Consider the following 288,358-nt stretch of genomic DNA (forward strand, 5'->3'; position numbering starts at 1 on the left):
TATATATTGCATATGAAGAATTAAAATATCTGGTAGAAATTATAAAATTCCAAATTATGGATTTGGGGGATTGTTTTAATTTTTTTCCGAAATCTAAGACATAAACAAAAGTTATTTCAAGTTATCATTGAATTTTATTTAAATTGCCAACTAAGGGGTGCCTGGGTGACTTAGTGAGTTAAAGCCTCTGCCTTCAGCTCAGGTTATGATCTCAGGGTCCTGGGATCAAGCCCCGCATCGGGCTCTCTGTTCAGTGAGGAGCCTGCTTCCTCCTCTGTCTCTCAAATAAATAAATAAATAAAATATTTTTAAAAATAAATAAGTAAATATATAAATAAACAAATTACCAACTAAGAAAAATGTATTTCAGAACATAAAAATATAAAACGGAAGTAGTGACACAATATTATAAAGTATAATAACTCGATTTTTTCATCATTAATTTTTAATCATTAATAACCATTAATTACACAAATTCCTTAAATTTAAAAACAAAATACAGAAATCCATAAAGTAGTTACAATATGATACAATACATACAATATACAACTTGTTTACATTATATAATACAGGCTACTTTGATTTTTATGATGTTGTATGTCAATAATATACAGTATTATTATGTATTAAAGTACATGTATCACAGATTGAAAGCATGAACTTTTTGATTGCTTTCCACTAGTTTTACATTAGTTTGGCAAATTGGGAAATGGAAAATTCCATAAATAGTCTAAAACAGTTTTGAGGAGAATGAAGAAAAATTTTCTAGAAAGCAATTCACTAAAAATCAGAGTCATCCTTCAAAAAAAATATCTAATAATGGAAAATTATATCCATTTGTGTGAAGGCATTTGGTGAAAGTTTTTTTTTAATTATATCTACATTCTTTTTCTTTTGAACTAAAGAAATAGAACATGTGATAGCTGGATAAAAATTAATAATGGATAAAAATATATTAATAAAAATTCCACTTTAGTTCTGATTATAGGAGTAAGCCAAATTTAGGAATGTGTTTTGAGACAAACAAGTCAAAGCTTTCCTTCTTATCTAGGTTCCTGACCTCTTATTAGAGGGGTCTGAGGATGGGTGTTCCCATTTTATTCTTTCTTCCATAGTTTTTTTTAACTTTGCTTCTAAAAATAGAGGACAAATCTTACCTATTTTGGCTATTACAGTGAAGGAGACCAAGTGCCTCCTTGTAACTTCTGAAAAGGATACGTTATTGAAGGGAAAAACCTGTAACAACTGTATACTTAAGACAAAATCATTCTCTCAGCTTGGCACTCCAGATACTGAACAGATACTTAAGAACATGTTTCACTGTTCCAACTCCCACACAAATACATGATTTCCTAATTTTTTATGTAAATAATAGTTACCAGTTCTGTAGAAGCCATCTTTATGGTAATTAATATTTGCACTAAAGCTTTCTTTCTTACCTCTTTTCTCTTTTGAGATGGCTAGTTTGAAAAATGATCTAAAAAATGTGTGTGTGTGTGTGTGTGTGTGTACTCTTTGCCAAAATCAAATAAGATTAAGATTCTGTATTTTTGAGGACATGAACAAATCTACTTTAATAATAAAAACTTAGACTGTAAACTTCAGCCTATTAATATTTTAGCATATTAATATACTAAAATTATCTCCAATATGTATGTTTCTTGTATATAAGCAACTATATCACATAAATACTTCTATTTCTATTTATGTCTTAGTCATTACATTTCTCTTTTTTTTTCAGATAATGTTTAAAGGATTCTGCATCAATATTTGGTGTTGGACAAATTCAAAATCTCTTCGACTTTTGATCTCCTGCTCCGTCGCCTTCCAGCTTTAACTTATTTGTGACCCCTTCAAACATTTTACATGGTTTGCAATGGTTACATGAACTTGTGGGGAGTGATATTTGCACCATCTCATACTTTATTCACTATGGCACTTTAGGAAAAGAAATTGGAATAAACTTCCAAAGCAGTATTTTAAAAAATGAATCTTATTGTGAAGCTTCGGAGAAGTTTTCGAACATTGATTGTTCTTTTAGCTACCTTTTGCTTGGTGAGCATTGTCATTTCTGCCTATTTCCTCTACTCTGGCTATAAACAGGAAATGACACTTATTGAAACCACTGCAGAAGCAGAATGTGCTGACATCAAAAGTCTACCATATCGTTCACTGGAGATAAAAACAATTAAACCTATTGATACATCCAAAACTGATCCTACCGTCCTCCTATTTGTGGAGAGCCAATACTCTCAACTTGGTCAAGATATCATAGCTATCTTGGAATCTAGCCGATTTCAGTACCAAATGGTCATTGCCCCTGGCAAGGGGGATATACCTCCTCTTACAGATAATGGCAAAGGGAAATATATTTTAGTTATTTATGAAAATATTCTGAAGTATGTCAGCATGGATTCATGGAATCGAGAGCTTTTAGAAAAATACTGTGTGGAATACAGTGTTAGTATAATCGGTTTTCATAAAGCCAATGAGAACAGCTTACCAAGAACACAATTAAAAGGCTTTCCATTAAACCTTTTCAATAATCTAGCTCTAAAGGACTGTTTTGTCAACACTCAGTCTCCTTTGCTGCATATTACCAAAGCCCCCAAGGTTGAGAAAGGCCCTCTTCCTGGGGAAGACTGGACTATTTTCCAATATAATCATTCAACCTACCAGCCTGTGCTTTTAACTGAATTACAGACAGAAAAATCCCTTTCATCCTCATCCAGCAAACCACTCTACGCGACGGTGATCCAGGATCTGGGACTTCATGATGGAATTCAGCGAGTTCTTTTTGGCAACAACTTAAACTTTTGGCTACATAAGCTCATCTTCATAGATGCCATTTCCTTCTTGTCAGGGAAGAGGCTGACACTGTCCTTGGACAGATATATTCTGGTGGACATTGATGATATCTTTGTTGGGAAAGAGGGAACAAGGATGAATGTCAAAGATGTAAAGGTAAGAACATTTATAAATAACACTGTAATTTTTATTTCACTAACTGTGGTATTAATAAAATATAATTTTGAATATTTTAGATTCCTAATTACATAAAATTTTCAGATGTGGTATGTTTGAAATTAATTAGGCATTAAAAAAATTTTGAACTAAGCCTTGACTACTCCTCACACACATACCCAGATGCTTCAGAGGGGATAGAACTAAAATATCCCAAAGAACATTTGAACTTAATCTCCTTGTCTCTTCTTAGAGACACCTCAGGTGGAACCCTGAGAACTGTCTCCCTTATTTTAGCACATGTTGCAGTTTGTAGCAGTAAGACTGATGTAATCACAAAACTTGATCTCTCCACTGATCCCCTGGCTCTACTTTGGTTTGACAATGATGGTTGAAATACAAGGTGAAGAAGTAACCCAGGATCTTTTGTAACTTCCAATAAGCATAGTGTTTGTTTATATGAAATGTTTGTAGATTCATAAATATAGATATGAGCAAAAATACAGTTTGTAGGGAAAGTATATTGGATTTGAACTCAGAAGTCTTCCATTATTATCTCTTTTATTAACTTATCATATTATTTGGGGTAACACAACAGTGTTAGTACTTCCAGTTATGATCAAATTGACTATATAACAAATTTACCTTGCAATTGCTATTAGATAGAGAAAAAAGCCACTTGGTTAGGTAGGTAATTCTGAGAAAAATTCCTTCTTTTTCCTCTTGATTCAATATTCTCATTTGTGTCTGCCTTGTCCTATATATAACTAAATTCATTATTGGACAAATAAGTTTAGCAAACATAGGAATAATAGCACACAACTTAAAATTATGAGAGAAATAAAGATTATTAAGATCATGGCATGTTTTTTTTTGAACTCCTGCCTTTTTAATCCCTCAAAGAAGAAACCTCAGTAACTTCAAAATGATAGCATTTTTCTCCATCCTAAGACCTCTGACCACGAAAGTAAAATATGATTAAGACCAGCGATATAAGATCACTTTTTGAAAACCTTCAAAGTACATGTGAACCAGTGAACTTCACTTTTAATGAGCCACTGAATGAAACATCACTTGACTGGTACCCAAATATTTTATTTTGGACATTATTGTAAAGGAATTAAGTGATGCCTCTTGAGTTCTCTCTAGATCCGTTTTTTTTTTCTTATTTTGTATTTGCTATTCCTTTAATTAGTATAAATACTAGTTTTATTTTTATTTCAAAATCATAAACTTAAGAAGAGGTTATATACTTCAAAATTTCTCTGAGTGATTCCTACACTGAAATCCTAAAAGGAAAGTGTTTCCTAATTTCAGTTTAACAAAACATGAATTGAAAAGGTTTTTATAACTCTAACAAATTTTTTATTTCAAATTCAGCTCTTTCACTTATTCTCAATAAAAACAAATAGCTATTCATCATTATACAATATTCACTGATGCATTATACAATATTCACTGATGACTTCTTAAGTGACATAATCCCCAATAAAGTAATAAAATACCGAAATTTAACAAAAGCTGGAACAATGAAACAGGCAGAGAAAGGATCAGGAATGTTGTATGTGTATATGGGTATATATGTAGTTTGTATATGTATGTGCACATGCATCTTAATTATATACTGTACACACACACACGCACACACACACACACACTCATGCACTGTCACTTTGAAAAAAATACTTCTTCCTGCCCCTTTTGTTATCCCTTTTGTTGCTGATTCTTCCTCAGAACTGTTTGTCCAAGAGTATCAGAAACTTTATTGGAAGTGAGGGCTATTATCCTCTTGGTTATTTAAAGGTCAAGAGGAAATAGTTTTCCAAGTATAAAAATTCTAGTCCCAGCCCTTGGCATTTGATTTTTATTTTGACCTTATTTTTAGATTAATATGATACTGTGGAAAAAGAAAAAAAATATATTTGTAGAGAAATTCTCAATACTCCCCTGTTCTTCACCCTCATTTTCCTTTTCTGGTATTGTAACATTTAATCATGTACTGGTAAAAATGAGGAGAGACCCATCTTCCTTCAAACTCTCACTGAATTTACTAAAATAAGGGTATTGCATGGTAACTAAAATTTCTTTCTGTAATACTGAAATAGAAAGTAAAGGTATTCCATTCCTCAACAGAACACATATGGGAAAGCATATGGTTCATGGTTGAAAATTCTTGGTTATTTACATGATCGGACTCTTCCTGGGCCACTCCCACAATTAAACCTGGAGCACATAGCTGGGAGCATTTAACAACAAATTTAAACAGTTTTGCCTACAAAACCACTTCACTTTGTTGATAAAAAATATATTAGCATATTTTAGCTTGAACGTATTTTCCCATTTTGAGATAGAGATTCTGGATCATACTGCTAAAGAATTAACACTTTTAAGATTTAATATTTGATACAGTGGAAAGAACACGAGTTTTCGGTTTTGTTTTGTTTTTTAAAGATTTCATTATTTATTTATTTCAGAGAGAGAGAGAGAGAGAGAGCATAAGCAGGGGTAGGGACAGAAGGAGAAGCAGGCTTCTTGCAGGGAACCTGATGCAGGACTCATGACCCCAGCCAAAGGCAGAAGCTTAATGACTGAGCCACCCAGGCTCCCAGGGTTTTTTGCTTTTTGTTTTTAATTGAACTTGAAAACCCATATTCTCTTCACTTCATGGTTCTACCTGACCTGAGCTACCATGTATCTAGCTTCTTTCAGAAACCTGCATACTTTATCTGAGTTTATCATGCCTTCCTCTAACCAAAGTCATTGAGATAGAAATCAGTATGTTCATTTCCAAGGCAAACAAAATTAAGATCAGATATTTGCAGTAACTATCATTTAATTGTTGCCAAAATTTTATCATATATATAAAAACTCAAGATATAAGAGAAAAATTATTTATGTATATGATCTTCTAAAAACTAATTATATTTCAAATGATTATAAAATATAGCTATCAATATAGTCAGAGAATATGGTCATGTTTTGACTTGGTAATATTTCTGTGTGGTCTTAGAGGCAATCACAAAATATTGTACATCTAAACTTCTATTAACAGGATGACTTCAGGCTTTTTAGGGTAATGTCTTGTATACTTGAACTTATTCTTTACTAGTTTTGAAGACAACTCTCATTTTCTTAATGGCCTTAATTATATGTTTGTAATGTTCATTCCCAGTGTCATAACAGTTGAGTAATGATGCATTTTTAGGGAAAGCAAAAATAATAAAAGGCTAAACTATTTATTAAAATTTTAATTCTAAAAAACTTCTTGCAGCCCACTAATTTGATTTCTATGGAAAATACTTTACTCTTGGTTGGAACATTTGGTACAGTCATAGATGTTTGGTAAAATTAATATGATTTTTTATCATAGTTTCCTAAGATAAAATAAATGTTCTTTCCCAATAAGGGCTTTGAAAACATGAACATGGTGAATGTAAGCTTCTACATGCACAAGGAAATCAGATTTATTATTGATGCTCTCAATAATTTTAATGCTTTAATCAATTCTTTGACCTGCTGTTACTTTGTCTGTTGGCAACAAAACATCATTATTGGGATTTTTGTGTGTCTTTACATTTCGTAAAGAAATACATTTATTTATTTATTAACCATCTACTGTATGTAAGACTATTGGACCTTTTCTGCCTAATAAATCTAAACTTCTTATTTTAAGGTTCCATATGGTCCAGTTCAATTTATCTTCTTCATATTTATTCTTAATATTTCTCAATACATGCTGCTTGTATTAGGCTAGCTCCCTGTCTCTTCCTCAGCCAGAGCTTGCACATGTCTACCTTGATCTCTTTTCTCAGTTTTTGTGCCTTGACTAAAATATGTTCTCTGAATCTACCTTTATTTCAAAAGATATCTTAAGTCCTACTTCTTATGAGAAGGTGATACATGTCCTAATGACCCCAGTAGATGGGGATTTCTCTTTAAGTTGACTCCCTGAATAAATTGTGAGCATTAACTCTTACTTAGCATCCTCATGTACATGAACCAACTCCAAAATTAGACAATGAGACAGTTTTTCTCACACATGTACATATGAGAAAGAACATAACAAGGAAACTTAGACATGTTAAATTTTATTTTTTCAGTGTTCCAAGATTCATTGTTTATGTACCACACCCAGTGCTCCATGCAATATGTGCCCTCCTTAATACCCACCACCAGGCCCTCCCAACCCCCCCACCCTCCCCTCCAAAAAATAATTTAAGGGTAGTTTTGAGGTTTATCTCAAAACAAGTGACATATATTTTAAGTAGGGGGCAGAACTAGGAAAAAAAAAAAAAACCTATGTTATAAATCTGAAATCCAAAAGAAGAAGAAGAAGAAAAAGAAGAAAGAAAAGAAGAAGGAAGAGGAGGAGGGGGAGGGGAAGGAGAAGGAGGAGGAGAAGAAGGAGGGGAGCAAACTAATTGGTTTCTTTTTTTTTTCTTTTTCTTTTTTCCCTCTACATGGTGTTTTTGATGGATCTGTACCCTAGATTAGTGTTAAGGCTTGATCCAGATAAAATGATTTAGGAATATCTTAACCTGGATATTTCCATGCATTTATTTGACTACATATTTCCTGAGTTGAAAATCATATGCCCAGAGATTTAAAGTGTAAAAGATATTGTGCAAATTGAATGACCAAAACGTGAAAGATGGGAAGTTAGTAGATATAAAGGCATTTGTAGGAATTATCACATTTAACAAAGATCAGATTGCTATGAATAGGAAAGAAGAAATCTATCATAGAAGAAAATTTTAAAATCTTGATTAACCATTTCAATAAGGGTTGGAAGAGAAAAAGAAAAAATGTTATGATTTCTAAAGTCATAATCTAAGAAAACAGGAGCTTTCTGGTGCTATGAATATTGATATAGAAGATGAGAGGCTACACTGGTAAATGAAAAGATTAGTTTTCTAACATTTTATAATTAGAACTGAAACAGGTTGTTATATCTGACAAATTAATAGGGAAACTTTTTTTTTAGAATCCTTGATATCCTAGACTGAAAGGATCACTATCAAAAATGGAGCTGAAAAGTTAAAATTATATGTGATAAATGGAATCCATATTTGACACTTATCAACCAGCGTAGATTTAGCAATGCAGAATAGTCCAGGCAATAGGAGTTGGATGGATGGCCTAGTCAATCAAGCAAGAAGCATCTGAAAGTTTTTGGCAGTTTCTAAGTAAGTGAGCAAGACATGCAATCAGTAACAGTAGCATAACAACCAAAAAGTGGCCCAGAAAGATGGGATTAGATTTTATCAAAGATATTACACAACAGACTGAAGGTACCCAGTTCTGGGATTAGTCTGTAGGCAAAGAATGTCTTCCACCTGAGAAAAATGGCATAGAAGGCAGTGCCTTAATCATAGAAGAAGGGTAGCATGTGACAACATTTGACAACATGGAGTTCAGCATTGGACACATGACAGGGAACTTGGAAGGCAAGAGCTCAGGCATAACAATAATTCTGTACAGAAGAAAGGAGCCATCAGCAAGACTTGCTGAAATTGCAGTCCTGACACTGACCTAGAATGCCTTAATCCTCAGGACTCTAAGAAAAGGACTGCATTTAGTACCTCATGGACTCCTCAGATGCCCCGGTACAAGAATTAGGTATACGATTTGAGGGTGCTTGGTTGGTTCAAAACATAAGCAGACAAAAGTGAATAGTGATCTCAGAAAAACTCAAACAAAACTTGAATTTTATTTCCAGGCTTGGAAGAGGACAGCCACCATATAGATGTATTTAATAAAAAATTTTCTTCTTTTATTTATAAGCTCAATGTTAATGTCTCAGATTTTCTTCTGAATTTTTTTCATGTGGTACTTCGACTTTGACTTTGACTTTGTCAATGGAAGAAAAAACTCTCTCTTCCAAAAAAAGATTTATTTACGGAAGTAAATATTGTCTGTACTTAAAAAGTTGCCAAAGTGATATAAAAGTACACTTTTAAAAGACAAGAATGGAAAAACAAGAGAAGACATATATTAGTAATATCCCTTCCAAATTGGGCATTTAACTAAAAAGATTTACATTTTGTTTATTAACTTCATATAACTTAATCCAGTTATATCTTTATACAGGTGAGAAATAATGATTTCATCTATGGGCTCTGAATGTCATTTTTTATTATAAAATTTACACAAACATAAAATATTCAGTTCTTGATTTCATTAGTATAGAACAGGACATGTTCTACATTACAAGGTAGAATGTAAAATATACCATGACAGAATGTGAACAATGGGAACAAAGAAGAGGAATTCTTCTAGTAATTAGGGAAATTTCATGGAGGAGGTAGCATTTGAGTCCTCAGTCATGGTATGACATAACACTAGCAAATCTAGAGGGGGGTGGTATATTCATGGTCAATGGATCAACCCAAGCTAAGATTTGGCTAAAAATACCAGATTTGGGGGAATGGTAAGTTAACTGCATTGACTGCATGAATAAGTAAGGAAGTAAAGTAAGTGTTATTAAATGCTGAAGATACTGGTTGTGTCCATAATATAGAGCTTTCTTGCAGAAGGATACTATTTGAGTCACTGAAAATTTTAAACCAGAAAGTAAAATGATCAGAACTGGGATTGAAGAAAAATATATTGTTTGAATCAGGGACATGTTGTGTTTTTTTTTTGTTTTTTTTTGTTTTGTTTTGTTTTGTTTTTTTTGTGGAGACCTCTCAAAGAACCTATTACAATAATATAGAAATAATAATTCTTACATATTTTTAAAAATGATTTATTTAGCATAGTCATATACACTAAGCATTGTGCTAATCATTAACAGGAATATCATTAAATACTCACAACAACACTAAGAGGAAATATTTTGTACATTTATGGAATGAATAAATTGAGGCTTGGCAATATTAAGATACTCATCTAGCTAATAAGTGGCAGAGCAAACAAACCCAGACTGTCACTAATGTCTATGCTTTCTTTTAGAAAACGATGGTGTGGATTTGGGTCTGAGTCTCAGTGCCAGCAGTAACCAGTTAACTTTGGACATATTTCTTAACCTCTCCAATTCTCAGGTTATAGATCTGTAACACTGGTGTAAAAAGACCCACCTCTTAGCATTATAGTGAGGTTTTAATGAAATAAGACACAGTAAGTTGCTAGGACAGAGCCTGAATTCTAAGATTTACTCAATTTAGCTTGGTGGCAGTTAGGATGGAAAGGGGAGATTAGGAGAGCCCATGCAGAAGTAGAATTGACATGACTTAGGCACATACAGAAAGGAGGAACAGAGAAACAGGTGGAGATGAGATAGCATCATGATTTTTCCTGGATGTGTGCTTTAACATATGCAGAATCTGGCAGAAGAAAAGGTGTTGGGAAATTAGGCGTTTTGTTTAAGGTCTAATGATTTAATGTATAGGGATATTCAGATGTAGGCATTTAAAAAAGCAAGTCTGAATTTTTGGACACTGTCAGAGGTGGAAATATCATCAAGCTTAATCTTAGTGATGATCGCTAAAGGGAAATCAAGGAAGGAAAACAGGTTGACTCCATCTTTTGGATATCCTGTAATAAACCCAAGATTATGACAAGTTACTTTCATACAGAGGAAAACTTTTTCATGTACTAAGATAGTAGCCATCCAACAGCCTCTTCATTAATTATATGGAAGAAAGCCTGAAACCTCAATAAATGCTTGTTGTCCAAAGGAATAAAATTAAAGGAATGTCTAACTGTAAACAGCATGGTGTTCATGCAACAGAGTAAGCACAATCATTTATCTGGAATTTGGCAATTTGAATTCTTTCTCCTTCTTATTTATGACCTCTTGATTAACAAGAATTGCAATATGAACCCCTTCTAACTTGACTGTGAGGTGTACCAAATGACTTTATCATAAATATCCTTGAAATGTGGAGTGATGTATAGGGGTTAAGTATAAAGGGAACAAGAAAGCTAGAGCCTCATTTTTAGTTATTGTGTCCAGAAATTTTATATATATATATATATATACACACACACACACATATACACACACACACATACATATATATTTAAAGATTTTATTTATTTATTTGAGAAAGAGAGAGAGAGCATGAGAGGGTAGAAGGTCAGAGGGAGAAACAGACTCCCCATGGAGCTGGGAGCCCAATGTGCGTCTCGATTGCGGGACTCCAAGATCATGACCTGAGCCAAAGGCAATCGCTTAACCAACTGAGCCACCCAGGTGCCCCAGAAATTACATTTTTAATGAAAGATTTTTATTTAGGTTTCATGTGATTATTTTCATATGATTATCTTGATGACAGTGTTCATTCTGAACATATCTGCATTTTTTGAGGGAGCAAGGGTTTTAAAGGCATACTTTCATTTAAACCTGTTTTCTAGGTATCAATTAATTATTATTTTTTTTAAATTATATTTTAAAATAAGACCTCTTACTGAGGATTTTCTGCACAGAACAAAAGCTTTTCGCATACAAATTCAATTTTAATTTAAGATTGGACATTCCCTGAATTCGTTTGCACTCAAAACAGGTTAAATAGTAATGGATCTAACACGAACATGAGTGCTCACTTTGGTCAGTTTACAATATAAGATAATTACTGAGTAGAGAACAATCTCTTGATACACCAGGGGAAGAACACAATTAAAGTCTATGAGCTCCATTTTGCTACTTGAGATGTAGCAATTGTCTCTATAGGAAAGAGAAAATGTTAGAAAATATTTTGGTAAAAACAAGCAGGCTAGCCAAGTCTCAGCAAGGTAGAAAAACAACCCTGATTCGAGTTCTTAAACCTCATTGTTAATGCCTAAAAGCCCTGGGGATATTTATGCGGATATTTTCTGATTAGTTTTGTATATTTTGTCATTCTCTGTGATGATATAAATAGTGATTAATGCTCAGATTATAATGAACCTCTTTTGCTAAGGCCACCATGTTTTTGTTATGATAATCATGAAAAGATACCACAAAATGGTTTTATTTCTAAAGAATAACTAAAGAGAAAAACAAAACAACACAAAAACTTACTCATTTTATACTGACTATAGAAATACACATTCTGAAACAAATTATCATGTAATAACGCATCTTGATTATATAATCCTGAGGCAGCTAGAATATTATTATTATTATTACTACTACTACTACTACTATTAAGATAACAGATTAAACTATTAAAGTAGTTATAAACATTGAATTTTCTTTTCATTCAACTCATAATTTTTCATGTCTACTTTGAGCTGCACTCTCTAGCTCTTTGCTGGGGTTGAAAATTTCCACCTGCTACTTTCTTTTTTCAAATAAATCAAATATTCCTCTGATGTGTTCCTTTATTATTATACTTTTGAAACATTTCATGCATTTTAAAGAGTATATATGATGAATATTATTTAAAGCATGATAAGAAGAAAAATGGCTTTGTCCATACCACTTAGCTTAGGGTATAGAATATTACCACCACCTTCCCTGTCACATACCACTTTTTCTGCTGGAAAGGTAGTGTCCTGAATTTTGAGAGATACCATACATTGTGAATGTTACCATACATACCATACAAATTTTCTGTAATTTTCCCCTTTTATTCCTTAGATTCTTCTACACTGATGATTATAATTCTAGTTCATGATACTTAATTTCTGTGTAGTATTTATTTTTTCCAATGTTGGTTTTGTAAGACTTTTAAATTTTTGGCTATTTGGTGGATATATAATTGTATATGAGTTGTTATTTGCATTTCTTGATTACTTATGAGGTTGAATAGCTTTTTTGTACTTAATGGCCATTTTTTTTCAAATTTTCATATTTTTAATTGTAAAACATCTGATTTCATTTCTAACTACCTCAGTGTTGATTGCCTAAGAAAAGGATTTTCTCCTTCAATAAACACAATAGTATCATACTTGAGAAAGTTTAAATGTACAATATTTTGTTATACACTATATTAAAAATTTATCCAAGTGGCCAAAAAATTACTTTATATCTTATTTTAGTTTTTCAGGATCAAATCAAGATTTGTAATGTAATAATGCTTATCAACATAATCTGTTTATTTTAATCTGAAACAGTTCTCTCACAATGTTTGCTTTCATCACATTGACTTTTTTTGTTATGACTTTATTTTTTTGAGCAGTTTTAGGTTTATAGCAAGATTGAGAGGAAGGTCCAGAGGTTTCCCGTATATTCTTTGCCCCCTCACATACATAGCCTCCACCATTATCAACATCCCTCACCAAAGTGATACATTTTGCAATTGATGAACCTACACTGACACATAATCATTCAAAATCCATAGTTTACACTAAGTTTCACTCTTGGTGTTGTATAGTCTATTAGATTGGACAATTGTGTAATGATAAGGATTCATCATTAATGGTATCAAACAGAACATTTTCACTGCCTGAAAAAATCTTCTGTGCTCTACCTATTCATCTCTCCTCTCCTACTTTTTCATATATTTTGCAAAACCTGTGTGTTGTTTTCTCATTTTAACTTTGAATCATTTGTTTTTATATTGATTTTTAGTTCTTTATATAGTCTGGATTCATCCTTTGTTGATGATATGTTTCCAAATATCTTCTCCTGCATTACTACATGTCTTTTCACTTCTTTAAAGGTCATTTCACTGATGAAAAATACTTAATTTTTATTGTAGTAAAATATATCTGTGTTTTAAATACATTATGGGCATTTTTTGGTATGTATGTTTTGTCATCTCTATCTCAAGAAGTTTGTGAAATACTGACCTTATCTGTTATTTAAATGTTCTCTAAAATAATCTGAACCTAAAAATTTCACTTCGGGATATTTTAAAATTATTAACTCTTTTAAAATTACTATTATATATTTTTTTCTTTTTAAACTATCTTTACGAGTTACTTTATAATTTATATTTTCAAGAAATTTTTCCATTGTATTACCTCAATATGTCTAGTTTAAATTTGTTCACAATAAAAATTTGTTATACTTTTAATCTCTCTAGCAGGTGGTTATATCACAGTTTCATTTCTAATGTCCATTTTTTCCTCTTCTATTTTCTTGATTGATCCATTTTAGCTTAATTTTATTTTCTCTTTTTTTAGTACTCTTCATTGTTCCTTTTTATTTCCCTTTCAGTGTTTGATTTTATCCTTGTACATTCTTCCCTTGTGGAATTTTTGTTTTATTCTCTGGTTCTTTTTCTGTCTTCTTAAAATATATAACTAACTCATTAAGTGTTACCCTTCTTCTCTCATCTAATATAGTTTTCAGGGTCATATACTTTAAGATTATAATTTAAATAACTGTGTGTGCTTTTTAAAAGTGGTATAGTTATCATTCAGTTATGAGTTTTGTATAGTTTTTATCACATTTCTTTTTTTGACCTTTGAATCAATCAGGAGTGTGTTTTCAAATTTTCCCAATATATAAAGCGTTTTAAGTATCCTTTTGAAACTGATTTCTAATTCAGTATGATCTTTATAGTGAGTGTTTGCTAATTTATTTGGAGTTGTATTATGGGGGAGTTCAATGTTCCATTTTCTTTTGGTTCCTCCTACATGTGTGCTTGAAAAGCGTGTTTCTTCTCCAGGTTCAGAGATCTAGTTCTCATCCTTGCATAAGATTGTTAATTGTGTTGCTCAAATCCTATGTATCCTTTCTAAATTTTTGTCTGCTGATCTGTGTATATTTTATCTGTTTGATCTGTGAGAGGTATGTCTATATCTACATTGACTATTGTAGAAACAGTATTACTGCTAATGCTTTCAGTTTGTGATTTATATATTATACAGCTCTGCTTTTTTGACTTCTTAGACATTTACTATTATATCTTTCTGATGAATTAAAACCTTTATCATTATCATTATGAAGTGACTTCTATCATATCTGCAATATTTTTTAACTAAGATTTTTGTTGTTGTTGTTGTTGTTTAATATTATTATAGTTCACTTTGGCAGTTTTGCTCACTAAACCATTATGCATGTTTTTACTCCCAACCTTTCTATGTTATGGACTTAGTTGTGTCTCTGTAACAAAATATAATTTCATATTGCTGATTTTTAAATATAATCTGAAATCTTTTTTAAACTAGTGAATCTGATCTAATCTCCAGAAAATAATAGAGATGTAATATTCAAACAATAATAACTCTGACTTTTTCAAAATCAATGAATGACAACAATTTTCCAATACAGAAAGCTTCCTCACAAAAAAGTTGCAGAATAAACCAAAAATAACTCCCTACCTAGGTATATTATAATGACACAAAATAATACAAGATGAATTACTCTTCCTGGAAAGAAAAAAAAAAAAAGGTTAGACTGGCTGGTGACTTTTGAAAAGCAGCAATGGAAGCCAGATTTAAAATTTTCTTTTTTAGGGATGATAGCATTCTTTCTGCAAAACAGAGAAACAGAGAGTTGGTTTTTGGTTTTTTGGGTGTTTTTGGCATAGCAACTGAATAATGGGAAGATGCTTCATTCCAATCTTAAAATTCTGCTTCAGACAAATCTGATCTAAATACAAGTTGCTTGTTTTCTGGACATGAACATGTTTCACTGAAGGAAACTTGATTTAGGTGGGAATAAAACTATTCTTTTTGTTGGCAAAAGTAATACTTAAAACATTAATTTGAGATAAGGATTAAATCCTGACTCTATTGGTCTTTAACTATAATTATGGGCAAGTTATTTAACCTTATATGCCACACTTTTTCTTCATTTGTAGAGTGAGATCTATAGCACATATTCAACAAGTGTCTGTGAATATTAAATAATTTAACTGAAGGATACTAAGGTACTAAGGATAGTACCTGACATTTTGTAAAAATCGGCTAATTTTCTTTTCTTTGTCCCCATTTTATTTTATTTCTTTTCAGTGTTCCAAAAGTCATTGTTTATGCACCACACCCAGTGCTCTATGCAATACGTGCCCTCCATAACACCCACCAGTAGGCTCACCCAACCCTGACTCCCCTCTCCTCCAAAACCCTGTTTGTTTCTCAGAGTCCACAGTCTCTCATGGTTCATCTCCCCCTCCTATTTCCCCCAACTCACCTCTCCTCTCCTTTACCCAATGTCCTCTGTGTTGTTCCTTATGCTCCACAAGTAAGTGAAACTATATGATACTTGACTCTCTCTGACTGACTTATTTCACTCAGCATAATCTTTTCCAGTCCTATCCATGTTGATATAAAAGTTGGGTATTCATCCTTTCTGATGGAGGTATAATACTCCATTGTATATATAGATCATATCTCCTTTACCCATTCATCAGTTGAAGGGCATCTTGGTTCTTTCCACAGTTTGGCAACTGTGGCCATTGCTGCTATGAACATTAGGCTACAGATGGCCCTTCTTCTCACTACATCTGGATCTTTGGGGTAAATACCCAGTAGTGCAAATGTAGGGTCATAGGGTAGTTCTGTTTTTAATTTCTTAAGGAATCTCCACACTGTTTTCCAAAGTGGCTGTACCAATTTGTATTCCCACCAACAGTGTAAGAGGGTTTCCCTTTCTCCACATCCTCTCCAACACATGTTGTTTACTGTCTTGTTAATTTTGGCCATTCTAAGTTGTGTAAGGTGGTATCTCAATGTGGTTTTTATTTGACTCTCCCTGATGGCTAACAACGATGAACATTTTTTCATGTGTCTGTTAGCCATTTGTATGTCTTCTTTGGAGAAAAGGTCTGTTCATGTCTTCTGCTCATTTTTTTTTTCTATCTTTTTTTTAAAGATTTTTTATTTATTTATTTGACAGGCAGAGATCACAAGTAGGCAGAGAGGCAGGCGGAGGGGGGGAGCAGGCTCCCTGCTGAGCAGAGAGCCTGATGTGGGGCTCAATCCCAAAACCCTGTGATCATGACCTGAGCCGAAGGCAGAGGATTTACCCCACTGAGTCACCCAGGTGCCCCTCTTCTGCCCATTTTTTGACATGATAATCTGTTTTATGTGTGTTGAGTTTGAGGAGTTCTTTATAGATCTTGGATATCAGCCCTTTGTCTGTAATGTCATTTTCGAATATCTTCTCCCATTCCGTGGGTTACCTCTTTGTTTGTTGTCTAGCTAATTTTCTTGGTAATGGAGTTTGAGAAAATGATTCCTGTGACTTTTTCAATAATTTGAATACTATATTTTACTCATTCTGCGACTCACATTTAGTTTCATATTTTATCATCTCAGACATTATGATATGTCTTTTAATTCATAGCCTCTTATATTTTATGCAGTATAGTAATGTAAACTATTTTTGTTTACCTTCTTTTTTAAAAAAAATTATCATTGAAACATAGTTAACATACAATGTCATTTAGTTTCAGGTATACAACATACTGATTTGACAATTCTGTATGATTCAGTGCTCACCATGATAAGCCACCATCTGCCACCAAACAACATCATTAAAATATTATTGATTAAATTCCATATGCTATACTTTTCATCTCCATTACTCATTAATTTGTAATGAAGTTTGTACCTCTTAATCCCCTTCCCCTAGTTTTTCTCCCTCCACCTTACTCCCCTCTGGCAACCACAAGTTCATTCTCTGTATTTAAGAATCTGTTTGCTCATTTGTTCATTTTTTTTAGATTCCACATATAAGCGAATTATTTTTTATTTGTTTTTGACTGATTCCACTTAGCAGAGCACCCTCTAAGTCTATCCATGTCACAAATTGCAAGATCTCATTTTTTATGGTTGAGCAATATTCCACTGTGCGTGTGTGCGAGATATATATATATATATATATATATACTTCTTTATTATCCATCCATCTATGGATGGATACTTGGGTTGCTTCCATGTCTTGGCAATTGTAAATGATGCTGCAATAAACACAGTGGTGGCATATATCTTTTCTAACTTAAACTAATTTTGTTTAAACTGAGATCATAGGTTTTTTTTTATTTACCCACTTAATTACTTAAAGTAAATCCATATAATGAAATCTGCAAGTTGTCATTATTAGGTGTGTCACCTACTTGAACTGAAAAATAAATCTACAAAAAATTTTTGCTCTTCAGAAAGATAATATATGAAACAAGTACTTCTTCTAGTTGCTTATAATAAAGTTGTGGGAAGTATATTTCTGTTATATTATAACTTTTATGATGCATTCAATGTGATTGCAAATGCATATAATGAATGACAAATATATCAAGTCATAGCACTTTTAAATGAAAGTAGCATGGTACTTTTAAATGAATAAAAGGTGCTCTACTCATTTAAATGTTAGAACACAAAATTGAAAGTAGTTTCTGAAGTCTGTATTGCATAGTTAAAATTTGCAGTCATTTATTTAACATTAGCTAATGTCAAGGCATTGATGGTATTTTAAAAATTTTAACCACTTTATTGTAAAAAGTTGTACATATTTAATGTATACAACTTGGGGAGTTTGAAGTTAAGTACACCTCTATAAAACAGTCACCCCAAAAGAGGACATAAACTTATTCCTATCTACCTTCTAAACTTTCTCCCCACTTCCATTATGATTGGCATTAGTGTTAAATCTTAGTCTTGGTGTTACGGTTGTAAGAATACTTAACATAAAATTTATCCTCTTAGCAAATTTTAAATATACAATACAATATTATAATGTATAAGTATTATGCTGAACCATTGATCTGCAGATCTTATTTATCTTGTATAACTGAAATTTTGTATCCTCTGGTCAATACCATCTCATTTCTCCCTCCCCCCTCCCTTGGAAACCACCATTCTACTCTCAGCTTCTATGAGTTTGATTACTTTAGCTTCCACATTAAGAGCAATCATACAGTATTTGTGTTTCTGGGTCTGGCTTTATTTTAGCATAATTTCCTCTAGGTCCTTTCATGTTGCTGCAAAAGTCAGAATTTCTCTTTTTTTTTAAGGCTGAATAATATTCCATTGGATGCATTACCACATTTTTCTTCATGCATTCATCTGTTGATGGGTATTTAGATTGTTCTCATATCCTGGCTATTGTAAATAATGCTGCGGTTAAGTGTGAGAGTGCAGGTATCTCTTCAAAATCCTGATTTCAGTTCCTTTGGATAAATACCCAGAAGTAGGATTGCTGGATCATATCATAGTTCTGTTTTTAATATTTTTAGGAACCTCCATACTGTTTTCCATAATGGCTATAATTTAAATACTTTTAAACCCTTTGTTAAGCTTATAATATATACTGAGCATTAAATATTATAATAATTATAAAGCAATTTTAATCTAAGACAATGAAACAAATAGAATTTATAGAACATATGTGCAAAAATATTTCATTTACATAAAAATAAATGTTTCAGAGCTATAAAGCCAAACTTTCTTAGAATTTCTAAAAATATATATTTGAAAAGGCCAGCATAATTTGTCAACCATCCTTTCTTTTGATTTGAAAATTGAATGGATTACATTGAAATATAATACAAGTGTTTTTTTATTTGCTTGAAAATAACTCATAAATAATATTTGGTAGAAGATATGTGATATCCAAATGCTTTATGAAATTCACACCACATATCTGCTGCATCAATTTTCTTTTTAAGATGCAGTTAACCTAAAAGAAGGTTGCAGTGAACAAAGCACCAAATAAAAATCAGTTAAAAGTAAACAGGGGTTCCTGTGTGGCTCAGTCAAGTTAAGCATTGGACTGTCATGATCTCGAATCATGGGATGAGCCCCACATCTGGCTCACGCTCTGCAGGGAGTCGGCTTGAAGAATCTCTCCCTCTGCTAGACCCCTTCATGCACACACGTGCTTGTTCTCTCTAGAACAAATAAATAAACAAATCTTTAAAACAAAAAGGAAACAACACTTTGCTTTCTTAAGAATGTCTGTATAAGTGAAACTTACATTTGGCAAATATTGTCTTCTATCCTTGAATAATCTAACCTTTCTTTTTTTAAAATATATTTAATTATCCATCACTATATAATGCTAGTGTGCAATGTTTAATTATTCTTCAATTTATTTCACAAAGGGAGCTGAACTCAATAAATAAATGGTTTTCTAAAGTCATTTTTATTTTAAGTTATCATTTTCTATTCAATGTAATATTTCAGAATAGCCACTATACACAATAAACACTTCATATATAAGATGAAATATGTAAAAGTTACATAAGCTTTTTTACACTATTATTTTCCCAACATTGGCTTCATTTTACATATAAAGTATTCATAACTTGTAGACTATTTCACATATTTTTAATAATAGGGCAATAATCCAAAATCTTATTTCAGTTTCCTCAGAAATTGTTTTTAAATACTAACTTAAGGGATGAAATTTGCTTACTTTATTCATGTATTATAGTTTCTATAATTTGCTTAATTATTTTTAAAACTTCTCACTTTTAAAAATGCTGTATTAGACCTATAAAGAAAGAAAAATAACATTTTGGGTATGTGGAAAATATTGATGTAAAATATTGCTGTTAGAGAAAAAACATGTATCATTCTTTATTATATACATTTCCAAATACATACTATCCCCCAAATAATATTTAATACATACCTAAGAGGGACCCTCACAATTTACTCCCTGTTACTCCTTATATTCAAGACAAATTTTAAACTATATGATTTGTTTCAAATATTAAACTCCTTCCCTATTTGAATATTTTTAAATGAAATTTTAATTTCTAAATGCGTAACTATTTTAAGTTTAAATTTTATTTTTAAATTTCTCAGAATGACATTAGCAATTCATTTGATTGCAACTAAAGCTTTTAGGCTACTTAAGGAAGACGACCTTGACCTCTCAAAATAAAAATTATTTTTTGTATTTTCATAGTGGAAAAAATGTAGTAGTAATTTACAGTAAATATAGCAAATTGCTCTTTCAAAAAGTTTTTCCAAATTGAGATGTAAGAATGTCACTGATGAGAATTGTTCATCCTAAGGCTCATAAAACCTATTGGATTTTTTTCCCAAATGGCACAAATAAGAACCTAGTAAGCTTTGCAGAATTAAGTAGGAAGGCATTGACTGGCAATCATGTATCATTACTCTGGAGTATAAGTAAATTCCACTTGAATGATTTATGTACCAGATAGCCATTTGTTACCATATTTTAATTGTCTACATAAGATATAAACAATATAGAATTTTTTATATGGGAATTATGTGGCGGTAGAAGGGGAAATATTTGAGGAAACACCAGAGACAACACTTGAAATGACAGGATTTTAGAGATGTATAGAGTTAGAGGGAATAATCCTCAAAGTAAGCCATTCCAAGTAATTCCTATAGCACAGCTTTAGGGAGAGCTAACCTAAAAGATTTGGTGAGTTCCAGGAAACTATTATAAAAGTTTTAGGATTTCTTGTGGCTTCTTGTGTGTCTTTGTAGAATTTGTTTTCCTTGATGACTACTACTTAAAAAACTTGGAAAATTGGGATGCCTGTGTAGCTCGGTTTGTTAAATGTCTGCCTTCTGCTCAGGTAACAATCCTAGGGTCCTGGGATGGAGTTCCCAGTTCTTATAAATAAAGATATATATTGATTCTATATTGTTATATACAATATATATTATATATTTGGTGTATATATATTTTAAAAATACTATAGAATCAATATATATATTTATATATAATCATTATGATGATTGGTTGATTGGTTTGCCTGTTTTATCTTGGTTGTTGAGAGATGAAGTTACTATACTTTGGACAATTACTCTTCATCACACTAGGAGTAGTTTTAATAATTTGCTGTTCAGTGCTATGTGCTATTAAGAAAAAAAGTTCTTTGTTTGTGGCCTCTCAGTCTAATTTTGAGTTGTGTGTGTTTGTGCATGTGTGTGTGTGTGTGTGTGTGTGTTTGCAACTTAAGAGCACTTTCTATACTGTCAGCTACTAGTCTGTTTGATTCTCTGGATCCATTTTTAAAAATAAAAAAGCACAATTAATTTTTGCGATCTGCTAAGCTTACATGATTTACTTAAGCCTTACTTTCTACTCTACTAAAAAAAAAAAAAAAGGTTTGGAGTTTCTGTGGAGTACAATTTCACTTGTAACATTGCTATTGAAAAAAGGGCATTGAAAGAGATCTTGAATTAAAACAGTTTCTGAAAATGCTACACTCAAACATTGTTGCATGCACCTCAAAACAGGAGAAACCAGTTCAAAGCTTTGTGTTCTGCTATAGAAAAGCACATCTTAACTGCAGGGTCTTAAAATGTTAAAACAAAAACAAAAAGGAAAAGAAAAAGAAAAAATAAAGGAGAGAGAAAACTTCAACTATGTTTTAAAATCTCAGAGCAAAATAATAAAATTTCACAGTAAACAAAAAGATTGTTTTTTATGTTGGAAAATAGACATAGATCAAATATCTTACTAGGATATCTAGCTCATCCAAACTTAAAAAGCAGTCATACAATAATTACCTTGAAAACTCCTGTTGCAATAAACCCATCATTTAAAAAATGTCAAAGATATGGCATTTCCATTTGCAATGGTATTATTGAAGTTGTTTTGCTATTCAAAGGAAAGTAAAGAATAAGCACTTAGGAAAATAATATACTTTAATATCATTAACATTATTCAAGCAGTTTTTAAAAAGTACTATTAGTAACAATAATGGTTCTGATGGATGGATAGCTGTATAAAGATAAAATTATTTCCTATGCTTAGTAAGGAGAACAGAAAAAATCCTGTGTGTCTGTGTATATGTATACATATATATATGTATACATACACACATGGCATATACATATATAAGTTAACAGGCAAGTGCATATGTGTGTATTTGCACATACATTTATATACGTATACATATATATGCATATATGTATATATGTGTATTTACACAAATATGTAAATATACAATATGCATTTGCCTACTAACTTTATTATTTACTAAAATTCTACACTTTTTTATGGGCTTTGCAACAGTGATATAATCATATCATTGGCATCTTTCTAAAAGACATCAAGCAGTAGATAAATATGAATCACATATCTGAACACTGTCCATTCTGATATGTGTGTGCCCTGTAAGTATGTGTGCATGTGTGTATGTATATGGGCAGCTGTGTAGAAAATTTCTAGCCACAGATAAAAGAACTATATCTGTGTATCCAAGTCATTCATTCAAGTATTATGGTTGAATTGATATGCTTATTAAGTTAACTAAAACAAAAACCTTGGAAAACCAAATTGAAATATTTAAATAGTTAATACTAAATGTAAACTGTATACCTTTAAGCAACTGTTTTTGGAAACAAAATAATTGGATTTTCAATTTTTTTGTAATTTTTGCCAGATGTTTCATAACTTTAACATAGTTTTAGTGTATTTACCAGAGTTAGTTAATTTAACTGAGAGAGAAATGAAATAAGGATGTCATAGCAATGAGTGAAATGAAATATTAAAATGAAAAATTTTAACTACAAAGCAATAGGTAAAAATGTAACCCCACTAAAAAAATGATCTTTCTTTAAACTATTACTCCATGCAAAGCATTATTCTTAGTGTTCCACAGGCTTTTAAGTCAAATCTTCAAAGCAGTCTAATTCATGGGGGCTTCTAGTACTCCATTTTATAGAAGAAGCAACAGAAATGCACAGTGGTTAGATAACTTGTCCAAGGTTGTATTATCAGAAGATAGCAAAATTGTTCTTTGAATTCTGGAAGTCTGGTGTTAGAGTCTTAACAGTAACAACACTGCAATACCTCTCAATATTGACTTTTGATCTTGAGGTTTTCCACTAATCATTATATTTGTAGATTTTTTTTATCTAAATGTTTTTATTTGAACATATTTTTTGTAATTTGACTGTCCTCATTGGAAGATGTGACTAGCAAATGGAAATTTAAGATAGGAATCAATTCATAATTTGTTCTGTTGCCAAATTTATCTAATACATTTTTTTAATATTATATAGTGAAGCTTAAGTTAAAAATTACGTATTATTTGGCTATTAAATTTATCCATGATAAACATTAGACTTGATAAACCATACAAATGCATGTATTGTATATGCATATGTGTTTGTATATCTAATAACATTCATAAAAATAATTTTTCAAAGGTCTGAATATTTGTCTTTGATAATCATTTAAAAATTATTAATCAGTAAGTCATACTTCTTTATGCTTACTTTAAAATTTTATCTAATTCAAGTAAATATAAAAATACAGAGTTTATATGCTAATGTTCAGTTATAAATGTTAATAATAATACAGAAACACTTCAAATTTATCTGATATCTGTCAATTACTGGTGGTCATAGAGTGCAACAATATATAAGAGATGTTTCTCTATATAGAACTAGATTAGCCATGGTTGAGCGTCAAAGGAATTGGATTTTTGTCAATAAAATGTATTAATGAAATTCCTAGCAATCAAAGTACAATTTTACATGATTAGGGCTAGTATGTAGTATGAATAGTTGGAAATTTTGAATAAGATCTTTAGTCAGCTATTGTATGCAAACAATGTACTGTTGTATGCAAATAATTTCATTGTGTTATAAAAATATGACAAAAGCACTTTACAAATAAATGATTATTGTAGCTACTAGAATGCTGAATAGAAAATTAATTGTGATAAAAATAACAAGATAAGGGGCGCCTGGGTGGCTCAGTGGGTTAAAGCCTCTGACTTCGGCTCAGGTCATGATTCCAGGGTCCTGGGATCGAGCCCCGCGTCAGGCTCTCTGCTCAGCAGGGAGTCTGCTTCCCTTCCTCTCTCTCTGCCTGCTTCTCTGTCTACTTGTGATCTCTGTCTGTCAAATAAATAAATAAAATCTTAAAAAAAAATAATAAGATAAAATTTTGTGGAGAAGGTGGAGTTTTAATCAGGGCTTCAATATTTAAGGGAATGCCACCAGAGAACACTCCAGGCAAAAGAATCCCTCAGCAAAATTCTGAGATGGGAAGCTGCAATATTTATCGGGTGTAGCTTGTTCTTATATTTGTGTATAAAATCTGAAAGGGAGACTAAAATTCTATTTTTGTAATATTTAAATATCAAATGTAGAATTTCAAAGAACATATAAAGGAGTTTAGGCTTTATTCTGCAATAAATGAAGAATCATTGGATGTTTGGGTATTTTGTTTTGTTTTAAGCAGGAAATTGGCCAATGTTCTGTCTTTGAAAAACAGCAGAGCAGGATGTACAGAAGGAGTTGAGGCAGGAGACAAGCCCTTAGAGACATGGCTCAGGGAATTGTGGCAATAAATCAAGAGACTTTAATAAGACCTGAATTAGCCCTCTGTCAGTGGGACTAGACAGGACAGGATGGATATAGAAGACACCTGACAAATAAAAATTCACCACTTAAGAAGAAGGATAAAAAAGAAGAAGAAAGGATAACGGTGGTGAGCATCTCAAAGGAAAAGAAGAAAAGAAACATTTTCAAATTATTCTAAAGATTGAGCTAGGGTCATTTTAAATACTGGTGATGCCATTAAGAGAGAGAAAAAAAAATGTATTTTGAGGTCATGGTTGGGAGTAGTAAGTGAGATAAAGAACTACAAAATAGTGAATATTTTACTGTTTAAAGAATGACAATGTTGAAAATAAACAATGTTGAAAAAAACTTAGGTGAATTTCATGAAGCTGAATATTGATCTGGTTATTCAAGAAAGGTTAAAGGAGAGAGATGAGAAAGGACTCCCCATGGAAACTGCAAAAGGGAAGGAGGGTAACGATGAATGATTTTGAAGTACTTGTGGGGAAGCATTAAAAGTCACAAATGAAATTAGCCAACGCTAGCAGTGTCTTTATATTTCGTTTTGCTCTTACAGACAGATCTGCAGAGGGGAGTGGTGTAGGTTTGCCAGGAGAGACTTTCAAGGAAAGTTGTAGTATGCTGCAGCAGAAATTATATCCTACATGAAATTATATCCTAAAGTGGACTGTATCAGGGAAGCAGGAGAGCATGGAATGCTCCTTCACTTAAGTGGTGGATCTTACATCAGAGTGGCCGCGATAAGTACTGGAAGGAAGACATAAACCTGAGATATTTGATGAGCATATCTCTGAACTCTGTGAATTGCATGTATGAAACAAAGAGTGGGGAATCATAAGTATAACTTCAAGTTTACATTATGAAACTAGAAAGTGAGGCGAAGGGCAATTCATTGACACAAAAAGAGCTGTTAAAGAAGAATCCAATCTGAGATTTAATTTTAAGCAAGTAGACTTTGTGCAATACAAAGCATTCCAAAGAAAACATTTGTCTAATTTTAGAAACACATATTCATAAATTAACAAAAGAGGAAAAATAAATGAGAAAGTTTAGAAAAGGATCTGGCGATGTTCTTCCTATTATTTATTAACAATCTAAAAAATTATACTTCAAATATATATTTTGAATGTATACATTGTGATAGGTAATTTACATTCCCTCTAATCTCAAAAATTTTAAAGTGGTTATATAATTATACTTATGTTAAAAAATAAGAAAAATGAGATGCTATAAATATTAAATGATTTATTTAAAGCTGTACAACCAGAGGGTGACACAGAAACAGAACTGAGCATTCTATCTCTACATCTGGATTGTTCCCTTGCATATTGCCACATTCTCTTGATTCTTCTCCCAAAATACCACATAGAGCACTTATTTTAAACAGATTTTGATGGAGGTTTGTAGATTCAAAGGAGACTATATTATAATAGTACATAAAAATAAAAGCAAGTAAAACCCAATACTGTATATCGAACTTTACAAAATCCTTTACCCACCTCAATAACTGAAATTAATTTCTGGCTGACATTTTTCTGCAAGTCCCTCATGGATTACTTCTTCCTCCACTCACCTGCTCCTTTCCCTCTTCACCTCCCTTCTCAGTTCCCTTTGCCTTCTCACCCCTGTCCACCTTCTCCATCCTTTTCTCCTCTCCCTCTGCTTCTTTCTCCTGCTTAAGGTTCACCCGAGACTGCCAATTGAGGTAATCTGTTGTAAAGAACAATTTTAGCAACTCTTTGTTTGGCTATTTCCTCTTTCCTTCCCATCTACTCCCATTTGCAGGCAGAGGTTGCTGCACAAGTGTACCTCCATTACTCAAGAGAAAAAAGATCTCTCTTTTTTATAAGCAGAAGAAGCATCAGCCTCTGGGATTATGTACTTCTGATTTACCTACATATTTGTCACCTTGGGATAAATTACTACAATGTAATATACTAATACTCTTCCTATTTGACAATACATTAATACAAAATATCAATTCTTACATTGGCAAAGTCCTCATTTAGCAATACGTATTCATAAACACTGAATATATTGATGCCCTTCCTGTTAGGCAATACATCATCTGCTATAAAGCAGTCTGTCTAGCTGATCTCTTTGACTGCATTTTTCTCAAGCTTAGATGACCAACACACCATCACAGGCTATGATACATTGTTCACTAAACCATTGACATAACGGTATAATTTGGCCAGATCATTAGTAATAATAGCAGCTCCAAGAATGACAACCTACCATATTTGAATTTAGGTGTTATGTCTAAAGTGAATACTTGCTGTGGTCATACTTGTGATATATTTTGCTTTCAAGTTCTTTTTAAATAAACTCCTTTATAAATGTGTGTGTGTATGTGTGTGTGTGTGGAGTGGAAGTGGAGAGAAAAAAGAAATATAAATAGTAAACCAGGAGTATTAAGTTAAAACCATTGAAAGCATTTGTAACTACACATATACTAATATGAAAATTTAAAACAAATCTATTTTTATTTATATTAAAATCCTTAAGGAAATAAGTGCTGCCTAAAATATGTAATCTATGAGGACTACCAATTCCACTTAAATTGAAATTTTAATTCCTAAAGGTAATTTTACCATATATGTGTGTGCATGCATAAATGAGACACACAAAAAAGAAAGCATAAAAATACAAAAAAGATCATCCAAAATGATGTTGCTTTTTCTTTCAAATTTGTTGCTATTTATTGTTATCATTAGAATTTACTGCAGCATAGTTTTCAAAATTGAAATATCTGACCATAGGCATCCAGAGACATGAAGGATTTCTTTCTTCCTATAATTTAAATTTCTTAAGGGAAGCCCAATTAGTTTTTAGAAACAAAGAAATAATATTAATATTGAAATCCATGGCCCTGGAAGTCTATAAACTATGCTTAAATCATAGTATGAATATTTATTCACTGAGCATGACCAGAAATACAGTGAAGAGCTTGGTTTTATGGTGATACAACAATTTCTAATAAAAGTTGTATGGCACATTGTGAAAGTGGCATTCTATCATAAACTGGGTAGAGGGAATCTGATTCTAAGTTTATTTCCTATGGCCAATGAAATGGCCTTTCAGAATGCTTTATGAAACTACAAATCATTTGAGCTGCTCCCTGGCTGAGAAACTTAAATTAAATTGGAAAGAACCTCCAAGACAAATCAAGAGTCTTTTGAAACTGAGTTAACTCTATCAACATATCCATCACTCTTACGTGATTACAACTAATTTAGAGGCCTACAGGGGTTGCTTCACTCTTTTTAAAAAGTATAAGTTAATATCATAATTTTAATGTAATTTACTATTCATTACATTTTTAATCATATCCTTATCAGTGTTTTTAAAATTCAAATGTTTTCTGAGTCTCTTTTAAAGAAAAACAATTATGAATCACAATGATAATTTAAATCATTTTATATTGTAACAAAACCTGTTAATATAAAGCCATATGTAAACTTATAGTTTGCATTCAGTTATCTCACCCTGTGAAAGCTATGATTTAAATTTAAACAAAGTTACCCAATGGTTAGTACCAAAATAAACATTAATTTAAAGTAATAGATGACTCTGTTGCTTAAATTAAATGTTACCCATAATGTGAATGATGTGAATGGTGTGAATATTGTACTATCCACTGTACAAGATACATTTGAGTTCAGCTTCCTCACACTTTCTCTTAGCATCCATGACTCTCTCATTTGTACATCCTGTTGGCCTTTACTTGGTGTCATCCCACCACTTATTAATTATCCCTATGTTCATTCTCATTAATTACAGAATCAAATAAATATTACTTTGTATAGATTACATTAAATAGAGAACAAAATTAGGCATTAATATCACCTGTACTAGGCTATAAGATAGAAGTATAAACAAAACCACAAAATCTGTTTGGATTTAAGACCTGATATGAATGACAACTTGAATTCAGGTTAAGCTTCATTTTTATCTTGTTTTACTTCCAAATTAAAAAAAAACAAACAAACAGTGGAGGATTTATACTAATCAATGACATAACATAGGTGTAGAGATACAGCTTCCTATTTATTCATGGGTATGTACAGGTGTTTTCAATGGGCAATGTAATGGTAATGGAATAAAGAAAATTCCAAGTCAAACGTGATTTGAGTTTTTGGATTTTGTGAATTTTATAAAGCAATCAACCAATGGGTAGGAACTATATCAAGAATCAAGAACCTAAGATTTCCAGATAATAGTAACATATGAAGAAATTCTTGATTTGTAATTGTTCAGGTCTATACCATAAGCCTCACTGCAGTCTAGCCATTGATGACCTTTGATATTTCTCTAGATCAGCAGTCTACAAAGTAAGTCGCATGCACCCCATTGGAATGTCAAGACAAAACATCAGGTTTCAAATCCTTAGGTTTTTATCTTTTCTTTCTAATAATTATATTTTGTAGCATATATGTTTAAGTCTATATAAAATCAAAAAGGTTGGTGATCATATTTCCATTTGATCTGGAATATACATGATACTTTCTAAGGACAGTCATTAAAAAATACAAAATTTTATATTATATGAGAGTAACAGAGAACATATATGATCACTGCTATAAATCCAAGGACTCCAGTTTGAAAAATACTGCCCTAGATAAATCCACCAAATCACACACACACAAAAAATTCAATTCAACTACATTCTATCTGATATTCCTTTTTTATTTAGTACAAATCATATGTTAAGGGTGTGACTTCAATGATTTCTTGCCTCACCGTAGATACTAAGAGGTTCTGTTTGTCTAGTTCTATGATTCTTATATTGAGAGTGAACCTGCCATGTCTTATCTTTTCATACCATTTCATAACATTTTAAATAGATCATGCTTTCAATATTGTAAATATTCATTTATTATTAAGTGTTATAAAATTTTTAAACAATATTTTTTGTTATTTTTTTCTTTCTAAGAAACTCATGTTACTTATTAGCATTTAAAGAAATTCGGTGGGGGGCCGCCTGGGTGGCTCAGTGGGTTAAGCCTCTGCCTTCAGCTCAGGTCATGATCTCAGGGTCCTGGGTTCAAGACCCACATAAGGCTCTCTGCTCAGTGGGGAGCCTACTTCTCCCTCTCTCTCTGCCTGCCTCTCTGCCTAATTGTGATCTCTGTCTGTCAAATAAATAAATAAAATCTTTAAAAAAAAAAAAGAAGAAAAGAAATTCAGGGACATATGGGAGGGTCAGTGGGTTAAGCCTCTGCCTTCAGCTTAGGTCACGATGTCAGGGTCCTGGGATTTGAGCCCCACATCAGGTTCTCTGCTCAGCAGGGAGCCTGCTTCTCCCTTTCTGCCTGCCTCTCTGCCTACTTGTGATCTCTCTCTCTGTCAAATAAATAAACAAAATCTTTTTAAAAAATAAAGAAATTCAATGGGTAACATATACAGAGATTCAGTAGATTAAAGATTCTTTACTAAGAACCAATATGATTAAGATCCATTGTTTCTATGCCTGAGATAATGAAACAATGAAACTTTAGATATTAAATAGATATCCCCTCAGTGTAAGAAGGGGGCAATATCACTGTCAAAACTGAGTAGTTATGGGAGGCTAAAAAAAACCAGTATGGTGTTAATTAAGGAAATCAGAAGTTCAGACACAACTTTGGGGGGACCACATTATTTCGATTCATATTTCCTCACTCTCTTCATCAGACTACCTTCCCCCACAGTGTAAGTACATGCTAGGACAGTAGCTATTATAACAATAGTTTTGATAAATAGTACACAAGATTTTTGCATTTCCAGGAAAATTTGTATATTCTTGAGCACCATTTTGTTTGTGATCAGCTATCCAAGCATATAGTAAAGTAGTCTGGGAGTGCAGAGGATAGAATTTAATAGTCGATGAAAACTGCCCAGAGAAGAGCATGGAAGAGAAAAGGAGACAGAATTAGGTCTCAGACAATAATGAAATGTAGAGTACTGAGACAATTATCTGATCATTTTTTCATCTTGAGATATAATTGACATATAATACTATATGTTTAATGTGTATAGCATGTTGAGTCAATACATTTATATGTTGAAAAACAATTACACGACTTTCATCATTTTTTTAAAAATAATTTGTTTATCAGAGCACATGGGTAGCTCAGTTGGTTAAGTGTCTGCCTTTGGATCAGGTCATGATCTCAGGGTCATGAGATTGAGCCCCAGTGGGGGGGCGGTCTCTGCTCAGCAGGGAATCTGCTTCTTCTCCTTCTGCCCTTGCCCCAACACATGCTCTGTCTCTCAGTAAATAAATAAAATCTTTAAAAAATCTTATCTATTAATTTACTTGAGAGAGAGAGAGTGCAGGGGGAGGAGCAGAGGGAGTGCGACAAGCAGACTCTATCCTGAGTGCAGAACCTGACATGGACTTGATCCCACAACCCCAAGATCATGACCTGAGCTGAGATCAAGAGTCCAATGCTCAACAAATTAAGCTACCCAGGCACCCCAACTCTCAGCATTTTTAAAGGATAAGTCCATTCTATTTCAGTACATCGAGTATATTGTGTTTTCCTCAAATTCCACTACTAATTCTTTACTAGTAGTTAGCATGTTCTTCAATGGTTATTATCCAAATTTCTTTGTAAATCAGGCAACAAAATTTTGTTTAAATGCCTATTTCAGCTACATATTCTCTCATGGCCACTGACCCTGAGAGAAATGTGTTTCTCATTCAGTTTTACCTTGACTCAGTAAATTAATCTTCCATAATGTATGTTGGAGCCTCCATTTATTGGTGGTTCAGGATATGCTATGCTGGCCACCATGGTTTTTCACTGAGCTCTAGTATGGAAAAAATGACCTTATTTCTTTATATACACTTGTATATTGCTTAAGTAATACATGGACATTTTGACATAAAATATTTTTGGTTTTCCTTCTAAATTAGTTTACAGCTACATCTCATATCAGCATTTATTTTGTAGCTTTTCCTCACAGAAATCACAATAAAGTTTTCAAAGTCTTTATCATTCTTTCTTAAATACCTTTCTCTAGGCAGGTATTTAATACTCATGCTAATTGAGTTAGAATGAAATTGCTAATGCTGTACAATGTTTATAGTATAAACATATACATAAATGTTTATAGTATAAACATTCAAATATGAATATTTGAATGAATAGGTGAATGAAAATTTATATGTATGTGTCTTCTGAAGAGAGTTGGGTAAAAATTTTATAGGGGGTAAAATGATGTTAAAATCCGATAACCTGGGACGCCTGAATGGCTCAGTTGGTTAGGTATTGGACTTGATTTCGGCTGAGGTAATGATCTCAGGGTCCTGGAATTGAGTACCCTTCAGGCTCCACACTCAGTGTCGAGTCTGCTAGAGATTCTCATTCTCCCTCTGCCCCTCCCCCACCCACTTTCTCTCTAACTCTCTCTCTCTCCAAAATAAATTAATTTTTTAAATAAATGAATAAATAAATTTGTACCTATTGACAATTCTGGCTTGTGGAACAACCACAGACAACCACTGATTTTAAAAGAAAGCCTAGAATTTTAGTATATGTGCTGCCAAAGTGAACACTTAAAAAAAAGCCTAGGGATGGAAAAGTGTTTAGGCTTAGATTCGTGTAAAATTTCAAGCCAATCCTTCAATGTTTGGGAAGCTAGAGGCCAGTTTCCACATATATTTTACAGAAATATATGCTTTATATGAACTTAGGTAAACAGTATGTAGAGGCTCTAAAGTTTGAACTACTGTTGGGAACACCTTTAAAACTAAATAATCATAAAGCAAGTAAGTATTTAATAAAACTAGAAAATACAAATAACCTACTCTTGTCACAAACAAAGTAAATAAAGGAAGCCAGTGAATACCTCCTGGCTCAGTAAAATCTTATAACGTAAGAAAGAATTTTACCTATAAAAATTGATTGAAATTACAAAAGCATATTCTTATTTAAGTAAGTTTAGAGGTACTTAGAGCAATTTTACTGCAATAGTTACAATCTAAATAAATATATCATTCCAAGAAACCATTTTCCACTGTTTAATTAGAGGATTTGTTTCTGGAACTGAATATTTTGCATTACAAACCTATTATTTTTTTGTTCAAAGGAGATATTATATTATTGATGCATGTACGCCCTACTTATTTCTACAGTTGTAAGTATTTAATGTACTGTAGCATCTCACATCTCACAGTTTAGAATTGTGGCTAGTCACAGTTCTTTTGGGAGAGAACATGCAAACACAGACTATGAATCCTTTATGATTCTCACAAACTGTGCATTCTCCTCCCAGTAGTACCTGCTAAGATTCATGGATACAATAACCAAGCATGATTAAGATATTACAAGCTATCATTCTACCCAATTTATTATTGAAAATGAAAGCAAAGTTTCCCATAAAATGATATCATTATTTCTATGAAAACTAGAAGTATGTTTCTAAAGCATGGCCATGACCATAACTATAAGTATCTTAATATCTCTGGGCAGCCTCTGAATTATTTCATTCCATTAAAAAACAACTGAATAAGTGGTGTGTGTGTGTGTGTGTGTTGCTTCACTTTCAAAGCAACATATGCCAAGTAAGCCAGAATAATTTATGATAGATTAAGTAGACTCTTACTGTTTATATACTTCTGGAAGGTCACTTTGTAATATTTGCAATTGATGCTTTCAGAGACGTTTCAATGGTGGTACAGTATTTTTACAATTTTAAGGATTGTGATTGCCCAGGACAATGACATAGAACAGACCCAAAATATTATCATGAGGGTCTTTCCTGTTAATGGATGATATAATACGAAAGCAAGATATTGAAAATAAGTCACTCCCATAATGGACAAGAGGTTCTATGATGAGGTATAAAACCTCCAAGTCTACAATCTGATTATTTTGTATTGATGTAACAAAAATAGCATCAAGCATATATTTTACATAACCTCAGTTTTAAACTTCCTTTTTCATTCCCTCACCTTATATTTTTCTCTATTACCTCAACTCCAAAAATTGTTTATCTCATCCTTATCACTCACATGTTCTCATTTCCCAACTAATTCACTACAGTTTTTTGTTTTTGGTTTTGGTTTAAGTAGGCTCCATGCCCAATGTGGGACTTGAACTCATAAGCCTGAGATCAAGAGTCATACGCTCTACCAGCTGAGCCAGCCAGGTACCCCTAATTCACTAGAGTTTTAATCCCTTGTATACACTTTCAATTTCTGCCCATATCTCACAGGCCACACTCCAGCCTTGTTTTATATCTAACTGTCCAGTTACTCTACCTATGACTCCAGCTGCAAAAATTCATTGGAGAAAAACACAATTACAAAAAATTTTAATCTATAACTTCTCAAGAAGGTGCTTAGTACTACCTGGTCATCTATATCTAGAGCAAAGGTCTACCAAATGGCTGACCTATGTGTAACATGCAAAGATATTCCTAGCAGTAGTGGTTTACAATAGTCAGTGACAACATTCTCTAGAGAAGGTGGGAGGTCCTGACATCTTACTGGTCTCCTTTTCTACTACCCTTTGTATATTTAACTTTTACTCAACTTCCAAAGGAAAGTCACCATTTTTAACCAATGTCAATTTTTAACACAGTGCGTTCCTGAAAGGTTATCATCTCTAACTTGCAAAACAAATAAGTTTCAAAATATTGGTATTGATAGAGTACACTATTCTAAAGATGAGGCAACAAATCTTGTTTCGAGTCAAGTGGTTCCAACTACTGTCTTCAATAAAAAATAATTCAACATCCTCAATCATGGTGATGGGAGGCTGGGAGACACAGAGTAACCGCAGAGAAGCCCCTCTTTAATATTCAAAAACCCTATTTTCGTCTATTTTCCTCCTACATCTCTGATTCCACTCAATTTACCACACAAAAAATACTATCCTAATGTAATGTAGGCATGGAAATCTCTCACATAATTCTAGAAAAATGTATTGAAATCTATATTGTGTTCTATTTTCTTTTTCTATAAAACTCTATGTCTTAAAAAATGCATCTGGATTGAATTGGCATTATCATTAGTATGATTTCGATCAAAATGCAATGATCTTTGAAAAGGAATTAATAAGCATAAAATATATTATTTGAAATTATCTCTTTAGGAGTTGAAAAAAGAATTTTTTCAATAAGTTTATGTTTCCATGGATGATTTTGTCTTATTTTAGAAAGAGACCAGTTCAACACCAGTTATCTTCCTATTCTTTTTGTTTTTATAAAAGTAAATGTTAAAAGCCTTGTTTATATAACACAAACTGGGAGTAGAAGTTGTCTTTTAGCAATGATTCAATTCTTTCAACTTCTTCCAAAGTAGATGCATGTGAAGGCATGCTTATGCCCCACTCCTGACACACACATACATACACACACAAAACCCACATAGCTATCTCTTATTTTAAAAAGGGTTATTTTTAAAGATCTATCAATAAAAAGTTAGCCAGGTTAGATGCTTTTTAAATTATTTTCAGGTAAGAAATGATAAAGTTCCTGCTGCTTAACTGGATGAATATTCACCCAGTCATTAGAGATGGTCCCTTAATAAGTTTCTGGAAAGAACTCAAAAATACTTTTCCACATTTATCCAATAAATTCTTTGCATATTAATTCACATAATAGCATTTTGTCTAATTTCAGATACTCAAAGAGGGTTGGGAAAAATCAAAATATTATTAATTTTATTACAACTTTAACATTGTATTATTTTTCATAAGACACTTTATTGGAAATTAGAGAGAAAGCAAAAGATGATAGTTAATAAGAACATAAAAATGTAGATACATAGATATATAGCCATCATAACTATGGAGCTGTGGATTTGGCTCAATTAATTTCAACATATCTGACGTTAAACCCCCAAAAAATCAAGTGTGGTCTTTACTATCAAGGCTACTGGCCAAATTAGACTTATTTGCTCTCAGAAAAAGCCTATCCCCATTAAATTTTAAAAATACATTTAATAATAATATCTAAACTACTCTGAAATAAATTATGAATGCTTCTTATCAAATAGGTTATAAACAAAGCAATGAAAATTAAAATCAAACAGAACTTCTGTTTGATTTTAATTATTCCTTCTTAAAATGTTGTAAGACAATCATAAATATATGTGCTATTTTAATTTCTTATGTTTATAATAATGCTAATAATGTATAATTAGAATATTATTTATGGAGCAAAGCAAAGAAAGCCATGGATTTTTTTGGCAAATGTGTGGCTAAAAGCCATGGATTTTTTTTTTTTTTTTGGCAAATTTGTGGCTATTTATCTGGTATTTATCTTTGGAGAATAATTAAGAACAGTGATGTAAAAACTCAAAAATAGTGCTATTAATTTCTATAGGTTGTGTAAAAATAAATATATAAACTGTTAAAATATAATGAGTCTGACACCTAGCATATTTTATTTTAGTGGTTTTTTAAAATAGTAAATATTTTATAAAATGAAAATAACTGACTAATTGGATGAGTTTGTGATATATCTCATAAGATGGTTTTTAATTCTCTTACTACTATATCTGGAAACAAAATCTTACAAATTTTTTCTCAGTGGTTTTTATCTATTTTATTTTGTAAAATTTAAAAATCTTGAAAATATTCCAATTACATTTAAAAGAATGAACACCATTAAGTACTTAAGCTGTTAGAATGTGCTTTTTACTCCAGCTAAAGGTACATACTTGGGATGAATTTTGAGACTATGTGAGATGTATTTATTCAAAAATATGAAAAGAAAGTACTTTTTAGGAGTTAGTATTTCATGCCAGTTTTCTCTTTGATTTGCTCTCAGTGGAACTTCTCTTAAGTGCAATGAATATTTGACAACAATTCAGAAATGCAAGATACATTAATCAACAGCTGTCATTACTCCAGTCACCCCATTTCATATTTCTTTTTTCTTAAAGATTAATTTATTTATTTGAGAGACAGAGAGAGAGTGTGTGAGTGAGCATGCAGGAAGGGAAAGGGAGAGGGAGAGAAGCAGACTCCACTAAGCAAGGAGCCCAACATGGGACTTGATCTCACCACCCTAAGGTGATGACCTCAGCCAAAATCAAGAGTTGGTCCCTTAACTGTCTGAGCCACCCAGGTGCCCCTCAGATATATGAATAAAGAACTAAGGGCTAAAATGCAAGCTTAACAGATTACTCTTACTACCAAATGTATCTCTATATCTAATCTGATACATACATACATACCAAACAGGAAAATATAAGGAACCAATGTGTTTATGGTAAATCATTAATAGTTAAAGGAGGCTATCATGAAATCAACATTATGAATTACCCCTTCTCCATCTCCACATATAGCCAAGAGATTTTTTACCTTGGGAAAATGTACCACAGTAGGACACAATTGAGGTAAGTGGTATGGTTTCCTTTACAAGTTGCAGATGGACTACTATGAATGCAGGAAAATACTAAACAGATTTATAGGAAAAAGAACGTACAGAAGATGAAGATCTGGACAGTGATTTCCTTTAAGTTATCTTAGTTTGGGCTCTTTTTTTTTTTTTTTTTTTAACTTACCACCATCTTTTTTTCAAAAATTTTTGGGAAATTTTATTTTTATTTATTTGTTCACATATAGTATAATATTGGTGTTAAGAGTAGAATTTAGTGATTCATCACATACATATAACACCCAATGCTCAACACAACAAGTGTTGTCCTTAATACACATCAACCATTTAGCACATCCCCAGCCAACCTTCCCTCCATCAACCTTTGGTTGGTTCTCTGTAGTTAAGCATCTCAAGGTTTGCCTCCCTCTTTTTTTTTTTTTCTCTTCCCCATATTCATCTGTTTTGTTTCTTAAAATCCACATACAAGTGAAATCATATGGTGTTTGTCTTTCTCTGACTGACTCATTTGGCTTAGCATAATGCACTCTAACTCCATTCCTGTCATTACAAATTGCAATATTTCATTCTTTTTGATGGTTGAGTAATATTCATATATATATCCCAATATATATTCCAATATGTATTCATATATATATATATATATATATATATATACACCATGTCTTCTTTATCCATTCATCTGTCAATATCTGGGCTCTTTCCATAGTTTGGCTATTGTGGACGTTGCTGCTGTAAACATCAGTGTACATGTATCCCTTTGAATCAGTATTTTTGTATCTTTTTGATAAATACCTAGTAGCTCAATTGCTGGGTTGCAGGGTAGTTCTATTTTTAAGGTTTTGAGGAACCTCATACTGTTTTGAAGAGTGGCTACACCAGCTTGCATTCCCACCAAGAGTGCATGAGGGCACCCCTTTCTCCATTTCCTCATCAACACCTGTTGTTTCCTGTGTTAATTTTAGTCATTCTTATAGGTGTGAAGCAGTTTCTCATCATAGTTTTGATGTGTATTTCCCTGATGATGAGTGATATTGAACATCTTTTCATGTGTCTGTTGGCCATTTGGATGTCTTCTTTGGAAAAATGTCTCCTCATGTCCTCTGCCCATTTCTTAACTGGAGTATTTGTTTCTTGGGGTGTTGAGTTTGATAAGTTCTTTATAGATTTTGGATACTAACCATTTATCTTATATGTCATTTGCAAATATCTTCTCCCATTCCATAGACTACCTTTTAGTTTTGTTGTTTCCTTCACTGTGCAGAAACTTTTTATCTTGATGAAGTCCCAATAGTTCATTTTTTTCTTTTGTTTCCCTTACTTCTGGGGATGTGTCTAGCAAAAAAGTTACTGCAGTTGACTTCAGAGAGGTTGCTGCCTGTATTCTCCTCTAGGATTTTGATTGATTCCTGTCTCACATTTGGGTATTTCATTCATTTTGAATTTGTTTTTGTGTATGATGTAAGAAAGTGGTCCAGGGGTGCCTGGGTGGCTCAGTCAAGTGTCTGCCTTTGGCTTGGGTAATGATCTCAGGGTCCTGGGATTGAGCCCTGCATCAGGCTCTCCCCTCCATGGGGAGCCTGATACTCACTCTCCCTCTGTGCTCTTTCTCTCTCTCAAAGGAATAGAATCTTTAAGAAAAAATAAAGAAAAGAAAGTGGTCCAGTCTCATTCTTCTGCATGTTGCTCTCCAGTTTTCCCAACACCATTTTTTGAAAATACTTTTTTCCATTGGATATTCTTCACTGCCTTGTCAACAATTAGTTGACCATATAGGTGTGGGTGGGCTCTCTAGAAGCAGAATCTGAGCAGGGAATTCTTGTTTAAGAGATTTATTGAGAAAATGCTTAGAACAGGGCAGTAGGGAGGCAGGATGGGGCAGGGCCAGGTGGGGAAGAAAGAGATCTCAGCTAGAAACTAGTTTCAGTATTTCTCCATGGGGGATCTCTGGCATAAGCTGTTTCAGAGTCATTTGTCTGGGATGGGAGTGGGGCCTGGGGCTAGTTCTGCATAACTGTCTGGCATTAAGGTTCCTGTGTTGCCTAGGATATAAGTGATTCTTATAGAAGGGAACAGCTATGGGCCATTAGCAGAAAGTACTTCAGCAGTTGGGAGATGGATATACATTTTGGTAAAGGTAATTTGGGCAAGGTACCAGGAGATCTACTTCAACTATCCATAACCCCCAATCCTTTGCCATTTCAAGAATTAGTAGCCTTATATGTAATTGATTGCTCATGGACTTTGCAACAACAATTCCTCCTCCTTTCTCTCACATCAATTTTTCCTTCTACTAAATAAGACTCAATACACTCCTCTCTCTTGCTATTGTATCTCAACCTTAATCCAAGCAAAATAAAACACAAAAGTACTGTAAACAGGGAAGGCAAATCCATGTTAGGAGCAGATGTCACTTCTGCAAAGATACTCACTGCCTGCTCCAGAAGAAAGCAGTCTCAAGTTATGGTAGGAGATCAAATGTTCAATGTCAGTCTCTATGGCTGAGAGATCAGGAATTCAGCAATAGCAAGACCTAGAACACCCTTGTGAGAGAAGGTCCCTATTGAATAACTTCCACAGCTAAAAGCATGTCCATTCCTTTCATTGATTATCCCTATGGAGATTACTACAGTTCTCAGTTGAATTCCCGTAAGAGATCTATATTCACTTATATCAATCTCCTAGGGAACACTACCAACAAAAGATAATTTTTAATTTAATTTCCCAATGAGGTTTTTTGCTTATTTTTTGTTTGTTTTGCACATGATTTTGGACTTCAAACATATTTAAGAGTTGGTTTATAGCTCTAAATTCTTCCAGAACCTAGGCAAATTTTCCCTACTACCTAGGCAAATTTCCTTGTTCCCCTTATGGATGTAGGTTTATTTTCCCCTTACCCTTAGGCTTTGCATGTAAAAACAAAGGGTCTTATATATATGTGTTTTTCTTATTAGACCTCATTAGAATTTTTTATGTGTAGAATTGTTAAGTTGTAGAGAATGCACACATTCATTTTTATGATTAGTGCCAAATTGTTTTATAAATGATTCTACCAATTTGCATTCCCACTAGGAGAGTATAAAAGTTCCCATTTCTTTACACTCTTGCCAACATTTTATATTTCCAGACCTTAATTCTTCTTCATCCAGTGAGTGTGAAATAACATCCATTGTAATATAATTTGAATTTTCATGATTACTAATGAGCTTGAGAATCTTTTCATATGTTTATTGGCCAGTTTTGTGAAATTTGCCTGGTTATTTTGTTTTGTTTTGCTTGCTTATTTTATCTGTTTTTCTTTACACATTCATACATAATTATATTGTATTATTCCTCTAATAACTCTAGTATCTGGTATTCTTGGTAGTCTAAATCTGCTCCCCACCCTTCCTTCCTTCCTGACTTTTACTCATGGGGGCATGTTTCTTTACGTGTTTGGAACATTTGATTTTGAGTTTAACCTGTGAAAATGTGTAGGGACTACACTTAAGGATCCTTCTCACCAGAGTGAATTTGAATTATTTTCTACTACTGAATTAGTAGTTACAATTGATGTAGACTATTTTAACTCTTAACAAGGCCCTTGATTTAATTGGAGAATCTCTACTTTACCTTCCCATCTTGCCATGGTTCCAAGACTTAGCTTGTTTCCCTATAAAACACCCTTTACCATATATACCCTCCCCTACTCACTTGCTTCTTCCTCATTGCTCCCTACTCATGTTTCAGTTTACAGTTGTGTGTGTGTATGTGTTTATTACTCATGAATCTTTAAACTTTCCTCTCTTAATTTTAGTGAGCACATGAATATAAAACACATATGCCATTGTAATTTATTCCAACTACAGTTATAATTTTATAATTTTATGTTTATAACTTTATTGGAAAATATCTAAGTCCACCATACTATTAGAAGTATCAGCCCAATTTCTGTATTATTTGATTCTGAAATAAATGTTCCAACTCCAATTCTGCTCATTCTTTAAATCAGTTTCTGCCAATCTATGGGGTATAAAAATGATTTAGAAGGTTGTTTAGAAGCAAGATGCATCAAATATAAAAATCTAATTATAATTAAAATTATATAAAATTAATGAGTCAAATAAAAATGCATTTATTTGTATGTAGTCATGGCAAAAATTTTGAAAGTCACCTCTCTAACCTACTTCCAAAAGCCATTCCTGTATATCTTTTTTGATCTCTCAAGCTGTAATTTCTTCCCATTCTGAAGTACCAATGCCTTTTGATTATATTATTCATATAACAGTCTACGAAGTCAACTTTCTAATATCTCTTATTTATTTTATTTATTCAATATTGACTCCATTAATAACATGTATAAGTATTCTTGGTACCATTCAAATCACAAGTTGCAAATTTAATATTATTTACCATTTTATAGATGAGGAAACTGATGTGCAAAGAGACATTTGGTAGTTTTTCCATGGCCTCACAGTTATTTGTTTTTTGAGCCAGGGTTCTATTCCATGTCTCTCATTTCTGAAAACCTATATTCTTTATCACGCTGCCTTTATGTAGCTTCAAAAGGTAGTTTCTGACTTCATATTTCTGCAAAAGTTAATATACTTGTGCTCAAGTATATTAACTATATTCATGAATGTATCTTATATAAAGATAAGTAATGAACAATTTCTGATAAGCTAGATATGTGTGTAATAGTTTATTTCCTCCATTCAATAAAATATGTGGAAATGAAGTACATGATAGTGATAACTTTGAATCGCTTTTGTTTTTAAAATGTACATCATTCTCAAACCTTGGATACTTTAACATTCTTATAATACTTCTGCCAATTATTAGACACATTCAAGTGTATTAGTAGAAGACCATGACTGAGAACAAATACTTTAAAATACATATTTGTTGGAATTTTACTTTGTGTTTTTAGTCATAATTTTGTTTGTATGTTGTTTTGATTTTTAAAAATAATTTTTAAAATTGATAGGATATTTCTGGTTTCTTTGTGTTCAAAGACACAAGGAGTAGGGACTGCTTCTTATATGTAAGCAACATCTGTAGTGGTTAAACAAGTAAATCTGTATTTCCCAAACTTTGTACCTTGGCACCCTGGAGCATGCGATAAACTCCCAAGATCTTTTAAATATTTGAGAGAAACACAGGGACATTTGTCAGGCAAAACTTATAATACTATTATTAAGTTTAGGAAACTAAATGCATGATAATAGGACTCTAAGATCTATTTCTTTTAGTCTAGAAACACCATGAAGTAAATTACTGGGACACTAAAATGTGAATGGAAAAAACATCTAAGAACCTCTGGCACAGAATCTGAGCCCAAACTCTTGAGTTTAAATCATATCTACCAGTTGTAAAGATGCCTAGCATATAGTAACTACTATAAACTGTTAAATAAATTTAGTAAGTAAATAATCATATCTCTAATACCCCCTTAGAAGTTGGCATATAATGGACACTCAATAAATATTTGATGACAATGAATGCATTACTGAGTAACTAAGCCCTCTCACAAGAAGCCATTACTTCATAAGGAAAAAAAATTACCACTTGTTTTTTATTTCTCAAGTTACACTCACAAATATTTGATGGATAGAGCCTTTACTGAGTCTGTGTTGAAAAAATTCAAACCTATAGGCAGGGACTCAGACTATCTCACCAGTACATAATGTGATGTGTCAGGAAAAAATAAATGGAAAACACCAAATTCTGGTTATAATGATCAGTAACATTCTTGAAATGAAAAGGAGATAGATATCAAAGCTCAGTGATTAAATTAACTTCAAAACAAGACATTTAATCTTTTTCTTTACATTCATATTTCAGGGATACACTTTCATTCAGAGGTAATCCTTCTCAGAGAGTGTCATTAGGTAGGCTGTCAGCACATGGCTAACCAGAAATCAACTTGAATTGATGTGCATCATAGCCTTATTTAATATTGAGGATTTTTTAAACCTGTTTGAATTTTCTTTCAATTAACTGGAAAAATTCTCTTGGAAAGCTGAGGCACTTGATAAATATTCACATGTTTTAATAGAGTTATATTTAATAAATAATAATAAAGAGATCTAAGAAAAAACAATCATTTGTTAAATAATTTGTCCAATCCTATGTACTTTTTATAAATTGAGAGTTGGATCTAGAGACAAGATGAGACCCAGATTCAATATTTAAGTAAGACTTCTTCAAAAAGTAGGTTGTTTTCTTTTATCAGAAGCCAGACAATGTCTGGTTGTCTATGTAGTTTTAGCAGCCGTTCATGATCAATGCCTCACTCCATTAATTCATTAGGTGTTATAAAATGGTGATGTTGTAATTCCTTATTTATTCATTAGTTGGAGTAGTAGAGACAAGAAGAGGTAAACATCTCTACTATTTGGTTGCTACTGGTAGAGTTCATAAAGGAAGGGAGAAATAGATTTTTTTTTTTTTTTACCTACTTGTTTTCAAAAGAGAGTGTTGATTAATTAGTCTTCAACTATGGACAGTTATTTGCTTTTTGTTTTCCGTATCCTTATGAATGAATGAATTTAAATATATACATATGTGTATATATATATATGTGTGTATATATAAGTTCACTTAAATAAATACATGTACCTGCTCTGAGAACATTCATTGTTTTAATATGAAATGCATTATCTAAATGTCATATTTTCAATTCAGATTAAACCACAGGTTTTATTTCTGTTTCACATGTGTATCTCCTTTCTCCAATGCTGAGAGGTATTCAATGACACTAAGAGTAACTGAAGAACACAAATGATTTATTTGCCTTATCTCACAATATGCCTTATCTCTCAACATTATTAGAATAATAACACCAATGTAATTATTAATAACAAATTCTTTTGTAGTTCTTCTTATTCTTGAGGTTTATCCCAGTAGAAATTTATAGAACAATTACTTTGATTAAGAGGCCCATTGGCTAGTACCCCACTGTGTGGTTATTTATACCTTTAACTAAATACATATGTACCTTCATTTCTTTAATTTTATTTTTACTATTTATAGATGGCTTTTTGAAAATGAATGTTTGAAATTCATGTAAAATTGTTAGATGCTTCCAAAGAAAACTTCACTAAACAAGGTATACTTAAAGAAGTCTGACTTTTATCTCTATCCTATCTTCTATCAAGCCCATGTAGGTTACCTTTCAAAAGCTAATTTTGATTTACCATTCTATTTTTTTAATGTAAGTAGATACATATATATTACATATATACCCTCTTTTCTAAGATAAAAGCCATTATACACTGTGCACTTTGCTGTACCTTGATTTGGGTTTTTAACCAAAAAAACCTAGAAATCAATCCATAATAGTGCAAAGAGATACAGCATACTGTTGGATTTAGCTTTGTTAGGCAATGTGAACACATTTTCTTCTAATAAATGAGTTAAAGCATTTCTATTTATTGATACAATCAGTATGGATAGCTTTCTATTATATCATGTACATATGTTCTATTATATCATGTACATATGTGTGCCTACACACACACACATACACACACACACACGTTTTATATCAATTCATGTGCCCTATTTTCATTTCGTCCTCAATTTGGATTCTACCACAAACAGGTTTTTTTTTTCCCTCAGTATAGAATTTGTTCACACTGGAATCTTCTGTAGGTGAGTTCTGAGTTTCATATGCCTAGATTCTCTAGCTACTCTAAACTTTACAGTGCTTTCCTTTGACCTCTATGAAAAGGATGCATAAAAACCTTTCCAGCTCAACAACTACTCTACAATCAGCACACAGTACTTTCTTGAGGGCACTGTCAGTGATGTCAGGGTCCTTTTCTCGGGTGTTTCACAGATCCGATTACTTTCCTTTGTTTTCTCTTCTATAGTTGGGAAATTACATGGATCTTGTACCTCTAGGTAGTTTGACCCTACTCATATATCTTTGTGGATTTCATTGGCATATGTGTTCACATACTTTTGTTTCAGATATACTCCATAATTTTTAGTTTCTCTATACTTTCATGTTTATGGGAAATTCAGAGAGATAAGCTACCATATCCCCAGAATATTGCTTATAATTTAATATTAAAGGGGAAAAAAGTCACATATTAAAAAGTTGGTTAAACAGGTTCTCTTTGAAAATAAATTATCATAAAGCTTTTTTTAATTAATTTTTTTAACTAGTGTATAGTTGACACACAGTGTTACATAGTGATTCACCATCCCTATATGTTATGTTAGTCTTACCACAAATGTACCTAACATCTCTTGTCATACAACACTATTACATTATCATTGACTGTAAAAAACAACAACATCATTTCCTATATTCCCTCTGCTCTGCTTTTTATTCTTGTGACTGATTAATTCCATACCTGGAAGCCTGTACCTCCCATTCTCCTTCACCTATTTTGCCCATGCCTCTACCCTTCCCTCTGGCAACTATGAGTTTGTTCTCTGTATTTACAGGTGTGATTCGACCTTTTGTTTGTGTGTTTTTTAATTTGTTTGTTTTCTAGATTCCATATATGAGTGAAATCATATGGTATTTGTCTTTCCTTGTCTTATTTCACTTATTTCACTAACCTCTAGGTCCATCCATGTCATCTCATCCGTGAGCTATTTTAAACCGTAATAATATATTTAATTTTCTATATGAATATAGAATATCTATATGAAGATACTAATTAGATATTGGGTGATTATTTTTTAAAGATTTTATATATCATTATTTTTTTGAGAGAGATCATGAATGGGATGACAAATAGAGGGAGAGGGAGAGAGAAGCAGACTCCATGCGGAGCACAGAGCTTGATGCAGGGCTCAAGCTCATGACCACAAGATCATGACCTAAGCCAAAACCAAGAGTCAGATGCTTAATGGACTGAGACACCAAAACACTCTGCTAATTTTTTTTTTTCGTAGAATGTTAAATTTAATGAATGAATGTTAAGCCATTGCATCCTTTGTCAAACCTAATTTGGCTTCTCTAGCTGTCTTCTGTTGCATAAAAGTCAAAGAAATTTAGGCTTCTTTGATGGTTTTTATCATCCTTTCTTTTGCCTAGGGTACCCATTTCTGTTGTCATCATTTTCCTCAGATTTCCTGTTCCCATTGCCTCTGAAGTTTACAAAAAAATCTAATTGTAATGATTTTTCTAGCCAATAATTACATTAAAAAGTCTGAAGACAACAAAGGAAACAAACATGGGAAAATTACAAAGGACTTTCTAAAATTTATTGCAGTAGTCCTTGTTTATAGTTTCTTACTTTCAAAAAATGGTGAAGAAAACGTCACTTGGGTCCATTTACTCACTAAACAAATACTTAATTGAACAGACATAATGTGTAAGACAATGGTGTTTGATTCTAATCCACAAAATATACAGTCTATTCTAGATAGATGAGGTTTTGACTTCTGATTTTTTCCCTGACTTTCTGATTTTTCCTTCAGATGCAGTCAAAACATGTATTTATCATAGAAGTCACCTATAAACTTACCTCAGATTTCCATCTCTGTTGACCTATTTATTTCACTAGGTCATTCTCCATCCTCTAGCTACTCTCTTCAGATATTTTCTCATAAATTTATTTCTTCTAATTTGAATTTAAGGTATGGAAGCTAGCATAATATTGATGGCTTATGCTGTTCAATACCTGCATCAGTAATAGCAACTCAGAACTAACAGTTACTGGATTTAACTAGGATTCTAACTTTGGCCTTCAGCATTACTTATTCAAAACAATTTCTTATTCATTAATTATAAAAATATTTGTTGAACACAATGTTCCAGATACTAAATTTATGCCCTGAAGAAATATTTAAATAAATAGTCCCTCATCATAAAAAACATTCTAGAGATAAAGACATATCTATCATACACATATATACCTACATATATACACATATACATATACATAACAATATAATAAGAACAACCAAAAAATGTTCTTGATAGGAATTTTCAGGATCTGTAGATAGATAGTTCAAAAGACAAAGTTATATATGTCTCATTTTGTTATGGATTTATAGACTCAACTTTTGATCCACAAATTAGCAATCATGTGTCCAACTCAAAATTCAAGAGATACCCATAATCTCCTTCTCTTTCCTTGGTGGCATATTTTGTTCATTTGCCTTGACTTCTCTGGCTTTGGCTCTACTTCCTTGAGTCACTAGTCTCTAGCAATGTTCACTGTACTACCGAATACTGTCCTTTTTCCATCTTCTTTTCTTTCTGAAAGAATCATTAATGGCCACAATTCTTACAAAGGAGAAACAGCTTTCAGATCACCGCCTTATTGATCTTAACTAAATCATGGGATTGCTCTTTTCATGAAAGCACTTGTAGTATACACATCCTTTCACTGTCCCCTCCTTTCCCTCCATCTTTCTCTCTCCTAAAATACAACATAATTTATCAAGTGAAATAGTATGTAAAAAGTTATTTCCTGCCTTATGTATTTTAAAGGTTTTAGTCTTATATTTTAAATAACTTCTGCTTCCTATTTCACTTCTTCTGTTGCTGATAAAAATATTAGCTTGAAAAAAACAAATATGAAAGATATTATATAATTGTGTTCCCTATTTGATAACAACATGATGTTTGAGAGTTTTGTTACTATTCAATAATGGTTTTGTTTTAATATTTTCATAGTTAAGAACATCCTTAGACATCACACTTAGGAAGTTGATTAGTCATGTATCATTAAAACATATCTTTATGTCAATGCTTTATATTTAGAAAAGATACAAAAACATGGACCAAAGTCCTAGGAAGAATTTTGTTCTTGAATTTTATTATATAATCACAATTTTACTAATTTTATTGATAATTTTATTAATCTATTATTTCAGATTCTACATACATAAAAAGAGAATACATAAAGATTTTTATTTTCATCCATCCACTGAAATGACTGGATGAAATAATTTATTCTAGATAACTTTATAAATTATATATATTTACTATTATGAGTTTTCCTTGTTAGAAAATTTAAACTGATTATGATATATACATACACACACATAATTAGTATATTTAAAATTGTAGATATGTATTGTTTAGATTAAATCTATGTTTTTAAAAAATCATTTACAGCTATAAACTATTGCAACCAGAGCTGTTTATATTAAAATAATAAGGAAATATACAGAAAAATTATAGTTTCCTTTGAACTTGCATTCAAATATCTGATAAAGGAGTGCCTGGGTGGCTCAGATGATTAAGCATGTGCCTTTGGTTCAGGTCATGATCTCAGGGTTCTGGGATAGAGCCCTGCCTTGGGCTCCCTGCTCAGTGGGGAGTCTGCTTCTCCCTCTCCCTCTACTTCTCCCCCAACCTCAGCTTGTGCTTTCCCTCTCTCTCTCTCTCTCAAGTGAATAAATAAAATCTTGAAAAAAAAAAACCTAGTAAAGAAAAATCTCTATTTAAAAAAAGTTATATTAGTAGATAACTTAGAAAAAAATTTCTAACCTTATGAAAATATCATTCTCCTTTGAGAAGTAAGATTTTTGAAATAAAAAGCACACTTAGCATTTACTTTTTTGTTAATTCTGTGTTCCCCCATTACTTGTTAAAACTGGTATGTCTTAATCCAAGAAAGCAGTTTAATCAGTTTTTGAATCTTGGTTTCCAAAGACGACTATAAAAGCTAGAATCTCAATTATTTTGGCCTGCATTCAGTGGCGTAAGATAAATCCAGGTTATGCTCCCATTATCTTTCTGTATCCTTACTGGTAATGACATTCTCCATTGTAAGCAGAATTTTATAGTTGACTTTCATAGAACGAATTAGATTTTTTTGCTACATCTTTGGTATGCAGCTGACAAGGAGCCACTGAGCAGGGAGACAGGGGAGTCACCCATATGTGACTGATATATTCATTGTGTGGAAACATTCACAATGCATTTACCTGTAGGTGGGATGTTCTTATTCCTTAACTAGTAGTTCAAATAGGTACACATACTCTAATGTTTGAGACAGTACAGAAAAGAGAAAACATTAACTTCTGTTAAGTCTGTTAAATTTTCTCTTTTTATATGGATTGAGTGAAGACTGATACAGTTTTTACCCTGAAACTTCTCAAATGAACCCGGTGATAGAAAATAACTTTTTAATATAATGTTATGTAATTAGTCTATCAAATAAAGTATTCTAATAAACATTTATGAACAGAGAATTTTCCTATATGAAAAATTAATAATGATGCCATTGAAAAACAATAAATTTAAAACAAAATAAGAAAACTATAAATGCAGTCAGGACTACTGCTGACTAAGTTTCTTTTTCAGATTGTTCCATGACTACCATTTTAATTATTTAATTAGAGAATTCAAAATCTTACTAAAGACTAAGAGGCAGATTCCATATATTAGCATTGGAAGAACTTTGTGATCCTCCAGAAGAAGAACAGGCTTACACATGATTCGACTCTATATAGTCACTGAATAGTTCCTAAATCTACTTGAAAATTTCCAGAGATAAGCAGACATCACTTTATAATAGATGGGACTCCCTCCTGCATTTGTATCACTAAATCTATCACCAGTGATCTTGAATCTGCTTCTGGAGTTAGAGAAATAAGTCTCCGTCATTAGATACCCTTAAGTACAATAAACATTAAGCCTTTTTCAGGATAACAAGAGTGACAAGATGTTCTACACGGCTTTTCTTGTTTTTGTTTTGTTGTTGTTGTTGTTTGTTTAGTTTTGTTTTGTTTTTGAGGTCCATGGATATTAAGTGCCAACACATTCTAAAGAGATGTATTGGATGATGGGTGGACTTTTTGCCCCTTTCTTATATCTCAGTTATAAAAAAGAAGAGGAAAATCAAAGGACGCCATTCAGAGTGATAATTTATTTATAGAGATGCATACTCAGAATCTTTTCTTCACCCTCTTCTGTTTGGAGAGAAAAAAGTTGATTTCTACTCCTCAACCTGCATGCCTAATCTTTATGAGGGTGTTCAGAGAGCCCCAGAATTATTACAGAACCTGAATGGTGGGTAGGGAAAGAGTTCTTTAAAGAAAGAGCTTCAATAGAGCCTACCAGAAATCAGAGGAGAGAAAACTGTTGCTTTACTCTTACTTGGAATAATGCCAAGGAATCAGATAGTCCAGGAATGCCTGTCAGAGCAGAGTGAAGAGAGAGTGGAATTCTTACCTCTTTCAGATGGTCTCTCCACACAGAATTATTTTTCTCTCAGTTCTGGCAACCTGTCACATCTCATTATCCATAGGTTTGGAAGTGATAATGGGACCCTGCTTTTAGGGCCTAGCCTATTGTATTAGCTTTTTTGATCTTTCTTTCTTTCTTTCTTCCTTCTTTCCTCCCTTCCTTCCTTCCTTCCTTCCTTCCTTCTTTCCTTCCTTCCTTCCTTCCTTCCTTCCTTCCTTCCTTCCTTCCTTCCTTTATTTCTTTCTTTTAGAGAGGAGGTGAACAGGGGGAAAGGGAAAGAGAGAATCTTAAATGGGCTCCACTCCCAGTGTAGAGCCTAATGCAGGGTTTCACCTCACAATCCTAAGACCATGACCTGAGCCAAAATCAAGAGTCAGGCACTTAATGAACTGATCCACCCAGGCACCCCTACTCCCCATTATTTTTATAAATCACCCCTTCATAAAATGCTCCTCTAATTATCTTAATTTTATGGATCCTTTCTGCAGGGATCTTAAAGTAATACATTCTATGTTCAGTTCTACCCAATGTCATCTGGCTTCTACAACATCTGTGTGGTAAAATTGTTCTTCTTAAGTGTTCTAAGTACCACATAATTTCTATTCCCAGTTAGTCTTTTTCAATTCTTATTTTGTTGACATCATCATTTCATACAGTGATAATCTCCTGATATGCTGTTTTCATAAATTCAGGCATACAATAGTTTCCTTGTTTTCCTTTAGCTTCCTATCTCTTCTTCTCTGACTCTTATTTTTTTTTTTTGTCTCTAATATCTCCTCTTAGAGTATTGTTATTCCCAGTGGTTCCAGTTCAGCCCATTATTATTTGTATTCTGTACCTTCAGATTTATGGGGTTGATCAACAGAGTTTCAGCAATCACATATAGACTGATATATTCCAAATATTTATTTGTATCCCATCTCTTCCCCAAGATTCAGATTTTAATACTAAGCCACTTTTTAAGCATCACCCCTGGCAGGCCTTGTCCAAAGTGTACCCATCACTTTTGGAAGGGTTTTTACTCTGCATTTTTAAAATTATTATTCTTTAATAGCAAGTTCATCCAACCAGACACTCATGCTAAGAATCCCAAGAGTCGTATCTAATCCTCCGTAACCTCTAACATCTAATTAAGACTTATTACTGATTATATCCCCTAAATATCTCTTGGAATTTATGCCCTCCTATCTGTCTCTACTATAAGTGCTTTTATATGAATCAGTAAGATAATAATTTCTTCCACTCAGGGTTATTGTGAGAAGGCAGTGAGTTGATACATGTGAAGTTTTTATAATAGTGCCTGACAAAAAGTTAAATGCAAAAAAATGGTGCTTTAAGATGATGTTAAAATTTAAGTTTCCAGCAAGCAACCAAGGTACAATAGATATTGAATTATAAAATCAGATCAGGATAAAGATTTACAAAGGAAATAGTCAAAACCATATCCATGATATTTGAAACTTCACTCTTACCATGAGACTATAAAAAAGATCAGGAGTAATTTGAAAAAAATTTTCAAAAAGATCTTATGAAACCCTTCCTTCTTCCCAAGAGAAGATAGAATGTAGGTTACTCTCTTTTTCATCTCAAACACATAGAAATTGCACTTTAGGGAGCAACTCAGAGAGTCTGATATGTTTTACCTATAGTTTTGTGACATACTGTTCTCACCAATAAATCTAGAAATCACTATATGAGGTGACAGACTAGTTTGGAGGAGAAGTTAGGTGAGAGCAGGGTTTCATTTCCCATTTCAGTTGCAAAGGATGCATCTGTGTTTCAGAGGGAGCAAATATAAATCCAAGGACAGAAAAAAAGGAGTAGGTTTTTAAGTCCTGTCCAAGAGGAACTTCTGGGAATATATGTATGGAGCTGTCCACCTGTTAAACTCAATGGCAAGGAGTGGTGAACAGGGAAGTAAAATACCTTACCTAGCATGCAGAAATACAGCCCGAGAATATCATGGCATTCACAACATTGGAAACATTCAAAGAACTTGTGAAAACACCCCAATAAAGAAGGGGTCAGCCAGATTACCCCTTTTCCCTATCATCCTTCCTTTGAATCTGAAAGGGAGTTAAACAGCAACAAAACTTTGAGGAAGTGTGGGGCTTATTGGAGAAAGGAAAAGCTGAGCATACCTCCTTTTCAACACAAGATGTAGACTAAGGTAGGGAAAGAAGAGAAAAGTTTTACTTTAAAAGATTGACTTGTGGGGCACCTGGTTAGCTCAGTCAGTTGAATTCCAACCCTTGACTCACTTTCCACTGGGGTCCTGATCTCAGGTTGTGAAGTCAGTCCCCCTGTCAGCCCTGCATGAGACTGGGGGTTCAGTGGCACACCTGCATCTCTCTCTTCCTCGCCTTCTCCTTCTGCCCCTCCCTGTGTGCACTCTCTCTCTAAAATAAATAAATCTTTAAAGAAAAGACTGACTTGTGATTAATGCAATTAATACTTCCATCTGAGTACTTTTAATTACCAAGTGAATGAATCTGTGAAAAACTAGGACTGCATACCGTCTGGGATTGAGCCGAAAAGTCAGAAGACTGCTCAAGTTTTCTCACAGTACAAGAAACACTACACCTATTGTATTTGTTTTAAAAGGACAGTGGATGGGGCGCCTGGGTGGCTCAGTGGGTTAAGCCTCTGCCTTCGGCTCAGGTCATGATCCCTGAGTCCTGGGATCGAGCCCCGCATCGGGCTCTCTCCTCAGCGGGAAGCCTGCTTCCCACCCCCTCTCTCTCGCTTCCCACACCCCCTCTCTCTCGCTTCCCACCCCCTCTCTCTCGCTGCCTGCCTCTCTGCCTCTCTGCCTCTCTGCCTACTCGTGATCTCTGTCTGTCAAATTAATAAATAAAAAAATCTTTAAAAAAATATAAAAGAATAAAAGGATAATGGAACACAAAATAAAGTCAGGTTTTGGTTATGTAGTAAACGGAGTACTCCAACCATTAAGGTACATTAGCCCCTATTATTATTTCTATTATTATTATTATTAATGATGATGATGGTGGTGGTTACTTAAGGTTCCTATCCTCTCTTTTGTAAAACTGTAACACCCTCTTAACTTTTTACTGATTCTACTTTGATTCATTTTCCACAAAAGTACTAGAAGAATCCATTTAAAACACATCAATTAAGTCTGTATGGTCCTACATAAAACCCTTCAGTGACTCCTTTTCCTATAAACTGTGCCAAGGAGTACACATCACAAGGTTGTGTCTGCTCATCTCTCTTGTGGTACAGAAGATATCTGAGATAAAAATCTGAATTAAGGCAACAAACAACCAAAACATGGTGAGTGAGGAATGGCAAGTTTCTCATATCTGACTTTAATTTGGCTAGCCTAGAGAAGCAGGACAGTAAACCAAAGAGATGGTGAGGCTCCATATCATGGCTTCTTTCTTTAAACTGGAATTTATGCGAAAAACAAGTTGTGTGAGAGTGTGTGTGTGTGTGTGTGTGTGTAATATAGTCTTTCCTTCAAGAAATGAGACTGAGAACATGTGTACCTGAGTGTGGTTGTAGGCTTATGAGTGTGTATATTTGTGTGAGTTTTTATGTTGGGGGGGATGTTTGGGAAACCTGTAGAAACTAGAGCTCAGATACATCTTACTGAAAAGTTAACCTCCACCTTATTCTCTAGTATAGACAGCAACAATCATGATTTCTTCTTATAATCTCTCTTTGAAAGCTCTATTCTGACCCAAACCAATGTGTTTTAATAAAAATCAGCTTCAATAAATCAATGATACACTATTTGTTACACTATAGAAAATTAAGTTCAGTTTTATACACATGCAATCAAATAAAAAATTAGCTACCAGAAAAAGCTGAAAGATAAATAAGGTTTTATTATTCTAGAATTAGAGCTAAGAATGTTAGAAGGTAAAGCAGTCTATATTATATTTAATAATATTAATGGAAAATCATATATAGTAATTGTTAAGACTACAAAAATCACTTCAATGACAATGTCAGTATTGCCTTAGTGACAATTTCATAGAAAGGAATAAGCCTGATAGATATTATTTAAGAAAATGGTTTAGTGTATAAGAAATCTTTGTAGAATTTATACAATTTTCATCAATAAAGTCATATTATGTAAGTACAAATGTTGAATAAACATGTTTTTAGAAATATATCCAGGACTAGTAAGCTTGAAAGTAAATAAACCTTAATTTAACCACCACTTTAAATTGTGTCCCTGTATACTAAATTCTAGTTCATCTATGGTTATAAATCAACACCACAGGATATGTGAACTCTAAAAATGTAATGTATATTATTCATATGATAGCAGGCCAATGTTATTTTTACAGAATAATTCTCCTTTGATCATTACCGTTATATAGAACTAATAACAAAGATGGCAACTTACTGAGCTAAAATTCTTTCTGAAAACTGTCAGAAACTTTCAATAATATTCTCCAATTTTAAGTTTGTATTTGAGTTTACATTTTGTTTCTTCATGTTTATGAGATAAATGTTGTCAGTGAATAACCTATCTTTGCCTCATCAAAGTCATTCATTCTCCAGATAAGAATACTGAGCTAGGGGGCACCAGGGTGGCTCAGTCGGTAAATCATCTGCCTTTGTTCAGGTCACAATCCCAGGGTCCTGGGAATGGAGTCCCTCATCGGGCTCCCTGCTCAGTGGGGTGCCTCCTATTCCTTTCCCTCCCTGCTCCTGCTCCCTCTAACTATCTCTCTCCAACAAAATAAGTAAAATATTAAAAGAAAAAAAAGAGTACTGAGCTAACAAATAGGAACAGATTATCCAATCAGATTGACACGAATTCAATCTTTTACTCCGTATCACACTTTACTAAACAATTTTAAGGATATAGGCAATCAAGAAGCTTATATGAAATAGAGTATGTTCTAGGCTATCAAGGCTGTACTTCAAGTTCCTCTTCCAATGTTGGACTTGCCTCTCTTGTCCATAAGGTGGGGTCCTTAAAGGGCATTTTTGGAGTATATAACATAGTGGGGAAAACTTAAATTATGAAACTTGCCCATTTCATAACCTTAGGGTTTCATAACTTGTGTGGCATTCCCTTGGAGAACGAAAGATGCTGAGTTCTGTTAGTAAAGATAATTTTCAGCCAGGGCATCATTCTCAGAGCATTTCAGAAGCCAGCTCTCTTCCTTCTAGCTATCTAATCAGTCTATTTACCCAAAGATTCAGATGACAAGATTAGACTGGCTTCCCTGCTTCTTTTCTTTTTTTTCTGGGGATATCCTCAATAAAGGGAGAAAATACATCATAAGTCAGCTGTTCTAAATCCTCTTTTTCCAGGTAATATATTTTATAAAACTCTTCATATAAAAGTATAATTCTTGTTTAAAGGGATTTATATTTTAGAGGATATTTTGAAAAGTGTTTTACTTAGTGATATATTTTGTTTTGAAGGAAAATTTAAGACCACTGGACAAGGTTAGTAATTTACCCACAATTATACATTTGGCATAAAATGTCTGAAAACATGCTTTTTTTTTTAATATTCTATATATTTATTTGACAGAGAGAGAGAGATCACAAATAGGCAAAGAGGCAGACAGAGAGTGAGTGAGAAGCAGGCTCCATGCTGAGCAGAGAGCCTGATGCAGGGCTTGATCCCAGGACGCTGAGATCATGATCTGAGCTGAAGGCAGAGGCTTAACCCACAGAGCCACTCTGGTGCCCCAGAAAACATTCTTTTAAGCACAGCTAAATGAAAACTAAGTATTACATAGGTGATGGTTCTTCCCTTAGCCCAAGTCATTTGACAACCATGCTGTTGATAAAGAAGGATCCAAGAGAAATGGTAAGCAAGAACAAAAATTGGGCTGGTTACATGAATATTGAGACCAAAAAGAAAAAAGAAAAAAAAATGGGGGGGTAGCTTTGAAGAGAGAGCTACACAGAAAGAATAGATTCTCTCAAAAATAATTATCACCTTAACAAAAGTAGCAGTTGTTCTATCACAGAGAAATTTTTATAGGAATTGACACAACTTTCTGAAATAAAATAAGAATTTTAGAAGATCCAAGTTTTCATATTCTCATATTTTTTTTTATTTTCTATTGTATTGATTGATGGATTTTTACTAGGCATGGGCAATAAATCTAATAGCAATTTTATAAGCACTTTATTAGCTCCATAATTTATTTTTAAAATATTCTGAATTTTTCATTCTTTTTTTTTAAAGATTTTATTTATTTATTTGACAGAGATCACAATTAGGCAGAGAGGCAGACAGAGAGAGAGAGAAAGGGAAGCAGGCTCCCTGCTGAGCAGAGAGCCCGACGTGGGGCTTGATCCCAGAACCCTGGGATCATGACCTGAGCCGAAGGCAGAGGCTTTAACCCACTGAGCCATCCAGGGGCCCCCTGAATTTTTCATTCTTAAAAAAATTAACACACATCTGCCACATATACCACTTAATTTTAGTTATATATGCAAAACTCTGCTTAGGGTACTAATTGATAATGGAAGATTTATAATCCATTTTAAAATAACTAACAAATCACTCATTTAAATAGAATAATTATAGAAACACACTCTAATAATTTTGATGCATTTCCTAATTTTTACTCATTTGTGAAAAAAGAGTTTAAAGTCAAAATAATGCTGCTGAGAGTGCCCACAAAGAAAAACCTATCAATTTAAAAGTATATAGTTAAAAACTCTTAAGTATATCAACTCCCATATTGTTTATGTACAAAAATAATTTCATAAAACAAAATCTAAATTAACATATTTCCATACTGACGATTTTAACTGTCTTCTACAAAGAAATCTGTCTGCTACACATCATACTAGTTAATGTGGCAACATTTCTGCTGTACATATGCAAATATTTCAAGTTGAGCCAGACACGCAGAAATCAGTACATCAGGAGTGGGTTTGGTAATTGCTCTCAACTATCATTTTTTCTAAAGATGTATTTATTTATTTTAGAGTGAGAGAGAGTGCATGTGTGCAAGTGCTTTCACACTCAAGGGAGGGGTGGGGCAGGGGACAGAGAGAGAAGGAGAGAATCTCAAGCAGACTCCTGGCTGAGTTCAGAGGCTGACTAGACTAGACTAGACTATTGACTAGAGTTCAATCTCAAGACCCTGAGATCATGACTGAGTTGAAATCAAGAGTCCCACACTTAACAACTGAGCTATCAAGGCAGCCCCATGACTATCATTTTTTTTTAATTTTTGAAAGTAAATTATTAGCTTAATTTCATTTATAATTACTAATAAAAATATTTGGATACAGATATGTTTAGTGACCTATACGTTTCAACAGCATTTTAACTAAAAAACAAAATGAAACAAAACAAAACAAAAAAAAGTCTAGATCTTGAGAAAAATGTGTATTGTGGTTCAAACCATGACCATACCCTATTACTGACCCATAATGTCATACCTTTATTAATATAGTAGATATGTATTAAATTTTTCTTTTCTGATTTTTTTTTTGTGGAAAAAGACCTCTAATTGTTATAACCAAACAACTATGTCCTACTCTACACTCCCTTCTGTGCCCCCTAAATTAGGAATGGGCTATTAAGTTGGGCACAAGAAGCCTTTGCTTTGCTTATGGGTGATATCTAATTCAAAGAATTTGAGAAGCACTGCTCTAGTTTTAAAAATGATTGCCTTATTATTCCTTAGTATCAAGACATGCCATTGTAAAGACATGTATTTAAAATTATCTCATTTTTACACTGAATTAACCCCTTGTCATCTGAATGTTTACTTGCTTCCTTTAGAAAATAAAATGGCTTTCTTTCAAGGAAGTGAATTAGGTAGCAAAGGAAAATCAAACCCACACATGATGTTGCCCAGACTAACCTGCTTGGTGTTTAAGTATCCACCACCTAAATGCAGGAAAATGATGCTGAGAATTTAAGTGTTTAGGGAAAGAAGGAATGGCTAAAGAAGGAGGGTTCTGAAGAAAAGAGTATTCTACATAGAAATGTTTCATAAAGAAAGAATATTATATGGCTCTTTATCTTGGTGATGTGTTTGGTGGGTAAAACAAAGAAAAATAAATGTGTTGAATAAAAATGGTTATGAAGTATAATTGAATTCTATAGAACTTGAAAGTGTCACAAAAAAAGAAAATAGTAATCCATCCTTGCTTTTTCTGTAATAGTATGCTGAAGTTTTAAAAAGCCAATTTTGTTTATTAAATAGTATGTTCTCCCTTAATAATAATTAGCAATATTTGGCAGCTTTTATGTGTTTGTTATATTTGAGTGACTAATTATAATTAAAACAAATTTATAATTAAAAATAAAGTAACTGACTGAACAATTAAATTTACTTTTACAACAAATAAATCCCTAGGTTCTGTTAAAGAAAAACTATTTTCTAATTTTAAAATTTCTGGTTTTTTAAATTGTTCTGAAGTCTGATGCTGAAAGTTAACAATATTGTATATTTGCAAGTTGCTAAGAAAGTAGATCTTAAAAGTTACCACAAGTGGGACACCTGGGTGGCTTGATTGGTTAAACATTTGCCTTCAGCTTAGATCATGATCCCAGTGTCCTGGGATTAGTCCCATATCAGGCTCCCTGTTCAGTGAGGAGCCTGCTTCTCTCTCTCCCTCATCCTGCTCTTTCCTCTGCTTATGCATGCTCATTCTCTCTCTCTCTCTCTCTCTCTCTCTGTCTAATAAATAAAACAGTTTGAAATAATTTTAATTATGTTATGTTAGTCACCATACAGTACATCATTAGTTTTTGATGTGGTGTTCCATGATTCATTGTTTACGTATAACACCCAGTGTTCCATGCAGTAAGTACCCTCCTTAATACCATCACTGGGCTCACCCATTCCCCACTCCCCTCCCCTCTAAAACCCTCAGTTTGATTCCAGGATTCGATAGTAACTCATGGTTTGTCTCCCCCTCTGATTTCCCCCACTTCATTTTTCCCTTCCTTGTCCTAATGTCCTCCATGCTATTCCTTATGTTCCACAAATAAGTGAAACTATATGGTAATTGTCTTTCTGTTTGGTTTATTTCACTTAGTATAATCTCCTCCAGTTCCATTGAAAAGGCAAGAAACAACTAATGTTGGAGAGGTTGTGGAGCAAGGCAAACCCTCTTACACTGTTGGTGGGAATGCAAGTTGGTAAAGCCACTTTGGAAAACAGTGTGGAGGTTCCTCAAGAAGTTAAAAATAGTTAACTTCCCTATGACCTTGCAATTACACTACTAAGTATTTACCCCAAAGATACAGATGTAGTGAAAAGAAGGGTCATATGCACCTCAATGATCATAGCAGCAATGTCCACAATAGCCAAAGTGTAGAAGGAACCGAGATGCCCTTCAACAGATGAATGGATAAAGAAGATGTGGTCCATACATACAATGGAATATTACTCAGCCATCAGAAAGGATGAATACCCAATATTTGCATCAACATAAATCAAATCTTTAAAAAAAAGTTATCACAAGAGAAAAGTTATCACAAGAAAAAATGTGTAATTGCATGAGCTGATGTATGTTAAGTAAACTTAATATGGTAATCATTTCACAGTAAAAACATATATCAAATCATTATATAAAACTGACATAGTTATATGTCAATTATGTTATTCACGGTTCTCCAGAGAAACAGAGTCAATAAGATAGATAGATATAGATTGATAAATCCATACATATAGATATTATAAGAACAAAATAAATAAGTATGAAACTTGGGGATTCTTCTATATTGAGAGAATATATATATATATATGTGTATATATATATATATATATATATATATATATACACACACATATATATATATAGAGAGAGAGAATAAAGAATTGGCTCACATGATTTTAGAGGCTGTGAAGTCCCATTATCTGGATACCTAGGAGGGCTGATGGTGTAAGTCCCATTCTGAAAGCTGGCAGACTCAAGACCCAGAAAGTGTTGATTTTTCATTTTGAGTTCTGTAGGCAGGAAAAAACTGATGTTCCAACTCAAATAGTCAGGTGGGAGGAGTTCCCTCTTACTTTTTTTCTATTCAGTTCTTCAATTGACTGGATGAGGCCCACTCATATTGGGGAAAACAGTCTACTAAGACTCTCAATTCAAATATTAATCTCACCCAGAAACAACCTCACAGACACACCAGAATAATGTCTGAACAAATGTGTGGGTACCCATGATCCAATCAACTTGACAAACAATAGTAACAAAATGAATTTCAGTAAATTGAACTACTCATTCAATAAATATTTGAGGCCCCACACTAAGTATGATGGCAGATACAAATATTATGGGCTAGGCTTAAATCTAACCAGAAACATAATACATCAATAATATATTCATGGAAAATGTTATCAAGAGGTATAAATACTGTGCCAAGGCAGACCATTTTTAAACACAGTCCACATGACAATGCCATTACTTCAAGCTTGTAGATTAGGGAGGTAGGAGTGGCATCACTTCGACTCACAGGAGAAGACAGTAGTGCTCTAGGTCTTGAATTATAGATTCAACTTGAATATGTGAATATGAAACATAAACAGAATGTCATTCTTCAGGAAGATGTGACATATATTATGTCCATAGGAAAATTTCCTCATTTGAATTTATTTAATATAACTTGGACTTGAGTTGCATAAAGAAAAACCCTAAATGGTAGATCATGAAAATAATGTATAAGACAACTATTAGAGGATTGTGTATGCCAGATAATAACATTTGAGTAACTTTTGATAGATAATATGTAGCCATTGAATATTTTGGGGTGGGTTAATATTGACAATGAGCTGGTATTGGGTTGATAAGACTCCTAAGTAGTTAGAGGCAATGAAAATATAAAGAAATGAATGGTGAATAAATCTCTTGAAAACATAGTAAGTAGATATTGGGAGAGTGGAGCATGACTTTGAGGTTTTTAGACTGAGTAGAGCATTAGAAATGATTGTAGCATTAGAAGAAAAGGGAAAACAGGAAGGATTGCTGATTTTGAAATGGAGATGCATTAAAATTTAGATATATTAAACCTGAGGTGAAGAAAGTCATTTGACTTGAGAGGTTCATTAGGCAACTGACAACTGGACTGCGACTCAGGAAAGAGTTCCAGGTTAAATGTGTATTTAATAGACAAACAATGTGGTGGTAGTTAAAATACATTTTTTTAAGTGAGTGAATTTTATAGGAGTTATAGAAATGAGTATGGAGCTTGGGAATTCTACATTAAAAAATAAGGAGAGCCCTTGCAATAGAAAAAAATAACAAGTAATACCATGCAAAAATGAAGAGAAAATTGTTAAAATATGACCAAAGAAAATGAAAAATGTGAAAAAGAAATATTCCACAACTAGATTTTATTAATAGCAATGGTGTTGAATTTCTGATAGTGCTAATTCTAGCTAAATATTGGAGGGAAAGCAGTAAAGATAGCCTATTTTTAAAAAATTGACAGTTAAAGGACAGAATAATACTCCGAGAATGCAGCAAAGTTCTGTTGTCGGTTTTTTTAGGAGAAAAAATTATTTGTATTCTTTATACATTTAAGTATAGTTTTTAAAAATACAAACCCCCCACGCAATTTAGAGGTAGGAAATTCAGTTACTTGAGAGAGATACAATAATTCATGAAGTGCTTGATAACTTAGCAAAACTAATAGAGTCAGCAAAATATGGTATTAAAATATATTTGGATCAAACTTTATTTTAAGAATCATAGGGCAAGCTCATGTAATATAAATGTTTCTTTTACTTAATTTGGGTGAAAAAAATGCAGTAAGAAAAGAGAGCAAATGAGGTCACTTAAACTCTGGTTTGGGGGTGATAGTTGTATTTTGTAGCCATCAAGTAATAGCGCCTTTGATTTAGAGTGACATTGAGCCATAACATCAGGTTGTGAAAATTTAAGACACTGGTTCAATTTCCCATCAGATGGCCCAGCCATTTATAAGTGAAAGCTCCCATATATCAGTGATAAATGTAAAAACAAAAAGTTTTGGTGGCCATAAAAAATGGTCTCAGGAATACTGGGCTTTGATAGCCATAATATCTAGTTTGATAAGCATAATATCTAGATTGTAAACTGATAAATTGTCATTTGTCTTATGATGTCATTGATGGCTGAAATCAACTGTTGCTTATTAGTTTGTATTTAATGTTTTATTTTGTTTTCTGAAATAATGGATTAGCTCTAAGATTCTAGTACTCATTCTAGGTGGTCATTAAATTCCCTTTCACTTTATCCACTTCATTCTCGTCCCTCCCCCATACACAAGGACTTTTTCTCTCTTTTTCATTTTGTTATGTATGTATCCTATTGTAAATTATTGTATGAATTATTACAATTCTTCTACTAAAATTAACAAATGATGTGTGTTTATTATAAACAGGAGAAATTAGCAGCGGTCTATATATCTGCAACACTATTCGTGTAGAACCATATAACTATCATAAGCTAAATAATGTTATTTCTTATTACTGTTCTTAGGGGTTGGTTCCATGTGAAATAAAGTTCTTTTGCCTTAGGAAGATATATTGGGATATAAGATAAAATAAGTTGTTTTAGTATTTTTAATAGACACTATATTATTTATGATTCTGAGATGAGTGGAACTTGAAAAAATAGGGTTTTTATTGTTTATTATTAACTAGAATTTCTATTTCTCTAACACACAAAATTCTTCACTTACAAAAGATGGTGTCTAAGTTGACAGCAGTAGTCCTTACAAGAAATGTCAGTTTATAAAACTATCAATCATTTTAGAAAAGCAAGTATACATGGGGATTGCAGCATGAAAAAAAAAAAAATGATGCCTTAATGTTTTTCTGAAACTGTTGTAAAAGTAGGAGGTTTGATGGTACATGAAGTATAAGGAAAGGTTAAGAAATAGACTTGAATGGAGTATCTGAAGAGGTAAGTGATAAGAATTTTTCAGACTGTAGAAATATAGATAAGTACCAGAATGGCATGACAGCTGTGAAGTGAGGTTAAGGTAATCGTTTAGGGTGCCAGTAGACATGTAATATAGGGATGAATAGAAACTATTCAATAGACAAGGAAGACATAGAATGGGCTAAGATAAACACATTATATCTGACTACTAAACTTCTAAAGACAAACCAAATGAAAATAGTATGGATGCATCTATCATTTTCCCTTTTTTTTTTTTTTTTCATTTTTCAGTGGCAGTTGCCCAGTATTGTGGTGATTGTGGAAAAGGAAAAGCTATGCAATCAGACTGCATTAAAATTAAGTTATGTTCAATGTGAAAAAAGAACCCTGCAACATAGGCTTCATTGATTATCATTTTTTGAAACATTCAGTTCTGAATTTGTGATAAATTTCAACTTTATATTTAATCAAATGGTTGCAGAATAGTTGCAAATTTTCCTAAGCAAGGACTCATATCTCGTTTGTAAGCAAAGCATCTAATAGCTTCACTTTAAGAAAAAGTTTAGAAGAAATTTGGATTGTGTTTGAAAGAATGAAGAGGTTAAAAAAATACTACCAACATTACACAAAATTTTAAAAACCTGAGGGGAGATAAATTTCCAATTTGTTTTATGAATAATGCAAAAACTTGATGAGCACTTGACAAGGACATGACCAAAAAAAAGCAGAATATCAGACTATATCTTGCATGAACATAGGTGCAATTCTTCTTAGCTAACTATTAGCAAATTGAGGTTAGTCGTATAAAAATGACAAGAAAACATGATCAAATGATATTTATTCCAAGCTTGCAATGTTTATTTTATAAAAGAAAGTCAATGTAATTCACCACATAGAGAGAATTAAAGAAAAAAAAAAATCATAGGATTATCTCAACAGATGCAGAAGTAGCTGATGAAACTCAACAATGATTCATGATTTAAGGAAAAAAACCCTCAGCATTCTAGAAATAAAAGAAAATTTCATTAATCTGGTAAAAAGCACTTACAAAATACCTGTAGTTACCATCATATCTAATGTAAAACTTTAAACCCTTTTCTCTTGTGACCAGGAAAAGAGTAATGATGTTTGCTTTGCTTTTATTCAACATTTACTGGATGTCTTAACCATGGAAATAAGACAACAAAAGAGAAATTAAAGTCATAAAGTTCAGAAGGGAAGAGAAGTGTATTGATTTGTAGAAAACATGACTATGTTACCTAGAAAACTTATTGGGGGGGATACACAATTTAGTGAATTAAGCAAAGTCAAAGGATACAAGGTCACAGGATACATTGCAGTATACCAAAATTAATTGCATTTCTATATACTAGCAACAGAAAATTATAAAATTAAATTTAAAAGGATACCAGTTATAATATCAAAAAATAAAATACATGGACTTTTTATGCAGAAAACCATAAAGCATTGCTTATAAAAATAAAAGACCTAAAAAAAACCTAGGGTTAAATGATGTTTTTGGAGTGAAATATACAATTGTTATGATATCTACTCTTACAATTTTATGTAATATAATCATAGTTAAAACTAACCCAAATTTTCATCTTCAGGAGAATTATGGTATATCCATTCATTGGAATATTAGTAAATAACAAAGGTAATGAACTACATGCTTCCGTTGATATAAAATCCTGGAACAGATAAAACTAAAATTATTAGTAACAAAAGATTGGTGGTTACTTGGAGCAAGGTAGGAGGTTGATGCATGAGGGAAGAAAGTAGGAAGATAAAAATGAGTTCCCTTGTGGAGAAAGGGGAACCCTCCTACACTGTTGGTGGGAATGCAAGCTGGTGCAACCACTCTGGAAAACAGCATGGAGGTTCCTCAAAATGTTGAAAATAGAACTACCCTATGACCCAGCAATTGCACTACTGAGTATTTACCCTAAAGATACAAACGTAATGATCCGAAGGGGCACGTGCACCCAAATGTTTATAGCAGCAATGTCTACAATAGCCAAACTATGGAAAGAACCTAGATGTCCATCAACAGATGAATGGATAAAGAAGATGTGGTATACATACACAATGGAATATTATGCAGCCATCAAAAGAAACGAAATCTTGCCATTTGCGACAACATGGATGGAACTAGAGAGTATCATGCTTAGCGAAATAAGTCAGTCAGAGAAAGACAACTATCATATGATCTCCCTGATATGAGCAAGTGGAGATGCAACATGGGGGGTTAAGGGGGTAGGAGAAAAATAAATGAAACAAGATGGGATTGGGAGGGAGAGAAATCATAAGTGACTCGTAATCTCACAAAACAAACTGAGAGTTGCTGGGGGGAGGGGGTTTGGGAGAGGCGGGGGGGGTTATGGACATTGGGTGGGTATATGCTAAGGTGAGTGCTGTGAAGTGTGTAAACCTGGTGATTCACACACCTCTACCCCTGGGGATAAAAATATATTATATGTTTATAAAAATAATAATAATAATAATAATAAAATGAGTTCCTTAAACAGTAGCCATTGAACAGTACACTTAAAATCGTTGCCTCTCATTGTGAGTTATACCTCAGTGAAGTTGACCTTTAAAGGGCAAATACTGCTATAGGGTGACAGAAATAAGAAAGATCCTTCTGAAAAGGTGGGAATTGACTGAAAAGGGGCACAAGGGAACTCACTGGGGTGAAATAAAAGTTTTTTATACTATTTCAGATTGGTGTTTACACAGGTGTCTTCAATTGACAAAATGCATCAGTCTGAGTACTTAATATCCATTCATCTCATTTCATTTAAATTATTTCTCAATAGAAACCTGATCTGAACAGAACAATTTCAGGAGATCTCTTATTTTTATTTTTATTCTGTTTTTTTTCTTTATTATTATTATTAACTCTCAGAGCCAGAACTGAAGATCATGACATGAAAAGTTTTCTAGGCCATCAATATATATATCTTAAAGTGTATTGAATTTTAAATACATACTGTAACTCTTTAAATTCTAATTCTCTCCTATCTCTTCATCAGTAAATCATGTACTTCTTTTATTTTTATATAGTATATAAATTTAAAAAGTTATTTTCCCTTTATATGTGTCCATTTCTCAACAGTTGTTTTTTTTAAAGATTTATTTATTTATTTGAGAGAGAGAGCACAAAAAGGGGAATCTCAAGCAGACTTCCCGCTGAGTGTGGAGCTGACCTGGGGCTGTCTCATGAGCATGAGATCATGACCTGAGCTGAAGTCAAGAGTCGGACACTTAACTGACTGAGCCATCCAGGCACACCTCTCAACAGTTTCTTAATATGTATATATTGCTTGTTGAAATTTGTAAGAATTAGGAAGCTGGGTCTTCATATCTTACATTCACATTAAAAGTGGAAAAAAATCCCTTATACCATCAATCAGCTTATTTATTAAATTAAAAAATAATCAAATAATATTACTTTATATAAAAAATATAATAGAACAGTGTGGCATAAAATAATAAGTTGTCATCTTGTAAGGTGGTAGGAAGCAGACAGGAGAAGGATACAATAGGATTACCTCTTGAAGAGTTAATATTAGTCTGATCTCCACACAAATGTTTTAATAAATGAGTTTGAAGATGACAGTCCAGCTGCATGTCTCTCCCTAATTCAGTTCTCTCTCTTGCTTAATTATGTTTTTGTGAAATAATTCTCAAAATTTTAAAGAGAGCATAGCATATTAACAACACTGTCACATATATCAATGACTCATTTGTCCAGAATAGATAGTTTAGGAGCAAGTGAGTGGTTAATTCCCTGAGTTTTATGAGGAGTTTTTCCCCTAGGAATCCTTACCACAAGGTTACTCAAGTAAATTATTTAGTAAAGCACTGAAAGATCAAGGAAATTGCTGTGACCTCATCTCAAAACATTTGAAGTTCTAAAGTTTATGAGAGGGCTAATAGGCAAATTACATCAGCCTCAAAAAATACAGTATACCAGCTGACGTTTATATGTGCGAGTTCCAGTGTATGTAATTGCTTGAGTCAAGAGTAAATGCAATCTGCTGTGTTAACTATATGCATATGATATTTTTGTTGGTCCAATATTATAAAGTAAGCTGTCAGTAAACCCTATAAAGCTGTGCCCTGTGTCTTCCAATCATATAATGTGACTGTCATTTACTATTGCCAAATAAATATAGAAGGTTAATTAAGCAGAGGCAAATGCAACAACTTCTAGTCAAGATTACCACCTAAAATTTCAGTTGAAATCAGAAGAATTCTTGAGTAAATTATGAATGTAGGTAAAAGGAAAATTTTCTAAAATAAATTTATGAGGGTTCCTGGATGGCTCAGTTGGTTAAGTGTCTGCTTTTGGCTCAGGTCATGATCCAGGAACCTGGGATTGAGCCCCACATGGGGCTCAGTGGGGAGCCTGCCTAGTGGGGAGCCTGCTTCTCCTCTTTCCTCCCCTTGCTCATGTTCTCTCTCTCTCTCTCTCTCAAATAAATAAAATCTTTTAAAAAAGAAATAAAATATTAAATTTATGGACCTAAACCTAGATAGTCAATGAATTTACTCACTGAAGAACCACAAAATCATCTTGTCAACACAGGCTATGAATATATGTCATTGGTAACCCTATGGAAATAAAGGAAAGATGAATGGTATATTTATGATATCATAGTTTTTATTATGCCCTTTTGAAATAAGTTATATTTGAGGTGTGTATGATGAAAATTATAATAAAAAATGCCAGAAGAGACAAAATTTTGATTCCCCCCAATTTATCTCATATCTCTGAATATCTCATATTCAGAGATATGAGAACCTCTGATAGATCCAGAAAGATCTATCAGAGGTTCTCATATCTCTGAAGTTAATTTTGAGATCAATTCAGGAATTCTCTTTCTTGGTCAGTAAACTAAGAAATGCTGCTAAGCTCTAGGTCATTCCCTAGGTTTCTAATTAGGTTGAAAAGAAAATAAGCAAATTTAATAACCATCCTGTGATGGGTTTAGAAGTTAATTTTATTTTAGTATCCTCTGAACCCCTTGATTCACAAGGCTAACCCAAGCACAGAGCCAACTTTTATTCAGGCTTAACTCCTAATAGGAGTAATACAAAACAGAGGCCAGATAAGGGCCAGGCAAGATGGTCTTTGCCACAATCACATTTATCTCTAGAGAAATAAGAGGAAATGCTTGGATATACTGGATGCATCCTGGACAGTTTTCCTGTTGTCCTCATTATCTGAGGAAATGTCAGTCAGTGAGGTTTTCTGCTTTGTTTTGTTTTGTTTTTACATGGTAAATTATTACCTGCCGTTTTATATACCATCTCTCCCTACCTTCTCTGGTACCCTGCTCTATCAATCCTTCCATCTATTTCTTATATCATCATTCCCTGTTTCTTTTTCTTTTTTTTTTTTTAAAGAAATCTTTTTTTAAAAAGATTTTATTTATTTATTTGAGAGGGAGGCAGAGAGAGAGCACGAGTGGTGTAAGGGCAAAGGGAGAAGCAGACACCCTGCTAAGCAGGTAGCCCAATGTGGGACTCGATCCCAGGACTCTGGAGTCAGGACCCAAGCAGAAGGCAGACATTTAACCAACTGAGCCACCTGGCACTCCTATCATTCCCTTTTTATGCTGGACTTTTCAATTCACCTTACTTTCCTCTTAAGCAAACAAGCAAACAAACAAAAACCAAAATCATTGTTTAAATCCACTTACATCTCTAGTTCCTGATTCATCAATTTTCATCTTTTCACTGCCACACTTCACAAAATTGCTGTCTTCCTTTGCTTCCCACTTAACTCTTTAATGCCATATAGTCTGTATCTATGTCCCTGTAATTCCACTGAAATTGTTCTTTTTATTCCCCAGGCATATCTACTGTAAAAGTAAAAGCACATGTTTCTATCACCATTTCACAAAAACAATGCGGCTAAATATTTGGAATGTGGAGCCAGACAGCCTATATACATTTGCTAGTTCTGTAACCCTGATCAAGTTTACTTAAACTTGCTGTGTCTCAATGACCATATAAATAAAATGGGAAGAAAATAGAACTTTCCAAAGTGTGATTAATTTTAATTGAAAATTAAATTATTTAGTCTGCTTAAGGTGATATCAAGTGTCCAGCTCAACAAATTTAAATATTAGTATTTCTATTTTCTGAGATGTAAAATTGGAGATTATAATAGTTCGTTTCATACAAAATGCCTATGGGGCTAAATACCTTAATCAGGATAAAGGGCATTAGTAAATATTCCGTAAAACCTAAGTATTTTAAGACTCTCAAAATTGTAAGACTTGATCACTCCCCCTCCATCATCATTATCTCTCTCTTTCTCTCTCTCTCTCTTTTTTTTTCTCATCATTATCTCTTATTTTTTGTTGTTGTTGTTGTTGTTGTTTTTGTTTTGTTTTGTTTTGTTTTGTTTTTCTGGCTGTTTCTTATTGGTCTCCTTTGCTGCATCTTTTCTTCCATTCATCCCAAAAATGTAAATTTTCCCAGGCTGCTCTATTTGGAATTTTGCCTTACTAATTCCATATATTCTGCCTGTAAACCTTATACAAATGTATGGTTTTAACTTCACCAGACAAGTGACAACTTCAGACTTTCTGCTTATATAATTCTTATATATACCATTTTGGGGTATCTCAACTTGAATGTCCCTCAAGCACTTCAAATTCATTATGTCTCAAAATACTACCGTCATCTTTTTCCACAAACTTCTTCCACTGGATATGACGGTCATTCCTACTCCTTCACATGTTCAAAATTTAGGAGTTAAATTTGCAATCCCTTATGACTCCCCCTCAACCATCTATTTAATCTCTATCTACTACCTGTAAATATTATACTAACTTGATGACTTTCCTGTTTATTTCTTCTTTCCCAGTTGAGGCTTTCTGTAGATTATAGCAATAGGCTTCTAACTGTCTATGAATAGACTGGCTTAGCTTCAGTCTATCTGCAATGTTATCTCAATATTCATTATTCCCCTGATTGAGAACTTCAATAGCACTCCCTGGCTTTTAGAATAAACTACAAATCCTTTGGTTTATAACATAAAACATCATCATTTCCTAATTAACTATTCCTTAGTCATATAAAATTTATTGTGGTTTCTTGAATATATTTTTGTGTCCTCTCTCTTCATGCCTTCCATATTCTTGTCCTCCTCTCCTTTCCAGATTTCCCCATCCTCTCATCTAGTTAACTTGTACTCAATCTTCAGATCTCACTAATTTCTTGGTCATCTTCTTCAGGAAGATCTCAGTCTCTTACAGAAGCCCCGTTCACAGTTAAGATTACTGTGAATATAGCAAATCCTGTACTGTACTTGAAATACCAATACTCGTCTTTTCCCCTGGACTATGAACTTAATAGGGACAAGGACTTATATCCTACTATTCCTCCTCTTTTTCCCTCCACCCCAGTTATCCTGGCCTCCTACCTGGTTCCTAACCACCTTTGACATTTTGTTGTACATTTGACATTGTGACATTTGACATTTGACATAGTGACATTTGAGCACTACTTGTTCCTTCTACCAAATATACCCATGGGTCACTACCTTACCTCTTTCAGAGATTTGCCCAAATCTCATTGCCTTAGTGACAACTTCCATGACCACACAATTTAAAGTGAAAACCTCTCCCAGAAGGCCCAAACACCTTACCTTATTAACGTCTATGATGTGATATAATTTATTAATTCAGTTTATAGACCATCTTCTCCCTCATAATGTAATCATGAAAGAAGGTCATTTGTTTGTATTGTTTTCTATTACATCCTTAGTACCTGGAACAAAGTACACAGTCAACACAAATGATAAATAGAGGCCGTAATAAATGAATAAAACTTCCTTTTAGAGTATATAGCATCAAACACATGATAGGTATTCAATGACTGTTCATAGAGTTAATGATAAATTAAAAACTTTAAGCTATTTGATTTTAATAATTAAATATAAGCAACTAAAAAACAACGTTCTTAAAGATTCCCCCTTTATGGTGAGATTGAAAAATAGTAAACCTTGTAAATTCAGCTATATTCTAGTTTGATGACCTAAAAATTAAATTGATTGCAGCTTAATTTTCATATGAAAGAAGTGAAACTACTTCCCACTTTTTTTCCTATCACCAATTTAGAGAGAATCCTCTGAAACTTTTGCCCAATTATCCCTGAAAAAGACAAAATATTAAGTACTGAGGGAAAACCATACAGGTCATGTATAACTCACCAAACTAATACATCTGTTATAGTAGAATAACTTTCCATTATATGTTCAAATAGTACTGTAATTTAGGGTTGACCGAGAAGGGGTGGTTAGTGTGACAAGCAGCAAGATGAAGATACATTTATACCAATTCTGTGCTCGAGGCCAGCTCTACCTGTAAAGTGGCAAATAGATATGCGTTTTGTCTGCCACCGCCCGGAAAGCCTATTGCATTCATCGCACATACTGCACTCACAGCTTAGGGGTTGGGGAATTAAGTATTAACAAGTGCCAACTGCAGAAGCAGTCTGCAAAATTTCTTTACTTTGCAAAGGGGTGAAAACTGAATTGTACTGTTTGGAAGACTATACCTTTTCTAGATCTCCACTGAAAATTCTTATATGCCTACTGTTTTATAACTAGTAATTTTGAAACCAAAATATGTATTAATATTGATCATGATCTAAAAAAACCTCTTTGTTTTGTTTGTTTTAGTGGGCTATGGCATTGTATTAGTATAAATCATTGATTTTATCAAGTGTTTATTTTTTAAATTTTGTTATTTTTTAAAGTGTTTATATTTTTAAGTTATTATTTTATTTTAGCTCCTTAATTAAAATAAATAAATCTTTGGAGATTAAATCCATAGAGATAGGCAAAGGGCAGAACATATATTTATTTTCTAGAAGTAAAGGTAGCCACATATCAATAAGTAAGGACAGAGTAGACCCTTGCTATTGGGATACATCAACCCATATCTTCTCCCCACCCAGCCACTTACTTACTGATCACGTGAAGAGGCAAAATCCATTCAAATATTTTGTGCCTCATTGTCTTTATTTATAAATGATTATAAAATAATTAACACTTATTAAATCTTAGTGCCAATTTTATAACACTTCCTTTATATCATCACGTTGGAGCCTCACAGCTTCAAGGTAGAAGTTATCCATTTATTCTTTAATAGAAGTGGAGTCAGACTATGTGAACATTGCATAACATGCCCCGGCTGTCAAAGCTCCTGAGTGATGGAGCAGGGTTCAAACCTCATGCTGCTCATGCTCTTTCCAATTTGTAATGCTGCCTTCAGGCATGATGAAAACACCTGCCCTGGAAAGTACGTACAATGGATATGAAAACAAGTTCATTTTACGAAGTAAATTGAAAAATGTAAATTGTTACTGTTAAAACTGGAAATCATTTTAATAATTACTTATTAAGCAATTATTTATTAAGCAACTGCTAAGTTGAAGGATGCCTTGAAAATATGCTACTTGTTTCAACCCTGAAGGAATTTGTAATTTACTATACACACGAAATTAATACATCAAGAAAAAAAAATCTATGAAAGCACTTATAAATATGTAACTAAATTCTAAATATAGGGCTTCTATAAAAGTTACCTGATATACACAATTATTGTTCTTTGGCAATTAAACAGGATCAAACTCTGGTTACCCATTTCTTTTTTTTAAGATTTATTTCTTTATGGCGGGGTAAGGGCAGAGGGAGAGAATCTTCAAGCAGACTTCCCGCTCAGCCAAGAGCCCGGAGGGACATGGGGCTCAATCCCACAATCCCTGAAATCATGACCTGAGCCCATACTGAGAGTCAGGCATTCAACCAGCTGGGCCACCCAGGTTCCCCAAGACTCTGGTTATCTTAAGCCAAATTGGTTCTTTGGAAGATATTTGATAGTTCACATATTTGTGTTGAAAAGCTGGAAAGGAAAAAAAAAAAAAAACAGATTTCAAAACAGGGAGCTAGACACCTCTGATAGTCTAGACCATGCTCTCTACAGCATCATATTGATGCATCAGTCTGCTTTAACTATTCTGTCTTTGGGTTGCTCCACTGAATAGTCATTCCTGGAAGGGAGTGTCTGGTTGAGTGCATGTCCATCCCTTGGATAAGGCAGGGCCAGCATTAAGAGTCCCAGTAAGACCTCATGAAATGGAGGAAAATTAAGGTGCTGTTACCTGTACAAGGAAAGTGAATGATTGGCAGGGAAAATTAAAATGAACACTCTAAGGAGAAAAATCAAAGATTTTTTTTGATTTTATAGATTATAGGTGGAAGACTATAATGAAGGCTTCAGGAAAGATGTTGATTTTGAAAGACAGGATTTAAATACTTGGGTGCAGAAAATTCTTACAGAAGGAAAGGAATTTTGCATAAAACTGGCAACATACCAAGACTATAGACAATGAAGACAAAGCTCTAGGTTTCTACCTTGGGGCGTTTAGGGTTTCTTTTGTTTCACTTTGCTTTATTTTTAAAAGGATTGTCAAGTCAATCTACTTTGAAGTATGTTTCAGCAAAGTCATCCCTACTTACATGGAAAGGAGTTTAAACCATCTTAAAGTCTTTTGTATCATGAGCTGATTAATGGAGATACTTGATTTCTTAGCAAACTTCTAAGAAGCAAATATTCTCAAGAGGTTATATAAAGAGAAATGAAAGATTAAATCTCTGGGAAATCAGGTAAAATGTTAAAGTGGAGATACTTGATTTTCCCACACTGTAATTTATGTCAATTAACTTTACTTTCATTTTATCATCCTTTTGACTTTGCATAATAGTCAAATCAATTCCCATTTAATGTCAGACGATCTAACTGCTGTATTATTTTAAAAATGAATTTGATTAATAAAATACAGTTTTTAAGCAACTGCAGAATTTAACATATTAGAACATATTCTCTTACACTCTATGTTGTTGCTTCACAACATAGAATAACAGGGATGCCTGACTGTTGATTTAAAAAATCAGAAGTATATGCTTAATTACTGATTTTGAATATATTCTAGAGAGTGATGTTGCCATTTAAACTAAGACTGGTGAACTGGGGACTGATAAGTTTAGGTCTTTTCATTGATCATCTCCACCAAGGACCTTCAAAACAATATATACTTCCTAATAGCACTTACTATAGTGATTCTTCCTCTACTGAAGGCCATATTTCAAAATAGTCTTCCTAGAAAATCTCTGTGAATGCCCATTGTCTAAAAAATAACTTCCAACTTCTTAATTAGAAATTAAAAGAAAGAACTCTCAGACTATTTTACTATTTTGTGAACATGCTATGCCTTTGATAACTGTCTTTTGTATGCATTTATGATGCTTCAAATCTCCATTTTGCAAAAAAATCAGGTATCCAGTTAAGTCTCTTTAAATGAAGGCACATCCATTTAACAATTATAATATGTTTTTAAATTTATCATGATAATATTAATGACTTATTTTTATTGAGAACTTTCTGTATACCAGAAAATAATTCTAAGCACCTTTTCTGTGTAGCATCTCAATTATTCCTCATAAGAAACGATTCAATAGATGCAAATATTAGTCCCATTTACAGAAGATAGATAGAATTAAGAGGTGAGTGAAAATCCAAATAGTCACGTGGCTAGTACTTAGCAAACCAAGATTTGAATCCAGAGATCCTGCCAGGGTTCTGACACAAGATCACCTATGATTAAATCCAAGCTTTGCTGTGTACCAGCTGTTTTACTCTGAGCAATATACTTAACCTCTGTAAGTTACCTGTCTGTGGACAGTTAACTCAGTTTCTTCATCTATAAAATGAAGTAATATTGACATAGTAATAGTAAACTGAATGAGTTAATATGTATATAGTCCATAAAATAGTGCTTAATAATTGCTCAATAAAGGTTAACTTTTTATTACCTATTAATTTCTATGGAAGTAAAACCTATATGTATACACAAAAATGAGCTGGTGATAAAACATCTTGAAAAAAGCATATAAATCAAAGATATTGATAATCCACCCATTCATTTGCATACGTGCATTGAGTACATAGTACAAACCAAGAACTGTGCTAGGCATTGGTGATATAGCAGTAAAAAAATATATACATTGACTCTGCTTCCATGAAGCTTATCCTTTCGATCTTTGTGATTATAATAGGAGATAAGCAAGATACATTCTCAGCTTGATCCAGTATTAACCCATCATGGAAGGAATAGCAAATCATGCCTTGTTATGAGGCATGGTGGTCGAGGTGATTCATCTAAGAAAGGAAAGAAAAATTTAAATCCAAGGCCTAAAAGGGATCTATCTTTGCCAGCCAGAATCCCTCAGCCTAAGGGGAAAGTATATGGCATGAGGCAGTTTCCTAGGCAAATAGAGGAAAGACAACAAAATACTCTGTTGATGAAGTCTGGGGGTAAGTTTAAAAAAAAAAAAAAAATGCTCTGATTGCAAAACTATAGTCAGACCACAAATTTCCTCTATCAGCAATGTCACTTTGATGATATATCCGAGAGCAATGAGGCTTAAAAGCCTGAATTCTAGCACTTATGTTATGAGACTGCTTTTAATTCTTGCCCAGAACCTGCTTTCTTTTAGAAACAATGTTTCCCTAAGGCCTTCATCAAGGCAGGGTGAGGTGTGTGCTCCTCCAGAGTATCTGCTATCTAGGGAATGGTTAATGGAGTTGCACAACAGGAGCCATGACCTCCAGGTCTCTGCACTTTGGGGAATCCATTTTCAACTTAGATTCTAAGCTGGAAGTGATTCTTTCCATTAAAACAGTTTTTAAAAAGCCTTTCTCATAACCACAGCATGCAAGAAAAAGCTGGTCTCTCGAAGAGGCTGTAGACACAGGATGTTCGCTTTAGAAATAGAGGAAGTTTCAGTGTGAAGTAGCCATTCTTGCATTTAGCAAAGCAAACACTAAGTTTTGTGGAAAGGTGGAAGAATTTTGAGACTAGAGAACATGATAGGAAAGCAGGCGAGGGATAAATGCTGCGGGTGGAAATGATTAATCCCCAGGTCCTCTAAGTACAGAAATCCAGTCCAAAGCAGAACGATTCCATTAGCCACACTACTTAAGTTATCATCAGCGGAGGAAAACCAGAAAGGACTATCATAACATATTGTAGATGCCTACGTATCATAGACCACATATAATTTCCAATATAGAGTGCCATTTCCAACAAATCCTTTAATCCTCTTCAAAAGATGTAAGTTTAAAACCCCAAGAACCAGGGAGATATTACTCCTCTATTAAAATCAGAACTTTGATGGTTGGAGTGGGTGAAAAAGAACATCACTTACATAATTCTTTCGTAATGCGTCATATTTCTCTCCAGGAATATTAAGAAAGCTAATGGAGTATTTGAATCAATTAATTCAATGCAATACCTGCTGGGTCTGGACTATGGATAAAGTACTGTGTTTGTTTATATAAGAAATATGAAGGTAAATAAGATTCATTTTCTTCTCCCTGAGTCCTTGCTATCATGCAGGGAGTTAGGAACAGACCCACAAAAACTATCATATGAGATTAAATTCATAGAAACAACTTTCCTCAGATGTAATGTGATGTTTATACATTCAGGCTCCTTGTACATGGAAGTAGACATTATTTTCTACCTTACTAAAAAAATGAGACACCGAACAATCTGAACAGTAATACGTTTCATACTTTTAAGAGCTGATTTTATGAATTTTTTATAATATTATCATCTATTTGACAGATATGTTTTTCCTTTAGGAACTTGGAGAGTGCATCTCCATTTTTGTTTCTCATTTTCTCTCCTTCATCTATATTGATGATGAAATAAGCTAGATAGGAAAAGGAAAAAAAATAGTGTGGAAAAAGAAATTATCTCCTAATGGGGAATCGGGAAAAGCATCATGGAGGGTTTGCATTTACAATCTGGAGGAAGAAAAGTTTTTGTAATAGAGCTATGGTGGAAGTGAAAAGTACCTCACATAAACAAAAGCTCAGAAACTGGAAAGTGAAGCATATTTGCTACCAACAAGTCATACCATCAGCCTGGATAATAAGGGGAAAGTGAAGAAATGAAAAAGGTATACAGAACTGCCCCTTGGGTCCCTATATTTAACCAAGTAAAGCATGGCCCAATCAGGTAAACACTTTGTGGATACCTGAAGCGTCTGTTCGGCAGAACACATTGCAGCATCATTGATTTTTAGGAACGCGCTGAAGTAAAAACAAGTAGTTATTTCTTTTAAATGTGACTTTTCTTTTTTTTTCTTTCCCATTTTGTCCTGTGAGGCTACCTATGAACACATGAAAGGAATTCTCCAGGGCCATTTTCTAATTTAAACCAAATGAAGAGATTCACATTGGCAAGTAATTTGAGTTCTCAGTTTAACTAGTGGAGGGATGCACACTGAATAAAAATTGGATTTTTAATATTGGCCTTGTTTGCATAACCTAGGGAGTTTGTCCTAATAAAACGAGGGATGTTTATTCAATTCTGGGCTGATCACCTTTCTGACAGGTACCAGGTGACTGGGTTGGGGTAGACAGGCAGACTTGCTACAGAAAACAAGTACCTCCAGAACACTGAGACAGGACTTTGGAAAGAGAGATGACAGATAAAGTTTCAGTCCTCAGAATGTTTCTTATTGTTACTATTAGGTAAATATGTTCTTATCATAAAAATGTGTTCTCTGACACGACACTTTGGAATTAAACGTGAACAATAGTAGTATAGCATAGTAGAAAAATGAGGAATCTAAAACCTGAATCCCAACCTTCACATAAAATGAAATTCCTATGGGAATTTAAGCAATCTTATGATTATTCTTGTTTTCTACTCTTTCATACATAAAAAATTATAAGCATAAGGCATATTTTTATGATTTATCTAATGTATATCTCATTAATTTTTCCAGGTAAGTTTTCTATTCCTATCTTAAGGGTAGGAAAAACAAAGTTCAGAAAACTCATTCTGTCAATAAACAACCCAAGTTTCTACTTTAAATCTTTACTTCATTATCATTGTAATGCATCAAGAAACCAGAAGTTTTTTGCACAGTGACAAAAGAGATTATAAAATATTGTTATCATAGAAAAATTTAAAAAGATATTTGTAAAAATCAAACACAATATAGGAAAGAAATAAAAACAAAAGCATTCCAATTAAAATGAATAGGAAGACAAGTTTGGAGAATTCAAATAAAATTCACACAGAAATGTTAGGATCACTTAACATTTAGTCTCTGATCATATTTGGTGGCCTAGAAGAAATACACTGGAAAAAGCAAAATGACTGTACTCATGTGTCAAATGTAGATGCTTATTCAAATTAACATTGTATTTCAATGTCAGAATTTCAGCCTTACCTAAAAGAGATGTCAAAATACTTTCACCTTTAATTACTGCTGAGTTAAAATAGCAGAGGTATCAGTTTAGTGGAAACGAATCAGTATAGATCATGGTGAATCCAGTCTCAATTTAAATTAAAATATATATCAACATATCTTTGTAAATGTTTTATGTACCGATTCTATGTTCACAGTTCCTTTAACAGTAATGAGACAGCTTTGACTTCATCTGATTATATTGTTAGACAATTCATAACTATGTAACTTCCTGGCCAGTTTAGAAGAAATTAGAAAAAATTAGAAACAATAACTTAAATGCTTCTTTGAGATTCTAAAAGCAGAACTGTGTAAATTAGAACAGTCAGTTCAGCACACATTTTAGTCTCTAAATTTATACTTCTGGTACCACTTCAATGATCTGTAATAGTTACAAATCAGACAGACTTTCAGAGACTTCTCAAAGTGACCTATTCCAAGAAAAGCAGATAATTTATTCAGAGATTTTTCTGCTGCTGCTCAAGAAATCCATGGAGATTTTTATAGTTTTCTCCATTTAGCTTGGCATTTTCTGGTTAGTTAGTCATGAATACCTGGTTAGTTCCACCTTACTGATTAATTAATGGGAAAAATGAAAGCCATTAACTTTTTCTTTTTTTTTAACTCTAGGGTTTTTTTTACAAGATCAAAGTGTTCTTCAAGTTGCAATTTTATTGTTGCATCATCTGATTATCTAACCCAACAGGCTCAAATATCCAGCCATATAAAATGGCTCAGTAACTAAGGGAAACATAGTATATATTTGAACATGAGTCCCTATTCCTCTCAGTCAACTGTAGGTAATCGCAGCTGCACTGGAAATGTCTTCACCCTGGGGCTATGAAATTTGAACACCTAGCTCCCTGTAATTGATTTCCATCAGTTCCAAACACCACCATCATTCATTCTGTGTATATTTATTGAGGACTCTATGTTCCAGGTGCTGTTTTAGCTTCATGGAATACATTAAAGTACAAAGCAAGAAAGATTCTCTATCCTCATTTGAGCGTGTGTGGGGGCAGGAGGGGGGAAGACAGTTAACAATATAAAATGAATAAATAAATTATATGTTATTTTGAAAGTGTTAAATCATAGGGAAAATAAAGAAAATGTAGAGCAAGTTAGGGGATATTGAGTGAAAGTTGGAGAGGCTGCATTATTAGTGTGGTGGGGGTTGGCTTTTGGTGTAGGAGAGATTTGATGGATGTCCTGAAGTAAGTGCCTGAACTATCAGTATTGCTTCAACAAACCAAGGACCCTGTTTTTTCATGAGAAAAACAAGAAAATCATTGCTAGCCAAGTACAAGCTATTCAAAATAAATAATTACATGAAATGAGGCAACATAATTCTCATTACATTTGAAATGCAAATTATATTGAATCCTTTAAACAAGAGTTTCTTTCCAAGAAAAAGAGATTGGGCCACATTTGCTTTGTTTTTAAATAATAACTTCATCAGATTATTTTTAGTCTATTCTATTTATTAAATACTACTAATATTTTCTAGCACATGATAAAAATTAATGTTCTAGAAGAGAAGGAGTCTGCTAATATATCATAAGAGGAACTGACACGGGGCCCCCGCACCTTCAAAGATATCATATTAAAGACTGACAAAAAGCAAGGAGGTTTGAGGTAAAGCCAAATAACTCAAGTATATATGTGCATTTGCTTTGTGGAGCTAATGTAATAATACATTCTGTAACCTGAACCTGATTCTTTGTTGCCATATAACAACAGCAACAATAGTTTATAGTTACTGAAGACTTATTACATGCCACACATTTTTCACATTCCAGAGCCTTATATCTTACTTTAATTATTCCTCCCAACAGGTCTACAAAGTATTTCACATCCCCATTTTACAGATGAGGGAGTTAAGAAACAGAAGGCAAGAGGCTCAGTGGTAGTGTTCAGTTTTGAACCCATGCATATTGACTTCAGACCCTGAGCTCTTAACTATAATGTGACATTGGCTCCTGCAGGAAGTTTTAACAAGCACTATTCCAACATGAATAAAATACAAAGCAATGCATTTAGATGGGGGTGGGGGGGAGTATTAGGAAGTTGATTAATATTCATCTAAAAGTAAGGAAGATATTGCCCTAAGATTATTATTTGGTAGAGATGAATCCCCATGCTCCACTAGGCTGAATCTCAGACAGCCTCTTCTCTCAGACCATATGCACAGTGTCCTTGGGGAGAAATGGGCGTGTCACGATGAACAGGCTGACAGTAGCGTCTTGCAGTTTTCTTCAGTTCCATTCTCTTGCTACATATTGGAGTTTATGAAACACCATAAAGGCATTTACAGATTTTTGCTCTGTTTTTACTAAATTAACCTTCACAGATAAAATTAATATTTGAAAACTCTTCCTATGAAGAGGCTGACTATGAAAAACAATACTGATAACTCAAACAGAAATGAGCAAGAGGAAATAAAATGGGCACAGGAACATTTCTCCCACTTCCTTAGTGCATGCATTGTCAGTCAAGTCACACTACCGATTTCAAAAAATGATGTCTAATCTGACCTAGTCAGTCACATTCCTTTAGGTCAAGACATTGTAATTTTCCGTTAGCACCAACAAAGGGCTATGCTTTTAATAAGTGGAATAAAATATTTAAAATAGTGTTTATTTCATTTGCTTGTTTCTGTTTTGCATATTTTACAAACCATATACATTATTACAGGGATGCAAGTATATAATTTATAAAACTAAATATTCATGTATTAAGAATTCATTCTCAAAATATTTGCTGGTAGTTGTAAGGACACAGATCTAGATCATCAAAACAATTACCATTACAAATGGAAATGGATTTTTATTTTAAAAGTAACACCAATTTACTTCTGCAATTAACATACAAATTAATAGGAATTAATGTAACTTTGAAATAATGTCCCTAAATGTCTAAATGAATCTCACTGGTTTAAGCTCAGTTATAACTGATTTTTTTTTCTGTTCTTTTATAAAAGGATATATTTGAAACATATGTGTGCATTTATGCAAGAATATATTTAATTCATTTTCAGGTGATTTTAATTCAATTAAAATATGTAATATTGATTCTTCATTGATGCACCTTCTACACTAGTACTTTCCTTTAACTTCATTATTCTTTCTGTCAATGGGTTCTGGTTATTCTCAGACGCTTAGGCTTAAAGCTTTCTCTATTTCCTCTCTATTTCTTGACATATAAGTGAATTGACAAATCCTACATTTTCTTTTTCTATGAGGTGCTCCGATTTGTCTCTTCCTTTCTATTCATTGCTACCACCATCTAAGCAATTAGAGTCTAAGTAGATATTATTTTAATAACTTCTTTTGTGCTGGTTTCCCCTGTGTCATGCCCAAACCCTCCATAACAGCCATGATTGATCTTTCCACAATGCCAGATTATTCTAAACATTAAAGATTTTTTATTTTTGTTTTTTAATTTAAATTTTATTTTTCTTAAAAAAATCATTATGAGGTAAATCCTTCTGCATGACTCATAGAACTCTCTGCCCCACCTGTTTTTTAGCACCCTTTGGTCCACTCATTCTGTCTGTTGACCGGTAAAAGACAATGATGCCAAGCTCCTTTTAAACTTTTATTGCACTTTGCTGATAAAATACTCAGGACACTTTTTCTGCATATTATTATAAATACTCAGATAAATGTTTACCTTCATATTGATTACCCTCGAGGATAGAGACTATATTTTACACATTCTTTAAAAATCTCTAGCAACTTCTAGCATATTTGCCTGCTCATAAGTACTCAAAATTAATTTTTGATGAGTAAAAGTACTCTAAAATAAAACAAAAAATATTTTCCTGGTTTTTTAGAATTGCCTTTAACATGTTTCAGTCCCTTCAAGGTCCTAATATTCTCTACTTGTGATCGATCACTGTATTTGAGAAAATGTCAGCTAATAGAAAGTTACTATATATGTAGAAGCCACTTAGACACATCCCCAAAGAGGTTGAAGAAATCTGACAGTATGCCATGCTATGGGAAAATGTGAAAATGAAGTATATTTTTACAGCCAGATTGTAGAATGTTATTTAGCATAACCTGATTTTCTCCAAAACCAGAAAAGAGAAGAGAAATAAAATTTCTTAAAAAAATTATAGTAAATAGTTCATCTTTGCATATTTTCTCTCTCATTTCCCAGAGTTGTTTTTTTTTCTTTTTTTAACGCTAAGTCAAATAATTACACTTTCTTCAAAATCTGTTTAATCGTTTACTTACTGAAATGTTCCCTGATCAACATTACCTTTCCACTGTTTTCCTTAATTTGGATTCATTAAGCATTTGCAGCAACTGGCTCCTCCTATACCGTTCTACACTGCCTTTTATACAGTTTTATTGTGTTTGTTCAAAAGAAAATTACTTATTTTAGATGTGGGAACAATTAATTTATTTATTTTGATTCCTGCTAAGATTATGGAGTGGTTTCAAATATATACTAAGTACTCTACCAATACAACTTTTATGGACTGGGAATAAGAATATGATTTTTAACAGGTAGAACACTATATCAAAAAAGTCAGCACATTCTTTCTGAGATTGTACCAAGGTATTTTAACAGATTAGCACAGATTACTGGACCAAATAGCAGGGTCAAATATGGCTTTCAAAAATGGGATAGATGTAGGATCATATTTTAAACAATTTATTTAAGATTTGCCAGTAGACAGTGTCCATAGAAGAGAACATAAGGAATATAGTTGACCACTTATGAAACGTGAATAAAAACAGAATTACTAATCTTTAAATCCTGAGTTGAGGTGGTATAAACAAAATTAGGGGATCAATGTCTTTAAGGGGTTCACATTAAGGACAAGTTTTTTGGTTTGTTTGTTTTGTTTTGTTTTAGATGGAGGAAAGAAAGAGGGAGGGGGGAAGCAGGGACAGAGGGAGAGGGGAGAGAGAGAGATAAAATCTTAAGCAAACTTCAGTCCCAGTGTGGAGCCCAACAGGGGCTCGATCTCATAACCCTGAGATCATGACCTGAGCCAAAATCAAGAGTCAGAAGCTTAACTGACTGAGCCACCCAGGAGCCCCCAGATGCAACTTTAAATAGTTACAGAACTACTTAGCAGAAGAGTTTATGCATGCACAGCCTTCAAGATTAATACAAACATATACAGACAGTTGCCTTCATCACTTGGTTTTGAAAACAGAAACACAAATATAGTTTTTTTTTTAATTATCTTAAATTTCTCAGTCAAAAAGATGTGAAGAACACATTTTTTTTTTCAACAAAAACAGTATAAAAAGCAGCAGAATGTGTGTCCTTTGGAAGGTATCATACCAAGTTGGAATTAATTCTGAGAGAGCTACTTTCTCTGCCTTATTCCTCCGTTTACTCGCGACCACATCTAAAACGAGTCTCATTTAGAACAGAAACAATAATGTTAAGGTTAGAAGGCAAAGAAACACCCAAATAAGTTTGTTACTTATTTTATTCCTATCAGATAATTAAAAACTCATGAAGAAATACTTCATGTTACTAATTCATGTTATTGTCAAAGTAAATGAGCCCTAAACTTTTTAAATTGGGTCCAGTTTAGTAGTACACACCTATGTTCCTAATTCAAACACTTCTAGAATCCTAGCATACAAATAAGAGTAATGAGCAAAAGGGTTACAAAAAATAACGCAGCTAAAATTACCAAAAAAAGTGGATACTTGTGCAGTGTGAGTCTCTTTTCTCTATTTTATTTCTAATAAATTTGATTTCTATAAATTTCTACTTGAAATTCCAAGCACTCACTATCTATATAGCATTGGTTATTTAAATACTACTTAAATAATACTAAATATTATTTAATATTATTTCATTTATGTGAGTTTTAACTCCTTCCTTGGAACATTAAATTCTGGAACTGAAGTGGGTATTTTCTTTAACTATACATAGCTCAGCTAAAGTAGTCCCAGTTCAGCTATCAGTCAGTAGACGCTGCCACCCATACTACAATAGCTGAAGAATTCCTGTAGAAACTATGAGAAACAACAGATTTGAAATCATAAAATTTAGATTTTAGAGCCTGATCAAGCTACACAACTTTCTTTTCCACTTTATTTCTCTGTGAAATAAAGATAAAAGCACCTAGAATTATTTTGAAGCTTAAGTGAAATACTATATGACAGCCTTTTGAAAACTATGAAATGCTCAAAAGACATTATTCATGGCACAGTAGGATAATCTGTTCTCAAAAATATTTTGAAACAAGTTTCATTTTTTTATTTTCTTCTTTTTCAAATCTTGATTTTCCTCTCTGTGCATTGGGCAAAAGCCAAAGCGAAGAAATTGTCAAAGAGAAATTTTTATAACCAATTTTACTCTCTCTGTTAGCTGGATATTTTTGGTTTGAGGTTAATCTATACTAATATTTATAGGATAACTCCCAAGTATACAATTGACTATCTTTGATTTTATTTAAGCACATTTAGTAAAAACATAAAATAGTGTTTAGAGAAATTATAAAGATTTATTTTTTTAAAAAATACAGTATTTTAAGCTCCTTAAAGAAATGTTTCATATATTCTCTCCTTCCCACCTCATTTTACTCTTGTCCATATTGCAGTGCTATGTACATAAAAGATGCTCCGTAAAAAACTGATCTGACTTTTTGTATTGAATTCATTTACCAAATAAATTTTACTCCAAGCATGAGTCATGAAAGAAAAATTTAGTAAGTATTATTTAATTAAAATTTAAACATTTGCTCTACGCTAAGCACTGTTAAGAAAATGAAGAAACAAGCCTGACTGAGAGAAAATATTTATAAAACACATATCTGATAAAGGACTTGCATCCAAATACACAAAAAATGTTTAAAACTCAGTAATAAGAAAACAGGCAATCCAATTATAAAGTGGGCAAAAGATTGGAACAGATAACTCACCAAAGAAGATAAACAGATGGAAATAGCAAATCAAAAGATGCTCAACATCATATGTCATTAGAGAATTGCAAATTTAAACAATGAGATACTCCTACAGATCTATTAGAATGCCCAAAGCCAAAACAATAACAACACCAAATGCTGGGGACTATGTGGAAAAACAGGAATTCAAATTCATTTCTGATGGGAATGCAAACCAGTACAGTCACTCTGGGAGCCTGTTTAGTGGCTCTTTATGGAAGTAAACATACTTGTACCATAACATTCAGGAATTGTACTTTTTGATATCTACTCTAATGAGTCAAAAACATATCTACATAAAAACCTGAGCATGAAATTTATAGCAGCTTTATTCATAATTGTCAAAACTTGGAAGTAACCAAGATGCTTTTTAATAAGTCAATGAATAAACCATTGTATATCCAGATGATAGAATATATTAAACAACACAAATTCAACTGAATAAATTTAAAGATCAAATTTGCTTTATTCAACAATTTATGAATTGGGCACCATCCCATCTAGCAACAGAAAGAGCTCCATTAAGCGGTAAAAAAAAAAAAAAAAAAAAGCAAAGGTTTTAAGGGTGGAAAGGGGGTAGTAAAAGGCAATTATGAGCAAAGGATGCAAAGTTTTAGGCAAAGTGACCCTCCTATGGGAAACAAAAGGGGGTCTATCAAGAGGATTACCTCAGGAGTAACATGAAATGTTACCTCAGGTAATTCCAGGTTGGCTGGTTAAAAGTTACTTTCCTGGGAGACATTCAAGCTGCAGTTAGGTTAGGTATTAAGTCTTGGTTTGCTGACATGATGTATAGCACAAGTGACTCCATTTGGGGCCTGCTGTCTCCTTTTAATAAATAGTACTCGGCATCAAAAACAAATGAGCTATCAAGTCACACACACACACACACACACACACACACACACACATTCACAAAACCCATAGAGGATTTTTAAGGGAGAGAAGCCAATGCAAAGAGCTACGTACTGTGTAAGTCCAACTAAATAACATCCTAAAAGAACAAAACTATAGCAACAGTAAAAAGATTAGTGGTTGCCAGAAGGAGGGGGAAAGAATGAATAAGTGGAGTGTATGGAATTTTTAGGGCAGTGAAACTATTCTACATGAAATCTTAATGGCGGTCATATGGCATTCTATTTTTCTCAAAACCCATAGACTTTACCGCCGAAGGAGCAAACACCACTATCAACAATGGACTTCAGTTAATAATAATGTGTCAGTATTTATTCATCAGTTGTAACAAATGGGGGATCTGTGGATATGGAGAAGAGGGGTTATATGTTAACTCTGTGCTTCCTAATTTTTCCTGTAAACCTGAAGCTGTTCTGAAAAAAAGAGTATGGATTTCAAACCAAGAGGAGCCTAAGGATATAGCCAGTTAGATGTAATGTGGTTTCTTGATGAGATCCAGAATGAAAAAAGAAAATTAGTGGAAAACTGAGAAAAATGTGAATATAGTATGGACTTTAGTTAATGACAGTGTATCAGTACTGGTTCATTATTTGTGACAAATGTACCACAGTAACATAAGATACTATGGTACTCGTATGTGGAAACTCTGCACTATCTGCAAATTTTCTGTAAATCTAAAATTACTCTAAATGAGAAAATGTTACTGAAATATTTATCATATGCTCTACACTAGGAACAATGCTAGAAATATAAAAAGGTACAGAGATTTTACAGATAAAGCTATTGAAGGTATATGTTTAAATGCCAGTATAGGGCTACCTTGTGGCTCAGCTGGTTAGGCGTCTGACTTCAGCACAGGTGGTGACCTCAGGGTCCTGAATCCAACCCTGCGTCATCATTGTCGTTGTCGGACTCTTCTCCACTGCCTTTCCCTCTGCTCGTGTTCTCTCTGTCTCTCTCAAAAAAATAAATAAAATCTTAAGAGTAAATAAATATTAATAAGTTATTAAACATTTAAACTTTAAGGAGCAATATACAAGACTAAATGATTCATGTGTGGAATGTCTATGTCATCAGAGCAAAATGAAAATATTTTGGATTTTAACATAACCACACTATTTGTTAAATACAAATGTTCCATTTAATTGTTATGTTCAAATGTCTTGGTTCCATTTATATTAAAATTTACGTTAAGTAGCAAGTTGTTCATAGTATCTGCTGTGACAGAACTATATATCATTCAGGTTCACCTTTTTCCTGTGGTTAGAGATACGCGTTGCCTGCAGATGCAAGTAACAGCTGACATCCCCAGGAATTTCACTTTAGCACCAACTTCCCTCTGAATATACATATTCTTTTTACCTCACATTAGGTCAACGTATTCCCTAAAATATTGAGTTGCCTTTGCTTCACTTTCTGTGATAAAATAGTTGAGATTAGTTTTTCTTGGCTCAATTAATATGGCATGTGTTCTCTGGACTCTGTAACTCATTGGTCATGCGAAAGACGACTCTTGCTCCTGCAGCCGTATTGATCCACGGGGCCCTTTTGGTTAGGAGTAAAGCCTCTTTAATTACTTTGGCTGACTTTCATTTTTTACAAAGTCTTAGGCACATTAGCTATCATGCTGTAGTGTTCTCATTTGTCTTAAATTTAGATGCGCCTTGGTCTCCTGAGATTGATTGACTGTCTATATTCTTGGGAAACCACCGCCTACCCCAGCCTACACTAGCTCTGTTTAACTTAGAAATCTGAAAGAGCTATCTCTCATCTTATCCCAGGGCTTGATAACCTCTTCCTTTTCCTTCACCAGAGGTGTTTTGACCTTTAATTAAAAGGAAAATTTGTTGTCTTCCTTTCAGAAGACAGCAAATAATGAACTCATTAAAATGAGGTTAGTGTTCAGGCCTTAGAGCAATAAGAGTTGAAGTCTCATTAGCAGCTAACAATGCAGAACACAGCACATAAATAAACCTAATATGGCACAGCCAAATGCCTCCGTGCATTAAATTTGAGCAGAATCAAATGTTTACCGTCAATGATGTCTAGGGCATGAAGTTTTAATGCACTTAATAAAGGAAAGCAAATTGCTTCCTATTAGCCATGAAATGTTACCACAGAAAAGGCCCCCAAAAATGTTTTATGTAAATGTGGGATATGTTAGTAATTAACAAAGAAATGTAGAAAAATATCTGCCTTGCTTAACAGATGCAGCAATTAGGAAGAATAAAGATGACAAAATCTCTAAAGGTAATTCTAGAGATTAATGTAAAATAATGCAGAATGTGAGAGTAAGATATTTTTAAGAGACTTTATCTCATATGTGACCCAAGGTGAGAGATATTTGCAATGTCAAACCAGACTCAGTTAATAAAATGAAACTTTCCTGTAGTTGATTAAATATCTTCTGGGAAGGAGATTCCTTAAGAACATATTTTAAAGAGCTACTATATTTCATTTACAGAAGCAGGAAGACTTTGTTTCAACAAATTCTAATGTTTTGTAAGTTATTTATAATGCTAAATGATCCATAGTTAGTGAAATAATAATTAGGAGTTTTATTTCAACATTCAGTGAATGGGCTAAAAGCATAAATTCTTTATAACATCTAATATCTGTACCACAATGTTTACATAAAAAGATTGGTAACGATATGCTCTTTATTCCCTATGTTTCATATTCCTTCAGTAGGGTTAGATAGTTGTTTCTCTGTTACATTTCCTTTGCATTTAACATGGATATAATAGAGTTCTTAAATTAAGAGTTGTTAGAGCATGGGGTGCCTGGGTGGCTCAGTCGTTAAGCATCTGCTTTCGGCTCAGGTCATGATCCCAGGGTCCTGGGATCAAGCCCTGCATTGGGCTCCCTGCTCAGCAGGAAGCCTGCTTCTCCCTCTCCCATTCCCCCTGCTTGGGTTCCCTCTCTTGTTGTGTCTCTCCCTGTCAAATAAATAAACATGCATCTCCCTGTGTCAAATGAATAAATAAAATCTTTTTTAAAATTTTAAAAAAATAAAAATTGTTAGAGCAGTATTTTTACCCAATAATTTGTTCCATAATTTTTTTCCCCTCTAAAGTATTTGAAAAAACTTACTGTCATTCCACACTCCTTGAGCTCTCATGAAAACCCAGCAAGAAGAAATATTGTTTGGGACAAATTTAGTGGGTCAGGGACACCTACGTTATATAGGTGAAGGCTACTTACTCTGAGAGTTGGGTGATACTGGGTAAATGATACTCTGGGAATTTTGAGGAGATACTTAACTTTTGGAGAATAACTGCTAATTTTCAATGTTCATCTAATAGCCCAAATCTGAACAAATCCACGAGTCATTAAACTCCACATCCAATTCTTTCACAACTTGCATTCAATTCATCATTTGATAGAGTCCCAGAACCTTTATCTTCAAACTACCATCCAAACCTGACCATTTTCCTCCTATTTTGCCATCCACTCCAAGATACTCCTTTCTCAATGAGGGTAGTTTTCTCTCTCTTCTAAATGCTTCCTTTCCTCTTCCATCTTTGTCTTCCCTTTACTTAGCCAACTCTTCATGCATTGGCCAAAGATTCAAAGTATGATGAGCACTATATCTCTGCTTAAAACTCTCCAGTGGCTTGCCAGTACGCTCTTCTTATTGTACCATTATGTTATTTGTTTATTGTATTTGTTTTACCCACGAGAAGATATACTCCTAGAGAAAGTATTTTAGTTTGCTCAAAGCTAAGCTGATTCTTTAATACATAGAATAGCTGGAATATATTGGCTACTCAAATATTTTTTGAATGAGTGAATAAAGTAACATATTTCATTTATTTAAGAATCTTAAAATTACAGCAAAATCATTAAAATACACGAAATGTGTGTAAGGGCAGGCACAGAACTCTAAAGGATAAAATTTACATAGAAAATATTTTGAATATTGCTTTCTTTCATTGGGAAATGACAGCTGTGCTGGAAAATGTTACCATTAATACATTTTTGTTTTGTTGCTCTCCTTCATGAGTATCTCACTAGTTTCCCTCATCTACAAGAAAGAAGAGTTGGTAGACTATCAGATGATGTCAAACCTGTTTTGTTTTGAATGTGAATTATAATTAGGCTTTAAATAGAATTGAGCTTGAGGAGGTGACAACTAAATCTCACAAGAGCTTTTTTTTATTTTTGAAAGCCTTAAGTCTTTGTCAGAGGGATAGATTTGTTAGAAAATGATTTGCCTACTAAGTACAGGAAAAGCCCACCTTAAAATATTACCTATACCATAAGCTGTAATATATTTTGGTAATGACTTCTATAACCAAATCAAGGTTCTGTATAGATAATGACATAAGTCTTCATATTTACAATAAAATCTAAAAATTGATGTATCTCTACATTCTTAGCTGTGTAATGAGAAGATTCTATTGCACCAGAGCTTAAAAAACAAATAAGCTTTGATGCTTCAAATATATACACATTGACTCATGATTTGATATTTAGACTTTGGAAATGATTTTTATGAGACACATTTAAAGATATATGTATCTGAATGTGTGTTTGCAAAATGTTCAAATATGTATCATATGAAAACTTTTCAAATATTTATAAAGTTGATCATGAAATTATTAAAAAAAGGCAGATTTGTTGAGATATAGTAAGATAGCATGAAAATTAAACACAGAAATATTTTCACATGCAGGCTACAAATATGTATACATAACATATTTATATAATTTAATTTATATAAATATATTTATTAATATATATAATTTTAAAATGTGCACAATATATTAGCAGAGCCTAGGGCCTAGGAGACTACTTGGGAGGTAGAAGTGGCTCAGTAAATGCTTGCTGGAGTTTAGTTCCTTTTGGTGACAAAGTTTTTGATGTTTACTTACAGTGAATTTGGTAACTACAAGTAGTTGTGTTTATTTGTTTTCTCATTTTACCTGTTAAATAAACTCATATTTGTTAACACTGACTTTATTCTGTTACAATGTTTAAATGAAAAACAAGCAGTCATTATATTTTTAATTCTATCATCAATAATACATTTTTTTTCCAAGTCATCAAGGGGGTGTTCTTGATTTTTTAATGTAACACTCCTATCCTTTTATCCAAATATGTCAATATTCTTATACAAAGATACTTTTAAAGTCTAAGCACTTAAGTTACTATGCACCATGTTAATAGAGTAAACCTTGATAATAATGATTTTGCTATTAACAGGTATAGCCTGTTTGTTCATCTATTAACCCCAAAATCTGTTTAAAAACACATATCCTTTTTATTCAGATAGAAGACTGATATATTCATTGTGGGACACAAAGCATATATTTATCAGCATGCTACATATCCTAACATGCATAACATGCATAACGTGTTATGCAATGTATCAGTACCCAACAAAGTCAAGGACTTAAATTTGTTCAAATCAATTGTAGCATATCAGTTGAATCATTACTGCACACAACTATTTTCACCATTATCAACCTTTCTTATTTACTATTGCTTGCTCTGCCCTGATGGTAACTATAGTTTCAAAGAATTCAATCTATGAATATAACAAAGTTTTCATTCTTTTAAATTATTAACAGAGAGACAGTAAAGTTATTTTACAGTAAAGTTAAAATGTATGGTTTATAATTTCAAGCCTGGTCTAAATGAAATTAAAAATTTGGCCACTGAAAGGTCATAGAGACTTTAACCTCATATCCACTTATTTTTAGGGTAAAGAGAAATTATGACTGAAACCACATAGAAGAAGGGAAGAAGTATAGCTCTCTTAAGAAAAAGTAGATAAAAATTTACACATACCCTCAGGTACTCTCAGTAATGTATCCCTTGTTCTTGTGAGACAGGAATGATGGAAATTGACATTTTCTTTTAATATTGAATGAAGGGGCGGTGGACATAAAATTTGAAATTAAAGTCCTGAATACCTACCATCTACAGAATTCCCTTCTATGGTTTCGGGACATTTTTAGGAGAATTATTATAGGACCAACATGGCTGCCAAAGCTATGCCAAGAATCTCTGAAGTCTGTCTTCAAGACTAAAAATCTGACACAGAGTTCAGATGTTTCCAAGGTGCACTGACAACAGAACGGGGAGTTGTATAAAACTGGAAATAAAAGCTTTTTTTTTTTTTTTTTAAGATTTTATTTATTTGACACAGAGAGAGAGATTACAAGTAGGCAGAGAGGCAGGCAGAAAGAGAGGCAGAAGCAGGCTCCCTGCCCAGCAGAGAGCCCGACGCGGGGCTCGATCCCAGCACCCCGAGATCATGACCTGAGCCGAAGGCAGAGGATTAACCCACTGAGCCACCCAGGCACCCCTAAAACTGGAAATAGGAAGTATACTTTTTTGCACTCAAGAAACATTGTGGAATTGTTACAACACAATATTTAATCAAATAGTTATATAATAAAGCTTCTAAGTGAGTATCTCAGCAATGAAGAGATTCCTAACTAGTATGTGAACAGGAAGTATTTCTAGAGATGAAATTAGAAAAGTCAATTACAATATCACCCAACAATCATCGAGTACCTGTGTTGCATGAGTATTGCTGTAAGCCCACCCTGGACTCATACTGAGTGAAAAGAGAGGGTAAGGAATGAGAAATGAAGACTATAGCCATGAGCAAAGGCAGAAGCAGGAGTCCTAAAAAACAATGTCAATATTTGAACTTGATAAAGGAGATAGCTTCTTTATGAAGGAGGCCTTCATTTCTTTAAGACTTAAAAATGAGAATTGAGAGATTTTTTCAATCTCTTAAGTAAAAAGTATTTTTGTTAACGAAGCAACTTGAGAGTTGTCTTTAATAATTTCTCAATAAGAATAAGATGCTCCAAGAAGTAACATCATATTTATCAAAAGTGTAATTGTTATTTCTAAATTTTTTCCACAATTTTGTAATATTAAAAAACTGATCTGAAGTTCTTTAGGGATATCCTGTAGAAATGGAAAATACTTCTTTCTTAAAGGAAAATACTTCTTTCTTTAGATCACTTAGAAAAAACTAAGTCATTGCATGTTTAAATGCACACAGAGGGGTGCCTGGGTGGCTCAGTGGGTTAAAGCCTCTGCCTTTGGCTCGGGTCATGATCCCAGGGTCCTGGGATCCAGACCCGCATCAGGCTCTCTGCTAAACAGAGAGCCTGCTTCCTCCTCTCTCTCTGCTTGCCTCTCTGCCTACTTGTGATCTCTGCCTGTCAAATAAATAAATAAAATCTTAAAAAAATAAAAAATAAATAAATAAAAATGCACACAGAGAATCACATTTTATATAAAATCACAACTATTCTATCCTGCAACTTGCATTGGATACCAAGCAGGAAACCATACCATGAATCCAAGAAATACTTCTACTTCCAAGGGATTAGCCATCCACTTAATATTTTTCCCTAAAACAGTATGTATCAGATTTGGGCAAATGGAAATGTGTGCTGCTCGCTAATAGTTCAGAGAAAAAGCTAAGCTAAAGTAAATCATATACAAATTTTTTCCTGCTAAAGAGCTCAGTACGTTAGTGTGAATTAAGAACCTCCCAAGAGGGGTATAATATAGTGCTACCCAAACATTTTGAACATGGAATGATTTTTCATAGAATTGTTAAATTTCACAGACCTAGTGAACCATGGATCATGGTTTGGAAAATACTCCTCTGAAATCGGGAACCCTGTTTCCCTGGTTATCCCCTCATATGGTCAAATAATCCATGCCCAAGCTCCCACACTCCAGAGACCCCAAGGCAACTCTGAAGAGGGTGATTCTATCTGTGTTCTAGAACCACCACAGCAGTACACTGCACTTCCATCAAGCTGGCTCCCCAGCATAGGAGTCAGGATCCTGCAGAGTGACTCAGGTTACATTTTAAAGTTCCAACCTAACACACAGAGAATCCAAACCAATTCAGTGCAGACCTTAAGTGAAAATCCCTGGAAATATGTTTAATCATCAACTACTTTCTGCCCACACTCACCCAATGAAGGTTTGACTTTGTTATTTTGCTTGTGTTGTACGTACATGTGTATGTTTCTCCAAGCTATCTCATTCCTGATTATTCCTGAAGCCATCTCTTAGTCATTGAGTTTACAATGACCAGTTTCATTCCACATCCCCAAAGAAATCCTAATATAAGATCGTTCTACCTCAATTATTACTCTACCATCTACTTAAATACTTTAGCTTAGGGAAAACAGTCATAAAAGCATAAGAGGCTTTAAAGAAAACCATGAATAAACCATGATCTCTGAAGTTAAATTTTTATCTTTTTATAATTCAAAAAATTTGTAGGCCATCATAGAGACTTGGACCAAAGCCTACAGGAAGAGTAAATTAAATAATATAATTAAAGACCAAGCTTGGAGAAAAAAACTTTTAAAGGAGAATGCCAGTGGTTCAAATAATAAATGATAAATTTATCACTTCGGTATAATTTATACATAATGTGGGGTGCCTAGGTGGCTCAGGTGGCTAAGCCCTGGTCATGATCCCAGGTCCTGAGGTAGAGCCCTGCATTGGGCTCCCTGTTCTGGGAGAGTATGCTTCTCCTTCTGCCCTCCCCCTCCTCCCGACTCATGCTCTCTCTCTCTCTCTCTCCCTATCTCTCTCAAATAAATAAATAAATAACATCTTTTTTAAAAATTTACATATAAATGTATAAAACTATTTGTACAAATGTATAAATTATCTGAAGGGCCTTATAGTTCATATTTGATTCAAACATTTTTAATTCAAAATTCCAGTGAATTAGGTAGAACATGGAAATCATCAAGGCAGAACAGAAACCACTCATTGTTTGAGATGATCTACATGGGCTGAAAATGAGAGTACAGTTGAAGAGAATTTGGGACTTATAAGAACTGGGCAGTATTTTACCTTGTTTAAGGAAATTTTCTGATCCCAGGGAGAATGCCAGACTGCTAACCAGAAAGCAGAAGTCGAAGTTCATCTCATATACGTTCAGAATGAACTGAAGTAAGAATGCTTTAGAATTCCGTGAACACGAAGCTGCCCAGGAAACTTTGAAGTAACAAACTTGAGGACATGAGAAAAATCCATTCACACCCAGGAAGGAATCAAAGTCACATGGACTGTTTTGCTGATGCAATAAAATAAAATTTACAACACTGTAAATGCATTTCAAATTTAATGATTTATATAACCTTGATTGTGTTCTTTGATAATCAAGCAGAAAATGAAAACTCTTCACATACGTGACACGAGTTAATATTATTTTACAAGGTCAAAACAACTTTCAAATTCTCTCTTCTCTTTGCCAGTATTTTAATTAGCATCAATGTTTAAGCTTCCAGCATGCAAAAATTACTCCTTATGCTGTGAGACTATTCCCGTTACCAATACATACATTCCTTACGCAGTTAGTTCCTAAAGCTTGCCCTCCAATTATGGATAACAAAGGTTTAAAAGCAATGATGCTCTAGAACTTTAAGCTCCGTCTTTCCTGTTAGGAGTGTTCTAGAAGTTTCAACACAGCCAGCCTGTTGTGAGAATGTTTAGTTGTAGCAGTGCCAGTATTGATTTTTCCCTCAAAACCTTTCCCAACTCTCCCCCCATCTCACTGAATGTCAGAAATCTGAAGCATTAATGAAATTACACTCCACTTCACTTCCCACATCAGTCCATCAACAATTACACTCCCATCCGTCCATCCTTCCTTCCTTCCTTCCTTCCTTCCTTCCTTCCTTCCTTCCATTCCCAGTACTTCCAGTAGAAGCCATGCCTTTATTTTGTGCTTATTGGAACTACTGCAAAAGCCTCCTCAATGACTTTCCGGGTTTTGCTCTAGTTTTCCTGCAATACCTTCTCAGCAAGTAGCCAAAGGAATCAATTTAGAATGTAAAAATCCTGTCTTATGTGAGATGAAGTAGAGTGTGGTGTGTTAATATACCAGGGTTTTTCCTGACGCTGGGCCTTGTTCTTACTACCCTGTTTGCCCTGAGCACACTCCTCCAGAGCCGAGTTGGGCATGACTGGCCTCGTATTTTTCATGGCTCAACTAAATTGCCACTTTTTCAGAAAGGCTGTATAGAGCACGGTGCCCATCCTGTTGAAATGTAGGGACTCTGTGTTAGTTTTAATAATAGCATATACTATAACACTATTTCTGCACCACTAATTACAATTTGCAATTAAATAATTATGGTTGATTTTCCATGTGTATCATCTGTGCACCTAAACAGAACCTAAGTTCCACAAGAACAAATTTATTGGTTTTGTTTGTCAGAATTTTCCAACTTCAACTCCATAAATTTATGTAGCTTATTTAGTTTCTCTGTGCCTTATAGTCCTCATTTGTAAAGCAGGGTTGATTAGGGGATCACAGGGAGATTTAAAGAGATAATTCAAACTGAGTGTTTTTCAGAGTACCTAACACACAATAAAGGCTCGATTATTATTAGCATTCTTTCCTGTGTTCTAAGTACCTAGAAGAGTGCCTGAAACATAGCAGGTGTTCAGTTAATATTGTTTCAATGGATGGATGAATTAATGATGGCACAAGGAGGAAGAGAGCCCGGAGGGTAAATCTCAGATCCCTGGTTTCCTGGAGACTTAGGTGAGATTGGGAGTTGGGAGTGCAACACTTAAGTGATGGGTGGAAAGATGAGAGGGCAATTGCTCTAAAATGCAGTGGTGTTTTTCTACTCAGCAAGTTGTTCTTCAAATTGAGTATGATTTCAGCAGAAGGATCCGCAAAACTTTCTCCCCACAAAAGGCCCCCAGATTTCTTCAGTATTATTATTACACACATTCATTCATTCTTCCTTAGTTAACTCATTCATTCCACAATCATAGACAAACTTCAATGTAAAACACTGTGGAAGACTTTGTGTATTTGTGTGAAAATTTTTTTTCAATGTGTAAATTATATCAGTTTCCACTTTGAGCGGCAGTAAGACTTTATTTTTACAAAGAGAGGGAGACGGAAGCCTGGGTGTCTCAGTTGGTTAAGTGTCTACCTTTAGGTAGACCTTTAGATCAGGTCATGATCCCAGGGTCCTGGGTTCGAGTCCCATACTCAGCTCCCTTCTCAGCAGGGAGCCTGTTTCTCCCTCTGCCTGCAGCTCCCCCTGCTTGTGTGTGCTCTCTCTCTCTCTCTAACAAATAAATAAATAAAATCCTTAGAAAAAAGAGAGCAAATGAGTGTGGATTGCTTCTAAGGGGAAGGAGATGAACAAGAAGGGAGGCAGAGACTACCAAAAGCAAACTTCAAAAGCTTCATACTTTCACCCTCGATCAGCCCTATCCATCTTCATTTGTACATCGATAAATAGTGTGTCCAAAAGTTCATGGAATCCTGAGTCATTTCATCATGGGTGGCTACACAAACTTACTATAGTGGGACCTGAAGCTATTAAGGTTGCACCAAGTGTTAACGCAAACATACTCAATTTTGGCCTCTCCTTGTGTTATCTAGGTAGGCCATTTAAACTTTCCATGAAGCAATTTTATCCACTTGGACAATAAATATAAAGATAATCTCTCTGGTTCCTTCCTCAAGATTAAATAAGATACTGTTTTTATGAGTTACTGTATATAATTTTAAAAAACTGTACAAAACAGTTAAAAGAACAAAAACTGGGGTGCCTGGGTGGCTCAGTGGGTTGAGTCTCTGCCTTCAGCTCAGGTCATGATCTTGGGGTCCTGGAATCGAGCCCCACATTGGGCTCCCTGCTCAGTGAGGGGCCTGCTTCCCCCTTTCTCTCTGACTGCCTCTCTACCTACTTGCGATCTCTGTCTGTCAAACAAATAAAATAAAATCTTAAAAAAAAAAGAACAAAAACTATCACACTTATGTATTTGATTTGAAATTTTGAAAGTATAAGGCTATATCAATATATGTAGATGGTCATGCCTTACAAATTATGTATATTTAGGGAAAGAGTTAGCCTTATATTAAACTACCTAAATATGAGAGTGGATTAAGACTTACACAACATACTTTGAAATTAGTCTAAATAATGCACTAACTTAATATTTCCATAATATTTCCTTGATGGTTTTAATCTTTAATTTGAAGCTATAAGAATAATTCAGCAGCACATATACTAAAATTAGTTTCCTAGGTTCCATTTTTTTTATAATCTAATTCAGAATTCCCAGAGCATGGGTCTGGAAAAAGTTATCTTATAAACATTCCGGCAATTCATTTCTTATGGGTAACTTGGAAACAATTGCTTTTGACCATTTTTAGAACCGACTCAGGTCTATGATAAAATACACAAGCCTGGACCCTATCATGTAACACTAAATCAGTAACTCTTCAAGTGGGTCCCCAGAATCCACAATATTAGCAGTCTCTTTTAAAAAAATTTATGAAAAATAAAGCTTGAGAACTATTTCTTTAACATTTTGCAATAGGGTAAGTTGGACTTGCTTTATTAAATACTAAGGAACTCATTATGAGAACATTAAATGAATGTAAGCAATATTTATTAAAAGAATGAATTATTGATTTTTCTTGTTATATATATTTATTCTCTTTAATATCTAATCAGGTAACTTAGTAAGTTCTTCCTAAATAATGCAAGGGAAAACTTCAAAGCTGTTTATATTTTTTCTGATGTGAACTATTAAAGAAATAACTGAGGCTAATTGTCCAAACATTAAATATATTTCATTTTACATTTATGTTCAAAAGTTAGTCAAACTTCCTCACAAAATAGTCAGATAAAAAAAGCACATCTATAGCTACATGCTATTTCCTAAGTTTGACAATTTTATTTTTATCTCTGAGACATATTACTTTTACTTTATAAACAAGTTTTTCTAAAGTAACTTTTTCATTATATTTCATTTATTCATAATTTTGTATTTGTATATTTTCTTGTCTAACATTTCTTCTGAAATTTTTCCTGTATTTCTATTCTTTATTTTTTTCTACATTTCTTTTTTTAATTTTGGTGGTTTAACACTTTTTTCTTTTACCTTTATTTCTGATTTTTATTTTTAAAATTAGACCTCTTTTGTTACTCATTATTATTTGTGCCTTTCTTCTTTTATCATTGAAAGAACATGGAAATTTTTTTTCCCTGAATTTTGGAAATCAAAGAACATTTTTTATACTGAAGTAGACAGGATTGGAGGCTGTTAGGATTTGCTTTTTTAATCCATTTATTTTGTTTTGGTTTTACTTATAGCAATTGTCATTTTTACTCCCACATTAATCAAGATTACATGTTGGGAGAATATGACTAGAGAACTCTATTTTTTTCAACAATGGAAGAGTCTGTCAAATTCTTCATAGAGTTAATTAGCACCGGTGGAAAAATATTCATCTGTCCTCACTTTTTGTGAGCTTGTCTTGCCAGGCAATCTATAATATAAGATTATAAAATATCCATTATATAAATGTGTTGGTGAAATGTAGCATCCTATTCATAGTGTTCTGATATCATTTAATGATATGGTCCATGAACCATGTTTATTATTTTACCATCAGTAATATATTACTGTATTACTAATATAAATAAATGAAATTAACTCTATTGAATGCCTTTCACATATAGAAAAAATATATCTGGCAATATAGAATATATAAAAATAAGTAGGGTTTGATTGACCTGGAGGCACTTATAAACTAGGGGAGCAGCTGGAGACTATCTAGGCAAAGGGAACAGAGAAAGGAAAGGTGTGGAAAAGTGTAGGCATTGGGGATAGACCAGAGGACTATGTGATTTGGGGGAAATAGCAACGTTTGTAGTTTAATCAGAAATGAGGAGGCACCAAGAATACCTAGTTGGTGGGGCACCTGGGTGGCTCAGTGGGTTAAGCCTCTGACTACGGCTCGGGTCATGATCCCCAGGTCCTGGGATCCGGCCCCACATTGGGCTCTTTGCTCAGCAGGAAGCCTGCTTCCCTTCCCCTCTCTCTGCCTACTTGTGATCTCTCTCTGTCAAATAAATAAATAAAAATCTTTAAAAAAAAAAAAAACTACCTAGTTGGTTGGGAGAGAATGACCTATTGAGTGCTCATTAACAGCATTTATTGAGTTCCTACTGTGTGCCAGGCACTTAGCTATGCACTTTGTATGCCTTATGCAATGTAATCCTCACAATAATAGTGTGAAACAGATGTTAAGTATTATCCCATTTACAGATAAAGGAAAGGATTAGAGAAGTGAAATGACCGACAAGGCTGTCATTAATTGAAAGGCCTCTCTGACCCCAAGGGTTAAGTGCATTTATTGCCTTCGGGGTGTTAGCATGATTGCAGAATGTAAGGCAGAGCAGAGGAAGGTAAAACTTAAAGGTGGGAACAGGTTAGCAGACCACAGTGTTTTAAAAGCCCAAGAAAAAGACAATGAGAGAGTTCTAAAGTGGTGGCAAGTTGATTGAGGGGAAAAACGGATTGTTTGATGTTTGATTGTCCCTAAGAAAACATCAAAAGTGTGAGCCCACACCCTCAGTATAAATTAAAATCCTTTACTGTGTCTCTCATAGCATGCCCTAGATTTCTTTTGAAGAACTTACCATGAGTTGTAATTACACATTTGTTTGACTGTCTATTTAATAATCTCTCTCCCTTTCTACCCATTGAGGTCCTAGGTTAAAGGGACTATGCTTGTTACACCCAGCACTCTCTGCAACTACAATACATATTTAGGAAATTCAAGAATGGATAGCGGAGATATAAATGCAGAACAATGACTTCAAGAACTCAGAGCTAGAGAGCTGGAGGGGGGTTGGAGTGATAAGGAACACAGCGGAAGGGAGAAATGTTTTTAATGAACTCTTTCAAGATACGGAGTCCCAGGGATTGTGCATTAAATAAAATGAGAAACCCGGCGGTGGGGGGGAGGGAACTAAGATAAAAGGATGTGTGATATTTTCTATTTAAAACTGTATTCCACCAGAGTTACCAATATGCCCAGCTAGTCCAATAGACTTTATTTTTAACTCCAACCTCTTTTTAACATTTAGTTTGTTCTTTTTGAGAACTTTAAAAATATAATTTATACAACTGAGTTAAACCAATCGATCTATTTTTTCCCTTTTTCTATTTAATTCATAATATTTAAATAATATTGGCCAAGATTACACTGAAATAACTAAATGTAACCTTGGATATCCACTGATTATATAGTTACCAACCTCCTAGTTATTCTCTTTTCTTTTATTTAATTAAACTAATTTGCAGGAGTTCTCTTAATTCTGGGGTAGTAAATAGTTTCACAAATTTTTAAAGCAAATGCATAACCACTGTGACTAATATTCAAAAAATTGTCTTAATTTCTGACTCTTTATTCACCTTAACATATGGTTAGCAATAAGCAAAAATAGTTTGAAATGAGTTTCTCATTTTCATCAGAACAAAGTAAGTCCCCTTTACACATCTATTTAAAAATGGGAAAAGCCTTCTGAGTCAATAAGTAAACCAAAAAGCCAAGGATCTGAGAGTACTGAATTATGCTACATAAGAATAATTGCAGTTTAAGGATTGGCAGAAAATTTACTGGACTAAGTCTGATTCAAAGATTACTATCTTCGGGTTCTTATCCTGTTGACAAATAAGAAATTAATGTAAAATTATTTAAAAAAATTCCAAATACAGAAAATAGGGACATTTTGCCACAGTTGGAAATTTTTTTCTTTATGGAATTGTTTATCTATTTCCTATCTGTGCTTGACTTGTTCATGTCTCAACATTTGCAATCAACACCCTTTAAACTATACATTTCTCTTTAGTTTGTGTAGTAAAAACCCAAGCCTTAAATTCAATGATTATGCCTTTAAAAATGATAGGGGAGATAGCACAGTTAAATAAATACTAAATTGCAACTCAAACAAATGTTACCTTCCTATTCCTTACCAACAAATGCAAGACTTGCTACATCCAACAACTCTGAAAAATTTCCCCTGAGGAAAAAAAGTGTAATAATCTGAAATCAAGAAATGTCTCACATGGAAATGAAAAATGATTTCAGTGCTATGTGGTTAGAGAATTGCCTTTCAGCAACTTACAATGTGCTTTGGACTTAACTGCTTCGTAATTTGGTGAACTTCAATAAAAATAACAATAGTGATTATAATACCCAAAATATGAATAGCAAATAACAGTACCCATCAAAAACCCAAAAAGCAAGAAAGCCCATATTATTTTGTTTCACTCATGCATACACATTTGAAAAAGAGGCATCCCAAAGCTTCATATTTATTTTTCTAAAATCATGTTAATTTCTTATTTATTTCAGGCATTACTAGAGACTCAAAATTTACTGCGCACTCAGGTTGCAAATTTTACCTTCAACCTTGGATTTTCAGGGAAGTTTTACCACACAGGTAAGAAGGAGCTTTGTGTTCTCAGGCAGCTACATATAAATAGGAGAGGGGATTTTAAATGTTTCATAAGTAGGAGAAATAGAATATCCAGACTGATGATGGGGAAAACTTGGGTGCATTATATGAGTAGCCAAATCCAAAATCAATGAGCTTGTTTACTTTGGCAAATACCGTTAGAATCAAGGGCAAAAGAGGAAAAGAATTGACTTTTTCAACTCAGTAAAAGAAACCATGATCATCGTTCTGTGACTATGCCTCTTGTCTCTCAGCATAGTCCAAGCAGAAAGCATAGTGATCGTGAGGATGATGATGATGATAATGATGATGATGATGATGATGATGGCAATGACACTCCAATAATAATAATAGAGGGCAGTGTTTTTAAAACGTCAGATAATCAAAGTGACTGCCATTTTGGTACACATTATTTTCCTTTGGAAAACATCTGATGATCAGAGAGCAATTTTATAGCCATAAAGAAAATTAATAATAGAGGGTCATCTTGCTTAATTACCCTTGCAGGATTTTTCCCTAAAAGTATTAGAACAATTTGGTCCAACATGCATTAAAACAATCGTAATAAGGTTTATATTTCTTTCCATCTCTACCCAGCCACAGTTGCATTTCTTTTTTTTTTTCTTTTCTTTTCAGTGTTCCAGAATTCATTGTTTATGCACCACACCCAGTGCTCCATACAATACTTGCCCTCCATAGTACCCACCACTAGGCTCACCCAACCTCCCGCCCCGCTCCCCTCCAAAACCCTCAGTTTGTTTCTCAGAGTTCACAGTCTCTCATGGTTCATCTCCCCACAGTTGCATTTCTGTTCAGTATGAGCTTCTCAACAAATTCTTAAAATTTGATTGACGTTCATGCACTACTCTTTATTCTTATATTTCTCACCTCTTTACCCATCTTCACCTCCAGAATATGACTTTTATATTCTGAGTAACAACATTCTAATGTCTGGCACCCATATGGAGAAAACTATGTGCATAGAAGTGACTATCTTATAATAATGACAAAAATAACACAAAATGGTGTGTTAAAGCCCTATTAGGGCAATACTTACTATCTGCTCCTATTTCTGCAGCTTGTGGTATAAGCCAAATACTTTATGACTTTGCACTGTTGTTACTTCATACTATCTTAGTGAAAACATTCCCTGGTATTCTCTGTGCATGCATGCATGTTATTGACATTTAAAATATCCCATGCAAAGGTAGTCTTTAATTATCATAAATGCAGCTCATTTACCCAAAGAAGTTTTTAATGTTTAACCAAGGAGACTCAGCATGTTTTATTAGAATATTGAAGCAGTGATGTCTTATTGGCTTTTCTTTAATGCCTTTTCCCTCCTGCTTTGAAACATGTAAATCTGTTTAAAGTAATAGAAGGAAAATTAGTATTTAGACCATTTGATAAATCAAATGATTGCATATTTTAAAAGGACATTTTGCACAAAGAGATTTGGGTCATCGTATCTGCACAGCAAAGTAATTCCAGCTTACAATTTTGAAAATAGACATGGTTTTGTAAATCTTCTTCAAAAGCCCCCTCAAGAAATGAATTCAGGCCTAAGAAGCCCTGACTCTGAAGTTATAAAGCAGAGAACTCTAAAAGCTATATCTACTCATGCAGAGGAAAAATTATGGGATTATTTGGAGTTCACACACAAACAATACTATTTGGTCTTAAATAGCTATATAGTGCAAGTAAAGCCATTCTTTTGTTTGAAATATATCTGGATAACTGCCTCAGCTCTTTTATTTGCTTTTCATATTCAGAACTATTAAAGCTGCCAGACATTCACAGAGTTAATGTTGATAGCAGGTTATAATACTTCTCATTTCTTCTTTATGATCCTGAACATGTATACAGGACAAATCCAGTAGGAAATGAACAACACACTAGTTAATATCACAGGGATGGCTGTTGGAGGAAGATACAAAAAAATTCATTTTAATTATATCTTTTAAGAAGACCTTATTGACTCTTTCGACTCTTTATGTCGGTACGAGCCTAAAAAAATAACAAAAGAAAAACTCTATTCTGTTATGCTTTGTTGATAGTACACTTTAGAGATCAAGCAATATATATAAATTTGTAAATGCCAGAAGTTTACTTTCTTTCACATAAGGATGACACTTTCACTGACTTGCTACTTTATGTGTAGAATCCTTGAAAGGCATCCAAACTGTAGTTCAAAGGTGTAATCATATTGTAATGAGTACAATACAGTACAGTACTAATTTACTCAGAGATACCAAGGTTTCTTCAAGAGTGGAATTAACATTGGTGATGCCCACTACAGGGAGGGCATACCTCTATCTTATCTTGTCACATTCTTATATGCAGGCTTAAGTATATGGAGCAAATCAGGGAAGTGCTCTCCTTATACTTTCACTCCGCTGTGATGTGTAACTATTAGAAGACGGCCTTGTCACAGTGACTGTCTCAGCTCTCTCCTAGGATGTTCTGATTTCCCAATGCATGAGGTTGCTGATTGATGAGCCTCATTGTTTTGAAGACATTTAATCACATATGCCCAGTGTAATAATGATAGAGTCTTCATTTCTTAGACTGCTCCACTCGTATTTCCCATTATTCTTTCCTGTTCAGTTTCTCTGGCCTTCACATGCTAAAAACAATCTCACCCAAAAGGACATATCCCTAAGCTTTCCCTAGTAGTCAGCCCCTCACAGGTGACAAACTGAGAGGGAAGACACACTGTTGATTAAAAGGAAAAAATAAAAATGTGGAGTTTGAAATAAAATGTTTTGGTATGAAAATATGTAAAGTTTGATTGGAATTGCACAATGAAAACTCAGAGAATGAATACATTTCAGCATGAAGATGTCTTCTGCTACAAGTATTATTTTTGTGGGACATAATTTCTAGTAACAATCATTGCCACTCTTTGTAATTAATAATAAATCAAATATGACTCAATCAATTACTTCATGGATATTTGCAAATTGTATTAATAATGTTTTTTATGACAGTTCATTTAACAAAAATATATGCCCTTTATATAAAACTGTAAACTTTCAAACATGAAATTTTTAAAAAAAGGTATTATATTCATTCACCTCTCTTTGATTTTTGTTTTCAATTTTCTGTATAAATTACTAGTTCAGAGTAGGTATTAGAAACAGACTGCTTTGCTCAAATCCAGACTGACATTTACTAGGCTTGTGAACATAAACAGGTTACTTAAACTTTCTGTGCCTCAGTTTCTGCATCTCTAGATGGAAATCATATCTCCCTCATCTAGAATAACGGATAGCATGTTCTAAGTGCTATGTGTTTATTATTACTATTTAAAAAAGTACTTTTGTATAAGATCAAATTTTATGAAAAAAGTAAACCGAATAATGCACATCACTCTAATTTATAATTTTGAAATTATAGGTTACATCCATACACGTGTTTATATTTTTATTTATTTGCCTTTAAAGAGTTTAAAGAGTGTTTGCAATGCAGTGTGGGGAACACAATCAACTGAAATAACACTGCTCTTACATACAGAAGTAACATTCTTACAAACACCTATTATGTATGTGCTCTATAAGTTATTCAGTGAAACATATGTCTAACAAACATAGGTATACAATGAAAAGATAAACCCCACTTATTTATCGATACAAGTAACATTCTTAGAAATATATTTGCCATGTGTCTTCTTGAAGGTTTTACATGCATTGCAATGTACCAAACACATTTTCTCAATAAAATGTTTAATTGAGATGTCATTGACATATGTATGATATTAGTTTCAGGTGTACAACATAGTGATTTGAAAACCATATTCAGGGGCACCTGGGTGGCTCAGTTGGTTAAGTGTCCCTCTTTTGATTTCCACTCAGGTTATGATCTCAGAGTTGTGGGATCGAACCTTGTGTTAGGCTCCATATTCAGCATGGAGTCTACTTGTCCCTCTCCCTCTGCTCCTGTCCCCTGCTTGTGCTCACTCTCTTTCAAGTAAATAAAATCTTTTAAAAAATCAGAAAAAAAGAGTCATATGCATTACAATATGCTCACCATGATAAATGTAGTTTCCATCTGTCTCCAAAGATATTACAATGTTATTAACTATATTCCTTATGCCATACTTTTCATCCCAGTGATTTATTTATTTTATAACTGGGAGATTATACCTCTAATCCCCTTCACCCTGTTTCACCCATATCCCACTCCCCTCCCCTTTTGCAATCACTAGTTTATCCTCTCTGTATGTGAGTTTGTTTCTCCTTTGCGTTATTATTGTTGATATTGTTGTTTGTTTTGTTTTTTTAGATTTCACATATAAGTGAAATCATAGGATATTTTTCTTTCTCTGACTTATTTCATTTGACATGATACCTATCTATATTGTCCCCAAAGGTAAGATTTGATTCTTTTTTATACCTGAGTAATATTCCATTGTGTATATATACCAAATCTTCTTTATCCACTCATCTATGGATGGATACTTGGGTTGCTTCCTTATCTTGGTTCTTGCAAATAAGGCTGCAGTAAACATAGGAGTTCGTGTATCTTTTCCCGATTAGTGGTTTTTTTGTTTGTTTGTTTTCCCCCTTAGGTAAATGCCCAGAAGTGGAATTATTGGATTGGATGGTAGTTCTATTTCTAGTATTTTGAGGAACCTTCAAACTGTGTTCTCTAGTGGCTGCACCAGTTTACATTCCTGCCAAAAGTGCACAAACGTTCTCTTTGCTCTACATCCTCACTAACACTTCCTATTTTTTTTTTTTATATTTTTGATACTGGCCATTCTGACTAGTGTTAGGTGATATGTCATTGTGGTTTTGATTTGCATTTTTTTCCTGATGATTAGTGATGTGAGTATCTTCTCACATGTCTTTCAGCCACCTATGTGTCTTCTTTGCAAAAATGTCTATTCAGTACCTCTGGCCCATTTTAATTGGATTATTTGTGGATTTTTTTGCAGGGGGGTGTTGAGTTATGTGAATTCTTTATCAGATGTATCATTTGCGAATAATCTTCTCCCATTCAGTAGGTTGCCTTTTGTTTTGTTTTTGGTTTCTTTGTGCAAAAACTTTTTAGTGTGATGTAGTCCCAATAATTTATTTTTGCTTTTGTTTTTCTTGACTGGGGAAACATATCCAGAAAATTATTGTTGAAGTTGATGTCAAAGAGATTACTGCTTATGTTTTCCTTTAGGAGTTTTAGGAGTTTTATCGTTTCAGGTCTTCTATTTAGATCTTTAATCCTTTTTGAGTATTTTTGTGTATAGTGTCCAGTTTCATTCTTCTGCATATAGCTGTCCAATTTTTCCAACACCATTTATTGAAGAGAATATTTCCTCCCCCAGCATAATCTTCCTTCCTTTGACATAGACTAATTGACTGCATAAGTGTGGGTTTCTGTCTGGGCTCTCTATTCTGTTCTATTGATCTATGTGGCTATTTTTGTGCTAGTTCTAACTATTTTGATTACTATAGCTTTGTAGTATAGTTTGAAATCTGGGATTGTGGCACTCCAAATTTAATTCTTCTTCTTCAAGATGGTTTTGGCTATTCGTGGTCTTTTAGTGGTTTCATACAAATTTTAGGATTATTTGTTCTTGTTCTGTGAAAAATACTATTGGTATTTTGATACAATTGCATTGAATCTGTAGATTGCTTTGGATATTTTAACATTAGTTCTTTCAATCCATCAGCATGGCATATCTTTCCATTTGTTTGGAATTTCTTAATCTTCTATTTCTTTCATCAATGTCTTAATACACTTTAGAGTACTAGTATTACACTTCCTTAGTTAGGTTTATTCCTAGGTATTTTACTATTTCTGGTGTAATTGTAAATGGATACTTTTCTTAATTTCTCTGTCTGCTATTTTGTTATTAGTGCACAGAAATATAGCAGATTTCTGTATATTGATTTTTGAGCTCTACAGCTTTGTTGAATTTATCAGTTCTAGAACTAATAGGTAACCGTAGGTAACTTTTAATCGATTTTCATCACCCACAGTTCTTTTTATTTATTGTAATATTTAAAATTAGTTTAGTACATACCTACGTACCTATATGGAACCATGCCAGATTCAATATACAAAGAAAATACAAACATCTTCTTGCCATTTAGGAATTATAATATTTCATACATAATGAGCAAATATAAAGCAGACATTTATACAAAAGCAATAATGCAGACATTGGAATTTTAGAAATTATATTTTTTAAAATAAAGATCATTGTGCAGGCTTGTCTTAGGTGTTTTTTTTTGTTTGTTTGTTTTTAAGATTTTTAATTCTTTATTTGACAGAGAGAAAGTACAAGTAGGCAGAGTGACAGGCAGGGGAGAGGGAGAAACAGGCTCTCTGCTGAGGAGGGAGCCCAACGTGGGGCTCTATCTCAGGACCCTGGGATCATGACCTGAGCCAAAAGCAGACACTTAACTGGCTGAGCCACCCAGGTGCCCCATAAATTGCATTTTAATGTTGCTTGTAGGAATTAACCTATAGCCCAGACCTTGCTAAAATTATTCTTATATTGGCAGACTTAAAGAACTTTTAGAAGTATGCTATTATTTCATAACAAGATCCTCCACAAGTGATAACAAAAAAGTGAATTCTTCAATATTTTACTTCTGAATTTAAAAATTTACTATTTATTGATAATTTAGAGAGGTAAAAGGGAATAACTATTAAGTGAGAACAAAAAATACTTATTTTAATTAAGAATCATGTAGATTTGAATCTAGATCAGATTAGAAGTAAAAGGCTAAATATGAACACATATTCTTTTAATGGATTGTAACTTGTGTTAACTATGATGATGTAGAACTATAAATTATATCCTCACATATCAGATTAAGTATAGAAAAATATGTGTTAATAGTAGAGAAAAATATGTGTTTATAGTAATTCAAAAATTTAATATTTTCATTTAAATATTGGATTTAAAGTTGGATTTTAAAACATTAGAAATTCTGCTTTGGTCCCTCAGCATGACTTGGTATTGCATTTTTCATTAAGCTATTTCTAGTGTCACAAACTAGCCTCACATAGCTTTGAACTATAAGACCTATATAAAATAAGAGAAAGGCTGACAGAAAATTAATCTATGAAGTTAAAAAATAAATAAGGTTTTAAATATCACTTTCAACCTTGTGAGGAGTGTTTATAAATTAACACAATCTCTAGTATAAAAATTACTAATATTTTATAATCAGTCATATCTGTTTATATCAATAGTCTGCAAATTTCCTTTGAATTGAGTAATTGACCTTCTTCCTGGTCAAGTATGCATTTTGTGCTTCCTGCTACTTTTAATAACTATCAGTGAAATTTAAAGTGAATGGAAGCATTTCTCAAATATTCTGTATTCAAAGCACAACAGAAGGGAGGGAGAACTAACAACTCATTCATTACATGTGACATAAAGTACCTCTAATCTGTACTTCAGTGGGCTAAATTATGGCCAAAAAAACACTTGGTCTAAAACTACACGCTTAAAATCCGAGGAAATGACAAGCTTTTCTCCATTTGGATTTCAATGTTTGATATTCTCCTTATTAACAAAGTCAATGAACTGCAAGCCTGTTATACTAACAGTTTTAGCTAAAGTTAATAAAAATTCAGGATTCTTTCTGCTCAACTGATTCATAAGACTTTATCACATTCAAAACTTCTGTGTCTTTACTCTTTGTGTACTAGCAACTGCTACAAGTAGTATGGTGCCAAATTAAACCTGACGGTCCTTATACCCTTTAAGAACTATGCATTATGGGGGCGCCTGGGTGGCTCAGTGGGTTAAAACCTCTGCCTTTGGCTCCGGTCATGACCTCAGGGTCCTGGGATCGAGCCCCGCATCGGGCTCTCTGCTGGGCGGAGAGCCTGCTTTCCTCTCTCTCTGCCTGCCTCTCTGCCTACTTGTGATCTCTGTCTGTCAAATAAATAAAAAATAAAATTAAAAAAAAAGAGCTATGCATTATGAACTGTATCCCAGAAATAATGTATATACATAAATACATACAAAAGTTGGCATGCACTTCAGAAGACATATGAAAGCTTTGAAGTTCACTGACATTATATTAATATTGACTGAATCAAATTACTCACCTATTCACTGCTCTGGAGAAGTGGCATAATACAGTGCAAGTTAAAGGAATTCAATCTCTGACTTTAAGAAATTAATAATTTGGGCAAGCAATGTTTTCAAGAATTTGTAAAAATATATAAATTTAGAACACAATAAGTATAAACACATAGATATATTTTTAAGAAGAAAGAGATCCTGATATTTATGAAGTACTTACTATCTGCAAGTCATGGTATTAAGTGCTTTAATAAATCAATCTCATTGACTTTTCACAAAGACCCACTGAGATAGATATTTACATCCCCATTTTAAGCCAGGAAACTAAGATCCAAAGTTGACTTGTCCAAGATCACTAAGTCAAGTAAACGACAGATTTAGGGACTCTACTTCTGTATTTATTGATACAAATACACACTTTAACCATTTCACAGCACTATTTACTGCATGATCAGTGAAATCTTTATCATGGGACATATAAATAAAGCATTTAGAGAAGATTCTTTTAAAAAGTACTTTTAATATTTATTTGCTTAGTATTAAATTGAGCAGCCATCTATAAAACATACTATTCAGTGGAAAAATAAACCAAAGAAATACATGTCACACTCTAAGACAGAGTATCTAGAGACCAAATAGGAATCAATTTTACATTATTGATCCAGAACATTTTATTTCACTTAGAGTATCTAGAGACCAAATTGGAATCAATTTTACATTATTGATCCAGAACATTTTAAAATTAGACTGTATATCGTAAAATTGTGCAAAAACTGTATGATTCGTACAGTGAAAATATTTGTTGGTATCTGCAACAAAGAGAATTTTCTAGGAAGTAAGTTTTTCTTTTTTCTTTTTTTTTTTTCGCTTATGACATGACAAATGGTTTTCACTATGCCTTGAACACTATTAACAAATTTTCTTAAGAGACCGTGAAAACTTTAATTAGTTTTAAGTTCTCAAGTCAAGTTTCTATTATGTTAATAACTTCATTGTTTGAGTTTTAAGAAATACTGGTATCAAAATAGTAAATATTTATGTTCATATTTATGTTAAAAAATGTAAGGATACAAAAGTAATTATACAGTTTTACAATTATACAAGTTTTTTTTTTGAATAGGCAGTAATTTGGTTTTTATTTTATTTAAAATCAACTAGCCAACATAAGGTACATCATTCGTTTCAGATACAGAGTTCAGTAATTCATCAGTTGCATATAACACTCAGAATTTCAGACCCAGAAAAACTCCTGACTTTGGCTCTTCCCCATGGATTGCACCATCTAACTCCTCCATCTGGGACACAGATCTGCCCTCAGAACACTCTAGACTAAGAAACGAGGCGCTAAATATCTTGAATATAATTTACAAAGTCATTGATACAGTGGAAAAAAACACTTACTTTTACACAGAACTGAATTTTAATTTCTAGCTTTCTTTCTCAAGTTTTTCAGTAATTTATCAGTTTTGTATATCACCCAGTGCTCATCACATCACATGCTCTCTTTAATGCCCATCACCCAGTTAACAAGCCCCTACCCACCTCCCCTCCAGCAACCCTGTTTGTTTCCTACAGTTAAGAGTTTCTTGTGATTTTTTTCCTCTCTGATGACTTCCCATTTTGTTTTCCTTCCCCTATGGTCCTCTGCCCTGTTTCTTATGTTCCTCATATGAGTGAAACCATATGATAATTTTGCTCAGCATAATACCTTCTAGTTCCATCCACATCAATGTAAATGGTAAGAGTTCATCCTTTTTGATGGCTGAGTAATATTCCATTATAGATATGCCAGATTTTCTTTATCCATTCATCTGTTGATGGACCTCTCAACTCTTTCCATAGTTTGGCTATAGTGGACATTGCTGCTATGAACACTGGGGAGCAGGTGCCCCTTTGGATCACTACATTTGTATCTATGGGGTAAATACCTAGTAGTGCAAAAATCTGACAAACATAATCTGACAAATATAATTGTAGGATATCTTCATTTTTAACTTCCTTTTTCTTTTTTTTTTCATTTTATTTTATTTTATTTCTTTTCAGTGTTCCAAAATTTTTATGCACCTCACCCAGTGCTCCATGCAATACGTGCCCTCCATAATATCCACTACCAGGCTCACCCAACTCCCCACCCCCCTCCCCTCCAAAACCCTCAGTTTGTTTTTCAGAGTCCACAGTCTCTCATGGTTCATCTTCCCCTCTGGTTTCCCCCATCTCACTTCTCCTCTCTATCTTCTAATATCCTCCATGTTGAAAAATAAGTAGAAAAATATTTAAAAGAAAAATACCAAAATGTTTCCACTTGTTAGCTCTTGATAATGATGTTTGTGTTTGTTTTGTTTTGTTTTTGAGATTCATATATCACTAGTCTGTGGTTTTTTTTCACTTATTCAATAAACATATAGTTATTTTTCTAATCAAAAAAAATTAACAAACTTCATGAGTCAAATTTAAACTCAATTTTAAACTCTCATGTAAGAATATTTTTAAGAATAAAAAAAATCATCTCTGATCATGTTTCCCCTGTGCAGGCAATCAGGAAGAGAATTATCAGCTATTAATCTTAAAACAAAAATAAATTATTTCAAATGAAGAGTGTTTATTCATTTCTCACAATATGCTAGCAATCCTAAACAGTGTCAGTGACAAAGTACCCCTAAATTCTAAACCAAACAACTATCTGCACTTGGGGCTATCTTATCTACTCCAACTCATCCCCACCCCCAGCCACATTGCCTTCAATGTAATTTAGACTATGGTCATTTCTTTTTATTATTATTAAAGCAAAACAAAATAGGATTTATGTATCAGTAATAAGAAGAATAACAAAAATTTGACAAACATCATCTTCAATCCAATATGAAATATTCATCGAAACCACTTTTAACTTTATGTTTTACAGGGACTGAAGAGGAAGATGAAGGAGATGACCTTTTGCTTAGGTCTGTAGATGAGTTCTGGTGGTTTCCTCATATGTGGAGCCATATGCAGCCTCATCTCTTCCACAATGAGTCGTCTTTGGTTGAACAGATGATTCTCAACAAGGAATTTGCACTGGTGAGCATATTTTATTGCAATATTTTTCAAACTATGAGTTGGGATGTATCAGTGTATTATAAAATCAATTTACTGGGTTAAATACAACAGAGATAAGACAGACAATATCAGAAAGTGCATCACACATATTAGGGTACATATTGCTTTGTGTTACTTTGTTTCAGGCCTGTGTGTCTATATGTATAGGGCCATTATGTATTATTATAAAATGTATTTCAAAAAGTAGGTCATTGTCAGAAAATTAAAATCTTGTTTTATGGAAGAATTATTCTTGTACCAATGAGGGGGATATCTAGTACTTTCACCATTGTATTCCTAATACATTATAATTACATCTCAAAAAGCATTTATTGTAAGGAGAAATGATTGGATGCATGAACTGAACCATTAGAGCAATGACTGAGAACCAACGGTTCTCAAACTGCAGCATGTATCCTTTTCACCTTAGAGATTTTTTAAAACACAGACTGCTGGGTCCAATTCTCAAATTTCTGATTCAGTAGATTCCCAGAAAGGCCTGAGAATTTGCATGTCTAACCAACTATCAGATGGCCCACAGGCCAAATCTGGTCTGTGGCTTCCTTTTTCTGGTCCCTGAGCTAAGATACTTTTGATCTTCAGGTTTTCTGTTTGTTTGTTTGCTTGCTTGTTTTTTACATTTTTAAATGATCAACTAACAATCAAAGGCACAATAATACTTTGTGACACAGAAATTATATAAAATTCTAATTGTAATGAACAGAAATACAATGTTGTTGGAACCCTGCCACATTCTGACCTTTATGTATTGTCTACATGTTGCTGCTTTTGCACTCCAGCAGAGTTGAGTGTTGCAAAAGAGAACACATATGGCCCATAAAGCCTAAAATATTTACCTTTACTGAAAAAGTTTGCCCACCCTGCCCATATTAGGTAAATCATGCATCCCTCTAACAATCTAAGGAAAAACATTTCTTTTTCCCCATAAAAATGCTCAGAAGCCCATTCTCACATCTTCACACAGTGGCAACAGATAGTCATACCCAAAGACCCTGAGCCTCAGTTAAAACCTATCTTAAAATAAGCAGTTTTCATTTAAAATAAAGAGTTAATTTGCACTGCATGGTTGTTAATGTTTCATTTTTTTTTTTAAGTCACATTAGGAGACATAGACCTAAGGCCAAAAGAACACTGTGTTATTTTATGAAGTCATGCCTAGTTATTATATTAATGGCTCACCATTCTTTCCACGTCTAAATCCCCAGATCTGTGTCAGATCTGTGCACAGTATCCTTACAAATAAGTGTGAATAGCACAAAAAGCAATTAAGATCATGGGCACAGGCCCTGGAATGCCTGTGTTTGAATCCCAACCTTCCATCAATGGCTGCTTGATCTTGAACAGAAGTTACTTACCCTGTGTCTCAGTCTCCCCATCCATAGCAATGAGGATAATAGTAACAACTACCTCAGAGGATACATATTTGAGGATATGATACATATTTGAGCATACATATTAAAGCAGTGCCTGCAGTACAGTAAACACTCCATAGGTGTTAACCAATTATGATCTTCCAAAATCCAGACAAGTACACAGTTATGTTTTACTTTATAAAAGCCATTTAAAAAAAAATACAGATTTACAAGAGGTTGATCTTCACTTAACTTTCAAGGAATGTCTAATAAAATTTGTACTACTTCATAGCACCATAAAATTAAGTAAATATTCCCTTTTCAAAAATCAAACTTACCTTGGGTAAGCGTGCTGAATTCTCTCTTTGCAGTTACCTTGGCAATAAACTGTTTATCTTTTGACTTAACCCCCCCACCATCTCACTTTCACTGTGAAGGCTTACTTTTTAAACATGTGTGTTATATTTTATAATGGTTGATTTCACCTGTTTGTATAATTTCTTTTTTAAAAAAGCCATGCCATAAGCACTGGGAAAGACTCAGATGTAATTGCTTTGTAATGAAATGTTGAAAGCTATTTAGAGTTCACTCAGAGCAATTACATTTGTTTAGTCAGTGTGGCTAGATACTAGACTGAAGCCTATAAATACATTTTGTAAAAATAATCTTATTATATGTTGCATAGGCAAAATATTACAACTAAAATGAAGTCTGTTAAACACACATACCGAAATGACATTGTTCTTTTCCTTCTGGAGTTCACCTCGATGAAACTTCTCAGGACTCTACAAGCACTGACATTCAAAACCCATCTTTAGCTGTAAACATAAGATGATAATGAGGGTGTTATCCAGAGAGCCAGGGAATGGTTTTCCTGTTAATTTATTATCTTTCCACATCCAGATGACACCTCAAAACCATCAACAATATGGGGATGGGATAAGGATAGAAGCACTACATGAGATATCAGCAGGTTATATTTTAATCCTGACTTCAAGTAACAAGTTCTAATACAGGCGGTATCTCATTTAATGTCTTCATGCCTCTGTTTTCTCCCCTGAAATAGTAATGATTTCCTTGTTCATTGTCTTAAGCACAATATTTTTAGATAATTAATTTATATCAGCTCATCTGTCAGCTAAAAGCACTGGACCAGATAATCCACTGATCAATTCCATTTCTAAAATTCTGTGATCATTGACATCAGTCCACAGATTTGCAATGACCAACTTGAAATACTCATCTAGTTGCAATTGAAGCAATTATGGAAAGAGATTTAAACTGAAAAAAAAAAAATCAAAAGTGTTCAAATCTCTTTTTTTTTATTCCAACCTGATATTCCTTGGTATGACCTTGGCTGTCAGATGGGTTATTACCAAAAGCACAATTATTCTCACACTTAGAAAAATGACTCAAATGACATATTAATAGTTTTATATTGATGTTTCAAAAGCATTTAAATAATCAGAATGGTTTTATTTTTAGCGTTTGTCCAGTTCTGTAGGGATAGAGTTCATTTTCTGTTGTAATATGTCTAAAAATCAAGAAAGAAATATATTGCAACACTGTTTCTTTACTGTTTCATCATTTTAGAAGAGCTTTTATTACTGTAAAGCATTCTTTTTGTCAGTAACATTTTTCATTGAAGTATAGTTTGCAGTGTTATATTGGTTTCAGGTATATAATATAATGATTCAATGAGTCTATACATTATTCAGTATTCATCACAACAAGTGTACTCTTAATTCCCTGTATCTATTTCATCCACCCTCCTACCCACCTTTCCTCTGGCAACCACCTGTCTGTTGCATTTAAGAGTCTGGTTTGCTTTTGTTTTTGTTTTTTGTGTTTTGCTTTTGTTTTTCTTTTTATTACTTTGCTCATTGTTTTTGTTTCTTAAATCCTTCACATGAGTGACATCATATGGTATTTGTCATTTTTTTCCTGACTTATTTCACTTAGTATTTTACCCACTAGTTCATCCCTGTTGTTGCATATGGCAGGATCCCATTCTTTTCTATGGCTGAGTAACAGTCCATTGTGTATACACACCACATCTTCCTTATTCATTCATCTATGGGTCGATACTTGGGTTGCTTCTGTAACTTGGCTATTATAAATAATCTTGCAATAAACATAAGGGTACATGTATAGGGGTACATATATATATTTTTGTATTAGTGTTTTCATATTCCTTGGGTAAACACCCAGTAGCAGAATTGCTAAATCATATGATATTTCTATTTTTAGTTTTTTGAGGAGCCTTCATACTATTTTCCACAGTGGCTGCACTAATTTATATTCTCACCAATGGTGCATGAGGGTTCCTTTTTCTCTACATCATTGCCAATGCTTGTTATTTCTTGTCTTTTTGATTCTAACCATTCTTACAGTTGTGAAGTGATATCTCATCATGGTTTTGATTTGTATTTCTCCGATTATTAATGATATTGAGCATCTTTTCATGTGTCTGTTGGTCATTTGTGTCTTTTTTGGAGAACTGTCTATTCAGGTACTCTGCCCATTGTTTAATCAGATTGTTTCTCTGGTGTCGAGTTGTATAAATTCTCAATATATTTTGGATATTAACTCCTTATCAGATAGATCATTTGCAAATACCTTCTTCCATTCAGTAGGTTGCCTTGTTGTTTTGTTGATTTCCCTTTGCTGTGCAGAAGCTTTTTATTTTCCTGTAATCACAAAGGTATAATTTTGTTTTTGTTTCCCTAGCCTGAGGAGACATATCTAAAAAAGAAAAAAAAAATGTTTCTATTGCTGATGTAAAAAAATACTATGTTTTCTTCTGGGAGTCTTATGGTTTCAGATTTCACATTTAAAACATTAATCCATTTTGAATTTATTTTTGTGTATGGTATATGAAAGTGGTCCAGTTTCATTCTTTTGCATATAGCTGTCCAGTTTTCCTAACACCATTTGTTGAAGAGACTATCTTTTTTCTCATTGCATTTTTTGCACCCTTTGTTGTAGATTAATTAATCATATAATTGTGGATTTATTTCTGTGCTCCTTAATCTCTTCTATCAATGTATGTGTCTATTTTTGTGCCAATATGATACTGTTTTGATCACTACAGTTTTGTGGTATATCTTAAAATTTGGGATTATGACACCTCCAGCTTTGTTTTTCAGGATTGTTTTGGCTAACTGTAATCTTTTGTGGTCCCATAAAAATTTGGGATTATTTGTTCTAGTTCTATGAAAAATGTCATTAGTATTTTCACAGGCATTGCATTAAATCTATAGATTGCTTTGGGTAGAATGGGTATGTCAACAATATTGGTCCTTCCAATCCATGAGCATCTTTCCATTTGTGTCATCTTCCATTTCTTTTGTCAGAATTTTATAGTTTTTATAGTACAGATGCCACATATCCTTGTTTAGGTTTATTCTTAGGTATTTTATGCTTTTGGTGCAATTATAAATGGTATTATTTTCTCAATTTCTATTTCTACTACTTCCTTATTAGTGCAAAGAAACTCAACATTTTTCTGTATATTAATTTTGTAATTGTAATTCTGTAATTTGTACTTCCTCAAATCAAGTATAAGTTCTAATAGTTTTCAAAGCACTACTATTTCTAAATAATGAACATTAATGCATGTGGTATGAATGCATGTGTGTATATATAGGAAGTTATATGTATGTACATACTTAATCCATGAACACATGTGTATGCATTGTATGAATGTGTTTATGTGTGCATATATATCTGTATTCATGCTTACATGCTATACATGCTTACATGAACATATATGCCATGTGAGTGTCTATATGCTTGTATAGAGTTGAATGATAACAATAGTTAGTTGAATGATAAGTGTAGTCAACCAAGATATGTTAACTATAAGATACTATGTTTGTATGGCAGTAGGGTGGGGAAAATATATTTTGATTCTTTCTTTTAGTAAACCATAACTTTTCGCTTTTATTTTGTTGCTTGACCATCTCACTAACTAGAAGCAATGCTTCAAAGATGACAACAGACAAGCAAAACTCAAGAGAATGGGGAACATTGGTTAACATTAAATTGCCCAATGGAAATGTTACCAAAAATCATTCCTTACTTAACCCATGCCTCTTTTTCAAACCTAGAGAACAAGAGTGCCTGTGGCATAAACCAGGATTATTTATTTTTATTCCACAATAGATTTGTGGGGGGGGGGAAAGAAATTAAGAAATATTGTTTTGTTGTTTGAAGTTTTGTATACAAACTCATTAACATTTTCAAATGAATGAACCCCTTCAGGTCACTGACAGTAGTAGTAGACCATAAATATCCTGAAAGAAAACAGGAAAAAAAAAAAACAAATAAGCTTGCCTTCAATGATAACTTTTCAATAACTATGTGTTTTTCTTGATATTTTGTTAAATAGTAATTCATCTTATTTATGAGTAAATAAGAATTCTTGAAATAAAGGCATAGGTTTTTATTTTTATTTGTTTATTTATTTATTAAAGATTTTATTTATTTATTTGAGAGAGAGCACATGAACAAGGGGGGAGAGAAGAGGAAGAGGGAGAGAAGACTCCCCACTGAGCAGGGAGCCTGATGCAAGGCTTGATCCCAGGACCCTGAGTTCATGACCTGAGCCTAAAGCAGACGCATAACTGACTGAGCCCCCAGGAACCCCAAGGCTTACGTTTTTATATTCTATTTTTAAAATGCTCCACATATTTATAAATTTGGTATAATTTTTTTTCATAATTAGACAACTTTTCTGATAAGAAAAATGCTGACATTTAAACTGTTCTCATAAACACTCAAACTCATCAAAGAGTAATGATAGAAAATCTTTAAATATCTCTTATGTAGAGGTTTTAATTAAAAAATAAAAGGAGTGTTGGGACCTCTGGGTGGCCCAGTCAGTTAAGCATTTGCCTTTGGCTGAGGTCATGATCTCAGAGTCCTGGGATCGAGTCCCGCATTGGGCTCTCTGCTCATCCGCCTGCTTCTCCTTCTGCCTCTGCCTGCTGCTCCTCCTGCTTGTGCTCTCTTACTCTCTGAAAATAAATAGATAAAATCTTTAAAAAAATAAATAAATAAAAAATAAAAGGAGTGTAATATTGGAATTCACGGCCCAAAGATATAAAACTGAGGGAGCTGTCTTTCAATAGCTGCCATGTGTGTATCTTTACTAAATAATACGTATATACACTTACACTGTACAACAAATACAAGATATCAAACACCTTGATAATTATAGTTAATAGGGTATTTCAAAGATAGAAAATGTAGAGAAGGTAAGAATATTTAATAAAAAATAAAATTGTGACCAAATATTGACTTAATGAAAGTTCACTAGATAGCAAATAATGTATTTTGAAGGTTCAATAATGAACAAGGTATTCTGTGCCCTCAGCAGAATAGATGCTTACATAAGCATGAAGGATTTAAATAAAATGTGAAGAAACAAAACACCAAAGCATAGATAATTGTGAAACATTTTTGGCAATCGTGTGAACTTTTGAGGGATCTTGAACTTTTTAACCTAATCTCAGAAATGAGATCCCATCATTTTTACCATACACTACTCATTAGAAGATAGTCATTAGGTAAGTACATAATCAAAGGGAGGAGAATTCAACAAGGTAGTGAATACCAATAGGCAGAAATCATTGCAAGTCATTATGGAAACTTGCCTTCACATCTAACTAGAAATAAGAGACATAGGGACTCCTGTATGATAGAAGTCACATTTACTCTTTCATTAATTTGAAAAATATTTGCATATGAACTAAAACATTAAACTCCAAAACTTTAGTCTGAAGTTAATGCCAGTTACATCCCACTGAGCCGAAAACATTGATTTATCTAACACTTCTCTTTCTCTCATCCAATCCATTGCATTTAGTTGAAAATATATTTAGAGTCATTGAATTCTTATCACCTATACTACTAACTACTTAGTCTAAGTTATAGTTGTATCTTTTTCATCAGCTTTATAGCTGTTGATATTAACATATCATACAATTCATCCATATAAACTTCAGTAATTTTTAGTATATTCACAGATTTGTGCAAAATTCACCAAAATGAATTTTAAAGCATCTTTATCATCTCCAAAAATGTCTGTACCCATCAGTAGTCATTCCCCTTTCTCCAACTCCCCGAGTTGTAGGAAATAATTAATTTACTTTCCATTTCTATAGATTTGCTTATTTTGAACATTTTATTTTATGGAATCATAAAATATGTGTGTGGTCTTTTATGATTAGCTTTTTTCATTTAGCATAGTGTTTTGAGGTTAATATATGTTGTAGCTTGTACCAGTACTTTATTCCTTTTTATATCCAAGTAATATTCCATTGCTATATTTATGTTATATTTTATTTATCCATTCATCAGTTGATAGACGTGTTTCTACCTTTTGGCTATTATTTATAATACTGCTACAAACATTCACTTACAAGTTTTTGTATGGACATATATTCTCACTTATCTTTATATTTATCCAGGAGTGGAATTGTTGAGTCATATAGTATCTCTATTTTTATCATTTTGAAAACTGCCAGACTGTTTCTAAATTGTCTGCACCACTTAACATTCCCACCAGCAAGGCATGAGGATTCTAATTACTCCACATTCTTGTCAATCCTTGTTATTAACTGTCTTTTCTATTATAGCCATCTTAGTGGGTACAAAGTGGTATCAAATTATGTTGTGACTTGCATTTCCCTAATGGTAATGATGTTACCATGATGTTGTTTCTTTTTCATATGTCTTTCAGCTGTCATATATCTTAATTGGAGGAATATCTATTCAATCTTTTTCCATTTTTTTAGTTGAGTTAGTGGCCTTTTGTTATTTACTTGCAAGAAATCTTTGTGTATTCTTTATACAAATACTTTATCAGACTTATGATTTGCAAAAATTTTCTTCAAATGTGGATTGTCTTTTCACTTTCTGAACTGTGTCTTTTGAAGAATAAAAGTTTAACTTTAATAAAGTCCAATTTATCTTTCCTTTTTTTTTTTTTTTTTTTTTTGGTCTCTTGTACTTTTTGTGTCAACCCTAAAAAGGGTTTGCCTAATCCAAGGTCATAAAAGTGTACTCCTATTTTTGCTCTTGTGAGTTACAGAGTATGAACTCTTATGTGTAGTTCTGTGATGCATTTCGTTAATTCTTTTGTGAAGTGCAATTTCATTCTTTCACTTGTGGATACCCAATTGTACCTGCATTATTTGCTGAAAAGACTATTCTTTCCTCAACCAAATTGTCTTGGTATTTCTATCAAAAATAAATTGACTTTAAATGTAAAGAAATATTTCTAGACTCTCAGTTCTATTGTTTGTCTCTATGCCTGCCCTTGTGCTAGATCTCATCATCTTGATTACTATATACTCACAATAAGTTTTGATATTGGGAATTGTGAGTCCTCCAACTTCCTTTTTCTCTTTCAAAATTGTTTTGTTTATTTTGGGTCCTTTGCAATTTCATATGAATTTTAGAATAAGTTTATCAATATCTGCACAATGGCTAGCTGGGATTTTGAAGGATAGCATTGAATCCACAGATTAATTTGGGAAATGCTCCCATCTTAGCAATATTTAGTCTTTTGATCTATGTACAAGAGCTGTTTTTCCTGAGGTGCCTGGGTGGCTCAGTGGGTTATGCCTCTGCCTTTGGCTCAGGTCATGATCTCAGGGTCCTAGGATCAAGCCCAGCATTGGGCTCTCTGCTCAGCGGGGAACCTGCTTCCCCCTCTCTTTGCCTGCCTCTCTGCCTACTTGTGAAATCTCTCTGTCAAATAAATAAATGAATAGAATCTTTTTTAAAAAAAAAGAGCTATTTTTCCATTTATTTAAGTTTTCTTAGTTTTTTTTCAACAATATTTTCTATTTTCAGAATCCATGTTCCACATTTTTATTAAATACATTTCCAAGTATTGTATTCTTTTTTATGCCATTGTGAATGGAATTGTTACTTAATTTCACTTTCACGTCATTTATTTTTATATAGAGAAATACAATTGATTTTTGTATATAAAGCTTGTAACCTTCAAATTTGCCGAATTCAATTACTGTTCTGGAGTTATTTTAGTAGATTCTTCAGGATTGTTTATATATAAGATCTTATCATTTATAAATAGAGATAGTTTCACTTCTTTTCTAATCTGGATACATTTTATATCATTTTCTTGTCCAGTTTCTGTGGTGAGAACCTCCCATATAATGTTGAATAAAAATTGCAAGCAAAAGAATCCTTGTCTTATTCCTGAGCTTAGAAGAGAAGCATCCAGTCTTTCACCACATAGCATGATGCTACTTAGAGGCTTTTCATAGATACCCATTATCAAGTTGAAGTTCTGAGGTCTATTCCTACTCAGTTGGGTATGTTTATTATTAAAGAATGTTGGCATCTCCAAACTTTTTGAGGGAGGTCTATTCAGTTGGTTATGTTTTTTCCTTTGTTTTGTTGACATAATGTATTATAATAATTAGTTTTTAGATGTTAAACTAACCTTACATTCCTGTGATAAATCTCAGTTAGTCCTGGTGTATAATGTGTTTTATATGTTGCTGAATTTAATTGTTAGTACTTTGCTAGAGATTTTGCTTGTGCATTCGTAGAGATATTGTTTGTGGTTTTCTTTTATTATGATATTTTTTTCTGGTTTTGGTGGTAGGCTAATACTAGCCTCACAGAATTAGTTGAGAAATGTTCTCTCCTCTTCTGTGTTTTGAAAGGATCTGTCCATGATTGGTATCATGATTTGTCCATGTCCATGATTTGTCCATGATTGGTATCACATGTTTGATAGAACTCACCAGTGAAATTTCCTGGCCTGGCTTTTAATAATTTCGAGCTTTTAAATTATTAAATCAATCTCTACTTGTTATAAATCTATTTGGATTTCCTATTTCCGCTTGAATCAGTTTTAGTATTTCATGTGTTTCTATTAATTTATCCATTTCACCTAAGTTACCTAATTTTTTGTCACAGAATGTTCATAATATCCCTTATGGCTCTTTTGATTTTTATAAAATTAGCAGTGTTGTCTTTTTTTATTTCCTGATTTTACCAGTTTGAAACTCCATTAATTACTAGCAGCATGCTCCTTGGTTTTTCATTGCCTTAAGGTGCAGCCTTTACCATAGTCTGAGTTAATGCAGTGCATTCCTTTTTTCAGAAAGTAGTCTTTGAGGTAGGTCTGTGAGACTTTTTCCAACCACAGGAGTGTTCTTAGCTATCCCTTTCCTTGGTTCTCTCCAATAAACTTTTTGTTTGGTCTATTATTAGCTTATTGTGAATTTTAATTAAAATAACAACAGCCTCCTCTAAATTGTTTCCCATCAAAATCTCTGTTGTTTTCAAGGGTGACCTTAGGCTTGAACTTTTCCATACTCTGTCCCAAATAATATCACTTACCTTGGAAAGAATTTAGGAGCTCTCTCTTTCTATGACCTCCATCTCCTCCTGAGCAAAATCTTTGCACTCACTGCTCTGGACCGGAAGTGGGGACGATGACCTCTTTCTCTCAAAGTGACAAGACTTATGAGCAGGGTGGTAGATTGGGATGGTAGACTCTGCTCTTCTCAGTTCGGCTCTCCTGGCTTAAAACCACCACCCTACAATTGATCTGGAACAAGGACAAATCGTGGTTTCAGTATTATTGGTCTCTGGCATCTGAGATACAACTGAGGAAGAGCTCTAGATCTCTCAGCTGCTCTTGCCTAAAGTAGAACTTCTGTGCACAGAGCTAGGGGAATGAGAAATCCTCAAGGCCTGCCACTCCCAGGGAAGATCACAGCTTTAGACTGAATTCAAGGAGAGAGAAACCCCTGTGTTTCTTTTTCTTTTTTTTTTTTTTTTAAGATTTTATTTATTTATTTGAGAGACAGAGATCACAAGTAGGCAGAGAGGCAGGCAGAGAGAGAGAGGAAGAAGCAGGCTGCCTGCTACACAGAGAGCCCAATGCAGGGCTTGATCCCAGGACGCTGGAATCATGACCTGAGCCAAAGGCAGAGGCTTCAACCCACTGAACCACCCAGGCGCCCCAACCTCTGTGTTTCTGGCTGCACTGTTCTGGGGTAGGAATTTTGTCATTCTAAACTGAGGCAAGTGAGGAAGGGTGCGGGTACATGGTTCAGTTGGCATATATTCTCACTGTTCTTACCAATCTTCTAATCATTGTAGATTTTCTTGAATAATGTTTCTTCATTTGCTATACACTTTTAGTTCATTTTTCCAGAGATTTTAAATGGTTGGGGTTTTTAAAAAAGATTTTATTAGTTATTTGAGTGAGAAAGAGAGAACATGAGTGGGGGGAGGGGCAGAGGGAGAGGGAGAAACAGACTTCCCCACTGAGCAGAGAGTCTGTCAACTCTAGTCTCCATCTCAGGACCCTGAGATCATGACCTGAGCTGAAGACAGATGCTTAACCAACTCAGCCATCCAGATACCCCTAAATGGTTGTTTTTTAAATAATTTTTATAAGTTATGGTTGTCAGAATTCTCCAGAAGTTGGAATTCTACCATCACATCTTGACTAATTTACAATAGCGCTCCATTGGTGTCCAGTTCCATTCTTGGGCCTATTGAATCTATTCTATCAAAGCAGCTATAGTGACCTGTTAACTTCTAATTCGGATCCTGTCTCATTTTGTCTCAAAGCCCTCCAAACCACCTTAAAATAGCCCTTAAGGCCTTTGCACTGACCCCTTGTTTCCCGTGCTCCATGTTCCCATCTGATATTTTAATGGCTGGTACTTGAAAGTCTCCAGTAATTTCCCCTGATGTGCTAGAATTTCTAGACTGTGTTTTCAAATTAAAACCCACTGTGGCTTTGAAATCATTTGTTTGTTAAATCTACTATGTCTGTTTTTTTTGTATCAGTACTTTAAATCCTAAAGCAGGGTAGGCAAAAAGTATTTTTAAGTTTGAAAAATCATTAAATAATGAAATCAAATATTAATGGCATTTCCTTGGAAGAAAGAGCAGTAAAAATTCTCTAAATGTGTAGTAAATGGAATATTCTTATGATCTTGAATATATCTAATAATACTTATTGGAAACCTCTGATGAGCAAAATGGTCTTAGGAAGGAAGAAAATAATAAAATCACAGTGGGAAGATTATAGAAGAGCAGCCAGAAAACTTAAAACTCTCTTATATGAGCATATAAATGATTTTGTTACTGAATGCAGAGCATTTATTTACAGATAGCATTTTATAACAGTTTAAAAGTATTTCTGAATATACACCACGTGGTCAGTAGAGATATCTCTTCATCACTGTAACTATTAATTATTTTTTCTCTTTATGCTAAATATGCATACATTTCTCATGTATTATTCAAAAACATCATTTATAGGCACAATTTATGTATCACCATGTTCCTTTACCATGACAATATTTTGTCCATCATAATTCTTTATACTTTCTTATTAATACTCGTGTGTTTTATCTGGGATACTCAAAATTACACACTTATAGATTCAATCTTTAATATATGCTATATCAAGATAGAATATGTGTATTACAATGTGTGATTAATCCATTTGTCACTGAAAAGCTTTAGAATCTGGGTGATTTATTGTTTTAACCATTTCAGAGAGTAACTTTCTAAAATATATAACATTGCTTTCAAATTAATAAATGCATACTAAGTATCATGTCTCATTTTTCACAAGGACTAAAGGTTTTCACTGTTTATACAAATGCTTTTATTGTACTCTCAGAGTCTACTGAGAATATGTGGACTATTTCCTCCTCAACTGTGTTCTTAAATTTTTTGAATTTTTGCATCTACTTTTTCAAGTTTTCCAGGTTATGATTTATAAGATTGAGAACTTTCTCTTCTAGCCATTATCATGTTATCTAAGTATAGCAGCAGAGTCCCATTTTATTAAAATGAAGTGGTCAAACTAGATAACCGTTGAGGTCTGTGATATCTCTAAAATTCCATAAATCTGAGTTGCTCTGAGCTTGGAAATCAGATACAGCAAGCTGCTTACCCTTGTTTCCAAAGTGATAGTTAAAGCATTTGATTTCACAAATGAGAAAACTGAGCTCCTGTGTAAATGGTCACACTGAGAACCCATACTCCATTTTGTGGTTCCTAATCCAGTAATCTGTCAGTTGACCATATACCACCCCAATCAAAAGCTGATGATCTCTGGGAAAACCCAGTATTATCAGAGGCAAAAGGAACCAACTCATGAGCCCTGTTTTTCTAGTGTCCTTTTTTAAACCATAGTCCAGATAATTAAGGTAATATGTAAATGATTTCTGCAAAGTGAAAAATTGTTGAAGAACACAGACTTTTCTTTCTGTATTGAGAGAAGTAGATGTTATTGCATAAAAACTTAAAAGGTTAACATGGAAAACTGAAGTGTGCAAATGGTATCATAATCAGCATATTACGTAATTAGTGGAAATATTTTTATTTTTCTTTCAGCTACCCATTTCCAGATTTTTTACCCCTTTTACAAGTGGAATGATATAGTTTAATAAAGTCCTTAGCTAACTTATTCAAGCAGTCTCTAAGGTTTTCACCAATTCCTACTTTCACCAAACCTACAATATGAAGAATAGCATGAACTTTTTGCCTGAAAATTAAAATTGGTATTTCATTAGCTGTTATTATTCATACTGCTTAGCAATGGATTTAGAGGGGAAAAATGGCTTTTGTTGTCATGTGTTGTATCACGGTTAGTCTTTGACTTGCTGGTCTGGTATTGGCAGGTAAATGAAAGAATTTCCCTTAGAGGGCGCCTGGGTGGCTCAGTGGGTTAAAGCCTCTGCCTTCCGCTGAGGTCGTTATCCCAGGATGCTGGGATCGAGCCCCGCATCGGGCTCTCTGCTCAGTGGGGAGCCTGCTTCCTCCTCTCTCTCTCTGTCTCCCTCTCCGCCTACTTGTGATCCCTGTCTGTCAAGTAAATAAATAAAATCTTTAAAAAAAATTAAAAAAAGAAAAAAAAGAATTTCCCTTAGAAAATCTCTGTAATACATATTTATCTATTTGATTTTCCTAGCTGAGGGCAACATCAGACCCACCCATCCCCCAAATTCTTATTTTAGTTGCAACATCTTTTTTCTATCAAGGAGCTATTTTATTTCTGAATATGCTTAACCTCAGGAATAAATGCCACCTACAAAATTAACTTTAATATTGAGCAGCAATAATTGAAGGAAATGAACTATGTCTATCATTCAAAATGTTTTAAGTGTAAATCTATCAAGGCTCGCATCTATCTCTTCTGAACACCTTGTTATCATTACTTTTGGTAAATATAAAACCTTGAAAGTCATTCCTTCTGCTTTATGGTTTTTATGTATTTAAATAATCTTTTAAGATTAACTAGAGGATCTAATTCTTTTCAAGAGCTGATATATAAAACAATTGAAGCAGAGGATTTCCCCCTAGGAGATAAGCTGATAAATGCTTAAAGTAGTTATTAATATTTAATTTACTTGCTTTAAGGCAAATAAATATTTCTTCTAAATATTGTTTTGTTTATAATATATAGAAGAGTAAACTGTGCACAAAATACAGAAGACAAAGTTATGTTGTGCTGAAGAAAACAAAACCCTAGCTATTTTTACACACACAAATCTTTTGTGACATGAGTTTACCCTGTGCAGGCCACTGCCTAATTGTTCAGTGTATTAGTTAAGCCCAGGCATTGGGCTTCAGACCTATCTTAATTCAAATTCCATCTTTGTCAATTATTAAATGGGTGACCTTAGCAAGCAACTTAAAATTCGTGTGCTTTTTATTTTCAAATATGTAAAATGGGGATAATAGTAGTTTGTACCTCAGAGGTTTTTATGAGGATTAGATGATGTGTGTACATGTTTGTGTATGTCTGATGCTTAGCAAAGCATTTGGCAATTAAGTGTTTTAAAAAATATTTGTCATCATCGTCATCATCATGGCTACCATCATTTCACCATATTTCTTCCAGAAACATATGATCATTCCTTTTGAAATAAGAGGTTGGTGGTAACCACCAAATGAGTTGCTCAAGGTTATGTGATATGCAGGTTGGGGACAGATACAAGATATTTTCATTTATTTCTCCATCTATCCATAATTCAATACTGAATATGATCACTAATTTTAATAATTAAAAGAGACTAGTATCTTACCAAACATTCTAAGAAAAAAGAACATGGATGATAAAAGTTGTATTTTTTTAAATTTCTTTTTTAAGATTTTATTTATTTGTCAGAGAGAGAGAAGAGAGCACACAAGCAGGGGGAGCTGTAGAGGGAAGGGAGAAACAGGCTTCCTGCTGAGCAGGGAGACCAATATGGGACTCTCTCCCAGGACCCCAGGATCATGACCTGAGCCAAAGGCAGACACCTAACCTACTGAGCTACCCAGGCACCCCAAAAGTTGTATTTTTAAAGAAATAAGTGAAAAAAATTAGAAAGCGTTGATTCATGTATATGTGAACTCTTGACTCTGAAATTATTGTTTTCCAATTATGTTTAAAAAAGTTTAGATACTTCTTCCAGTATGAAAAAGTAACTCTCTCTTTCCTTCACTCATTTGCTCCTTCCTATCTTACTTCCTTTTTTTTTTTTTTGCAAATAACACAAAATTACTAGTTCTTTCCTTTCTTCTTTTCTTTCTTTCTTCCTTTTCCTCAACAGACAATTTATGAATATGTATTATCTGCTAAGCATTTAGTTGGTATCAGGGATGTGGAAATGAATGAGATGCTGCTTATTCTCAGGGATTTTACTTAAGTGTAATAAGACAGTGTTTTGTGGGTTTTGACAGAAATGTACAAAAGCTTTATAGAGACACAAAGGAGACACTGGTTAGTTATAAGGGGAAGTAAAATTTTTTAAAAAACAGGACAGACCATTGAGATAACATGAGTGAAAACTGAGTGTTGTTGAGGCAGAAGACAGACAGGAGCACCTAGACAGAAAGGCAATGTGCAAAGAGCACAAGATAATGCCCAAATAAAGTGTTCCACTCTCCTAGTAAAATTTATATTGTTTCAGCAGTCACCTATCAGTGGGTCTGGAAACTACTGCCTGTGGGATTTGGCCTGCAGTCTGTTTTTATATGGCTGGTGCACTAAAGATTGTTTTTACATTTTTAAAGGATTGTAAAAAACAGACAAACGATCAAAGAAAAATGTATGACAGAGGCATTATGTTGCTGGCAGGGTCCAAAATATTTACCACATAGCTCTTCAGAGCAAAAGTTTGTCAAACTGTGCCTACACACGTAATGATCCAGAGGAAAGTATATCAAATTGCAATCATAATGCTAAGAGTATTAATTTGTAATTAATGCACATATATCCATCAGTGATTATCGGTAATCTCTTGTGTCCTTGAAAGTATGAAATTTGTAGAATGTAAAATACATTTCTGATAATTCTTACCCTTATGAGTCTCCAAAAGGAGCATAAAATGTTGAGAAAAGGAAGAAGAAATTGATTTGGTGTCAGAGAAAGCTTTGAGTTGGGAATTAGGAGATGAGCCTGAGTAGCTCCTGTGGGGCCAGAATATGCAGAAACTTTATATTCCAGGCCTCAGAGCCTCAGCAACCTAAATCCAACCGCATGATCACCTTTGCATAGAACTCTGTCTACCATTTGAAATACTAATTCTCCAGATTCTTCTATCATCTCCCAATGTTCCTAATTAATGTACTCTAATTCGTTGCTCTTCTATAGCCTTCTAGATCATTATTCTTGCGTGTCTTTTGTACATAAGATTAGGAAGTGAACAGCTTAGCAATAGGGCATGGGAATTCTCATTTCTGCATTCTCATTTCAGGAAACAGATGTCTTTGGTCCTTGGTTGTCACTTCTAAATGAATACTTAGTACCCATTTTTTACATCTTCCTTTCAGAATGAACCCAAAGTTTGCTTGTGGAGCCAAGTGTCTGGGTAAAGGACTGATTCTTCATCTTTTATTTCATATAGGAGACTACTAACATATTTCTGGCCGTGGATATAAGGATAAATGGTGGTATGAGGCTCCAGGAAAGCAGGTTAGATACAGCTGATGCTTTCCCTTCTACCCTTTGCTCCTTTGTTTTGCCTTATATTTTGTCCTATTGGCTGAACAAAGGCGGCATCTTAAAACTATGAAGGAAAGGTTGAGAGAATAAGAGAGCACACTTCTGGCATTCTTGAACCTCTGAACCAATTGCTTATCTCCCAAATTCCCATTACTTAAGTAACCTCATCTCCTTTTTAAGCCACTGCTTTTTGTTTTCACTTTTGTCTTTCTGGTACAGGGTTTGAGCAAAACAGTAGTTTTGTGAGTAGATTCTTAGGATGGTCAATAATAGCATAATTAACTTTCACTCTTAGATTTTAATTTAACTGTTTCACTGACCAAACTTGTTTTTAATTATTAAATGACTGAAATAACCAAGAGCCAAGATTTTCAAGTTTTTTGTTTGTTTTTTTACTTAACTCCTGCTGTGTCCAGTAAACCCTCTTCAAATTGGATAATTCTTCAAAGGTGATTGTTACCACATATTTTTCTTTTCCTTTTTCTCTTTTGCCTTTTTCAGTTTGAAAAATCCTTTCAGCTTGGTAGTTTCTTTCATACTTTATCCATAGTGGCTGAACATTTTCATCATTTCATGATTACCTCCTTCTAGTTGACACCTCAGTCCCCTGCAGTCATATCTGCAGTCACTTGAACAATATGGGAATGGGAGAAATTGCTTCCAAGTATGTTGGCAGTGGAGAGAGGTAAAGCTGATTGATAATACAGGAGAATTAGAGTGCTTGAAGTCAGGTTGTTTTGAGATGAGAACTGCATCAATGCTTTGATTTCCAAATATGATACCCTTTTAACATGAAGATAAAAAAATGGAAATATAATATTTTGTATGATTTTAATCTGAAACATGTCAACATATCTACATAAAAGCATAATAATGTAATCATCTGTATAGGCAGTTACTCATGTGATCATAATTTAAGGGTTTTTTATTGATATATAGGTGCCATTTATTAACATAAACTTACTTTTTGTCTAATGAAATTTAACCTATTTCACATGTAGTAGAGGCTCCCTATTCTGGAAACAATCAGAGATATGAATATTCTAACTCATAGAGAAGGCACTGGATGTCACAGAAGGATTTTAAAATGCAATAAGACCCTGTATTTTGGGGTCAGGGAGGGAATTGACAACCTGAGGAATGGCACATGCCTATACCAAATGTTTAACACATTTTCCCATAAATGCATTAAGTTGATGTTAAGAGGAAAATGACTCCTAAGAGAAATCTCAGCTGTACTAGAAAATAATATTAGAAATATATTCCATTGCTCAGAGAAAGTAATAGTTTATGCAAATCTATATCTGCAAAGTAATGTGTTTAAATTACTGATTCCAACCCATCAGCTATATAATTGTGTAAGCACCCAAAAGGTTTGGAAATGTGTTCAAAATCATAAAATCAAGGGCATTCTAGCCAGCCTTAAAAAGTGCAAGTTGCCCTCTTCAACATATCTACTTCAAACATACACACACACACACACATATACACACACATCCCCTAACCATCCCACCTAAAGTAATGCTTTATTCCATGAACATAGGCAAGTGGAGGATTAAGTAATAATAAGAATAAGAATAAGAATAAGAATAAGAAGAAGTATATATAAGTAATAAGTAATAATAATAATAATAAATTTTTCTAAATAGCTAATATATAGTGTGTATACGTTCTTTAGGTATTAAGAATGAAGAGAAGATATGACAAGATAAATTAGGCATAGCTGAGATAAAATTACAAATAAAACATATTGTAAAGATATTATAATTTGTATTCATCAAAATTATTTTGAGTACCTTCTTTTTGCATGTGTCTATAGAAATGGTGTCATAATGGGATGGATAGTACTATTTTTGTTTCCATCTGACTCTTAACACATCTAAGAATCTTTAATGTTATCATTTCTTTCAGGGTAAGGGCATTGTGAGAAGCTCTAAATACTTAATATGTGGTACTGTTTCTCTTGTTACTAAATTAAATTTGGAACCAAATCTTTCCATGTAGCAGAGGCAACAATGAGGGAGAAAAGTACTAAAATGCAGTCTGGAGTTCCATGAGATATTCTCATACCACATCTCTGCCACCCTTCCCTCTTCTCAGGTTCTTGCTTACCTTCTTATTCTGCTTATTTCAAGAGCCAAACAGCATAAGCATTCCCCTTGAATACATCCTGAACTCCTTTGTACTTCTTGGTTCATCATACTGCAAAGCCTCTGCCTTATTTGAATCCAAATCTCCACCTCGTCTATGCCTGTACCCCTGAAACTGAATGTTTGGCTGGGGCCAACATTTGACTTTTCCCACTGTAAAGCCATGACCACAGACCTCAGGCAGACCCTCAAATCTTCCCAGAAGTTACACTGCAAGGCCTCACTTCGTTCATCATCCTGTTCTATAGGATGTTGCCTCCTCTCTGTGAACTGCCACACCTCTCCCCCGATCCTCACTCTTGGCTGATGATCTTATTTCACTTAAAAAAAAAAAAATCAATAAATTAGAAGGGAAATTCCAGGGGCACCTGGGTGGCTCAATTGAGTAAGTCCCTTCCTTGGGCTGAGATGATCCCAGGGTCTTGGGATCGAGCCCTGCATCACAGTCACTGTTCAGTGAGGAGTCTGCTTGTCCCTCTTCCTTTGCTCATGCACTTTCTCTCACTTGCACTCTGTCTCTCAAAATAAATATGCAAAATCTTTAAAAAAAAAAAGGGAACTTCCACATTACTACTTCCATTACTACAATTACCCCTTCAACATGATGATAAAATGAAAATACAGTAATAGGTATGATTTTAACATAGTCACAAAAAATATATATAATTATAATAATTTTTACAGAGAGTTACTCAGTGGCCATAATTATTTACTAAAAGCTTTTGAAATATATTGGTACCACTTATTAACATAAGCTGTTTTAATAATGACATATATACAAATTGTGGACTGGCATCCCGTGAGGGAAGCACACAATCTTGGCTTCTGCCTTGAAACGATGAATAAAACAACTAGAAACAAAAAGGCCAAATTCTCCACTTTGCACCCAATCCCACCCCATTCCAAGTGTTTAAGAGCATTATTCCAGCAATTGTCCCCTCTCTGTACAAACATCCTGCTGTTACTCCCATCTTTAGGTAACCCTGCGCTTAAGACTCCCTCCAGCTACAACACCTTTTCTAGACTCTCCATTTTAGTGAAACTTCTTGAAACAGTTGTTAATACTCACTGTCTCCATCACAGGACCTCACATTCTCTCTTAAATCCATTCTAATGTGCTTTCCCTTTATCTATCCGTCTGAACTCATCCAGTTCACCAGTACACATCCAATAATAAAACCAATGTGCAGTTCTTAGTTTCTCATTTTATTTCATCAGTTAGCAGCACTCGACATTTAGACTCCTTGATCACTTTCTGCAGTTGGCTCTCCTTTAGTTGTGGATTCCTGGTATTCCTCTAATCTCACTTGAGATAACTCCAGTATCTCCAGATATATATTCCAGTATATATCCTGGATTTCTTCTCTTCTCCCTGACTTTGTAGTGTTAAATACCCCAAGATCTGTCAGACTTCTCTATTTTTGCATTCATTCTGCTGATGATCCTAATGAGTCTTATGACTCTAAATAAAATTTATATTATGTATTGTTATCTCACAAATTTAGATCTCCAGCTGAACCCTCTCCTCTGAATCCTAAACGTATTTATTTGACGTCCTACCTAACGTATCCAAGTGGATGTCTGAAGTTAAACATATGTCCTATCTTTCTCCCCAAAACCTGTTTAATTTTTTAACTTTCCAGTCTCACTTAATAGAAACCCTATCCTGCAAGTTGAGTGTTTCTCTCGTGTCTTCTACTCACTCAATCATCCAATCCTGTGGCTGCACTGTATATCCAGGACCTAAAGGATCCACACCTATTCCTTCTCTGCAATTATGCTGCATTATAGAGCTTCCATGAACGCATGATCAATATGAACAGTGCCCCCAGAAGTTGTTCAGTAAATAACTTGTAAGGTTATTTGCAGCAACCCTGACTCTTGACATCACCTCCTGTGACTCTCTCCCTCTGCTAATTCCTCTCCAAAAAACAACTGAATTCTTATTCTTCCTACAAAATACCTGAGGAGATGTTAACTCAGAGCAATGTATGTACTGTCACCTCTTTCCCAAGTTATCTGGATGGCTTAATTCCTCACAACTTTAGACCTCAATTCAAAATGTTACCTTTTCTAGGACCCTTCCTGAATAATCTATTTACTCTTGCAACCCATATCCCTTTAAACTTCCCCTTTTCTCTGCTTTATTTCCCTCCATAGCTCTTAGCATCTTCTAATATATTGTGTATCTTACCTACTTATTTTGTGTAATCTTGGTCTCATCCCATTAAAATATGTGCTTCCTGATGGCTAAGATCTGTCTGTTGTGTTGATTGATATATATCCAGCACCTAGAATGGTTTCTAATACATCATGTATGTAATAAATATGTATTGTATAAAGAAAATTAATGAACCAAATGTAATGAACATTTTGTCAATAAAGTAAGAATTCTAACCACAAAAATTAACAATGCAAATGAAAAAAAGAAACTACATTTCATACAATGAGAATGAAGACTTTAATTTTTCTGTTAGTTCCATCTAGGCAACAAAGTAGACCTTCAGCAGGATCAAGAATATTGAAGGGATGAGTCTCAATTGCTCAAAATAGCTCTAGTTAGGATCAGAAAGTTCACGCTAAAGAAGCAACACCATTGCTATGCTATTTCTTTTTCAAAAGAAATATCCATTTGTAAGACAGAGCTTTCCAGAGATTTGTCACCATTTACTAGGCTTCAGTCCAAAAAGTGTCAGGATTGACCCAGCCAGTTTCCAGGGTCACACAGTCATTGCTTTTATCACTTATGAAAACAGAAGACAATTTCAGTTCCCAAAACACAGTGGAAAATCAATAATCCTAGGGTCATTCTCAAAGTTGACAATATGATTCCAAGTCCTTATTAAAAGGAAAAATAGATAATGAGATCTATTTTCTTTCTAGTACTGCTCCCTAGAAGTTGTGTACATAGGAGTGCAAATCAATAGTTTAAGTTCAACAGGATACTGTTTAATGCATTATACTTTTTCTGAAAAAAAGCAAAGTATATTCATATATGCAGTCATTATTTTATTTTCCTTTTATATTCATTTATTAAATATCTTTGATTAATTTATTTAATAACTTTTTTAACTTATCACTTACTTTAAAAATATTTATTAAATACCAATAATGTACCAAGCATGTTGCTAAGTGCTGGGGATATAAAACTATCCTAAATGTATTGTGGGTTGGTTTATAAGCAATATCTCCAATTATGCAAAGATAAGGACATAATAATAGGAAAAATACCATTTGTTTGGCTTTTCATCATCCCTGTATCTAGCCCTCCATCTATTCTTCAGCTTTCTGTCCAACTATCTGGGGATCTCCTATATGGCCATGAGCCCATTTTTCTCTGTTTTATCTCTAGCTCCCTATGGTGTATCTATCAGGTCTTCTAAAAAGTGTCTACAGGGACTAACCACAAAACGCAACACCAAAATGCTGCTCATTCTCAGTCTATGGGTCTTTCTACCTTTGTATGTGATTCCTACAGATTTCTTTGCCCATTTGTTACTATGTGGTTACCATTATGAAGGAATATTGCAATGCATGTTGGTACAGAGGCACGTGTGGACATCCAGATTAATCCATTGGAGCAACGTTCCTTCAATAGAATTTCTCCCCCTTCTTTATATTACCTACATTATATGGTTTCACTACATGTTGGCCTGTTTTAAATACCTGTGGTATTTATAATTTAAGTAAACCGGCCTCATATTTATTTTCTCTGTACATTACCACCGGCTGTCCAGTATATAAAATTAAACAGTCATACATACTACATTATTACATGAGAGTATCCAACTAGACAAGTAGGTGTTTGTCATATATCAATGAGCTTACTTGTAGAAATATTGACCAGTGCTTTAGCAAACTCTTCCTCTGTTTTCTGAGAATTCAAACCACTGACATCTCAGATGAACCCTTTAAACCTTTCATACTTATTATACAGTGGCAAAAACTACCTGAATCAGTCAGGATTCCGCGATAAAGGCAGAAGCCACTTGGAGTTATTTTAAACAGGGGGAGTTTTTCTTCAGCGATTTAAGTACTTCCAAAAACTTCAGAAGGGCTGACGAAGCAGATTCTAGGCTGTATTTCTCAGGGGACTCACAAAGCCAGACAGAACTGGTTCCCTAGGGGAAGAGCCACTTGAAAAGCTGCCACAGGAGCTCTGGCAGAAGCAGTAAGTTTCCACTGTCTCCCTGCAATTGGGCCCCAAATACTGCTTCAGGAAAGCTTCCTGTTTTCCTGACCTCATGTGTCAGCAACAGGGGCCAGGAGCTGCCACACTTAAACATTTGTCCACCTACTGCCTTCTGAAATTTGTCCTGAGTTCTTCTAATGGGCTGAAATGTGTTTGCACAAAAAATGATAGCTACAGAGAAGTTTGGGAAATGTAGAATTTTGTTTTATAATCTCTCCAAGTGAAAACCACTCCAAGCAGATTGGGGTTCCAGTTCAGAAATACATATTAAAGTCAATTCTCTTAGTCTGTAAAGTGCTTCCAATTATTAACTGGGGCTGGATTGGGCAGGAGTCACAGGAGTAGCAACTTAGTAGAACAGAAAATGAAAAATCTATGAATTTAGAAGACTTGGTTATAATTTTAACTCTGACATTTAGGAACATGATGGAGTCATTTGCTTTCCCTGGGCCTCAGTTTCCACATTTGATAGTAACATTTGGGCCACCTCACAAGGTTATCATGAGGATCTCGTTAGACATAAATGTGGAAACACTTCATGAATATTAGATAGTTATCAACTGCAAGCAGATACAATCAGTGGGAATGATCAAAGAAAAACTAAATGAAATCATTGCAGTTACTATTAGATATTTAGTGCTAAATGCATTTTATTTTATTCTAGGTTTTGAAAAATGGCAACCTTATTTTGATATAGTCCGTAAATCACCATGTTATCTCATTTCTTAGTCAACTGGGAACTTAATATAACTGGGAAAATTTAATCAAGTTAAACTGTAAATATTTGTGGTGTCATACCATAATATCTGAAATCTTGGATTCTATAGGGGGCATTGTTTTAATAAATAATAAATGCCATATTGGATTTAGTTTATTCTGTCACTTTATGTCTATTTTTATAGTTTCAAATGCATGCTTCCTTTATTCACTTTAACAAGACTTTTAAATTTGTAATTTTTATGATCTTGTATAGGTATGATGTTTAGTTCACCTTTTAGTTGACCAAGTCTCTGTGAAGGGTGTTTGAAGCTGTGGACAGTAACAAATGAAGGTTTCTAGTTCAGCAAGCCTCTTGATAACAGAAAAAGAGTTTCTAGGGAATTACTTTTCATTTTGTGTTATCATTTAGATTGAAAAAGCATAAACTCATAATTATCTAGTGTGATTTACTATTTTGATTGAGCTCTGGTTGTCAGTGTGATAAGATGACCTTATGAGCAGTATAACATTGAGCCCCCAGAAATCAATAAATATAATAAAATCTTTTTACTGCCTCTTCCTTCCTACTCACTAAATCAATTGCTTTTTACCTTCTGGTTTTTCAAGAAAGTTCTACAATTCATTTTACTACCTGTCAAAATTGAAATGTCTTTTTTTTTTTCCTGAGGAGATACAGTTGTTTGATATTTCAATTTTCTTCATGATTTTATTTTTCACCCCTTTGTTTCTATGACATTTGTAATGTCATATGTAAGTATTTAAGTATTTAAAGTATGTAAGTATTTACATACTTACTTATCTAATGTTCTAGGTCCCAAATTTGGAATAACATATTATACAGGGATAGAAAATGAGGCCTAGAAAAGTGAACAGTATGGATTACTCAGATTCATACACTGTTATTTTGCAAATCATGGGACAAGATAATTACAAAACTCCGTATGAATCATGAAAAAGTAATGAGAGTATAACAGATTGTTTTTCCTTTCTTGCAAATCAGGAGTACTTGTCTACACATCATTAACATGAGTTCTATTTACCACATAGAAGACTTTGAACACCAACCTTATATTTCTCCCATGAGGAAGTTCATCTTCCTCTCATACCCAATGCATCCACACTGGCTACCTGGTGATACCGATCCTCAGAATGGCTAGTGATGATGTCACTGGGCAACAGGGAACTAATCCATGAGAACTAAGGCTTTTCCCAGTGCATGTCCACCAGCGATGAGTCAAAGTAACAGTAGCTGCTTGCCCCTCTGGCAGCTTCCAAGGAGTTTTGTTACTGGACTTTTCCAACCTTGCCTTGTATTGAAAATATAAGCTGGGAAAAGTGTTTTTCTTCTGCACACACCAAGAAATGAATTTTCCCCAGTGCCTAGCAAACGACTCCAGCTCATTTTATAACATTGATTTCATAACACAGACTTTCTACAGAGTCATTTATTGTAATAGATGTTTGAAAACACATCGTCTTGGTGAAAGAGAGGGTAAATTTGGCTCTACGATGAGAGTCATTCCGTGAAAGGAAAAATGAGGGAGCCTTGCAAAATATTTAGGGCCCACCTTCTGAGCTGAGTGTGGCATGTGACTTAGGCACTATAGATATTTGATCCATTTACCATTTGCTTATTATGCCAGACTGAATTCTTTCCCTATGCTGTGTGCCATATAATGGAAAATATAAATGGCAATTGTCACCACTTCTGTGTTCTGTTTATTGATTCAATCAACTTTCTTACAATATTGTAAACTAGCATTTATAACCTCATTGATGAGATTCAATCCTAGAAGGAGTCTTATAAAGCAGATAATCATTTAAAGGAAGAAATATAAAAAAGGATAAATTAGAAAACTGCAGATCTATATCATGTACCTTGGAATATAATATCATTCTGCAATAATTTTTTACATTTTCTCACTTTAAATTTGTACTTGTTTTCCTTTAGACTTGACTGTTTACCCAAGGCAAGCATCTCATAGTAAGGTGTATGTTTCATAAGGAGTAAATTGAGCTGCTATGAACCAAAACCAAGGGAAGAACCTTAATTTTTTTCCTTTACCCTCTGTATCAGAGACCACTGTGTGTCATATGATATTTGTCCCCTGGCTTTTAATTGCACCACCAATAATCAGTCTGGTCTGGGTACTCGTGTTCCCTCTACTCTGCACTATTGCAGTAACTTCCTAATGCACAGCCTTAATTCGTTTCCTCTCCACTTTTAGTTCATCTTAATGTGTTGTCACTAGGTCTTTCCTCCAAAAACATAGAACAGATCTTGTCCCTTCATGCTCAGAGAGCTTGCTTATCTACATTATTTAAATGGAATTTATTTTAAATCCCTTAGTTAACAGTAAAAGCTCATTATAGTTCATTCTTAGCTTTCTGGTTGTCTTCAACATTTTATACACAGACACACACACACACACAATGTGTTCGTCCATCTCTCATATTTGGCACTTGCTCAAGTAACACTACTTTTCTATCTGAGGAAAGTCCGTGTTCTCTTCCTATTCTTCTCCAAAACTTTCTATATTCAAAATTCAGAATTAAACTCACCCACATACCACATGCCAAAGTATTTACTATGTCTATGATACCATCAGAATGCTTTAAGATTATGAGCTGCTGAAAGACAAAGCTCTATGTTAGTTTTTAGATTTCTTGTACTTAGCATAGAATTCAATGTATACTAAAGAATGTTTATGGAAACAATTTTAATTGGATTCAATTGACCACACTCCATGTGATGTTCTCGCTTTCTTTTAGGAGCATGGAATACCTATCAACATGGGCTACGCAGTGGCACCACATCACTCAGGGGTCTACCCAGTTCATATTCAGTTGTATGAAGCTTGGAAGAAGGTCTGGGGTATTCAGGTCACCAGCACTGAAGAATATCCACATTTGAAACCTGCACGGTACCGAAAGGGCTTCATTCACAATAACATCATGGTGAGCATAAACTGCTTTTTGTGATGAAAGCTCTTAATACCTATATGTGGAATAAATACAAGATCTAACTTCAGAGCTCTCTAACACGAGTATCCTAAGTTCCTAACATACCATGGTGGTAACTGGTCACAGGTTAATACATTGTTTGGCTAGTGGTTTGCTTCGTAAACTGTGGGTGGTTTTGCCAAATCCAAGATAACCTCAAAATCCTGAAAATGAATTTCAAACAAATCATCCATGTACTTTCTCAATTGACGTTTTTTCTGGGGACCTTATACTTTTGGGAGTTGCTCCTTGTCTTTTTGTTTGGGTAGTCATATTGAGAATTTTCCAGGCAAAGTGTCAGTCCATAGATTAAGAGAATAGCTCCCAAATCACTACACTAGCAACAGACAGAGTCAAACAAATAGGATCTGAAAACTAAATTTATCTACTCAGTTTATTTTGGTTTTCAGATACTTAAGAGTGTCTTAGGATATTGTTTTCATATTCATGTTTCTTTTCCTTGCAGTCTCTAAAAATGGAGGTGGACATATATTTTTTCAGATATATTGATTAAAAAATAATCTGATGCAACAATGGTATATCAGTTGTTATAAATGAGAATAGAATCAAATGAATTTCACCTAGGAATTTATAGGTATTCATTGGAATGAAGAAAAAATGGTATTCTTCACTTTGAAATAAAATAGTCATCTTAAAATGTCCATCTTTAATTCCAGTGCCTTAGGTTATGTTCTCATTATCATTTGCCTAGATCATAGCAAGGGTCTACAAACTCTTCTCCCTATTTTAAATATTTACATCTTCCCACTCATTGTTCAGATTGCTATTAGAATTGTCTATCTATCATCTATCTATCTACCTAATCACTATCTAAAACCAAAGAAAACACAGTAATACATGTGCTTAACCACAGCCAGTACTAGAAGACCTTAAAAAGCCTCAGACTTAAATGAAGCTATTAATTATGCAAATAGTGGTATTGACATTCATAAAAATCCAGGCGGTATAGAAAGAATTGTTCTTGTATAATTTTAAATTAGAGTGAAAATACCACTTTTCCCTTTATTGAGTTACATGAATTTGATTATTATAAAATAAAAACATTCATTTCAACCAATATTACATGCATTCATTTAGTTTGAACTTAATACAAACTACTATAGAAATTAAGCAAAGAATAAATACAATTATAGTTACTCTGTTCAATTGGATGCATTTTTCCATTAGATTATAAGCAGCTTTTTTATTCAAAATCAACTTCTGGAATAAAACTACTTATTTGCTTTCTCTGTTGAACATTCAAATTTATAACAGAATTAACCACAGAATGTACCAGAAGTAGTCATTAGATTGTCTGACTAAAATTTAAAATCTGAGTGTAGTGAAAACAAAATTTATAAAAGTGGTAGAAGTCATGAAAACGGACTGTTTTGAGTCTTAGAAATTGAGTACTATGTAAGATTGTGATTCAGAAGCAAGGACAGTAATGGCCTAATACCATGAAAAATGTAACTTTGGGCTTCTCTATATTTGAATTAAATTAATCTTAAGAAGACTTTTATTTTTTGCCAGTCCTTTAACATAACTGAGATGGTGGGTGAAATTTATAACATTTCATGACAATGCTTTAGCCTATGTGTCTTATAGCTTTAATTTGGCAACTCCTTAATATTTACATCATTACACCAATACCAGATCTTGATTTCAGTAAGATTTGGCTTTAGCACCCAAAGAAACTACAATAGGAAATGATAATTTACAGACTCTGAAGACACGAGTCATTTAATTAAGTATTTTGTGTGCTGCTTTCCCCCTTCTTCCTCAGGTCCTCCCTCGACAGACCTGTGGGCTGTTCACACACACTATTTTCTACAAAGAATATCCGGGAGGACCCCAAGAATTGGATAAAAGTATCAAAGGAGGTGAACTTTTCCTCACAATCCTTCTAAACCCGGTATGTATTCTATTTACCCTTTTTTTATAACATGAGAATTTTCAAATACTTGTTTCTTTTGGTTTCCATTGCCAATCCTTTCACAAGAATAGTTGGTAAATACTAGCCCTACTAAAAGGAAATTAGATTACATCTCCAAGTTACTCAAGTTTGATTTTTAATTATTATGATCTTCAATCAAGAAAAACACAGATTTGTTGAGAGGCATATGTTGAATTTAGCAACTAAATGTAATATAACATCTCAGTGCTGACTTCTATTCTTGAATTGTAGTAAAGACATAATATGCAGTTCTCTAGCCCAGAATTATCATTCACAATGTTATCAGTGAATGCATATTTTGTCCATAAGCTGTTTGCTTCTGACTCAAGATCTCAGTAGGCACACACAAGTCAGTCTCTAAAAATGATCACAATGTAAAATCACATTGACAATATGTTACTATGTATTATCTTTGTATACCAGGGTCATCTAAGGCCTATTTTAAAAATCTCCACTAATTTTATTTGGAGATCATCAAAATGGAGAATTTGACCCTTTTTTCTCTAATTGTGTCCTTTTACCTTTCAAAGTTTCACAACTTTATTTCCTTTTTAAAAAAAAAAATTATTTACTTTTTAAATTTCTTTTCAGTGTTCCAGAATTCATTGTTTATGCACCACACCCAGTGCTCCATGCAAATCATGCCCTCCACAATACCCACATCAGGCTCACCCAACCTCCCATCTCCCGCCCCTTCAAAGCCCTCAGTTAGTTCCTCAGAGTCCACAGTCTCTCACGGTTCATCTCCTCCTTCAATTTAACCCCAACTCCCTTGACTTCTCCATCTCCCCATGTCCTTATGCTCCACAAATAAGCAAAACCATATGATAATTGACTCTCTCTGCTTGACTTATTTCACTCAGCATAATCTCTTCCAGTCCCATCCATGTTGATAAACAAAAGTTGGGTATTCATCCTTTCTGATGGAACCATAATACTCCATAGTGTATATGGACCACATCTTCCTTATCCATTCGTCTGTTGAAAGGCATCTTGTTTCTTTCCACAGTTTAGCAACTGTGGCCGTTGCTGCTATGAACATTGGGGTACAGATGGCCCTTCTTTTCACTACATCTGTATCTTTGGGGTAAATACCCAGTAGTGCAATTGCAAGGTCATAGGGAAGCTCTATTTTTAATTTTACCTCCTTTTATTTGTGCAAAAGTATATCAAGGTGAATGTCTATTGAGTGTAAAGTATATTAAGATAATGTTGAAATTATTTTGGCTTTCTGATTTTTCTCCCATAAGTGTTCCATTCCTGAGGTCTTACAAAAGCATCTCCTCTTTCACATCTTAGTGCACATAAAAAATATGAAGTAGTGGGTCATATGCTATGCCTACCTCATTTAATGTAACAAATTTTCATATTCAGAGAAAAAGATTCATGCACTAGACAAAATGACAGCTCGGTTGTATGTGGTGAAGGTCTGTTTAAAATGAATTATTTAGATAATTTTTCTATGGTATTTTTTTAAAGATTTTATTTATTTATTTGACAGAGAGCTCACAAGTAGACAGAGAGGCAGGCAGGCGGTGGGGGGGGAGCAGGCTCCCCACTGAGCAGAGAGCCCGATGTGGGGCTCAATCCCAGGACCCTGAGATCATGACCTGAGCCGAAGGCAGAGGCTTAACCCACTGAGCCACCCAGGTGCCCCTTTCTATGGTATTTTAAATTCCTGAAGAAATTAAATAAAACCTACTTTATGTAAAAAATGAAAACTTGTAAATTGGATTAAAGGGGTAGGGAAGTGGGGGTTAAAATGCTTTAAGCATGAATAAATACGAATAATCAAAAAACTTTTCCCTCAAATGACATAGTTACTGAAAACAAAACAAAATTTAAACAAGATCTGTTGTGTTGGGGTGGCACTATCCTGGTGAACAGCTTGTAGGCTCTATGATCTTTTGTAAGAAACCATTTCTCAGAGCTTGTTTGCTAGTTGAGCTAGATAATCTTCAATGTGCCTCAAAGATATCCCTTATGGACATAAATCTGAGATATTCCAATGTTTTGTGTATAATTCAAACTCAATGACCCTTAAGAGATATCCGAATTTTCTGTAAGTATTTTTTTGGAAACTGAGGTGTGCATGTGTATGTTAATGAAAGCAAATGTAGAAAACCTTTCTGTTTATCTCTTTCCTCACTAGTTGAGAATTTGAACTCCATAAAGGCAAGGGTCATTTTTTCATACCTTTTTCATTCCAGGGCTACACTCTTTTTTTTTTTTAATTTACTTAATTTTTTTTTAAGATTTTATTTATTTATTTGACAGACAGAGATCACAAGTAGGCAGAGAGGCAGGCAGAGAGAGAGAGGAGAAAGCAGACTCCCTGCTGAGCACAGAGCCCGACGTGGGGCTCGATCCCAGGACCCTGGGATCATGACCTGAGCCAAAGGCAGAGGCTTTAACCCACTGAGCCACCCAGGCACCCCCCAGGGCTACACTCTTGACTCCAAACCTTCTCTAACCATTTCTAAGGGGAAGTGGATAAGCATCAGAGCACTGATGATTACCTCCCCTAAAATTCTTGCCCCCAGATCTGATTGCTATTGCTATAAATTATATGAATGCCTGTCTACTTGTCATTAAAGAGATGAATTTAAAACTTCTTTTTTATTTTGAATTCAGTACCAAACCCCTCATAAAGGATCATTCCTTATAGAGACTTACAGTTGGTTCTTTAAATAAAATAGAAGACTATTTGTCATCTAGTATTTCTAACAAACTGGTGAACCCAGAAAACAATGCTAACTACTGCAAACCTTGCTTAAAAATATTATCACTGTTGGGCGCCTGGGTGGCTCAGTGGGTTAAGCCGCTGCCTTCGGCTCAGGTCATGATCTCAGGGTCCTGGGATCGAGTCCCGCATCGGGCTCTCTGCTCATCAGGGAGCCTGCTTCCCTCTCTCTCTCTGCCTGCCTCTCTGTCTACTTGTGATCTCTGTCTGTCAAATAAATAAATAAAATCTTAAAAAAAAATATTATCACTGTCACACAGATAGATTTTAATTACAGGCAGGATGGAATAGTGGAAGAGGGAAGTTTCAGAAGTTTTCTTGTATCTGTTCACAGCTGTGCTTGCTTTATCATTGTGAATTGATGGTGAACTCAAAATATGACACATCAGAAAGGAGAGAGTCCTGGATAGACACAGCAGAAAGAACAATACTAGAGATGGTCAATAGTATGGATAATATTGGACATCATAAAGTATGGTACTACGAAGACTGTATCTTACAAAAAGTGACCCACAAATATGTGAAATTAAAGAAAAATGCTGCTTAAAACATGGACAGTAAACACCCATAAGCAATCTAGGGAGATATTACTTGTTGGCTCTCTAGGGAGACAGGTACCAGCAGCATCTGGTGGTACTTGCCAAAATAGGGATTAATCCCAGACCTGTGTAGGGAGAGGTTACAAGATGTTTTAGTCAGGGCTCTCCAGAGAAACAGAACCAGGGGAGTGAGGGGTGGGAGGGAGACAGAGAGATTTATTACAAAGAAATTTCTCATGTAATTATGTAGGTTGACAGGTCCCAAGATCTGCAATTGGCAATCTAAAGACCCAGAAGAACTGATGGTCTAGTTCTAGTTCAGGTCCTAAGGACTTACCTGAGGTCTGAGAATCAGAAGGGCTGATGGTAGGGCACCTGGGTGGCTCAGTGGGTTAAGCCTCTGCCTTCGGCTCAGGTCATGATCCCAGGGTCCTGGGATCAAGCCCCACATCGGGCTCTCTGCTCAGCGGGAAGCCTGCTTCCTTTCCTCTCTCTCTGCCTGCCTCTCTGCCTACTTGTGATCTCTGTCTGTCAAATAAATAAATAAATAATCTTAAAAAAAAGAAGAAGAAGAGCTGATGGTGTAGTTCCAGGCTAAAGGTTGGCAATATCAAAACCAAGGAAGAGCCAATGTTTTAATACAAACCTGAGGGCAAGAAGACTAAACAATGTTCTAGCTCAAAGACCGTCAATCAGGAGTTCCCTGTAACTCACAGGATGGTGAGACTTTTTGTTCTGTTCAGGCCTTCAACTGATTGGCTGAGTTCCATCTGCATTAGAGAGAGCAATCTGCTTCACTCAGTTGACCAATTCAATTCTTAATCTCATCCAATACACCCTCACAGACACGCCCAAAATATATTTGAGCAAATAATCTGATCACTCTGTGGTCCAGTCAAGCTGACACATAAATTAACCACCACACTGGAAGAGAGACTTAATGTGAATGAAAGAAAATGGGCCACAGTGAAAGAGGGGAGGGAGGGGTAAATGAAGAAGCTTGGAATGTAAGCTTACAAGTTTTACGTGCTTGTGTCCTATTATGAACAGAGAGGCTCCTTAAGTGATGGCCTATGATCCATACACTGATACGGAGAAAAGAAATAGCATGCTTAATTACAGTTTCAGGTTAGATGGTTCCAGCAAGTCTGGCTAGGACAGGAATGGAGTGAGGAAAGACAAAAACAAAAAGAGGAAATACATGCTGACACCCAAACCTCCCGTTTGATCTATTCTTTTCCTCTGGCCTGAATTCTTTGTCAGAATTAAAAGTATCTTTTTACTCTCTCACCAAAATCATGCTCAAGAAAAAATCTGAAAGTTCATTGATGTGAAAGTATGCTATTGATTTGATTAATATGCTAATTTGTATTCTAACAGAGACAGTTCCCCAAGGAGAGGTCTATGATTGCATTATTTTAGATAAAGTCCCTTGTGAAAATAAGCATTTGTTAGGAAGCATTCAACCTCCATGAAATCACCTGGAGATGACCACTTCCTCTACTTACTGGTCCAACTGACTTGTAATGTGGAAAATTTATTTTTGTGAGGACTTATAAGTAGGATAAGTGATCACTAGTGTTAGCATAAACTCTAAAGATTAAAGGCCAATCTAGCTTTAATTTGTTTTTTCATTGATGCTCTATACTTTCACATCATAGAAATACTATAGTAATCATATATATGACATCTTTTTGTATGGTAATTTTCTCAATGGATTTGTTAAATGGTGTATAGATTTCTGTTTGTAGCATTGGGTTTTTTGTGTGTTGATGAATGGATGAATAAGGATATAGACAGCATGACACAAAGCTAGCAATAATAGTAAATACTCCAGATAATATTAATACCCATTTTTTCTTAGCATATTTAGAATGATAGACCAAATCTAGCAAGGTGAAATTTAATAGGAAATAATGCAAACTCCCAAAATTATTTTCAAAGAAAATAGTGATATAATTCCAGCACTATATAAGGATAAATATTATATAAGTGTAGATTAAATCTGCCAGAAACTTGTGGGTGGCATCATGACATATTAAGTACTTTGTCATTGAATTTGCCCAAACAGAAATGTTGTAGGAATAAGAAATCTAATACTTTAATATCTCATTTGATGCTAAAAATCTGTGACTCTATTTTTATTCAACTAGACATGGGGTATATCTCTTTCATTGTAAACATTAAAAAATATGAAGTAGGTTTAATGTTAAATATTACAAAATAGCATTATAAATTGGTTATACTCTGTGATTGTAAGGTCGGGGGAAAAGAAAAAGAGAGCTTAACATGTATACAAATAAAAGAATTAGACAAAATGGAAAGTAATTCAGTATTGGATGTATTAAGGGATATGTATTGAGAAGAAAAGAAATTTCCATCACCAGTATACTGAAAGAAATATTACTGCTAGATTTTGCAGAACTATTTTGAATAGATTGGTGGTGTCTGGATTCATTTGTATGTAAACATCCTATGAGGCTAATAAAAGTTGGAAAAAGTATATGAGGGAATGTCCTGGAATCTCCCTCTCTAGAGTACTTTAAAATAGAATCAACAACTATAAAGTTCTTTCTTATTGCTTTGGGAGTTCATCTGCCTAAAGGAAGGGAACTAGATTAAATAACCTTGAAAAGTTCCACATATAGTTGTCGGGGTTTTTTTCTTTTTTTTTCTTTTCTGGTTTATAACTTCCACAACAGTGCTCTGCAGTTAAAAAGGCACAAACCTTTCTGCAGAAATAGACCATAAATACACAGAACAAACTGGTGTTGCCAGTGGGTAGAGAGCGTAGGGGATGGACAAAGTGGGTGAGGAGGAATGAGAGGCACAGGCTTCCAGTTATGGAGTTAATTAGTCATGAGGATGAAAGGCACAGAATAGGGAATATAGTCAGTGGTATTACAGTAACACTGTATACTGACAAGTAGTATCTATATTTGTGGTGAGCATAGCATAACGTATAGGCTTCTCTAATCACTGTGTATATACCTGAAACTAACGTAACATTGTGTGTTAACTATAATTTTTTTTTTAAATGATATCATATCACAAAAGAGGTGGGGTGGTGACCATGAACCACACCAAGACCAGGGTAGTTTCATTGTCTAGCTTTTGACTTAGGGATTCACATTATTTTGCATTGTCCCCTCTAGAATAGACCTGTATTATTTCTGCACTCAAAAGTCTCTGATATTTTTTCCTTATGTATTTTCAAGAGCTTTTCTTTTCTTTTCTTTTCTTTTCTTTTCTCTCTCTCTCTCTCTTTTTTTTTTTTTTTTTTTTTGTAACTCAAGCAGACATCCTGCTTCTATGCACAATTTAAAATATATCATTATTTTCTGGGATACCTGGCTAACTCAGTTGGAAAAAACATAGGACTCTTGGTCTTGGAGTCATGAATTTGAGTCCCATGTTGTGTGTAGAGATTACTAAAATAAATAAACTTCTAAAAAAATAAATTAAATTATTACATGTGTCATTATTTTCCAATCTACCATAAGAAAGAAAATACAAATTGGAATATATTTTTACATCTTGATTCCTATACGTTACTCTTGTGTGTTAGATCTTTTGATTCAGCAAACTGCAAAGAATAGGGTTTCTTGATTTCCTTCGATACCAACTTGTTTTGCCCAAATGAATCTAACAATAGAAAATTAAATGATATGAGGGCCATTTGAATGGCATTTCAAAAGAATAGCGAGGCATCTGTCCACTTAACATTTGGATAACTTCCTCTTATTTTTCTTGGATTCTATCATGACCTCATCCCATACTGATATTTTCCTGCACTGCTCCACACTTGTCAAATACTAACATGTATTTCCCTGGTGCTGAATCCTTCCTGTATTTTCAATATAATCTTTGTTCAGAAAGGAAGAAATATAATTTAATCATGTATGAGGTGAAACTGCTTATACCCGGTAACCCACCATCATTCAAGTCAAGACACTACCCTATAAAATATGCAGCAACTGACAATACTAAAGGAAGGCTGGAGTCTTATCAGATGGTGTCACCAGTCACTTCAAAAGCTTGAAATGACTGTGTTCTACTGGATTTAATTTTTTTTAACTCATTTTAATTTTGTGCTACACAAAGAACAATATGAAAATAGAATTTTCCAAGTTTCTTAGCAGATACACTTAAAAAATGTTCAGATTCTAGGATGTTTTAAAATGGGAGAACTGGAGCCAGGAAATCTGTTTTCCAAAGTTCAAAGCAGTGTCTAGACTCACTAACCCCTGCCTGTATTTTGGCCAATTGCAAATTCAAGTGAAGAAAAAATATGTGCCCGAAAGAGCGGTGTACTTGAAATTGACAGTACAGTATAATGGAACTGCAATGATATACTTCTCCACGTGCTGTCTGCTGAACTTTCATACACCGAGGCTGCTTAATGAGCTTTCCTTCTTCATGTATATCAATCTCCAAGTTTGTGGAATCTAATAGCAGATGCAGTACATTTTGGATTAGTGCTGGCTCTTAAGACAAAGTACAGAAGAGACAGCTGTAAGGCACAGGAAAACATCAACATGAATAGCCTGAACCAAATTTTAAGTTATTTTAGTGCTGAAATAATACAGAATCAGACATGTAAGATAATTCTTAAGAACATATTCTATGTGCGGCACAATAGAAAATGCAAGAAATATCCCAAGTCCATTTTAGAGCAGATTATAAAGAACTACTGATTACTGATATCAAGACATCCAAGTATTCTTTGATGATTTGATTTTGATTTCCTATAAATGCCGTGCTTTATAGAAAACTTTAAGAATCAAATAAGTTTTCATGTAGAACAAAGCCATTACGTATTCTGCCAAAATATACTTCTCTACAAAACAATATATTAGTAATTCTAACTCGGGGTCATGGGAGATTTTTACATGTGTTCCAGCACTGTTTATTTAAAATAAATAAATAAATAAACTCACTGCTAACTGCTCTACTATAGTGAAATCTGCTTCTTATCTGGGCAGGGATTTTGAAGCAATTAGTGTTCCTGGAAGCTGTGAGGCATACAGCCTGGAAGAATGGCCACCAACTGTGAGAAGAATGGACCCCTGTAGTGTATATAGATTGTGGAAAATTCTATTTCCACTCGCTGAAAGACCTACAGTCACCTCTCTTTTTCCTTCATCTGTTTTTTTTTTTTTCCTCTTAAAGATTTGCGGGACTAACCTTTACAAAAGGACATAAATCACCACTTCTGAAGTGATTCACACTCACAGCAGGGACTTTGTAAAATCTGGAGTCACCTAAGATCCGTGGCCTCACTATGTATGATATTATTCTTCCTATTCACACCGAAAATCAGGATCAGAGTTAGTACAAGGATCTAGAGAATGTGAAGAAATTTTGCTCTTTTCTGATTTGGGGGTTAGTGCAGTTTTTGTTTCATTTTCCAGAGTAGGATATACACGGAAATTCAAACAGAATATTTTTGTCTCCTAAACCTGAACTCTCTCTTCATCAAATAAGAGGAAGATTGCTATTATTGTGTAGACATGCTTCTTTCCAACGCAATGGTTGCTACAGATCCTGATGGAATATAATTTACATTCATGTATGTATTTCCAGACCACAAACAAATCCATAAAATTGCATTGGTTTTTTCAATTTCGTTTCCCTAGAAAAATAAATGAAAACAGCAATATTTTACTGGGGAAGTCTATTTCATCTAGCGTAACTGGATAATTTAGTTTTCCCAAAGCATGTTATGAAAGATGGTGGAATAGCTCTTTAGCATAAATAAATTTTCAACAGCAAAAAATACAACCTCCTATTTGTGTGGATGTTAGTCAATAGATAGACCTTATTTCCCCTTTATTTTGAAGCTTGATATATGGAAGTATTAAGTGCATAGTGGTCTAGACATTTAGGGATAGTTTGGAAGCAAAATCAGTGAATTCGTAGTAATAAGAAAAAAAAACACCTCCTTGTATCACTGTTTATATGGCTTAGTGGGTTGGTAGGACAGTAGGAAAGTAAGTGGGTTTTGTAGGACTTCACAAAACTAAAATTGGAAAATGTGTGCTTTTTCAGTTTGAGTTTTTGCCTCATTCTTGATTTTACCATTTCTTCCACAAATTATTTAACACCTAATTATTTCAATATATCTTGTTCCTTTTTCTTCATATTTATTTTTTCTAATTTTGAAGTACAGTAAAGTAGAAAGACCATTTGTATCACTTTATTTCACTTTGTTTATTCCTACTTCATTTTCCCCTGGCTGTTCTGAGGAGTCAGATAATGTGAAAATAAAAATATGAGCTCTTTCCTAAAACTTGTTGGTATTTTTATATTTTTTTTACTTCTGGAGACCAAATTATTTAGCTTCAATTTTCCATTAGTGGTTACATACTGATATGAGTATTTATGTAAAGACTTAACTTATTGGTATCCATTGAGGAATCAAAAAGAGTAAGTCTTATAATTGCTATCCCTAGTTTTATCAGCAGATGGCTAAAAAGGTTCTATCACTAAAGTTAGCCTGAGTTGATATTTATTTGTTAAATGTTTATTTGAAGTTGACCTAATCTTAAATGTAAGAATAATTGATAAATATAATTGGAAATCGGGTGCTTAATTTATAATGAATTATTACAGTGTCCTGTGTTGTTAAGAGGCCAAACCCCCAGTTTATTTTTATGTCAATCATTTCATTTCTTCTTTTATTTGATTTTCTAAGGAGATCATCCTGATGACACTATCAAATAGTTCTAATGTGTGGATATTCATAGATGTGCATAACTCAGTCAAGGAATGCATGGGAATACTGTCCAGAGGAGTTGATATTTGAGTGAGTTGACCATTGGTAGATTTTCATCAGACAAATGAGGTGGCATGGTAGTGCTGTGGAGTGGGAGAATGGAGTAGGAGGCTTTCCAGTCAGAGAGAAAAGATTAGTTGGGGAGGGTAAAATAGCCATTGCAAATTTGGGAACTCTAAATGTTTGGGTTTTGTAGGAGTACAAGATGAAGATAAAGTTCTCAGAGTAAGATCATAAAAGTTTTGTATGACATGTCAAGTTTGAGTATTATTATTCTGTTGTAGGAAGGGAAGGAATTGGAGCAAGGGAGTGACAGAATCGAATATTAACCATTATTTGTAATTTTAGCTGATATTTCAGGATCTGTCCTTTATAGAGGACATTTGTATACTCCTCCTTAGGCTGACAGTACTTCCTGCCTCCACCCTACCATCCCTCAGATTTCATCTCTACTATTTCTTCCTCACCTGGGGTTCAGGTGAGGTTTAGGACATGACTCAGCTGCTACATATCCACACAAAGCCGCATACACAAAACTGCTTGCAGTGGCATCTTTATGTTTCACGAGTACTCTCTTCTTCACCTGTGCTATATGCACCCCCAGGCAGGAAGTGTTAGTTTAAGAGGTATTTGTTGAATAAACCCATAAATGAATGAACATTATAGCATCACAGCTGCATCTGTCTACCATGTGCTATTTCACACAAGCTGTTAGAGCGGTGTCAGAAGAAAAGGGAAAGGAAGGGAAAACAAGGGAGTAGAAAGGAAAGTAGAGGGAGGGAAGAGGTGACAAGGAAAGGAGACGGGACTATGGAAAGGAAAGGGAGAAAGGGAAGGGAAGGGAAAGCTATTCCTTTCTCTTTCTTCAAATCAGATGGATTGCAGGAATGTAACTTATCTAGTAACCGAAATTCAACAAATCTTGTTTTATTTTATTACTTCTATTAATTATAAGAAAAAGTCATACAATATTCCTAATGTTTCAGAACTTCTCTGTCTGTAAAATGGGGACAATAATGTTAGTCCCCTTACTGTTTTATACAAATAGTGTGAAATGTGATCAAAAGTAAGTGCTTTGATTTTTCAGAGAAAACATAAATAATTTGGTTAGAATTCTTATTTGAGAAAGTAAAAGTATATCTCATTTTTATTATCAAATGATATCTGAGGTGCGTTAGCAGCCCATAAACTCTGGGTTTATTTACAGCTTGAATTTTGCTTGATTGTTTCTCCCTGCTGGAACACATAAATCTAGGGATAAAGACATTCTCTTTTTACCAAGGCTTTTAGTTCATTATATGTTTTGCTCGTGAAAACATCCTTGGTTGTGATACTTTATTGTGCTATCTGAGCTATTTTTAAATGATAACACTTCTATCATTATTCTTTATTCCATTGAAACAAATTGAGTCATCAAATACAGTGCTTCCTTGGCCAGTCAAGCCTGCTTTTTAATTTGGTTTTGGTGTCTACCAAAGTACCTCAAATGTTTTCATCCAAGGTTTTTGGTTTTGTGATTAGTGTTGTTGATTGTATTATTATTATTAACAATAGAGGGGTTTTCTGGAAACACTAGTTGCATACTTTTTTAATACTTTCTAGTGAACATTGTCCATGGAAATTTTGCTCAAATGAGAACTATAAAGAATTAAAACAATCTCTGTGTTTAGTACATAAAAATTAATTATGTGAAAATGGAAGACCTTGGGCACCTGGGTGGCTCAGTCATTAAGTGCCTGCCTTCAGCTCAGGTGATGATCCCAGGGTCCTGGGATCCAGCCCCGCATCAAACTCCCTGTTCGGCAGGGAGCCCGCTTCTCCCTTTCCGGCTCCCCCTGCTTGTGCTGTGTCTCTCCCTGTCAAATAAATAAATAAAATCTTAAAAAAAAAAAAGAAAGAAGAAGAAGACCTTCCCAATTGGTACATAATTATCGATAATTTAGATGAACTAGTTGAACTCAATAGAAATAAGAAAACTCAACCCCACAGACTAAATAGAAAACTCTAGGCTGGATTTGATTACTTCTCACGAAAGGAAAGGGTACTCTTCGTGTCTACAATCATTGATCCTATAGATCTGTCTCCACTGAACTTCACACCTAACAGAACAGTCAGCGTTCAATTACCTCTGTGAAAATATTAACTAAAACTTGAGAAGGAGCCAAGAGATTTAGAAGTAAAGAAAAGGTCGTGTTCTTGTAAACGGCAAGTTCACAACTGCCAACATCCTTTAGAACTATGTGAAAATTACTAGATTAAACTATGTAAAAGATTCCAAGCATGAAGTGTTTCCCTGATTTATAATTGTCACTTTTAACACAATTTAAGGTATCCAATAATGGCATTCAAAGTATAAAGTGTAAGTAGTGGAATTTTGCTCCTACTTGAAGCTGTTATTATATCCACTTAAATTCTCTTTCACACATAGGTACACATTCAAATCAAACGTGAATAAAAGATGTGACTTGAAAATTGCCATCCTCCTGAAATTTCTTTTCAGAAGTCCATTCCGTAGTTCACTTAAACAACTTGCTCAAGCAATCAAATCTATATAGGCAGAGCTTTCTACATGGGCTAAGATGTTACGCTCATAAACACAGAGTTTAGGAATTATGAGCTATTTAGAGAAATAAAAAAGAAACTTAAACACATCACATTGCCCTGAATTGGAAGAGCTTTTATCCTATCTTTTGCCAAAAGCTTTTTTAAAAAGTATATGCTATAGCATATAACGACTCTTGAATCTTTAGTGATTTAGATTTTGAAAAAAGAAACTCATCTATAAGCAAGCACAGCCATAGCGACTCACAGTGCAAGGAACCATTGGCTGAATTATTATGTTTTGGAAATGACTTTCTAGTGAGCAGGTGAACTTCCAGTAACACTGGGAAACCTTACTTTTACAAGATGTGCCCATAGTAGGTCCTATTAAATATCTGTTGAATTAATAAGTTCATCAGTAAGTACTGCCAACCCTACTTCCAAAATGCATCCCAATTTGTGCTTTTTTTTCTTTTCATCTCCGCAGTGAGCCTATAAGACAGTGGCTCCATTATCTCTCTCCCAGATAACTGCTACCATTCCGGTTACACAGAATCCATTATTCCAAGAACAGTCACGATAATGTTGTTAAATGCAAAATAAAGCATGTCACAGCCATTCTTAAAGCCCTCCACTGACATCTCATTTAATCTTAGAATAAAATTCAAGTTCTGAGCCATGACTTGGCCATCTTCTCTGCACTAATGAAGTTCTGTTCTGACCTTTACTTACTATACTCCAACCACACCATCCTTATTTCTGTACAGTCTAAATATGCCAAGATTGTTTGCCCATCAGGGCTTTTGTGCTTCTGGTACTTTCCTTGGAACAAGTGGCTTCTGGAAATTTGTAAGTCTGATTTTTTCTGTCTTTCATGTCTCAGGTCAAACATCACTTCCTTAGAGAGTGGTTGTTTGCCCCTTTACCCATTAACCATCTATCACTTAAATGTCTTATTTTTTCATGGCATCTACTACTCTCTGAAGCTATCCTGTTGACTTATATATTCACCATCTGTCTCTTTCCCCCAATTCTACTTTCCATCCTTACACAACCAAAGACCTACTCCACAGTAGCTCCACAAGTCCAGTAACATTTACGTTGAGGTGGAGAAGGTAGGGAGGATACGAGTGGCATAGAGATGGCTAAACCACTTGACTGTTAACCACTGTATTTTCCTGGAAGTAGTTTTTGTGAGTTTTAGAAGTGCTCTTTAGCCAAAGATTTGAAATGTCAATGTGCAATTGAAACTTCTGTATTTTGATCAATGTCTGCTTTTTTGTTTTGACACACACAGAAAACTTTATAATTTTTGTGGGAAACAATATATACTTGAAGTGCTTTATAATGTTTATGCAAATCTGACTTAAAGTAATATTTTATTTTATCTTACCAAACTGGTTACATTAATGTCTGCCTAAAGTTAGAAAAACATAACTAGTAATAATTTCCTATGAAACACAAATCTAGGGGCAGCTGGGTGGCTCAGACGGTTAAGTGTCTGCCTTTGGCTCAGGTCATGATTCCAAGGTCCTGAGATGGAGCCTCCCATTATATCAGGCTCCCTGCTCAGTGGGGAGCCTTCTTCTCCCTCTCCCTCTGCCTGCAGCTCCGCCTGCTTGTGTCTCTTACTCTCTCTCTGTCAAATAAATAAAGTCTAAAAAATACAATAAATAATAAAATAAAATAAACACAAGTCTAAATCTGAGATATGAGGGCATAATCTGTAAAAATTCCTGTGATATCCAAGCCATCTTCAATACCCACTCAAGTATTGATACCCATTATTTTTAATATGACGAAGTGCTCTTTGTTCTCTTTATAGTAAACAGCTCGTACTTATTCATTGTTTACTATATTTAAAATTCTAAATGATTTACAGGTGTTAACTCATGTAATCCTTGCAAAAACCTTTTGAAGTGGATGCTATTATTATCTCCATTTTCTAAATGAGGAAACCATCCAGAAGTTAACTAATCTAGTATCGTGCAGCTGGAGATGGCAGAACTGCAAGTTTGACTTAGGAAGTCAGGATCCAAAGCCCTCGCTCTTTTCAACAGCACATTTTGCCATCTCTCCTAGTCAGATAACTCTCAAAATAGTAATATAAGTTGGGAAAAATCTGTCTCTTTGAGGGAAAGTGATCTTAGCAGCAATAACTGTAAGCCATGAATATGTTTGTGTAATTGCAGAGGTATATACATTTTTCAGAGTTCTATGCTCACGTCAAAGCTATAGTATCCTCGACTCATTCAATAAGCACCTATTAAACACTATTAGTGTATCAGAGAAATAAGGAAACAAGGGTACAGTCTGCATAGATTGGTGTAAGAAATAAACATAAAACAGAAAATTTGGATAGAATTTGATGAATGTGATCTTAAAAAAGAATGGAGGGGTGCCTGGGTGGCTGTCAGCTAAGCATCCAACACTTCTCAGCTCAGGTCTCCATCTCAGGGTGATGAGTTAAGCCCCAAGTTGAGCTCCACACTCAGTGTGGAGTAGTGAGTGACTTTTGACAATGTGACTTCTGAGCTGGACAGAGTATATAGAATTTTGACTGTCATTGAAGGAGAAGGTGTTTCATGATGACAGGAAGCTAATGAGCTAATGAACTTAAGATGTATGCGGAAGGAACAAGAGAAACAGGAAGAAGAGTAAAAGGAGAGAAAAAAGCTAGAAGAGAACTTGGGGCTCGCTACACTGTACAGGTTTTTATGGATCATACATAAGGGCACTCGAGTGGATGAATGACATGATACTCAGGTTTAGAAACAAAGTGAATATTCTTAGTTCTTAATATTCAAGCTATTCCATCAAAATGGTGATCTTCCTTGAGAAAAGATATTTTTTTCTTTCATCAGACTATGAGTAGTTTGGTCCCTTGTTAGAACCTTTAAAAAGCTGTCCTCATCTCAATACTAAACAAATCTGGCTAGTCCATGGCTCACAAACGGGGTGCTGGTAGAAGCGGCCACGGTTTGTACGTGTTATCCTTTCTTCCGGGCTGTCTTTGCAAAATGAACAATCTCAGGACTTCAGAAGATGAGCCTTTAAATTACTTTAATACTTTGTAAAAATGGTAACACTGCAGTTTTGAACCCATAGTCTTTGTGGGTTTTTCCTTTTCCGTTTTCCCTCTTTCCTTTTCCCTCTTTCTCTTTGTTTCTTTACGTCCTTCTACCCTCCCTATGTTCCTCCTCCTTTTCCTTCTCTTCCACCCCTTCTCCTCTCACTTTCTGCATTTGCTTCTTCCTTCCCCTCTTTTACCCCCTCGACCCTCCTTCTCTTTCTCTTGTTCTCTTTAATGAGCAATTAAGCTCATTCTCTCTAGAATCATTATAATTCTAGGTCACAAAAAAACATGTAATAATATTACATGTTACTATCCACTGACTTTTAATGCCATCATAATAAAAATAATGGATTTCGGTTAACAACCAATGAAGTAGATTTTAAAACAAACTCATATTTAGGAAAACACAAAGGTTTTATACTACTCTATTTAGTGTCTTTGGTAAAGTCTTTTCTGTATTAAAAAAAAAAAAAGAGTCAACTCTTGAGACTTCAGTCCTAAGAAAAATGACTTTTTATCTTATAATTCAATCATGAAAAGAAGGGCTGTAATTCTTTGCATATTTTGACTGGTAACAAGTAGATGATTATAAAAGAAGAATGAATTTAATATCTAGTATATTTATCTAACTTCTAATTTGACTCATTAACCTCATTGCATACTACCTGGTGTCAGTGAGAAGAAAAAAGTGAGCCATGAAGAAATTAAAAAAACTCTAGGTTCCCTCCTAGAAATGTGGCAGCTTTGTGATTTTGTTTTTAGCAGACTGAGCAGAGAGGTCATGGAGGAAAAGTTAATTTGTGATTGCTGAAGAACCCCTGAGAACAGGGTGAGGTTAGTCAGAACGTTTGTCTTTAGGGATCCCCTTAATTCTCTGGAGGACGCAGCTTTCCATATTTATATCTAGCACTTTTGCTAAGCAATATGATATTCAATTTCTCTTCATTTTAAGAAATTTTTTAGCCATCAGGGAGATTGAAATAAAAAGCACATTGAGATACCACCTTACACCAGTTAGAATGATCAGATTTGACAAGAAACAAGTGTTAGAGAGGATGTGGAGAATGGGGGACCCTCTTTCACTGTTGGTGGGAATGCAAGTTGGTGCAGCCACTTTGGAAAACAGTGTGGAGATTCCTTAAGAAATTAAAAATAGAACTTCCCTCTGACCCTGCAATTGCACTACTGGGTATTTACCGCAAAGATACAGATGTAGTGAAAGAAGGTCCATCTGTTCCCCAATGCTCGTAGCAGCAATGGCCACAATTGCAAAACTGTGGAAAGAGCCAAGATACCCTTCAACAGACGAATGGATATAGAAGATATGGTCCATATATACAATGGAGTATTATGCCTCCATCAGAAAGGATGAATATGCAACTTCTCTATCAACATGGACGGGACTGGAAGAGATTATGCTGAGTGAAATAAGTCAAGCAGAGAGAGTCAATTATCATATGGTTTCACTTACTTCTGGAGCATAAGGAATAACATGGAGGACATTAGGAGAAGGAAAGGAAAAGTGAATTGGGGGAAATCAGAGGGGAAGAGGAACCATGAGAGACTGTGGACTCTGAGAAACAAACTGAGGGTTTTGGAGGAGAGGGGAGTCGGGGGTTGGGTGAGCCTACTGGTGGGTATTAAGGAGGGCACGTATTGCATGGAACACTGAGTGTGGTGCATAAACAATGAATCTTGGAACTCTGAAAAAATAAAATTAAATTAAAAAAAATAAGTAAATAAATAAATAAAGTTTTTAGGATAGGGCCAGTTTAACATTTTAAGTGAAAATAAAAATCAGGTCAATGTCTGTAGCAAAAGAGGAATTATAAGAGCAGATATAAAAAATGTCCCTATTTCCACATGACACTGTCTTGCATCCAAGTAACCTCTTCTCTGTTCTCTGTCTGGCAATGCCAGGAGTGAAAAAAAAGTTAATGAAACATTAAAGGGAAACAAGCAGTTGCTCTTGCTTTTCAAAAGATAGTGATTAAAAGCATGGATTGGAAAGTCAAGTACTCCCCACCTCAATTTCCTGCTGCCTCAGCTTTAACATAAGCAAATTGCAAAACCTGAATTTAGTTAGTGCCATGACTGTTGAAGTTTCAAGGAAATATAGAAAAAGAAAACATTACTAATTCTGAAAGGACAATTATTACCTCATTAAAAAGTAAAGTGTTCCCCATAGTTTATACAAAGTCAGCAACTTATATTTGAAGTACTTCAAGGCTATTAAAATATGTTTTTTATTTCTCTCTTATGGATGGTGAAAAGAAATTCCCTCTAAGACAGTGGTATCTAACATTTGTAGATATATACCATATCAATAAAAATGATTTTGAACAGGTATCCACAAAATACTCATAAATATTTATTTATATATAAATTAAATTCATTCCACTATGCCAACACATTACTATACCTCATACATTTCATTGAGAGGCAAAATAAATAAAAATAAAATTTTAATGTTTTTTGGTGGATATGAGTTCATTAACCCTGCTGGCATTCTTGTATTCTGGAGATCACTGCAGTAGTACATTGAAAAGTTAATTAAGAGACAGAAAAGTATTACAAATATGCAAAATGAAATTTTACATGTATATATATTTTGTATATTCTTCCAACCTCTTTTTAGTATCAGGTTGAAATCATGAAATGCCTTATAGGCCACGGAAAGACATTTTACTCTTCATATTATCGTAAGTGGGTTTTTATATTTCTACAAGGATTTTATTTATATAGGTGTAATGTGAGCCATCGGAAACTTTTGAATAGGGATCTGATACAATTAGATTATGTTTTGAAAGAAATAATCTGGCCACCGAACGGAGAAGAGTCTGAAGTCAGCCAGTGTGGAACAAAGATACCAATGAAGAGGATATTTTAAGGCGGAAATTAATGCTCAGACTAGGCAGTACTTGTGGAGGTAGTGAGCCATAGTCGACAATAGGATATATTTTAACTGGTGATGGATTTGACGTGGTGTGGAAGAAAGAAAAGTCAGTGATGACCCTAATGGTTTAGCGTGAAGAAGCAGATGGATGAAAGTGTATTTACTAAGATGGGGAATATTGAAAGAGGAGCCAGTTTGAGGAAGGGGCTATCAAGAGTACATTTACTGATAAGCTGAGTTTGAGATACACTTTGGACATCGAAAATATTAGTCACTTGGCTAAGTGAGTCTGCAGTTCAGGAGATTATAATAGTGAAATATATAATCTGAATGAGCCAAATTATAGCTTGAATAACATGTAAAATTTCTTTTTCATATTTAGGAATATTATCCTAAACACTACTATTTCTTATTAGTAATTGCAAGGAAAATCATCTCATTTTCTTTAGGACAAAGAACAAGCTACTATCCACACACACAAGCCCCCTCCTTTGAGTGACTGTCATAATATTGAAATATGATAATGTTTTAGGGCCTCTTTTTCTCTAATAGAAATGTTCATTTCCTGAAATGGCAATTCTGAGAAATTAAGGACATGGATGATTGAGACGAGCTTTCCACTTTTGCTCACATACTACAGTTTATGCCTCATTGGATACCTTTAATTTTCCCTCTATTTCTTTACCAAGCTTTTGAGTGGGTCTGAAGAGAACGTGATTTGACATATTTAAGGCATCCTGAGACAGAATCTGTACCCGTGATCATATCTCTTCAGTGTCCACGAGGTCTCATAGTGTCTTTTTCCAGCTCATCTTTCTTGCTCCCTTGCCATTTTGGACGATAAAGAACCAGCTCATAAATGTTTAACGGACAAGATAAGCTAATAAATACTTCTCGAAATATCATCCTCTTACAATAGTCAGAATTATCTGTCCTGGAATAATTTCTTATGCCAACCAAGAAGAGCTCTCTATAAAGCTAAACTGTTTAAGTCAAAATTAAAAATAAAATCTACATTTCAAATGAAATATTAGCAACTCTTCTGGCATTTTAATGATACATCTTGCTACTCATCTCAATAACCTTTTAATTTCATACTAATGCATAAAATTGTCTTTGCTAACAAGTAAGGATTTATTCAAGGAAATTGGGGATATCTTAAATTATAAATTCTTGACTGGCCATTGAGTTAATCTAAATTAGAAATTTAGATCTCTGTTAAGTCTTAGTAGTTGAGTATTTTTAAGCCTCTAACCCTGATGCCATGTAACGATTTACCACTTTATTGATATGCTTTATTCATAACTGTCATAATGATTAAAGGTAAACATTATTTGTTTTATTATTATGGTTGTTGTTTCCTTTTCGTTGAAGGATATCACTAATTAGGAGGGGGTGATTTTTTGATTAAGTGAATTTTGAAAATAATAAAGATATAAGCATTCTTTAATTATAGGGTTTGGATCAAATTGGCATTTTATTTTGATTAAGATATTGGTCGATGGCATGATACTGAGGTAATAGAAAAAGAACTGGTCCATTCTGAGCCTTATGTTTTGTAACATATGTTTCATAAAATTTTCTTATTTAAGAAAATTTTCTTATTTAAAACTTCCCTATATTTAAACATAATATGAGAACTCTTTTCATGTTAGTTAATTAAACAATTTCAAAACATATTACTTAAGCCTATGGTTTACTTTCTTTACTGTAATTGTGAAAGTAGAAAATAATGTTAATTTAAAATTGCTTCAGAATAGTAAAATTACAGACTTATAAGTGTTAGTTTATTGTTCTAAGAAAAAAAGGTTTAAAAAGTTACTGTTTGTGTGTGTGCATGTGTGTATGTATTGACATGTATCTGGAATTTGCTCTATTTTTCTAATTATAGTAAGAAGAAACTTTTACCCTGGATAACAGAAAATTATTATCTAAATACAAATATAATTCATAATTGAAATTATACCAGTCTCCTGCAGCTGTTACGTATTAAAATGTATATCATATTGAGGGCGCCTGGGTGGCTCAGTGGGTTAAAGCCTCTGCCTTCGGCTCAGGTCATGATCCCAGGGTCCTGGGATGGAGCCCTGCATCGGGCTCTCTGCTCAGCGGGGAGCCTGCTTCCCTTCCTCTCTGCCTGCCTCTCTGCCTACTGTGATCTCTGTCTGTCAAATAAATAAATAAAATCTTTAAAAAAAAATGTATATCATATTGAGCAAAATGTAAGGGTCGAGCATTTTATATTTAACAAATTCTATGTAATTAAAAAGTAGGTTAGCATCGTTTTTTTACTGTCCCAAAAAAGGAGAAAAGCTCACAAGAATTTAATTCAACTGAGTTGATTTAAAATGTTTAAAAATATGCCTTTTTTTCCCTAATAATAGAGGTAATAAATTCATGCTTACTTAGGACAATGTGAAAAATAAAGGAAACTAAAACAAGACAAAATTCACCTACCTCCTGCCACAATTAACATTTTAAAATACTGGAAAGTGCTTTTTAAATATGTACAACCATGGATTATATAGTTTATATCTTCTCTTTTTAATTTAATAGTACAGCATGAAGATTTCCCCCGACATTAGATTATTTAAAGTTATGCTATGAATGTTATACTATCTACTAAAATATGACTTTGGCATTATTCACCTCATCATTCTCCTGCTGCTGTATCTTTCTTACCAGTATTTCTCCTTTAATTCATCTTCTATACATTTGCTAGAGATATATCTTATGTTAAATAAAAATCTTTTCATACCATTCCTCTCAAAATCATTTAATGATTCTCCTTCAAGTCCAAACCTCCTGTGTTGATGCACATCTCTTCTCAGTGTGAATCTAGTCAGCACTGGTGTCACACCATTCCAAGGACTACAACAGCCAGCCATGTGTGTGTTGATTGCTTCCCAAAAGTTCTTTTCACTCGCACCTGTAAGGTAGGGCCTATGCTCTCCCTATTCCCTTGTTCACTTTGTTTACCTAACTTTCCTCTCTCCACTCAATTTAGGTAGGACATCCTCTTTGAAGACTTCCTAACTCCCTCCACACCAGGTCAAGTTAGTTGTTTCTCTTTAAGCTCCCATACTAGCTTGTGTACATTTCTAACTTAGCACCTATCATCATCCATTTTCACTTGTCTGTTTAGATGGTGAGCAGCTTCTGGGATGTTTGCATATGAAATTATTTTTTGCTTTACCAATAATGCAACTTAGTTCTTGTAAATGAATATGTTAATTAAAATAAATTAAAACTTTTTTTTAAGTATTTTCCCATGTACTAGGCATTGGTACTCCTGGTCCTTTTTGTGTATTAATATCCTCTTCAAAATAACTCTTTGAGAGAGGTGCTGTTATTTACCTTTTTTTTTAAATAGATGAAGAAACTGAGGGATCGCAAGGATAAGTAATTAACCTGCTTAAAGTTAGACATTTAGTACATATCAGAGCCAGATTATGAGAACAGCCCTCATAAAAAAGACCTTATGCTCTTACTCTGAGCCAGATGTGTCTTCTTAAAGACTACAATGAATCCAAGGACAAGCATAAGATTGGACTTTAGAGCAAAGCAACCAATTAAAATAGCAAAGACACACATTCAATTTCTCCATTTTATTTCCCAGAGTTAAAAAAAAAAAAAATGGAGAGTAAGCAAGGATAAACAATTTTCTAGTTAGAGTCTCATCAGAGAATAATTAATTCTCCTTTTCCTCGTTCTAATGTACTTTTGGACTAGATTAAGTGGATTTAGTACTTCTTCTCTACAAAATTAATACAGAGTTGCAAAAAAGTAGAGTCATAAATCACTAAAAGAACAAAAAGTTATTACTTTTATTTATTGAAAGCCAAAATTTTACAAAATATGCAAAGACTTCAGTCTTGATAAACACACTTAACTGTGAAAACTAAATGCACCACAGTCCCTTTAAAGAGCTGGAGTCCTAGATACATTCAAATGTGCATCGACTGGAAATTCGTTTCTATTCTAGACAACAGATATAGATCTATATATCTATACATAGATATATATAGATATATAGATCTATATCTGTTTAGATATATAGACCTATATCTGGTGTCCACTGGTGCCATCTGGTGTCCACTGGTCCACTGATATATATATATATATATATATATATATATATGAAGCAAATGATTTTATTGTGCTTTAATAAATAAGGGGAAAATGTAACATTTAAGTATTTGCATATCTGTGTCTGTATTGGCATGGGAAATTAACTACAGGACAGAATGGGTTAACCATGTCTATTTGTTAAAGTGTGAAAGTTCAAAGGTCATATTTATAGTGAAAATATGTTACTAAAGAATGTTTATCAGTAGAATAATCTCCCCCAAATATCTCCTTTCATAAAAGAATTGCTGCTAGAGGTGATACCATGATAGAAAAATTATAGTACAAACATAAAAGTCAAAGGGACTTTTATCATCCAACTCCAGATATATGATTAAATCTGTTTCTTCCTAACTCAAGCTTTTCTGCACAATTTTTCTTTCTAAATATGACTGTGTAAGTCTATTTTTCCTTTCAATCCTTCTCTTTCATTTTCCTTCTTAATGCAGTTTCTAAATGAAGCCAAAATACCAGGGTCTACTGAGAATAATACTTTTCAGCTTCATATTTTATAGTTAATTATGTTATGACTCAAAAAAAATTGATCGCAAAGTTCATAATTTTTCTTTTTCTAATTCTTGCTATTCAAAAGCTGCCTTTTCACTGTCTCCTCGTTAATGTAAACCGATAGTGGTCCTTATCTGAAAGCATTTCATCAGAATTAGCCTCAAGTGAGTCAGCCGACAGAAGAAATAGTAATAAATGAACATGTGTCAATGAGAGGGCTGTTGAGCAAAAAAAAATTCAGTTACCTTCCAGCACAGACCACAGGATAATTTATTAAAGTGTCAGAAGCAAACCTTTAAGGTAAAAAATAGCTGATACAAAATTCTCTGATTACCCAAAATGAATCTTTAATGTAAGTAAATGGAAAAGAACAGAATTGCAACTGTGCTGTTCACCATTCAAAATTAATTGGAAGATGTTTGCCTTCAAAATATGATACTCTACAACAAACTGACCAAATAGTGAATAAAATTAATTCTAAGTGTCCGGTTATACATAGAACTCCAAAATGGGTGTTAGTTATCATTTCTAAGCACTTTGAATCATAAAAGTTATCTTTAAAAATGCATGAAATCAGCTAGATAAAAGAAAACAAAGAGAAAGTTCAGGGAAATAAGTAACATCTTTTTATATCTCAATTGCACTAGGTCTTTGCCATTATTTTAGAACATAAATGTCAAAAAAAGCATCCTTAATCTAAGGCAAAGTCAAATAAACCTTTATCTACACTTATAAGGACATTCTGATTAAGTCAGGTTAAGTCTTCTCTGCAAGTAGCTGATAAGTTGATAAGAAATCCCTATTAACGCATTATAGAGAGATTCAATTTGTGTGTGCTACACAATGACTTTAAGAAGAAGCTAAATATTATCTGTATAATTCTACTCAGGATGAATAGCCTACTTAATAAGCTTTTATTCTCACAAATTAGCAGTGAAGTGGCCCACGGATGCATAATGTAGGAATTTTATAGGGTGGTATATTAATTAGATTAAGGCTATACATGTACTGCAGACTATTTGTTAGAGGAAAAAAGGAAAGAAATAATATCCATCATGCAACTATATTTCGGGCAATGCAGATGAGAAAAGAGGCTGACTTCAAATGAAATATTATAGCCTGTTTTTCATTTCTTTGCTTATTTGTTTTCCATCTTCTGCTTCGTTTGACAGTGTATATAAAATAGGTTTAAGTCAGATTCCTTCATATTTAAATAATTATGTATGTGTTAGTTATGAGAGGACAAATAGATGAGAAATGTGTGATACGCATTACAATAAAAAATTATATCACTTGGGTGGGAAATAGGAGTTACTTCATAGTCAAAAGTACTATTACACAGATTTAATGCATACAGAAAAGCGTAGCATTTTGTGAATTAGAAGGTTTCTCTCATATGTCTTCCTCTTTTTTCTAAACAATGCATTAATCAAAGGTAAAGATTTTCATATTTAAGTCAACATTATGAAAGATATGTGACATTAGAACTAACATTTTTTAAAACATTAATATAATAAGAATTATAATACAAATCCCAAAGGAATCCTAAACTAAACCCTGCAGAATCTTATTTCATTCCATTAGCTTTGCCTTTGGCATCTATAACCTAAGCGAAAATTCCCATAGATGTTAATAATCTAGAGATTTCTAAATATTGGAGAGTTATGGAAAACCAAAGTCCAGATTACAAGTGCTTCAAGTTTAAAGATAATTCATGTGTTGTTTTATAACTTTGTTTCTCCTTTGATTTTATTTATTTTAAATCAATCTAGACTATAGCTTTCCAGTCTGGCATGTAAAGAGCTTGGAAGGCATCATTCCATCCCAAAAACAAAAAGCTGAACAAAGTAAAAAATTAGTAATTCCTCATAGATGGGTCAGATAAGTAGGGTCACAGGGCAAACCACTATCCCCCAAACTGGAGACACAAACAAGTGAATAGAATCACAACTTTCTGGAGCAGAAACCTCCATGGGAACAAGTGGCCAGGTAGGACACCGTGAACTGCACTTAATAAGTTGCTGGAGGCTCTGTGGGGACAAGTGGAGAACATGGAGGACATTGGGAGATGGAGTGGAGAAGTGAGTTGGGGGAAACGAGGGAGAGACAAACCGTAAGAGACTGTGGATTCTGAGAAACAAACAGGGTTTTGGAGGGGAGGGGTGGGGGTTGGGTAAGCCTAGTGGTGGGTATTATGTAGGGCATGTATTATTACATGGAGCACTGGGTGTGGTGCATAAACAATGAATTTTGGAACACGAAAAAGAAATAAAATTAAATTTAAAAAAAGACAGAAAATTTAAAAAAAAAAGAAATATGTTTGAAAAATTATAGTGGCATACAGTTATACTGGAGTCTAGACCTGGGCTTCTAGGATTGACCATGAAGGGTCACAAATCATGTAGAATCAGTGTCAACTCTAATCAATAGATATCTAAAAGCAATGAGGATTTCTGAGGGAGAAAGGTGGATATACGCTTTGTGGGGAATATGTGGTGGCTGTTGGCTGAATGAATTATGGAGGCAAAGATGGAAGTTGAGACCAATCAGGAGATTCTTGCAATAAGCTAAGGAGAAATAAAAAAAAAACTACATTAGAATGATAGAAATGGAAGGGAAAGGACTAGACTATAGCAAGAGAAGTGCCAGAGTAGAATCAAAGTCAAATGCCATAAAGATTCCAAAATGATGGAAATGGTAGAGAAGGTGGTTTTGAGAAAAAAATAAGTAGTTGAGAAGAACGTGAAACGATCTAAAGACATTCATATGAAGAGGTCTTACATCTCAGATTGGAAATGTGACACTAAAATGTTTCAGCTTTTAAAGTATCTTTTTTTTTTTTTTAAGATTTCTGATTCTTTTACGACACTAACTGGCCTTGTATAGTATTAAGAGAGGATATCATATAGAAAGAGGCACCTGGGTGGCTCATTTGATTGGGCATCTGCCTGCTTGGGTCATGATCCCAGAGTCCTGGGATCAAGCCCCACATGGAGCTCTCTGCTCAGCAGGGGGCCTGCTTTTTCTTCTTCCTTTCCTTGCCACTTCCCTTACTTTAGTTCACTTACTCTCTATCTCTCTCAATCTGTCCAATAAATAAATACAATCTTAAAAAAAAAAGAAAGAAAGAAAGGAAAGATTGTATGCAGAACTCAGAGAACTTCTCAAGTAAAGGGAAGAAGAATGAATATTAGAGAAAAAGGAAATGTGAACTGACAGTTATCCCTGTGGAAGATAAACATCTCAAAGACAGACAAAAGTCAACACTATCAAATAGGATTCAAATGTCAAGGGGGGATGAAGTCCTCTAGATTTGTCAAGTAGAAAGTTATTAGTGACTTTCAAAAGAGAGAGTTTTTGGTATAGGTCAAAAATCAAAGCCAAATATAAAGGTACAAATGAGTCAGTGCTAAGGATAGAAATGAAGGAATTTGAAAAATTCAGTCAGGGGGAGATAGTAGAAAGTTTGCATAGCAGCTCCAGGGTATAAGTAAATTGAAGGCTATTTTAGAATAAAGAGACTAGAAGATTGTAGGCAAAGTGATAGCGGAGAGTAGGGAGAATAGATTTGATATATCCTAAGAGTATATCTTAGGATAGGAGAAGGGAGTGGGTAATTAATAGAAAAAACTCCCTAAAGACGAATGAGCGTACACAGGATTAACTTTGGGTGGTCCAGCCTTGTCTAGTCTATTTGGAAGAAGCAGGGGGAGTGAAAAAGATAGGATTAAGTTCAAGTTGTTTAGAGATATTGGAAAAGAAGTTGCAGGAATCCTTATTTCTTAGCCCCTTCCTTATACTAAGATTGGATAACAACTGTTAACTCCTCTTCGGGGAAAGTTTCTGCATTGTAGTCTACCTCCATATTTTTAGTGAAAATATTTGGTGGTAACGACTTGAGGAAAAGGTGTTCTGGGGCTTCTCCTAGAGACCTCCCATAAATGAGTCCTATTCTGTTACTTCTCAGGTGATTCTATATACAAGGTTTTGTATATTAATGAAGTTTCATCAAAATGTCCCTGATGGCCTACTATTACTTATTTAAAGTTGCTCTAACACTTTATTTATCTTCTTATCTGACTTATATTTTTCTCAGTAAACTATATTAGATTTGTAAATATTCTTACCACCAAACTGTAACTTGGAAAATGGTACATATGTAGGATTTACAAAAACAGATGTCAAGAGACTTTAGAAAGAAGAATTTTACATTCGTAACTATTCAAAATTTGTATACTTGCTTTACAATTACTAAAAGAACTATCAGTGGATAAAATAACAAAAGCTTTAGAATGATAAAAAGCCTGGATTTCCAAAGAATAGCTTGAGGAAAATGCCACAATTTCTTAAGGCCTACCTCTGTCATTGTTGTACTTTCATTGTACATTCAAAACCACAGGTTTTGTGTTTACTATGAGCCAAGTATTTTCCTTCTCACAACAACCTCATAATGTGGGTATCATTATCCTCAATTTGCAGATGGTGTCACTGGGGCTCTGCGAGAATAAGTAAATTCCCAAGGCCATTAGGTACAAAATGATGAAATCAGAAGTTACCTGCAGGTACATCTGAAATCAAGTTCTGTGCTTTTTCCCCACCTAAGACTACTTCCCTGGAAGGTGCAGCTGTTCCATTTGGAGAAAACACACAACATTTTTGAAAGAAGTTTATGATTGATGTTTGCTTTGACATTTTCTAAAGGTCTTTGTAAACCTCAGAGAGGATTATCAATTTTGCTGCACCTCTCTTGAGTTTTGTGCTTTGTTCCAACTATGGCTTAACTTCAAACACTTTATTACCTAATGTGAGCACAAGTTTTATTATCTCTGCCAGAGTGTTCACATTCAGCATAGACTTTACTATCATGTACTTATTATTTGACTTTATATATTCTTCAAGGTTATCTTCAGTCTACTCACTACTTTGTTTGACTTCTCAATATTTGATAAGCAATAACCAGTCATATAATTTGTATATTCATCACCTGCCTAGAGTGGGACTCAAATCCATTTAAAATGGACTAAAATGAGCAATTTTCAAGCATCTTGGAAAAGCAATCTGAAAGAATATACGCCCGTTTTCCAAAGAAAGCACTACAAATTGAAGTATTCAATTTGGAGGCAAAGTGGGTAGCTGTTCTTTTGCTCAAACTCATGTGCTTTTCGGAGATATAAAAATTCATGAAAGTTCATTGGAAAATGTAGATGTGCATGCTTTATACCATGAAGGAAGTTATTTAAGAAAGTATGATAATATCCAGCATGCCTAAATGTAGGTGTGAAGAATTGACAGCTCAGCAGAGACGTGTGGATGAGGACCTGGAGGTGGAAATGACATTTACAAGAGAAAAGAAAGGAAATAAAGGAAAGCAAAATTGAAATAGAAATAAATTAATGGTTCTGATCATCAAAGTATCAAAAATTTATGATGAGAAAAAATTTTAAAAATCAGCATGCTTATGGGATGTAAGATCCAGTAGCTAGACTGCCATGATCTCTACAGAGGAAATTTTAAAAAAAGATAGACTGTATTTATGAAAGCCAGAGTCAAGGGTTACTCATTGAGCTGATCAGGAAAGCAGTAAGAAGGCTAATGAAATTAAAGATGTTAAAGGAGGGAATTTGTATCAAATATGAGAAAAAAATTCAGAGATTAACAAAAAAGCACTACATTATACACAGAATAGTGGTTAAGAGCCTGTTTTGGGAATCACAAACTATTGTGTTTAAAGCTCAGCCTGTATTATTGTATTATGTGATTTCTTTGAGTTTTAGCTTCTCTATCAATTAAATGAGTGCTATAAGGCAGTTGCAAAGACTAAAGTACAGGTTTTGTGAGTGCTAGTGATTAGACATTTTTAAACCTCAGCTATCTGAATCAGTGACTAGGCAAATACATGCTTGTTAGTTTGATCCATACTGAATAAGCAGCTTGAGGCTGAACTGATCATACTTCTCAGCTATGTTACTTTTCCCTGGAATTTCCCTCACTTGTAGTAAAGTTTAGTTACTTTCTAAGATGAGTGCTAGTTGCAATGAACAGGGAGAGAGCAAAGGTTTCAATATACAAAACCAAAAATTAGAAGGCTTACTAGGATTGAGACAAAGAATTACATGAGATCTACCTCCTTTTTTACCATGATGGAGGAACTCAAGAAAACTTGAGACTGCCTAGTGACAGCAAGTGGGAAATCCCTGGGTAGATTATCTGTGTCTTTTTGTTTACCTGTAGTCTAAAAGGTGAAAAGTTAAATTGCATGTGGAAAACAAACTCATTATTTTAATAAATGCATTGAACGTGCTCCAGGTGAGCAGATGTATTATCTAATATTTGAAGGTTTTTAAATGCCAAATTACTTTAAGCTAGATAGTTTGGGATTTCATAGAATAATTATTAAGCAGATCCACGCATGGATGCCTGCTTGTTTTTGTGCCAACAAACCGGCAGTGCTTTGTAAGTTTTAATCACAGAGCATCTTCTGTGTACCTGCAGCTGAATGTCAACTTATCCTTGTTAACCTATAAGTCAGCACTAAGCCTTATGGATGTACATCCAGGCATACATCTCCTTAAACAGTTGTCACTTAAGCACTGAGCTCTTGTTCCAGTTGATAATATTTTTCTGCATGATTCTTAAAACAATTCAGATATGGTTGTTACAATATTTGCTAATTTCTATTCATCCAGCTTTTTATATTATAAATCACATTTAACTTTTGAAGTAAAATAATTTTTACAGTAAACAAAGAGTTTGCTCTTGTTCCTTAGGATATCTGAAGATAAACCCAAATGCTCTTAAAAGTCTTTCTTCATTGGGGCGCCTGGGTGGCTCAGTGGGTTAAAGCCTCTGCCTTTGGCTCAGGTCATGATCTCAGGGTCCTGGGATTAAGCCCTGCATCGGGCTCTCTGCTCCGCGGGGAGCCTGCTTCCCCCCCACCCCTCTGCCTGCCTCTCTGCCTAGTTGTGATCTCTGTCTGTCAAATAAATAAATAATTTTTTAAAAAAGTCTTTCTTCATAATAATGTAGTTTCTCATACAGAACATGATTCTGAATTCAGATTCTTTGAGAATAAAGCTTTGCCACATTTAGGAATACTTGGTTTTAAATTTGTCTTTTGTCATTGCACAGTCATTTTCTGAGTATAATTCATAATGGATTTATTGCTATGCACTTCCTTAAAAAAATCTACTTGGGCCTGTCTAAAAGATAATTCCACATACTCACAGAAAGGTATCTTTTCTGTTTTTCTCAGTCCTCTACTGAGTTCTTTTGTTTGCAAAGGGTTCATAAACGTAAGCTCTTGACACCCACCTATAAATAATCAAAACTTCAGTTTGTTACTCGCCAACAAGCAGAGTAGGAGATAAGGACATGAGTAAAACCCAGTGCTATGTAGCTGCTGGATTTCTTTCTCTCCATCACTCACTCCTTCATCATGTGTTTCTCATTTTCTTACTGAATGAAGAAGCAGATGGTATCTCAGAGAAACTAATTTTCTGATCAAGAGTGATTAGTTCTACCAAAATCTATGAGGTAATGAACAAAACCATAAACTATAAAGCACAAAAATTTAAGAGGTTTATCATACTTCACAAATTAGATAATATTCGATGGTGTGCAACCTATTCTGTTATATCAAGTTCAAAACCTGATGGCTTGTGTTACAAATATTTATTTCTCTTCACCATGAATTGACAATGTGAAATCGTCACACAAAGGAGACAATAACTTTCAGGAAAGCAGCAAATAGCTCCCAGAAAGTGAGCTCTGTGTTCATCTCAAGAGTTCCTTAATGACTCCAGGCACTTTTCTCTATACTTAGAAGAATGTGATGTACGTTCGGTTCCATGTTCAATTCCGAGAATGAAGAAGGGGGTCAGTTACCTGTACAGGCACTTAGTACATAAAACAATGAGATGGGGCACCTGGGTGGCTCAGTGGATTAAGCTTCTGCCTTCAGCTCAGGTCATGATATCGGGGTCCTGGCATGAGCCCCGCATTGGGCTCTCTGCTCAGCAGGGAGACTGCTTCCCCCCTCTCTCTGCCTGCCACTCTGCCTACTTGTGATCTCTCTCTCTGTCAAGTAAATAAATAAAATCTTTAAAAAAACAAAACAAACAAACAACAACAACAAAACAGTGAGATAAACCCCCAGCCTCACATGCCACCCATTCCTTTGCCCTATGATACCCCCCTCTAAATATCTCTTTCAATGATGATTGACTCAGTGATCTCCTCCATCTGCCCTCAAGTTTCCTAAGCTGAATCCCACTGCTTCATTACATAAGTCCTCTATTCCTGCTAAAATGACATGCTCATTGCATTAGTTTGCTAGGGCCACCATATCAAAATCCCACAGACTGTGGGCTTAAATAATAAAAATTTATTTCCTCACAGTTCTGAACACTAGAAGTCCATGATCCAGGTGTAAGAAGATTTGTTTTTTTCCTGAGGTCTCTCAAGTTTGTACATGGCTGCCATCTCACTGTATCCTCACATGTTCTTTCCTCTGTGCTCATGCATCCTTGGTATCACTTTCCTTTTCTTTAACGATTCCAGTTAAAAATATACTAGGACTCATCCTCAGGGCCTCATTTGAACATATTTACTTCTTTAAAATTCCTATCTCCAAAAACAGTCACACTCTGAGGTATCGGGGGTGAGGGCTTCAACATACGAATTTTAAAGAGGACACAATCAGGTCATAAAATTGACTCTTCTCCAAAGTACCTTTGTGTCTCATTTTCATGCTTTCCTTTCTACCCAGAGCAAAATACCAAGCACCTTCTTCTTAAAGTCGTTAAAATTTACTTATATGCAAAGTCTAATCAAAGTTGCTCTTATTTCATGAACTCTGCCTAGACTACACCCATGCCAACACACAGAAGCAAATGCTATCTATCGTGTTCATCCAATTGCCTTACAATGTTAGCATTGCTTGTTTTCATAATTTTTATCTTACTTTCTTTGCTGACATTTTTCTTGGATTATATTTTTGTTTCCACAAATTAATTGTCAATGATATCTAGTAAGTATAACTCAATAAAACTAGGAAAAAATGCTGTAACTGTTCAATATTCTCTTTTTACATCTGATTTTTCCCTATTAAACAGTAAGTTCATGGAAATATAAATATTATATATAGTAATAATTTTATTATGAGCATAAAAAGTTTTCAAACTGCATGAGTGCCTGCAGAATTTGAATTAATTGCTTTCCCTTTAATTTAAATATTTTAAGCCATCATGTATTGATCAGGCAGTCTTCCACTTCACTCTTTGTGAATTTCTAAATTTTGATATGTATGTTTAAAAAATATTTGTAGAAAGCTCAATAATTATTTCATTTTATTTGTAATAATCTTATACATTTCCCAGAGAACCACATGGGATCCTATCACTAAAATTTAGAGATTTGTCCAAGATAAAAAAATTTATAAGGTTTATCCTTCCTCAGAATCTAGTGTAAGACATAATTAATTACTTACTTAAAATATAATAAACAATAATATAAAGCCATGTTCAAGATGCTATGGACATGCACAAGAGTGAAAAAGAAATTCCATTCACATGTTAACCTCTGACTTTTCACTGGATAAATATTACTAAGGAAACATTTAACTCATGTCAGATGTGCTGAAATAGAAACACATGATGTCTAGAAGGGTACCAATTAAAGCACAGAGACAATTTTCCAGCACATAAATTACTTTATTTCAGGAGCAGAAGGGTCATGAATATGAAAAGTGTTGATTTGTGAGACAATTTGTCATTATTAAAATTAGTGCTCTGTCAACCCAAAATCTCTTTCAGCAATCCTTTTGTGTTACTGCAGCTGTTTGTTGAGTTACCAGATCCAAATGTTCTAGGAGATCCAACAGTAGTGAATGGACTACACGTTTTAATCTATAATAGCAGACTATCATCTGTAATGGGAGATTGTCAGGATATGACACATGTTAAACATTCAAATCTCGAAGACCTGCTGCAACAGATAACCAAGGATGAAGTTGTTTTGGTACTGTGAAATGGACACTTAACAAGAATGTTTTTGTTCACAATGTTATTCATGTATTTTAAAATATAGCCTGCTAGCTTGCAGATCAGATTTGACAGCTTGGGAACTATAGAACATTCTGCTAGTATAACAAAAATACCGAGGCCAGCAAAACCCATAGTTAAATCAGTATACAATTGAGAGTAGCAAAGAAGAAAAAGAGAGAAGGGGAAAAGGTGAAATGGAGAGAAAAATTTTAGTTTCTTAGATCTTATATATACATGGCAAAACCATTGTGAAGTCACTATCACACAGTAGGGTTGGTCCCCAAACTAAACCCATTTTAGCCACCTGGTTCACTGTAATCAAAATTTCAATACCTTTGCTTTTAAATATCAGAATATGTACTTTGATATTGTCAACTGTGCTGTTTCAGTAGAGGATTTATTCTAAAATGCTTTGTTTAGTACAAGCTGGAGAACAATTCATATCCTTTATATGAGTTCTTTACTAAAAGGCAAAGAAGGCAAAAAAACAAAAATAAACAAACAAAATAACAAAAAATAACAAAGATACTTCCATATGGGGAACAAACACCTCTATAAGCTAATTCAAATCAATAATACAAGTAATATTGATTTAACATATGTAAAAACAAGTTTTAACATAAACATTACCTCTGTTAAAATATTTAGATAAAATACTTTAAAAGGTACCATATCACTGTGACCCATTAGAAAACCATTATTGGAAAACATATGAATATATACATTTATAAGAACTCTCACCTGAGCTACATTGAACCCTGCTTCCTGTGGGGTAGAGGATTCCGTAAGAATATCTTAAGCAAGAATCCATAACTCTATAGTTACATTCATTTATAAGAACATTATAGATATTTTAAGTTGAAAGTTGTGATTTTTAAATCCAAATCAAAATTATTTTCTTCTCTCAGTGCTGTTTCCACAGTAGCTTGGAGTTGGTGTGTATGTGCACACATGTGTATGAATGAATGTGCAAATGAATGTATGTCAGTACATGAATATACCTGAATATGTGTGTGTGTGTGTGTGTGTGTGTGAGAGAGAGAGAGAGAGGGAAAGAAAGTATATGTGTGAGTGTGCAAAATCTGGTGTCTGCTCTTGGCAGTGTATATACTATTTATCCATGATAATCTTTCTTATTCTAAAGCCTGCTTTTCAGAAGTTATTGTAGGTACTCTTTCTTTGCTTTGTGTCAGCATGATACATCTTTCCAGCCTTTTACTTTTAACCTAGTTGAGTCTTTATATGTAAAGTCAGTTTTTGTAGACAACATATAGTTAAGTCTTTTTTAAGTCAATTCTGACAATCTCTATATCTTAATTGACGTACACAGACCATTTATAATTAATGGGATTACTGATAGAGTTAGGTTAGTATCTACCATGTTTTAACTGTTTTATATTTGTTGCATTTGGTCTTTGAAACCTTTTCTTCTTATGTTTTCACTAGTTTTAATTGAGCATTTTAGATGACTCCATTTATCTTCCCTTTTGTATATCAATTATACTTCTTTAAAAAAAATAGTGATGGCTCTGGAGTTTGCAACATACCTTTGTAAGTAACCTAAGACTATTTTTAAATAACACTATTCTGCTTCTTGTGTAGTGCAGGTACCTTGTAACACAGTATTCACAATTCTTTCCTCCCATTCCTTGTGACCTTATATTCTTTTTATTTATTTATAAGGTGTAGTTACTCAAGCATTGTTACTATTAATGCTGCATACAGTTATCTTTTAGATCAATTAAGAATAAGAAAGTAAAATATTTCACTTTGCCTTTATTTATTCCTTCAAATATATTTTCCTCTTTATGTAGATTCTGAACTACAACATTTTTCTTTTTCCTCGAGAACTGCTTTAATCATTTTTAATTAAAATTTTTTTCCAGCAATTCTGCTGGTAAAAAATTTCCTCAGCTTTTCTTTGTGAAAGTATTTATTTCTCCTTCATTTTTCAGGGATAATTTTGTTGGATATAGAAATATAAATCAGTGGTTTTTAATCTTCCAACATTTTAAATATTTTGATTCATTCTCCTCTTGTTTGCATGGTTTCTAATGAAAAGTCCACTATAATTCTCATCCTTGTATACCTAAGGGGAAGTTGTAGTTTTCCTCTGGATTCATAGGTGTGGTTTATTTGTTTGTCTGTTTCTTTTGCATTTATCCTGTTTGGCATTATCAGAGCTTCCTGGATCTGTGGTGTTGTATCTGTCATTAATTCAGAAATTTCTCAGCTATTATTATGTTAAATTTTCTTCTAGTCTATTCTCTTTTCTTATTATTTTATTCTAATTAAGCATATATTATTTTTTTATATTTTCCCAGTTATTGGATGTTTTGTTTTGTTTTCATCATTTTTTTTCTCTTTGCACTTCTATATGGGAGGTTTCTCCTTACCTCTCTCCAAGCTCCCTGATTCTTTCCTTGGCTTGGTTGAGTCTATTTACAACCACTTATTCACTGGTTAACACCAGTTCATCCAAGATGGTCTTGGCATGGCAGGCATTCAAATGCTGCCCTCTTAGGAGGTCTATATGTGTTCATTAGGAGTCACAGCAGTGATGGTTGGTCCCTATAGCACAGAGAATGGATGTGGGAAATTCAAGTTCTACTCAACCTCTTTCACCAACTCCTTCAAATGTCACTGAAGCCAGGCACCAAAGGGATTCTTGCTCTTTGGAATCCCTTGCCTCAGGGGAGTTAATCCTTGTAATTATATGCAAAGTAACTCGAGCAAAGATGTTTTCCCTGTTGTCATCTGGAGCAAAAAGAAATTTAGGGGCATCTGGGTGGCTCAGTTGGTTAAGTGATCGCCTTCAGCTCAGGTCATGATCCTGGAGTCCTAGGATCGAGTCCCGCATTGGGTTTCCTGCTTGGCAGGGAGTCTGCTTCTCCCTCTGACCTTCCCCCTTCTTCTCCTCTCTCTCTCTCTCTCTCTCTCAAATAAATAAATAAAATCTTAAAAAAAAAAAAATAAAGAAAGAAAGAAATTTATGAGTCCTACCATGGAAAACTGAGCTAGACCTAGAAAGAAGCTTAAAAATCCTTCTATATAGTTATAACTTGAGTTCTAGCCTAGGAAGTCATTTTCCCTTCTTTTCAGGGATCCTACTTGCCTTCTTCATCATAATTCTCCAAAGGTAGGAGAAAGAAGAGAATCAGGATAAGTGAATTCTTTATTCTTTTTCTCCTCTTTTAAAAGGACATACCGCATATCCATAATTTCATAATTATCACTTATCAGATTACTTTCCTGCTATTTGAACAGTTAGAAGGTAGTAGAACTCAGAACTCTGAGTTCTGTGGAGTTAAAAATGTCTGGTAATTGTCAATGCTTCTCAATGCTCCTTGGTAGAAAATTATAGGTAAAAGTATTTTGAATATGGCTAACCTGCAGCCATAAAGTGAGCTATTTAAAATATAAAAATGGGGGCACTTGGGTGGCTCAGTTGTTTAAGTGCCAGACTCTTGACTTCCCTCAGGTCATGATCTCAGAGCCCTGAGACCAAATCCTGGATCTGGCTCTGTGTTCAGCAGGGAGTCTGCTAGAAATTCTCTCTCTCTCTCCCTCTCCTTCTATCACCCTCCATAAAATAAACAAATATATTTTTTTTAAATACATAAAAATATTTTTTAAAAGATTTAAAATAGGGGCTCCTGGGTGGCACTCAGTTAAGTGTCTGTCTTCCACTCAGGTCATGATCTCAGGGTCTGGGATTGAGCCCCACATTGGGCTGCCTGCTCAGCAGGGAGTCTGCTTCACCCTTTCCCTCTGGTCTTTCCCCTGCTGACTTTCTCTATCTCTTTCGAATACATAAATAAATAAATAAATATATATATATATATATTTTTTTTTAATAAATAAATAAATAATTGAAATGTTACTAGTTTTGGCAAGCACATTGGGGATAATTTCTATCTCTGTCTTCCAACCATTACTAAAAAATCCCTTGTCCCTCTTTTCCTCTATTTCATTAATTTGGTAAATCCCCAATTCTATAAGAATTCAACTCTCTTCTCCTTCAGATCCATAGCCGGCTTCTTACTAGTGTAATGCTGGAGAATATCATGCATGTTGAAGTCTATACAAATTTATATTGGCTTACAAAGACTCTCGGAGCAGCCACAGCAAGTCTGTGCCTCCCTTTTTAACTCTCTGTCTGGTTCTCTATAGCTACTATTTTAAAGTTTTTATTTCCCTTAATATTTTGTTCTACTCATTCCTTTATCATTTTCTATTTTGTTAGTTCCAGTATCCATCCAGTTACCTAAGCCAGGAAACAGGGTAAAATATTTGATCTGTTCTTTTTTTAAACCCTCACATGCTATCAGACATAAATCATTATAGACTTGTTACCTTTTTCCCATCTTTATTGAGCTATAATTGACGTATAATATTGTGTGAGTTTAAGATGTTCAATGTGATGATTTGTTACATATATTTCACAAAATTATTACCACAGTAGGGTTAGTTAATACCTTCATCACCTCACATAATTACTATTTCTTTTTTTGTGGTGAGAATAATTAAGATTTACTCTTAGCAACTTGCAAGTATATAATACAAGGTTATCTGTAATCACTATGCTGTACATTAGATCCCAGAAATTATTCCTCTTATAAGTGGAAGTTTGTATCCTTTGACCAACATCTCCCCATTTCCTTCACCCCCCCACCCCCCGGTAACCACCTTTCTATTCTCTGGTACTATGAGTTTGGCTTTTTAAGATTACACATATACGTGATATCATACAGTATTTGCCTTTCTTTGTCTAACTTTTTTCACTTAACAGAATGCCCAAAAAGTCATCCATATTGTTGCAAATGGTAGGATTTCCTTCTTTCTCATGGATGAATAATACTGTACAATTTTTGTGTGTTTAAGGTCCATTACTGGAAGATTATTGTGATCCTTTGGTGGTGTCCTATTTCCTTGATTTTTTATGTTCCTTGAGGTCTTCCATCTCTGTAGACACATTTGAAGTCATAGTCACCTCTTCCAGTCTTCACTAATTAACTTTGGGAGAAAAATGCCATCCTTCAGCTCTGCTAGGGATTCTAAGGCTTTCTCAGTCTTTTTATGAACACACTTGCTCCAGGATTCTTTACTCTCTCTTTTGGCTGAATTCTTAAATTTATATGAATTCTCTTAATCCTGCAACACACCAGGCTGGGTTCTGACAGACTCCCTTTTGCTTTCCCAGGGGTGGGGCTAAAGCTTACATTTGTGGTTTCTCTGTGGCCAACAGATTCTGGCCAGTTTTCTGCATGTGCTCATTAGTTATCTTTAAAGGTTTGTTCTTGCCACCCCTTGGAACATGCACTGAGAGACAACCACAGGGTGAAAGAGTGTGCAGGGAGGGATTCAGAGCACTGGCGTTGCCTGTGGGCTATTTGGTAGGGGGGAATCTGTGGGAAGAGTGTGCTCAGAGGCTGTTGGACAGGCTTCTCAATGGAGTCTGAGAAGCAGTTAGCAGGGTCCATGTCCCTTTAAATAAGAGCTTATCTGCCACTTGCCAAGCCTGTTTCCACCTTCTAGTCACACAGTCCATGCCTCAGTACTCTGGGTAAGTTGTAAGGGAAATGAATCTCTTTGGCAGCATTCTGTACAGCTCTAGAAGTACTAGTTCATACCATCCCACTTTCTCCCCAGGAGAAATCATGGGCTGAGAAAAACCTATCTTGGCCTTGAACTGCAGCATTTTGGGGGATACATGATGTGGGTAAAGTCAAACTATTTCTCCTAGCCTCTCCAATATATCCAAACTTGAATTTTTTTGTTATAACAGTGATGTGCTAGAACTTCTCCACCAGGAACCTGGACTTCCACAAAGGTTGTCTTGTCTGTAGGTGATTGTCTAAGAGAGTATTCTCCTGGACCACATCCAAGAGAGGATGACATCAGTTTACAGGCCACTGCAGGGGACCAAAAGGGACTGTATCTGGGACCAAAGTCTATATTTCTATTACTTGATTCACGACTGGGAAAGAGTCCTTCCAGGTTCCTTGGCATATGATACTGGATCCTACAGCTCCCTCTGTATTACCTTTGTCTATGATATATATCAAATTGTTGTTGGTGTGGGCTGGACAAGAATGAGAGACCTCTTATTGAGCCATGTTGTTGACATCATTCCTTGAGATTCACTATCTTAACATCACTTGCACCTGTTTTAATCTCTCTCTTTTCCCATTGCTATTGTTCAAGTCATCATTATGTATCAATCATATGCCCATAAAAGCCTCCTAATCTCTAATTTATACACTTTTTTATAAGGCAGTAGGGTATTTCCTAAAATGTGTATCTGACTATGTCTCATCCTTACTCAAAATGTTTCATTGTTTCCCTGTTGTTTTTAGTATTAAAGTTCAAACCCTTTAAGAAGTTAAAAGATCTATATGAACTTGTCTTTCTCTTATTACCCCACTACCTTTTATGGATTGCAGATTTAGTTTCTAAAATGCAATTCTCATCAACCGCCTTTTACATACATAGAGCCTTCTGTCTAAGCCCCATGCCCTCAGCATAATGTCACCAACCACTAATCCAACCCTTTTTCTCACTTAAAGTGTCTGTAACTTGTCATCTTTCAGATTTCAACTCCAAGGTCCCATTTCTCAAGAACATTTTTGCAAGTCACAGGATCACAGGATTTCCAAATCACATTGTATTATAATCTGCTATTTTCTATAACCCCCATTTGGCCCTAAGCACCTTTAGTCAAAAACTAAGCATAGTTCATTCATGATTATATCTCCAGTTCCTAATCGACTAATAGGCACAAAGTATGCACTTGATAAATATATTTCAATTGAATAAATGGAGATGACTTTTTCTTTTTTCACTGAAAACTGTCAAATTCTGAGACTATTAGTGCCTCTTACATTGATGACTAATGGACATGTTTTCTCTACCCATTGGTATGCCATGATTATTCCTGGGGTTATGATTTTGTACTTCAGTAACTTTTATGTGGCATCATTGCAACACGGCTGGAAAGAAGATTGAGCTCTTGAAGAGAGTAATGCTAAGTAGCTCAGATGGGAAATGGTTTTGGTTGTCTCTTTGTGTGTAACAATGGCAGATCTTTGCTCAAAATCAGGGCATTCTAAAAGGCAATTACCGTGACATCTAAAACCTCAGTTCTGATTTGACTACTAAGAGGAAAACAAAACACAAATATATGCAATAACGATATGGTTGGGAGCATGAGTTGCCTTTTAATGACATAGGCCTCTATTAATGTACAAGAAAAAAGAAGAGTAAAGCTCCTGCTCATTGAAATATAGCAGGAGCCTTCTGTTCTCTGTTAGAACAGCTGCCCTATTTATTGCTGCTTTGGTGAAGTCACTGTCCAACTTCTTTATTCAGGAAGATGAGTGTTTACACTCTAGTTGGTCTTGAATCAAAACAGTTCTGATTTGCTAATAATTCACTAACCAAATATTATGACTGAAAAACTGGGACACTGGTAAATAATCAGATGCAGAATGGAACTTCTGTTGCATTTAGCCTGATAATGGAAATGGAAAACACAAATAAAAAATGTAATTTAGCAATTCATTGTATCCTGTTAAATGCCAGCTGTTTTCAGAGTTTTAGGATGGTGTTTTGTGTTTCCCGTCACGTCTTTAGAATATGGGGAATAATTAAAAACCAATTAAGTCACTCCACATTTTCTATTAGGAAAAGAAGTTCATGTTACCAAGAACTCATTTTTTATATTTTTTGTGCACCTAGTATGTGCCAGGCATCTTATGGAACACTGAGGATATAATAGAGTGGCTGGGCTCAAGGAGCTTACATTCTAACATGCGAGTGAGGAAAGCAACAAAAAACAACCAAACAAATACATAATATGTCAGTGTCCTTGAGGGCAAGGAGATGGGGAGAGGGTTGGGATGCTCTCTGATTTAGGCTGCAAAGGAAAAGGCGAAACATCAGTTCATGGCACTATTACCCTTTAGTAGTGTCTGTTTCTAAAATCTACTCATTGCACTTTTTGAAATGAAACAAAGGATTCCATTTAACAATCTCCTCCTATATTGATTTTTAACTGCAGCTGTCAGTGGTGATTCTGGAGGACAAGACTTGCATTTATTAAGAAATAACATGAAGACTACAAAAGAACTTCATATATTAGGTATCAAACTTGGTGATTTTTACTCTGGTATAGATGTATTCAACATTTTATGGTTTAACGGAAAACCCGTTAATTATCATAAAGATAATATATTTACAGTTGATTTCACCAGAATGAAAAAATGCCAACTTTATTTATAAAATATATTCCCTCTGAGATATAAATCAAATAATTTAAAGTAGTATTTGACATGTTAACTATCCTATAAGTTATTTTGATTGAATATGCATAATGATGATAACTTTCATATGTTTTTTTATTTTTAAAAATAGTTTAGTGGGGTGCCTGGGTGGCTCAGTGGGTTAAACCCTCTGCCTTTGGCTCAGGTCATGATCCCAGGGTCCTGGGATCAAACACCACATGGGGCTCTCTGCTCAGCGGGGAGTCTGCTTCCCCTTCTCTCTCTCTGCCTGCCTCTCTGCCTACTTGTGATCTCTGTCTGTCAAATAAATAAATAAAATCTTTAAAAAAATAGTTTAGCATACCCCAATTCATAGAGCATCCCATAGACCTGTAAACTAAGTTGTTTTCCTTTTCAGCAGAGAAGTCTGAGAATCAGTGAAGTTACTTTGTACAATGAGGCAGAGACAGTTCTCATACTCAGGCATTCTGGCTCCAGATTGCATGCTGGTACTGTCCCATGGCAGGCAGCCCAAACCAATGTCAGTTACACCAGCAACCCAAAATCACTTTCTGTATTTCCTGACTTGTGCAATAAATAAAGACTCCTTATCTCTTAATCTTTACGTTGTTTGATTGTCATTATTTCCTTCATTAAACCTGCTCCAATTTAAAAACAAAAGTCTAATTTTTTCACACACCCAAGCAAGTCTTCCTTTTAATAGACAAAGGTATGGGATGTTAAAACATCAACTAAAAGAACAGTAATTAATTATAAATGCCTGTGGTGGTGTACATTTTATATGAAACCACACTGAAAGTCACATGGAACAAGCGCCTCCTTTACTTAGGGAAGTAGCCTGAGTAGGAGAATCAATAGTTGGATTTTAATCTCTGGATATTTAAAGACATGAACTAAATCATTCTTAGTAGCCTACTTCCCACCTTCCCCCCCCCCAATCCATCTGACCTATGGATGGTAAGATAGTTTTGATTTGGGAACTTTTCTGTGCTTCTCTTTCCTTCCTTCCTTCCTTCCTTCCTTCCTACCTTCCTTCCTTCCTTCCTTCCTTCCTTCTTTCCTTCTTTTCTCCTTCTCCTTCTACTCTTCTTCTTTCTAAGAATAGTTCTTAGAGGACTACATCTTGACAAGTCTGTTAAAATCAAACATGTTTCTTTAAGACTGGAAGGTTGGAGTTACTTTCTAGTTCTATGACACATTTCTATTAAGAAACATCTTAATTTTCTCAAATGAGATAATAATTTCTCTTCAGTATATATTATCTTGAAATGTTCAGAGTCAATTATCAGTTAAAATGTACATGTGTGTAGAGATGTAGATATTGAAACATTTACTTTTATTTTGTCCATTTCTAAGAAAATATATAAAAATATGTAAATGAAATGTTATTGGCCTAATTCTAGGAAAATTATACAATGAAATGTTGTTAGTTTTAACCTAAGATTATTACAAATAAAATCTACCAGGTAATTAAGATGTAAAAAGAAAGATAACAGGAAATAAAAGGAAGTTAGATGAACTTGTTCCCAAAGTCTTTGGCAGAAACTTATGTGGGAAAGAGCACTTATTCTGAATTCACATGCCTTAACTTTGAGCATTGGATTTTCTGGGATTTCCTGTATAACCTCACAAAGACCACTTGAACCCTTTGGTACTTGTTTCCTTTTCTCTAAAATTGAATGTTTTTTTTTTTAGTACCTAATCAAGCAATACAATAAAGGAGAACCCAGGACCATATGGCAAAGTTATATAAATAAATAAACACTATGATTCAACAACATAGTGTGTTTAAAAAAAAAAAAGATTAATCATTGACCAATTATTCAGTATGAGCTGCATTTTTTAAAAGATTTTATATATTATTTGTCAGAGAGAGAGAGAACATAAGCAGGGGGAGCAGCAGGCAGAGCTGGCAGAGGAAGAAGGAGGCTCCCTGCTGAGCAAGGAACCTGATGTGGGACTTAATCCCAGGACCCTGGGATCATGCCTGGAGCGGAAGGCAGACGCTTAACTGACTGAGCCACCCAGGTGTCCCTGTATTACATTTTTTAAAAATAAAGTGGTATATCTCAATGATGAATTCCAAGCTAATGCTGGTCTTTTAGATTGAGTGACAGAATAATATATTAGGTTCAAGTAAATACTAGGTTCAAGTAAATATCTGAAAACATAGATGTAAACATTTACCAAACTATTAGTTGCCCAGGACATAAAAGGTATTACTTAGGGTGCCTATAAGTATTGTACAAGCATTATATCATACATGTGAGTGGCTTTTTTTTTTTTTTGGTCATGTGTGTTTAGATTTAAACATACATTGATATTCAAATTGGTAATGTCTAAGACTCAGACCTGGCACTGAATATCTCCTGTATGGTTCCAGCCTGTATCCAAAATAAAATAAAGACACAAATTGCTCTTTATAGAAAAAATATGAGTAGAATGCCAAAGCCCATCAGATGGGCGGTCAGGGATGTCTTCCCCTATATTCCATCTATCTTCACATTTTATGAGAACTAAAAGCCTAATCAATAATTTAACAAGCTAATGGGCATATTTTTAAACACAATGGAATCATTCTGAAAAGGGGCACACCAGCAGGACCACAAAAGCAAAGATGGAAACTAACTGCTAATATTGAGTGCTTCTCTTGAAAAGTACTGTGCTGTGGCACGACACAGGGCAACCTGCCTTAAAGAAGTGTGTATCTCTTATTCTGTGAAGCTACTGTTTCTTTCTTAATTTGTTAGGGTAATGTATTTTTTCTGATGAACATATATCTGACTACTCTATAGATGATTTGCTCTTCAAAGGTACTATAAGGCACAGACCTAATAACCAAATACTCAATGTCTGCTTCACGTAAAAATGTATGCTCTGCAAAATTATTTGAAATTCTAATTTAAGATACTGTGTTCAATATTCTGGCTATGGATATTAACATCCATACAATTTACCGTAACATTCTGTTTGTCATACAAGTAGGAAAACCAAGGAAATCTGAAAATATTTTCACTCAAGTTAGAAGAGGGTCTTGCTTCATTTTATGAATAAAAATTAGACCTTTGTTTTTTTATTTTATTTTTCTCTTTTTTCTTTCTCCTTTATTTTGTATGTTAGTGACTTGATCAGATACAAAGTAAAATGCTATACAAAACAACAAGTTAAGTAATTTGCAACTAAACACTCAGGAGGATAGCCACTTGCCCACATATTATATACTTTCCCATTTGTCACTATGACAGTCCTTTTGCCCATGTTTAAGGATTATCCATAGAGTTGAATTATTTTTCTCCAAGTCCTTATTATCAAGTTTTATATATTTCTGTATCTAAAGCCTCCCTTTTCCTTGGACTATAGTTACATCATGAAGTGGATTTATTTCACAGGTAGTGATCTTCTCAGATTCAGTGGGAGCCTATTGCATCTGGAAAAATCTGTTTTATGTTTCCAATGAATAATTAGACTATGAGAGTGCCTTCAAGTCTGGTGTTCAGTTTTACACCAGACAAAAAGAAGATAGTAGACTTATTTCATGTTGGTCATAAGGGAGTTAAGACCATCATGAGTTGAGGGAGGGATGTAGGCAGAAATGTGGAAAGCAATGGAGACGCAGCCCAGAGGCCACTTGATGACAGAAGCCAAGGCTCCCAGGCCTCAGGGACTCTCGGAGGGGCCTGCCACAGTCAGCCTACAGACGTAAGTGCTTGATAGTTTATTCTCAAGCTCATTCATTGAACATGGTATCCCTGCCTGTCTTTGCGGCATGAGAGAGAGATTTCTGCTTGTCTGAATCAATGTACACCTCTGGGCTGGAACATTGTGAGGTACAATGAGCTGCTTCTCTAACCATTTGCACCAGTGGCTCACAGTCATACCTTTTCCAGATGATGTTTTGGGGAGTGTTGAGCAAGAGCATTCTTACTGTGTAAGTAAGAAAATAACACTCAAAATAAATAGATAAAAGGACAGGATAAGCAGAAGGACATGCACAATCATGTTAAAAATAGTAGCAATATATCACAAGCCTGTGAAAAATTAATTTGCTACTATTTCACGTTGCACATTCTTTGACTTCCTTTCTTTATGCTTCAAACTATACTTATTCTTCATGTATCTTATTCTCCCTACATTCTCCGAATATGTTTTGTTTTTTTAAACAAGTCATTTGTCCAGCGATGCTAAAACTACAATGTTCTGTCTGCACAATACGTGCTTTTAGCAAGTCGGATAAGCACAGTTAAGCTGCGCTTGCAGAATTTTTCTTCTTAAAGTGCAGTCAATTGACCATGTACCAGCACTAATTTGTTTCCAACCAGTAAGGCAGGTAAACAGGCTGCCCTGCGCGACAGTGACTGCAACGAGCACAGCCAGGACACTACTGTTCTCAGCAAAGGGACATTTAAATGCAGAAGCACGTCACAGCTTAGAACCACACAACATCTTGGGACTCTGCTTCCCTCTCGAGACAGATTTTTCATTTGCCCTGTATTTAGTTTGATACTTCCATTTTGGAAACAAGGCTTGTTCTCCTAAGGAAATTCCAGATAAATGATTTAAAACTAACCTGGGACAAAAATCTTTTTAAGGCATTATGTTAATACCCTAATAAAATGATAATATACATCTGCTCATGATATAAAAATAATCTTTACAGTACTCTCCAAGTAGTATTTTTTTATGATTTTGTCATATTTTAGACACTCACAGGTGCCTTAAAGTACCGTCTTAAAATAATAATGCTAGAGGGCAGGTGGTAGATTTCTAGGACATTATTATATTTCTTCAGGCATTCAGCCAGCAGCCTGGCTTTTCATAATAATTTCAGTCCTGAGAAACTGTAATTATCCTGAAGCACACTACTTATACTGTCTTATTTCTTAATTACAGTAGTGACATGAGATAAATGCATACTTATTGGGATCAAATGTATATTATTTTGTGGTGATTATAAAGAAGTTCTCATGACAACAATTGCAATTATATGGTCATCAACTACTGATACTATGTTATGTTCTAGAAACTCTGTAATTAAGTCCTGCCAAGAGGACACTTCCTTTTCAGGGGGCAGGAGGCACTTAGAGAGAGAGAAGTTGGCCAATGTAAAAATTATTGACAGACATAGATACCCCGAGCCTGTTGAAATGATTCCACATGAGTCTCAAGTAAGAACATTGTATCAACAAACATTTGCGGGATTTAATTTAAATTTCTATCTAAACAAGCTATGTAAAGAATCTTCTTTAAAATAGCCTTTCTCTTTTCTGAACTTTAGAATAAAAAGCTTTGAATACACTCCACAGAGAAAAAATGAACTGTAAATATGATAGGAGTGATACTGCCTTCAAAGATAAATCTGCAGGCAATCAGTAATATTCTTTCAAATACTATAATTCATCATTTTTAAAAGTTTTCATGTGAGATTCCAAAAATAATTTATCTTCCATCATTCCAATTTAAAAGAAGAAAAAACTTTGTTACCAAGAAACTTCTTACATAGACTTTCCACTTTTTTCTATAGACAGATGTCTTTGCTCTTTGTTCCAAAAAAGGCAGAAGGAAAAAAAAATTATGGATACCAAACTCTGTGTATTAACAAACTGTTTGGATGAAGGTACCGGGTATATCATGTATTTGGGAATCAAATGATCTGGGTTTTACATTCTGCTCTTCTATTGACTAGATGTGGAACTTGAACAAGATACTTAACTATGCCTCAGTCTCTTTATCTGTAAAAAGGGACAATAACTTTACCTACCTCATAAGAATTATCTGTTAAAATATTTGATCTTTTTGTATATAAATAGGGCTTAGATCCAGGCCTTGTACATAATAAGCACCATATACTTTATTATTATTATTATTATGGTATTATTTTTGTAATTACTTTATGGTATTACTCTATGTAATACCATATGTAGGACAATGGGCCCAACTCTCCCATTCTCCTTCCTACCTTCAAAATGGTGACAGTATCTCTAATCATTTTAATAGGCTTTCCTCAGATAATTTTTTTTAGCAGTCTAATATAACACATGAAAAGAGATTTTTTTTTCCAAAGTAAAAAGGGCATTCAATGAACCTGATATCCTTAACTTATAACTTACTCCAGCAATACTTTGCCAGAGTATTGTCTGTTTGTTTTAATTCTGAAACAGGCTAATGCTTTATTATTGTTAATTTAACACAAAAGGTATCCTCTTTGGACATTTACCATCATCTAATGTCACGTTAGGTCTTGGGCACAATAGTTCTGCAGTGTACAACCTTTATTGTATGGCTAGCATTCTAACGAGGTTGCAACAACATGATATTGGAATGGTTACTGCAAACCCATTTTTATTTTCACAATAGTTCAAACAACCCAAATAAGCACACCAAGAAACATAAGCCCTTAAAAAAGAGTCAGTTGGCATCCATAAAAACATTAGCCATGTTACACTTCACTTTCTATATACTGACTTGTGGATATTATTTTCTGGTTAATGTTACATTATATTTGTTTTAATGTTATAATTTCTAACATTCTATTACTGTTACTTATCTAATGAAGTTAATAAAGTACTTAATTATCTGTTAATTTCTCTGAAATATTTATAGTTCTAAATAATAAAATGAATTTTGAGATACATGCAAATATAATGAGATTGAAGAACAAGTACAAATAATGTGTATTGTAGAAAATTATTAATTCCCTTTTTATGGCTTGCATTAGTCATCTCTACATGTAATCTTTGTAATTTAGATAAAAAATATACAAATTCTCCTTCATTTAATATTGTAAAATTCCAACTGCGATCCCTGATGGATTGATTATATATAGATTATATCAGTAATCATATTCAAATTTTTCGTTGCTCTTTCCAGAGCAATCAATCTAGATTTTACTTTTGCTTAGTCTCTGATCTATAAAAACACAATACCAAAATGCTGTGATATCTTTAGAGTTAATATATAGACAGGAAATATTGCAAAAGGATTAATAAGTATGGAAGAGCTTTTGGCTAAAAGCTTCCATGCAATCAGTTTCCATGCAAACACTAACAATTTCTTTATTGAAGTAAAAATTCTTCATTAGACCTTTGAGTCTAATTCCAATTTGAGTATAATTTTAATTCAATGTATATACATATCTAAATCAGTAAAGATCTGGAACAATTATTTAATTTTAGAATTAGCTTAATCCTGGTTTTTCAATATCTTAGAAGTTATTAGGTTATTGGGTTTGATGATGTTGACTCTACAATAGAGAAAAACTGATATGGAAATTAACACTATACTTTTAACGAGCGGTGAGGGGAAAAAGAAAAACCCAATTCCAATTTCCATTTTAAGAGTGAGTTTAAGAGTGATTATGTGTGGCTTTCCACTTCTGTTAGTCTGTGCAAACTGTCATAAGAAGATAAAACATACTGGGTGATTTAAACAACAGACATTTATTTTCTCAGTTTTGGATGCTAGAAGTTCATGACTGAGGTGCCAGAAAATTTAGCTTCTGGTGAGACCTCTCTTTCTGGATTATAGACAGCAGCTTTCTGGCTGTAACAGAGGGAGGGAGGGAGATGGGGGGTAGAAGGGGAGAGGGAAGAATGCAGAGAGAGACGGGGTGGGGGGGAGAGAGACAGGGAGGTAGGAGAAAGAGAGAGGGGAAGTGAGATAGAGAAAGGAGGAGAGAGGAAGGGAGCAGGGGAGAGGGGGAGAGAGAGAAAGAAAGCGAGTGCAGGTATTTCTTCCTCTTATAAGGGCTCAAGACCTATCAGGATAACTCAGTGGTTCAGGTCATGAACCCAGGGTCCTGAGATCCAGCCCCCTGTGGGGCTCCCTGCTCCACCTGGAGTCTGCCTCTCCCTCTCCCTCTGCTGCTCCCTCTTCTTATGCTCTCTCTATCAAATAAATAAAATAAATCTTAAAAAAAAAAAGACATATCAAGACTAGGGACCTGCCTTATGACCTTGTTTAACCATGATTACTTTCCTATATGCCTAGTCTTTGAAAAGTCATATTGGAAGTTATGGTTTCAACACAGACATTTGGAAGGAACACAATTCAGTTAATAACATCACCTAAAATGATAATTGTACTTCTCATAAAATTCCAAGGTTAGGTGAAGTCCTGCCTAGAGCTTCTATGCAACTTTTGAACTTAAATATGTTATATTTTATGGTCATTTTTATTTATCTTTCAGATCAGCATTTTCATGACCCATTTGTCGAACTATGGGAATGACCGCCTAGGGTTATATACCTTTGTGAACTTGGCCAACTTCGTGCAGAGCTGGACCAACCTGAAATTGCAAACTCTGCCTCCCGTGCAACTAGCGCACAAGTACTTTGAGCTCTTCCCTGAGCAGAAAGACCCTCTCTGGCAGGTAACACTAAACATTCTCTCCTGCAGTGGAAGGAAGGAAACCAGTGCCTAACTTGTATTAAGAATTCTCTGGAGGCATTAAAACTGACATTTAACCCAAACTTCTTTTTTTATTCCATAGTTTCATCCTCTTCAATAACATTTTTTGTTTTATGGGTTAAGTGTATTTTTTTGCTTTTCTGGGGTTTTGTTGTTTGGTTTGGTTGGTTTAGAATTTTTGCTTTGAGGATGCTGTTTTATTGTCAGTGTCTTCTCAGTGTTAATGATTTTGACTTTCATCTAGTGTGAGCACTAACTGATCATAGAATGGTTAGGCACTGAGTATCTAGGGACATAGAAACCAACAGCAGTCTTAATCTCAGACCCTACAAGTAAACCCTGATACATATGTATAAACACAGATAGTATAAATAAAAAGGGAAAAGAAGTTTTTACCACATGCTTATACAGATTCAGTCTTTGTCTCTCTATTTCTTTTAAATCTAATTCATCTTTCACTAGGACTAGATCTACCAGTAAAAGAAAAATTGTCAGTTTTAGGATTGCTTTTGCAGATAATTCAACTTCACATGGGAGCCACTCAGCCTCCGTGTATAAAAATGTAAACTATGTGCTTCTTCACATTTATCTAGGAAAATGTTACCTTCCACTTTCTTGGTTCTTTATGCATTACATTACATTGACCCGCACAATCAATAAGCTGGCTGCAGAGAGCAGATCACATAGTGCCCTGCTAAGCAGCTGGTAGAGGAGTAGCATCGTCATTACTGAGAAATCACTGTGAAACAGACTGTTTACCATCCTGTCTCTTTGTCCACAAGGCTCTGTGTTTCTCTTTATCCCATAATTCACGTTACATGCATAGACTCTGTGTCTATACAGTCAGGAATTCATCCAACACATGTTTACTGAGCATCTACTATGTGGAAGGCAAGGCTAGTTGCTCTAGAGAACACAAAGAATAAAACACAATGTTTTCTCTCAAAGTCGATGAAGAGTTTCCTGGTTATTCTGATTCACTAGTACGTATTTCAGAATGTGCTTTAAAACTGGCTGCTACAGTAAGTCATACCTATTCTGATGATTTATTCAGGAACTCTTCACCATTTGTGTTTATGTTGAACTACACATTCTAATTTTTTCACCCTTGTAATAAGTTGCTTGCCCATCTATATGTCTGGTACATAAGTTAGACAGATAAATAGATAAAGACATAATTATTATGCTGTATATAGTCATACCAGGTAGCTGCTGGATTTCATAAAGGCAAAGCATAAATAGCATTATTCAAAAGTGCTCACACACTTATAAAATTGATAAATTACTGATAGTAAATCAGTTCTTTCTCACACATGTTTATTTATGAGGTATCTCTAATTCATGGTATGGTAACAATAAAAAGTAGCCAACTTAACAAAGCTGGCAAACAGCTAACATATTTTAAAAAATGAGTCAATAGCTCCAAGCCTTAATGTTTTTCCTTTAGAGGCAGATTATTTTTTTAGATGAAAGATTTGTATCCCTTACTATTGTGTGAGATTTTTTAAATTAAGAATTGTATTTATTGATTGGTTCAATATCAGTGATACTATTCCTTTTGGTATGGAATAAATATAATCAAAGATACACCAGCTCTGGGGCGCCTGAGCCCCTCAGTCAGTTAAGCATCCAACTCTTGATTTCAGCTCAGGTCATGATCTCAGGATTGTGAGACTGAGTCCCATGTCAGGCTCTGCGCTGGGCATGGAACCTACTTAAGATTCTCTCTCCTCCTTCCTTTGGCCTTCCTTTCTTGTCTCGCTCTTTAAAAAAAAAATACATTAGCTCCAATATGATTGGTCAGTTTGATGATTCTAAATACCGATTGAATTTTTGTTGAATTTGAAATACTGTGTTAGTTGATTGGGGGTATGAATGAAAATTGCAAACAGAAAACAGAACTATTTCTTAGAAAACTATATCATTTTGAAGACATAGGAACATGAATATATACAAAATATTTGTAAGTGCTGACAATTAATTTTGAATAGATTCAGAGAGGTAAATTCCTAGATTGTTCTTTTTTTTAAGATTTTATTTATTTATTTGAGAGAGAGAGAGAGAGTGAGAGATAATATAAGAGGGGAGAAGGTCAGAGGGAGAAGCAGACTCTCTGCAGAGCTGGGAGCCCGATTCAGTACTCGATCCCAGAACTCCGGGATCATGACCTGAGCTGAAGGCAGTGGCTTAACCAACTGAGCCACCCAGGTGCTCTCCTAGATTGTTCTTAATAAATGATAAAATTAATCAGAAAAGGCTTCAGAGAGTTCACAAATTTTTGTTATTGCTGTTGTCATTTGTATGTTTAGCAATTTTAATATATATTATCAAAGCAGTTTATTATAAATGTACTTAAGTAACATTGAAGAGTAAATATTTACTAAAAGAATCCCATTTTATCAAGTGAATTGTATGGTTTCTTTTGACTGAAAAATAAAGTTGCAAGCATTTCTTATTAACTGAAGTGTCATATATTCTAAAGTATGTTTAAAAAAGAAAACAAGAAATGGAAAGCAGAAGAGAAGTTAAGTTCAAGAGGGAATTATTCAGGTACGTGAGATTTTGAGAACACTTGACTTATTGAAGCAAATCTGATAAACTTCGCCAGTGATAAACCACATCCAGGAGACTGCCAATGGTTAAGTAGAGATAAAGTGCATAATACTGTCAGAGTCCCTTTCCCTGGCGGTTATCTCTTCTTTCCATATTCATATTTATAATGATAAACAGATCAGCTGTAAGCATTATCATCATGTTCTTTAAACAATATGAATTTAATTTTACAAAAAAAATATGAGCATAACCAGCACTAATTAAATGTTTTGTAGCCCACTCATCCCAGGCTTACAGGGTTAGGATAGATTAGTATTATATGTCTGTCATTGTCATATATTCTCAAAATTCAGGTATTTTTTTGTATTTCTAAACATGCCTTCTTATTTAGTGTATTTCACTTTTTAAAAATAAGTCAACTGTTATTTTTCTCTAGGTTTTTAATTTACACTTTTTTATTACTACAAATAAAAATACAACATGAATAATGATGATCTTCACATCTATTTAGTTTCCTTTGGTTCTTTATGGAAATTTTCATTAGCACCAACTACCATATATGTGAAACTGCTTTGTCACCTAATTAAAAAGTGCAATATGAGTATCTATCAATGGACAGCATGGTAAGAACAACCCAGAATGTGTCTGTGATCGCTTCACTGGAAGCGGATTCTTTCAAAGCTGCTAAATGTGAAAATACATGCTGAAGACACAAATGGAACTCTATCCCTCGAGTTTATCCTCCTCAGTGTAGTCCTGAGTGTGTAAGATTCTTGAAAGTATTCTCACAGGTTCTTGTTAACTCATCCCCCTTTTGTTTTGGGACAATAATTACGATGAAGCATGAAAGAATAGGATTTCCTTTTTTTTTTTTTTCTTCTTTTTTTTTTTTTAATTCTCATTATAGAAACCAAAACCATAACATGCAGACATTTAGAAGGTCAGATTCTTGCACATTCACTAATCGATGCTTTTAAGCTCTCAAGCTGTCAGGTTAGTTCAGCCTCAATCTTCCCTCAGTCACTCCAGACTCCCACTATCAACAAACATGCCAAGCGTGATGTAGATTCCTGCTTGCCCGTGTGACCAAGGGAATGCTCAAAGAGCTGCAGTGTCTCTCTCTCCATGCTAGTATCTCCAGGATTAAAGAAGTAGGAGAGAAAATCACAGGGTGCTAGCCTTAGGAGGTTAGCACCTTTGTTGTTGACTCTAGCTGTGAAATCATCCAACTCCAGCTTAGAAATGATGAGATGTGAACATCTGTGACATAAACAAATCACAAGGTCTAGCAACATACACACTGTAGATTCTATTATTATATGCCTATTGAAGGAAAAAAATGACGTCTGACACAAAGAATTATAGATTGTAAGAGCAGGAGAAGTTACGGACATCTAGCTCAACCTATTCATTTTATAGAAGACACAAGTGACACCCAGTGAGGTGAAATATCTTGTTCTAAGGCACTTGGACGACTAGGGACAAGTCAGGGGTAAAGCTCAGGTCTTCTTATTCCTACTCCAGTATAGTTCCAACCACACCAAGATGGTAGCTTCACATTTAGAAAAATAAATCTACTTCTATCATCGGCTCTCTCTGTTGGAGGAGATTTTAGGCATACCTGGTTACTGGAGAAGAATCTGGTGGTGTATTCAGTGTGAAGTTATTTGACCTATACTTTTGAAGTACCCACATAATAGAAAGGTCTTTGCTTTCAGAGAACTTATAAACCATAGTAGTTCCTGGCTGTGTGAACAAAATGACATTATGAATTTGTTTTCATATTTATTCCTCTCCTTTCCACTCTCTACCTTATTCATGACTCTATCATTGCACGTGCCATATGGTCTTATAGACATTTATGCCTGTCATACACCAGTTCATGCAAACCTTAAGGGGTAAGACTATGTTTATATATGTTTGTTACCAGAACCTGGCATAGTACCATAGCTGCCATCATTAAAATATCATGAATGAATAAGCAAAACAGAGGTGTATACATGTGCACAGAGAACAGTCAAAATGGCACACTTGTTTCTTAGAGAAAGTAGGGATCCAATGGGAATTAACCTTGAAACGCAAATATAAGGCAGCTGGGAAACCTTTGAAAGCTACCAGAGTCAACTGGATTTGATAGGCAACAAGGAATTACTATGTGTAGGTTCTGAAGATGAGATTAAAGTACTTTAAAAAAAAAAATTGGCCAATAAATATTATACCAGGGGTGCCTGTGTGGCTCAGTGGCTTACAGCCTCTGCCTTCGGCTCAGGTCATGATCCCAGGGTCCTGGGATCAAGTCCCACACTGGGCTCTCTGCTCAGCGGGGAGCCTACTTCCCCCTCTCTTTCTGCCTAACTCTCTGCCTACTTGTGATCTCTGTCTGTCAAATAGATAAGTAAAATCTTTAAAAAAAAAAAAAAAAAAAAGATTATACCAGAAGATTTTTCAGGACAGGTAAGAACAGGGAGGCACTGAAGTTAGGACAATAATCCAGCCATGAGAGAGGGAAACCCTGAGTAGCTTCATGGTTAGGAAAAAAGTGAGATCTTTAAAGAAGTGTGGTAGAAATTGTTTGTGCATGAGACACTGAGATGAAAGGAAAACTGACCTGCAAGTCATCACCCACAGCCGGGAAAAAAAGAGTTCTAGATAATTTCATATTTTTCATTTCCATTTATTCATTTTTTTAGCCCATCCAGTGAAATAGCCAGAATAGTTTCTCATCAATTCATAGATGGTGCAATAGAGGCCTAAACATCATTATCATCTTACATATTTTTTCCTAATTATAGTTTGAATTTGTGTATTTGTTACATTCATCTTCCTAATCAGACTAGTATTTAAACCTGGCAGGAATGCTTCCCAAATATGTAGGTAATTCCTCATGATTTTAATTTTTTTAAGATTTTTTTTTTTTAATTCATTGAGAGAGAGAGAGCGCGCATGAACATGCGGGTTGGAGCAGAGGGAGAGGAAGAAGCAGACTTCCCCTGAGCAGGGAGTCCGAGAGGACATGCAGGGCTCAATTCCAGGACCTTGGGATCATGACCTGAGTCTAAGGCAGATGCTTAACTTACTAAGCCACCCGGGTGTCCCTAATTTTTTAATTTACACTGAAGCACTTCCCCATTTGGTTATACAAGGCTGTCAGACATTCTGACATGCAGAAATGGTGACATTAAGTCATGGATTTTTCCCTTTCCTGTCAATTTGTTGCAAGTATGATCTTGTCAAGTTTCAAATTCCCCACACAAATAACTTTCATATAACTTTATTAATAGGAAAACTACTTCCAGATAGTGCCATACAATAAATAAAATAAAATAAGAGGTTATATATACTTCCATCCTTTCTGAATCAAAATCATCAAAAAACATGGATTTTGCAGAACTAATCCAAATATCACAACAAAAAACCCCTGAATTTTGTGTGTGTGTATGTGTGTGTGTGCCCTGCAGATATGTCTGATAACTTAAATGTTGTACTGTGAGTGAATACACTCTATTAGACCAACTTATTAATAAGAATTTTAAAATACAGTTTTCCTTAATTGAGTTGGCTATCTATATTCTCTGACAGGATATTCATAAACCATAAATAATAATATAAGGTACTGTCTGCAGGAATGTGCAGTCATCTGTTTGAATGTACCCAGAGCTTCTGAGTAAACCTGTCATCTCCTGGGGTCAATTTTACTATGAGAATATTTCATGGGAAAATGTCAACGGTATCAATTTATTTAAATCAGCATGGGTATAATATGGTGACAAGTGCATAGACGCTTAGGGTAAATCAGAAGGTCTTTGTGCTTACAGCTGCTTTCATGGAGCTGTTACCCCAGACCCACACATAACCGCATGCCCTTTTTGGCCCACTCTCATCCTCAGAAGTGGGCATTTATGCTTCTCTGTATTCAGACCACTTTAGGAGGGAAGTTTGAGAATGAATCAGACTATTAAGTGCTACAGGAGCTCTGTGGAGAGAACATTCATTACAAATCAGTGCACTCAGAAAGGAAAGGCTTTTCTGAGGAGTGGATGGACTAGCTGGGTTTTATACAGCAATACAGGGTGGACTCAAGCTTTGGGAAGATGGTGTGTGTCTCAGAGTTTCTCCAAAAGGAATTGCTGTTTGAAACACTGAGAATAAATACCCACAGCCTCTTAAAATTCCTCATCAGTGTATGTGGGTTGTATTAGGCTTAAATGACATTGAGAGACAAAAAATTGAAAGTCACCCGCCTGTGTAAAACAGATTGGAAAAGGATTTTGTTTTAAAGACATGTACATGGCAAAACTCAGTAAACAGAAGAACTTTGGAAACAACACAACCAGATAGGGAGGAAGAAGTACAAAGTTAAACGAAAAACACATACAATTTCATAGCATTCTCTTTTAAACAGTGAGGTCTGAACAGCAGAAGACAAGCAGAGAGGAAATGAAGAGGAAACCAATAACCTCCGAAATGTTCATAATTAACAAAATAATCCTACCATGAGCCCTGGGTGTTTTTAAGGTTTCAGCTATTAAAGTCTAGATATTTCCCAGTTATCTGCAATAGGCACATGACTTGAGAGGGAATAATCAATCTAACTGATAATTCCACGGTGTTCTTGTCAGTGAAGGATGTGGAGAAGCAATGAGCAAAGCAGATTTTTAGTAGAGAAAAGGCTACATATGTGGGAATAACTAGATCTAATGAGAACAAAAGAAATTTTCATATATTCTATAAAAATATGAACTTCGGGGCAAGGTACGTCATGTGATTTTTTTTCTATTTTGTCTTTTTTTTTTTCATTTTATTTTATTTCATGTCTTTTCAGTGTTCCAAAGATAATGTGACTTTTTAAAAAAATATGTATTTTTAGCTTGACTATGAATTCGAAAATTTTACTTAATTGGAGAGGAAAGATCTGGATTTTCATCAGAATTTACTCCCCTTTCTAAGTCTGGTCCATCACCTCAGGGAATTTTCTCTCCACCTTTCTTATGCCTGCTTAAAAGTAAATCAACCTCACCTCATCATGTATTCCATGTACAAAACCACCTGCATCCCCTTTACCTGTGTGAGAGCTGAGTTACATGCATTTTTACTAGACTGGTACTATAACCATGAGCTGCTTAAAGCAATTTTAACTGAAGTTTTTTAAAGTTTCAATATATCTACAGTGCTAGATACTTAAAACAGTAAATTACTGTTTACAGCCGTTTCAGATATTCAGGGAACGATCAGATTAGACAATGAAAAGGGAAATAATTGCTTTGTAATTTTCTGACTTTTGAAATTAACATAATAGCAATAGAACAAAGTATGAAAGTACAAGCAAATGCTTTTTTCTTGGAAAGACCCTTTGACCTTCGTAATCACTGCCAGACACTCTCTTGCCCTCTCTCACTCTCTCTCTCTCTCTCTCTCTCACACACACACACACACACACACACACACACACACATGAGTGCATGTGCACACACACACGATATTTAGCTGCAGAGACAACCCGGGTTTTGGATTCCAAATTTGAAACTAACTTGCTGTGTGACCTTCAGCAAGACCTAAATAAAACACCTTGCATCTCAGCCTCCTCAGGTGTAAAGAAGGGATAATGATATCTTTCTTGCCAGGTTGCTTTGAGGATTAGAAATAGTCTATGCCAAGCAAGTGCCTGGAATATAGAAGGTGATCAATAAAGGCCAGATATTATGTTAGCTGTTATTCAAATACTCAGACAATATAAGAAAAGTCAGAGTAGGAAAAAATCTAAACAAATATTTTCAAAGTATAAAACAGGAAATGCAAACATCCTGTTAATAAAGTCATGATTATGAGACACAAGGGGAAACATGCAGGAAAAGAGATGAAAGAAGAAATACCGGGCATCTGGAAAGTCTTAAAAATAGCATAACATAGAAGGAATGCTGTTACAAAGACAGGCAATCTGCTGGATTAAGGTATACACATGCCACCAACTGTAAAATACATACAGAAAAGCCAAAGTAGCGTAAGTTGGATTGTTGGCAATAAAAGCATTTGGAGCAGCAAGTGTTGTAACAGCATCCAGGTAATTTTATTTGAGAGTTTACTTCTATCAGTATAATTTCTTGGGAGAGCACAACTAGAAATAACTAGTGTCTTTATCTACCAGAACAGGGCCTGTTATCCATGTTCTGTATGTTAAAGAAAACTATTTTCAAGTCTTATATTGCATTTGCCCATTTCTGTGAATGTTTTATTTCACGGGTTTTGCATGCAGAAGTTTGAATGGCGAAGACATATGTACTGCAATAAAGAAAATAAGTGGCCTACTTGAGCATAGAGAACCAGAAAGATCTCACAAAAGACACTTTGAGCAGTGGCACTGAATAATTGATCATTTTGCTCATCTACTTTTGCGAAACATAAAGAAACCATTTGAGCAAATGAATTGAGCACCTAATCTGAGACTGGCTCTTAACTGGGATATGTGTGGGGAAACTTGATAAGTGTAGGTCATGGAAACTGCTTATCTATTGTTTAATACATAAAATACTGTTGAAACATAAAGTTCTTTACAAATGAAGCAGTTAAATCATATGAGGAAAATAATGTTTAAGATATAAAGTGATGACTTAAGGAAATAGCAAAAACTAGCTCCTGGGGCCACCATGAAAAACATCAGTGGAGACTGCAAACATTCTATTTTTGTGGGAGTTTTGAAAATAAAATGTCTACACAGTTCACATTATGTTAATTTTCAAGCATATATCAAAATCTGTCTATGCCTATTACTAAAGGTTTACTGCACCTGTTTCAAGTCAGTTTTTCAGTCATTCAGCCCATATTTATCAAGCACCTGTCATAGATTAAATTAGATAAACAGGGGTCTTCTCTTCAGAGAACTTACAGTCTAGTTGAGAAAGAAGTATAAATATATTATATACCGATATATAATATGAAATTGCTATAAACACATACCTGAATAGAATCATTTCAGGTACTGAAATACCACGAAGAAAATATAACCATAAGCTATCACAGAAAGACAGAAGTGGGAGGAAGTGCTTTGGTTCTGGTCAGCAGGGAAGGCCTCTTGCATGGGGTGATATTTCAGCAGAGACCTGAGTGATGACAAGTGCTAAAACAATAAATTGGATGAGTTGCAGGAGCCAGACAGCAAGCATATTCAAAAATAAATTGAGTTGGGATTATATAGGGGTCTTTGGGTCTGGTAGGGCAATCTATATTCTCAAGTTTGTCTGAAGAAACATCAAGCTGTTTCCCTATCGAATAAGTCATATGCTCCAGAAATCCAGTCACCAAACTGTGAATTTGTTCTGAAAAGGGGCGGCCACCTTAGGTTCTAAAGTTCTTTTTTTTTTGTTTTAATTTATTTGACAAACAGAGATCACAAGTAGGCAGAGAGAGGCAGGCAGAGAGAGAGACGGAAGCAGGCTCCCTGCAGAGCAGAGAGCCCCATGCGGGGCTTGATCCCAAGACGCTGGGATCATGACCTGAGCTGAAGGGAGAGGCTTTAACTCACTGAACCACCCAGGCGCCCCAGGTTCTAAAGTTCTGACAGTAGACCAGGAAGCCTGATCTCAGGAAGGATAGCTATCATACACCAGTTCATCAGCAACGGTAACTTCTCCCTTTTGCTTCAACGGATTAATAATCTGAACAAAGAAAAAGAAAAAAAAGGCTAACATGGGATCACATAATAATCACTCTCTTTTATAGAGAAAAATTAAATCATTTAAAATATATTAACTCCTTTAATACTCTCCATAACCATATGAGGTAGATACCATCAATCATTATTTTCTAGATAAGGAAACTGAGGCCCAGAGAATTTCAGAAAATTCCATAAGACACAGGCAGTCTCCCTCCTGAGCTCACACCTTAACAACTGGGCTGTGCTACCCATCGAAAATAGATAGGGAAACTTTATGGGACATATTAGCTGACACTAGAATAATTGGTGAAATTTTGATTCAATTGGTAAACGAAATAAGATCATTCCACAGAAAGATAAATTGTTCAAATGAACTTTGAAGAATCAAGTGCAGACATGAATATATCTATAAAAGTGAATACAGTATAACTGGAACATTTGGTTGGTTTGGGCAATTTTTTTGTCTTTTTAATTGAAGTATAGTTGACACAATGTTACATTAATTTCAGGTATACAACATAGTGAGTCCACAAGTCTATACATTATGCTGAGCTCACCATAAGGGTAGCTACTGTCATACTCTGTTACAATACCATTGACTATATTCCTTATGCTGACTCTTTCATTCCTGTGGTTTAGTCATTCCAGCCCTGAAAGACTCTACTTCCTACTCCCCTTCACACGTTTTTCCCACTATGCCAATGCTCTCCCCTCCGGCAACCATCTGTTGGTTCTCTGTATTTATGGGTCTGTTTCTGTTTTTTTGTTTGTTCATTTTATTTTTTAGATTCCACATATAAGCAAAATCATACAGTACTTGTCTGTCTCACTTCACTTAGCACAATACCCTCTTGGTCTATTCATGTTGTCACAAATGTCAAGATCTCATTCTTTCTTATGGCTGAGTAATATTCCATTGTATGTATATGCCACATATTTCTATCGAGGGACACTTAGGTTACTTCCATATCCTGGCTATTGTAAACAAGGCTGCAATAAACATAGAAGTGCATATATCTTTTCAAATCAGTGTTTTTGTTTTCTTTGGGTAAATACCCAGTGGTGAAGTTATTGGATCACACAGTATTTCTATTCTTACTTTTTTGAGGACCCTCTATACTGTTTTCCACAGTGGCTGAACCAATTTACATTCCTGCCAACAGTGCCTAAGGGTTCTTTTTTCTCCATATCCTCACCCACACTTGTTATTTCTTGTCTTTGATTCTAGTCATTCTGACACATGTAAGGTGATATCTCATTGTGGCTTGATTTACATTTCCCTGATGATGAGTAATCTTGAGTACTTTTTCATGTGTCCATTGGCCACCTCTATATCTTCTTTGGAAAAAATGTCTGTTCAGACCCTCTGCCCGTTTTTTAATCAGATTTTTTTTTCTGCTGTTGAGTTGTATAAGTTCCTTACCTATTTTGAATATAAATTCATAACCATATATTTCATTTGCATATATCTTCTCCCATTCAGTAGATTGCCTTTTCATTTTGTTGATGGTCTCCTTTGTTGTGCAGAAGTTTTTTTTTTATTTTGGTGTAGTCCTACTGATTTATTTTTGCTTTTGTTTCCCTTGTCTGAGAGGACATATCTATAAAAGTATTGCTAAGGCCAAAGAGATTATTATCTCTTTTCTTCTAGGACTTTTGTGGTTTCAGAGCTCACATTCAGTGTCTTAATCCATATTGTTAATTTTTGTGTATGGTGTTACGAATTGTTACTTCAGAATAGTGCTACTCAAAGTGTGGTCCACGGATGGGCTTGAATTGTTTATTGTTGATTTTCCATGAGATAGGAAGCTTTTGCCAACATGTAAACCAACTATATCACTGAGCATCCTGGCTGCTTCAGCTGGAATTTTTTTTTCTTATAGCAGGATATGCTTATTGAAGTAAGCAGTTCAGTAATTCACATTCTGACACAAGTTCCTTACCTTCTCACAGACGAGTGTTTTGAAACACATCGAGTTAGAGTACAGGCAATATTGCATAAAGATGACATTCCAAACAGTAAATTGACTAAATAAAATAGATATCTATTTCTCATTCATACAACTGTCTAAAATTAGGCAGGCCATTTAGGAGAGTTAGACAGCTCTCTTCTACATGGTCACCCAGGGCCCCAGATTGGGAGCTGTTAAACGTCTCTGAGTCCAAGGCATATGCTGTAATTGTAGCCATTTTACAGCCAGCAGGCAGTAGGAAAGGTGAAATCCAGGGAGAGTGTCTTTATCCTTAAGATACTTAACATCATTTTGGCTTTCTTTCCTTTGGACTGAAACAATTCATAAGAAGAAAGTTTGATTCAAAGGAGACAGTGAAATATAGTCTCTAGCTGGAAACTTACAGACTATGCAAAATAGAGAATATTCTATAACTGAAGGAAGAGAAGGAGACTAGATAGTTCACTCTTCTCTGTCATAATGAAAATTATGGCTAGAGAGTTAAACTGAAGAGTATTTGAGATTGAATACTAAATCAAATGATGGCAGAAAATAAAAACACTGGTAAAAATAAATAAAATTTCAATTATTATGCAAAATAAATGAAAAATGTGAAGCTTATTGCTTGTAATTAACTCATTTCATCACAGTTTCTACAAATGAATTCACAGAAAAACCCAAGACATATAGCCTAACTTTTTCCAAAGCAAATTCTCACATAAAACAATTGTCTTTATATATTATTGGTCTTTTTATATTTCACTCCACTCTTGTTCCAATGGAAGCTGGGGATGGAAAACGCATTAGGATCAAATCTGAGATAAGAAATTTAGTTCCAAGTGATTTATTGAGGAGATGCTCTCAAGAAAAACCTATAAGGGAAAAAGCAAAACAGGAAAGAAAAGAGGAAACAGCTTATGTGAGTAGAGAAGGCAGATCCATACTCTGAATATGTGAGTGGGAGTAAGGGTAAATCACAGCCCTTTTCAAAATGGAAATGTCCAATATAATCAATTTTCTACAAAGTGATAGGATAGTGCTATTTTGGGGATTTAGAACTGGTCTCTGTTACTGACAAGTCAGATATTAAACAGTGGCTATAACTAGAGCAGACTTAGGAGAAGGAGGCCCGTAAATGGCTTCCATCTTGCTATCGGGGCTACTGCAGTGCTCTGCAATGGGTTGGCCAAGGACAGAGGTTAGGCGACACGTGGGAATCTTGAGAACTGGCTGAGTCATTTTGTCCTTTTGGATGTTTAGCACTTCCACATTGAATATCCTCTGGTGTACATTAATGTATGGTACAAGTTCATCACACTTTTTGATTACTATCATGGTCCATCCACATGCCTTTTTCCTAGAACTTATTAACCCTAATATTCCCATGATGTTCCTTTAAGAACCTTGGCTAATGACTTCACCACTGCCTATTCACCTGTTATATTTTTACATTGCCCTATTATCATCCACAAAATAGTAATGACCAGGAATGTTGCCCGGAATCTTTTAATTGGAAGTTTTCCCTTACCCACTGGTCTTTAGGAACCTCTCTGAGTGTGGTCTATAGTGCAACAGCAGTCCACCTTAGACCTCTGCCAACATATGATACCAACCTAACCACAAACCAAGCTTGAGTTTCTTCCTCTTCATCAACAGATTATACGGAGCCCTCCATAAAACTCTAGGAATGAGCTGATTGGTGGAACAGTGATAGGTGACATAAAGGTGCGGGCCACTCATTTATAAGCTTACTTGTAGTCTTTGTGTCAGCTTGAGATAAATTCCAGACATACCACTCCCATCTTACAATGAATTGCTACTGGGTACAACCCAATATTCAGCTTATAGTGGCTACTTACGGCCACATAATCACTTTGAAAATTCATGACAAACACTATCTCTTCTAGGGTCCTGTAGCATACCAGGAGTCGATACCAGTTTGAATGACCAGCTGCAGGTGGCACACCCTGTTGCAGAACCTTGGGTGTGTATTTTGTGATTCTCCTCTAGGGCTTGACCAAAACTCTATTTGGCATCCTTTTATACCATAAGTGCCAGAGTACCATAGGTCTGCCCAGATGTATGAGCCAAGGGGGAGGGCCGTTTGTACCTCAGTCTTATCTCTTGCAGGACTCTTTCTTGTTCTGGGTTCCACTGAAAACTAACAATTTTCTGTACCATTCTGTTAATGACTCTGAGCAGTACTCCCTAGTGCAATAAAATGCTGCTTCCTAAACCCAAAGAGGTCTATCAAGCCCTGGGCTTCTTTCTTAGTAATAGAAGTCACAAAGAACAAAAACAGACCCTTTACTTTGATTGGGATGTCTGGGTATGCTCCAAACCACTGGACCTTGAAAAATCGCCAAAGGTGATAGACTCCTGAAACTTTGTTGGCTTTTCTTCCACCCTCTGGAATGCACGTGTCTTGCCTAGGCAGATAGAATACTTGGCATTTGTTACCTTTTGGGTACAATTAACATCATATCATTAGTATAGTAGACAAATATTAAGTTCTGTAGAATGTCAAGATGAGCTAGGCCCTTTCAGTCTATATAATGACCTTGAGAACATGCAGTTTTGAATATTATTTTTTTAAAGATTTTATTTATTTATTTGACAGACAGAGATCACAAGTAGGCAGAGTGGCAGGCAGAGAGGGAGGAGGAAGCAGGCTCTCTGCTGAGCAGAGAGCCCAATGTGGGGCTTGATCCCAGGACCCTGGGATCGTGACCTGAGCTGAAGCCAGAGGCTTTAACCCACTGAGCCACCCAAGTGCTTTTCTCTTCCTTCAGTGCTTTTTGTCATCTTAAAAAAAAATGCTTACAAGCAAGAAGGGAGGAGACTAAACAAATTAAGTAATGAGAATTCAAATAAACTATGGGATTTAATTTGGCATTCTTTAACTGAAATTTAGAAGTTCAACCGTGGTAAGCATTTCTTGATGGATCTCCTATTTTTAATTAGATAAATTTATATTCTGTGCTGAATGTAATTTTGAGAAGTCTATGATTTTGCAGCACTTGTATTTGGAAAAATGGTCAAAAATGTCATAATTAAAGGCAGCTTATCTAACAAGTTTTATCTAGACAAATATTCATCAAAGAAATGGAAATAACGGAAATATTTGGTCTCTAATATTTAGGCATTTTAACATGGAAAAAAGTTAGAATTGTAAATGACAGAAACACATTTCCTTTAACAGAATTTACTCTTGCTTATTTCCACTCTACAAAGAAAATATTTCCCCAGTTAAGAATGTAGTTGTCTATAGAGAAGAGTCCATGGAAAGTACCAACATTTTCAAATTTATTAATAATCATGAATGGAACTTTGAAAAGGATTGCAGGCAATTTTATGGAAAAGTAAGTCATGATAGGATCATGCTGAGAACAATCATTCTTTTCTTTAAAGATTTTATTTATTTGTTTGAAGGAGAGATAGGGAGAGAGAGAACACAAGCAGGGGGAGTGTGAGAGGGAGAAGCAGGACTCTTGCTGGGCAGGGAGCCCGATGCAGACCTCCATCCCAGAACCCTGAGATCATGACCTGAGCTGAAGGCAGACTCAGCAACTGAACCACCCAGGCGCCCCGAAAATAATCATTCTTTAATAGAACTTTGCTGACATGGTATTAACAAAAGATATGGCTAAAGAACTGATTAAAGTACATAAACATGAACCATAAATGATTAGTTATCTTGTGTCATTTTTCATATTTGGATAATAAATATAAAGTTATAATTGTTTTAATGCCTAACATATGGTTTGAGACAGAATTTTGATTGTGGAAATGATTTTAATATATTATTTGGGTTAACTATAATAAAACCAATTTATCAGTCAATAAATGTTTTAAAAATTGTATTATTTTCATTTAATGGCCCCTTTAATTCCCAAAAGAGTCATAATTTAGATAATAAATGTGGGTCATTCAAACAAAAGGAGGGAGAATGGAACAGGAAAAGGTTGAGATGGAGATAAGATTGGACCTGTGGGTATGTTGGGTCTGGCATTTCTTCACCACATCTATACAGCAATTATACAAATGCAATTTAAAATATAGGTTAAGAGCTCAGGAGGAAGGTATAGGCTTGAAATGTTGATCTACCTGCCATCAGCTTATAGGGTACAGCCAAACATTAGGATCTGCTGGATCAGCACCGAACAGCACATAGTGTGAAAAAGAAAGGACAACTTGGCCAAGTCTGGAGTTCAAGGACGGCCTTTTGCCCTCTGGGGCAAAAGAAATAGGAAAAATTAGGGCAGAGCACAGATATTTGAGAAACTATGGTAAAACAAGGTTAAGACAAGTGAAGGCTCAGATATACAGATGTGAACTCTAAATCCAGAGATGGAGTGGAATCTCAGCAGTTAGAACCTAGCCAAGTTTCAGAAAAGGATGACAACAATATCAGCCTGAAGCTGAGCTCTAGCCTTGGAACTAGGAAAGGAAAGAAGATGCCATTTGATAAGGAAACAGTTTGGAAATCAGAGAACCAGAACCAGAACAGGGTCTAATGCTAGTACGAGGATATCAGGCAAGAATTTAAGCCAGTCCTTCGGACAATTTGTCCATTACACAGCCAGAGGTTCATTACACGGTAAGATTTATTATTCTTCCTTCTTGCAGAATCCATGTGATGATAAACGGCACAAAGACATTTGGTCCAGAGAGAAAACTTGTGACCACTTGCCAAAATTCCTTGTCATTGGGCCACAAAAAACAGGTAGGAATACCCAACTATGCTGTCTGTTTCTTTATTTTTTTTCTTTTTTCTCATCTTCTCCTTTTTGTCATGAAACATATTGTCATACAGGATAATTGGATTAGATCTCGCTTTGTGAAATATCTAGACATCTATCCAAGTTCATTATTTGAATTGTTCTTCATGCCTATGGGTCATCATTATGCTATGATCCTCAAAGCGACTCTAATGGTGTCTATTAATTAGACTTAAGGACTGAATTTTAACTATAGATTTTAAAGCTATTCAACAGATGTCAAATTTTTTTCAACGGATGTCAAATTTTTTACAACTTTGTGTTAATATACGACAGTTGCAGTATCTGATTTTTAATCCCTACTTTTTGTAGCTTTGCCTAATTATCTCCTAAATTAAGTTATAAAGAAAGGACTTGGCTTGATATAAACTTTTCACACTGTATATATCAGCCTCGAATTGATTTTTTCAGAGCCACTGCCATTATTACCTTCAAACATTCTACATGTGTGATTTGTTTTTTAAAAATAATTATTAAGTATAAATATGGTTTGGACTTATTATCTGATACACCTGAGGTTCACCAGACATTTTTCCCTCAGTATTTTCTCTAATGTTGAAGGACAAGTGTATAAGACTGCAGTAAAAGAGAGTGAAAGTATTTCACCAATGAGATGACACTTCCAATTAGAATATTTTATACTTTCTTCAGCATGTGACAGTTTTATACACTTTGCTCATGTCCTGATTAATTAAAGTTTTTATTGAGTTGCTGTATTTTGAATTCACTACTTTGACTAGAAGCATTTTCATCAGTGAGTGCACAAACCATAACACAAAACAAACACTCACCATAAATAAGCCTGGCCCAGATGAAGATATTTGTAATACAAGCAAGTAGATCATTTTAAAGGTTGTGGGAAAAATTTCCAGACTATTAGATATTGGTTGTTGAAATCTTTTCTTCCTCCAGGAATATAAATTGTATTACAACAGTAAGTTACACATGTGCAGGAAAGGGAAAAAAATCACCATGTATTTTCAGATATATCACTTGTGTTGTTGTTGTTTAAAATGTGCATTAATTTTCTACCAACTCCCTTATAGCAGTGCTAACTCTGGAAAGACTGCTAAAGAAATAAAACATTGTTGTGTTGTAAAATTATGCTAAAATTTTAATTTAAAGATATATCTTTTATCATTTGTCATTGAATATTAGTACTTCTTAGTTCTGCTAGAAAACTACAGGTTACTAAGTATAAACCTAGTTTTCCTCCTTGTTTTTTGTATTTATAAAGACAATAACTTACACCTTTAGATTTTAATATTTGACCTACCAGTATGGAAATAACCGAGCTTTCAGCAGTTTTTGGCTGCTGAAAACAAACAAGTTAAAATAAAGGAATTGGATGACAATATTATTTTATATATTGTGAAAATGCTATTCTTTTTTTTTTTAAGATTTTATTTATTTATTTTACAGAGATCACAAGTAGTCAGAGAGGCAGGCAGAGAGGGGCGGGGGAAGCAGGCTCCCTGCTGAGCAGAGAGTCCAATGCGGGGCTTGATCCCAGGACCCTGAGATCATGACCTGAGCCGAAGGCAGAGGCTTAACCACTGAGCCACCCAGGTGCCCCGAAAATGCTATTCTAATGTGAAAACGGTTGTGATAATTCTTAAATCTGTTCCATCATAGAAGTCTAAAGTATTCTTTTGTTCTCTTTATTGCTTTAGTTGGCAAAATTCCCACTGCTGTCAGAGCTATAAATTTCCTGGATACAGCAATGCTAAGAATCTGCTCTTCAATTCAAAGCTGTCTTTAAACAACTTAAACATGGCCTGCACATCCCTTGCAATAAACATGAGTTATAATATAAAAGTAGTCCTCAAAGCCCTATTTTCTGAATTGTTGTGAGGTATGAATGGAAGGAATTGATGTCCCACTTCTCCATTGTTGAATCCTGCCAGGAATTCCTGTCAGCTGTTAGTGGGACAGTGAATGAGGACAGGCAAAGGGCGGTGTAGGCCTGGGTTTATGGCACTCAAAGATTAAATCTTAGTCCTGCTTAGGATCCTTTGGACAGATAGGTATCTTTTGTGATTCTGGGTCAAAGATATTACCAGAATAGGAGCAGCTTTCCAAAAGGGTTAAATTTAGGACAATAATTCTTTTTTTTTTTTTTAAGATTTTATCTATTTATTTGAGAGAGAGAGCATGAGGTGGGGGCGAGGGTCAGAGGAAGAAGCAGAATCCCCACTGAGCAGGGAGCCCGATGTGGGACTTGATCCCAGGACCTCAGATCAGGACCTAAGCTAAAGGCAGATGCTTAACTGACTGAGCCACCCAAGTGCCCCACAATAATTCTAAAAGCATAACTTGTTGGCCTTATCTGTCTCAGAAAATCGGTGTCCCCACTGTCAATATTATTTTCTCATGATTTGATTGGCTTAATCTGTTAAAACTAAAAACAAAAATGATTGTATATAAAATAGAGTGTATTTTCTCTGAGAGTACTACCAGGAGGAGGTCATTTTTATTTCCTCCACTAAATATTTATATCAAAGACATTGCATAAAAATGAATGTCAATAATAGATGAAAACATAGGTGATAATAATATAAATACACATGTTGGAGCAGTGGGCCCATCTATGACTGATTATATAAATATCAAGCCACATACCTACTGTCTCCAGTTGAAAAGACTTTCTCCTTCTTTCCAGTCCTTTCTCCCTCCTACCTACTGCTCCTGGTGGCATGAAGGTGCTGTGGCTCAGAATATAAAGCTTTGACTTTATGTATTTCAGGGTAGATCTGGTACAATTCTGTGACCATCAGGGTGATTAAACATTTGTATGTGTTACTGAGTGAGATTATAAAATATTTATTTTGCAATGATCAGCAATAATTAAAAAATAGTCCTTTATCTGTACCCTGGATCCATTCAGTCTCAACATCTCAGGGATATTAAACTACAATATTCTCAGGTCTCTCGTGTGTCTCAAATCTCTCTCTCTCACACACACATGTGCACACATGCACTTACACACACACATGCCATTCTCATCATCATTTAAACATCTTTATGTAAGTTCCATCCTAAAAGGTATCTAGAGAGAACCCTTTTGAATTCCCTGTTCTCTTCCAGGCACTACTCCTTAATACTCAAGTTTATTTCTTCTCCCTGGAACATTTTTTTCTCCTCTTATAATTTCTCCTTTTTGAACTCTTGTTATTTTCAAGAACACTTCAGATCAGTTCTTGAGGACTCCATCACCCCTCATGATTTTATGTCTCTGTTTTTCAATGTGTTTAGATAGTTCTGCCTGGTCCTTTGGGCCTCTAATTCAGTTCCCAACTAGTTCTGAGTCCTTTCATTTTTAAATTGAGTTTATATGATTTGATTCCATTTTGTTAAATTTATTTTATTTTTTTCAAGATTTAATTTATTTATTTATTTCGGAGACCGAGAGAGAGAGAACACATGTAGGGTGAGAGGTAGAGGGAGAAGTAAACTCCCTGCTGACCGAGGAGCCCAATGTGGGGCTTGATCCTGGGACTCCCAGATCATGAACTGAGCTGAAGGCAGATGTTTGACAGACTGAGCTACCCAGGCATCCCCATTTTTGTTAATCTTATTTTGGAATGCCTGGGTGGCTCAGTCGGTTAAGCATCTGACTCTTAGTTTTGGCTCAGGTCATGATCTTAGGGTCATAAGATGGAGCCCTGGGTGTGCTCTGTGCTCAGAGGGGAATCTGCTTGAGATTCTCTCTCTCACTCTTCTTCTGCCCCACCCTTGTGCTCGCTCATGCTCTATTTCTCTCTAAAATTAAATAAATAAATCTTTTAAAAAGACAATAATTAAAAGTTGTTTTAGAGGAGTCAAGATGGCAGAGAAGTAGCAGCTGAGACTACTTCAGGTTGCGGGAGATCAGCTAGATAGCTTATCTAAAGATTGCAAACACCTACAAATCCAACGGGAGATCGAAGAGAAGAACAGCAATTCTAGAAACAGAAAATCAACCACTTTCTGAAAGGTAGGACTGGCGGAGAAGTGAATCCAAAGGGACGGGAAGATAGACCCCGGGGGGAGGGGCCGGCTCCCGGCAAGCGGCGGAGCAACGGAGCACAAAATCAGGACTTTTAAAAGTCTGTTCCGCTGAGGGACATCGCTCCAGAGGCTTAACTGGGGTGAAGCCCACGTGGGGCCAGTGTGGCCTCAGGTCCCGCAGGGTCACAGAAGGATCGGGGTGTCTGAGTGTCGCAGAGCTCGCAGGTATTAGAACAGGGAAGCCGGCTACAGAGACGGAGCCGAGGAGTGAGCTCACAGCTCGGGCTTACCTTGAACCGGTCGCAGGCTCGGTGAGCTCGGAGCGCGGCCGGAGGCCAGGCAGACGGGAGTAATTGGACGCTGTTCCCTGAGGGCGCACTGAGGAGTGGGACCCCGAGCTCTCGGCTCCTCCGGGCTGGAGACTGGGAGGCCGCCATCTTCATTCCCGCCCTCCGGACTCTACGGAAAGCGCTCAGGGAACAAAAGCTCCCGAAAGCAAACCCGAGCGGATTACTCAGCCCGGCCCCTGGTAAGGGCGGTGCGACTCCGCCTGGGGCAAAGACACTTGAGAATCACTACAACAGGCCCCTCCCCCAGAAGATCAACAAGAAACCCAGCCAGGACCAAGTTCACTTACGAGGAGTGCAGTTTCAATACCAAGGAGAGCAGCGGAAATCCAGAGGAGGAGAAAGCAAAGCACGGAACTCAGGGCTTTCTCCCCATGATTCTTTAGCCTTGCAGTTAATTTAATTTTTTTTTCTTTTTCAATTTTTTTCTCTTCTTCTGCTAAATTTTTTAAAACTTTTACCCTTTTCTTTTTTAACGTTTTTTAACTAGTGTATCTAATATATATATATTTTTTCCTTTTTATATTTTTTCATTATTGGTTTTCTTTTTTTATTTGTTTCTTTTTTCTTTTTTCTTTTCTTTTTTTTTTTTTTCTTTCTGAACCTCTTTTTATCCCCTTCCCCCCGCCTCACGATTTGGGATCTCTTCTGATTTGGCTAAAGCATATTTTCCTGGGGTTGTTGCCACCCTTTTAGTATTTTACTTACTCCTTCATATACTCTTATCTGGACAAAATGACAAGGCGGAAAAATTCACCACAAAAAAAAGAACAAGAGGCAGTACCAAAGGCTAAGGACCTAATCAATACAGACATTGGTAATATGTCAGATTTAGAGTTCAGAATGACTATTCTCAAGGTTCTAGCCGGGCTCGAAAAAGGCATGGAAGATATTAGAGAAACCCTCTCGGGAGATATAAAAGCCCTTTCTGGAGAAATAAAAGAACTAAAATCTAATCAAGTTGAAATAAAAAAAGCTATTAATGAGGTGCAATCAAAAATGGAGGCTCTCACTGCTAGGATAAATGAGGCAGAAGAAAGAATTAGCGATATAGAAGACCAAATGACAGAGAATAAAGAAGCTGAACAAAAGAGGGACAAACAACTACTGGACCATGAGGGCAGAATTCGAGAGATAAGTGACACCATAAGACGAAACAACATTAGAAAAATTGGTATTCCAGAAGAAGAAGAAAGAGAGAGGGGAGCAGAAGGTATATTGGAGAGAATTATCGGAGAGAATTTCCCCAATATGGCAAAGGGAACAAGCATCAAAATCCAGGAGGTTCAGAGAACCCCACTCAAAATCAATAAGAATAGGTCCACACCCCGTCACCTAATAGTCAAATTTACAAGTCTTAGTGACAAAGAGAAAATCCTGAAAGCAGCCCGGGAGAAGAAGTCTGTAACATACAATGGTAAAAATATTAGATTGGCAGCAGACTTATCCACAGACACCTGGCAGGCCAGAAAGAGCTGGCATGATATATTCAGAGTACTAAACGAGAAAAACATGCAGCCAAGAATACTATATCCAGCTAGGCTATCATTGAAAATAGAAGGAAAGATTAAAAGCTTCCAGGACAAACAAAAACTGAAAGAATTTGCAAACACCAAGCCAGCTCTACAGGAAATATTGAAAGGGGTCCTCTAAGCAAAGAGAGAGCCTAAAAGTAGTAGATCAGAAAGGAACAGAAACAATATACAATAGCAGTCACCTTACAGGCAATACAATGGCACTAAATTCATATCTCTCAATAGTTACCCTGAATGTTAATGGGCTAAATGCCCCAATCAAAAGACACAGGGTATCAGAATGGATAAAAAAACAAAACCCATCTATATGTTGCCTACAAGAAACTCATTTTAAACCCGAAGACACTTTCAGATTTAAAGTGAGGGGGTGGAAAAGAATTTACCATGCTAATGGACATCAGAAGAAAGCAGGAGTGGCAATCCTTATATCAGATCACTTAGATTTTAAACCAAAGACTATAATAAGCGATGAAGATGGACACTATATCATACTCAAAGGATCTGTCCAACAAGAAGATCTAACAATTGTAAATATCTATGCCCCTAACGTGGGAGCAGCCAACTATATAAACCAATTAATAACAAAATCAAAGAAACACATCGACAATCATACAATAATAGTAGGGGACTTTAACACTCCCCTCACTGAAATGGACAGATCATCCAAGCAAAAGATCAACAAGGAAATAAAGGCCTTAAATGACACACTGGACCAGATGGACATCACAGATATATTCAGAACATTTCATCCCAAAGCAATAGAATACACATTCTTCTCTAGTGCACATGGAACATTCTCCAGAATAGATCACATCCTTGGTTCTAAATCAGGTCTTAACTGTTATCAAAAAATTGGGATCATTCCCTGCATATTTTCAGACCACAATGCTCTGAAGCTAGAACTCAATCGCAAGAGGAAATTTGGAAAGAACCCAAATATATGGCGACTAAACAGCATCCTTCTAAAGAATGAATGGGTCAACCAGGAAATTAAAGAAGAATTGAAAAAATTCATGGAAACAAATGATAATGAAAATACAACAGTTCAAAATCTGTGGGACACAACAAAGGCAGTCCTTAGAGGAAAATATATAGCGGTACAAGCCTTTCTCAAGAAACAAGAAAGGTCTCAGGTACACAACCTAACCCTACACCTAAAGGAGCTGGAGAAAGAACAAGAAAGAAACCCTAAACCCAGCAGGAGAAGAGAAATCATAAAGATCAGAGCAGAAATCAATGAAATAGAAACCAAAAAAACAATAGAACAAATCAACGAAACTAGGAGCTGGTTCTTTGAAAGAATTAATAAGATTGATAAGCCCCTGGCCAGACTTATCAAAAAGAAAAGAGAAAGGACCCAAATAAATAAAATCATGAATGAAAGAGGAGAGATCACAACTAACACCAAAGAAATACAGACAATTATAAGAACATATTATGAGCAACTCTATGCCAACATATTTGACAATCTGGAAGAAATGGATGCATTCCTAGAGACATATAAACTACCACAACTGAACTAGGAAGAAATAGAAAGCCTGAACAGACCCATAACCAGTAAGGAGATTGAAACAGTCATCAAAAATCTCCAAACAAACAAAAGCCCAGGGCCAGATGGCTTCCCGGGGGAATTCTACCAAACATTTAAAGAAGAACTAATTCCTATTCTCCTGAGACTGTTCCAAAAAATAGAAATGGAAGGAAAACTTCCAAACTCATTTTATGAGGCCAGCATCACCTTGATCCCCAAACCAGACAAGGATCCCATCAAAAAAGAGAACTACAGACCAATATCCTTGATGAACACAGATGCAAAAATTCTCACCAAAATACTAGCCAATAGGATTCAACAGTACATTAAAAGGATTATTCACCACGACCAAGTGGGATTTATTCCAGGGCTGCAAGGTTGGTTCAACATCCGCAAATCAATCAATGTGATACAACACATTAATAAAAGAAAAAACAGGAACCATATGATACTCTCCATAGATGCTGAAAAAGCATTTGACAAAGTACAGCATCCCTTCCTGATCAAAACTCTTCAAAGTGTAGGGATAGAGGGCACATACCTCAATAGTATCAAAGCCATCTATGAAAAACCCATCGCAAATATCATTCTCAATGGAGAAAAACTGAAAGCTTTTCCGCTAAGGTCAGGAACACGGCAGGGATGTCCGTTATCACCACTGCTATTCAACATAGTACTAGAAGTCCTAGCCTCAGCAATCAGACAACAAAAAGAAATTAAAGGCATCCAAATTGGCAAAGAAGAAGTCAAACTATCACTCTTCGCAGATGATATGATACTATATGTGGAAAACCCAAAAGACTCCACTCCAAAACTGCTAGAACTTGTACAGGAATTCAGTAATGTGTCAGGATATAAAATCAATGCACAGAAATCAGTCGCATTTCTCTACACCAACAAGACAGAAGAAAGAGAAATTAAGGAGTCCATCCCATTTACAATTGCACCCAAAACTATAAGATACCTAGGAATAAACCTAACCAAAGAGACTAAGAATCTATACACAGAAAACTATAAAGTACTCATGAAAGAAATTGAGGAAGACACAAAGAAATGGAAAAATGTTCCATGCTCCTGGATTGGAAGAATAAATATTGTGAAAATGTCTATGCTACCTAAAGCAATCTACACATTTAATGCAATTCCTATCAAAGTACCATCCATTTTTTTCAAAGAAATGGAACAAATAATCCTAAAATTTATATGGAACCAGAAAAGACCGCGAATAGCCAAAGGAATATTGAAAAAGAAAGCCAGAGTTGGTGGCATCACAATTCCGGACTTCAAACTCTATTACAAAGCTGTCATCATCAAGACAGCATGGTACTGGCACAAAAACAGACACATAGATCAATGGAACAGAATAGAGAGCCCAGAAATAGACCCTCAACTCTATGGTCAACTAATCTTTGACAAAGCAGGAAAGAATGTCCAATGGAAAAAAGACAGCCTCTTCAATAAATGGTGTTGGGAAAATTGGACAGCCACATGCAGAAAAATGAAATTGGATCATTTCCTTACACCACACACGAAAATAGACTCAAAATGGATGAAGGACCTCAATGTGAGAAAGGAATCCATCAACATCCTTGAGGAGAACACAGGCAGCAACCTCTTCGACCTCAGCCGCAGCAACATCTTCCTAGGAACATCGCCAAAGGCAAGGGAAGCAAGGGCAAAAATGAACTATTGGGATTTTATCAAGATCAAAAGCTTTTGCACAGCAAAGGAAACAATTCACAAAACCAAAAGACAACTGACAGAATGGGAGAAGATATTTGCAAACGACATATCAGATAAAGGGCTAGTGTCCAAAATCTATAAAGAACTTAGCAAACTCAACACCCAAAGAACAAATAATCCCATCAAGAAATGGGCAGAAGACATGAACAGACATTTCTGCAAAGAAGACATCCAGATGGCCAACAGACACATGAAAAAGTGCTCCATATCACTCGGCATCAGGGAAATACAAATCAAAACCACAATGAGATACCACCTCACACCAGTCAGAATGGCTAAAATGAACAAGTCCAGAAATGACAGATGCTGGCGAGGATGCGGAGAAAGGGGAACCCTCCTACACTGTTGGTGGGAATGCAAGCTGGTGCAACCACTCTGGAAAACAGCATGGAGGTTCCTCAAAATGTTGAAAATAGAACTACCCTATGACCCAGCAATTGCACTGCTGGGTATTTACCCTAAAGATACAAACGTAGTGATCCGAAGGGGCACGTGCACCCGAATGTTTATAGCAGCAATGTCTACACTAGCCAAACTATGGAAAGAACCTAGATGTCCATCAACAGACGAATGGATAAAGAAGATGTGGTATATATATACAATGGAATACTATGCAGCCATCAAAAGAAATGAAATCTTGCCATTTGCGACGACGTGGATGGAACTAGAGGGTATCATGCTTAGCGAAATAAGTCAATCAGAGAAAGACAACTATCATATGATCTCCCTGATATGAGGGAGAGGAGATGCAACATGGGGGGTTAATGGGGTAGGAGAAGAATAAATGAAACAAGTTGGGATTGGGAGGGAGACAAACCATAAGTGACTCTTAATCTCACAAAACAAACTGAGGGTTGCTGGGCAGAGGGGGGCTGGGGGGGGGTTATGGACATTGGGTAGGGTATGTGCTATGGTGAGTGCTGTGAAGTTTGTAAACATGGAGATTCACAGACCTGTACCCCTGGGGGAAAAATATATATATATATATATGTTTATAAAAAATAAAATTATAAAAAAAGAAAAAAAAAGTTGTTTTAATTAATAATTAAATATTTAAGGGCATTTATCAATTTTTACTCTCCCATTTCACCAGAAGCCACTTATCCTGGAATCCTTCACCTTTCTTCCCCCCAAGGTGGTGGTCTCCTTAGATCTGTTATCACTTCCTTTAGCTACTCATGCCCCCATTCAAGCAGGTGGTCATGTAAAGCTGTGAGGGTCTTATCAGGTGGACATCTCATTTATACTTACAGCACAGTAGCCTTTGCTCCTATAAGCTTAAGATATGTTGGGATAAAATGCCAATTCTCTGATCTGCTGAGCTTCCAGATCCCTGGCTGCAATCGTAACTGTCCTGCCAACCCACCTGTGTGGCTCACCTCCAGCTATACTAGCGCTGGGAAATCCAATTGACACTCCCGGGCCCAACGTGTTCCAAAAGGGATCATCTTTTCCAGAAGAGAAATGTTGGTTTATGAGAACTATGAAAATGCAGTCACTTCACTATTCTTGGTGCCATGGCACACAGTCTATGGCCCAACTCAAATGGAGACAAGGGTCAGAGATTGCATCTGAGCCTTCTGTGATGTGGACGCTCCGTGGGTTCTATCAGCCAGTCTGTCTGTCCAGCCCAGTGCCTCCATTATCAGATCAGACTGCCCCATTTTGCCAGGTTAAGACATTCAAGTGTCTGTCTTTCCAGATTCCTCCCCTCTTCATAAAACCTTACAGGGAACACTCACGTTTTTAAGGTGCAAGCCGAGAAAACACTTCCTCTTGGAAGCTTTCACTGACTCCTCAAGTCTAAGTCACCTATTCTCTCATTTATTAGAAAAACACTCTGGCCTTCTCTCACTATGGAAACTGTCTCACTAGGTTGCAATTACCTGTTTACTTGACCCAAGTCCATACATACACTTTAAGTTGATCAAGGCCACCAAGTGAGTTTTTCTTCTCAAGAGTTCTCACCAGGGGGAAACAAAGAAAAGTTATCCCCAGGGACTTACACAGAGTAGCACCAGTCAGCATGTGTTAAATAGTTTGATTTAATTTAATGGATTTGAATAGACTATTAATGGAGATCCATGAGGTTCAAGGATTGTGCTAGATGCCCTTGATGTTTCAGCCACTCACCTGACTCCAGGAGGGAAACTGAACCACAGTTTCTGAAGTCCTCTCCCAGCTTAAAGCACAGTAACCCAGTTTTCAGATGCCCAGTTTTTGCATATCAATGTACAACCACCTATGTGTTTTTTGCATTTTTTGTATGTTATACATTTCCTGTGGTATCTTAGTTCATACTTTTTCTTCAAACAAACTGACTTTTTACCTCAAAACAATTTAAAGCAGAAACACTGCATCATTCTATAAATAGAACAGTTACTGCATATCAAACAAAAAAAAATGAAAAAAAAATCCATTGAAGACAAAAATAGCTGTAGCATCAGTCTGCCTCACTTTGCCTATGTACTAATATTAAATCAGATGTTCAGGTAAATAGAACCATGAAGACCAATAAAAGAATACTTAGATTGTTGTCACATGAAAATGCACCTAATTGATTTTAAGGAAATCATTTTCATAAAGGTTTTATTTATTTGAGACATAGAGAGAGAGAATTAGCATGAGGGGAAGTACAGAGAGAGAGATAGAAGCAGACTCCCTGCTGAGCAGGAAGCCCTACATGGGACTGGATCACAGGACTTCTGGAATCATGACCTGAGCTGAAGGCAGATGCTTAATCGACTGAGCCACCCAGGTGCCCCTTCAGGAAATCATTTTAACACCAGAAAAAAATTGGTCTTCTGGATATTTCTTTTTAAGCAAATTTTTCCTAAAGTAGCATTTGTCTCTTCTTTTGTTGTCATATATAACCCTCTGCCTCCTTTTTTGCTATAGGAACAACTGCACTTTATTTATTCCTTCTTATGCACCCTTCCATCATCAGCAATCTTCCCAGTCCCAAAACATTTGAAGAAGTTCAGTTCTTTAATGGCAACAACTACCACAAGGGCATTGATTGGTAAGGAAAATAGCAAAAAATAAAGATCACTATTAACACATGCTCAATCACAGCAAAGCAATTATAAATGTATGTGTGGTATCTACATAATTACAGCATAAATTTGTTATGCTCAACTCTACCATAGTGAATTAGAAATTAATTTACAACAATGATATGTTTAATCAGTGTTGCCTATAATTTGATTTGGAAAGTGCAATAATGATAATATTTTTCTGGTAAATTAATATGATTGAATAAAGAAGATTATGGAATATTTTTGTCAGAATTATTCATAAGGATATTTAAAATTCTTCTTAAGCATATTATTATTTTACTGTACCTAGATTTGTTTTAACTGCATAATTTGTCTTCACAAATGATGCTTGAGGAAACAAATAAATAAGTTATTTTATACTCTGTGACATGTATCTTCATTAACTACATAGACTATAAAATGTTATAATATAAGCTGATATTTGTCATTCAAATAATTACATAGCATTTCCAAAACCATATTAATGTCAGCCATGCACATGCATAAAAGGAATATTACTTTGTATTTAATAAATTATGAAAAATTTAAAAGTCACAACATTTTCCCTAAACTGAAATAGAATAAACTTGATATTAAAACTGGCCTTTACTTTGGAGATTTTTTTAGCTTTATTCCAATTTTCTAAGAAAATATTGCTCTGATTCCAGCTTCCAGTTATATAAGGCAAATCTCCTCCAAGGAAAATTTCCCTAAATGCATATGTCTGTAGTCTGTAACTTCATGTCAACACCACGTATGAACCTGTCCTTATACAAGAGACCTGTTCTGTTAGATTAGAGTTAGCGTAGGGGAGAGGCAATGCCAGTGGGCAGATCTGGCTTCCTATCACATGTAGAGAAGTGCCCGCTCTGCACCTAAGATATTCTTATTCTACCTTACTTTTAAAAGACTAAATGAATTTTGGAAGTGCATGCAAGTTACTAAAAGCAGAACAGCAATTTTATCTGTGAGCTCAAATGGAACACAAATTGTTAAGCAGGAATATAGATGAGACTTTTCACCACTTCACATTTGGGAAACATAATAACAAATGTCAAAGAGGAAAATAAGTGTCTTATATGAATTCTTAATTGCTCTCATTATTTATTTCTAGAACATTTGAGGGTTAGAGAAGTGATGAGCTGTAAGGAGGATTACACACATAATTAAAGCCTTGCACTGAGTTAACCTCTGAACATATTGATTCCATAATCTACACACAGAGGAATGTTCCGACAGCATATGGAGGAGCAAACCTACCGAAGTACCACAGGATCAACTAGCAGGAAATATCCTCTTAATGACTCTAGATAGACCATAATGCGTTCACATTGCTACACATACTACAAATTATGCAGAAGTTAAAAAGGAGGAGAGCAGCTATGCCCTACTCTGTTTAGGATGTTATAGCTCTTCTGACTTACACATCCTCCTCTCTTGTGCACTTTCATCTCAAATTAAAAATTTTGTATTCAAGTTAGCAAATAAGAATTTACTATTTTAAAATATTTACTAGGCAATACTGTGTAATTTGCTTTTTGCCAAGGGTAAACTTAAATTTTTCTGGATTTGGCTTTTGATAGCAGAGAATATCAACCCAAATTGAAAAGATTTTCCCCTGTTCTTAACAGTCTACTTATTTCATCTCCCTCTTTCCCCTGCCCTATATAGTTCATTAAAACAGTAATGCTTTGGGTTGTTTTTACAGTCATAGTGGATAGAATAGCACTTGCATTAGAATTATAGGTATATAGAATTATAACATAATTATAATAGAATATATATTATAGACATATAGAGAATAATATAATAATGTAGAATTATAACACTAATAATTAGAAATCAGTATAAGTGAATGTAAAAATGTTCTGTTATTTCATATCCATGGCATATTAGAGAAAAACTTGTATCTCAGATTATTTTTCTCTGCCTTCAGGTATATGGACTTTTTTCCTACTCCATCCAACATTACAAGTGACTTTCTGTTTGAAAAGAGTGCTAATTACTTCCATTCAGAAGAAGCTCCCAAGCGAGCAGCATCTCTGGTCCCCAAGGCCAAGATCATCACCATCCTCATCGACCCCTCAGACAGGGCATACTCTTGGTACCAGGTATGAAGCAGGAAAAAAATACTTTTAAAAACATTTGGCCATAGCTAAATGTAAGCAATAGTGAATACCAAAATAAAGTTTAGATGTCCAGATGTATTCAACAGTCAAATGTTGCATAGCTAACCCCCCAAAAAAGAAAAGAAATTATAAGTAATAAAAGCTGAATATTTGAGTCATATGAAGTTGGACAAGGAATTTCAAGCATAAACTAGTAGAAAACATCATACATAAAGGATTAATAGACTGACTAGACAGTATAAACATGTAAAATATTAGTCTATCAGAATCAACAAAAAGAGTACATATCGAAGTAGGGCATCTTTAATAATACATGGCAAATGGTTTAGTATCCTTAATTTGTTTTTTTAAAAAAAAGCTTCTGGAAACTGATAAAAGAAAGGATATAATAGCTCAGTAGAAAAATGAGCAAATAAACAGAACGCATAGATAAACATTTCACACACACAAAGACACCCACAAATATAACTGCTCAATGATTTATATGAAAAATGATCAACCCAATTAGGGAGCAACAAAATACAGATCAAAAGGATACTCTTTCTGAATATCATCTCGATAAAAATTGTCATGTTTATTCTCCCTGCTGGCAAGGGTGTGATGATAAAGATATTCAAACATTCCAATAGAAAGGTATAGATGGAGATTTTTTCTGAACACTAATTTGGCAATAATTATCAAAATAGTTTTGTGAAGGTCCTGTTGTGTTATGGAAACTTCAAAGGGATGGACAAATATTTATTCCTTTCTATACCGCAATACTTGTCAAATGATAATAATAGTAAAAGGAATAAATACCCAACAATATAAATTTGTATCACACTGATGTGCAATATTCTGCAACAACATTTAATGGTGGTTTTAATCAATAGAATATTAATTAAAACATTGTGTCCATTTTAATGTGTGGATAGGTATTAATCGAAAAATCACATAGATATATAGCTAAAAATTTTGAATGCTCCGTAAGGAAATCTGTTAGGTATGAAGAAAGCATTGTCTAGAGAAATAAACTTTAGACTTAAAACTGAAGAATGAGTCAGTATAAACTGAGTGGGGTAGAAGGAGAGTTGGGCAGAGGGAGAAATATATGAGGTCCACTGGTACAAGGAACCCCCAGCACATGGAAAGAACTAAGAAAACTTCCATGTGGCTAGAGAGCAAAACCCGACGTGGAGACCTGTGGGAGATGGGTCTGAGTCGTACGCAGGGCCCAGAACTCAGGTGGGGGAACTGTGTGGCCACCATTCTTCAAGCAACTGAAAGCCTTTGAAGAGTTAAGCCAGGGTATAACTACCAGATTTCCTTTCAGAGGTGCTGAGAAATAGAGGCAGCTTTGACGGCAAGAGTAAGTACAGACTGAGTGAAGTATAAAGCATCAGAAGACATGTAGGGATTAAAACCAACAGAACCTGGTGAGGAAACAGGTTAAATCAAGGATAAATCAAATTTCCGATGAGAAGAACTGGATGATAAGTATATATGCCCATGAAAATAGAAACACTGAAGAAGGCAACAGGACCGGTTGGAGGGAGGGGTGCTAAAGATGTGGCACCAATGGTGATCTTGAGGTAAGGAAACACTGTCGTGTGGAGAACAGTAGAGTCAGCAGGACCTCTGGGGAGAGGTCAGAGCTGCAGACAGAAATTTGTGAATCAGAGGCAAAAAGCCACAAACATGGTGAAACTGCCTAAGGAGAGAGTTTAGAGAAGCAAAGTACAGAGAACGATAAGGCAGCCCAGGAGATAAGAGCAAACAGCCAGAGGAGTAGAAGAAAAAATCCAGGAGTGTGATGACACTGAATACAGAGGAACAGAGTATTACCAAACAGCGGAGGTGATAACACTGTCAAAGGGCTGCTAAGAAATTAGACAGTTGGACAGAACAAAGCCTGAATTATTTCCACTGAGTTGAAAGAAATGGAGGGAAGCAGAGCCTTTAGCGACAAATGATAAAGCAAAACCAGATGGATTTAGTGGAGGAAAAACTAAGTGGGAAGAAGAAATAGAAAACAGAAAATAAAACAGAAATAGAAAGGGGAAAAAACAAGACACACACTTATTATAGAGAGGTTAAAGTGGGTTCAAGGAAACTATGCTCTATGGTGGTAGTGATTTGAATCATGAGATGGGCAGGAGCGTCCAAAAAAAGGAGAGATGTTTAAGGCAAAAAAAAAAAAAAAAAGAAAGAAGGAAAGAAAAAGGAGAGATGTTTAAGACCCAGGAGAGAAACTGGGGATCAGTCCTGTGAGGATCCGGAGGGGCCAGGAAGAGATGACCACAGGAAACAGCTTTGACGGGAGGGAAGCATCCAGGCTTCACCTTTCTTGTGTGGGGATACTCCTGGCAAGCTGTAGGAGTCAATGGGTCCCATTTCAGAAGCACATTAAAAACATAAAAATACGTAGAAATACAAAGTAATAGCTTTCTTGAAATATAAGTATCAAAGTAATTTTTAAATCAGTAACAAATTTTTATTTATTTTAACAATTAAATGGCCAGATCTAATGGCAGGACTAATACTGCTGTAATGTTGAAGTAGGGATGAGCATGAATAACATTTTGATATATCTGAAACTCCTATAATGTGATACAAAAATACCTGTTTTTATTGGTGGTCAAAATCACAGGTGGTCAAAATTTCATTTAAAAGTTACAGAAAATAAAAAAACTTTTTTTTTTTTTTCAGATCGAAGTTCATAGACCCTCTGAATTATTTAAGTAGGACTCTGGTTAAGAATCTTCCCACTGAAACTTCGGAGTTAGAAGAGGGGATAAATGTACATGCTGGCAAATTTGAAGGTCTGAGATAGAGAAATTAAAGTGATTCTGATGGTCTCTCCTTCTTTTGGAAAGTTGAGAATGAGTTAATCTGATGGAAAAAAGGGGGATAATTTGGGGGACAGCAGTTTGAGGAGAGGAAAAAAGGCAGTGTGAAATCTTTGCACAGGGGTGAGATAAAGTTGACCACAGAAATGTAAAATTACCTATAGTAGTGAAGGCTTAATTGAAGGTGATCTTAAATTTGTGGTGGTAATAATGTAAATGTACTAAAATCCCATGATATGAGTGTATTTGTGTATGTGTATGCTTAACGCATATATAAATTAATGTCCCCCAAAAAAACAAGACTAAAAGGGAATTTTTAAAGAACATAAGAGTAATTTTTATTTTTTTACTTTTTATTCATTTATTTTTTACCCATTCTTTATTTTTTTAATTCGTTCTTTTTCTTGACTTTCTTCAATAAACATGTATGGCCAAGAACAAATAATAATGGACAGAAAAATATGACCCTGTACATTGGGATTGCAAGAGGTCAGGGATCCTAGGAGAACACCTGGATTGGGAACAAGATCCAAATACCATTATTAGAATCCATGTGTCATTGTCTCCCTCAAGATAGAAAAATGTACCTTTCTCACTTTGTGAAAATTCATATTGAAAGCAAGTTAAGCTTACTTTTTAAAAAAAAAAAAGTGACAAAAGCATTCAAATAGTAAATCTTCATTAAAAATGTTGAATATATCGGGGCGCCTGGGTGGCTCAGTGGTTAAAGCCTCTGCCTTCGGCTCAGGTCACGATCTCAGGGTCCTGGGATCGAGTCTCACATCGGGATCTCTGCTCAGCAGGGAGCCTGCCTCTTCCTCCTCCTCTCTCTCTTTGCCTGCCTCTCTGCCTATTTGTGATCTGTCAAATAAATAAAAATCTTTAAAAGAAAAAAATGTTGAATATAATTACTTAAGGTCATATGTTGCACATTCTCCTAGCAGAAAACATAGAACAAATTTATATGAATCTTTTTCGCCTAGATTAAACTATTTAAATAAAAGAGAATCTGTGCCTGCTTCTCCAAGTAAATTCTTTGAACATACATGCTTGAAAAGAATTATTTTTCCTGATATTTTTATTGCTATATTGCTAAGAGTAGGGTCCCCAAACTGCTCCACATTTCAAAATAATGCAGCCTATTACTTAGCTAGTCCTGTCTATTCAGTAAATATCATAAATCCAAAGCGCAGCAGGTGTAATTCAGAAACCTCTACAAATGTCACCTGCCACTGTAATTTCTACCTCACATTTTTATAATGGGCCTCACAGAGAAGCTAGAGTGCTATTTTTTCCATAAAATATGTCCCTTTGTGACTTCTGGTCATATTTTTACGCTAATCTTCTTAGTTGCAGGAATATAAAGAAAAGTTGGTGTTAAACTTTTATAAATCAATGTTGGGTAGATTGAGTGTAGTTCCATATTATCACTGCTTAACATAGAAATTTTAGCATTAACATATTAATATGCACATAGTAATTTTATATTCCTTTATTCAAGTTATGTAGTTTCTACACATTGTATTAATTCAATGTATTAGGTAGTCTCTGCGTACTCAGCATAATGCATATACATATAAGAATGTCAATAAATATACAATAATGAGAGACCTTCAAAAGTTTTATTCCATCAAACTACCACTCACTGGTTACTGTTTAACCGCTTCTTGCTCATCTTTACTTTTTTTAATTTTATTTCTAACTAACATAGATGACCTGCTATTACACAATTGTATCAGGTCCTAATACACTCCTGTCCTCATTCTGTAGTTAATTTTCTTTATGTTAAACTTCAGATATCTTGCAAAATCAATTCATCCATTCCACAACTCAACACTTTCACTCAAACTTAAGGGATCAAGTTCTCTCTTAGTTTCTATATTTATTTTTTTTCAACTTATAAAAATGTGTTATTACATTTTAGCTCAAAATTTTCAACCACTTAAAAAATCCCTTCATCTTTCATTCAGAATTGATCACTTATTCGTCTGGCTACCACAGCAATATATATGACTCTAGTCAAATATCTGACTAGATTATAGTCTGTTAATCTATTGCCTCCCATAGAAAATTTTTATTTCTTTGAAGATAGAGATTACATTTTGCTTATATCTTTTTATCTCCAGAATCTATAACCGTTTTTTTGTTCTGGTAAGGAGTTTACTGAGTGCTTATGAAATTGTATTGACTGCTAAATTCACCTCTTATTGTATGGGGCTCTTGAGCTTGACTAATGATGGTTTGATATGAAAGATTCAGAGGATTTGGTACTGAAAAGTAGTAATGGCTCAGTACTTGAAAATTAGCAAGGATAGATGAAAATTCCTGGGAAAGCAAAAGGAAAGGACTTTGGGCAACATCAACATCTTTGTGACACCTAAACAAGTATTGAGAATATGCATCCACTTTCCCTGTGCTCATAACATCTGCCACACAGAGGTACTGGAGAAGTGTCAGGACCTGTAGGAACAGCTGTGGTGAGACAACGAGCAGAATAATATATAAACCTGCCCTTGCCAATCTAAATTTCTTCTATTCACTTTTAGTTAAACCCATGAAGAAAATCCTATATTCTGTCTCTTTCTTTGTATGTAAACATTTTAGATGTGAAGACAACCACAGGCTTACGTGCCTACTACTCGATATACACAGAAGGCTTATACTTTAAATAAGCAAGATGTCATTGCCTGGGTTTAAAATATGCACTTTTCACTTTATTTTTTCATTCTAAAATTAATTTATCATTTTCATTACTTTTTGGAACTAAAAGACACACACACATACATACATCAAACACAAACACGCACACATTCCCCTGCATGCATAAAGAACACCAACTGTAAAATTGACTTTCTTGTTAAAGCACCAACGATCACATGAAGATCCAGCTGCCCTGAGGTTTAATTTCTACGAAGTTATCACAACTGGACATTGGGCCCCATCTGACCTAAAAGCTTTACAAAGGAGATGCTTAGTACCTGGATGGTACGCGATCCACATAGAAAGATGGCTAACTTACTTTGCTACTTCTCAGGTAAGGTCTTAAAATTAATTTCTTCTGTTTAACATACCTTGGCTTTATTGCACTTGATGAACATAAAATAAAAAATAACATTGCCACAGATAACAGTTTATAATGAGACAATCATACCTAAAGAAGACATGTGGATTTTTACATTTTTAATGTCAATAATAGTATTAAAATGTTAGGTGGTTGTGAAACATATTTCTTGGGATCTTCTTTTGGGTAGTAGCTGGTCTCAAAGTGTTGAGTCCTCACACAGGAGACATCACGTGATTCATAAACAGTAACTCAACTCCCCATAGAATAGTCATTTAGACAATACCTTTATGGAACACCACATGCAGATAGTCTGACATCTGTCCTCTAGGGCTCTTAGAAAGGAAAAAGGAGGTCATGCATTAGACTGTCAAAATGGAGAATGCTGTAACAGCTCCAGGAATGCAGGATCAAACAAGAGGTAAGGATTTGAGGAAACGTCCATATTGTTTATATTCTTACTCCAGATCAGGTCATGACTAAAAGCTGAGTTCTTTGTTATGGCTAATAAGGAGAGTAGATGAGTAATTTTTATCTGTATGCCATTCCTAAATCTTTGACTCCAAGGTTAACTCATGGGATTCCATAGACTGGATAATTATCTGACTACATGACAGATGGGAAATTGAGTTTCTACTGAACTACTAAATCAAGAGAGTATCTGTGTTTATTTCTGATTTACAATCAGGTTATTTAAGGGTTATAAGCAATGCCAATGGAAAACTTCGATTGTTATTTATTTGGAAGGACACAAGAATAGTAAACATTAAAATGTATCTTAAGTAATGCATATTTTCTTCCTAATCACACTGATCTAATTGATTAATGTTATACCAGGTCAAGTGAGGCAGTTCAGACTACTTAATTTAGTTTTGTTCTTCACAAAGTGACTATTTTTGACTTTATAGTTGCTAATTATTGATGGACAACAGCTGAGATCTGACCCAGCTACTGTGATGGATGAAGTCCAGAAGTTTCTGGGAGTTACACCTCATTATAATTATTCTGAAGCACTAACGTGAGTCTATTCTCATGCTTGATTTCATTTCCATTATTTGCCATCATAAATTATCACTGGTAGGTGTGTGTATAGCATCATTAATGCTAGCTATGAATTTATACATCATTATGCTACTCAAAAGCAGTCAAAGGAGTATCCTCATTATTCATGTAGTGTCTTCCTTTTGAATACCACAAACACTTTATTTTACAAAGTGCTATCCTACAGGCACTTTTTATATCACAAACTCCCTTCTTGGTGGGCTTTTTCATCAATATAAGTTTGGTTAAGTAAATTTTTTAGACCTACTCTGCAAAATTGTCCTAGAAATTGAAGTTACAAAGGTGAAAAAAAAAAAAATACAGTCTCTCACCCCAAGTAATTCACAGGCTGGAAATGCTGACTGCCATCCTTAACTCTGTGAAAGTGACCAGTATTGGGGACAAAATTGGGAAAAGGATAAATTCATATTTTACTTTGCACTTATTAAATTATGGATAACCAACAGGTAATCACATATAACGTTCCAGTTATCTATTGTTGCATGACAGACCATCCCCAAGCCCACCAGCATTAATTACCACAGCCATTTTATTACGCTCATAGATTTTAGGGGCTGGGAATCCAGACAAGGCACACCCAGAACTGCTTACTTCTGCTCATAAAACCTGGGGACACATTGGGGAAAATATGACTATCTGGGTATGAATCAAATGTCTGGGGACTGCAATCTTTGGGAGGCATCTTCGCTTCTCTCACATCTCTGGCTCTTGGACTGGGAGGGCTCAAAGGCTAAGCTCAATGGGATGAGACCTCTTCAAGTGGCTTTTTGAGTGTCTGGCCATGTTCTGAGAGGGAGTGGTATGTGGAGGAAGTGTGATCCAGCACAGCCATAGCTTTCTCTGACCTAGTCTTGCAAGTCCCACAGCATCATTTTCATCTCATTTTATTGATTACAACCAAGTCGCTAAAGCCAGTACAAATCCACAGAGACAGCAATGGGCCTCCCCCTCTCGATAGGGAGGGGCAAAATCATGCTGCAGAAAAGAATTTGGAAGGGGAGATGTTGTAGCAATCATCTTAGAAAAATAAAACTATATATTTGGATAACTAAAGATGGGGAAAAGGTAAAGAAGCAAAATAAACAAAACCTCCAAGGAGCCAAAACATATTTTAAAAAGGTATATACTTGACTCCCTCACAAGGTCTGATACAAAGCCTATTAAATTTTAGACAAAATTCTAACAAACCTGATTATATAATTTCCCAGTTCACAGCAGATTAGAATCAGCAATTAGACAATTAGAGAGGGTAATGGAAGGACAGGAAAAGCAGTAATAAGATTGGGTTGTTCCTTATCCACTCAAACAACCCTAATGAAGTTTTTACCCACACATGGAAATAACAACAATACAAGGCAGGCCCCTGTTGATTAAGTAGACAAAGCTTCCTAGAATACATTTTACATTAATATTATTGATGTTACCATGTCTTCCCCTGTCTCCCTGCAGTAGTTTAGGGAATGGTTCTATCTTGTTTACTACAAATAGTTACTTATGGTTCAATAAACCTGCAAAATCATACTTTTCAAGAAGAGATTACAAACAAGTACAGAATATATGGTTTTTAATATGTCTCACATCACAAAAATTAATAACTTTGGTGATGCTCAGTGTAATAAAAGAAGGCATGTGGCAACCAATTCGTTGTCTCAAAGTTGTCCAACAGTTATTTGAGAAAGGCTTTGCATCCTCATTTTGCAATTTCACATCTACTAAAATAAAGCCATAAAACAATGAATTCATGTAACTTAGAAAAAGCAAATGCCCTCTGTTAGAGTATATAACATCAATGCAATTGATGAAACCAGGCTGCAAAATAATGTGGAGTCAAGGTTATAACACTGTCTAAAAGCATGATTTTCAATATGGCTCTTCTTCCTCAAGTTGTATTACATTCTGCCTCACAACAGCTGCTGTGGAGACAGGGAGAGATGGCAGCCCATCCTGGGATCTCTACACACCTAAGAGCAAAGGAGATGCTCTCAGCGGGGGTATAAATATCTTGGCTTTGTTGCCAGAATTGTATTTTACCTTAATGCAGTTAAATATTCTCATCCTGAGGCAGAAAATACTGTTCAGGGGCACAGTTATGTCGACTTCCCCATCTCATTTTGCAAAGCATGCTGAATTGTTTTTCCTCTTGGGAAATTAATGAAAACTAGAGAAAGGACTGTGATAGGCAAGGAGCAGATTGAAAAGTCCAGGTTGAAAATGACTCTGTCTTCCTTTTAACCATTTAACCAGTGATGTATTTAATTTTAATTGATAACATGTACTAGGACAACCTGGACTGCAAGGATCAGGTCTCTAATAATAGGTTGGGCAGGGAACTGTGAAGAAAACTTCCCTCTCCCCCTAAATGAGTTCACATATGTGCAGAGGCAAATTGCAGGTGCACTGGTATTACAGGAATGGGCCCAGGGCAACAAAATATTCTGCAGCTAATTAACTTTACATCCCAGTCAATTATGCTTTATCCTCCTAAAACATCTGCTGAGCAACAAAAATGCAAACCTTTTCGATGTTTTATGTATGCAGCAAGTCCCATAGCAATAAATTTAAAATTTCTCTTCTTATTTGGTTTATTCTTCCATTTTTCCTATCTTGTTAGTCCTAAACAAAAGTGCTTATATATCTGAGTTTAAATAATTAGGACACACATCCTTTCTTTTGTAACTTTGTGCAGCCATAGGAGCAAAGCATTAGAATTTTCCTTAAAAGTATAGGGACCTGAATTATCCCATAGGATCGTTTGCCTTCAGCAAAATAAATGAAGAGTTGTCTAATCTTCCACTCACCTTTTCCATGGCCTGTGCCTCATATTGTCTGAAAAAAATATAATAAATTCAATTTTACAATTTTAATTTCCTCTTTAAAAAGTATAAACATTTTGAACTTGAAAAACCATAGCATTCTTCCAAATTAGAAGCTCTAACTCATGTTTACACTCACAAAACTATATTTACATTAAATTCAGTCACTTTAATATATACCATTGAATGATTTCAAAGAAATCTGTTAACATATTTTGACAGGGAGATCATATTAATAACTAAATAAATATTTTAAAATTCCTGTGTATATGGTTTGCAGTTTTCATTATAGGTCCTTGATCTTTTATGGATGAATAGGTTAAGTATGAAGCTTAAGTTAATAATTTTAATCTAAGATCGAGGATTTACAGGTTTTTTTTTCATTCAGTAGAAATAGTCGAAAATATGTAATAACATATAGTTTGTTTAGTCTCACTAGACTTTTAAATAAATTCAATGAATATTTGTAGAACTGAATTAAATTGTAACAATGGGCATACCAAAGCCCATTTTCTTTATCCAATTGGTGAGGCTCTCTCATTCAAAATTCTGTATACGGGGCACCTGGGTGGCTCAGTCATTAAGCATCTCCCATGACTCGGGTCATGATCCCAGGGTCCTGGGATCCAGCTGCATCTGGCTCCCTGCTGGGCAAGAAGCCTGCTTCTCCCTCTCCCACTCCCCCCTTCGTGTTTCCTCTCTCTTTGTGTCTCTGTCAAATAAATAAATAAAATCTTTTTTTAAAAATTCTGTATACAATTTATAATCATTACATTTTTATGATCATGTATATGTTTGATCTTTTGTAGGTTTGATCCCCAAAAGGGCTTTTGGTGTCAACTACTGGAAGGAGGAAAGACCAAATGTCTTGGAAAGAGCAAAGGCCGAAAATATCCACCCATGGATCCAGAGGTAATATTTTCCTAATATGAAATACTCTGGTAAAACTTTGTGCATACAGTTGTTTCAAAATAAGGGACAATATGTTTGCTTCCTTTTTCTTCTCTTTCTTTGTTATCAATGTGTTATATATTTAGGATGTAGATAGGCTGACAGAGATCAATAGTTGATAAATATCCATAGGAATTGTTTGCCCTTAGGATGCAGTTTAAACATAAATACTTACTGAATAGTAACTATTTTCCAAATGTGTAAAGTACTTAAATGAATTGTTTACTAAGTAAGTAACTTTGGATAAAATATATATACATTATTATTATATATTAAATATGTATAATGTCTGTACCATGCATGGGTACTGAGGTAAGCAATGGAGAGCCAACATGTGGGTGGGGAAGTTTCTCCACACCACCAGTCAGTGCTCAGATATCAGCTGGGTATCCAACAATTCAGTTCTGACAATATCTACCCTGAGATAGTATTAGATCCCACAGGTGAGGGTTCAGTTCCATAAGACTGTCTCTCCCCACCTCCAACTTCAGATGCCAGTCATAAGCCCAGGTTGTCACCTGTGCTTTTGACCAACCAACCAGCTATAGATTGAAAGTTCTAACAACCTTCTTCCTGGGTTCAATTCATTTGCTACAGTGACTCACAGAACTCACAGAAACATTACTTACTAGATCACATGTTAATCATAAAGGGATATAACTCAGAAATGGCCAGATGGAAAGGATGCATAGGGCAAATTATGGAGAAAGTCCTCCCTGAGTGAGCCACTCTCCCTCAGTCTCCACATGTTCACTGACAGGGAAGTTCTCTACACCCAATCCTTTTCGGGTTTTTATTGGATGTTTCATTACAGAGACATAACTGATTAAATCATTGGTAAATAGCAATTGATTCAATCCCCAACCCCTCTTTCCTCCAAGGTCAGCAGGGTAGACTCAAAGTTCCAACCTTCTAATCACAGGATTTTCTCCTAGCAACCAGCTCCCATTCAGGTAGGGGCCAGGAACCACTTAATTAACATAACAAAAGATGACTTTTTAATGCTTTCATTTAGCAAATTCCAAAGATTTTAGGAGCTCTGTGCCAGAAAAGGGAGCAAAAACCAGATATATTTTATATCATAAACCACAATACCACAGAGAGGATACAGAATAAAACAATCATGAACTAGGATATATTATAGGAGACTAAATTAGTTACTGTCATTGATTTATAATAAGAGACAATTTATAATAAGATAATAAGATAAAACAATGACAAACTACAAAAACAGGAAAAAAATTTCTTAATAAAAGTGATGGTACGTAGCACCTGGGTGTCTCAGTCAGTTAAGCATCTCTCCTTGGCTCAGATCATGATCCCAGGGTCCTGGGATGGAGTCCCACATTGAACGCCCCTTCTCAGCAGGGAGTCTGCTTCTCCCTCTCCCTCTACCTGCTGCTCCCTCTGCTTGTGCTCTGTCTCTGATAAATGGATAAGATCTTTTAAAAAAAAAAAAAGTGATGGTATGAAGAGGTAGACTAAGGTTGGGAAACCAGTTAGCCATCAGTGTAGCCAGATATAACGAGTATCTCTCCCAAAGCAAGGTGGCGAAGGGAGGATGGAAGTGATTCAGGTGTTACTATGGAAATAGAAGTACCAGAAAATCCTTAAACTGTACCTTTGAACTCAATAATTTCCAAAGAGTTTCAGAAATCACTTTAATCTGCCAGGAAATCAGTGTAATGTTCTCACTACTTCTATAAACATCTTATCCAGACTTTGAAGTGTTTACAGTCTGGTGTAAAGGAAGAAATGTAATGAAATACCTGGTGGATGGTACAAGAGGAAATGCAATTGTCTTAAGTCCATTTCCACAGTGTGCACAAAAGTTGCCAAGGGAGTTTTACGAAGAAAGAGACTCATTTATGTTAAAATATTAGAAAGGACTAAAGTGATATTATAACTTTGACTGGACTGAAAACAGTGTTTGAGCCACTGCTCCTATTCCACAAGGAAAAGTCTTCTCAACTATATTATAAACGAGTAGTCAGAGACACAAAACAACGTTCATTGGGGTATAATATGAGGTAAGTAACATCCTGAGAGAAAACCCAATTATAAATTTTCTGTTTACATAAAGTAAGACTACTGAAATATTTGAGCATTTTTTAACCTATTCATCTAATAAGGGCCAATCATTCCAGCTTGATAGGAATTTAAGAATCACAAGGAAGTTCATTATAATGATTTTTATAATGAGGTCTTATAGTATTTTGGAAGCAAAATCTCTTGCTTTAAAAGCATCAATTTTTAGGACACCTGGGTGGCTCTGTTGGTTAAGCGACTGCCTTTGGCTCAGGCTATGATCCTGGAGTCCTGGGATTGAGTCCTGCATTGGGGTCCCAGCTCCATAAGGAGTCCGCTTCCCCCTCTGACCTTTTCCCTTCTCATGCTCTCTCTTACTCTCTCTGTCTCAAATAAATAATGAAAATCTTTTAAATAAATAAATAAATGCATCAATTTTTGTCCTGAACATAGAAAATATTTTTCAAAGTTGTAAGTTATTTCTTTAATCATGAATTTCAGCTTTTATGGTTATTTATGTTCACTTTTTATACTATAGCCCAATTTCACAGAAAGTGACCAATTTTGAAGGAAATGTCTGTTTTTTTTCTAGCTCACTTTTGTAGATTTGGTACCACTTCAGGTCCCTACCTCATTCTTCTTTAGTGCCATTACCTCTCATTAACTTCTTCCCCTGCGTAGACTTGACCAATACTGCAACAAGTAAGTGCCTCTGTGGTATGTAAGCCAGGAAAGATATAGCTGGACATATTTTTATTTTATAGCTGCAGTTCTGCCAAATCTTTTTAAAAGGTAATTATGAGTGATATCTAGGGAAATATACAAAGAAATGTATATTTTATAGACACCTATATTGTAATAGAATTTCTTAAGAAATGTAGATTGCATAATTATGTTTAATGAAGTAATAACCTCCTTCAAGTTTATTGTTTTTTTTTTCTTTTTGCTTTCCAGTCTAGAACTTTCCTCTCTAATTACTACCGAGATCATAATGTGGAACTGTCCAAACTGCTACACAGACTGGGGCAGCCTCTGCCATCCTGGCTGAGACAGGAGCTGCAGAAAGTGAGATAGCACTGGAGACAAGAACAAGGCTCGAAGGATGCTTCCTTTTACTGTTAAATAGAAAAGCAAACCCCACATCTTTTGCTCTTCTACTGCACTTGTGATTGTCAACAGAGGACTGTGTGAATAAATTTCCTTCTATCTTTTTCATAAAATGAAAACTGTTATATATGCACGCATTGGCAATTACTAGCATCCATCCCTGTGTGAGCTTCTAGGAAGTAATGTGGGGTTTTGTGGCATTATCCAGTTTCCAGTGTGGGGATCATAACACAGCCCAGTTCCTCTGTTAACCACAAGGTTTCAGAAATTCTACATAAAACCGAGAATCCTAATTATATGCAAGTGACAAATGAGAATCTTGAGGAAAATATAAGGACAGAGATATCTGAAAATGAAGGTAGCAGGAACCCAATATCTGAATTTAAGGGCTTACATTTTCTCTTTGCTAATTTAAAAACAATTTGCTTTTGTTGTGAAAAGCAATCCTACGATCCCATACTCTTATTTTGAGCAGTTATTATTTATCATATTTAGCCCACATATTTTCCTCTGTTACTCCTCTTTATGGATTTCCTTGACTTGCTAGGGAAGTTGTAAAGTTGTGGCCTCCTGTGTTTGCCGTCTGTTTTCCTTTTATAGAAGGAAAGTTTCCACATTCACTGATAATACTATTTTCTATGGCAGGGCAATCCATTCTCAGTGAATTCTGCAATATGGGTCCAAAAAAATCTATCTATCAGAGATTTTGGGGAAAAAGAGTGAGAATGCATACTCTGTATAATATTAACTATTATGTATAATGCCATCTTTCCATGGGTCCATAATCCTACCATACTAGTAATCTAGGTATCTCCACCTTTACAGTGATGTAGTATTTATAAGTTTTTTTCACTATCTATGGGAGAAAACATTTTTATTGATAAGATATGGAATGAAAACATCAACATGGGCTTACAGGTAGAGTGGGGCACTTGTGCCTTCTATGTAGCATTATGTCAATCATTTTAAAGCATGGACTTTTATATATGCCAATATATATACTATTGCAGAAGATTTTGTTTTTAATGCCTATTTAAATATATATGTATATACATATATATATGTGTGTATATATATATATATATAATCTAAAACTTACCTCTTTGAACATTACTAATTCTCTAACCTAAACCCTAGTTCTCAGCCATGCTCCCAACAATTACTTTCTAGAGGAGAAATGTCTTAGAGCTTTAGGTTCCTCTCCTTTTGGAGGTTATTTTCATGCTGGTTGAACTTTTATCCCATTTTTCAATGAAGATATATTAAGGCTTTGTTAATCTTTTCAGTGTGATACATGAGGGTAAAATTTCAAGAGAACAGTAAATCAAACGCTTGGGTAACATTACCTGTCAATCCATCCTTCCTCCAGAGTAATTTGGCTATAGGCTATAAATAATATTATTTTTCCTATAATTTGAGAAATTATGCTTAACATAATTCAATATCTTTAAAGGAAACTGAAGATCCTTGGTTTTTTTGTTCGGTTTTTGTTGTTGCTGTTGTTGTTTAAAGCAACCAGATGAAATCAAATCTGAAAGAGAATCAGGAATTTTCACATATTTTATTTCAAAATTCAACTTTGTGTTTGTAGTTCATTAAAATTTTTGTTTTCCTGTTGTTTTCCCACTATATCTAGAGACTTTGGAACTTTTTGAGAAAATGTGAAAATTTTTCTTGGGCTTGAGTTAATAGAAATCACAGATTATTACTTTGGTTGTTCCTTTATTAAGTGTGAGACTAAAATTCTCAACTTAACTGTTTCTTACCTGATCATGTGCTTGAAAGCATTGCTCTTAAGCACATTATAATCACAATAATTGGGTATTTAGACCTCTAACATTTGATTTATTTGTTCACTAGCTTCCTCCAGTTTATATTTTAATACTTTCTTTTTTGAACTAGAGATTAACTTTTTTTTCCCCACGTGGAATAACAGAAATGTTCTTAGAAAAAAAGGGCAGATATTTTTCATATTAAGTAAAATTCACACAAGTCCGTTATCACCAGATTTGTAAGAATGTAACTCATTTTTGACATTTTCTCATTTTTTCCTAAGTAATGTATACAGTCTCATTCACCTATCTACAGACATCAGAGAGCAAATTTCCCCCAAATTCAACTGGTCTTTTCTCTCTGATTCATTTCAATCAGTGTGCACATTTTTCTTACTAAGATTATAATGAAGAAAAAATAAATTTTAATTATATAATTCATCTTCATCTTATAGTAAACTATTTAGAAGGACTCTGGGCTTTAGGACTATTATAATAAATCGGGAAAATTTTCAGCTTTAAGAATATCTTGATTTACCCACTGGCTACTTCAGAATTATTGAGTCAAGTTTAATATATGTAACTCTTTAAAATTTTAAGTCAATTCTATTTCATGATCTTGAGGTACATACTTTTTTAAATTTTAAAGAATTTCCTAAAATCTTTAAACAAGACAGTACCTTCCCCTCTTTTCTTCTTCCAATTGTCTAACTCACAAATATAATCACTGATTACTTCACATTAATAAAGGTAGGAACAATATTTGATTATAAGCCTACATCAAGATATAATGACATGCTTGTCAAATACTAATCTTTAAAAATTATATTACAAATCTCATCCAAAACCAAATTTTTCTCATATTTAACAATGCTTCCCAAAGAGTTGTATAAGCAACACGGAAGAATGTTAGTGAGAAAAATTTATAGTCCTTTTATTACCGTATTTTTTTCTTAAGAAATGCTCTTAGTCCATTTAGAAATTTTATTTGCTTCAATTTCAACAAATTAATTTATATTTAGCTCATGTAGTTTTTGTTCTTCTATCTTACTGTTTTAATATGTCATATAAAGTGTTCCATTTGCCATGAATAATTGATTTATTTTTAGTTACACAGACAATTTATAGTGGAAAAATATCTTAAAAGCCTGGTTTTGGTGGCTAGATAATATATTAACCATTTGCTTGATGGAAGTACCTCAAAAATAACTCCGACTAACTATTTTGAAAAGAAAGAAATCCCGTAGTTTTACATGTAGAATTTTATCACAACCACAGGAACACAGCTTAGCTATGGGTACATATATATGCCCAATATATGTATATATATGCAAATGAACATTTTGTATGTGTGTGTGAGCCGGTGAGCTGGATGGGAAAAGCAGAAAGAGAGCTCTGCGTTTATTGAAATTGTTAACAGATACAGTACATGCATAACGTATCTTTGGTTCTTCTCCAGAATAAATACTACCACTGGTATGGCCACTAGAGTAATGTTGTTTCTACTCTAAAGTCTAAGGTTTTAATCCACAGATTGTTCTTTTTCCCTTCCTTTTTCTTCCTATCTTTTGTTTTAATCTTCCTACCTTTTATCTATATATGCATTCCCTAAATCCCAAACATATAACTAGTGTAACCAGGAAGTTATGAAAGCAGACTTTGGATATCTGGATTTTCATACCAGTCCTGCCTCTTGCTAGCTGCGTGGCCTCAGACAAGTTGTGGAATTTCTCTGAGCCACAGTTTCCTTTTCTATAAAAGAGAGACAATAAAGTGTTACTTATTCACTTGGTTATTGTAAGCATTACATGAGAATATATTTAAATAACTTAGCACAAGCCCTGATGTAGTTATGCCGGAATGTATTTGTTACAAAAAACAATGTATAATATCAAATCACTATCTCTTCTTTCATCAAACAAGAATATGTTTTCTATTTCCTTTAATAATAAAACATGTATGTCTTAAACATAAAATTAATTGTATTTAGTGAAAATGGGAAACTGTCTTTGCATCACTGTCCAAAAATGAAATTGTGCGGTTCCCTGCTATTGTTGTAATCACAGTTGGAGCAAGGTAGTTCCATCTCAGTTCATCCTATTGAAATCCCTTTCCTCCTACCTACTTTTTCCTCAGTTTTTTCAGAAAAGGGTCTCCCTTGGACCCTTTCATTATATGTCCTTCTTCAGTTTTTTGGAACCCAATAAATATTCTATCAGGAATATCAGATCTAAAGGTACAACTTCCTCAAACCAAATAACAGTCACAAGATTTAATGGAAGTATAACAGTGAATCAATACTTAAAGATTCATTAAAAATTACAAGAAAATGTCTCTAAATTCTTCACATCTTTATCGTCAACTTTGCTTTCTCCCATAAGATCTCTTTCCACAAAAGAAACATTTTATTGTGCTTTTATATATTACTTTATGTTATATTTGTCAATATCAAATATTATTTTTTGAAATTTTTTCTGCAAATGCACAGCATTTCAGGTTTGAAATGAGACATTTACATAAATAATTTTCATCCAAGAAATTGTTTCTCATATATAGATAATAAAAATTCATTGAGAGACGTTGAAATGTGTTGAGGACTACAAATATACTTAATTATTTGCCCAACTTTAATATACACCATTAACTATCTTGTTAGTTTACATTCCAGCTGTAGAATGTATTCATGGCTTTCGATGAACTAGTAACTCCACAGAACTAGTGACTCCAAAATCTGGATCTTTAGCCCCTGAATTCCAGACCTATTACCTACTTTAGATGTACCCACTTTAGATGTTCATCCACATCTACATATCTACCTGACACCTAAATTGAGCACATCATTATGAATTCTTGATTGAACTCTTCCCTTTTCAGGGAAATTTTCTGCTTCTCCTCAATCCCCTTTTCTTTCTAAAAACTACACCCAATCAGATCAACTTTTAGTCCTTCTACTAATCTTTCTCGTCCACAAGCCCAAGGTACACTGACTCTTTTCCTGAATGTCTTTCATTAAATCATATCTGCCCAGTAGAAATATGTGAGTCACAAATGTAAACCACATATGTAATTTTAAGTTTGCTAATAATCACTTTAGAAAATTATGAAAGATTAATTTCAATACTTCATTCAATATATCTAAAATATTTCAACGTGAAATCAACAAAAATTATGAATGGGCTATTTATATTCTTGTGTTCATACTGAGCCTTCAAAATCTAGTTAGTATTTCCCCCTTATAGCACATAATAATTTGGGCTTTCCACACTTTAAGTACTTAGTAGCCAGATGTAGTTAGAGGCTTCCATTTTGGACAGTGCAGCTCTAGCTTCAACCTTCTTCATCGACTTATTCTTGATCATCTCCTATTCACCCCATCGGTGAGAGAAAGATTCCTGCCCTAAAGTTCTAAGGGGTAGCCCAACACACAATGAGCAGCACTGGACAGATGAAATCAACAGTGGTTTCTGTTACATATATTCCTAGTCTGGGAAGGAGGCATTGCACACCATACCTGAGAAGGAATAAACAACAGGGGCTATGAGAGACAGGTCTTGTAGCACCAAGGGGGTGAGGTCACCCTTTGTTCCCACAGGAACATGTGATTTGCTTGTTTGAATAATTCTGCAGTCTGGCAGAAAACTGAGCTCCACTACTCAGAGAGAGGCAGAAACAGCACCTGGTCCACTTGATAAGCAGAATTTAGGGCTAGAGTACCTTACCCAAGAACCAGAGTGAGAAGGGAAATTTGTGGTTGGGCTGTTCAAGATCCTCTCATTTTAGCAGACATCAAGGCAACACATAATTTAAGTCTTAATTTTAGGCATCATCTCCCACCTCTTACCACTGTTTTACTATAGCCTCTCTTCATCTCTCCTGTAGGTCACAACCTCTGAACTGGAGCTTTCACTTTTCTTTAAATCTTATACCACACTACTGATAGAATGGTCTTTATAATTTGTAAATAGCACCATAACCATATTATTCCTTACCTTAAAAACCTTCAAATATTCCCCAAACCTAAAAGACATATGCAAATTATAACATATTGTGTGGTCTGGGATTTTGTCTACCTGACCATTCTTTTTTAATTGTCTTTTTAAAATTACATTCCAGGCAATTGGGTGGCTCAGTGGGTTAAAACCTCTGCCTTCAGCTCAGGTCATGGTCCCAGGGTTCTGGGATCAAGCCCCGCATCAGGCTCTCTGCTCAACGGGGAGCCTGCTTCACCCTTCCTCTCTCTCTCTGCCTACTTGTGATCTCTGTCTGTTAAATAAATTAAAAAAAAAATCTTTTAAAGAAAATAAAATAAAGTTACATTCCAAATTCTAGTAACAATCAATGACAGTAGTACCTCTTATTCATAGTTTCACTTTTGATAGTTTCAGTTACCCAGTCCCTTGCCATCTGGAAGCAGATGGTCCTGCTTCTGACGTATCATCACAAGGTCAACCATAACCTAATGCTGCATTGCCACGCCTATGTCTTTCACCCCACTGCATCTCATCACATAGGCATTTCACGATGTCACTTCATTACAAGAAGGGAGCGTAGTACAATAAGATATTTGAGAGAGAGAAGTCATATCACGTAACTTTTATTATCGTATATTTTTATAATTGTTCTATTTTATTATTAATTATTATTGTTAATATCTTCCTGTGCCTAATTTATAGATTAAACTTTATTATATGAATGTATTTATGTATGTATGTATGTATGTATGTATGTATGGAAAAAAAATAGTACATATATAGAGAGAGAGTCCACGGTTTCAGGCATCCATTGAGGTCTTGGAAGAGTATCTCCCATTGGTAAGGGGGCACTGCTGTATTTGCAATTCTCCAATGACCTTGTGATTTTTACATTTCTAGGCTTTTGTATGTACTGCTGCCTAGAACGCTTTTTATCCCTTCCTCAGCTGATCTGTATGAATTGCATTGCCGATTCACTAACAGAATAACACTTTGAATCTCAAGTAAACTGGCTGTGAAAGTCCACTCCCTTTTGCTTCCTAATTGCTTTACATCTAATGCAAAGAAATATTAATCCTCTCAACTTTGGGTCTCTGGCTTTAAGTTGTACCAGAAATCTAGTTCTCTTGTCATTGCACCATCAATATCTGGAAAATAATGATAATATATTTAGAGCTATAATCCCAACAACTAGCTTACTAGTCATATTATACATTGTTGCACCTACATTGTACTGTAATTTCTCATATGTCTGTCTACATGCTAAACTGTAAGTTATCAAAATGAGAAAAATCTTTTCATTTTTGTATCTCTCATACATAATACAGGATCTGGCACAAAATAAGCAATTGTTAAATGGATGTGTGCATTACCTTATATCTTTATAGTGGTAGGAAACTGGACTTCATCGTGTAAGCATAAAACATAAGTATAAAGTTATCCTTGCAAATACAGTACCAAGACATACATTTTCAAGACTGTTGCGTTTAGGAGTATTGCTTGTTTTCTAAGAATCTTTATGTTTGTACATCTAAGTCACCTAATCTTATAAATAAGACCAACCAAACAGACCAGATTAAGCATCCCTAGACACATTAGGAACTGAACCACATGAACCGCTGTTCTTTCAGATTGGTTTAAAGATCTCACTGTATTGCTCCCAAAAATGTTTGTTTATAATCAGAACAAAACCAAGAGCTATCTGTCTACAATGCACTTTGGGTGATGAAATGCATGGCTTAAAATTTTTAAAAAATTCACCATATGGAAGAGGATAAGAGGTCATTTACTTGGTATATGATCACTGAGGCCCTTGAGTTATAAAGATTTTTTTTTTTACTAACAAAAAGGAACAATTTTCATTGTTTAATGACACATTTTTGTTTGTGGAAACAATGCCATGAAAAAGATAGGTAGAATTGTTACATCAAAAACATTGGCACTTTATATTTTAGTTCAACTGGAATTAAAACATCCCCATATAATAAGATATTTCCATGTAAACACCATTATTTCTAAGATGTTCTTAATCATTTAAGACTCCATTCTGATTTCTGCAAATCTTACATGTCTTTTCAGAAATGTAAATGTTATGCCAGGAATAAGATACTAGCAGCAGGGTAAGAATATACAGCAGAAAAGAGAAATCAGAACCAATTTGTGAGGATGCAAGAGAATCATGACTGCATTCTTATGCCTACCAATGACTATTTCTAGATCATATGGTTTGGTGCAAGAGAGAAAAATCACTGTGGGTTGTATAACTGTCAACAATCTTTATAAAAAAGCAGAAAGAAATTTTCACTGCTTTTGACCTAGAGTAAGAAGTGTCATCTTGATACATGGACCAACCCACACAGACGTACAAGTGAGAGTATGTCAGGAGAGGAAATTTTACATTGAATATATTTTCCTTTATTTTGTTTGCTCATGAAGATGGATCATAAGTCAAAGAATAGTACATAGTGGGAAGTTTGGGGAATGGTAGGTTTATTGTAACCCACTTGCCATTTGAGGTTCAAAATCAACAGAGTTTCATTTGTCTAAGGTATCTAAAATAGACTTTCTATACTCTACATTCTACAGAGTGAAGCTGTAGACATGTTTTTCACTCTGTACTTTCAGGTACCAAAGTCTATCTACTAAACTCTAACATGTCTAGGTCAATTGTTTTGTTTGGGGTTTTTTTTTTTTTGTTTGGTTGGTTGGTTGGTTGTTTTGTTTTGTTTTGTTTTAGTTTTAGCTTTTATTTAGTGTCCAGGTCAATTGGAATTCTCTCCTTCATGTTCCCTGGTTGTTGCCTAGAAATTAGTCATCCAGGAGCCTTTAAGTTCTTGATAAAATTAAGCACATATAAACCTTTACTTCTGTATTGAAGAGATACATAATGTCATCCACAGACAAGATCTTGAGGACACTTGGATCCCATTTTAGTGAAGTGGCAGAGCTAGAAAGAAATAAGACAATAGACTTAAATCAACAAGAAGTTATGCTTTTGTCACAGGTAGCACACATATATGTAGATGCCAACCACCTCCTCCCTTAGCCACCTTCAACCAATATAAATAATAAAGCAAGCATTTAGCAGTTTGTGTGATATTCTCTGAAAGGAAAGAATGGTATGAACTCACCATGATTTACATAACAAGGTCTATCAAACTATTTTAAACTATTTCACCGTGAAGAAATACAGTGCATAATGTGGTACATGGCTCTCTGGACCAGAGCCACAGATCAAAGCCTGGCAATATCACTTACTCATCATTTGAGTTTACTCACGCACATCACTTACACTCACTATGCTACAATTTCTTCATCTTTACAATGCAAGTAATAACAATGCCTACCCCTTGAGGTTATTATGAGGATTATATGAGCTAAACTATATAAAAGCACCTAGAACAATAGCCGACACATAACAACCACTATAAGAGTGTTTGTTTTTATTAGTTAATTTGTGCATACCTATTTGTAAATGTATAATACATGTTTAAAAAATAATGTACCAAAACATTGACTTCATATTAAATTAATTGCATAAAAATGGAAGCATATTTGAAAATGCAAGAATCTACATCCACAAGAGATAAACAAGACAATAGCAAAGTAATCAATTGCATTATCTCCACATTTTAAAATTCTAGTTCTGTCAGCTGTTTTTATGTGCTTGACCAAATTATGGAATTCTTATGAGCCTTATTTCTTCTTGTATAAAGAGTTGAGGATAGGGACCTAAAGATTGAGCACTGATAAATGAAACTAAAGTCTAAAACTTTAGACTTTAAAAAAAACTGAAATAAAAAACTGAAATATTCTCATTACATTCAAGTCTCCTGGAAGGGATGGATTTATTCAGAACATTCTGAGGGAAGGTGCAGTGTAGATCATCATATTTATAAAAAGATAAATTGATTAAGTTCTATTAATGAAGAATAATAAAATGAGAAGTATCAGAAGATAAGAGTAGGATATATCTATCTATCTATATATATATACACATACACATACTTTCAATGTATATTTTAATTGGATTTAACAATTTAAAAGTATATTCTGTAAGCCATAGACCATTGAACTTAACAGTATTTACTTATGAGGAAGATTCTGGAATTGAGTGTTTACAACTAAATTTGGCAAAAGTATTCCACAGAAAACTCAGTGTCAGTACACAAATTAAAATGAGATAGAATATCCAAATTCCTTGTGTAATCCAAATAAAAATGATCTTCAGATATCATTTTTTGAAGTTTGGAAGAATGCAGATATTTCCACTTTTGAAGTCCCCAATACATTGATATAAGTAAAATATCTGTCTAGATCTCAGCAGTTAAGGGGCAACATTTCTTCCACTATTTAAACATGAACAACCAAGAGTAATATGAACTGCAAACTAACGAAGTTTAGTAAATCATCAAATGACTGAAAAAAGATAGTCAAAGACTATTATTAATTAATAAATGTCTAGAAGAAAATTTTAGTGGCTCACTCCTCAGTTTTGTTCAAGAAAATTTTTATAAACGTATTCAGATGAAGGTATAAATCAAAGATCCCAATATTATAGTCTTTGGAGATATCAGCAAATGGGGTTTTTTGTTTTTTTTTTTTTTTTTTTACTCATTTTATTGGTGCTAGGTGGAGCATGTATATTTCAGTTCAGTTCCCTCAGATGCTCAGCCAACCATTTTCCTTTGACCAGGTGTCTAGATTCTGAAAGTTTTGGGCTTACGGGCCCTGATCTGAAATTTATCATTAAGATAACTGGATATGGAATAAAACTGGAAGGGATATAAATCTCGGCAAACCATGCTGTGATCTGGATTCAGCATGAATAAAGTAATTAAATACAAGTTCCTAGTCTTAAATCCAAAATCCCAACAGGCCAACAAAAGTGATTTAGTTAGGATTCCTCAAAATAATGTGCTATAATAGATAAACTGCGGAAGCTTAATAAGTCAATACAATTAAACTTTATTTTGCACTTAGCTAAAACCCAATCAGTGGGTGGGGAGAATGGGTAAGGGAAGAAATTTTTCTCCATATGGTCATTCAGAAATCCAGTCTGTTCTAAGTTCGACATCTTTAAACACAAATATGGCTTTCCTTGTCACTATAGGCTTTGGACATCCAGTCCTGCAAGATAGAAGTCAGAATAAGAATAATTTAGGAGTATTTTGTGGGACTCAGAATAATATATAAGATGCTAGTACAGGGGCACCTGGGTGGCTCAGTGGTTTAAGCCTCTGCTTTCAGCTCAGGTCATGATCCCGGGGTCCTAGGATCGAGCCCCGCATTGGGCTCTCTGCTCAGCAGGGAGCCTGCTTCCCTCTCTCTCTGCCTGCCTCTCTGCCTACTTGTGATCTCTGTCTGTCAAATAAATAAATAAAATCTTAAAAAAAAAAAAAGATGCTAGTACATATCACATTAGCCACAATTTGGTCATAAGTCCAAATTGTACTGAAGGGAGGTTGGGAAATGTTGTCCAGCTATATGCCAAGAGGAAAAGGAAATAGGTCTGGTAAACAGAATAGACGTTGTCTGTCATAGTTCACCTTCCGGTTACCAAATATCCATCACATTCTTCCTCTGACACATGGAAGACATTTACCTTTTCTCAAAGAAGTTAATACAAAGGCTTATCTGGTCATGTCATTCAGTTCAATATAGCGAATCTCTGAGTCCTCTGTCAGCCTCTCTTATAGGTCCAGACATGGTTCTCATAGTCTGATAATATGTGTTTAAAGCATTTTCATCACAGACAGATACACAATGATGGGCCCCGCACGTAAGAGCCACAATAAACACTGCCATTTAAAAATGGGACAGATAGGAAACATATGGCTGTCAACAGATGGCAATAATGATGCATTTCTGCTTGGAAGACAGAGAAGTGTGAAATGTTTTTCTTGATAAGAACCCAATTTTTCCCACTCAAAGGATCTGCCTTGATCATTTTTTCCCCATCCTGATGTCTCCCATCTCTACCCTCTAGGAGTTTTTTTTACCAAAAAAATCTGGACTCAGAATTTCTTTGCCAATATACTTCCCACAAAAACTTAGTAGGTATCTAATCTAGTTGTTTCCATTCAGATCCATGTGCCAATGATCATCACCAAATCTCTTTCCTAGAACTAGTACTCAAATCTACTTTATTTCCTCATTTTCCTGGCCCAGGACTCTCTCATTATATCTACACCTCTCTCTATCTCTTCCTTCCTACATTCTTCCCTTCACCCCTCAATTTATAGCAACTCCAACAAAACCATCAGGCTTAAATGGAAAGGTCATATTCAGTCTCACTTTCACAAAGGGCTGAGTGTAATAGGTCTTTGCTGTTGTTTTTGTTTGTTTATCTCTATGTTTCTTTGTTTTTTAGGAAGGGTAAGGGGCAAAAAGAGAGGGAGAGAGAGAATCTTAAGCAGGCTCCATGACAAAGGACTCAATCTCACAAACCTGAGATCATGACTGAGATGAAATCAAGAATCAGACTCTTAACCAACTGAGCCACCTGGAACCCCTGTAATGGGTCTTTGTAATTGGAGTTATCTTTCAACCTTTCTCATAGTTTGAGGTTTAGGGGATTTAGATTTTTCAAACTTTTGAAGCTTCACATACCTGGAGTCTACTTCATTTTATGTTTGCCTACAAACCAACTGATTCTTGGCTGAGTTCATCTCTTCCTTCTATTATTTTTAATTACAAATAAAGAGTATTCAATTACAAAATGTCTCTACATAGCAATATAGTCTTGGAAGCATTTGACCTGTTTTTCAAATTATCATGTATGACAGTTCTACCAAATGTTTTGTTACTCTTGTCCAGTCTCCGATAACCATTTTTTCAATAGCATCTACCTACAATCTTGGACAATGTCATAAATGTTCATTTACCTTTCAATAACATCACATCTTGAATTGCCAATATTAAAATTAATTAAGGTGCTACTAGCTACTGTAATATATGAACACCAAGTTCTTAGTAGTATCATAAAATAAAAATTGCTCATATATATTTTAAATAGTGGAGGGATGAGTGTTCTCTTTCACCCAGAAAATATGCCTTCTTGATCATGTAAAGCCCAGGATTGATTCTTGTCAAATTCAGAAAGCAATAAGAGCAAGCGTAACAGAGAGTGGACACTTTCTAAGGGAGAGATTTTTTTGAAAGCCAAGCTTAGATGTTATGTTTATCATTTCTACCTATGTTCCATTGGCCAGAACTCGTCATATGTTCACTCTTCACTGAAAGATAGGCTGAGAAGTATAGATGAGCTATTTGCAAGGAAGAATGGGATACACATTTGGTAAACAAACATCTATTACTTGAAACACAGATTGGGGACAAAAGGGACACCATGATTTAAATGAATGGTAAATTCAATATGAAAAATAGTGGACATCCATAAATGGTGATGCAATATTGGTGCCCATTTAAAAATAGTATATTTAGATCATGTGAGTGAATAACAGTAAATTTAGATTATAAAAGTTGATCATTTTGCTTTATTTTGTGCTTAACAGATCACACCCTGGACATGGAATTTCTCAAGTTAATGTCATATTATGAGAGGGTGACATATGAAAACATTATAACCAAATGGACTATTTTTCCCTTCTAAGAAAAATAGGTTACCCATTTACAGAAAGGGCAATTTCATGTGTTCAGTCTAAAAACTGCAGTCAGCTATGACTCCCTTCTTTGTTCTCCCTTCTTCTCCTCTATTAACAATTCTTGTCAGCTTTATCTTTATAATTACTCAGGCTCCAAGAACATCCTATCACATCCAATCTTGGCACCCTAATTAGAGCCCCCATTATCTATTTCAGAGGGAACTAATAGCATTTCTTACTTACAGATTTGACCTCCTACAGCCCATTTTTCATTCCAGCCAGAGCAATTCTTTGACAACTTACCTATCACTACTGTACACTCTTAAGGCCACACAATCCTCCTGACTGTCCCCTGAACGTGCCAAACAGGCTTCAACTGTAGAACCTTCACATTCTCTGTTCCCTAAACATCTGCACTCCTCACACACACACCCTTTCTTCAACTCTCTGCCTAAATGACACCTTATCACACAAGTCTTTCCAAACCCCACACCAGCACTCCCCCATATTTTTTCCTTTCTTGTTCCTTCCCACCACTTATCACCAACTGATACATGAATGATCGGTCTTCATTTGTCTGTCCATTTCCCTAGCTATACTATAAACTCCATGAGAAAAGGTTTTCTTTTTTTCACTGTGGTATTCTGTATACCTGACACTCTTTGGGACTTTGCATTAAGCCCTCAATAAATACCAGTGAGACAATGAAAAGAGAAACCAAGAGGAACATAAAATCCTAACACATGAGGAGTACATGAAGAAACTGGAAATGTTTTGATGAAAGTCTGGTTATAAACAAGGAAAAGGAAGAGTTAGCCAGAATGAGAATGGGTTTCAAGAACTTATTTATCTCAAGAAGTTGTCACACACACACACACACACACACACACAAAGATGAAAGTTATAAAAAGGTAAATTTCTTTTTACTTGAAGAAGTATTTTTTCTGGGGTGCCTAGGTAGCTCAGTGGGTTAATCCACTGCCTTCGGCTCAGGTCATGATCTCAGGGTCTTGGGACTGAGCTCTACATCTGGCTCTCTGCTCAGAGGGAAGCCTGTTTCCCCCTCTCTCTCTGCCTGCCTCTCTGCCTACTTGTGATATCTGTGTGTGTGTGTGTGTGTGTGTGTGTGTGTGTCAAATAAATAAATAAAATCTTTTTTTAAAAAAGTATTTTTCTAATAAATAGGGCACATGTGGAATGAGCTGCTTGGAAGATGTAATATATAACTTGCACATATTTTTAAGTGTTCAAGAATAGACTGAATTAGAATTTTAAAGGGAAGTCATAAATTAAATCTAAAATTCCAGCCTTATGTTCTTTTCTAATTCTGAAGAGGATAGTGTTTAATGGTAAAAGAAAGAGAGAGAGATATAACATTTGATGAGGAATTACAGCTAATGTTTGGTTAATTGGTTGTCTATCTGTGTACAAAGTTTTCTATTTGTTTACTTATTTAATTGTTCTTTTATTTAATAACTCAGCTCAACAGATCTTAATCTTATCTATGGGCTAGGAAAGAAGCAAATGAGCAGGAGACCTCTAACTACTCCAAATTTCTATAAAAGAGGAACAGTTGTTCGCAATTCCGAATCAAGTCATATACCTTAGCCAGGAGAATACAGGCAAATACATATACCATGGCATGTTTGTCTATGTTTAACATACATATTTCATATAATATTTACATAGTATATTTCTGTATATGTATAGAAAACGTATATACATATATACACATAACCATATATAAATGCATAATATATACTATGTGTGTGTACGTGTGTGTTTTGTGTGTGTTTGCATGCATTACAGTGATACAGATATAGTAACCATGTCTTCAATACAGCAAGCATTCAACTATGCCAGACCACTGTAAAGTCTGCAAAAATTGGAATTTATCATCACTAGGAATGCAGTATTGTTATCTTTTTCATGCTATTTCACTTCCAAAAGCAGTAAATAAATACTTTTATGTTGTCTGTAGCATTTTATTCTTCACATTATGACACTTATACCACTTATAACCAAATCCTTTCTTTCTGGTTGACTTTATGATTCAACTTCTCCAATAAAAGTTTTATAGCAGGAGTCTAATGAATTAGACCCTACAGAAAGGAAAGTAAATTGGTCTGTTTCAAAGCTCAAAGCTGCAGCAATAAGTTCCGTGGATTTATTGCAGACCTCTCCACTGCTCCAGAGAGGGTGCCAAATGCATTGTTTCCCAACTTCCTTTACAACTGTTCTTAAAGGCAGAAATTGCTAAGATCTATCCATCAGAAGCACAGAAATCCAGGGATTCACAGAGACGTCAAATAAGAAAAGCCCTATTGGATTCACTAGCATAAGCACCATGAGAAATGGTGATTGCATGGGGCGTGTAAAAAAAAAAGACTGCATTTAGATATTGGCTTTAGAAAGCCTGTATCATGACTAAGCCAAGAAAAACAAGGAAAGCCACAGCAATAACCCTGTTCTTCAGGACAACATCAGAGCAAACCCTGCAGTAAGCCTCGCCAGGTCAAGACACAGTGTTCTTACAGACCATGAAGCCTGGAGGAGGAGAGCACCTAGGAAGTTAAGGGATGTGATCTGTATTTCAGAGAGTCCAAGGCAAGAAACCTAAAATAAGATGTTTTAATTCTTCAGTTGTCAAATTCTAGGAAAGAATTGTTTTTATTGTTGCTCCTATTTATTTACCTTGCTAGGAGGAAATCAAAGAGAGTTGGAAATGTGACCCTGTGCTTACCATCATGTACTGACACTAATTAATTTTCCCAAAGGCTGGAGTTCTGCTACATCTGTCTTGGTAGCAGATTTATATAAGAAAAGAAAAGAAATCATTGAATTCATTGGTAAAACAAGTCAAAAAATAGAAAAAATACACATAACATTTGCATGATTAAACAAATCACATGTATTTTAGTTGGTATAAGTGATAGTTATTTCCCATAAAATATCAATTCATAACTTAGCATCTGATAATTTAATTTAAAAATTCACTGTTTTCCTTCTTAACATGCTTAAATCATTTTAAAAACAAATAAGTCAAGTTAAAGTTACTTTGGGCAATCGGTATAGTATTTTTGATCAAAATAATCATTGCAGAGCTCCACAAAGGAAGAAGAAATATGGGGACAGTGTAATAATAGCCAAACTTTAACACATTATATAGGTAATATTATGCAAAGTACCACTTTTATGAGTACTTATAAACCTGAAATATATGACAAAAAATGTTGTCTGTGACACTCAAACATATAACAATGTCCATGTGTTATATATTACCAGCAGAGACATATATGATTAGAAACACATCTTTAATTTACAGTACATTTATGACTATTGACATTATTTTGCAGCTGTATGGTTGCAGAAAATATCAATTTTATTAAACAAATTAGTTTCTATTCATACTAATAAAATTATTGAAAGCACATTATACTATATGTATTAGAGTTATTTTGGTTCAGGAAGAGGCTATACCGAATATTAACCTGACTTTCACTAATTGTTTCTGCTGGAGGAATTATGGTACCTCATTATCCTACAATAAACCACTGCCCACATGTCAAGCGATACTAATAGTCAAAAGTTCTTTCCTTCATTCCCTCTGCAGTCTTATAGTGCTATTTTTATCAAATATTAAATTACATAAACTAGGGTATTCACTTCTATTGAAATAATACTGAGCTAATATCAAGCATTATTGATCCCTCTAGCTTTTAGTTTAAATAATTGGAATTATTCTTTATTTTCAAAAGTGCTATCTCTTTTTATTTGTTTATTCTCTAACACAATTTTAATAAAATCTTGACAAGTATGTAAACATGTTAACCCTGTTAAGTTTTGAATAGAATTGCATCATAATTGGGGCTCCTAGCTAGCTCAATCTGTTGAGTGCCTGCCTTTAGTCCAGGTCATGATCCCAGGGTCTTGGGATCGAACCCCACATCTGGCTCCCTGCTCAGTGTGGAGACTGCTTGTTCTTTTCCTGCCTGCCACTCTACTTGCTTGTTCTCTCTCTCTCTCTCTCTCTGCCAAATATATAAATAAAATCTTAATAAAATAATAAAATAAAATATTGTTAAATTATTCAGTCTTTCCATAAAAATATTATGTACTTAAGTCTTATTTTTTGTATAAAGTTATTATATATATAAAGTAAGATTTTTGGAGATATCTTAAGATTAATCCCCAGTTTTCTCCACAAATTTGATAATCTAGCTAGTATTATGCATAGGGGAATATTTTCCCCGGTATGATTTCTAAAGCTTTAGTTTTCATTATGGGGAAACTATTGTTTCCATAGAAGAGCTATGGGAATCTTTTAATTATTTTGTTTTGGTACAATAGGATGATTTTCCAAGAATTTTAGTTGTTTTGTGGTTGATTTCCTTGGTGTTTTATATAAAAATTTTTTAAATAGAAAAATCATAATTTTATCTCTTCTCATATAACCATATATCATTTTTTATTGCAACAGTAAGAACTTCAGGGGCACGTAGGTGGCTTAGACATATGCTCAGGTTAAGCATATGTCTTAGGCTCAGGTCATGATCTCAGGGTCCTAGGATCAAGTCCTGCATCAGGCTCCCTACTTAGCTGGGAGTCTGCTTCTCCCTCTCCCTCTGCCCCTCCCCACTGCTGATACTCCTTCTCTTTCTTTTTCTCTCCCTCTCTCTCTCTCAAATGAATAAATAAAATCTTTTTTTAAAAAAAGAACTTCAAAAAGGTTGAACGTAGCTTTTTAAATTAACAAAAAACTCAAGCAATTTAGGTAAATTAGGTTCATATGGCTTCATTTCTCTATATCCTCAGGGGACATATGATCTTATTATGCACTTGCAGGGTAGCTCATCAAATCTTAGATTTTTTTAGTTTAATATTGTTCAAATTTGTTACATATTTCATTATGTTATATGTAGCAAACTTTACCAAAGTTTAGTGACTGAAAAAAAAATCACGGCCTATTTAAAACATGGTATGAATTATGAATAAAAAAGAAATGTATCTAGAGGGTTTGTAGAATATGAATGATTTCATATGACCATTCCTGGAAGAACTCATTCACTTGATCAATTTCCATCACCAACCTCCTATGCCTCGTGAGATCATCTCATATTCTACAAAGTTCACAGCCATTTGACATTGTCTCACTATGAACATTAAAGCAATATATCTGTAGATGGACATAATTATTTTAACTATAGAAATAAAAATATTGTCAGGATATTGTAGACAAATCTTCCTGTGATAGGAAAAAAGTTTAGAAATGCTTATGTGTGGTCAGCCTGGACAGAGAGCCAGAACAATATTAAGTTCTCAATAAATATTTGCTAAACTAAATTCTTTTATTTTATTTTTTAAAGACATTTATTTATTTTAGAAAGATGAAAGGGGAAGGGACAGAAGGAAAGAATCTCAAGCAGACTCCCACACTGAGCGAGGAACCCTACTCAGGACTCCGTCTCACAACACTGAGATCATGACCTGAGCCAAAAGCAAGAGTCACCCAGGTGCCCCTAAATTAATTATTTTAAATCAAACTTGATTAAATTGAATTTGAAGAACACGCAAGTGGCATTTTCAAACTTGCTTTCTGTAGTATCTTTTTCTTCAAAAGGAGTTATGCATAGGATTAAATATCACCAAGCGAAAGAAGAGTTAAAATAATATTTCACTTCATAAATCATGACTTTAAACAATGAGATAACAGGCCATAAAAATGTATATGGTTATGGTGCTTTGTTATTGAACTGTCTCTAATTGCTTTGTGACCATTACCATAGGAACTCAATAATCTATTCTGTAAACCTATTTTTACATTGATTTGCCATCCAGAATATAAAAATGAACAAAATAAAATTAATTGGTCTGCTCTTAAAATATATCATTAAGCTTGCTTAATCAGAAAAAAAAATGCAAGTGATAAAACTGTACTTACGAACCTATTTCAAAAAAACCTCTTGGACTTGGGCCAAAATCATAGAAATTATTCTTTATGCTGACCTGTACATATTGTTCTGATTGTTCCCAGATAATTTAATTAAAGTATGTACTGTAATACCAAATATTCTATAGTAACCCCTAATGAATCAGTTTTTTAGTGGGATTTTGCTTTTTGTTGTTTGTTTGTTTGTTTGTTTGTTTGTTTTAATAATCAGACCCCCCCAGAGTGGATGTTAGAAGTGCTTGAAATAGGCTGAATGCTTTTAGACAAATTGAACCTCAGTCTAACTTCACCTACAACAGTATCATTCATTCATTTAGGAGACATTTATAGATCCCTTAATATAGTTCCGGATTACTAGGTTTAAAGAAAAAGTTACAGCTTCTGCCTTCAAGTTGTCTAGAGTTAAGTGGGGGGAGAGAAAAATGACCAATCAGTTTCAATACAGAAAGCTAATATCCTGATAAAATAATATGTGGGTTTCTGTAGGAGAAATGCGAAGGGACTTGACTTAGTAGATTTGGGAACATTTTCTAGAGGAAAATACACCTGAATCAAATTCTGAATTGTGAATGTGAGTGAAATGGGTATGTATGAGAGGGGAGAACACAGGAATTAGAGAGGACAGAAGTGAAGACAATTCACAGAAGAAACTCAATGCAATGAAATAGATGGTTATGATACATGTCCAGTGGATTTCTTTCCAACTGGAACATGTGTGTTTATACACATAACATAGGGAGGAAGTTTGATGGTCTAGCAATATCATTTTGGGTCCAAAAATTTCTCTAACATGATATAGCAGGTGGTCAGTGCAAAAACAAATTTATCTAGGCTATAGCGATACAGAAAACCCGTTTCAGGCTTATAGTGCCTTTTAAAAAGCTTTACTGCATCTGCAGCAGTTGTTATCACTTGTAAATTCTGGTCTACATCCCCAGCATTCTGATAGCTAACACACAGAAATATCATCCTACGGACAGGGGACAGCTGTCACATTAAACAATCTGGTCTTGCACAATTTAACTTAGGGAATTGAGTGTTCTATATAATTCTTACCTATGTAAGTATCAAATGTTTCAGACTCTGAAACCACAATGTTTACTGTTCTAAGCAAACTTAACCAGACATAGCATTCATTTAATCATATAATAGTATATAAAAAGAGCTACCTGGAAGTTACTTACAAGATGAAAAATATTATACCTTGATTTTGCATTTTTAAGAAATACCAGACTATTAAAATGGATACTTCACTCTAAGTTTTCTCAAAATGTGATATTTTAAATTTATATGTAAAAAGCCCTTTAACCAAAATGTCTGTCATTTTGCAGTCAATACACCAACAGCAGTGCTACTTTTAATAAAGTATACACTAAAGAAGGCACCCCAGAAATGAAGTGAAATGACTATTTAAACTCAATATGGACATAGATAAATATAAAAATTAAGATACTGGCATAGAAATGATGTGAAATCTTAAAGGGGATATTTGCATGTTCATTGAATGCACATTATCTCCCTATTACTTGAAAAAAAAAATCTACTCTTTGAAAAACAATGATAAGCAAACAAGTTACCTTGAAGAAATGTCAAGGAATATCAGCACAATGTCAAAACAGTATTTGGAAAAATGCCCTCTTTAATGGTCATCTACAGCTCATTGAGTGTGGTTTTTCTCTAAAGTTAAGGACACTTTTAAAATTTAGTTTCACAATTGATTCACTTAAGTAACAGTAAGTGCATTTTAGATTGATAAATTTGTAATAAGTCTAGACAATAAAAATGTACTGCAGTTTTTACAAACTCAATTGCCTTCCAGATGCTTATATTCTCAGGGATGACATTATATTTTTAAGACTTCTTTGTTGCATCTGAAGAATGAAAAACTTCTCTGAAGGAGAGATTAAACTGTGCTCATATTTACTGAGTTCCAGGTGTATATTTTAAAGGAATATACTAAAACGGAAAATGCCAACAAATAAAAGTTTATGACATATTGTAGAATATTCATAAACTAAGCATGCATCATTTTAAATGTTTCAATCACTATAAATATATTATAGGCACTTCTACATTTATTGAGAAGAATTCAATTACTGAGGCTAAATACTGAGTTGGGTAAATTAGGGATAGCAGTATGTTCCCTAGTCAGCTGATCTGAATGAAAAAATAAAACTGTTGTTTAGATTACTAGATTTTGTGTTTTAAAAATTAAAAATGTTACCGAACCTTTAAAATTGTTTTCCTAAATATGAATAAAAGTCTTTTTTGTGGTAAAAGACTAGACTTAAATAAATATCCTAAATATATATGATATTTGGCATAGAATTAAGCTTTAAATTTCCAACTATTTCCTTACTACTACTAATTGTGTTTTTATAGATATCACATGTTATTTTTGTATAACTTATTTTGAAATAGCTTAGGAGAATTTGCAAAACTTTATTTTGTGAGACTACGTGCAAATTAAGAAATGTTAGATTGTTATTTTAAGTATCTAATATCCTAAATCTCTTAATATCAATGCGTAAGACTGGGGAGGTGAAACAAATTCCTTCACATCAGTATTCAAGCTGAGCAGAATGACAAAATATAAACAGCAAGGACAATGAAAGATAAAATGTAATATTACTTTATAATGCTTTTTTCTTATAATACTGTATGTCAGAAAGTCATTAAATTAAAATAAAGTGCATTCTGTAATTGCCTCCATTGAACAATTGAAATCAAAATTATAGAATACACATTCGTTTTATATTACATTAATTTCCTATCTTTAGGAAATTGACAAGACTTCAAAATTATTCATTACATTTCACATTCACTTAAATGGATATCTATATAGCTAATATTGTATATAATATGACAACATGACATATGACTTCAAATGTTGTGTTTGGGCTTATTAGAGTTGATCCTACTTCCAGGCTTTTCCTCTGTTTCCGACTAGCTACAAAAGTCTTATCCATACTACTACAAAGCCTACAATTTTTTTCCCTTTTCTCAGATTAAAAATAACAATGATAATTATATGTATGCATATATATGTGTGTGTGTGTGTGTGTGTGTGTATAGATAGCAATAGACATAAAGATCAACAGGGGCACCTGGGTGGCTTAGTCAGTTAGTGGTTGCCTTTGGTTCAGGTCATGATCTCAGGATCCTGAGATCCAGCCCCACATGTCAACTGTTCCTTGCTCAGTGAGGAGTCTGCTTCTCCTGCTTCCTCTGCCCCGCCCCCTGGCTTGTGTGCACTCTCTCTCTCAACTAAATAAATAAATCTTAAAAAAAGAAGAAATAAAGATCAACAAAGATAAGGATATATAGATATAGGTATAGATATAAATATATACCTCACCAGAGAAGATGGAATCCAGCATAATATATTATCATGGTGTATCTGTCACCCTCATTCCTTCCTCCCTTCTGTCAGGCCACACCTAGACAAGGAGAAAGGTAAACATACAAATAACACCACAAAATACTGCAACTTGGAACTCAGAGACTGAATTGATTGCCCAATCAAAAATTTGGCAAAAGAAAATAGGCAAACCAAAGAAAAGAAAATGTGAGTGGCTAGTATGTGAAAAGACACTCAAATTCATGGATTACCTCACCTAATACTCAGTTCCATGGTATAAATCCTATTAGAACACCCTTTAATGGATGGGAAAGCCAACACTCAGAGAGAGTAAGCATATTAATTGTCAAGGTCATATAGGTATTAAGTTACAGAGCTGAGATTGAACTGCAGGTACAATACTAGGGGAATCCTGATTAACAGACTCAGTTTTTTCATAGAAATGATAACCTCACCTGAGCACTAGGTTCCAGACTCTAAGAAAGCAAGAAAGAGCAGTTACTGCCCTATATGAAAGTTCTCATAGAGTTGTTGAATGAGCAAATGAATGCATTCGTAAAGGACGAGCATAGCAAACAATATGCGGTGCAATGCATTTCCCGTTAACTTTCCAACTATAAGGGTATTTGTTGTTGTGATGATAGCACATACGTTCCAGGGTATTCTTCTCTGCTATTGTTTCTTTCTACTCCAACTTCTCACCCTTCATCAATTACAAAAGCAATTCTCTAACTATAGCAGCTTTACCACTTTTTTCTTCCCAATCCCCAAATAATGACCAGCTTTTATTTTCCAAGTGTTCATATTTGTCACAGGAGTATAGGATGTTTCCTCCCATGTCCTATCATCCTCCCTATCATCTTCTTCTCTTCCCATGCCTTGTCTGTGATTTCAACTTTGCGACACCAAGATTTCCAAGTTACCAACACCAAGGAAAAGAATTCCAATGAGGATCAAGAGAGACTGTCAAATATCAAGCTTTGCTCCCATGATAGAGGTATTTTGCTTCCAACTAGCCTTTATTCACCCCTCTGGTTTTTACCTCAAAATAGCTAGAAATTGGGGCTTTGGTTTATTCACAAGATACAGTGTTTTAGCTGTTGTAAAAATTATGATGGGATGAAATTATAGAATTTTAGGTAAATATTTATCTTTAGTAATCATATTAAGAAAGATACCTCAAGAAATAGGAACTGAACAGAGAAGACAAAGGTGTTACCTGTGTAATATTCTGGGAATTATCAGAGGTGCTAAATCTCTCAATTTACGAGTCATATTGAGAATGCCACAGACAGACAAAACCTGTTAGTCTCCCCCCCCAATTTTAGTAATTTTGTGTTATTGCCATAAAGTTCATTGAATACATTCCAAGGATGCCAGAAACTGTATGAATTTGTCCTCTCATGTTGTGTTGATCTAGCGTTACATGAGGGTCTGCTGTGTGCAAGGTATGGAGCTGGTCCTGTGTGCCTGCTCTCCAGGTGAAGTGATTTTCACAGGCACTTAACAAACATAAGACAAAATGATTCCTATCTTATTCCTCAGGGTTATTTCCAAACCATCGCTTATGTTTGTGCTGCAATATTTCTTTGTATATTATTATCAACCCTCTCTACTTGCATCTTCATGTCTCTCCTCTCTCAGAATGCAGGAGATCTCAGGTCAAGGAAAATCAGAGAACTAAAGGGTATAGAGATGAGAAGAGGCACAGATGTCAAGGCAGCAGTAATCTAATTTCCCTGCAAAGAGCTTGCAAAATAATGAATGCATATGCAGAAGATGGTCAACTAACAGGCAGAAAATTAAACAAACATGTTTATGTTATCAATAAAATTCTTTTTTTTTTTAATATTTTATTTATTTATTTGACAGAGATTACAAGTAGGCACAGAGGCAGGCAGAGAGAGAGAGGAGGAAGCAGGCTCCCTGCTAAGCAGAGAGCCTGATGCGGGGCTTGATCCCAGGACCCTGAGATCATGACCTGAGCTGAAGGCAGAGGCTTAAACCACTGAGCCACCCAGGTGCCCCTATCAATAAAATTCTTTACAGACTTGATGTGATTCGTCAAAGATCCTAGTTAAAAAAAAAAAAATCAAGGCTCTAGAATGCATTTTGCCTCATAACTGCAATAGCTGTATCAAACTTGCCTTTTTCAAAATCTTTATACATCTAGGACTGAAATCTCAATAGAAATCTAGTACACATTTGTACCTTGTGCAGCCCTGTGTATCTGCTTCTTCCTAAAGAGTTGCTTTGAATTATGCAGGACCCCCTTTAGCCACACTCCTTAGCCTTTGTTATGTACCTATCATTTTGTTCCTCTGTAATTTTCCTTGGAAAAATAGCTTCCAGTTTATCTCAGGAAAATACATTACCAACTCTGCCTTAATCTGAAGAGACCCTACTTGTGACAGACAGCAAGTAGTTTTCCTTGTTTCTTAGTCCTTCGGGGTGTCCATTGTTTTGCAACTCCAGGTTGTCATAGGCAAACTGGCCTCTTAGTTGGAATAATTTGCAGATCCAAAAAAGTGGCCATTCCTTCCCTGTATCTTTAACCGATGTAATAAGGAAACCCTTAGCCCACTTAGCATTTAGGAAAGAGCAACTTACAAGTGAGGCAGACACTGTGACTCATACACCAGATACACTTTCAGTTTACTGTTATGAATTTAGGACTTTCTGCCTCATCTGCTGTGAGCACCGTCAGCTGCCACCCGCCTCTGGGGCAGCCCAGCTGCTGAGAGCCACCTTACCCAACATCATGCCTTTTTTTTGTGGCTCAAAGTCAGTGGCTGATTGATGTAGGAGTATGAGGCAGTGCCTTCTCTGGAATGACATTGAAGAGCCATCCCAGCTCCATCGCTCCTTGTAGGATCCACCAAGCCTGTCCTTGTGCCCACGTCACTGTGTGACCACTCTGTCCACTCCTGCTTCCTCTTCTCTCTTCTACAGGTGTTGATCTTAAAAACACTAATAAGCATTTTGCATGCCAGATTCCATCTTGGAATCTCCTTTTTGGGGAACCCAAGGACACATTCATCCTGCTAAGACTTTCTTGCTCTGCAGTTTAATAGGAAGAAGTATTACCCCAGAGACAAACAGAATGACATCTATATCCAATTCACACAATTCGCTATCTACCAAAACTACTTAAACATTCTGATCCTCAGTTTTTTCATCAGTAAAATGGGAATAATAATATCAACTCCCAGATGTTTCCATGGGGGTTAAATAAGGTAACCTATGTGAAAGGTACAGCACGTGTCAGTAAAAAGAATGAGCACTCCATAAATACTATCTTACCAACTTTTCCTTTTCCTCTGCTATTCATTATTTGATTTATATTCTGTGTGTATGCTGATAATGATGCCATTAGAATTTTATTTTCTGCACAGCTTTGCACTTAGTCGTATGAAACATGGGTTAAGCAAAAAACACCTCGGCCCAGTTATAGTTCCAGGTTATCCATCAATTGCAGTACTACCCAGCTTTTTTAGGTAATCTGCTATGTGGCTGTGACCCAGTTTACAATAATGCTTAGTAGCATTACTTCCTTGTTTCTATATTAGAAAGTAGATGCCATGTTTTATTAGTCACGCAACTGTTAAGGAGTTCTAGCTGCCTGTGGAAAAATGGATAAAATAAGCAATGTTGCTCTCATTAAGTTTCAGGAGCAATATTACAGTGTCTTTTATGTATTGGATACTAAAGCTTTACAGTTAAGATCTTCGAAAACATCATGATTATATTTCATTAAGGGTAATATCAACAGAAACAAGTTACAAACTGCCTTCTTAAAGCAAAAATAAATATGGGATAACAAACTAATCTCCAATCATAGGCCTCAAAAACCTTAGAAGACATCCAAATAACATTAATTCACAGGCATATTTTTATATTAAATTCACATTAAACATTACCAGAAGTCTACTGAAAGAATGATTATACATAATTCATTTGGTTCATTCACAATTTGTAGCCATTTACTTGTAAAGATTTTTTCTTATTTTTCTGGTAATGATCTTAAGAATCTATTCTTATTGAAAGTCTCAAAATTTCATCATCGTTACTAAATTCATTTTGGAGATATCTCTCTGATTTGAGTATACATTTAGAAATGGAAAATTCTGTTAAAGACTGTATTTAAAGTGTAATGGTGACATACTTATTAAAGTGATATTCATATTCCATTATAGAGTTATCCTTCATTTAATAGTATTAACGTTAACCACTGCATAGTATAAATAGCAAATCTTCTGAGAGTAGAGACTCTAAACTTTCCCCCTTCCAGCTCAGGAATGATGTGAGGTGCATTTCAAATACTGGCTCTTTATTACCACATAGCCTGGGCATAGCTTAAGTTACTTCCTTCTTAGGGTCTCAGTTTTCCCATTTATATAATGGTTGTAATAATCAAGTTTGAAAAAGATAGGTAAAATATCTGACTAAGGTTCGTTTCCAAAACATTTAAGTACTTCCTTCTCCTATTCCTAGTTTTTTTTGTGTGTGTAGAGAACTATGGAAAAATCAGGTGTAAATGTTCAGAGGGCTTAATAGTAGGCACCAATAGGCTCCACTACTCAGACTGCAGCAGAAATAGTAGAAAAGGGAGAACATTTTTTTGCACCCATATGCAGTCAAATACAAACACATGCATGAGAAATACACATACTGCCTTGTTACCTTAAGCCTTGGATGTATTTGCAATATTTAATTTTTGTTAAAATATCTAAATCACTATAGCAAATTGTAATATTTTTAATCTTGATGATTATGATTTTCTGCAGGTTTGAAATACATCAGAATTGGGGAATTAAAATTCCTTGCATAATTATCTTAAATGTTATATGCACTGTGAGCTGGGAAAAGTCTTGACATATTATGGAGCCATCTGGAAAATATTTCTTCTCTTCAATATGAATGTAGACTCTGTCTCTGAGAAAGCTGCATGCGTTGTTGGTGTTTATATTTCTGTGAGTATATTACTGAGATTTAACAATGAGACAAAAGCCTGGAATAAAATGTGGAGAATTTAAAAGGGTCTGGATTTGAAATAACTAGCTTCATTCCTCACTGTTCTGTTGAAGTCTTTTATTCCAGCCAGAAAATAGAGCATAGATTATTTTAATTATTGATTAAACTAGGCCTCAGCACCGCTTCTCCCTCACCTCTGCCCCTCTCCCTGGTTTGTGCCGTCTCTCTCCACTTGCTCGTTCTCTCTCTTTAAAAAAAAAAAAAAAAAAAAAAGATGTACTCATTAAAGAAATGTTATAAAGTATATAAATTACAGTTCTCTTCCCTGGTCTGGAAACAGATATATTTACCATATAACTTAATTATTTTCCTTGTAAGTTACTTATTTCTGATTGCTCTCAAGTCTTCCAAGTCAGATATGCATAATTGCCATGAGTTCCATGGAATATGGGAAGGATTGCACTGCTGACGTCTAGTTCTATCTATCTATGGGTTTAGAACAGACCTGGGCTGGGAGAGAATTTAGTCCTGGGCTGGGAGAGAATTTAGTCTCTGGCTGCAGGGAAAACCAAATCAGCGATTGGTTGAGGATAGTAGGCAGAAGTCAGAGGAGAACAGAAAACAGATTTCTAACAGAGAATGGCAGTGGAGGATGGGAGAGAGTTCCTTCCCCAGTCCTACACGGAACTACCAGGAGATGAAGCTGGAGGGGAACAGGAGGCTATAGATAGAACTGCAGATTTCTCATCTATTTCTACAGTTTTTCAGTGTGTGTCTAACAAGGTGCCTCCGTGAATTGGGGGTAAATAGAAAAGCACTGGCTGAGAGTGGTTAGCTAGCTGCAAATACAGTAATCTTCATCGCAGCTTTCATGGACTTCCAAGTATTCATTTGTTAAAAATTCCCGTGACACAGAAAAGGAGTAAATAACAGATTTGTTTTTATTAAATGAGAATATTTTCATAATATAGATAGAAATAAATAAAATATATTTTTTATGTATGACAGAATATGAAGATAAAGTAGTCAAGGTATTTGTCATAGCAGACTGACATTTTAAAGATTTCTATAATACTACAAAAAAAAAGAAAAATGATTTCTATAATACTGTGGAAGAGGTTACTTTTTTTTAGTCCAAATTTTTTGTCTTTGTAGGATTAAGATAATCAATTCCTTAATGCTTATAAGCAGAGGTTTTAAAAGAATGAAAGGAAGAAAGTAGTTTTGTGTTGTACAGAATTTAAATGTACAGAAATTAATCCCACATTGAAGAATTCATTAAGGTAGAGTTTCTTTGTTTGTTCTAACACCTGCTTAGCAAGTAATTAATAAGAGGTTAATTGGTCATGGTGAGAAGTAGGAGAGCTGAGCCACCAAGTCTTTTCCTTGCCTTTTGTGAATGCCTGATATTTATTCCACTGTTCTGAAATTTAATGCTTTCATCCTCCCTCCTTGACTATCTAGACATCCCAGAGATCGCCCTTGGAAAGGCTTTCATGTTATAACTTATTGGGTCCTCTTGTTAATGACAAATATATGAATATCTATGTCATCTGTAATCCATTTCTTTGATATTCCTGCTCACCCTCTGAGATGTGTGTGGTGAGAGCAAGAGAGATGGGCTAAGAGCTTCACCTGTCTCTACTCCTAACTCTGTCACTAACTGTATCAATATCAATGAACAGCTTTGACATTGTGCTTCCTTACTTAGAAAATGAGTGTGTTCATTCTTTAGAATACTATTTTCTTTAGATGTTAATAAGCTTTAAGAAAAATGATAAACAACATAAAGTAGTATCATTTATGGAATGACTTTCCAGGACTTGTACTGTGCAAGTTCTTACTGTATATCTTCAAAATGGGGCCATGGTGCACAACATTGTTCAGCTTTATTTGATCATGAAAACCCATGTTGCCAGAACATCTTCTAGAAGTGCTACTACAGGCAACAGTCTTGGGAAACATGGGTCTCGACATCCCTCTGTTCTGAGACTCTACCCTACATCTTCCAGAATGTAAGAGAAATAAAAATATAAATGTCCATTAGTAACATGGTAGTATTAGTGGGTTTTCTCAGACATACTTAATCAGAATGTCTCGGGTGAGGGGATTGGGAAACTAAAAAAAAATGGTCACACAGGTAAGGTTAACATAACCAGTAAGAAAAGCTCAGTGAATGGCTGAACTTCTGTGAAAGGAAACTAATTTCTTCTAAAGCTTAAAACAGTGCATAACTGGAAATCCAGAGGGGTTGTTAAGCCAACTTAACAAAAGTTGGAGCCAACTTTTGCCTGAAATCTTTGCCTGGATTAAGAAGCCATAGAATCTAAATATTTGAAATGGGCCAGAAAAAGAAGCAGGGTGATGGCCTCTGTGAGTGAGCCTGAAAAAATGTACCCAAAGAGAAAATGTGAAGATATTTATTAGTCCTCACCATTATAATTCTTTTCTTAAAAAGATTAAAAAAAAATTTTAAGTAATCCCTACATCCAGTGTGGGGATTGGACCCACAACCCTGAGACCAAGAACTACACATTCCACTGACTGAGCCAGCTAGATGCCCCTTCATCTTTATAACTCTGAACCACAAACCTAAATGGGTTTAGTGCTAGAATTCACACCACTTCTGTAGCCTGAAAATCTCAAGAAAAAAAATGTAATCTCAAGTGGCCTTAGTTATGATGGCCACATGTACTCCTAAGAAGTTCAAACAAACCTTCTTTCAGGAATCCAGGGGGCCAGACTCTGGTAGGTGCTGACTTTGGAGGTTATACTGACTTCATGGCAGTTACACTTGAATACACTCTGGCATCCACTAGTAGTGGATGAAAGAAGACACCTATTACATGTTAACCTTCAATTTTAATGTAAAGATGGTTTACCACTATAAAATTAATTAATGGAATTCATCCTGTTAGCAGATTGAAGGAAAATAGTCATATTAATAGAGGCAGAAACAAAAGTACTTGATGAAAGTCAACATCTACTCATGACAGAACTTCTTCTACTAAACATAGAATGATGAATTCTTAACCTGATAACACATCTTTCTATACATATATGCTCTTATAAGTGTATATATAAGATGATTAAATATTAGCATCCAAGGTCATTGGAATGCAGTCATATCTAGTAATCACTGCCCCAAATAACTCATTCTGTCAGGAGTAAATGTAAATATACAGAGCAAATATAATACAGATTTTTTCCTGTATAAACTCTAAGATTTAAAAACTTAGCTATATGAAAACATAACATCTCCCACTATACATTCTAGCTAGTTCTAGAATGTTGTGTCAGTGATGCAAGAGGTATAAATTCCTATTGTTTTCACTTGAATTTCCTCCTGCTCAGTTTTTAATAAAAGCTTTACTGAGATCATCCCCATTCCATAAAATTCACCTTTTAAACATGTACAATTCAATATTTATTATTTTCACAGCTGTGCAACTATCACCATGATCCAATTTTAGAATTTTTCCATCACTCCCAAAATAAATTCTGTACCCAACAGCATTTAGTCCCCATTATTCTTCCCTCCCAGTTCCTGGCAACCATGAACCTACTTTCTCTCTTTATGAATTTGCTTCTTCTAGATAGAGCATAGGAAAGTAGTTATTCAGTATATGACCTTTGTGTCTAGCATCCTTCATTTAGCATAATGTTTCCAAGAGTCATCCAGATTGTAGCAAGTATTAGTACTTCATTCCTTTTTATGGCAGAATAAAATTCAATTATATGGATATACATTTTTTGCTTATCCATTCAGCAGCTAATGGACATTTGGATGGTTTCACTTCTTGATTATTAATATTTGTATGAACAGTACTGTATAAATTCTTATGTGGATTTATTTGTTCAATTCTCTTGAGTATATAGCTAGGAGTGGAATTTCTGGGTCATATGGAAACTCTATGTGTCACGTTTTGAGGAAATGCCAAACTGTTTTGCTAAATGGCTACAATACTGTACAATCTTACCAAGCGATATATGAGGGGTCCAATTTCTCCACATCCTCACCAACACTAGTCAATGTCTGTCTTTTTTATTTTAGGCATCGTTGAGTTTGAGGTAATATTTCATTGTGCTTTTGATTTGCATTTCTCAAATGACTAAGGAAGTAGAGCATTTTTTTGTTTGTTTATTGGACCATCCTGTGTGGACTCTGGCGAAATGTCTATTCAAATCCATTATCCCATTTTAATTGGATAGTCTGCTTTTTATTGTTGGATTGTGAGAGTAATTAGTATATTCTGGATACAAGTCCATTACGAGACACATGATTTGCAAATATTTTCTCCCATTGTATGAGTTCTCTTTTAACTGTCTTACGTGTCATAGGAAGCACAACCTTGTAAATTTTCATGAAGTCTTATTTATTTTGTGTGTGTGTCACTTGTGCTTTTGGTGTCATATCTAAGAAACCATGAAGATCTATTCTTCTGTTTTCTTCTAAGAGTCTTAAAGTTTTACCTCGTACACACAGGTCTATGACACATTTTCAGTAAATTTCATATCTGGTACACAGTATGTGATCCAACTTCATTTTTTGCATATAGATATCCAGCTGTCCCAGTACAATTTGTCAAAGCCTTCTTTAAGTTTTAATAAGTGAGAATGTGCGAATGAAATCCAAATGGGACTGCCTTAGCCTCTTGCACAAACTGCCCCTTAGGATGTAAATTAGACCTCCTTGGTAGTATAGGAACTTGCCTGAAGCACTTACTTCTGAACAGCTGGTGCTCATCTATTCCTACTGCCATGAAGTCTTGAGCAAATTGAATCATTTCATATGTAAATTTCCCACAAACCAATCAATTTCCCACTGGCCAGTAAACTTGTTAACATTTTTAGAACTGTAAATATAGTAGTTAATAGCCACATTTACTTCCTAACATCAGAAATATGTATCCTTTGAACCACCAAACATACCTTGCAAGCCTGAGGGTCCAATGACAGCCAAGTGGGGAAGATTCAAGTGAGGGAGGCAGACTGGGATCCCTCTGGAGGGAGGCTAACCAGCATTCCTCACAAAGCAATGTGCTGTGTGTTTCTTTCCTCTAAAATGATTCTCGAGTTCATCTCTTTTCTTCATTTATTTATTCAGTTATTTGTGAAAACGAAGTGCCTACTCGGAGTTGGGCCCAGGCTGGGAAAGAATAATACAAGGGTATGTAAAAAGAGATACTGCCCTGGTCTCCTGGGACTTTAAACTTAGTGATGAAGATCCACATTAATCAAATAAACTGGACAACAATTACAAAACTTCAACTGAGACATTTGCTACAGAAGAAAGATTCACAGTGTTGTGAAAGTCTTCAATGGAGGGCTGGATTGAACACTGCCAGAAATTGGGGGAAATATTCTGAAGGACATATCCCTTTTACTAAGATCTGAAGGTGACATGATATTGAAGAGATTTAGAATCCAGTGAGAAGGAGATGCTGATCTTGCAGACAACAAAGTATTATCCACAAGTTAAGGGGGTGTGTTTGTTTACTTTTAAGTTAGTGAAACACGCTCAGATGTTTCTGATTCAATTTGGGGAGTGATGTTCAGTTCTTTTGTTTTCATGATCACTTTTGCTATCAACCTTGATATACTTCTGGCTATTTTCTTCTTCTGCACAGTCCCACATTCCTCCTCTAGCAAAAGGCAGTCAGTTTAACTCCTAGACAGTACTATGACACTGTGGAGGGGCCTTCCCAGCTCAATACAATCCATGTCCTTTCACAGGACTTTCAAAGCCCTCAGAGATCTACTCTGTGAAGATCACTGGCAGGGAGCCAGGATTTCTGTCCTCTTGTCCCAACTCTGACACAAGCAAGTTATAAGACCTTTACCTTATGTGACCTCAGTTTTCTCATTAGATAGCTTTTAATGACCCTTCTAGCTATGAAATGAGAAAATTCTATTTCCAGCAACTTTCTACATTTTTTTGCATTTGAATCTGGCCTTCCTTCTTCCCATTCCCAAAGGTACTTCAGTTTAGCCTAAGTAAAACTTTTTCCATTAAGTAGCCCATGCAGAGGAGATCTGTTTATTTCCTGCACTGGAACACTGAACTATCATTCGAAGCATGGTTCCAAGTCGGCCCCTTTCAGGAATTTCTGAAATGCCAAAAACAGAGTTAGCTTGAGAGGGCAGAGAAGAAGAATGTTTTAATGAATCACAAGAGTTGACTCTCCTCACTCAGTGTAAATTACAATCCACTTTCTGTGAGTGGGCAAATGACTATTTACAAAGCTCTTACAGGTCTGATTAATTGTCATTATTATTCACAGATATCACTGCAATTACCAGAGTGGCTCTGTGCGCTTTGCCTTGGAGTTCTCTTTTTAATTAGTCATATTGAGTGTAACTAGCTGACCTCCTTGCATAATGGATAAGGGGAAGGAAGTACACAGCAAGGTGATTAAAAACAAGATCTTTCTATGAGGATCAATCAACAGCACTTCATCACCAAGCACTGACTGCAGCTTTACCTGCAAGGAACCAAGAGAAATGACATGTTACATACGCAGAATAATGACATTTTGATGGACTTCCCCTCCTCCAGGGAGGGAGAAGAGAGATGCTGTCTTCCAAAGCCTGGAAATCAAGAATTAAATTGCCAGCAAGACTCTTATCATCCTGTTATTTAAACATTTAACCCAATACCCAAGATAAACATGATTAATAAGAAATCTACCCATGGTATCAATTTATGTTGATGGAACTCATCGTGACACAAGCACACTGCAGACTTTTAATTTATTATTTAGGCTGTTTGTCCTTGTGGTTCACTCCAATATAAAAATCATCAAGTTTATTTAGCAATTTGTAATCTATAAAGTAATAATTTTTGTCTTGTTAATAATCCCTAACTGGTTCATCAGTTCTTTTGCAAATATATTAGGAATAAGCTATTTTAAAGAACGATTTCTATTTGTTATATAACACAATGCTTGCTATTTTTATCAGTCAATCGAAACTATTACTTATTACCTACCCTATTCACCACAGTGTAGTAGTTGTTAAAGTGAGAGCAAAATAATAACAACAAAAGTGTAATTAACTTAGAGTGAGTATTACAACAGGCTATGAGTGATAAAGTTTAAAGAAGGAAGAGATGCATGAAGACTAAGAATGGAGAAAAAATATTACAGGGGAAATAAAGATTGAGCTGGATCTAATACTATATCTTGACAGATGTGTGTATAAGAGAATGATAATCCACACAAAGAAAAACACAAAACAAAAATATAAAGGTAAGAAAACTTTTATTATATTTTTAGGTCTATGAAAGCCTTATTCTAAAGGGTTCGTTTTGAGAGCAGTGAAGAAATGTGGAATAATCTATATAGAAAAATTGTGTATAGAGTTTCAAAAGGAAAGAAGAAATATAAACTTAATGTGGAATAATAGTAATTTAGAATCTTGACAGATTTTCTGAGCATTCTCACAATGATTACCTGCAGTGGGCAGTCCTGACATTATCATCAGCCTTATTCAGTAGATGAAGAAACAACCTCTCTATTTATTTATTTATTTTTTAAGATTTTATTTATTTGTTTGACAGAGAGAGATAGAGTTAGCACAAGCAGGGAGAGCTGCAGGCAGAGAGAGAGGGAGAAGTAAGCTCCCTGCAGAGCAGGTAGCCCAGCTTGGGGCTTGATCCCAGGACCCTGGGATCATGACTCGAGCTGAAGGCAGTTGCTTAACCAACTGAGCCACCCAGATGCCCTGTAAACAGCCTCTTTATAACTCAGAAACTAGTAAGTGGTATCCACAGTTTGTCAAGGTGGTCTGACTTCAGCAGGAACCTACTTTTCTGTGCACCTCATAAAGCAGTAACAAGATGAATGTGTCAGTCAAGGAAAATTAGTCTTAAGTTCCAGATAGATTGGAGAAGCGCAGATTGAAGGCAGTGGGAGGCAGGCATGGGCTTCAATGTCTCCCTTGACTTAAATGGTGCGAATGGACACACAATAGTCTAAGAAGCCTGATGAGCCAAAGAAGACAAGTTCAGAAGAGAGATAATGATGAAGCTAATAAAGATTCAAAATTTGGTTAAGAAGATAGACATCAATTAGCAAGGATTGAGTTCATATTTGTATTTGAATATTTGAATCTAACACCCAAAAGGAAATAGACATTCTGTGTGAAAAGATAAGCTTAAAAACAAAGTTAGTGTAGAGGTAAATGGTGAAGTAAGGAAATTAAGGAGCTCTGCAAAAGGAGCCCAAGGAGCATGGAGGACTTCCCACTGCACTGTCTACTCTACCTCTTACTCTTCCTTCAAGACTTAGTTCATGAAATACACACAAGTAGAATTCTTGACTCATTTGTCTGATTAGAGTTCTATTCTGTTAGCACGCTAAACCCAACTATACCTCTGCAGTAACCCTTAGCAAGTCATGTGGAACTTACTAACAGACTTGCATTTCTCCCTCTATAAATCCAACATCTAGATCACTGACACATAAAAAGAACTACAAATATTACAAAAGAAGAGAAACAGGTGAAGGTGGCTGAAGAAACAAGTAGTTCTCTCCTCAACCCCCGAGTTATGATTATTCATCTATTAAATCTTTGATTTCCTTTGAAGTAAGGACAGACAAGAGAGTTTTGAGGAAAAGTAGAGCATGTTTGCAAAAGTCATCATGGAGAATGGGAAAATGAGCTTCCAAGAACACGGCAGTTTCCTCGGGTGATGTTGGAAGACCAACTGAAGTCACAGCTACGCATTTACAGTGGTTAATAAAATCTCTTATGTTTTATTGAGACCTGTTAAAATGGAGCTAAATTCTGGTTTATAGCAATAAAAGTGCATATTCCCCATGTTAAAAAAAAGAGAGAGAGACCTGTTTAGAGAGGAAACCAGGGTCCCGAGAAGATAGTTACCTTCATGAAATTTTTTTAATCTTTTGGACCCATGCAAGTTGACTTGTAAACATATGGCTGAAGAGAAATGGAAAGAGAAGCAGAGATAATATTACTGTGCAAGTGTTCTAGATTATCTGATCCATTCCTGGCACAAAGGTAAGAAGCCAATGGCAACTTTCAGACACTGGGAAATCCTAAGAGTTTGTTTAGCTAATAAGCATAGTTCCTAACAAGTTCTTGTCTTGCTGAAAAATTCATCTTAGGAAGAAAGAAATCCACTACTCCAAGGCAATAAGAATGAATTTGTATTGAAGTAAAATTAGCAGGAATCAAGAAGCATCCTCCATCAGCCACAGAGAATTTGAAAATAGAAAAACAAGATTACTTTTATAGAACTAAATAACTGACAGATAAGAGCATAAGGAAGAACTAGGTAAATTCACTTTGGGGAGTATGATCTTGAAAGGAAATGATTTTATGTTTCTGCACACTAGGACTTTCTGAGCAAATCTTACTGAAACTTGATACTTGAATTAAATAACAGGTCACTGAAGGTAATTTATGAATGACTGGCTAGTGAAAGACAAGAGAGTTTTTAGTTTTTCATAGGGAGATAAATGGCTGATGAACAAGTCTGTAACCTGAATCAAAAAGCTACGGTATCTAATGAAAGCTGTAGTGTATATGATTAGAAATGGAAGGAAAGAATTGGGAGAAATTATACTTTCAAGTCAGTAGTGTCTTTGGTATTACCCAGGACTAAGGACCTTAATCAACTATAACAGAGTTCCTGAAAATTGAGTGGGCAATAGAGCTTATTATAAAGGAAAATATACTCAGAGACCCTTAAAAATCTTGTCCTCAAAACTCCAGGAGTCTACTGACACCCATTTTAGAACATTTACTTAAAAAATAAAAATTCATTTCAACTATGAATAATTCCTATAAAAAAGCAGCTAGGTTCTTACAACTTATTTTTTATAATTGTATAAATAAAAATTAGAGGTGAAACAGTCATAGAAATAATAAATCTCCAAAACACATTGAAAGACTGTAAGAGTTTCTGAACAGCTGTGGGAAAAACATTTTATATTTATATATCTTCCTCAGTCTTTCATCAAATGAAATCTTAATGGTTAAAATCATCCAACTCATTTTATCTGATTTTATGATTTTTTACAACAATTGCACATTTGTGTACGCTTGACTACAGAAAAAGAATAAGCTCATCAGTTAATGCAAGCATCTACGTGTCCTGGTTGATACAGGTCTATTAGTATAAATTCATAAACTGTCATCCTGTTTTTTTAAGTTGCATTTTGCTGTGCTCCTGGCTAGTTCTGCAGCTAGGCTAGTGACTCTGTATACATTAACAATTATGTTTGTAAGGTAGCAAATCTGAGAACCAAATCCTGAAATGTGATCATCAATCACTTCTTTTAAAGGATGGCTAGCCTTCCTCAGGTAGTGTTATTCCTTCTCATTGCAAAGATGAGACAAGGACAAAGAAAGTATGTGACTTTAGATTTTATAATAACTGTGAAGATGAAGACATGTATCCTTGAAGGCAGAAACCCAAATATCTAGGAAAGACATAGTATTGATCTCATGATATGAGATCTTGTCATAGAAGGTGCTTAGGGGTTCTTAGAAATATAATCTTTCTTTTTTTCATCATATATGATCCCATTGAGAAAGATAAAAGATACCTAGGAATGCATGTGTGTGTGTGTGTGTGTGTGTGTGTGTGTGTGTGTACACGCTCTGATGAGCTCATACTTTAAAATCCATATTCAAATGGTGGGGAAAATGCATTTTAAGATCAATAAGATGACACGTACTAACAAGTTTAATGTCCTTGCATCTAAAGCTACTAATGAGTTTAGGCTTTAAAAAAAAATTGCTCTGAACAACAGTGTCCACTCTTGTGGTTGAATTCGAATCAAGAAAGATGATAAAAAACAAAGGTTTGCCTTCAGCAGCCTATGATATGTTATCGACAGACAATATGAAGCACATTTTCTCTATTATCATGTTTCTATCTTCCTTGTCAAGGAGAATGATCTTCAGCACAGTAAGAAGGTAGTAAAACCGAATATGTATGAGGAGATTGTAAGAGAATACCTTGGCTGTTGTAAATGAATTAAATTCTCATGGTGGGAGGATAATTATATCTCAGGATATAAGGAAAGGTGTAAATGAGATCAGTGAACTACTGTTAGAAACCTTTGAAGAGTTTGAAGAATATAAATGATGCCAGAGGCCTGTGGAGAAATAAATACCACTGCTAATTTAAAAAGAGGAAAGAAATAGAATCCTTCATCTATTTATTATTTATACATTTATTTATTTTTGCCCCACTAATTTCATATAAGCTTTGAGGGTTTTTACACGAAGTCACTGTAGAAATAATAACAGCAATAATTGAAATATAACAGAAAAAAAAATTAAATGGGGCAGGGAGGGGAGAATCCTAACAGCCCACCTGGGAGGTGTACTGAAGAGGTTCCCTGTTTTCTTCACTCTGGACCCTGTCCACTGGACACAGCTCATGAACTGACCCAGGGTGGGACAGCTGATCACCTTCGAATAATTCAGAATATGACTTCCAGTAAACAGAAGAATGATGTAATATAGAAGCTGGTAGTTGTTGGAGCTCAATTACATATAGTTCTCTAAGTCTACAATTAGTAAAATGCTTGCTAGAATTTTCACATCCGGCCTGGATGCTTCTCTTCCAGATGCCCGATTGTTGAACTTGTCTTCTAATACTCTGCTATAGGCCAACTGTTGTAAATAAGAATCCCCCAAATTTCAGGGGCTTACCACAGTAACAATCTGTTGCTCACACAGTACTCAGATTTGAACAAGTGCTGAAGTATTTTTATGGTTCAGACCTAAAAGTGCCAGAATCATTTCTATGCCATCTATTGGCTGGAGCTCAGTCCTATGGCCACACACTACACGTCAGTACCTCATCTAGCTGTGTGCCCAGGAGAGAAAGAAACAGTCTGACGAACAGCTAGTCTGCCCCTGCCACTGTCAACCCTTCCGGCAACCAAATGTCTCTTACTCCCTGTCCCACATAGAGAACATACTTCCCCCATGCTCAAGGGACAACATTCAGAAATCATGCAGGTACCACATCCAGCTCACATTCCCAGAAAATGTCAAAAGCCGCTGTCACACCCCAAATTCACTGTCTAAGCTAGTAAGAGTAGATTTATGATGCTTGCAAACAAAAACCTTTCCTCGTAAGAACAATGACAACAGACTTTTAGGGCAGTATTTTTTAATATGAGCTGGTTCTTGGCATTACTTAGAGAGGGTTTTTTTATTTGTTTTTTTTGGGGGGGGTGGTTGTTGCTGCTGTTGTTGTTTATGTATACAAATGGGCTCTGCCTTCAAAGATTCTGGTTTAATTTATCGGGATTGGGGTCCTGGCACTGGTATTTTTAAACACTCCCCAGGTGAATGTAACGTGCCATCAGGTATAAGAATTATTTCTCTGAGAGAAAAGACAGCCACTGCATGTGTAAGTAACCACATTTATGAAATCAGTAGAACCAACAAATTGTTCACATGGGAGAAATCCACTAATTTTTTGACCCTTGTTAATAATCATTTGACTAATGAGCTTTCTTTATATCCACCTCATCTTTCTTTGCATGTACTAATCCTTTGTCGACAGGGTTACATACCAGAATAAAGGTTTTTGTTGTTGTTGTTGTTGTTGTTGATTTCTTTTTTTCAGAATAAAGGTTTTTAAGATGCTGTCTGAAAGAACTTGCATTCTCATTGAATAACATTCAGAATGGAACCTAGAGACTGCAATCACCTGAGTTAGAGAGAGAAAAATCTGGCTCAAGAATTCTGTTTAGTGTTTGCCTAAGAATTAAACCTGTGTCTTGCAGGGAATATAATCTCAAGATGCCTCTGTGGCGTTCCCTCCTTTTTAAAAAATTCTTCTTTTTGATTTTCTTTTTAAATAACAGTTTCAGTTGAAAGAAAAAAATTAGATGAAAATTCACCAAACAGGTTGTTGGAGAATTACAGGTACCGGTTTTCAAGTCCCCTTCCTATGAGTCCTCTATCTTGCTAGATTTGTTCTCTCTTTCCCCACCCCCACATATTGGGTCCTGTGCAGGTGGACCTGAAATCCTACCCTCCATGACAGTGGGAGGAGCCTTTGGCAGAAAAGCCCTGTAGGCCACTTGGGTTTTAGACTTAACACTAAATCAGGGAGCTCAGACTAGTAAAACATCTACCCTGAAGTTTTTTTTTTTCTTAAATGCTGTTAGAGAATACCAATTGAATTTATAGTCATTCCTTTAAAACCACTGTAAGATTTAAGCAGACTTTTAGAGATTATTGAATCAAGACTTTCAGAAACGAAAATGATGGAAGTGGACAAGGAAGAAAAATATATTCTCTTAAACAATGACTCAGACTTGGAAGAGTTTCACAAAAGTAAAGTTTCACTAATGCATCAAACTCAAAAAGGGTAAGTTTTATGATATGTGGATTAGCCTAATTTTATTCAAAAGAGACTGCCCAGTTTACAGCTATATGTGTGTGTGTGGCCATAGTGAAAATGAACACTCAGAAATTCTAACTGTCGACATGCAAAGGTATTAGATACATGACAGCAAAATATTTCATCTAAGCATTAGAAGATGAGACAATGGGGTATTTTATTACTGTATCTAGTTGCTAAGTGATCTTAATAATTTTGAAGAGAGCATTTTAATGCACAAATATTTATCAAATTACCTATCTCTTAACAGAAAGGTATCAGGATGACCGAGGTGTGTCTCTTTTTAAGCTACAACTCATATATAATCTATGACTACTCTGTATCTCTATGTTTACAGCCAGGCATAACAGAAAAAAAAAAAAATCCATGTGGTTATTGTCCAATATTGATTAACTATAAATAAGGTTATTTTGGAATGTTTGTCTCCAGGTGTCTTCTATTTATTTTTCTAAATTGTAGGCATATGGATGGATTAAAATTGAACCACTTTTGATACACATATAGATTTGGCATTTATAAGAGCAGGGGTTTACAGCTTGTTTCAGACTAATTGGCCAAATATGATAAGACAATTTTTCAAGCTACTTCATATATTTCCATTTTACAATCATTTTATTGTTAATTTTCTGCCCGTCACTCTCTTTCAACCATCACTTATTCTTTAAAAGGAAACTGATTACAGTCCTTTGGGGGAAACAACTCCAAATTGCCAACAATAACAAGTTTCAAAGTCTTCAGCTTAACCCCAAAAAAGGCTGATCCTACACAGGGCAAAAAACATTTAGATTAAAAACTTGCAGACAACAATGAAAATGAGACACTGAGTGGCATAGAATATAACACCCTCCCCCAGTTTTCTGCTTTGCTTTTAGTAATTTTATGTATTGTGAAGGCTGCAAATGCTTCACATGTCTGCATTTACGGAAAATAGTTCCAATGTCTTTGGTAGACTGTTTAACTCTGTCATGCCATGATGTTAACTTTCGATGTCTTTGTGTGAGAAGTCTCTAGAATCAAAAGAGTCTGGAGGTAAGCATGATGTAATCCTAAGAACTTTCCAGGATGTGCTTGGGTAATTAACTCTGAATGAATCTTGTTGATAAAACAAAACAAAACTGTATTTTATTTGGAAATGATAACATGCTTTACATATCCTCAGTACAGATAAGCTTGTCACGCAGAAATCAAATGCTTTGTTGTTATGACACGTAAGTGTTAAAGCACCGAGCATATGAAATGTTAGGACAAACAGTGATGTTCAGACATCATAATCAATCTAAGGTGAAAACTGTGGAAAAACTAGTCTGTATGATACGAGAAATAAAGACAGGGTCTGTTTATTACACTAGGAGATATATAGAAAGGTTAAAAGAAGTATTTTCCTCTTTTGTGTCCCAGCTGAAGAGGTGTATTTTTCACATGATGTAAAGTGACACTCTTGTGTAAAACAGATTAAAATTGAACCCACTAAATTCGCTGTCTCTAAATCACACAGCACTCGAACAATTGAAAATGTCATTTAGTAATCCCCCTTCTCCTGGTGGCATACCCCAAATCCCTTCTCATTGGGCACAGAAAATGAGAAAGGACTTACAGGTGAAAGATTTCTTATAAGACCCATGAAGTACTACACTGTTTGTATAATGATTCCATAAAAGAGAAGAAAACTGTAAAGAACAGGAAACAATTGAAATCAGATATTTTCCCTACTGAACAAAAATGGTCTCTTGTAATTGAAAAGATAGGATTTTTTTTTAAGGAATTGCTCATATTGCTGACATTTAAAGCCCTCTTGCTTAAAGTTAATATATTCATTCCTTAAACAAACATGTTAACTAAAAACTGAATCAGAAGAATAATCATTTATGTGGAAATAATTTAAATACACACATTTGAGGTTAAAAGCCTTGCTTATTCAGCTGTGACTAGTGGTTTGGTGTATATTAATTAGCAAGAGCATAAAGAAAATCTGCACCAGGGTTTTGTTTGGTTTTCTCCAGCTTCAGTTTATCTATTTTTTTGTTTTGTTTTATTTTGTTTGATCCTGTTTCTGCTCTTTCATTGACTCCCTAAATGTCCAAGCTACTAAAAAGTTCCTAAGTTCCTATTTGTAATACTTAGAGCCAAATTTCCTCAGATTCCAGAAGAGATAAGCACAAACTAGGTGGGGTTTCTTTTTAACCTGAAAACTTTATTCCCTGGTGCCTCCTCCCCCCAGAAAGACTGGAAATAATAATTCCTTCAACAGAGACAAATAAAATGGACCCCAAGTGCTGAAAGAGGGAAAAAGAGAAGGGAAGGAAGGAAGGGAAGGAAGAGCCAAGGCCACTATGACCAACATTCCCTCCAGACTGTTCCCAAGCAGGCCAGGCATCAGAATTACAGATTTTTCCAACCAGGTTAGAAGCAGTTCTGAACCGAATTTAAGTAAGGAAGAACTAAACCACAGTCTGTTTAAAAAATTCTACATTTTTCTTTTCATCTTCCATTACTGGAAAGTTCATATGGAGAGTCTTACTGAAACCAATGGCCACCACTGATTGAGCACTGTATTGAATGTATCAGTTCAGTCTTCACAACAATACTAAGTAGATTTTCTGGAGTTTGCAGATCAGAAAATTGAGGTTCAGGAAATGCTGTTCATTCAGTTTCTAAGTATTAAACCTTCAACGGTAGCCCTTGGTCTTCCTCCTTACTCTGTGTAGGTACTGAAACCTTTGTGCATTTTACTGACTGGAGATGGTAGATTAGGAGTACCAATGCTTTTACTCGTTTCCATGAGGTCTGGGGCAAATGATCTATGCTCGATGTGGCCCTTCTCATTGGTGACCTTGGGTAGGTCATTCCAACTGGCCTTCATTTATTCTCAGAATGTCTCCTTAGTAGCAGATGTCCCACCATTATTAAATTGCTTGATGCCCGTGCTCCCCTCTTGTTCCAGCATTCACCACCAAACTTCCAAACACTGCTTAGTGCTGGGCATGTAGCTATGGTTCAGAAAATGCTTATTGAAATAATTGGTTATAAAGTGTACCTATAAAGATATAAATAAGATTCCATTGTACTTGGGAGAAAGAGAAAATTCTGTGCCAATGGTAACCTTCTACCAGTGACTGCTTGAATGATTAAAGACAGATATATTGTCTCATGGTCAGGTATCTGCCTCTATGTTTGGGGACGAGAGAGGCAGTGAATGCAACTTGGAGGAAATTGTGTGGGCATCCCACATGCTAATGTCTGACTCAAATCCCATTGCCTTGTAAGGCCCTTTCTATCTGTTATTAGAAGATGCAAAGCAGATTTCCTCTCTATCTCTATGAAGATGAGAGCGTAAGTTCATTCGGAGAAACTGATTGCACTAAAGTTTCAGGAATAAGACTGAATATGTTATTTAAGATAGGAGGGAAAAGAAAAATGGTTCCCTTCATCATTTCTGCCTGGTAGTGTATAAAATTTATTCTCTTCAAGTTGCCAAAAAAAAAAAAAAAAAAAAAAAAAGACAATCACCTCAGTTGTGCACGCCAAATAAACCCTCCATTTGCATCCATTATCCCCTTGGCTAACTATCTCAGGTCATTTGATTGTTCTGGCACAATAACTTGCCATCTGAGAAATATAATTGTTATAGCAGAGAAAACTGTTGAATCTTATAGTGTGCCTGGTCTAAGCAAAAACATAGCAAGTTTATAATTAAAGTGAATTAAATTTTCTAGAATGGATAAAGTCAACTGATATCCACAGACATATATTTTTAGACAAACATAAGAAGCAAATTGAGCATGTCATTATTTCAAATTGGAAATTAAAAAAATAATAGATTACTCATAAAGCTATCCAGGAACACAGAGAAATTGGTCATGGTGGAAATTTTAACTGTGAAAAGTGATGCAATTAAATATAATTGGACATTCACTCTGAACAGCAAGATGATACTCAGGGCAATCAAGAATAGATTCAGAATTGGAAAGAAAAATTGAAGAAAGCACCATCAACAGTCATATTTTTAAAAATGTAGTCAGGCAGTGTGCATTAGGGCTTTCAAGTAAAATTACTTTAACAATTTCATTTGGCCCTTAAATGAAATCTTTTGTTCACCAAGCCTCTATAGTTCCTCAGAACTTCCAAAAGTCATTTGTGCTCCTTAGAACAAAGGGCTGTGAAACTCAGGCTTGAAATGCTCACAATGGTATTTTGAAATACACCTATTTTTCATATATTCATCAGCTCAACAATCTTTAATATATCCTGCTATGCATCAGGTAATAGGAAATATAAGAGGTATGATCCTTACCCTCAAGATAGGAATGTGTAAAGCGATGTGTTACATACAAATTGCTAGATAATCCCAGAAAGAGAGCTACTAACACCCCGGAATTCTTAATGAATCCATTTGGACCCAAGTCCTGTGGAATGTGTAGAAATTTGCTATGTAGAGAAGGTACAAAGCATACCAGGTCTGAAAAGACCAAGAAAGGGCGGAAAATGGGGATGCAAATTCTTTAGCTATTTGTGCTAAATCATCCACCAAGAGACATTACATCTGAGAATGAATTATCTTAAGAGAAATACTGTTTCATTAAATGCCTACATGACAGGTTTGAGGCGTCCATATTATATGCTCTTGAATCCTTCCCCACAGAAACCTAGACTATACATCTTCTCTCTATACTGATGAAAGAAGTTGCCGATATGCTCCTATTTTAAATACATTTCTGTAAGTCCTCCACTCTCCACATGCTGTGACAAAGTTGGAGATGAAAGGAAATTCATGCTTGGGAATTTTTACAAGACATTATGTACGTTTTTTCAAAGCCAACGTAAAATTTGAGAGTCAGGTATATTTGTTAAGAACTGAGATTCTGGAATCAGAATGCTTAGATTTACATCTTTCCCCTACCATTTACTAGCTTTGGGAAGTTGAATCAATTTTTTTTAATTTTCCTGAGTCTCAGCGTCCTCATCTGTAAACTGAAAGTAATAGCACTACCACCTTAAATGCTGCTGTGAAGAGAAAATGTGAATTCTTACTACAGTTTCACACAGCTCCCATCACTGAGTAAATGTTCAGTAGTTTGGTTATGGTTGTTACACCTGTACTTACCACATAGTCAAGAGTCACATGCATCCACACATGTGCTTGCAAAAGGAGAAGCAAATCTTGTTTTTTAATCTGGAAAAAAACACTAACCAAAATCGGCTGGTACAACTTACCTTCTTATACCCAGCTTTTACCTTCAGCTTTACCATCCTTTATCATATCTTATGACTTTTTATTGAAACAAACCGCTATGGCTAGGATAGTATGCTTCCCTATCATTAAGACTGCTTATTATGTGAACAGCTAAGAAAACTCACAAGCCTGCCTATTCAATGTGGACAGTAGATGTGCATTTTTCTAATGCATCTTTTTCTCTCAAATTATATCTAATGCCACCACTTTCTCTCTATAATATTTTACTCTCTTTTCTATTATATGTATTCCCATCATTTACTCTTCATCACGGGGATGCCTGAATCCTTAGCTACAGCTCTATCTCTCACTCCTCAAAGAGCCAACTGTAGGTCCCTCTGATTCCTCCTTATCCAGACTATTGCATCTTCCCTTCCCATTGCTGCCAACCTAACCTAAGCCCCAGTCTCTCCTGTGTGGCCTATTGTAATAGCCTCCTGTCCCCCAGACTGTAATCCTACCAATCCGTCCAACAGTTTACGGCCAGAACACAACTTTGCTCAGTAACCTGCAATGGTATCATTAGCTGTAGGAAAATTAAACTAATTAAAGTTAAATTTGCTTAGTAAAGCATTCAAAACAGAAAATTCAAAGAAGAAGAAAAATCACACCAAGATGTTTTTTCTAAATAGGCAACAGTTTAAAAAATGAGCACATGGAAGAAAAAAAAGGAAGACAGGGAGCAAATAAGGAAGAAAGGGAGGAAGGAGGAAAAAGAGGTAGGGAGGGAAGAAGGAAAGAGCTCTTGAACTTAATAGATCAAAGTCAAGTTTACATTTAATGTGATAATAAAGCAGTTGCCCTGCTTTTCTCCCAATGTACAAAAGGAGTAAAACTGTACATCGACTACAGACCATTGCAAGACCTCCTTTCAGATATATTAACTTAAAATATTATTTTTTCTTAAAAATTGTTATTATTAATCAAATGTATAAAAACAAAATAATTTCACTGTCTTGAGTATATATTATAATTTCAATTTATAGCACTGATTTAGTTAAGATATCCAGTTCATTTTATTATACAATTTTTCCTGTTATATTTCATATACTTTTCATAATTTCATTGATCACTAAAGAGAAATATAGCTCTCCTCTTCCTAATGGTAATAATATAATGTACTTTAATTAAAACAACTTATTTTCTATATTTTGACAGGAAAATCCTCTCAAGAAGTCATAAAACTAAGAAGTTTTCATCCTATGATCAACCCCAAAGGCTCTGTCATGCTTTTATTGTGCTGCTGATATTAATTTCCCAGATATTTTTAAGTTTCTTTGTCCTAAAAATTTATCAAGATTTGAGCACACTTTAAAAAAAGGGGACATCGACACCAATGAAAGGTAAATGAACAATCAATTTCTTGTTTGTTTATTAATCATACTTCCACTTTTAAGTTAGAGAAGCCCCAAGTAAAAATCTAGACTTCCATGTCTCAACTGATTCAGTCCGATATTTTAGAGGTTATGAGTTTTTCCAGTTCTTTTCTCTGACACAAAAAACAGAAAAACTTACCACAATTTTCAGCCATGGCTCAGGAAACACAGTCATTCTTGTGCCCTCACACACATTCTATCTGAATAGATTTTACTGGAAATTTTTTTTGAAACATAGAGCTTTCTGCCATACCTATGTATATATTACACATGTAATGTAGCCTTTTTTAATATATTCGTGCCTATCTTCAATTTTTTCTGTCAACTGGGAAAGCCACCTCTTCCCAGAGAGCAGAGCACATTTTATGACTCTCCTTATAATCCTACAAATGGTGCACACGTGTCAGAAGTAAAATAAAAAATGAAGCTAACCACTTTTATGTGGGTATTTTGGAAAAATACCCTTAAGAAATAAAAATACATGTCTTTTTTTCTTATCACAAAACTACCTCAGGCCTGCATGCTTCTTCCGCTGGGAACCAGACCCATTTGCCATCCATATTATTAAGATATTTTTCTGGAAAAATTTTTTCATACTTCTTGAAGCTGTATTTGTCTTGAAAATGAAAATATTTATTAATTACTTTGAGAGAGTGTTGTTATAGCAGGAATAAGATAATAGATACACGTGCAGATCATGATAAGACATCACTGCCCTTTCCGGTTTAGATGATTTGACAAAAGCAAGAGCAGATTTGTCCTTCATGAACTGATGAAAAAGTTGTGGTCGAACAAAACCCCAGCAAGAGAGTCACTTCTTTATTTGCTCTGATTTCTAACACAATTACACATATTTTAAGAACAAGGCAAAGAACAAAAAACTTTGGGGCAGAGAAATTGATGTAAAAATGTAAGCTTAGATAGTAAGCAATCATGACTGCAAAGTTTTACCTGAACATCAATTTTCAATTTCTCTTCTTGGATACAAGTGGATTTATATGTTGAAGATACAGCCTCTGACAACTTTAAAATCCGAAGAGCCCACAGCAGCCGGCTCATAACTTCTCCTCTAAGGTTATGTCTGACTAATCTCCCTGCCACCACCCCAAAATTCATTCCCTCCCTCACAGCCAGACATCGTAAAATTTCCCTGCTCAAAGCTTTTCAGTGGCTCCAGTCGCCTTCCGAGTATAAACTAAATTTCCTTGCAAAGCCCTTGTGATGTAGTTCTGCTTACTTGTGCTTAACCGGCTCACCTGGGCCGTTCACATGGTCTTCACTAATGCTGAAAATAAAAGCCATGGTGTCCTCAACACATAACGGATTTTACACATGGCACTCCTTTCTGATTCCTCTCTTCGGGTTTCCTACCACTTCTCCTTAGGAGTCAGCCCAAATATTAATTCTTTTGAGAACGCTTCCTTAATCATTCACCCCTTCCTGCCCAGGACTCTGCCCCCATGAAACCCTAGGAAAGGCATTCCTCACGTTCAGCTGTACTTGTGTATCTGCATCTCTTCATCCTCAGACAGTGAACTCTTAAAAGATTAGAACACCATCTCATGACTCTGTGCTGCTGCACGGCCTACTGCCTATCGTAGTAAGTATCGGTCAGATTCTGCCCTGATCAGTAGCACAGTATGATAATCCGGAAGCATTGTCCTAAAGAGCAATAAAGAGCACAAAAAACCTTTCTTAACTAATCCAAAAGCAGTAATACAAAGAGGTGGCATTTAATCTACTTGAAGGCATACAGTCTTTTAATACAAGCTTTCCAGAGGACAGAGAATGCATTTTAGAGGAAACCTGTAAGCCTTTCACGTCTACAACATAATACAGAGAGGTGCGTAGTGCTAGTCAGTAAGCTCAAGACACCAGTGGACAGCTTTGACCTGTGTCTGTGACTATTCACTTCTTCTTCCTCCATCTGCCATAAATACCACCTCAGAGTCAACAAACCTTCTGTCAATCTAAGCTTTTCAAGTTTGTGGATAGTCTCCTCACTAATGAAGAGTAAACCAAGTCAAAGGACCTGTTTGTGTGTGTGTGTGTGTGTGTGTGTGTGTGTGCTTTTTATTGCCCTTTAGGACAATCTTTCCTGATTGTTCCACATACTACTGATGAATGCAGAATTTGACAAATATTTATTATAATATGCAGTAGGCCACGTACCAGCACACAATCCTCAGAAACGTAGTGCTCT

The 288,358-nt window shown here is 34.7% G+C and overlaps 1 protein-coding gene across 1 annotated transcript; it reads left to right on the forward strand.

Annotated features, from left to right (window-relative positions):
* The first annotated feature begins 1,753 nt into the window (after positions 1-1,753).
* LOC116868517 (bifunctional heparan sulfate N-deacetylase/N-sulfotransferase 4) lies at positions 1,754-239,183 on the forward strand. The gene is made up of 13 exons (XM_032858895.1): positions 1,754-2,964; positions 102,830-102,917; positions 113,885-114,039; positions 141,283-141,468; positions 143,300-143,428; positions 193,192-193,374; positions 210,195-210,291; positions 222,391-222,514; positions 224,467-224,641; positions 230,351-230,521; positions 231,457-231,566; positions 235,233-235,335; positions 238,357-239,183. Exons 1-13 carry the CDS (start codon positions 1,987-1,989, stop codon positions 238,474-238,476), a joined length of 2,619 nt encoding a protein of 872 aa, XP_032714786.1. The 5' UTR covers positions 1,754-1,986; the 3' UTR covers positions 238,477-239,183.
* Positions 239,184-288,358: the final 49,175 nt, after the last annotated feature.

This window comes from Lontra canadensis, unplaced genomic scaffold (genome assembly GCF_010015895.1).
Source record: "Lontra canadensis isolate GAN:19392208 unplaced genomic scaffold, GSC_riverotter_1.0 scaffold1, whole genome shotgun sequence".
In the NCBI taxonomy this organism is placed as follows: Eukaryota; Metazoa; Chordata; class Mammalia; order Carnivora; family Mustelidae; genus Lontra; species Lontra canadensis.

What these genes read in the sequence shown, in the direction of transcription:
- LOC116868517 (XM_032858895.1), top strand. Translation starts at nt 1,987, where the DNA reads ATGAATCTTATTGTGAAGCTTCGGAGAAGTTTTCGAACATTGATTGTT. An exon ending in CATTGGGCCACAAAAAACAG is followed by an intron (nt 210,292 to 222,390) that starts GTAGGAATACCC and finishes TTTTTGCTATAG; the next exon opens with GAACAACTGCACTTTATTTA. An exon ending in GGGCATACTCTTGGTACCAG is followed by an intron (nt 224,642 to 230,350) that starts GTATGAAGCAGG and finishes TTCTTGTTAAAG; the next exon opens with CACCAACGATCACATGAAGA.